The sequence below is a fragment of the Tachypleus tridentatus genome, chromosome 3 (assembly GCF_004210375.1).
Source record: "Tachypleus tridentatus isolate NWPU-2018 chromosome 3, ASM421037v1, whole genome shotgun sequence".
In the NCBI taxonomy this organism is placed as follows: domain Eukaryota; kingdom Metazoa; phylum Arthropoda; class Merostomata; order Xiphosura; family Limulidae; genus Tachypleus; species Tachypleus tridentatus.
Window position 1 is genome coordinate 22,214,548 of NC_134827.1, and position 248,920 is coordinate 22,463,467.

A 248,920-nucleotide genomic window follows, 5' to 3' on the forward strand; every position below is an offset into this window, starting at 1 on the left:
AACTTAGGAGAGATTTGATGAGGATATTTATTATAGATTAGTTCTTAATCTCCGGATAAATGAGTTGTGAACAAACTATACTAAAACATAAACACAGTGCCTGTACTTCCTTTGAATATTCTTCAAAGCTACATAACTTCAAAATCGTGTGCCAGGTGATTTATATGCAACATTCCCTAAGTTGCAAAGAACGTCATATTCATTCAGAAGGACCAGCACTATCCACGTGACTGGATATTCTCACTCAGACGTAGGTGAGTACACACCGTCGATAGCTTGTACAAAGGAACAAAGCAACTCAAACTAGATGGACCTAACAACTTTCTCAACCACAACTTATGTAAAACCTGCACGTATACAGAAAAAAGCATATCTGGAATAAATACAATTATGATACAAGAAGATAAAAATGTGTGGTCTATTTATGGTCACTCTAGTATGGCAACCACCAACCTATATAAATATCTTGTGGCAAAGAGGGCTTGCCCGACATGGCAAAGCGTGTTAAGGCGTCCGACTCCTAATCTGAGGGTCGCGAGTTCGCATCCCCGTCGCGCCAAACATGCTCGCCCTTTCAGCCGTGGGGGCGTTATAATGTTACGGTCAATCCCACTATTCGTTGGTAAAAGAGTAGCCCAAGAGTTGGCGGTGGGTGGTGATGACTAGCTGCCTTCCCTCTAGTCTTACACTGCTAAATTAGGGACGGCTAGCACAGATAGCCCTCGAGTAGCTTTGTGCGAAATTCAAAAACAAACAAACAGACAGAGCATATTTTCCCGAAAGCAATTAATTTTCAAGACATGAAACTGCCAATAGAAGTAAAAAAAAAGAAATATCTAAATATAGTTCTAATCGATGTAATTTCTCCAGCACTTAAAATTGGCTGCAGTTATATAAATCGTTGATCTATTGTTTTAGTATATTACACTCAATCATTTCTAATAAACCAAATATCTTGCTCTTGTTCTCTTAATAGAATTTTATAAAAATGGTATTAAAGGCTTTAAATTACTCTGTGACGAATATGGCTCAATTAATAGTGATTAAAATCAATAAACAGTATCTATTGAAAAATGTGTTTCCAACATGAAGCCACTGAAACTGAATTTTATCAACTTTATTAAAATTACTCATACGGTATATGAGCAAAACAGACCATTTGGTACGAGACAAAACTCATTATACTTTTCTAATATGGGTGAGGCTTTCTTAAGTGTCTAATTTGATGTAGCCAGTGTTCTGGAGCACATTTCTCTGAGTACATACTTTCCACGAACATATAACTTCTAAATAATAGATAATTGACAGAGCTTTCCAAACATATATAATACGTAGAGTTTGTGTTACGTTTTCTCCAGGTGGGGTGTTAAAAGTAGCATGTGTCGCCAACAGAAAAAATTAATTTAAAAGCAATAACATAAACAAAAAAATTGTAAGTACGACTCAAGCTTTTATTTTGATTAAATAGTAAACATTTATGTGTTTAAAATTTGTTATTCGCTGATTGTCCCATTAGCTTTTTACTTAATAAAATATAAAAAATAACATGTCGGCGTACTGATGTTTTCTCCCGCACGGTTGTTAATTTTCAAGGCAATAATTAAACATTTTTGAATAAGTAAAAAGGTTGGAGCCTAAATTTAATCCGGGAAAGTAAATAACCTGATTTAATCATACCACAAAAATAGGGTATCAAGAGATATTTTGGTTATGTTCATTTGTAGCTTGTAATAAAATAATTTTAAGCATATTATCACCTTTACGTATGTATAGCTGGTGTAGATACTCAAATGACGTCATTTTAGTTTGTTTTGAATTTCGCGAAAAGCTATTCGAGTGCTATCTGCGCTAGTCGTCTCTAATTTAACAGTGTAAGACTAGAGGGAAGGTAGCTAGTCATCACCACCCACCAATGAGCTACTCTTTTACCAACGAATAGTGAGATTGACCCTCACATTATAACACTCCCACGGCTGAAAGGACGAGCATGTTTGATGTGACGGGTATTCTAACCCGCGATCTTCAGATTAGGAGTCGAGTACCTTAACCACCTGCCCATGCCGGGCCAAAATTTAAAAGAGATTACATTAATTTCTACGCCTGTCTTTGCTGATATATAGAGGCAGTATACATTTCGGTGATATGTTTCATATTTGTATTTTTATAATGGATGGTAAACAAAGTTGGCATTTAAAATGTTATCACAAGAAATCAACAGAAAGGAAAACATTCTTACAATTTGTTTGATGTCTGTCTCTTTATTCTAGCTACAATATTGTCTGATAAAGAATAACACATGTGAAAAACACGAAGAAAGTAGACCAAGCACCAGTTTTTCAGTAGATGTATTTTCAAGAAGTGTATAAATCATACTTATACGTTGAAGATTTTTCTTCAACAATTTCCAGTTGAAAAATGGACACTTAAGAAATCCTGACTCATATAACTTCTTCATGAACTGATACGCTTTCCATCTCAAGTAAATATCTTCATAAAAGGTATTACCGACTTTGAACCTCACTGTACCGTGGTTAATGGTTACACTTACAAACGTTTAGTAATTTCACCTTTTTTTTGTTTGTTTACAAATAATGTTGGTGTGGATTTTGTCTTTATTAAATCACAAAAGAAAGCAATGACTGGCACTACACAGACTTTATTTACATTTCCATCTGAATAAACACCTGAAGCTACTTCCTTGCTGGTCGTTGATATAAGTCTTCTGTTTGATTTATCTTGTGTAAAACATCCAAAACACGTCTCAGATGTACATACTAAAGAAACGTCTATAAATCAAAGAAACATTGAGATGAATGAGGATAATTTAGGTCAATGGTTTGTTTGTTTGTAACAAAGCACAAAGCTACACATTGGGCTATCTGTGATATGCTCATCTCCGAAACCTGGTGTTTGGCGCTATACGCCCGCGGCCTTAATGTCGCTGAGCTATTGGGGAATAGAAGAAAATAATCAAGTTCGTTCTTTATGTTTGCTTAAAAAGTTATATATGTTGTGTTTACACTGTTATCAAGCACCTGATAAGTTGTTGAATACTAGAATTTAGCATAATTGGGTCATCGAGTTGATACAACTGAGAAGACCTTATTGTAAGACTTGTAGGGAAAGGTCTTTTTATGATCCCTTATTCGCACTGGTACATGAGTATGTGTTCTCAAGTGCACGTCTGAAACTTATAATTTATTCTTATGTTCTCAGTTGCAAGATTTGGATTTTCGTGTTAAATGACACAGAAAAAAATATTTCATTGTCATTTGGCAACATATCGAGGACCTTTTTGAACTATCTATAATTTTATCCGAATGTCACTTTTCTTGCTGTTTTTGAGGTTGGGACTCCAACAGATTACAATGGCTCCATCAAATTGCTTGTCAGATCAGCCATCCCTGAAACATTCAAACAGTATGTTATGTGCAATAGCTTCCCTTTTCTATCCTCTGATATCTTTTAAGCTGTTTTAGCTATCTCACGTGACGGTGTAATTCTAGTATATGTCTTTTATCATGATCTTTGATAATTGACTTCAACAGCCACCAGTTCTCTTCTACCAGCTAAAAATTTTGTTACATTTTCTTTTCATACTTTAAGCAGACACACTTAAAAAAATTCAACCCTTCTCTTCTGTTGTATGAGCGTCTTTCACTTACTTACTAAACCGACAAAATATACGCTCAGCATTCTTCACTGTCCAAAGTTGATGTTGTATCCTTTGATGAACGTCTGATGTTGTATAACTCCTCTCTAGTTTGGTCATACTTTTCTTTAGAAAATAGGTTTTCATCACATAACCACTTCTGTATTGCAGATAATAAATGAAGTTTCGTATACCTTCTTCATTAATAGTCTTAAAAATGGGCAAAATTATATCATGTTGCCTGATTTGAGCAAAAATTAGGAATGTTGCAAATATTTCCTGAGTTTAAAGAGAGTATGTGTGTGTGTGATTCTTTTATAGCAAAGCCACATTAGACTATCTGCTAAGTCCACCTAGGGAAATCGAACACTTCATTTTAGTATTGTAAATCCGAAGACTTACAGCTGTCCCAACGGGTGACTTAAAGAAAGCAAAGTTTGACATTATTTTCCATATTCTCCATAAATAATGCAAGATTAATCATTTTCCCTTTAGAAAGGTTATTTACATGGTTCATATAACTGATCCATACCCTGTAATATGAAATTTGCAACTTCCTGTGATCTGAAATCGATTGCTTCGTTTATGTTCGACATTTAAAAAAGTTTATTTCACATACAAATCTAAACTAATTTAGCATCTAATCAAATTCATGTTCAGTTAGTTTCAGACATATGATAAACACAAATTACATTAAAAACTCACAAGAGGCAGATTTGTAAATGGAATCAATTACTTAGTATCCAATTAATTAACCTTAACTTGTTGTTCTCTGATTGGTACTCAAACTTGGTATTCATGTGAAATATAATCGGTAGTTTTCGAGATAATTATGTCTGACGGAGGCGAAAGACAATGAAAATATACAACCTCATTTCCTGGAAATTCACATTACTTCTGTATAGGATACAATTTCATCTTAAACATTTAAATGGATATCACTGACACATTTATAGCACAAAAGGCAAACAAGAATCATTTTTGAGTTGGTGAAATAGATTACTCTTACACTTCCGTTTTCACTGAAGACAACTGTAGGTTACCAGATGGATGAGTGGTGTACAAAAAATGTATTAACTCTCTAGAGTTACTCAGCTATAGGCTACCAGATGAGTGGTGTACAAAAAAAAGTATTAACTCTCTAGAACTACTCACCTACAGGCTACCAGGTGAGTGGTGTACAAAAAATGTATTAACTCTCAAGAGCTACTCATCTACAGGCTACCAGATGAGTGGTGTACAAAAAAAAGTATTAACTCTCAAGAGCTACTCATCTACAGGCTACCAGATGAGTGGTGTACAAAAAAAAGTATTAATTCTCTAGAGCTACTCACCTGTAGGCTACCAGATGAGTGGTGTACAAAAAATGTATTAACTCTCAAGAGCTACTCACCTACAGGCTACCAGATGAGTGGTGTACAAAAAATGTATTAACTCTCTAGAGCTACTCGTCTATAGGCTACTAAATGAGTGGTGTACAAAAAAGTATTACCCCTCTAGAGCTACTCACCTATAGGCTACCAGATGACTGGTGTATAAAAAAAATGTATTAACTCTCTAAAGCTGCACACCTCTAGGCTACCATATGAGTGGTATACAAAAAATGTATTAACTCTCTAGAGCTACTCACCTATAGGCTACCAGATGAGTGGTGTACAAAAAATGTATTAACTCTCAAGAGCTACTCATCTACAGGCTCCCAGATGAGTGGTGTGCAAAAAATGTATTAACTCTCTAGAGCTACTCACCTATAGGCTACCGGATGAGTGGTGTACAAAAAAAAGTATTAACTCTCAAGAGCTGCTCACCTACAGGCTACCAGATGAGTGGTGTACAAAATATGTATTAACTCTCTAGAGCTACTCATCTATAGGCTACTAAATGAGTGGTGTACAAAAAAGTATTACCTCTCTAGAGCTACTCACCTGTAGGCTACCAGACGAGTGGTGTTCAAAAAAAAGTATTAACTCTCTAGAGCTACTCACCTATAGGCTACCAGATGACTGGTGTATAAAAAAATGTATTAACTCTCAAGAGCTACTCATCTACAGGCTACCAGATGAGTGGTGTACAAAAAATGTATTACCTCTCTAGAGCTACTCACCTATAGGCTACCAGACGAGTGGTGTTCAAAAAAAAGTATTAACTCTCTAGAGCTACTCACCTATAGGCTACCAGATGACTGGTGTATAAAAAAATGTATTAACTCTCTAAAGCTGCACCCCTCTAGGCTACCATATGAGTGGTATACAAAAAATGTATTAACTCTCTAAAACTGCACACCTCTAGGCTACCATATGAGTGGTATACAAAAAATGTATTAACTCTCTAGAGCTACTCACCTATAGGCTACCGGATGAGTGGTGTACAAAAAAAAGTATTAACTCTCAAGAGCTACTCACCTACAGGCTACCAGATGAGTGGTGTACAAAAAATGTATTAACTCTCTAGAGCTACTCATCTATAGGCTACTAAATGAGTGGTGTACAAAAAAGTATTACCTCTCTAGAGCTACTCACCTGTAGGCTACCAGACGAGTGGTGTTCAAAAAAAAGTATTAACTCTTTAGAGCTACTCACCTATAGGCTACCAGATGACTGGTGTATAAAAAAATGTATTAACTCTCAAGAGCTACTCATCTACAGGCTACCAGGTGAGTGGTGTACAAAAAAGTATTACCCCTCTAGAGCTACTCACCTATAGGCTACCAGATGACTGGTGTATAAAAAAAATGTATTAACTCTCTAAAGCTGCACACCTCTAGGCTACCATATGAGTGGTATACAAAAAATGTATTAACTCTCTAGAGCTACTCACCTATAGGCTACCACATGAGTGGTGTACAAAAAATGTATTAACTCTCAAGAGCTACTCATCTACAGGCTACCAGATGAGTGGTGTGCAAAAAATGTATTAACTCTCTAGAGCTACTCACCTATAGGCTACCGGATGAGTGGTGTACAAAAAAAAGTATTAACTCTCAAGAGCTACTCACCTACAGGCTACCAGATGAGTGGTGTACAAAAAATGTATTAACTCTCTAGTGCTACTCATCTATAGGCTACTAAATGAGTGGTGTACAAAAAAGTATTACCTCTCTAGAGCTACTCACCTGTAGGCTACCAGACGAGTGGTGTTCAAAAAAAAGTATTAACTCTCTAGAGCTACTCACCTATAGGCTACCAGATGACTGGTGTATAAAAAAATGTATTAACTCTCAAGAGCTACTCATCTACAGGCTACCAGATGAGTGGTGTACAAAAAAAATGTATTACCTCTCTAGAGCTACTCACCTATAGGCTACCAGACGAGTGGTGTTCAAAAAAAAGTATTAACTCTCTAGAGCTACTCACCTATAGGCTACCAGATGACTGGTGTATAAAAAAATGTATTAACTCTCTAAAGCTGCACCCCTCTAGGCTACCATATGAGTGGTATACAAAAAATGTATTAACTCTCTAGAGCTACTCACCTATAGGCTACTAAATGAGTGGTGTACAAAAAAGTATTAACTCTCTAGAGCTACTCACCTATAGGCTACCAGACGAGTGGTGTTCAAAAAAAAGTATTAACTCTCTAGAGCTACTCACCTATAGGCTACCAGATGAGTGGTGTACAAAAAATGTATTAACTCTCAAGAGCTACTCATCTACAGGCTACCAGATGAGTGGTGTGCAAAAAATGTATTAACTCTCTAGAGCTACTCACCTATAGGCTACCGGATGAGTGGTGTACAAAAAAAAGTATTAACTCTCAAGAGCTACTCACCTATAGGCTACCGGATGAGTGGTGTACAAAAAAAAGTATTAACTCTCAAGAGCTACTCACCTACAGGCTACCAGATGAGTGGTGTACAAAAAATGTATTAACTCTCTAGTGCTACTCATCTATAGGCTACTAAATGAGTGGTGTACAAAAAAGTATTACCTCTCTAGAGCTACTCACCTGTAGGCTACCAGACGAGTGGTGTTCAAAAAAAAGTATTAACTCTCTAGAGCTACTCACCTATAGGCTACCAGATGACTGGTGTATAAAAAAATGTATTAACTCTCAAGAGCTACTCATCTACAGGCTACCAGATGAGTGGTGTACAAAAAATGTATTACCTCTCTAGAGCTACTCACCTATAGGCTACCAGACGAGTGGTGTTCAAAAAAAAGTATTAACTCTCTAGAGCTACTCACCTATAGGCTACCAGATGACTGGTGTATAAAAAAATGTATTAACTCTCTAAAGCTGCACCCCTCTAGGCTACCATATGAGTGGTATACAAAAAATGTATTAACTCTCTAGAGCTACTCACCTATAGGCTACTAAATGAGTGGTGTACAAAAAAGTATTACCTCTCTAGAGCTACTCACCTGTAGGCTACCAGACGAGTGGTGTTCAAAAAAAAGTATTAACTCTCTAGAGCTACTCACCTATAGGCTACCAGACGAGTGGTGTTCAAAAAAAAGTATTAACTCTCTAGAGCTACTCACCTATAGGCTACCAGATGAGTGGTGTACAAAAAATGTATTAACTCTCAAGAGCTACTCATCTACAGGCTACCAGATGAGTGGTGTGCAAAAAATGTATTAACTCTCTAGAGCTACTCACCTATAGGCTACCGGATGAGTGGTGTACAAAAAAAAGTATTAACTCTCAAGAGCTACTCACCTACAGGCTACCAGATGAGTGGTGTATAAAAAAATGTATTAACTCTCTAAAGGTGCACACCTCTAGGCTACCAGATAAGTGGTATACAAAAAATGTATTAACTCTCTAGAGCTACTCATCTATAGGCTACTAAATAAGTGGTATACAAAAAATGTATTAACTCTCTAAAGCTACTCACTTATAGTCTACCAGATGAGTGATGTACAAAAAAACTGTATTAACTCTTTAGAGCTACTCACCTATAGGCTACCAGATGACTGGTGTATAAAAAAATGTATTAACTCTCTAAAGTTACTCACCTATAGGCTACCAGATAAATGGTGTACAAAAATGTATTAACTCTCTAAAGCTACTCCCCTGATTTTATTTGTTTGAATTCCCCAATTTGCTCTTGAAGAAGAAAGGTCCATCTTTCGAAAGCGCCCATGTTATAGAATTTTTATACTTTTTTAGTAAAACTTATTAAACTCACTGTGTTTTTTTTCTGACATCACTTGATTTGATTATCATAGTTCTATTAGAAAAGTGTATCGAAACTTTTCAACCAATTGGTACCAATCCTGTTCTCTGGCCGATTATATATACGCAGGTGGCACACGTGCGTAATGAAGGGTATTTGGCATTTTTAACGTGAAGAACACATTGGGTAAACACCCAGGTCAGATATTTTAATACTCAGTCCTAAATTCTCTAAGCTAGAGCTAACCCTAACCAGATTTAAGTAAATCAGCCAGCAGCACCCAACACCTATATGTCATCCCTCACCTAACGACGAGATTGACTATCAATATCACTCTTATAATAAAAGCGACCACGGAAGAGGTGCGTGTTCTGAGACATATCACCATCATAACGCACAACTTTATTTTTCTAGTGCACAACAAGATGTGTTAACCATTAGGCCTAACTCATAATAGAGAAAAAAGGGCAAAAATGAAAAAATTCACAGGTATTTCAAGCTCTAAGTTGTGCCTCAACCTATCTCTTTCCTGCCCACACAAAAACATGCATTTTAATAAAACGTATGCTTATGGTCCAGAGTGTCTTAATCCATTTAAGATAAAACTCTACCCAGTCATTTTCTTTCGCTTTTTGGAAAGCACGTGAACATATAATGAGGTATTATAGCTCTGTCCACGTGGGTATCTAAACCCGATTTTTAAATCTATAAGCCAACAGGCTTTCCACTGAGACACTGGGAGTGTCAACCTAATGAAATGTCACTTTTAGTTAGTTTGTTTGTTTTTTAATTTCGCGCAAAGCTACACGAGAGCTATCTGCACTAGTCGTCCCTAATTTTGCAGTGTAAGGTTAGACGGAAGCAGCTTGTCATCACCACCTACCACCAACTCTTGGGCTACTCTTTTACCAACGAGCAGTGGGATTGACCGTCACATTATAACGCCCCCACAGCTGAAAGAGCGAGCATGTCTAATGCTACAGGGATTCGAACCCGCAACCCTTAGATTACGAGTCGAGTGCCTTAACCACCTGGCCATGCCGGGCCGTCACTTTTAGTACTTGTAAAATAATATTAATAATATGTCAGTATTCTGACATTGAAAAATTGGCCATAATAGCTCCAACATTTTACGTCTCTTTGTTTTTAGACCAGAAACTGATAACTACAAAAAGAGGAGTATTTTATAATAGTACAATGTACATTTATTTCATATTAGTCATCTGATAAGAATTTTTTAAACTTTCGGTGTTTTTCAAAGACATCAAAGAGTGTAAATCGTAAGAAAACCGTTTTTATGAACCTGGATTAATTAAATAATCATAGTCACGTTGTTCGATGTGTGAACTTCGAGACTTCTAAAATATGATTGTGGGAATATTTATTGCACACAGTACTTGCGAGTTTTCTTTTTATGTTTGATATATACATTCTTACATCGTGTATCCGCACGTGCTTTCCACGTGCTGTTTCCTGTCACGTTGGATCATCGCATGATTTTTATTGTCGAAGTAGGAGTTCTTACTATTAAATGTTTTCTAGCATATCTGTGGCTCCCATTGTTATCTGAATGATGAGTTAACCATCAGTCTCTTGGACTTAGAAACTTGAACAATAAATCACATGCTCCTCAACGTGAAATTCGATAATGTGAAACCGTTAAATCGTACATTCTATAAAGATTTCTAAACACAGTGGTCTTGCAACAATAATAAAACCAAAAAAAATGTTATCTAAAGAGTGGATAATATATGTTAAAGAACAGTTATTAGCTCCACGGCCAATCAGTATTTGTTGTGTTTTTTTTACACTGTAACAATATCATATTGAGTTGTTTTTTGTTACCCATGTCATGGTTATTAAAAGTATAACTAAAAATATATGTATGACTTGTAAACCTGTTTTGTATTTATTTAAAAATACAATAATAGCTTCTTTTACAGAGGGCAAGTTTTGATTTCAATAATTACAGCTTAAAATATCAAGTTCCCATCAGGAGAGCTAAATTCAGAAAGTTGTATCAAAGTCACAACTTATCAGTTGTAAAAGTTACTGTTACTGTATTTATTAATATTTAGATATAAATATAGTGATTTCTAAATATAACTTTCACTAAAAACAAAATCTAGTTCATATGCCATTATTTTCTGTTTTTTTGTTTTTAAATTTCGCGCAAAGCTACTCGAGGGCTATCTTCGCTAGCCTTCCTTAATTTAGCAGTGTAAGACTAGAGGGAAGGCAGCTAGTCATCACCACCCACTGCCAACTCTGGGGCTACTCTTTTACCAACGAATAGTGGGATTGACCGTCACATTATAACGCCTCAACGGCTAACAGGGCGAGCATGTTTGGTGTGACGGATTCGAACCCGTGAGCCTCAAATTACAAGTCGAGTGCCTTAATCACCTGGCCATGCCGGGCCTCTGTTTTATTAGACTTAATTTATAATAGTAACTTAAATTTTAGTCGTTTTATAACCTATTTAACTTACATTAGCACGAAGTAATAATACTAGTCACAGTAAAATAAGCAATGTTCAATAAAAGACGAGAATTTTTATTTTACTTCCCTTAGTTTAATATATTTAAATCTCACGTCACTCAGCGATAAATCTACAAATTTACAATGATAAAAATCAGGTTTAAATACCCGAAGTGGACAGGACACAGATAACGCACTGAGTAGTTTAATTCTTAACAACCAAACACCATTCTTTCAAAAAAACGGACATTTTACAATTTAAAAAGGTATTAAAATGTTTGTAATAAAATAATACCTTATTTATATATAATGTTAAGTTATTAGCAGATAGATGACTCTTGGTGGTTATAAAATCTTAGAAATTGTTAGTTTTTGGACAGTTTTGTAACAAATATTACAATATTTAAAATAATAAATCCTTTATATCTGTTTTGATTACTTTTAGTTTTAATATGCGATCTTTAAGAGGACATTAATATTTTGAGTTAACTTAAATATCATAAATGTTAGTTTTAAATCTAATTTTATCATCTGGTCTTAGTGAGTGTTGAGTTGCGTTAAATTGCGCTTGAGATTGGAAAAGATTTTCAATGTTAATTGTATTACATTGTTCTGTTTCTGCGTTAAATTGCGCTTGAGATTGAAAAGATTTTCAATGTTAATTGTATTACATTGTTCTGTTTCTGCGTTAAATTGCGCTTGAGATTGGAAAAGATTTTCATTGTTAATTGTATTACATTGTTCTGTTTCCTTTTCTAAATTTATTTTGTTACATGTTGTGAGTATTCTGGAATCCTCATTTGAATAGTCAGTTTATAGTTCGTGTTTTTGGATTTAATTAAAGAACAAATATTGTTGATTGTTATTAATCTCAATAATGTTTTACAAATTTCGAGAGCAGGCGGGACTTGCGCAGTTCACAGTCAAGAATGTATGTCACCTTAACTCGAAAAAAGAGAAAACTGTACTAAAACAACTCTAGGTATTAAAATTAATGTATAATACGGTTACACTGGAAAAACTTCAATGTCTGCCAAACGTGTACAAGAACTTAATGTTTATTTCTAAATGAAAATACGACCCAGCATGGCCAGGTGGTTAAGGCACTCGACTCGTAATTTGACGGTCACGGGTTCGAATCCCCGTCACACCAAACATGCTCGCCCTTTCGGCCGCGGGGGCATTATAATGTTACGCTCAATCCTATTATTCGTTGGTAAAGAGTAGCCCAAGAGTTGACGGTGGGTGGCGATGACTAGCTGCCTTTCCTCTAGTCTTACACTGCTAAATTTGGAGATGGCTATCGCAAATAGTTCCCGTGTAACTTTGCGCGAAATGTAAAAATATTATTATGAAAAAAAAGCTTCCCTTTCAGTTGATTCATAGTATATTTCAAAGCTCTATACATTTCCAAAGTTGGTAAACGTGTTGAAATTAAAGAAATAGTTTATTGTATCTTACCCTTTACTGGCAAACACGCTGTAGAAGTGACAAACAAAAAGACAAAATGATCCTCACGTCTACCCTTATCCTTAATTTTTCATACCTACAGGGCCCAAAATTGTTGAAAATATTCTATTTCTCAGATATAATCAAAACAAGAGACCAGAAGTAAAATGCGAGTTATAAGTTGAGTAAAAAATTAAGAACCGACAAAATCCCAAATTCAACATTGTCTATAGTTGCTTGTGGGCATTATAGTTAACCCTAAAGATATAAAAATAGAAATCTGATATCCACCTTAGATCAAAAATTATATCACCCACTTGTATAAATAGCATAATTAATTTTACATTGTTAAATGTAATACTTAATAAAACGTTATACATATAGTTAGTCGTGTGTGAGCAACAACCACCAGAAACGTTTAAGATAAGTGCGCTTCAAGAATTAATCATACCTCTGTAATTACATAGTTTTCCATTCACTTCTAGATTTCATCCTTCCATCACTTGTGTCATTACACGTTAGCGGAGTTCAAATATTTTGGTTGGCATTTTTATTTCGGTCTTCTGTATAGAAATTCATATTCCTTAAATCGATGTTTGTTTGTTGTTGCTTTTTTTTGTTTCATCTCTACCATCGAGATCGATAGTACGAAGACAATTCGCTAAATAACATCAAGAAGAAATATAGAGGCGAATGAAGATAATTGCATTCCCACAATAAACACCAGAGCAGCGAGTCATTGTTCTGCCTTTATCACTTCTTAAAAGGGACATTTTTATTTTGCCATTATAAAGTGCAGCTGCATTACTTGATTTATAGGAAGTTAGCGAAAGTGTAACTTACCACGTAAGATGGAAAACAATCTTTCTCTCCTAAAGAGTTTCGCGTTCAAACATGTGAAGCACGTGAAATATACATGTGTCCAATGGCGTGATTTGTCAGACAAAATGTAGCTAACCAAATCACCTGTCGACTTTTCTCCCAAACAAAATATCACAGTTTTGTATTGTGTTCAACAACTTAAGTTCAACTTTTATCAAACAATAGAACCCGGTGAGGATGACAACTGCAGAAGAAATGTATATGACAACATCCTGTATTATCCTGTCGTGACTCCTGCTGCCTTGAGGATCGGTATCCTCCTGAGATAGAAAAAAATATTCATTTGTGTTGAGTATATAAGTGTCTCTGATCCTTCTTTCTTCTCACAATCAAGATATAATATCGTAAAGACTCAGCTTCATAGAAGGCAGTTAAAGATTCTTTGTTAAAAGACTTTACATCTGCGAAATTGTCTCGGTTAAACTGTCATACTTTGTTTTCGTCAGGGGTTTCAGGTAAGATTTTTTTTTAAAAAAGCGGTATATGATATTGAAATAACGTCGGATGACGCATTATTTTATGAGATTTTCAGAATAATCTTCTAATAAATTATATGTAAACTATTTAATATCGTGAAATAAGCAACCTCTCTTGAACTAGGAGTATCACAATTTCATATAACGATGATTAAGGACAACTTTAAGACCTAATTTGCTGTCTCTGACATGACCTGGTAGTTAGGAAGCTCCACTTGCAATGTGAGAGTCGCGAGTTTGAATCCTCGACACACCAAACATGCTTACTCTTTTAGCCGTGGAGGCGTTATAATGTGACTCTCAAGCCCACTATTGGTTGGTAAGAGAGTATCCCAAAAGATGGTGATCACTAGCTACCCACCTTCTTGTCTTTCACTGATAAATTAGGGACGGCTAACGCAGATAGTCCTCGTATAGCTTTGCGCGAAATTCAAAAACACGCAAACCTCGTTTGCTTGTACCACCACTTTCTTGTGCATTCCACAGTAACAAATAGTGAAAAGATAAAGGGTACTGAAAGGTTTTTTTTATTCTTACATTTTATACAAAAACGCCACTTTGTGTTGTATTAAGTCGTGTAATAATCTTATACCATTCTTAACTCAGTTCAATGCTCAAATTTTTTAATTAGAACTTTGAGAACAGTCCAAAAATTCCCTTTTGATGTTATATCATAAATATTTTTACTACAACGTCGTATTATTTAAATTCATTGTATTCACTGTAGTTTGTCTTCATGTGAAACAAATTTAACTACCAGGTATATGCTTTGCTGAAGAGTATCACATTTCGTAACATTTAGAAAAATAAATATGTTAAAACGCTTAGAAATCGTCAAAGAAATTTTCTTTGCCTTGCTTAATAATTAGAATAGTATTGTTTCTATTGTGTTTATTAATTTGACTTGTTTTGTTGTTGTTTTTCAGCAGAATAACAAACCGTACATAATGAACTGCCGAAGAGTTTCCAGTCTTGCTGTTCTTTTCACCTTTTTACTGGTTCTAGAATCTTTCCACTGTTTTCCTGTATATCGGGAGAACACACAAAACAAACAAACGCTAGAACTTTTGGTAAGGCTTAGTTCCATTATCACGTTGATCAGATTCATTACAATATTTTTACGTGTTCTATATAAGTTCTTCTTTATGTAAGGACAAATGCTACGTCGCCTTACAAAAGAAAATATATTTAACATTTAGTGATAAATATATTTTCTGCAAGTTGGTATTTGGCAAATTAAACTAATGAAGAAAAGCAACATCAATCAGAAGCCACCTATAAAAGTACTGATCAAACATCATCAACAAAGCTCTTTAAACACCTTTGGTTTTGTTTGTTTTGAATTTCGCGCAAAACTACTCGAGAGCTATCTATGCTAGCCGTCCCTAATTTAGTAGTGTAAGACCAGAGGGAAGGCAACTAGTCATCACCACCCACCGCTAACTCTTGGGCTACTCTTTTACCAACGAATAGTGGGATTGATCGTCACATTATAACGTCCCCACGGCGAACATGTTTAGTGCGACGGTGATTTGAACCCGCGGCTCTTACATTACGAGTAGAGTGCCTTAACCACCTGGCCGTCTTTCAACACCCTTATAAACAAATAGTTGTTGGTTTAAAAAGAAAACGAACTAAGAAGGCTAATGAAGAAAGGACAAAGATATATTTCAAAACCTTGCAGAATAAGCAAGTGTTTACTCGAAAGACATCAGTCATGAGGACTGACTAAATAAAAAAAGAACTACTGTAAAAAATTTAGATTTTAAATGATCTATGAATTATCTGCTAGATTTAACATTTTATAAAGTTTAAGTTTCACTTCTAGGAAATTTCCTTTAACGCTCACTTAAAGCCTCCTACTTTAATACATTCCAACTAACAATTATGACTTAAGTGACTTAAGTTTCACTTCACTATGCGTATTTACTTTTTGTTTGGCCCGGCATGGCCAGGTGGTTAAGGCACTCGACTAGTAATTTGAGGGTCGCGGATTCGAATTCCCTTTGCACCAAACATGCTCGCTCTTTCAGTCGTGGGTGCGTTATAATGCGACGGTCAATCCCATTATTCGTTGGTCAAAGAGTAGCCCAAACGTTGGCGATGAGTGGTGATGACTAGCTGCCTTCCCTCTAGTCTTACACTGCTGAATTAGGGACGGCTAGTACAGACAGCCCTCGTGTAGCTATGCGCGAAATTCAAAACAAACATGATGCGTATTTCATTTTTGTTTCGACAAGTGTTAATTTTACGAAACGCTAATTTTGAAGTGTTATGTGTGAAATTTAAATTAATTAATTTTCTTTATTTTCCTATCAAGGTGGAAGAAGAACAGTTACTACCTGTTATACGCACTACGTCCAAACATAACTTTAAAAATTACTTAGTTGCCAGCGATATTCTCAACGCAATTTTGGGCCTAAAAAACCGAATAGGAAATACTGGAAAATGATGTCGGAAAAGAGCCATGCCATCAAATGTTTATATTTTTATCCTTTAATACTGAAAATGACGTGTTAACTTTTTGTATTGACATCATCTTTCGTCTTCACTGTTTCATATCATTCCATCGTCAGTTTTAAACTAGTAATATTTTAAGCATAGTGTGTTGTTGTTTTTCACAAAAAAAATAAACGTATGAAATTAGTTACGTAGAAACTGCTAAGCGCAAAAGAAAATAAATATATAATTTATTGTTCTACTATACATAACAAATAAAAAAAATTCTACTTTGATATTTTGTATTCCTGAATATTGCAACCTTATTTTATCTGTACTGATTGAAAGATATTTCGTCAAGAAAATAGTATTATAATAGTCAGTTATATTATTCAAAGCTTTAACAGTTTACAAAGTGTATTTCATCTCTCATGTCACTGATGCACTTTTGCGAAATAAAATGCGCTTATAAACAACATTTTGTGCTTTGATAATTCTTTAGTTATACTCGAATGAACAAACTTAACAACAAGAAAGGTATTCAAACCAAAATATCTCAAAAAAAATATTAATAATAATTTAATAGAACAGTAATTCTCAAACTTGTTAGCACAAAGAATCCTTTGTATTATTATTTTTCCCTCACGGATATCATGTTTTGAAACAATCTATCTATCCAACAAACTGTTCTTATTAACTAACAATTAATTAGTTTTAACGGCTTTTCTCACATACTTAGATAGCCAGAAAAATTGTGATAAACATAAAACGAATTCAGCTTCTTACGTGTTATTAATCTGTGTCCTTCCCTACAGGGCCCGGCATGGCATGGTGGGTTAAGGCGTTTGACTCGTAATCTGAGGGTCGCGGGTTCGAATCCCCATCGCACCAAACATGCTCGCCATTTCAGCCGTGGGGGCGTTATAATGTCACGATCAATCCCACTATTCTTTGGTAAAAGAGTAGCCCAAGAGTTGGCGGTGGGTGGTGATGACTAGCTGCCTTCCCTCTAGTCTTACACTGCTAAATTAGGGACAGCTATCGCAGACAGCCCTCGAGTAGCTTTGCGCGAAATTAAAAAAACAAACAAACCTTCCATACATTTTTTTTAAACTCGCATATCCCAGGATTAGAAACACTAGAATAGCAGCACTAGTGCTGTGTCATCCTTTTACCTTATATAAACCACACATTATTTTCCAATTAATCTTTTCACTTATTAGGATTCTACTGGTCGACTGGGATGCGACAGTCATGGTGATAGTTAAGATGTTGTGGTATTTCTCGGCTTACAAATATACCACGAACTATGCTAGAATCCGGTTTCGATACCTGTAGCGGGTAGAGCACAGATAGCCCATTGTGTTGCTTTGAGCTAAACTTGAAAGTTCGCAAGACATATCGCTGTGCCACTATGGAATGGGGACTCAGAGGATATGGAGTTACATAATGCTTTTCTGTTTATCTCTTCAATCTCTGACTAGGTTATTTTCAGATAGAAATAGTAGAGTAACAGAAAGTACACAATAATAATCTATATTTATGCTATAAAAACATAATCGCGGTTACTAATGCAAGACAAAAGAGAGCAGTGTTATGTGGCAAATGCGTTGGACTGACGAGAGCGTGTGTGTTTTTCTTATAGCAAAACCACATCAGGCTATCTGCTCTGTTTACCGAAGGGAATCGAACTCCTGATTTTAGCGTTGTAAATCCATAGACTTGCTACAATTTCAGCAAAGGACAAGACTGGCGAGAGAGAGAAGACAAGTAGAACCTTTGTGAATTCTTTATCACCAAGTGTGTTCTCCTTATGAATTAAACAAATATTAATAAAAGTTTAGTTAAAGCCTAGAAACATCTAAATCTTAGCAAAAAACGAATAGAGAAAAAAACAATCTTAGAAAACTCTTCGTATAATTATGGTTAAATTAAAGAAAAACCTCAAAAAATCTGCTAAAAATGGAGTAGGGAGAACTTGACTTTTTAAAATATAACACAATAACGACTTAAACAAACTTTGCCCGACTTGTTGAAAAAAAGGACGTCATGTGCTACCTCCCCTGCAAGAAACTCGGTTAACTGTCTATTATAAATGAGGTCCCGAATTCAGCAAGAAATAAATAAAATGATATTTATTTGACTCAAGACTGACAGAAAATAAAGAAAATTTGAAAAAAATACTTATTAACTAAGACCGGATGAAAAGACATAGTACCACAATACTATCAAACAAAGTAGCAGTTTTGTATATGAAAGAAATTTAAAAAAAAAAATTGCAAAAATTTATTCTGTTTGCATAGTTTGTTTATCATAAAATATGAACACATATGACAAATAATTTACTTTATCTTGAACATTATGAGCCTCTAGAACAAGTCTGTAAAACTGCATTTACCAGCGTTAGATACTTTCGATTCTAGAGCCATTTGAATGTCCTCCAGTTTACGGACTTACAAGGCTAAAATTAGAGGTTAGATTCCCCGTGTTGGACAGAGCAAATGACTCCCTTTCTAAAAGTAATAATCTACATAAAGATTTCCAGGAGTTTATCAATTTGTCACCAATCCCATTGTTTCTCCAACAATAATAAAAAAATGATTGTATTCTGTTTATTTATTTTTTGGAAGTATGAAAATAAAGAGACGAGTTAATGGTGTACTCTTCTGCAAAGTATTACTGTAAAAAATGTAAAATCTGCTTTGAAATGAATTCCAAAATAACCTTTATTCCATCATTATTCACTTCTAAAAAAGCTAATTGCACTAACGATTGTTGGACTGAATGCTGGCATCCAATGACCATGACCAACAGACCTTCACTGTATCTCTAATCAACGATACATATGTGGTTCGGCATGTCTAGGTGGTTAAAGTACTCGACTTGTAATTCGAGGATCGCGTGTTTGAATCCCCGTCACATCAAATATGATCGTCCTTTCAGCCGTGAGGACGTTATAATGTGACGATCAATCCCACCATTTGTTGGAAGAGTAGCCCAAGAGTTGGCAGTGGGTGATGACGACTAGCTGCCTTCCCTCTAGTCTTACACTGCAAAATTAAGAACTGCTAGCGCAGACAGCCCTCTTGTAGCTTTGCGCGAACTTCAAAACAAACCAAACAAACGATACATACATAGATAAGTCCTAGCATTAGTGGAAAAGAGCAATAAATTCAGTTTGTGTCTACTTAGTTATATTAAACAATATGAGATTTAGTGATTTAGGAACTGAACTGAATGTAAATTCAGCATTACGGAACACGTGTGATAAATTCCAAGTTGATCTGCGGACTTATAAAGCTAAAAACCGGGTTTCGATACCCGTGGTGGGCAGAGCACAGACAGCCCATTGTGTAGCTTTGTGCTTAATTCAAAACAACAATCCAAGCTGATTTATTATCTTATGTTTATAAGATATCACTAGTATTTGAGTTCACGCTGAAATGGAATTTTCACTATTTTCTAGCTTAAACCTTGTTTGGGTGTATTTATACTAGTACGTACGTATAGGAGTATTATGTTGGTGAAGTGTAATGATTTATAATACGATACATGAGAATTGTGATATGGTTTATGAGCCACCACTCACCTCAACCTGAGAACACAGCATCATCTAGTTTTGCACTTCACAACAACTAAACTATTTTTAACTTGTATTAATCGTAAACGTTTCCCCATCGGTAGCATAGCTGTATGTCTGTGGATTAATACTTTTAGAAACCGTATATCAACATGCTTTGTGTAGCCTTGTGCTTAATTACAAACGATAATAACATAAACATTTATATTTTCGCAAGCAATAGCTGCTTTAGAAAGTTTTTTATTAGGTAATAACAATCTATGCTATGTAGAAACAAGAGTAATGTGTTTAAATACCAGACTAACTGAGTAAAAAAGATAATCATTTCAATGTCAGTTCGTAAGTTAGACAATGAATCAATCAACGTGTTTGGTGTCGATTGATCAGTATGGATATTCGTGCAAGTGAATTAAACTTACATCAGTTTCTGAATCTCTTTTGAAATTTTCTTTGTGATATCAGTAATCAAAGTCTGTAGAAAATGCTATTAAAGAAAGAAATAATTTCGTTGTCATTACTTATTATTGGAATACTTACTGTTTTACCAAGCAGTCTATCTACACGACGAAAGAACACGTTACTGCAATACATTCAGTATCTAAAGTAAACTAAAATGACTCATCTTTTAAGTTGCATTACAAGACTATTACCGCCAGAATTTTGTGTGTTTTTTTATTGAAATTAAACAATATAATGAATTCACATAACTTTTATCGGTTATACATAATAAAATTTTGTTTATTTTACACAAAATGTTTCACCAGGCTTACCTGGGTAGCGATAACTCTACGGATTTACGACACTAAAATCAGGGGGTTGATTCCTCTCGATTGACACAACAAATAGCCCGAGAAGAGCGCAGATAGCCCAATGTCCAACTTTATTGTTCAGTGAAAGAAGAGGAAAAAATTAAACAACTCAACAATAAAACTATAGATGTGACGGCATCTATTAGAGGTTTTCGTCACCATAGTATAAATGTAGTATGTTATAAAATATTAAAGTTAACATATGATGACGTAATAAATTCATGCATCTGTATTTAAGTAATGTTTCCGATGTTCACGTGTTCAATTAAAATATTTTCTCAACCCAAACGAGCCGTTTTTGCATATAAATTATGACATTCTGTTTAATTTATTATTCGATGTTATACAGCGGATGAATTTGTTAATGATCACATTAAAGGTTTATTTTATTTTTCACCGAAGATAAAATGAACACATAACCTGTGTGTTTAGGCCTAATGCGTTTCTTGATTCGCGTACCCTCTGCTTTAGATTGCATTCTCACCTATTCAAGGCTATTGGTCATAGTAATATTTATATTTAAACATTGATAGTTAATAGAAATTTAGCTGTTATGATTTTTTTTTGCAGTTAAGCACAAAGTTACATAAAAGGTTATCTTTGCTTTATCCACTTGAGTATCGAAACCCAGTTTCTATCGTTGTAATATCACAGATTAAAGGTTATGTTTCAAAATGTTATTGACTGTAAGACAAAGGCAATTACTGGTGATTGGAAGATTTTCAGTGTCACTTCTAGGTTATTTTAAATGTGTGTAAGGAAGATCAGCAGAGCTATAACATGATTAATTTTACTGTTGGTAAACTGTTAGATTCTGTTAACGTTTGAAAAGTTAATACCGCATTAAAGGTTTTAAGCATGGTCCTGGAGAAAGGTTCTTCGATCATTCTGGAGTAAATGCAAAACCTTTGACACGTCAAGCAAGAGCTTTACAAACTAATCCAAAGGGTTAACCACTGTTCTTCGTCTTCTGGGTGATTCATTGGTAAGCTTGAGGATTTATAATGCTAAAAATCGGAATTCGATCCCAATGGGGAAAATTGAGCAAATAGTCTAACGTGTAACTTTTAACTTAAATACCAACAGAAACGTATCTGAAGATATTTCTAACAATTCGAATTATCACAAAAGCATCCATATTTCTGTTGTTTACTTTGATTTTCAAAAGCTTTTAATAAGGTGAATCAATGAAATGATTTAGTAACTTAAATACTTAAGGAACTAATGAATATTTTGAGAAGTTGGCAGGAAATTGGCTTAAGTGAAAGAAAGAAAACAGAGCAATGATAAATAGATATTTCTTCTTACTAGGGAAACATAGTGTGGTCCCTTCATGATACGCTTTACGACCTTTGTTGTTTGTTCTTTATAGTTATTATTTAAATAATTTCTGGAAAAGCTACTCACGGTGGGCAGAGCATGGACAGCTCATGGTGTCACATTGTACTTGACAACAAACAATTGTCTAGTACTTTTAAATTCATTGTTAATGCAAATTTTCCATAAAGAATTATTCTGTTAAGAATTTTCCTCTTATCCAAAAGGACTTTTATAGTCTTAATTAATAGGCTAGAAGATAAAAAATGTTCTTTAATGCTCAGAAGTGCACAGTGTTACGTATTGTAATCTATCCCAGACAAGCCTCCAACTTATTATGTTACATATTAAGATTTCAAAAAGCCTAAAACACGGTTAACTTGTAAATTTGATTTAAAAGTTAATTAAATATCGATACGTATCAAACTTTTGATATTTGCCAACAAAATTAATACGCACAGTTTTTCTTAGTACAAATATACAAACAAAAATACAATTTGCAATAACAGGTATTGCAAATAATGATTTAAATAAAAACATTTTATAAACTTACAAACAATGTTGAGTTTTTTACCTGGTCTGAAACTGAATATTTTAACGACACTTCACGATGAGTTAATTAATTTTCTGTTGATACACAGGTACACTTCACTTAACAGGAAGCTAGCTTCTTCACACTAAGTTTTTCCTCTGAAGTTACACAATATCTTCGTAAAAATACTAAAGTCCAAAGTTAATTCACTGAAATTAAATGATTTTTAATGTTTGAAATCTATAAACATTCCTGATCAAATATCTGTAAACGACTGATAAGCGTTAATCACCTTTATAGGTTTTGAGGTTTATAGCATACCAACTGCAGCAGACCAACAATACAAAACCGTCTCTTGGTGCGTCGATTTATAAACTTTAAGCGAGGTTCTTAAAAGTTCAGTTGGCAACAATATTCGAAGAAACGCTAGTGCTTTCTTAAAACATATATTGTTGATCCATACACTCAAAAAGCTTCTACAAATTTATGGAATAGGCGGGAATTTCGCAATACACATATAATGGTATAACTCACATACATTCCTAAATATAAATATTTAACTAAAATAAGTATCGCTATTAAAATAACTGTATTACAGCCCCCATTGAAACAGCGGTATGCCTGCAAACTTGCACCGCTAAAACCAGGTTTCGATACATGCGATGGGCAGAGTACAGGTGGCCCATTGTGTAGCTTTATGCTCAATTCCAAACAAACAAAAATAAATGTATGATAATAAATCTGTTATAACTGTTATTCATTTGAATGTAAGCATTTGTAATGTACTCTACCTTTTTTCTTTTGTAAGAAATACTTGGTGTTGTGAAAAAGCAAAAAAAAAATTAAATGTGATTGTTGATAAGCCCCTAATTTCGCCTGTTATTGAAAATTAAAATATAGTTTTAGTCATATTTATAGGATTTTTCATTTTAAAAAGAATAAAGCTGTGGCAACTTTCCCAAAAAATCTGACAAGGCTTCAATTGGAATACTTTTTACAAGTTTAGTTCTACTTAAAGAGTAGGAAGCTCGTGAGATTGTTGTCTATTAATGTAGTTACAGGCATTTGTATTAGTTTCTGTTAGATATAAATGTAAACTTTATGGTGACTACGGCTTCCTGTCATTCTACACATTATTATTATCACCTTCCTCCTGTGACGCAGCGGTGAATATGAGGGCTTATAATGCTGAAATGTCGGTTTTTGTTAATTGCTGTGGGCAGAGCACAGATAGCTCATTGTGTTTCTCTGCGCTTATTAACAAACTTATTTAAACGCGGCATCTATCGGAAAATTATTGACACATAATTTCGAAGAATAATCAACAAATACTTGTATTACGAAACAGCTAAATGCTTCAAAAATAAAATATGTAACAAGAATACTTTTACAAAATTAACATAATATGCTAATAGGAATCAATATGTACCATTGTGACCTCGAGATTAGACTCAGTAATATGCAAAATTATTGATTTAAAATTTGTAGTATTAACCAAAATTTAACGATTCTTGCGAAATAGCAATAATAATTTAATGTTTTAATCTAAACAAGCTCAAATTTTATGACAAAAACACGTTATAATGAAATTAATAACTGACATTGATAGCATTTTGTCTTGCCATGAGTTGATATTATCTAAATATATACCTTAATAAGTATGTGTATGTTTATTGAAAAGTGTAATGTTTATTAAGTATATAAACTTTGTTCATACTATAGCGCAAGTTAGCATTTTTGTTTTGTTTTTATAAGTTGAAACAGAACGACCAGGTATTTTTAGCTCTTAAAATTTTTATCAATACTTGTCTCGAGTTAAATTTATTTGTATTCAAGATTTGCATCACGTGATGCCTTGAAACAGCAGTATTGCCTGACGTGGCAAAGGTCTGCTCTCCGTTGGCAATTCGGGTTATTCTCGCCATTTTGTGTGTGGCCAGGTCTGTTTCAGAGTTGGGTGAGGTAGGAGTAACTGTATGCAGTTATTGGAATAAATTAATCTTTCGTGTTTTCTATTTGAATATGTAATGGTAGTAATAAACCAAAATATGTGATGTAATAAATGTACAACCATTTATTTTATCTATTTACATCATACGGGAATTTTAACACAAAGGTGTTGAATGTTAATTTTGTTACTGTTCATAGTGTTGCTATTACGTGTTAGTGGTATTGGTAGTATTACAAAGTACAATTTTCAAATTTGATTTATGGGTACAGTAGTTCTACTTTAAGATGGTAAAACGCAACTAAAATAAAGGTATAAAATCACCCTAACCAAACAAAAATGGTGAGATAAGAATTGGCAAGTATGTATATATAACAAGGCAATAGTTACTAATCGTTAATTAAATGTACAATTTACAAAAGGTAAAGTGTTAGTCTAATTTAGAGGGAAGATCACTTTTCCAGTTTCGACCAGCTTAACGTTTAGATTATGTACGTTTTAATTCATCGCTGTAGGCGGTGTAGTTATACTAAACAAGACACATGGTAATGTTATGCAGGCAAAATAACCTGCAGGACACACATGGTTATTATTAAATTATGGCAGTTTAAACTGTGACATATTTTTAGTGGATGTATTCTGCTGGACTCTTATGTCACGTGAAATTTCAAGGCAATCCATTATTATAAAATACACAAGAGTTTTGTCTTCCTGAATTGTAAAAAATTTTCACATGATAGGAAAAAAAAGAATACTTTCAATATCTGTGTAGCTGAATTATGGAAAATCCATTATTAAAACCCAAACAACTTTTATGAAGTTTAAATTTGAATGCCTGTGTTATTAGTTGACACAAAGTATGCTCTATGGGGTTAAAAATGTAAACATTTCAACAGTAAAACTGTTACTGGCCTGAGTAATCTATTGTATTTCATAATATTATCCTACAAGACATCTTTTCATAATGTTTAAGCTTTTGGATAAATACTAAATTTTATTTAGACTTACAAGCAGATTTAAGTATTATACAAGCTTAGACCAGTTTTAACTTGATTGTTTCTCTTATTTAACTTACATTTTTGGTCAAATTAAATCTTACCATACAAATGTTAACTTTCTGTGATTAAACTTCTTTTTGTAGGTTTCTGGTCAGGTCCACACAATGGGAAACATATTTGCTAATCTTTTCAAAGGCCTGTTTGGCAAAAAAGAAATGCGTATTCTGATGGTTGGGCTTGACGCTGCAGGAAAAACAACAATTTTATACAAATTAAAATTAGGAGAAATTGTTACTACTATTCCAACTATAGGTGAGCTCATAATTTTTTAAGATAATTGATATTCAGTTTATTTGACATGATTATTTAACTTGCGAAATCTCCGTTCTGAACAGCGAACATTTGGATATTTGTTGACTGCTTAAAGTATCTGTTGGCATTTATTACTGTATTGTAGTTTTATGTGGTAGACATTTGTATATTTGTATGTAGATAAACATTGGAAAGTATATTTTAATGCTCCATTATGAAAATAGATGTGATTAGGGAAATATTTCCATTTCTTCTTACTGTGTTGGTGTTTCAGATTTCTGACAGTCCATATCGTCATTGATACAAATTTTTCATGTGTATTTTTTAACGACCATGTTGTATATTATCCTAAAATAGGAAAAAAGGTGGTGATAGTGTTGTGTGTATTTCAAGAGAAAAATAAGATTCTTTATTCAGACTTTTGCTTATTGTTTGTTTCTTTAATGAATAACATTGTAAACTTACTCATAAGATTGAAAATGTCTGAAGAAAAATCATTGTGAAAATCTGATGAACCGTATTCAGATTACTGAGCACCTATTAGATGAAAGATGCAGACCTGATATCAGATTTCAGCAGTTTTTAACTGAAATGTTTTACAATTGATAGTTTTGTAACATCTATTAGCATAATTTGCAAATAAAAAATTAAATTTCAAATTTCATTTTATCCATAGCTGTCTTCTTACCTGTCACAGATTTTTATAATTTTCTGCCTGTCCAAAAGCACAGGTTTATGTTTGTTGCTACAAAACTAATAATCCCTTCAATACACAATTATTCATGACTTTCCTAACCCATGGCATCATTGAGAATACTGTACGTATGAAAAATTATTTCAGGGATCATTCATAACTGTATAACAAATAGCTGTTATGTAGTGTTTTCTTCGTTGTATTCTAAATCAAATAAATTTAAAAAATAAAATTAAGTTTTGAAGTTTCCATGGTTATTATTCTGTGTTTCAGATGCGGTGAGTATTATGAGTTAATTTTTCATAATGCAAATTCAAAATTTGCTAATATAAATAGTAGCAGCTGTTAACCCTTTTGAGATGGGTCATGAGTCAGAGGCCATGTCATGGCATTTGCTGACTTGCATACAGAATTTTATTGAACTACTATTTTATGAATGAATGGCAAGTTTGGTATGAAATTGTAGATTATAATTCAAATTTTAATATTATACATTTTAATTCCTTAAAATATGAAACAAACACCTAAACATCAGTTTTGTGTGTCACATGGTGTGTTGAATGCAGCACTGGTTTAAATTAGATGTTTGTGATATCAAAATACAAAGTGTATATAATTTTGTATTAATTAAGAACTCAAAATACTAATATTGACAAGATAGAATATAGAATCTTTTATATTTGCTGAGCTATCACTATTTAGTGAATCAGACACAGTGACCCCCCCCCTGCTTACCTCTTTCCATTTTTGAAACAGGCCCTTGTATACATTTGCTTCTGTATATTATGTGTGAATAAGCAATTAGAAACTCAATGATTTTCTCAGCTATTTTCAAATATAATGTCATACTCTCTTTGTTTTGAGACAAACCCTCGAGTTAATAAGTTGAATCTTTTGCCAGTTCATGATTTCATATTTTTTTAGATACAAATACAACTTATTTATTAAACTTGATAAATTAATATAATTTTGTGATATTGATAAAGTAATTTTTTATTTTTCAGTTATCTGTGTATATATATAGTTTGTTATAACAAAAATAAATACTGCACTAATTGAAAGGATTCCAAGGTACAAGTTATAATGTGGGATATAAAATGTATCATAGGTTTTGGAGGTGACTGCATAAATTAGATCCACATTGCAATGGGAATACACCATCTGCCTGTCTTAATCTCCACTCACCAGCCTCACATAAAGAAGAGTTAAATAATGAAATAAAATAGAAGAATAGAAATAGAAATTAGGAGAATGAGATGTAGTTGCTCTAGTTCAGTGAATTAAAAGTCAAAATATGTAATTGTCTATTTTCACAAATCACTTGTTAAGTCACATGCATAATACTCTGTAAAATGTTTCTCATTATCTGTGGGAGGATATGGTTTGTTTTTGTTTGTTTTTTGAATTTCGCACAAAGCTACTTGAGGGCTATCTGTGCAAGCCGTCTCTAATTTAGTAGTGTAAGACTAGAGGGAAGGCAGCTAGTCATCACCACCCACTGCCAACTCTTGGGCTACTCTTTTACCAATGAATAGTGGGATTGACCGTCACATTATAATGCCCCCACGGCTAAAAGGGCGAGCATGTTTGGTGCGACAGATATGCGAACCCGTGACCCTCAGATTACAAGTCGCACGCCTTAACACGCTTGGCCATGCCGAGCCGAGGATATGGTTTATTGGAAATGGTTCAAAGGAAAGCTACTAAAATGGCTAGGAATAGAAGGGTTATCTCATAGAAATAGATTAAGATTGCTTGGCTTTTCTCTTGTGAAAAGAAGAATAAGATATATATTGAAGCTTACATTATATGGGAAATCAGTGGAATGAAGACAAGTTTAAGGTTTGAAAAAGATAGGTCAGGTTCCAGTTAATGCTATAGCTACAAGCCAGATGCCATGTTATTGAGTTTGTTAACTTGCATTCAAAATTTTATTGAACTGCTATTTGAACGTATGACAATAAGTTTGGTATCAAATTGTAGAATATAATTCAAATTTTAGTATGATTCATGACTTAACTTAAAAATAAGTACCAAAAAAATAACACATTGGCTTCCACTTAACCATTGGTGAGTCATGCTCTCTTTTTTTTTTAAGAGCCACTTATTGGCTGGGACACGACAACCACATAAAGTAATTGTACAATGACTAGTGGAACCTAGGAAAGTATCAGCGAAATAGGCTTGGGATTCAACTTGTTAAATGTTGATTTTTTTTTTATGTCATGAGGTATGTTGAATGTAACATTTATTTAGATGTTTGTGATGTCCAAGTACAAAGTCTATGGTTTCTTATGAATTAGGAACTCAAATTACTGATATTGAGAAGCTAGAATATCAAATAAGAACCTTCTGTTTTTCCTATTTGCTGAGTTACCACTCCTTTACTGATTCAAACACACTGAACTAGTTCATCTCTTTCAATTTTTGGAAATACTCTCATATAAACTTCTATCAGTGACTCTTGAATAATCAGTCACAAGCTCAGAATGTCCACCTGATGGCTTTCTCAGGCATTTTTGAGTGTTATGATGATCGAAATTTCATATTTTATTAAGCCCAAATACAGCTTGCTTGCTAAGTTTGATAAGTTATAATGGAATTGTATGGTAGCAATATTGTAAATTATGATTTTTTGGTTATTTCCAGTGTGTGTATACTATATAAAATCTAATTTCATTTCACATCCTCCACATATATAATTTTTATAAGACTTAGCAACCTAGGTCAAAACCAGAAGAAATTATTATTTGCTTTACTTTATTTACTGTTGTATATTTTAAGAAAAATTAAGAACTTGTTTGTAAGTAGTATATATATATATATTCTTATATAATGTCTTAAAAGTGAAATGTGACTGTGTTTTACCAAATACTAAACTACAATGCAGTCAAGACAAGTTACTTTGTAAAGGCCAGTTTTATTCTCCGATACAGTAATATGAATGCAAGTGTTCTACATTGTTTTAACTTTTATAATGTTAGACAGGCACTACTGAAAGATCAGTATAATAAAAAAAAAATACATGTAAATGTATGTTATGAAATTTAAGTTATTTAAACTAGAAAAACAATTCCCAATTTTTTTATGGAAATCAGTCAAATTGACCCAACCCCTTTGAAGATACAGTATTGAAAATAAGATAACATATAAACTTTATTCTAAAAAAAATTTCATAATTACATGTAGGCTATAAAGATTTTACATGTGAAATTTGAAAGTGTTCTGATGCATAAAAATATTTTTAATCTTAAAATTACTTTGCATGTTGGGATAATCAACATCTTGAAAGAAAAAATCTCTGATTTGAAAACCTGATATTTTTGTGTGCAAAAGCCTTGTAATGTTTACCAGTGACCTGCAAAATTTTATAAAGATAAGCACACATTATCAGAAATCAAAGTATAATTTCGTGGTTACGAGGTGGGTGGATTTCACCCAACTCATAATGGAAGGGTTGAGACAATTTTATTTTACTAAGAGGGTGATTGGAATGGCTCATGGAATGATTTGTCATTAGCATTGATGGAGATCAGCATTTTATAAGAGTTTGCAAGGGGAATTTATAACTTTTTGAAGAGTAAATGAAAGTGTAGGAATGTTGTAGGTAGCAGCATCAATTGATGATGGTTGCTGTTTAAGGGTTAAAGGCTAATAATAATACTGTAAAATACAGTTGTGTGACATTGGAAGTCATACTTACCAGTATTTTAAAATGTTTATAGTTCATAAATTAAGTCTGTATCTGAACAAAAAAAAAAGAACCCAATTATATATTTAATCTCCTGATGACTCAGTGATAGTCTTTGGGAGTTGTAATGTTACATTTAGGTTTTTATTTCTGCAGTGAGGACAGTACAGATAATCTATTCTGCAGCTTTGTGGTTAAAGAAAATTTTTTGAGATAAGGAAAACGATTATCCAGTATTTTTGAGTGAATGTGGAGAAATTTTGTGCATAAGAGTGGCGTGGTACTAATTGTGAAAAGACAAAACCTACTGGTAAAACAAATATGGTTCCTATTATGCTTAAAGACCATTTGTTATGGTAACTGTTAGCTAATAAACTTACCAATCAGTAAACTGTAGCTTATGTAATTATTAGAATACACTCGTATGTGTTACATTATAAAAAGTTTTGCCGTGTTGTTTCTTGTGCTTTTTAATGGTTTGCTTGCTTTCTTCAGCATGGTGTAGATATTTGGCATTATGTGAAGGTAAAAAAAGGTTATTTCAGTATCAAGGAAGAATGTTATGGTTAGATGTAATAAAATATTTATAACCTGTTATTTTTCTGTAGTTTTATCCTTTGAGTATCCTTTTGTTCACTGAATCAAATTTATATTAGTGTATGAAACATTTTTTGTGCATTCTAGCACTAAGTTTCTTCATAGTTAACTTTTTTTATAATTTTAAGCTTTGAAATACATTTGAAACATTTATCAGAAAATTAAATACCTTAAATTATTCTGTGGCCTAAAAATTTGGTAATTTTTATGTTAGGCAAGGCACATTTTTGGAATTGAATCTTTTCTCAATTACTTAATATTAATCATCTGTGGGACAATGGCATGTATGGCATTACTGGTTATTTTGGCATTTTAAATTTTCTCATTTTTAGGGTTTTTTATCACCTCATTCATTATTTCTGATGTATTATGTTGTCTAATATGACCAAATGTTAAAATATTTGGTATCATAATAGTTTAAGGTGCTGAATCAGTATCCTACATTTTTTAAAAATGAAATAGATCAATTCTCAAAAGTTTTTTCTACAAATGATATGGTTCTAATAATTACCTAATTTCCTGTTCCAGGATTTAATGTAGAAACAGTAGAATACAAGAATATAAGCTTCACCGTATGGGATGTAGGTGGACAAGATAAAATTAGACCACTGTGGCGTCATTATTTCCAAAACACACAAGGTATGGATGTTTTTATATGAATTTGTTTTAAATGTCTTCTGCTGCATTTTTTTATTAATGTTAAATTCCATATGGTTTCAGCCATCATTGCAATTGCATAATGAAAGTGGTAAATATATGTTGTAGTGGGGAGTGTGTTGGGTCATGTATACCCTGACTGATATCTTCCTCCCTCCCTCCCAAAAAAAAAATATCCAAAATCCTGGCTGTTGTCATCATCTTATTTGCCAAGAAGAAGATACTAGTGACAATGTGAATGAAAATTTTGACTCTGTACAAGTGTTCTCAGCTCCATCAGAAAGAGGGTTTGTAGGACAAAATATCCAAGAATATGCAGGTGACCACTGGTGAAATTAGTACGTTCTCTGAATTTTATGTTTAGTACCTTGTCATAGGTCCTGCTACCTTGAGGCTTTACATTCTCAAATGCTCTAGGTTGCCAAGAAACACTACAAGAAATGTCTAGTTGAGAAGAAATGCTCAAGTCCTTCTTGTAGTTAGCCTAAGCCACTTGCTTATTCTTATTGTGTACCATAATGTAACACTAAATTTATGAATTTTTTTCTGTTGAAAGTAGGCTACTTCTCAGTAGCTACAAAATGGGCTAATAAATGGCTTCAAAACAGTGGAATCTGAAATGTTCGAGATCAAGTTGAATACTGCTGTCGATCAGCAAATGGTTGTGCTGTTAACATACACATCATGGTAGATGATAAGACAAAAATAGCTGATGCATCTAGAAATGCTAAAAGAAAAATGCAGTTGATTAGATTAATATTAACATTGAAGAAACCTCATAGTAACAGTGCTCCAGGTTGCTAGAGATGCTTCATTTTTTTTATTTTATGCGTCAGTTACAGATATACTATCACTGATATGCTACAATATGAATTGGTATGCCTACTGGTTGCTTGCTGAGAAAATAGCGGTCTTTCTACACAGGTGCTTGTAACATACTCAAAGGAAGGAAATCAAACTAGGAGTGTAATAATACATCGAGCTATCAGTAGGTTGCACATACAAATGTCCTGATAGCAGTTGCCAATAGTACTCCAACTATCAATGTGTTTGAGAGTTTAGAAAGTGCAATGCTGTACAGATAAGCAAAGAACTTCTGTTGTACGTAACCAAACTTCACTATTGTTTGTACTGAGAAGTTAGGGGGCGGGCTGTATTTATTTTCACAGAAATGAGTGCATGCTAAGAATCAAATTATATTAACAACCACTTGTTAGTTTCACCTTAACTAACTGTTATTGGTCCCATCTTATCCTAAACATGCACACCAATTAATTGAATTGAAAGAAGAAAAACAAAATAGCATAAAATTAGTAATGTTGTGCAACTGCAGTGCTTCAGTCTTAAGGATATGAAGTGCTGAATCTGCTGTTAGAATTCTAGAAATAAAATTTGTTTTAGGACTAAAAGAATGGAGAAATAGTTCAACTTTCAAGAATCCAGAACTCTTCTAAATTCGAGTTCTATTGAACACATACTTGTGCATGAATAAAATGGAAGAAAATACTAGATGCCTCAGTGAAATGTTTAGTTACAAAAGCAACCTGTCGTCCAGGGTTTTGAGATCTGCTCTAATAAGAGTTTTTCATCAGAATAGAAGACCAAGTAAATGGGTTGGTTTATGAAGACAATTTTTTCAAAGTTTACACACGATTCCTAAATAAGAAACCTAAAAACTGCTGCAGTGAAGGTGCATCATCTCATCTATAATCAATTGCTGTGAAGTATCCTTATCTCTAACTATTAGAAGTTATTAAGGCAATCAAACTGTTTCATGTTTCTTTGAATGCAACCAGCTGACAGTGTTTTTGGAAATATGACATGGTTTTCATACTTGTGTTTGCTCAAAAGAATGTTCATATTTATTATGTCAGTCTTGATATTCCAGAAGAAAACCATGTCTGTGGCTACTTTATTTAGAAGATTTTAAAAATGGGTTGTTGTTTTTCCAAAAAACTAAACATTCAGTGTTATATTACAGAACACATTGCAAAAGATTGAATGTATTAGGTTGGCTGCTTCTCAACTTGATGTAACATTTGATGGCATCCTGAAGTGTACAAGGTTGTACAGCCTCCTGGTAGCAGAGCCAACTTGCTAACGTGATATTCAAAGAATTTTTTGCCGATCGTTGGTTAGTTATTACGTATTTATGTCTCCTCATAAACTTCATTCTCTGGACATTATTGTATGCAGTAGGATTCTTAAGATTTTCATTGGTATCTGTTTGGCATACAAGGTGGTTCAAGCCATAGGTTATTGGTGGTGAAGTTTTGGGATCTTTGTTGGTTTTCATATTTTATTTTACTTGCAAAAAAAAAATTGCAGGAGAATTTAATAGATAATTAGCATACCTTTGCAGCATTTGTTTAATATAAATACACCATTACACCTAAATGCCTGTTAACAAGAAAGATTTTCTAATTATTTCAGTTGTTGTACCATATTGTGATAAACTTAAAGAAACATGGGCTTGAGGTTTGATTGCCACTAGAAGATATGTACAACTTAGATAACTCATGAATTACACTCACTGTGAAATATTAATGCTGTAGTAAAATCAGTAGTGGAGGAAGTTTCATAGAGCAACTTTGCTGATATTTAGTCGATAAAAGGTAAATGTGCTATTTATCAAGATCGATTTTACCATACATTTATTCCCTTCATATGTAAGTAACCCTATTTCTTAAAACAGTATTGTAATATAGAAATAAGGCACTCCTACTGAAATAATTCAGTAAGTAAACACTTGATTAAACCTTCTTGGAAGTGAAAAATCCCATAATGAATTTAAAATTTGTAGTGAAGTTTGTTTTTTTTAATGTGTATATTGTGTTGTCACTGATCTTTTGTTTTTAATAATAATTTTGCTATATTCCAACTGTATTTATTACAAAACGGTTTCCTATTACTGCTTTTAGGTCTTATATTTGTAGTTGACAGTAATGACAGGGAGCGTATTGGAGAAGCTAGGGAAGAACTAATGAGAATGTTGGGTGAAGATGAACTAAGAGATGCAGTTCTTCTGATTTTTGCCAATAAACAGGTATGGTTGTATTGTTTGTAGAGAATGTACTAAGATATAGATATTGAATAAGATTCTTCTGTGTGCACTTATCTGTAAGTTATGCTTTAGCTTCTCAGTATATAAATGTGACAATGTAAACATAATTTAACTGAATATTTAAACATTAGATCACTTTCAAGAAACTGGTTTACTGACTAGTTAGTACATCTGTTATTCTGATGATCTAAGTAATTCATTTAAACATATGCACACATGAATTATTAGTGCAAGATAGATATAAGTATTTATTTTTTATTAACATGAAAATGCTGAATATTTTTTATAAATTTGACTAGGAATTTAGTTCTTTATTTGAAAATAAATGTGAGATATTGTAGTGTTACACCTAGCAACCCTCAATATTTCTTTAAAAGTTCCATTTGAAAATGCTCCTTTATTTTAAAAGGTCCAAATAGCTTGTTCAAGAATTTTTAGAATCTAGAAAAGGTCAAGTTATTATTATAAAAAGAATGTGGATTTGTGTGAGGATGTATTAACCTGATAAACAAACAACTTCATCTTTTATGAACATTGTAGAAAATCAGGTTGTCTAAAATCTCATTTGTTCCATTTTTAGTATTTAAACAGACTGAAAAATTCCAGCATTTAAAACATTAAGTAACTTAAGAAAACTGAATCTGTTTTGATTCTAAACACACTGATAAAATTGTGGGAAATTTTAAGTAAACTTATGGATACCCTTTATACGATCAGAATATCTGACATAACCAATTATCTGTAGGGTTTTTATTGAATATGCTGACACAATAATGAAACTTGTACACATTTCTTCAGAAAACTGAAAAAAATGTTCGAAAATACATTTTACTAGTATAATGATGACAATATTTAATTTTTTGTTTGTGCAGATAATAGTAGTTGGTAACTTAAATTTTGTTCCTGGCCTAAGGATTAATGTAGAAATAGTTTTGTATTTCTTGTTAATAAGTATATGTTGATCCCATCAGTGTCTTATTTCTGCACAAGTACTAGTTACATATAGTTCACCTTGTAGTGTAAAATAATTTCAAACAAATATAAATTTGTTGCATTTTTTGATGTTTTATACACAAAAATGTTTGTTTTAGCTTTCCTGTTATTTTTGTTTCATTAAAAAATTTTAATTAAGGGAAAAAATATCTATTTGTAGGATCTTCCAAATGCCATGAATGCAGCAGAAATCACAGATAAACTAGGCCTTCATTCACTGAGAAATCGTAATTGGTACATCCAGGCTACCTGTGCTACCAGTGGAGATGGGTTATATGAGGGACTTGACTGGCTATCTAATCAACTTAAAAACCCAAAGTAAAATTCCTTAAACCATAATATTTTCTCTTCAACACCATCAGGGGTAAAACTGAACATCATGTTAAACCCCTTGTATAAAAATATCAGAATTGCCTAGACACACAACACACCTTTCAGTTTATTTTTGAACCTCACCATGTATTGAGCCAGGTTGGTATGACATTTGCAGTCCTGACATTAACATTACATTACAATACTTTATTATTCCAGAACCAAAGTTTGATAGCTTTTTTTAATATTTTATTAACTGGCCCAATACATTCCAAGTGAAAGCACTAGATATTTGCTTGAGGAAACAGGTTATACAACTATTAGTAAAACTATTTGCTTTTAGTATTGATTAGTTGAAAAATTACATTATCTGCATGAAAAATTCAACTCTCTCTCTCTCTCTCACTATCTGGTACTACAAATACATACAAGTCAACTGCTGTTGTTTGTTTGTTTGTTTTTCACGGCTTTTGGTGTCATAAAGCACATATTGCAAGTTTTCACTGTTATGTTTGGTGTGATTGAAACAAGTGCAGTGAGGGAGCTGGCACTCACTCGGTGCAGTCTAGGCCAGTGCGCATTATTAACTGTTTTTGTCTATGTTGGAAATGATTAAACACTTGCCAATATAAATGTCTATGACTACTTTCTAAATGTAAATTCTGACAGAAGTTTAAAGAAAAAAAATGCAATTAATACTTCATTAGATCTGGGTGATTTGTAATATATAAAACTGTGTAATTCATAAAATTCAGAAGTTCATGGCATTGTTGATTTTTGTAGTTTGTGTACAGATGGAATCTTTGGAACATGAATTTTTTATATATATAATAATTTGTATTTCATTAAAATATTTTGAAGAAGGAAAGCAGTTCTATAAAAATGTTCATACGTGATTATAATTACATTATTTTATTTTTGTTGCTTCTGTGTAAACACCCAAAAATCCTTTAAAATGTTAAGACAAATTTTTTATTAAACCTTTTTTTAATTTTTTGAGTACCAAAGGTATAATTAGTGGAACAGCTATGTGAAAGTCATTGAACTATGAAAATAGTTATATACATTCTATAACAGTTGTCATGATTATTGAAATATTTAAACTAAAGTTATTTAAAAAAAATGGACACTGAAGTTGACTGTTACATGTTGTGTGTAGATCGTCGTATGAAGTTTAAGCACAGCTACATAAAAATACTTGTAAGCATATATCTTTTGTATTGACATAAATTAGCTGTAGGTAGTTCCTGTGAACTTGGATTTGGAAGTACACGTGATCTTTATTGTGTCATATAAGTATAAATAAAGTATTTATTTTCTTCCATAAAAATATGCTTGTTACAGATGAATATAAATAATCTTTATATGAAATGATTTTTAAATCTGATACATAGAATAAATTGGAATTAAACTTGTTTCTATATAAAGAAACCAAGCAACAAAAAGGAAAAAAATCAAACATCCAAACACCCTACTGTCTCGGTGCCATACCAGTGAGGGATTATGAAATTTATCAATACCGGTAGTGGACATGGCTAAAATATTCCATTCATTATGTAGCTCTGTAGCTACATAAGGTGAGACCGTAAAAGGCCAATTACAGTTTCCATCATGTTAAATCTTAATATAAGCCTGTTCATTTACAAGCAAGATTTGTTGCCAGGTTCTTTGCATGGATGAGATGGTCTAATGTACAAACAAGTATATGGTAAATTAGTAACAAATATTCTTATATATATAGTCATTAATCTTTGAAGCCTTAATTATTTCTTTGGGAAGGTGTAGCCTTTGTGTAAGTTCATCTACAAAGATATACATGAGTGAAGTAAATTATAGAAATAGTACATAATATGAATTTTTTAAATACTAATTATATGATAGATTTGCAACAGTGTTGTACTGAAAATTTGCATCTTTGATATATGTGACGTTGACATACCTAACTTTTAAATAAAATCATGGAAACAATTTTGGTGTATTCCATTTAGAAATGTTCCTCAGCAGTAAGTGTAAGAGCTTATAATGTCAAAATACAATTTCAGTACCTGAAACAGGCACAGTACCCATAGTCTATTATGTAGGTTTGTACTTAAGTCATCTACTATTTAAAAACCATATTTCGCACTGTCATGATATTCACATCAAACTAGTAAGGTTTTGCTTTTGTGTATCTATTTATTACAATGTAATATCCTCATTTAATTTAGTTTATGCATTTTAAATGATAGTTTCGTGTTTCAACAGTTTGAACTTATTCTTGTAAATATGAAAGCAAGTATTTTTAAGTAGAATTCATTGTATCCTTTTACATAGGTTTTATATATAAATAAATGTAGTAATTTCTGCAAAACATTTTATTTAAACAGTATTGCAAACTACAATATATATAATGTAAATGCCAGGTATCATTTCTACAACAATATGCAAATCTGCAACTGTGACATCTTTTGTGAATATCTTCAATAATTATTCTCATACAAAATATTTTACAAGATGTCTTAAAAACAACTCATAAATGTTTAGTTCCTGCTTGTGTCCCCACAGTAGGCCAGGGTTAAGTTTATCAACTTACTAAAATTTAAGGTTTGGTTACCCATTTTAAGTAGAATGTACACAGCCCATTATGTAGCTTTGTGCTGAAAATACAAGAACAGTAGCAAATAGAATAAGTGACTATAAATGTGTGCCCAATATTTAGACAAGAGTTGTACCTATATCCAGTACATTTTAGTTGAAGCTGTGAAACCAGTGTAAATATTTAACAGCAATAACATGCTTTGTCAATATTGTATCACAAAGTTATGATTTGTTCTGTGGATCAGATATTTTTTTCTTAGCATTAAATTTTTATTAGTTCCTCTCTCCCATTGCTAACTTATGTGAAATTCTCTTTCACTTAATACTTTACTATGTAGTCCTGATTTTTTCTTTTCCTCATATGATCATTCCTGATCTGTTGATTACTTCTTAACTGACTACAGTTTATTGTTGTACTAATGTATTCTCCTTTGGTTTCAGTTGATAATGAAATTGATGTCTTTAATACCACGATGATGGACCAAGGTGGGGACAAGGAAAGAGAGTGCTTAATGTACCAGATTATGTGTGTGTGTGTGTGTTTTCTTTTAGCAAAGCCACAGTGGGCTATCTGCTGAGCCCACTGAAGGGAATAGAACCCCTGATTTGAGCATTGTAAATCCGTAGACTTACCGCTGTACTAGCAGGGGACTCCAGATTATGAATCTGGAGAGTTCGTAATTCTTGTTTTTTTGTCACAAAATTGTGCATTTTGCACACTGCAAGAGAGAGTGGTCAAATTCCAAAGTATAGTTGTTCAAGAGTTTATGGTGAGTGGGTGACATTGGCTGGTGTAGAGAGCCATTACATAGCTTTGTATGAATATCCAAAACAAATTTTGTATTTTTCATATTATCAACCACTAGACTAGTGCCAAGATTTTAACAATGTTAGAAATCAGAGGTTTTGAGTTTCTCTGTGTTAAGCCATCATGAATGGTGTTGAACCAATATATTTATTGGATTTTACATTCAAGTGCTGTACTGAAATCTTCTCTTAAATTCTTTATGATGGAAGACTCAAAAGATGGTGGGACTTGACTCATTATCTGGGGACTGTGCAATCGAATCCCCATAATGCTGAACATGCTCAACCTTTTAGTCATGGAGACATTATAACATGTGGTCAATCCCACTATTCATTGGTAAGAGTTGCCCAAGAGTTGGAAGTGATGACAAGTTGACTTTCCTCTGGTCTTACACAACTCAGTCCAGGGTGGGTAGTGCAGAGAGCTTTGTGTGAAATCCAAGAAAACTGGCTAAGGATTTTTATAGTACCATCAGTAATTTTTTATTTCCAAATATTAACATGTTTTATCTGGTGACACCTTTGTTCTTATATATTTGTTCATTATGATGCAGTGCTACACTTAGATCTTTGTAGTTTCAATCAGTTTCTCCTAATCGAGGTTCTCTCTCATAATGTGTTTAGTACAATTACTGTAGCTTTTTATGCAGATATTACCTCACTACTGTGTAATTCTATATGAATTACAACTCTCAGCTAAATCATAATTGGCTTGTATTTTCCATCAGGCAACTCCTAATTTGCATATTCCTGCTAAAATATGGAAGTTACTGTGTGTTCCTAGATAACAGAAAATGTTGTAAATAACTAAAGTTTTCAGTTATACTAAACAGTGTGTCTCAGATGTCTAGACTCATAGGGAAAGTAAATATTATATTCTTCAAGTTTAAAACATTTCCAGTATCTGTTGTACATGTTTCAGGAAAGCATATACCATGATGGCAAATGTACAAAACATGGATATGTGTGTGTGTGTGTGTGTGTGGTTGTTAATAGCATGCAATTTGAATAACAAATAAAGAATGCATTGTGTATTAATCTCTGTTGGTCCAGACATGTATATATGTGTGTATGTTAACATTACCTTCACCTCTTGCAAATTGCATGAAACTTGACTTCCCACAAGTAAAATCAAAGTTATTGAAATAGGTATGATGGAGAGATCTCTAAGTAGAGGGTGAATGAGTCTTTGGAACTCTGTTATTTTCCTAACTCGGTTCATTTAACAACTGGTATTAGAATGTGAGAAACTATTTTGAACTAATTTTTAACTCCTGTATTGAGGTTTTAGGGGTGCTTAGGACATCAACCATAAATGTACTTAAAATTTGCATAGATGTGCAATTAATTTTAAGATAAAGAAAATAAGAGTTTTACTTCCACCCCCTAAAATTGTAGGATAGCTTTTCAAAGATGAAAATATTTGTTGTTATTAGCATGAAAATGTTTGAATCCCCTTTGGACCAAACATGCTTACCATTTCAGCCATGGGGAGGTGTTATAAAGTGATGGTCAATCTCACCATTCATTAGTAAAAGAGTAGCCCCAAGAGTTGGAAGTGGGTGGTGATGACTAGCTGCCTTCCCTCTAGCCCTACACTGCTAAATTATGGATCACTAGCACAGATAGCCATCATGTAGCTTTTCACAAAATTCAAAACAAACCAAACTATATTTAGAAGGCTTTTTAGCATGTCTTGTTTCTATTGAATTATGTGACTAGAAATCTAGTTTATGTAATTTCTGATGTATGCGTTTTTCCATGAAGTTGAAAGGTGATGTTAACATTTAAAAAATTACCATGTAATTATTTTAATTTTCAACTGCAAATTTTATGTCCTTTAAATAATCTTTAAATTCATGGACAAATCTTCTGTAAAAATACTAAATTAAAAAAAAAACATTTTGGTACAGTTAAATTTTGTAATGATACACATAGCAAATTCAGAATTATATTAAACATTAATTCTCTAACACAAGCATCAGTTAAATGTACCAACCTGTGCACATAGGATCAATAAATGGACAGGTTCCTGCCATATGGCGAGACAATCTATCTTCATCCATATCTTGTGGACCAAGGCAATATATTATGATAAAGTAATATTCTTGCAACATTGTTATCCAGCTTGATATCTTTTCTGAATTTTTAAAGTTAATTTACTTTTTCAGCAAAGTGTGGTCCACCTAGCCTTATAATTGGTGCCAGTAGTGTTTTATAGAGGCTGCAACTGCACTTTTTACCTTGTATGGTATAACTTTAGAAGCTATGACCATGTGACTATTATATACAATTACACATTCTACTGAATCCTGCAATAATGATAACATTACTGTAATCCTAATATAACTTCCACTGGTGTTCCAGAAAGTTGATGTCATGGATACTTTGGCACTAGAGCCTCCACTTTGCCCAAAGTGTATCTTTTTAATATGAGCTAACATTGGTCCTGCTATATTCGAGAAGTTGGTCACAAGCCATAAATATGATACAAAACAATTTTGTATTTGTGGACTTCTTGCCTGGTCACAGAATGAGTCCAGTCTCTTACCACTGCAGTCTCAGTAGGGTCTGTAGAGACTCCTGTACCTACAATGTGACCAAGAAATTCAGTTTCTTTGCACATATGTACACATTTCTTTGGTTTCAGTTTCAAGCTTGCTGTCTTTATCTATTAGATTACCATCCTCAGAGTTCCTTTGCTGATTCTTAACATGTACTCATAACATTGATACAAACCAGACATCTTTCACATTGAATCCCATTCAGTGTAAGCTGCATGGGACTTTTGAAAGTGGCAGTTGTATTATGCAGACCAAATGGAATAATGCAAACCATTTTTTTAAATGTTAAAACAAGCACCTTTAGACATTTACTTGTATAGGTAAAGGTAAATTTCAAGAAGTATTAATATATTAACTCATTTAAAATCAATACAGCATATACTTTTATTTTGATGTACTTTTATTCTTTCTGACAATTAATGTTCAAGTTAAACACTTTCCAAAGGTTTACAATATGTCCTTTAACATCACGTATTTCAGCTCTGGTAACGCTCCTATTGCTTCAGGAAAGCCAGAGCATTGGGTGTTTTATCAAGTGTCACCTGTACCTTCATGAGGTGAGTTGCTGTTTTTTGACCCAATCAGCCATCTGATCCCACAAGTGAGGTGACGTATTCAACTCATAAGTAACTGAGTTGCTTTTGCTTCATTGGGTCTAAAATATTTTCAGAATTCTCAACTTAAATCTCTTAGATGTGTTAGTAGTCTCTTTTTTTTGATGTTATGGGAGAGATGTATTCCCAAAATCACTGGTAGTCTTGCTTATTTTCACTTTAATTACCATATCCCAATGCCCACAACTACAAAACAACACTGGGAATTTTGTTTGCTTACTTTTTGAGCAGGAAATTTTGTTTCGTGTGTGCATTGTCACTCTAACCTATGTAATAAATATTGTAACAAAATTTGTGTTTAAAAATATACTCTTATTCTTTTCATTACATGAGTTACACTTTATGGGCTGAAGGAGGTTATTCACCAGTAACACAAGCAAAATGGATCAGTAATTTCTACAGTTTGTCATCTCGAGGATGCTAATACCATAACCTGGGTTGAAGATATCTGCTTTTATTCAGTAAACGACATCTCGAGAGCACCGTAGATCCACCTCTTAACTCACTTCTAATCTATGACCATTTACTAGATTAAAAGTAACCACTATTTGAAGTGGTTGCCTCCCTTGATATATCATGAGATTATCAGTGTTAAGACCGTTCATGAGCCAATCATCTTGTCCATGTACACTTACAGGTATATAACTCCACTCGATGGAGCTGAGTTGACTTCCAAACCTTTTGATACAAGATCTCTGCAATGTTTCATCTAGTGAGTGGCCAGGTCTGAATTAGACTCTATTAATCTTCTGGACCTGCTGCAGCAGTGTTTTTTGTTTGTCGTTTATTTTCATGGACGTGTGGCCCATGAATCAGAAACAGTAACCTTACTGCTTATCATCAAAGTTCAAAAATTCAATGTAAAATAATCCAACATACAACATTTGTGTCACCAAACATGCACTTTTATATTTGGAGACGTTATGATGAATGGGAACCCCCAGTATTTGTTGGTAAAAAAGTAGCTCCAGATTAACTGTGGATGGTGTTGACTAGCACCTTTTTCTGTTTATCACTTAAAATTGTGGATGGCTAGAACAAATAGCTCTCGAGTAACTTTGCACGAAATTAATCGGTTTCAATGCCGCTGTGTGTTGTCATTTGTCGCATAACTAGGGTTAAATTTCAATTTCACACAGGTTCACGGTCGAAAATGGTCCAAACGTAATTTCTGATTATAACGGAGACAGTTTTGTTTGGTGTAACAGGAAATCTCGAGCGTTATTCCTTGTGTGCTGAAACAATGTTTAATCTCAAAGCAACGATATTAGAAGACTTAAATTTCACCTTTCTTTACTTTCCATATTTGAGATTTTTTTATTTAAAAAAGACGTGTATTAAAGTTACTCGGTTTACTATAATAATAAAAAAAATCTAAGAAACTACAATAGATGCACAACGCTTTTTATGAGAAAATGAAAGTTAAAATCGTGAAAAGTTCAGGTATTTACGAAATTCAGTGTGAAAATTTGCGTTTGAGATAATATTTGAACAGATCGCTTCGAGTGCATTCTAAAACAGGCCCGGCATGGCCAAGCTTGTTAAGGCGTGCGACTCGTAATCTGAAGGTCGTGGGTTCGAATCTCCGTCGCGCCAAACATGCTCGCCCTTTCAGCCGTGGGGGCGTTATAATGTTTCGGTCAATCCCACTATTCGTTGGTAAAAGAGTTGGCGGTGGGTGGTGATGACTTGCTGCCTTCCCTCTTGTCTTACACTGCTAAATTAGGGACGGCAAGCACAGATAGCCCTCGAGTAGCTTTGTGCGAAATTCAGAAACAAACAAACAACCAATATCTGTACCAGGAAGGTGGTTTTGAGTGGAAGGAATACAGTTTCAACAGATAATGAAGTTTGGGTGCTTGCAAAGTTCTGTGATGACCAGAAACCTTATCAAGAAGTAACAATGCTTTTGGTTAAAATCCTATATCCTTACAATAGGATTTGATACTGGGCTGAAATAGTTTATGAACAAATCATAAAAATCACGTTGCGTGACCTAAGTATTCATGTTTAACCTCCATAGAAGGGGTAGATGCGCTTTGTAGAAACCTTTCATTGTTCCACAATCAGTAGCTACAAGAGGACAGAAGAAGTTAGCCAAATATATCCTACCATAATAATTATTCTATTTAACCCTGCTTTTTATACTAATGGTACAATTGCACTAAATAATTATTTATTTAATTAAATAATGTTCTAAAGAATACTTTTTGAAGGGACTTTTTTCAACAAAAAATTGCTAGATACACTAGAATGCTCAAACATTTTGTGAACCTTTCCTAGGGGCCCGGCATGGACAAGCGCGTTAAAGCGTGTGACTCGTAATCTGAGGGTCGCGGGTTCGCATCCCCGTCGCGCCAAACATGCTCGCTCTTTCAGCCGTAGGGACGTTATAATGTAACGGTCAATCCCACTATTCGTTGGTAAAAGAGTTGGCGGTAGGTGGTGATGACTAGTTGCCTTCCCTCTGGTCTTACACTACTAAATTAGGGACGGCTAGCACAGACAGCCCTCGAGTAGCTATGTGTGAAATTCAAAAAAACAAACAAACATTTCCTAGGTCTGTGAGTACTTTGGAGCTTCAAAACTCAATACATAGAAATCCAACATTATATGAATATAATTTAGCACACTAAAAGATGGGAAGATAACGAACCCCTCAAAAATTACACACGAGTACAAAACGTGTTGTTTTTAACCCCCTCCACCCATTGAAAAACAAATTGATGCTGATGTCGCTGCTGTTTACAGTGATGAACAAGCAGTGGTTTCAACTTCAAGTCACCCGAAACATTTTTCGTCCAACAGAAAGGTCAGGTGTTTATAATAACCATTAAAATTTGAATTATGTTTCTATTCACGGAAGGTAATGTGCATTGGCATGCTCTTCCAAAATAACCCTCTTTCATCTATATTTACGAAATTCGAAAAGAAGTCATCATTTCAATATCTTACTTCAAATCTTTTGACCTGATGAAGAGCTCTTGTTCGAAACGTCATCCTTTTTTTTTAATAAAAAATATATAAAAGACTTGGCGATTATTCATTTTAATTTTCATTTGTATATAGCATAGAAAGGCCCGGCATGGCCAGGTGGTTAAGGCACTCGACTCGTAATCCGAGGGTGGCGGGTTCGAATCCCTGTCACTCCAAACATGCTCGTCTTTTCAGCCGTGGGGGCGTTATAACGTAGGTCAATCCCACTATTCGTTGGTAAAATAGTAGTCCAAGAGTTGGCGGTGAGTAGTCTTACACTGATTAATTATAGACAGATGGGCCTTGCGTAGCTTTGTGCGAAATTCAGAACAAACCAAGCCAATACGACACTAAGTTTTATCATTAATCCAATGCGCTAACAGTTTTCACCCTTTTCATCAAACTGCTTCGTTAACGTGTTAATTTTGTACCAGCTAACGAAGTGCTGGATTGAGAAGATGCTTTTGTTTTCTCGGGAATTAATGAAAATGTTCTAATGGTTGACGTATTTAAGCCTAAATCATGATAAATATCACTGCCTCTCACCAGCTTCGAATCGCTGTATTATAACTTCAAACCTGTTATCTATGGAAATACTTTTTGCATTTTCACTTGCTTTTCTTTTTTCCTCACATATTATTAAGTGAAAATTATCATTTTACGCTAAATTTGTTCAGTACAACAAAAAAAAATAAGATAAATAATATACACGTTAAAATACTAGCCGAGTAAAGCTAGATAGTTGGCCTAAGTGAACGTTGATTGGCTGGAGGAGGTGGAAGATTTATATTACGTTTTAACAGATATTTTTGTAAGAAAAAAGTGAATTTCATAAAAACCAATTCTGTTGCAAAGAGTTTGTGTTAAATGGCGTTAATCCATGTATTACTATCATATAATGTTGAAATATACTAATCAACATTAAAGGTATTTGATTTTAAATGTGCAAATTGTCTTAATAAATTTTCTTTTTGGGTATTTCACTCTGTGTTTTTAAGTTTGGTGCTTTACATTGTTAAAGTAAAGACCTCATCATCGTTAAAGGGCATTTTAATATTTATTAAGTTATATCCCTGAAAAATGTCATCTTTGTTAAGGGTATTTTGTCGTTAACTTATTATGTCATCTATATTTCCTAGTATGTTTTTTTACAAATGCTAGAGAAAGTTATTCCCACTTCTTAATAAGCAGATAACAACCGACTGGTTTTTAAACTTCAAAATTAGGGATGGCTGAGACAACTTGAATGTGGGATGTGGCTCTGGTATACAGCCACGCCACGTGTTTGTATTAACATATGAAAATTTTAATTTTGTTTTTATTGATTGGTTAAGAAAGACAGTAAGTTTGTTTCTCTAACCTCCTGTTGTTCTTCATTAACCTAAGGTATCAATTTTGCCTTCCTGTGAGAATTATTTCTTCGAAGTTATACATACTGTTTGTGAAAGGAGGTTGTGATCTGTCTATAGTCTATAACCTCCCTCACATCTGTTATGACAAACAGTCACGTGGATAGTGCAAGTGGCATGCGAGGATATGGTATTGTTGTTTCGTGTATAATACTATGTTTTTTCAGTCTACGACAGATTTGAAACTGTTTCAACGGAGTCTAACAGAGACCCACTCCAGTAAAGTTGCTGTCTTCCATTTAAAATGTGCCCTCCAGTGGTACAGCGTTATGTGTGCGGACTTACAACGCTAAAAGCCGGGTTCGATACCCGTGGTTAGCAGAGCACAGATAGCCTATCGTGTGGCTTTGTGCTTAATTCAAAACAATAACCATTTAAAATGCACACACTTGATTATATTATTGGATAAAAGAAAACAACTCTATCTTTACGTTGTATTCAATATCTTTCTTTCAGAAAAGTAGATTCACGGAATCTCTAGTAATTTTCTCAATATATTTCCTGTTATTCTGCGGGACCTGTTTTGTCACTCTTAGGGAAAATCAGTGTTACCTGGTAATGAGTATGTGGTATTTACAGGTTTCAGTTTTGACTTAAGTTAGTAGCTCGATCTTAAACAGAGGGTTAATACGCTACCGCTACACTTTTAAAATTTGAAAGTGTGAAACAAGAAATACAGGGTGTTCGGAAAGTCACTGTGCACTTATATGTTTATTAACAGACAAAATTGCACAGTGACTTTCCGAACACCCTGTAGAATGGGAAATTCAATCATTGAATATAAGATGGACAAATAAATTGAAAGCCTGGAAGGTGTTTGTAATTTTCAACTGAAATGGGGTTTACAATTAAAATTTTGAAAGAGATCCAGAAGTTAATTGCGACGACCCTACTCCTGTTGTCCAGCAAGGAAGTTTTTTAGTGATTTTGTAAGCAATAATATGACAAAGTTTCAGCTCCATGAATATAGTAATTAAACGCATTTTGTGCGTTCTGAGATTACTCTATTATGACTGCTTGTTTGAAGTTAAGCACAAAATAACACAATGGGTTGTCTTTAACCTCACCACTGACCCATTGGGGCACCTGTTTAGAGTACCTAAACTAAAATCGAAATATCTTTATAATTTTGTCCAAGGTACTTTTAACATGATTTTTTGACCAGGATTCTCTGTGTGGATAAACTTAAGAAAGTCATAATATAAAAGCCTCCCAGTAACACAACTGTGTGTGTTTGTGAACTTACAACGCTGGAATCCAGATTTTGATACCCTTGGTGGAGAGAGTGCAGATACAAGGTGATAAAATTTCCAAACAGAAAAATAGGAAAGCCCATATCTTGCCCATAATTGTAAAATGGTCCTCGTGTTTTTTACTTGTCCGTGTGATTTGGAATGTCTGATTTCCACCGTGTGCTATCGAAAACAACTTTGCAACTACTGCACTAATCTTTGTTATCTAACTCACTTGTCTTTAAGAAAGAGAGGCCTATTTTCTAAGTATCTAAAAATATTTTCGTCATTTTTGACACTATTATAAGTTAACTAATTTCAATATTAAAAATATCTCAGTAAACAGAGAACAATCATGAGACAGAACTACAAAAGTCTATTTCTGGTTCAGATACTTCTGCCAAGTGAAGCTGCCTACAATAGTTGCATACCATGTAGAATCAATTAAATATTAGTCTACACACCTTCATCAGAAGTAAATCACAAACAAACTTCAGTTTTATTGCTGGTACACTGTAACCCTTCTTAGTGGTGGAGTGAAAAAAATATTCAAGATCTAATGACAATCATAATTCTTGGTATATTCTTTCCAGTCATAAGCATCTATTCATGATCTTGATCAAGAGTAAGTATGATGAACTTCAACAACAAGTTGTCTCTCTACTGCTATGTCTACCAAGCATCAATGTCTCTGTGTACATTTAGAGTAGCAGATAAATGCACAGCTTTCTTGGAGTCATTTGTCACTTTATATTTGACTGTAAATGCAAGCAGTCATGTTGGCATTTCAAGAGGAGACACATATCTGATACCATTGCAGCTGAATATGAAGAAATACTAAATATCATTAACACCAACAACGAGGTGTGAAATGTGACATTTTATAATGAATCCAACATGATCAGGGCTTTCTGCCTGCCTGTATTTCAATCACAAACACCACCTGGTTTGAGAGATGGTGATAACTCATCTACAGATATTGATGCAGATGATGAACTTTTAGATGAATCTAAATCAGCAATTTATCCAAATTTCTTCTTGAGCATGACCTTTGTTTTCCCCACACGTTACAACTTGTAGTCTGGAACAGCATGAAAATAGATGGACCACTGCTAAAAGTAATTTACAAAACATCAGTCATTGTACCTTACCTTTGAAAATCAACACAAGCAGCTACTGTACCTGAAAGAGGCCATATTTCAGTTGGTGACACAAACATGATGGGCTCAGAAATTAAGATGATTCAATTCTTATTGAAAATTCCCACAAGATGGATAATCTAGATGCTAGTACATCTAGTGTCATATATTTATAGGCTGATGACTAGGATTGACAGCAGATATAATTAAATCTTGTTTCTACACTAAAGAAATCTGTTCATGCCTGGCTGACTCAACAGGAGTAACGAAATGTCTTCTGATTGGCTGTGGCATTTCACCCCAGATTTAAACTTGACTGGTGTTTTACTAGACCTATGGTCCATGAATTCAATCGAATGCTCCTGCAGCATGAAATCGAGAAAGGTTTTCAACAAATAATCCTACAACCATGGAAACAAAAGAAGACTATAAATTCCTCACCTCTCACAAAATGTAAACTATTTAGTTTCTCCTTTGTCTCCAACAAACCAATCACGTCATCTTCAGAGGACACAGAGATCAACACCTACCTCGATGGTCCTTGCATTTCTAAACTAAGCGACCTTTTAGATTATTGGAAGCTTCTTTAAAAAAAAAAAAAAAAATCTTTTCTATCCTACTTGAGTGTTCCAGCATCATCTTCCTCCATTCAGCGTTTGTTTATTGTAGGAGGCAGAAAGTTCAGACCTGGTCGCTGCCGCCTCTCTGTTAAAAAATCTGAGAGACTGGTGTCCATAAAAGACACTGACAGTTATAATATCTATTAGTTTCCTTTAAAACATATTTTTTTGCTCTAAAACTTTTTATTGCATTTTCAAAAATAAAAATATTACACTGTTTTTATTTCTTCAAATTTTGTTTCAGTTTTTGCAAAAAATTACCCTTCCCAGTGGCACAGCGGTATGTCTATGGACTTATACTGGTAGAAACCGGGTTTCGATACCTGTGCTGGAGAGAGCGCAGAAAGTCCTTTGTGCTCAATAATAAACAACTACTAAAAGTTGTTTTATGAAATAAAATTATTGAAATCTTACCGTCTGCTGTTTCATCATCACTGCATATTACCTTACAATCATTTGTTAATCAATTTCCACATATTCTTATTCAAACACTTGGCGTTTTTCCTGTATTCATAAGATACGAAATATTCGTATTTTTATTCGATTACTGATCTCCAGCTTTCGTCTCATCCCTGCCACGCGCAGAAGGACTTTTTCAGAAAATTTTACTGCAGGATAATACGTTTTTACAGTAATCTGCAAGTCGGTCAGGTCTATTACATTCATGGTTCAATATGACTGAACCATTTGATGCCTTCAACATAAAACTGGACCGTTTTGTATGTTCCGAAAACTTTTCTCGGACCTTGCACTAAGAAAACATGAATAACAATTATTTAATTTGTAATCCTCTGGAGATAGACTTTGACGTCAGACAGAATGTACGTAAATGTTTTTATATAGAGGAGTGACGTACGCGATAAGTTCTTTCACCCCGTTTCTAACTTAATGTGATGATTCATATATCATATATCTTGATGGTAAGAATACACAAATATATATATATATAAAGACAAATTTGAAGTCATTCCTCATACATATCCTATTTGTCCAAAAATAGATTCCGAGGTAAACGTGGATAATGTCAGAGTGTGCTCTGTAAACATAGGTTATAAAATAATATACTTATTTTCTTTGATTAATATTTATATCATAGGATTGACAAGTGTTTATCACTTCTGGCCTTACAAGTGATTTAATCATCAGCTCCTGTCTTTCATATCGTCCTGAAATGCACGATCTGGGAGCTTCCTAAAATTTAACATAATAGGATTATTTATGAATTTTTGTTTGTTTGTTTTACTTTCGCGTTCATTTTTCTTGTTATTTTACTTTCGTTTACTAAAAGAAGTTTGCATGTCCTTTGTGTACAGCCAAGCACAAAGCTACGTAACTGGCTATCTGTACACTGCCTATCACGGGTATCAAGACCTGGTTTCTATCTTTGAAAATCCGTAGAGGTGTCGCTGAGGGGCAACAGAAAGAAGGAATAACATGAAGGGTATTGTTGTAATGTTTACTTTCAGTGACAGTCTCTGCCTGTTAATTCTAATGTTTATATTCACGTTTGGAAGTTTGTTTAGGCTTCTGAAAGACATTATATTCATTATTTAAAGACGAAACCAATGGAGCTATCTGCCCTTAATTTGATGGTGGTAGACTAGAAGGAAAGACGACAGCTGGTCGACACCACCCACAGACTACTCATGGCTACTTTTTTAACGCACCCATATCTTCGAAGTGTTGAGCAATATTTTTATTTTATTTGTTGTTTATGGCTTGTTTGTTTGTTTATTCTTCTTTTTTGACAAGGGTTCGCGAACTAAAAAATCTCATATTCACAACCTGGAACGCTAACCACTGATGGTTCTCCTTTTATATTCTATAAGAGAATTTCAAAGAATGCTTATGTCCCAAATGCTCATCTTCAAACATAATAAATATGTGCTAAAATAATCATGGTTAAAACTATAAATTTACGTGCATGCGTATAGTTAGATTTTTTATAATATAATAAAAAATATGATTGTCTTATCAGTAGAAATCATTATAACGTAGGTCTGTTATGGTTATTCCTGTGAAGGAATTTTGTGAAACCTTTAATTTACAAGCACAAAAAAAATGTAAATTTGGTTCTTATTTTGTCCTAAAGATGACAGCACATTTATATACTTTGAGATCGTTGCTTTTGTATCGTATTGTCTTTCCCTTGTAATTCTTAATCTGGCTTCCGTCCTTTTTAGGACGGCTCTTATATTTTACACCGATTAAAACAGTACCCCATTGGTACAGTGGTAAGTCAACGGACTTACAACGGGTTCAACCACTTGAAACACAAAATGAACCTTCTAAACAAAGGCTAACAACAAATTGCTGAAGATTCACAAGCCGTTGACAAAACTTTCAGTCACGTGACCCAGCATGGCCAGGTTGTTACGGCGCGGCGCTCGACTCCAAGTTTCACTGTGTCGGTATTTGGGTATTGATGTTAAATACCCAGGAGGGTCAGGTCATTAGACCTCTTCCTCCCTCCCGAACGATTATAGCGTCTGTCTTTAGGGATTTTTATTTTTTATTTTTTTTTTTTGCGCTCGACTCGTAATCTGAGAATCACGGATTCGAATTCCCTCCATTCCGAACATGCTCACCCTTTCACCCGTGGAAGCGTTATAATGTGTCAAACTAGGGGCATATCTATCTTTTTTTCATGACTTCTGTATTGGTTAAATTATTGGATTAACACAGTTGCAAGGATAAGTCTATTAGAGAGCTCTGTTCCGCTTATTTTACGACGGAAAAGATTTAATAACACGAGTGACTTAGCATTCTTGAAAATTCGAATATTTTTCAAAATTAATATAATCCTAAACAAATCTAGGTCTCGGTCAGATTGCTTGGTGATTTTCAAGTCCTAGTTACAACTTACTTGTTGATAAGTTTTGTTATCTAAGATCGATGTGATGATAAGGTTACGAAAATTACACTTCACCAGCGTAATCTAGCTTACATGGTAGTCTAGCCCTTATGATTCTTAATCCCACAGTTTGATAATATAAGTAGCGTACTGTTTGTTTTTGAATTTCGCGCAAAGCTACACGAGGTTTATCGGCGTCAGCTGTCCTTAATTTAGCAGGGTAAGACAAGAAGGAAGACAGCTAATCATCACCACCAACCGCCAACTCTTGGGCTACTCTTTTACCAACGAATAGCGGGATTGACTGTAACATTAAAATGCTTCCACGGCTGAAAGGACGAACATGTTTAGTGCGATTAGGAGGGCCCGGCATGGCCAAGCGTGTTGAGGCATGCGACTCGTAATCTGAGGGTCGCGGGTTCGCATCCTCGTCGCGCCAAACATGCTCGCCCTTTCAGCCGTGGAGGCGTTATAATGTGACGGTTAATCCCACTATTCGTTGATAAAAGAGTAGCCCAAGAGTTGGCGGTGGGTGGTGATGACTAGCTGCCTTCCCTCTAGTCTTACACTACTAAATTAGGGACAGCTAGCACAGATAGCCCTCGAGTAGCTTTGTGCAAAAATAAAAAACAAAACAAAAAACAAGCGATTAGGAGTCGCACGCCTTAACCACCTGGCCATGCTAGGCCATAATGTATCTACCACTACTGTGTCTGTTGTATCTCAGTCAGGTTGATGAACCTAGTATTTGACGAAAGGTCTTATTGGTGTTGGGTGTAGCAGACATGGTGTAGTCGATATTCTTTACTTTCAATTTTATAATTTCTATGTCCTGAAAAAAATAAGAAAAGCTAAATACTTTGAGTGTATTAGACTAAAATAGAATAATAATAAGGAATTTTCATAGCAATTTTTAAGTTTGAAAAAAAAATCGACACCTTCTTTAACACTAACTTTAGTTCAACTTTCAATGAATGTGGTAGGTTGTCTACTCAGCCAGTGGATAGATTATCTTAACTTAAACAGTAAAACTATTCATATAATCCCGGATACAACCCTAATTTGAGTTGAAAAGTTGCGTTACCACAAACAAAACCTGTCACCCAAATAATGATCATCCTATAACTCCCAGATAAAGTTCAAGGACGTACCAATTTTGTGAAAGGGGTAAAATATGAGGGTTTGAGTTTCTTTAATATATTTAATACTTTATTAATAGTATTTTGTATTTAAACGCATACCTCTATGATAAAAGTATTACATATTTAGAAAAACGATATATTTGAATAGTTTTATGACCTGCTCTATGGAAAAGTATATTGGTAAAAACACTGAATATATATATTCATTTGGTACATTAGTAATCCTGTTTCAAGGGCTCCGCCTTCTGGTGGTTTCTCCGAGAAGTACACTGAGTCACCTGAATGCCAAGTTGTTGCTAAAAATATCCGATATTTCCATGAGGTTCCCGATTTAGCACACCGTTAGTATTGCTCTCGCAAGTCTTAATATGTTATAAGCTAATAATCAATATAGTGTACTCCATTCTTTAGTCAAGGGTGGGGTGGTATTTCTACAAAGAAGGCTGATATTTAGAAATCATAATACATTGAACCTCGAAGACCAACTGTCTCATTCAAACATCTTTACATATTACAATGATATTAGCTTCAATTTATTTAAACTTGAAGCTTGCTAAACCAAAATATCGGTATTTGATCCATGTCGAGTCCTCTCTAATAGCGAATTTTACTCAAAAAACATCGCATGTCCACGAATGACGTTATTTTAGATTTCCATTAGTTTCACAAATCTCGTGAGAAATGGAAATCACACGTGTTGAAAACCTTACTGCATAAAGTTAAATCTATAAGATATATTTCATCCGAAGAAAAATTAGTGCTCAATACTGTTCTTATTTTGTTCTTTCGTTGGACGGGTTTTTTATATTACCTCGTAAAAATAATTCTAGTCCAGTTCGCATAACGATAACAAATTAATTCATTTTTTTCTCTATCGTTTCTAAAAGCTACCATCACTTGTATGCTGTTGTAACTTCTATTTGTTTGTTTGTTTGTTTGTTTTGTAATTTCGCACAAAGCTACTCGAGGGCTATCTGTGCTAGCCGTCCCTAATTTAGCAGTGTAAGACTAGAGGGAAGGCAGCTAGTCATCACCACCCACCGCCAACTCTTGGGCTACTCTTTACCAACGAATAGTGGGATTGACCGTCACATTATATACCCCCACGGCTGGGAGGGCGAGCATGTTTAGCGCGACGCGGGCGCGAACCCGCGACCCTCGGATTACGAGTCGCACGCCTTACGAGCTAGGCCATGCCGGGCCAATATTCTCTCAGCCCACCGAGGGGAATCGAACCCCTGATTTTAGCGTTGTAAATCCGGAGACATACCGCTGTACTAGCGGGAGGCTGTAACTTCTAAGCCTAAGGAAACGCGACGTTAATTGACAATGATAACCGTATAAACAGCAAGCTTGATTGTATAATCATTCACGGATTATCGATTAAATAACTGAATAAACGCAATAACTTGCTTTTTTGTTGTTTTTTTTTGTAATTTCGCCTAAAGCTACATGAAGGCTATCTCCGCTAGCCGTCCCTAATTTAGCAGAGTAAGACTAGAGGGAAGGAAACTAGTCATCACCTTCAACCGCCAACTCCTTCGCTACCCTTTTACCAACGAATAGTGGGATTGACCGAAACGTAATAACGTCCCCACGGCTGAAAAGTTGAGCATGTGTAGTGTGATGGGGATTAGAACCTGCGACCCTCAGATTACGAGTTGAGTGCCTCAACAACCTGGCCATGCTTAATTTGTCCAAAAACACACAGTTGATTTAGGTTTAAGCTGGCATTAGTTTTAAGTTACTGTAAAGCTATATCATATGAAATAATAAGAAAAAAGATGAACAACTTGATGGATTGGTCACTTTCTGGTTTGGTATCATAGCGATGGTTTCTTGCCTTGTTTTGGGGCTTGTTGTGTAAAAAAAACAAATGAAAGAGAGTGACAATAATTTTTTAAAGTAAAACTCTCCGTCACTGTTGATATTTTTACCATGTATGTTTGTGTTATGCCTATTGAGTACTTTAGCCATCGCTACACATAGAGTCTACTGATTCTATTACATATTTGAGTACTGCATAATATGGCTGTTTTCCTTGCACTACAGTGTTTTAAATCATTATGTACACAGTTACAGCTTTATCAAATCATTAAAACAATAATTACAGTTTATTATATAATAGCTTTGCATTTATTTGGCTACATAATTATCTGAAAGTGTTATACACGATTTCAAATATGCTTCTGTATATATATAGATATGTCAGTATCCCCTTCTACCTTCTGTATATATACAGATATGTCAGTATCCCCTTCTACCTTCTGTATATATACAGATATGTCAGTATCCCCTTCTATCTTCTGTATATATATAGATATGTCAGTATCCCCTTCTATCTTCTGTATATATACAGATATGTCAGTATCCCCTTCTACCTTCTGTATATATACAGATACGTCAGTATCCCCTTCTATCTTCTGTATATATATAGATATGTCAGTATCCCCTTCTATCTTCTGTATATATACAGATATGTCAGTATCCCCTTCTGCCTTCTGTATATATACAGATATGTCAGTATCCCCTTCTATCTTCTGTATATATATAGATATGTCAGTATCCCCTTCTATCTTCTGTATATATACAGATATGTCAGTATCCCCTTCTATCTTCTGTATATATACAGATATGTCAGTATCCCCTTTTACCTTCTGTATATATACAGATATGTCAGTATCCTCTTCTATCTTCTGTATATATACAGATATGTCAGTATCCCCTTCTATCTTCTGTATATATACAGATATGTCAGTATCCCCTTCTACCTTCTGTATATATACAGATATGTCAGTATCCCTTTCTACCTTCTGTATATATACAGATATGTCAGTATCCCTTTCTACCTTCTGTATATATACAGATATGTCAGTATCCCCTTCTACCTTCTGTATATATACAGATATGTCAGTATCCCCTTCTATCTTCTGTATATATATATAGATATGTCAGTATCCCCTTCTACCTTCTGTATATATACAGATATGTCAGTATCCCCTTCTATCTTCTGTATATATATAGATATGTCAGTATCCCCTTCTATCTTCTGTATATATACAGATATGTCAGTATCCCCTTCTACCTTCTGTATATATACAGATACGTCAGTATCCCCTTCTATCTTCTGTATATATATAGATATGTCAGTATCCCCTTCTATCTTCTGTATATATATAGATATGTCAGTATCCCCTTCTACCTTCTGTATATATACAGATATGTCGGTATCCCCTTCTATCTTCTGTATATATACAGATATGTCAGTATCCCCTTCTATCTTCTGTATATATACAGATATGTCAGTATCCCCTTCTATCTTCTGTATATATACAGATATGTCAGTATCCCCTTCTGCCTTCTGTATATATACAGATATGTCAGTATCCCCTTCTATCTTCTGTATATATACAGATATGTCAGTATCCCCTTCTATCTTCTGTATATATACAGATATGTCAGTATCCCCTTTTACCTTCTGTATATATACAGATATGTCAGTATCCTCTTCTATCTTCTGTATATATACAGATATGTCAGTATCCCCTTCTATCTTCTGTATATATACAGATATGTCAGTATCCCCTTCTATCTTCTGTATATATACAGATATGTCAGTATCCCCTTCTACCTTCTGTATATATACAGATATGTCAGTATCCCCTTCTATCTTCTGTATATATATAGATATGTCAGTATCCCCTTCTATCTTCTGTATATATATAGATATGTCAGTATCCCCTTCTATCTTCTGTATATATACAGATATGTCAGTATCCCCTTCTACCTTCTATATATATACAGATATGTCAGTATCCTTTTCGACCTTTTATATATATAGATATGTCAGTATCCCCTTTTACCTTTTATATATATAGATATATCAGTATCCCCTTTTCTACAACCCAATATTTTTCATTATTTGTTTTTTATTTGTATTGTTATTCTAGTAAAATAAAGTGATAAACTGATGGTAAACATGCTAGTTGACGTATAAAGTTTACGATGGTAATCCTGTTAATTAACTCTGATGCTTATAATATAGAGACATATCAGCTCATACCAGCTAACATGAACTTTTTCCTTTATGAATTTTAATAACACTTATTTTCAACTGATAAATTAACTTTGATACAGTTCCTGAAACGCTGTACTCCTTCGGCCCGGTATGGTCTGGTGTTTAAGGCATTCTACTTGTGATTTGAGGGTCGCGGGTTCGAGTCCCCATCACACCACATATGCTCACCCTTTCAGCCATGGGTACGGTATAATGTGACGGTCAATCCCACTATTCGTTGGCAAAAAGAGTAGCCCAAGAATTGGTGGTGGGTAATGATGAATAACTGCCTTCCCTCTAAACTTACACTCCTAAATTAGGGACGGCTGGGGCAGATAGCCCTCGTGTAGCTTTGTGCGAAATTCAAAAGAAACCAAACCTGTACTCCTTCTAAGAAACTAATGAAGATAAAAACAACACAGATAGCTGTGACCGTGAGGGTTATTTTGACAGATTCTAAAGTTATGTCAGATTCGTATGGACGATGAGCCTATATGATAGATTTAATTCAAAAGTTAGTTTACATTGTCCAAAAACGTATTAGCTATGAATGTTTTGAAGATACACCATACTGTTTAACTGTTTTTCGGATTAAGTTTCTCATTTACGCACTTTGCTTTTGACACTCCTTTTTACATGTTTACTTATCTGGGTAACCTGCAAACGTGTATAGCTATCTTTCTTAATATTAAGTTTTCCTCTGAAATTGTTTAATTAATTTATATAATTTATTTTTTCGATAGCTTTGACAACTTTCAGTATTAGTGTTGGTTGATTCGCAACCGCAAATAAGTAAAAATATGATGCGGTTACACAGTTCCGCATATAGTTTTTAACCCTGAACAAATTGGCGTTTGTTTTAATTCATTTTGAGGAACCCAAATATCTTGCTCTTAACGTCGTTCTATAAAATGTATACATTCCTTCACAAAATTATTAGGATAGTTCGTTTGCGTTTATGTATATTGAGAGTGTACGGAATTCATTAACATATTTCTGCTTTATTGAAATTATTTAGAGATTAAAACGTATTTTACCATAATCTAAAACGAATATAACCTATCGTACCTTATGGTTATTTTAATTTTAAAAAATCACGCTTCTTTATGTGGACTGAAGTGAGTTAAAGAGATGTTAGCAAATTATAAATCATTGTTATATATAATATTCTGTCTTCTGCTCAACTAATTTCTAATGTTAGAATATTGGCTATTACAAGGTCAGTTAATGCTATTTAGCCGCATTTCTCAACTTTAAGGCGTTCGTAATCTGAGGATCGCTGGTTCGAATCCCAGTCGCACCAAACATGCTTGCCCTTTCATCCGTGGGGTCGTTATAATGATACGGTCAATCCCACTATTCGTTTGACAAAAAAGTAGTCCAAGAGTTGGCGGTGGGTGCTGATAACTAGCTGCCTTCCCTCTAGTCTTACACTGCTAAATTAGGAACGGCTAGCGCAGATAGCCCCTAAGTAGCTTTGCGCGAAATTCGAAACAAACAAACTATAGAGAAGAACTTGCTGCTACCATGAATTGCCGCGTACTACTAAAATGCAAGAAAAGAGAAAAACTATTACAATTGTTTGAATATTCTGTCAGTTTGTATTTATTTTCATAAACTCCCACAGACTGGCAAAATAGGTGAGACACACTCGTGTCGGTTCTACGATCAGAGGTTAAGCCTAATCTAAATAGCTGACTAACGTTTTCGGAGAATTTTCAACTGAGACGAGACTGAAAAAAAATGTTTATAAAATATAACTCGAATGATATCACTTGCTCTAGTCATGATAAGCACTGGTATTATACAAAAGGCTTCGTCGTCAATGGTTATGGTAGATGTACTGAGTTTGGCATATGATTTCGTATTCGATAAAAACAGTATCACTAACTACCCTTCATTCAGCTTTATTTTTTTCAGGAAACAGCCAGACATACTGTGAACACTTAGACGCAACTTTTCACAAATCGAAAAGTGACACTTTTCGTACTTTTTAGTTAGTATAGAATATAGCGTCTTATGGCAGTGAAACGTGACCGGTAGTTTGACACAGCACCACATTACGAATAACACTTATCTTCTCTTTTTATAAACCTTTTTCACTGACTCTATACTACGGGTTTTCCGGTAAGAAGAGCATAATAGGACTACTGCCGATGAGGCCTTTCATTCAATACCAAAGCTCATCAGGTTGTAGTAAAGGGCCAGTAAAGAAAGATTTATAAATGACAATAATAATTAGTGTAATGTCACATTAACTACCAGCCACCAGATCGCGCTTCGCCGGCATAATATGTGATATAATATGTGTGTATAAAATCATAATAATTGAAATACTATGAAGGACTGATGTACATAGCATATCATACCCAGCTGAAATGTAATAAAAATCAATGGGCGATTATCAATGTGAGCAACTGTTATGGTTTTCGGAGAGATTATATCAGAATATAAAGTTTCAGTTCATTCAACTATATATGTAAAAACGGCTAGTTTGGGTTAAGAAAATTTTGTTTACGTAGAGGAGTGAACAACGTTTCGACCTTCTTCGGTCATCGTCAGGTTCACAAAGAAAGAGAGAGGTAACTGACCGGAAGCTGACCACATGTTTGAAAGGGGTTGTGTAACTGAGTTTCGGAATCTGTCCTGTGTTTATCTACTCTCCGGGGTCTCCGGGTTAAATCTTAGCGCCCCCTGTTAATGTGAAGATTACCTACTTACACACCTATGAAGAATAAGTAGATGGCTTGGTAAGGTTGGCATCATTTTATCTTTGTTTCAGAACTTATTAACAAAGTAAAAAACAACAACAGACTTGCAAACGTAAAAAAAAGATAAAGTGTAATTTTAAGTCATTAGGATTGTTTGTTTGTTTGTTTTGGAATTACGCGCAAAGCTACACGAGGGCTATCTGTGCTAGCCGTCCCTAATTTAGCAGTGTAAGACTAGAGGGAAGGCAGCTAGTCATCACCACCCACCGCCAACTCTTAGGCTACTCTTTTACCAACGAATAGTGGGATTGACCGTAACATTATAACGTCCCCACGGATGGGAGAGCGAGCATGTTTGGCGCGACGCGGGCGCCAACCCGCGACCCTCGGATTACGAGTCACACGCCTTACGCGCTTGGCCATGCCAGGCCCAAAGTCATTAGGATTAAATATTTTCTTCAGAATACTTCAGTAATAAAGTATTGCCCTTTCTTCGAGTAAGTCAATATGGAAGGAAATTTTGATGCACGTGCAAGTCTTTACAAGAAATCTGTCAATGGAGTTGCTTTGTAAAAAAACAACAAAGAATCAAGCGTATGTCTGGCTTCGGTAATTGAGTATATACGTGAATTAAAAAAGCACATAATATATGTACAGGAATTTTTGTGTTTCTTCTGCACAGGTTTCACTAACGAATCAGATTCGACGTAAAATGATCAACCACGTTCTGTTAACATTTACACGTCACAGACCTGCGAGTTTAAAATTCATTAAAGTTGATTTGGTTTAATAACAGATTTCCTGTAATTCAGTTACGCACAGTTCAAAAACAATATTCATTTCTACAATCATGCAAGGTTTGTTTTTTTTGCAAATCGGAAAATAACTCTTACTTAGATCCAATTATTATTTCGTTTACCACAATGAACATTTTTTATTATTATGTTTGGTAACGTTAATACAAACAAACTGAAGAAAATGAAAGAACATTGATGTCAAAAGAACATGCGGGATCATTCATCCTGATTTTTTGTGTGTGTGAAATCTACATATTTTAGTCTCAAAACTACATGTTGTGATCTTTCTTCATGTGTTGCGTTTGAGGCATTTTGTTTCAATGATCAGCAGTCAACCATCATGCTGGTGTTCCATCTTCCCTAATACCTCCTCTTTATTTCCCTAATGGGCCCCGCATGTCCATGTGGCTAGAGCGCTCAACTCGTAATCTGATGGTCGCGGGTTAGACTCCCCGTCATATCAAACATGCTCACCCTTTCAGCCGTAGGGGCGTTATAATGATACAATCAATTCCACTCTTCGTTTGTAAAAGAGAAGCCCAAGAGTTGGCGGTGGGTTGTGATGACTAGCTACCTTTCCTGTAATCTTGCACTGCTAAAGTAGGGACGGCTATTGCAGGTAGCTCTCGTGTAGCTTTACGTGAAATTAAACAAACAAACAAACAAACAAACGAATTTCCCTGATGTTTTGGTGAAACGTTTCCGCTTGTTCTTTGCTGACTGCACAGAGATTTTCAGAGAAATAGCGTGCGAGTGTTAAAAATGAATATTCAAGATCATGTTACAACCCAACTCTTTGAATGTGTCGAGAATGTTATTGACAATATTTTCGCATTGGGGGTTATTGTTGTTTCTTTAAAATTTCTCAGTAACATCTTTAAAGGAAATCTGTGCTTTATTTGTAATTTTCCATATTGTTTATCCAAAGCCTATTTACTAATCTGAGGCCCAACAAAAATTCCCTCTTTAAGTTTCGCTTCTGAAATAGCTGGGAATTGTTCACACAGATACCTGAAACAGTCGCCATCTTTGTCTGAAGCCTTTACAAACTGCTTCATCAGGCCCAGTTTTAAGTGACGTGGAGGTAATAGTACTTTCTTTGTATCAACCAAACTTTCTCGTTCAATGTTCTTCATTTCTCATATCAAACTGATTCTGCGTGGTCACTCTTCTTTATCCAATGCTGATTTCGTATTCTGCCTTCTAACTAACGCAAAAAAAAACATGGAAATATTGTATAACCAGATTGTTGACCCAACAACGTGCAAAGAACCTTTAAGTCTCCATGAAGTAGCCAACCGTATTCTTTGAATTTGATTTTATTAAAAAGAAGTTCGAAATTTCCGTACGTTTTTTTTAAGTGAAATGAATGAGCAATATATATTATCAGCTTGAAAAAAAAACCTTTTGGACTTCTTTTGAAGGAATCAATGAAGAATTGTCAATCACTCCATTCATGGACTGCATCTTCTAGCATTGTTGTAATGAACCAATGAAGCTCTTTTTCACGATTTCTTAGCAGTAAAATGATGTCCTTTGAAGTTTATAGCCCAAAGTCTGGACTCCAGAATCTCTGAAAAATCCTTTGGAAGGCCCAAATCCCTCACAAGATTATTAAGTTCATTCTGTGCGAAAATCTGTGATTCACTAAACGTTTTACATTGAAAACGATACCTGTCATTCTTTCTATTGACATCGGATCCAGAATCAGATGAAACTATATCAAGTCGTCGGTGGAGTAGATATAGGTACAACAGGTCAATGAGCAACAGGTCTTATTACAATATATTGAAAATTAGAGTGTTCTAATCTTGCACGTTACGTGAATGAAAATAGCAGTCATCTCTGTGGTTTCTAAGTTTACGCCAAACGATTGAAATTTCAAAAAACAAAGACTTCTTCTTACCTTTTGTCCATTGTCTCAACTCATAGACTCAAACAATGGAAACTTTGTGGAGAGCCTTGATTTGTCTTGGTCCTGAAGTTTTATTCCAAAATACGCGTAATACACTATTTTTACAAGCTTTTTAATGTTTCACTTTTGTTTCTTTACAACGAATTTACAACAAATATAACAGAATATGTTGTGATCATTTACACAATCTATTAATGTCATAGCCACGAATAAATAATAATGGGAAGAAAAAATAATATCAGAGTGCACGCACAAACAAATTCTATCCAGAAATAAAGCGTAATGTGTCCTTTAAACCGTTTATATACTAGTGGTGTGTTTCTTATGGGTTATAGAATGATCGATAAGACTTTCGCATCGTGACTGTCTAGACAAAAATGTAGCCAGTGATTGTAACCATCTTAAGTATAATAAAATATGACCCGATTTCAATAAAAATAATCCACTTATATGAAAATACATACGCCTTTTTTGTGAACAAATTTGTAGGTGATGGAGAAAACCTGATATCTTCGGATTCAGCAGACAGTTATTGTTTTTGTTTTGAATTAAGCACAAAGCTATACAATGGGCTATCTGTGCTCTTCCCACCACGGGTATCGAAACCCGGTTTTTAGCATTGTAAGTCCGCAAACATACCGATGAGCCACTGGGGGGCTCAGCGTACAGAAACTACTCTAGAACACATAAAATGTTCTAGACAATAAAACCATTGAAGGCCTGTGTCATTATTTTGAAATTGAACATTTTTAATATTTTTGTTTGAATCGGAATCAAATTCTTAGAATGCCATAGACCTTGGCTTATTATTATAGGATGTTGATATTGAATGCAGCTTCGTATTCGTGCTAATATAGAACCAATCTTCTCTCTGGCTTCAGTTTCAAATTTACCAATTACTAAAGCCAGAGGTGTATAGATAGATTATCTCATCCCAAGAAAGAAACGAGTGAGACAGATACAGATTAAAATTACGTTAAATCAAACATATAAATTTAAATTGTTCTCATAAAATGAATGAGATCGAGCGCGAGGCAATGGTTCACGCTCCAGATTGTAGTTCCGCGATTCCTTCATTTTCACTCTGATACTTATAAAAATAGAGGTCGCACTCTGTAAGTAAGGGCCGTATGTGCGTTATGAGATGGACAATTAGCAAAGCAAAAACTGACTAGCTGCCTTTTCTATAAGCTATCACTTTAAGAGTAAGGACGACTAGCGCAAATAGTCCTCGAGTAGCTTTACAAGAAATTTATTAATTAAACACGATGAACCAACTGTCTCAGTGGTGTGTTGCGCACTTGAAACATGTAATAAAACACATTAGAAAAAACTCTGCGCATTTATCATTGAATATGTGATATTTAGATGCACTGATAACCACCAGGTAGTTAAAGGTATCCACAAGGACGTGGATATAAGAAATGTACTGCAGAGAATAATTTAACAAGGACAGCAAAGAAAAAACAACACAAGTGGAGAAATAAACAAAATATTTGTTCCCTAAAGTTCTGCATATGTTTATTACCTACTGGCCAGCTTCTCTGTTTGAATGATGACTATACTTGAAACATTGAAAATAACACATGGCCTACCGCACTTTTAAGCCAAAAAAGGGGTTCAAGCGCAATATTCCATAACCCAAAGCTATAGTATCAGCACTATTCCAAGCAACATATTTATGGGAGAAAACCTCCTAACTCATACCAATTTGTGCACGTATTTGTGCCTCTCTTCAGATTTTCCCGCCCTCCCTCCAAGGAGTAGAAACTGAAATAGGGATTCTGAACATTGTTAGATTATTACGAGTTTTGTAACTACGTGCAGAACACCAAAACACTGTATCAATCACAAAGGAAACTTCATAACCTGGTAAAATTATGTAATCAACTTTAGTTGTTTAAAGTTATAAAATATTGTATTTAAAAAAATCATCGAAGAAAGCATCACTTCCCTTCTCAATTTACCAAATATATAACATATTATACATTTTTCCTTATCACATGCTTTAAATATATCATAAAACGTTGCGCTTTTGAAAGGAAGTAATCCTAAAAGAAAGATGAGAAATCTGACTTCTGAAATCGCTCGAGGACGTTAGGTTTCTTTTGTTTTGATTTGTCAAATATTTCATCCTGCGCATTTTGTTTTCTTACTGTTGGGGTATTATGAAGTAAAGAGTTACACGCGGATAAATCACAACCGCATTAACAATAAAAGCTCTAAAAATCTACTTGGCAGTAAGTCACTGATAATTGAAAAATGAATACTGAACCGTTTCAGTGTTTTTGACATAGTAACTAACGTGGGTTGGAATAAATTTTAATGTATATATATATATAAAGATTCAAACAAAAACAAGTTAAATATTGCCCTGAGAGGAAGAAGAACGTTGTACACGCGAACACAGTTGAACTTAAAATGATACTGTTTACCAGAAAATCAACAATAGATGATCTGGGTTTTATTGCTTAAAAACAAATTCTGTGATAAAGAGAACAAAACTTGCTCAAATACAAGGATTTAAATACACACATCTCTAGTTAGAGAATAAATAAATGATAGCTATTTAATCATAACTAAATAAATAATATCACAAAATGAATACTTTAATTTATTATGGGAAAAGTGAGTTAACAATATGTGAAAGTCACTTTTCATTAATTTTCAATCTAAAAGTACTATTGGAATACCGAGATAATGCTAGACTGGTGGTACAGGTTTAGAGTGGTCAGCACTAGACTGTTGTGATATGCAGGCATATCAAATTTTTACCTGCTTTTATATGAGGATTAAAAAAATGTTTATCTAGTTTTATGGAATTATCGTCTAAACACACAATCTAGAGAATCAGTGAAGTTGCTTTGTTTCTTTATTCTCTATAGCAAATAACATATTTTCTACCCGAGGAAGTATTGTAGCAATGTCAGACGTCTATGTTGAAAATATCATTGACTGTAATATCCTTTGCTGGCCGAATGGATGATACCTGTATGTTACAGCTATCGAAGCGCGGCATAGCCAAGCGTGTTAAGGCGTGCGACTCGTAATCTGAGGATCGCGGGTTCGCATCCCATTCGCGCTAAACATGCTTGCCCTTTCAGCTGTAGAGGCGTTATAACGTGACGGTCAATTCCACTATTCGTTGGTTAAAGAGTAGCCCAAGAGTTGGCGGTGGGTGGTGATGACTAGCTGCCTTCCCTCTTGTCTTACACTACTAAATTAGGGACGGCTAGCACAGATAGCCCTCGAGTAGCTTTGTGCGAAATTCAATTACAAACAAATAAACAAACAGCTATCGAATGTCGTGAGAGAACAAGAAACACGAGGACAAAGAAACAGACTTTTCCTGTTAAATCCAAACAAATTTTCTTAGGTCAGTTTTACCAAGATACTTTGGAGTAAAGACTTAGTTTTGATATAATTCCGTTAGTTTTTGTAGATATCAATCACGAGATAGGTTATATATATAGATTATGATCTTGTCTGCACAGGTGCGTGCGCACACAAACACACTGCTTTTTGATTTGTTTTTCTTATGATAAAGTTTGATTTTTTTCTAGTACACTTGTACAGTCTCATTATTCAATACACCAGAAAACTAAGTGAAGTTCTCAATCACCGTTACTCTACTAGTTCCCTGCTTCTTCCTGCTGTTAAAGTGACCAAGCACATACTTACAAAGAAATCACTCTTACCTGAAAATACCTCAGTATTGCAGACAAATAATGTCTGGATATAGTATATAGATATTGAATATTATAGAATTATGCTATGGAAAGGCTAGATATTACTTACAACAGTCATAGTTATCACAGTGTCAATATCAACAGTATGGGAAATATCCATATCTTCCTGTTTATATAGAACGAAAAAATATGGTGTTGTTGTAATCAACTAATAAGTAACTATAAAATCGTTTTTTTTTTATTCCAGGTGTTTTAGCTGTGAAAATAATTAACCGTAAAAAATATCATGGATCATTTAAGTCTTAGAAATCATATATCTTTTATTCAGCTTTTGTCGATTGTTATTAAATAGTATTTGGTATGTAGTTAATTGAAAATTAACAGAAACATGAAGTTTATATATGAGTTTACATATGTATGTATAAAGGTTTTAACTGTACATTACCTTCCTTTGATTTGAACGTAGAAATTTTAACCCTGAAGAAGAAGAAGGGTTTTATCTTTGGTGAAAAGCAAATATTACAAGCTGTATCAAAAGTATCCGCCTGCAAAGTCCTAATTGGCTGTGTAGGAAATGAGCTTTTCCCGATAGGCGGAGAATTCGGACCTCCTATTAATAAGTCTAAAATGTAGTATAGCTGACATAGTAGAAATTGAAAAGGGTTTGTTTGTTTTTGAATTTCGCGCAAATTTACACGAGGGATATCTGCGCTAACCTCTTACAATGCTAAATTGAAATCGCGATCGCACCAAACATGCTCGCTCTTTCAGCCGTGGGGGCGTTATAATGTGACGGTCAATCCCACTGTTCGTTGGTACGATCGCGATTCGAACCCGCGATCCTCAGATTACGAGTCTAATGCCTTAACTCACCTGGCCATGCCGGGCCCAGGGGAAGAGGACTCGTGTTTCGCGTACAAAACAATGAGTAACACTTGATAACCATTAAAGACACTTTGATCCAAATATTCTGATCAAAACTAACAAACTGACCGTGTTTTTCTATCACCAGAGGTCATGACGTTATCAAAACCTGTATTACGGGGACAACTATTAAAACCCAAAATGGTTTGCTGGCTGTTCTGACACCCTAGTGTCTATAAAATAAATGAAGAAATTCAAACGTAAACACTGCTGTTTCAGATGGGGCTCAGAGGTGTGACAGATCCATTCCTCAAGTACCTTTCCTTTTGCAATGCACAGCGAAACCACAGCCAAGGGAACGTATATGGTGGCGTCACTCGTACGTCCCTACTTCTAATTTCATTTTTACACAGGTTAATGAACCTTAAAAACTCTCCCATGCGCGCGCACACTCGTTACTCTTTTAATTATATAAAGTTCACTACCTGCACTAACTTAATTAAACCTCCATTGGTTTATCTTTTTGCGTTCGTTAATTATGCCGCTATCTAAGGTAGAGATTTGATTAATTCAGCATGAACTAAACACTTGCACTGTTTGCGACACAAGTTTAATGTTTACATTTTTAATTTTATCAGAACCATTCGAAACCTCATACAACAATATGCATCTCTCAATTACGAAGTAGATATGCACCGAATACAGTAAACTGGAAGCCTTAATAGGGCCCGACATGGCCAGGTGGGTTAAGGCGTTCGACTCGTAATCTGAGGATCGCAGGTTCGAATCCCCATCGCACCAAACATACTCGCTCTTTCAGCCGTTTAGGCGTTATAATGGGACGGTCAATCCCACTGTTCGTTGGTAAAAGAGTAGCCCAAGAGTTGGCGGTGGGTGGTGATGACTACCTGCCTTCCCTCTAATCTTATATTCCTAAATTAAGGACGGCTAGCGTTGATAGCCATCGTTTAGCTTTGCGCGAAATTTAAGACAAACCAAACAAACAAATTAGAAGCCTTAGTTGTAATATTGTAACATTTATAAACCAACGATACAGGAATTTAGTCCGTCATCATGGCTTTGTTTCATGCAAAAAGTAACGTCACTGTTGATTGGATGGTTGAAATAATTGAGATTTTTTTCACACATTTATAAACTTGTTGGTTTCGAGTTTTGGACATCACTGCACTTTTACTACTTTGTGAGAAACATAGATAAGTGGGTGTTGCTTATCAGGAAAAACTATTTAATGTTCTTTAGTGATGGCTCAAAGCAATTGAACAGAAGAGAACAAATCTTTAAATGGTGGTGATAGTGAGAAAAACAACAAATTGGAACTGAACCGAGAACTTCTTGGTAATTTGTTTCTAGTGCTTTTGTTGACAAACTGAACACCAAACCAAAAATTATATATATAAGGCACGTAAGTGTAAAGAAAACTTTAAAAGTTGGTATCGCTTCCACTGTTGTTAATAACAGGAACAACGGTAGTGCACTGTTTGTTCACAGAAGTTTAACTAATGACATCATGAAACCAAACAGTGGCGACGCCAAGGGGGGCTTGGGGTTGCTTGAGCCAAAATGAGCCAAGCCCCCCTTAGCCCCCCAATATTGTTACCTGCATATATTCATAAAATATGAAAAACACAATCATCGTTGTTGCTTAACAATTAACATCAAAGAGGCATAGATCTGTAGAACTCAACGTCTTCATTAAGACGGAAGTATGTGTCATGTGTCCCATAGCAATGTACTGAATGCACTAAAACTCATGCGCTGTATTGCCGCTCCTTGTGTAATGCCATTCTATCTTGAGGTTTGACGAAGATTAGACAACCTCGTTGAATTCAAGTTACAACAGATCATCAGGGATTTTACTTGATAAACCAAAGGTTTCACAGGTATTTACCCATTAATTTCATTTATTTTTTATTGAAAAGTAAAACATAGCATGCATGTATAAGTGTATTGTGTATAGGTCAAAGCATTTAGCGGTGTTGTGTCCTCTGTGAGCTCATTTAGCATTGTGTATCAGCCATCCAAAATTTGCTGCCAATCACCAGGACAGGCGCATTGTTTTGAAGTAATACTGACTATAAACACAACATGAAAGATAGTTAGCCTGATAGTGACCTTACTTTTCCTCAGAATATATTAACTTTACATGGGATAATTCGTTTCTGCTATGTAAACTGTCTTTATGTTATATTTCTTTTGATTTGTAGCTTTACTCTTAATGGTATATTAAATGTTCAATCTAAGCTAATCTTGATTTTCTTTATTATTATGTATTACCTTGGGTGGAATTTAGGTGAGCTTCCTCTTTTACATATACACATATTTTCATAAACAGAATATTTCTAATTTATAATAATGAATTATTAATCAGAGTATGAGTTTCCAATGAAAACTGAATTGAAAACGCAGTTCAAAATAGCACACCTTTCTGAAATGTACCTTGGTATTTACATTATTATAATTTACCATCTGTACTTCATATTGATGGCATTTTGGGAAGCCCCTCCACAGTGTACCTCAGACCCCCCAACGAAAATATCCTGGCGCCGCCACTGAAGCCAAATAAACTAAGTAAACAGTTGGAAACCAAACATCATGAGCATCTTCAAGTAAAATATTAGAAAAGGAAAGACAACATGGTGGGAAAACAGGTCAATGTTCCATCAAAACCTTGAAAGTTAGTTTAGAAGCATTTTATTTGATTTGGAATCAGCCTGAAGCCACATTATACAAAACAGACATTAGCTCTTCCTGATACCATAAGAATATGTGATCATACGTGGAGAGAGGTGTGGTGAGGCTCTCACATTTATCTCTTTATCATGTAATGCTGTCCCAAAGTTTATAGACGTAATCTCTGGTATGATAATAATACAATGGACAACACACATCCAGAACAATATGAAATTCGCTACATAATTTCACGAAACCACAGATGTTGCTGATCTAGCTCAGATTTTAGTGTTTGTAAGACACTCTTTTAAAGATGAAGAGTGTTATGTATTATAATTTATCCCAGACGAGTCTCCGTTTTATTATGTTACATATTACGATTTCAAATAGTAGTAAATTTTCATTTTAATTTAGAAGTTAATTGAATATAGTTATGTATCAGAATTATGATATTTGCCAACAAGATTGATACTCGCAAGTTTCTTTCTTAACACAAATATATTTTAATATACAAACAACAACACAATTTCTAATAATGATTATTGCTAATAGTTATTACAAATACAAACTTACAAACAATATTAAGTCTTCTATTATATTCGATCTGGAGCTGAATATTTTATCGACGATTCACGTTGAACGCATTAATTCTACGCTGATATCGTTTCAGTTTACCTAACGGGTAAACCATCTCTCACTGCTCGCGCGTGAGTTTTTTACAGAAGAAGATATGTAATGTTCTCGTAGAAATATGAACGTCCGAAATTAAACTGTTTGTAGTGTACGAAATCTACAAACATTCCTGGTAAAGTACCTGCAATTTTCTGATTAATAAGCTTTAATCACAGTTATACTTTCCAAGGCTTATTGCATACCATCAGTATAAAGTGTTTCGCCGCGTGTGACGATTTATAAACTATAAGGCGAGATTCTCGAGAGTTCAGTTAGCAGTAATACCAACAATTACTAGTATTTTTACAAACACACGTTGTACATTGTTGATTTTTATGCTCCAGAATCTTCTAGAAATTTAGAAAGTAGGCGGAACTTTCGCAATACACATTTAACAGCGTAAGCTACACGCATTTCTAAATATATATATTTAACTAAAACAAACATCAATATTAAAATAACTGTACATTAGTAAATCCGTTACAAAATTTTTGTTTTGCCGAGCACTGGAAGGAAAAGCCATCTTTTCTCTTGTGCAACTGAAACACGAACTTCTCTCTCTGTCTTTTTTTTTTTTTGTTGTTGTTAGGCTGCAACTCCACAGTAGCAGTGCATTCTATGGACAAAGAGTGGCTTCTAGCATTCTGTTACCTAGCTGATACTTTTAACAAAAAACCTTAAATTGTTACTATCGGAATAGCTGTCCGAATTTCGTCAAAAACTCTGTTGTGAAAAAAGTGTGTTTTGTGTTTTTCTTTTAGCAAAGCCACAAAGGCTATCTGCTCAGCCCATTGAGGGGAATCGAACCGCTGATTTTAGCGTTGTAAATCCGGAGACATACCGCTGTACTAGCGGGGGGCCGTGTGAAAAAAAAAGCAGTTAGAGAGTGGAAACTGTGATATGTTTCCTCGCCTCGATTATTTCTTCGTTACGCAGTTCTCATTAATCTAGAAAAACCCTGGTGTAAATTTACAGATTAACAGCAAGAATTAACGGAGAAACGCGATTGAATCCGGAATCCACCAATGACAGCTCAAGAAGAACTAATAGAGCTAACCGTTGGTGAAAACTCTTCAGGTAGAATTTAAGTCAAAATATTTTGGGAAATGGTGGATGCTAGAGTGCTCAAAGACATCAATATACCTGTGCGAATCAACGTTTTCTGTTCCGAAAGAAATCAAAATAAAGCAGCAATCTTGTTTGCCAGTAGAGGGAGTTTCCGAGTTGTAGGGTTAACAATTCAGCCACGAATGGAACCTCATCTTATACCAAACTAAGATCAGTCCTTCATACTAAAATTGAAAAGTAAAGAAACACTTTTTGCCTTATTGTTTGCATGATTTTAAGACTTGTTTTATGTTTATATAGGATGTGAGAATGAAAGAACAAAACGCATGTTTCAAAACAAGCGACACCATAAAAATGCTTGCTCGCCACTAGCTTGAACCATGAATGATTAACTCAATAAAAATTTAAATAATCTTTTGAACTCTAAAACAATAGGCTAATTTGTAAAATATAATTAGTTTCTGAAAGTTAGAGCAATAACCTAATTCACTACGGTATTTGAAATTTAATTCAAAGCTTAATCTTTTAAACCTAAAGAATTTCTGAATATTTAACCATAACCAGTTTAACTTCTCATTTTACACAGCCATAAAGATTTATAAAAACTTTGTAGATTTTGTCCTCTTGAGGACTTAGCAGAATAACATCTAGTTATATATATACTAGTCCATTATACGTGGCGCCAGTGCACTAGATCCATGTGTGACGTATTCATGAAGTAATATTTGCACCCTGAGAATAAATAAAATTAAAAGTTATTTGTGATGGGAAACGAAGGCGAAAAGGAAAAATCGTGATCCCTATTACAAGTCTACATGCACACAGGATAAAAAGTTTTCAACGTTGGGGGTTGCATGTCGCGTAATGAAAACGTTTTTCCATTATCATATAAGCAAGAGTTCCACTACAATGTAATGATCTATAAGAACAAAAAAAATGATGTTGAGCTGCATGAATTTTTATGTTCTTTTCGGATAATTTCAATACTTCTTCTATTAGTTAATTTCTGTAGTATTAAGTAAAGATTAAAAACACAAAAAATGATATATCAAAGATTCAATCTCAGTAAATGACAACAAAAAATGTAATCAAATATAACATCTGTATATTCATACATCAGTTGAATGATGTACCACAAGATTATTTCCAACAATTTTCTCTAACAACTTTTTAAACAAATTCCAAGCTAAAATATGTGACTAGAGTGCTTTACTCGCAATCTGTATGTCGCGGGTTCGAATCCCCCTTCGCCCTTTCAATTGGGGCTCATTATAATGAGACAGTCAATGATACTATTCGTTGGTAAAAAGAGTAACCCAAAAGTTAGAGTGTGATGTTGATTAGTTGTTTTCTCTCTAATCCTCGCCCTCCGCTAGTACAGCGGTAAGTCTACAGATTTACAACACTAAAATCAGCGGTTCGATTCCCCTCTGTGGGCTCAGCAGATAGCCCGATATGGCTTTGCTATAAGAAAACACACGCACTCTAGTCTTTAACTGTTAAATTAGGTCTGCTAGAGTAGATAGATAGTCCTCATGTAGCTGTGCATGAAATTCACCTTATGAGTATTTTTTATTGGGCATGACATAAAGTTTTAGCATCTCACATTCAAAATTTTATCGAAATACTTTTTATTTAAGCTATACCAATTAGCGCAGCGTTACATCTGGGCTAATAATCCATATTTTAATAGTATATAAGTTTTAAGTTCTTAATTTTAAAAGATGTTTTAAAAAATCATGAATTTCTCCTAGTGTGACACACGTGACACATTTTTCTTAGCATGTCATCACACCTTGAAAAAGTACAAAATTAAACGTAAATTGATCCCCATCAAATCGTCATTGCTCAAATAAACCATAGTTATTATAGTCTTCAATTTTATTTGGTTACAGAGCTATCGAATAGAAAATCATACCTATCCTTCCACACCCACCTGTCATATTCTCTATTTCATAATTCGCTAAGAGTTCACTTTTACATTTAATTATATATTACTTATAACCAATAGAAACTCAAGGTTTTTATCTATCTAATGACGTTCTGTATTACGTTATGTTCTGGATGGTTAAATGCCAATTTCACTCAAGAGTACAAACAGCGTTCTTGTGATAAAGTTAACGGCTATATTGTATTAATTTGTAAGGACTGTTGTCGCAATGTTAGTAAAACAGAAAATTTTCAAAGGTAAGGAAACTTGTTTACTTTTTGCATGTTATTAGTTTATGTTGTTTCGAACATTATTTAGTTAAAGAAAAATTATTAATTGCAATACTGTGAGTAGTTTAGCGATATTAGGGTTAACTCTCTTCGACAACCAAGAGCGAGTAAAAATATCTGATACTAATTTATTTCTTGTTTATGTTTATTCTTTATGCATGATTATAAAAGCAACAAAATGTAAAAATAAGGATTTGTTAAGTAAAATAAATAATAATAAAATAAAAATGTTTCACGAGGCACGCACGCGAGCTGTTTGTACCAGCTCTTGAGTAATGTAATTCAATAGTGTAACGTGAGCTCCACGTTCCCCGAGTGATTTACAACTTGTAAGAAACCATACAGCAGTTCAAAGGAAAATGAAACAAGAAAATTTAATTATAAATATATCTATGCTGTTACGAACTGGAGATAATTAAGATAAACTATTGTGGTTGTATATTACAATATGAAATCATTATAGAAAGAAAAAAATGTTAATTTAGATTTTTTTGTGTTTACGAGGTCAGTCACATTTACCATTTTAGTGTTAGAGAAAATAACACTTAAAACTGTCAAGTGTTACCTTAAAAATTTAAAATATATTCAGGATGTCTTGCACAAAGAATGTTTGAGATTTTTGAGATAAAAAATATTTTAACATGAGAATTACTTTGCAGATGGACTATTCGAAACAAATACTCAATAAATTTACAAACAAACCTTTATCTTATTTTTTAGAAATATTTCACTAAGAATAGGATTTTTATGTGTAAAAACTTGTGCTGCAAAATTGTATGAAGATATGCACATTGTATTGAAAGTTAGAAGTATTAAATCTATAAAGACTAAATGACTACGAAGAGGTCGCGTGGTCGGTCATATAGACCGACCACTCAGTGATAGCTCGGACCAAACCAAATTAATATATGTGGTGGATCTGGGTACATGCTATTTTCTCTTTTTTATTGTAATTGATTACCTTGATAACCTCACACAACATTGTTGTTATAGCTACACAATGAGCTATTTGCGATCTATTTACAGTGAGGAACCAAATTCCAGGTTTTATCGTTGTATAATGGAGACTTATGCTGACATCACTGTAGGCTCATTGAGAATTTGCTGACCTTGGATCACTAACAGGTCGTTCAACATTCATTAAATAAGACGAGTGTGTGTTTATTTTAGCGCAAAGCCCAATTTGTCCACCACAAAGAATCAAATTCCAGATGGGTAATACGACTAAACGACTTTGCAGTTTATTACCATACGATGAGATATTTTAACTGAATTACATAATATAATGTATAAAGTTGAGTTGTTGTTCTTTTTTTTTCATAATGGGACCAAATAACTAGTTCATCTCTAGTGCCTTGATCCTATTTTGGACCCTAGTTTCTATGTAAAAAAGTGTCCCGAAGTTCACATATAAACTATTAACCATATTTGTTCTCAAGCGCGTCCATAGGTACCTCAGCGGTAAGCTTAAGGTTTTACAATGTTAAAATTTAGGGTTCGACATCAAATAAAGATACGAGTCCTGAAATCGTAAACAAAACATTGATAGCAGTATGTCATGAGAACAGGTGAAGTGAGGTAATTACCCTATGATCCAGTGGTAAGAGACCCGAAAATTCCCAAAAGTTGTATAAGTTTTATACAAAGAAAAAGCTAATAAAAAGACAACGGTTAAATAATATCTGACAATAACAGAAGCAAAATAACAACTAAATAAGATTTTCTTCTTTACATTCATTATTTACTGAGTAAGTTTTAACTTCTCTAGAATGTGAGGCTCGGAATGGCCAGATGGATAAAACACTTGACTCGTAATCTCAGGGTCGCGGGTTCGAATCTCTGTCACACCAAAATGCTCGCCCTTCCAGCCGTGAGGGCGTTATAAAGTCACGGCAAATCCCACTATTTATTGGTAAAAGAGTAGCCCAAAAGTTGGTGGTGGGTGGTGATGACTAGCTATCTTCCCTCTAATGTTATACTGCTAAACTAACGACGACTATCGCAGACAGCCCTCGTGTAGCTTTGCGCGAAATTCAAAACAAAGAAAACCAATCTATAGATTTGTAGGCACAGAATGTAAACTAAAAGCGACACATGAAAGATGTTCGTAACACCTTAATCACACAACATGGAAATATTCGTTTACATTCGAATGTGAAGCCATATAGATAGAATATTATGAACTTTAAAAGAATTGTGACCTTGCATTCGGTATAACTGTGTGTGTGTGTGTGTTTTTTGAATTAAGCACAAAGCTACACAATGGGCTATCTGTGCTCTCCCCACCACGAGTATCGAAACCCGGTTTTTCGTGTATAAGTCCGCAGACATACCACTCTGCCACTGGGGGACTTCGGTATAATACATACTTAATTTAGAAGAAGAAGTAACGAACCGTCATGGCCACGTGGTTAAGGCACTCGACTCGTAATCTGAGGGTCGTGGGTTTGAATTCCTGTCACACCAAACATGCTACCCCTTTCAACTGGGGGGACATTATAATGTGGCTGTCAATCCCACTGTTCGTTAGTAAAAAAGTAGTCCAAGAGTTGGCGGTGGGTGGTGATGACTAGCTGCCTTCCCTTTTAGACTTACACTATTGAATTAGGAATAACTAGCGTATTTGGCCCTCATGTAGCTTTGCGTGAAATTCAAAACATACCAAACTTACATACTGAAGTAAAGAATTTTTCAATATGTTGAATAATCTAGTCACTAAGATGTTATTCGTTATTTTTGGTAAGTGATGAATCCGTACATAATTATTTACGATTTTGCAAAACTGACAGTATGAAATATAGTTATGCAAATATTGTGATAAAGAAATCTACTTAAACCAGAAACTAAAAAATATTTATTCTACGGTATCTTTGGTATGTGCCAGAAGATAAACGTATAGTTTCCATAGGTATTCCCATCTAGGCCCTAGGTGAAAGATTGTTTTCGCTCTTTTGTGTGCTCGTGTGTACAAGATAACTTTTATTTTTTTCTATCTGATTTTGCTTAGAAATGGAACAAAGGTTGAGTGTCTTCAAATGCAAGACAATCAGTTTTGGGTGAATAAATCTCAAAGGTCACGCTCAAGGCCAATTCCATTTGTTGTATAGATATTTTGAAACACTTTCAAAACACATATATTTGAGATATAAAGAGACAGTTGGCACTTAGATCTGTGTTTTTACTGTTTAATTTATATTTTAAGTCGGTTACTGCAATATCCCCCACTTTTGTAGGGTGCAAAGCCACATAAGTCTATCTATCGTGTCCACCAATGGGAATTGAACCACTGATTTTAGCGTTGTAAATCTGTAGACTTATCACTGTCGCAGGCGAAGGACAAATTTTGTAGTTTGAATTTTGTCATAACTATTTACCGTGAGCTGACTTTAAAGAAATGAGAGGTTGTTTTTTTTGTTTTGTTTTTTTACATGTCTGCCTCTATACCAGATTTTTCAGAAATTTCGAATCTTTTATCAGAAGACAAACGTTAGAAGTGAGATGTATTTTCGACTAGTGGCAGTGTTGGTACTTGAAACATAATTATTTAAGCTGTTATTAAAAACAGAGAGCCAACTGCTGCTATTATTAGCTTGATTGTCTCACAATTATATCAACTTGTCGAGCCAAATTTAATTCACTTTTCATAGTTCTGCTTTTTGGTTTTTTATCTTATGAGACACGAATATGCGATGAAAAAACGTGTGATTCGCGTTTCAGTTGTAATTGTTAGAAGTGAGCTTGTTTTGATGTATTTATTTTGTACTTTCACGTTTCGTTTGCTTGTAGAAGAAAAACACATTGTGCTTACCAAAGGGAATCGAGCCCCTGATTTTAGCATCATAAGCCTGCAAACTTACCGCTTGCAAATTATAAAGATTTTAACTCCATTTCAGAACGATCTGAGTTAGTTGATGATTTGTGGAAATAGAGAGAGGGAAAAAGCCAGTAAATAATTTCCGAAAGTTAAGGCTATCTGTAATTTTGAAGAATTTTAATAAGCTTTTACTAAAACGACAGAGCGTGAAATAAATGACGCATTAATTTACTACCATGCAGAGCTGATAACCCTTGTTTCCAAGGGGAAAGTAGATATTTCAAGGCAGGACTAATAAACTTTACTGTCTGAAAGAATTTAGGTATGTAGAGTCCGTTAATAACACAAATGACTATATATATATATATATATATATATATATATTAACTGATAAAAGTTGTATATATTATTTTTTTCTTATTAAATGTCGGTAATTACGTTATTATAATCTATTATGAATATTTAACTGATGATGTAATAATTGCTACAATTTTTCTACTTCCCATTGCCCAATTAACCTCTTAGTATAAAAGGAATAAAAAAATTATTACATTTATAAGACACCACAAACACTAATGAAAACGTGGCATATTGCGTAGAAATTGGGCAAATCTGTGAAGCAAAATCGATCTAATAAATGGTTGTAGTTTTCTAGGAAAGGAATATAACACTGTATATCTGTAGAAATAAATATAAGTCACTAACCTTTAATTTAGAAAACGCATGTATTAAGGCTTTTCACTTTTAGCGTAATTCCATTAAATGTTTGACATTTTAAATAAATGTTAAACTCGTTATCCTTTGATGATTATGGGCATATTTTAACTAACAAAATTAATAGCCAAGATGGAAATTAGAAAAGACAAAACTGTAAACGTTTCCATTTTCATGAGCTTTTCACAAATACAATAAGTATTCTATCTTGTCATAATGGCTGGCATGGTCAGGTAGTTAAAGTACTTGACTCGCAATCTGTAGGTTCGAATCCCTATCCTCCTGAACAAGCTCGCCCTTTCACCCTTGGTAAAAAAAAAGTATCTTCAGAATTTGTGGTATTGACTAACTGCCTTCCCTCTAGGTCATGAGTGCTGAATTACGAATGTAATTACATTTCTCGTGTGCAGCTTTGTGTAAAATTCAAACCAATCATATCATAAGATAAATTAAAATATCCTATTAGATGCTAATTCGTTTCATTGCAAGTCTAATACTTACGTAAGGATTAGCTTGAAAAATTAGACAACTAAATTTTTTATCGGTTACAGGAAGTAAAAATAAATGCTTTTTGATTTGAAATGGTACTATCAATTTACGATTTTTATTACATCGATTCTTTGTTTGGTTACACTTATCCTACAATTATTACTGTGCATAAAAAGTCTGGAACTAGATCGAGAAATAAAACTAGTAATATTATCCTGTAACTGACCTACCCAAAACAAATAATATGCACATAATAGACCTGTTTTTTACATACCTGCACGTTGAAGCAGTGAACATAACTCTGATATTGTAATGTGGGACAAGAAACAGAGTTGTAAATGACCACAGGTGATGCATGTAAGGTAAATGTTTACAGCTGGATTGCTTCTGTTTTTGAATTCAGGTAGCAATGAACAACAAATACACATTACTGTGACTGATTTAATCAAGTCAATTTAATCTGGTATCGAATTTCAATTTCCTGTGCAATAATAATTTAGGTTATATGTTATATCTGCGTGTGTGTGTGTATACGATAGGTTTCTACTGAAAATAAAATTTCAAATAAGGGTTCCTTGGTCGTATAAAGGTTGAGAACCCCTTGTATAAACGATAACGCTAGCATTTTGTTGCTATGCCGATATAAAATCGGTTCGGCTTGATGCTGAACTAGATGTACGATTACAAACATTTCACATTGAACCTAATTTCACGGTGTGAAATGTGAAGTGAGAATGTTAATCAAATTTTTTCATTCTCACGAATGTACACAGCGCACGCTAGGTAAGAGAAGGTGGCGTTTCTTTCTTATACCAAAACTACCTCGGGTTATCTGTTGTGTCTACTAACGGGAATCGAACCTGTTATTTTAGCGTTATATATTCAAAAACTGACCGCTGTTCCACCGGGGAACAGGAGAAAGAGAGGAGAGAGATTAGTATACAGTTTTTCACAAAATGTTGTAAGGACTTCATTCGGCAAGTGTGGTGGATAAAAAAACATCTCTTTAGCATGGTACCTTATTTATATTGACGTATGCCTATTCATATGTCTTTAATTTTTTATTAATGTTAAAACGCACACACATAAAATTATACAAATAATTTATGAGATAGGATTTTAGCAGATAACCGTTTTCATTCTACTAGTTTTGCCTAAGTATCTTTTTTGAGAATGCTTTACCCCAGTGGCACAACGGAATGTCTGTGGACTTTTAAAGCTAAAAAACGGATTTCGGTACCCTCATTGTAGACGCAGCACAAATAGCCAATTACGTAGATTTGTGCATAGCTATTAACAATCTAAACAAACAAGCAAACCATAGTCCCTGCAGTCAGTATAAAATATAATAAATTGATTGGTTATCCGTTATTGAGCTCCCTTGCTTTTCTTTAGGCCTGGCATGGCCTAGCGCGTAAGGCGTGCGACTCGTAATCCGAGGGTCGCGGGTTCGCGCCCGCATCGTGCCAAACATGCTCGCCCTCCCAGCCGTAGGGGCGTTATAATGTTGCGATCAATCCCACTATTCGTTGGTAAAAGAGTAGCCCAAGAGTTGGCGGTGGGTGGTGATGACTAGCTGCCTTCCCTCTAGTCTTACACTGCTAAATTAGGGACGGCTAGCACAGATAGCCCTCGAGTAGCTTTGTGCGAAATTCCAAAACAAAAGCTTTTCTTTTAGGCCCCAGAAACCTAAAAGATTTTAAATTACAATTACTGCCAAGATGTTGCATATTAGATTAGATTAATTATTCGTATAAAACATCATTTGTACACTGTTTTTAAACTTTGTTTCAGTTAAATTTGTATGATTATTAGTGGGCATTGATAAATGTTTGAAATTATTGTGATGAAATATTTAATAATTTTTCTGCAAAGCATATAATATGTACAATAACAGACGTAAAGAGACATAGAAGTTAATAAAGTTCTGATGAGTCAGCGCATGAGTAACTAAAAATAAGGCGGGAAACGATACGAGTCACGTGACACGTTGAGCGAGCACGTGGTAGCCACATTTTGGACGACGTATTTCTCTGACAGAACAGTGAGTATCATTCTTAGACTAGTATAACCCATTTTCCCAGTTTACCGCAAGCTTTGCATGCTGGATCTGCCTTAACCTACGGTTTTTATTCAAACCTTAAGTAAATTGTGTAAATTTATACTTTAGTTATGAATCAACTATACATTGGGAATTTACCAGTTGAAGCTACCGAGGAGTCTTTACGAGAATTATTTTACGAACGATCTAAAGTTGTTCCAAAAAATGTTCTTGTGAAGAAAGGCGGTTATGCATTCGTTGAATGTCCCGATGAACAGACTGCGAAGAAAGCTATTGAACTTTTAAATGGTAAGCAGTTTTGTCCAGCTCTCGAAAATATGTTTGATGTATCATTAAAAATTTGTACAATTTAGCGTTTTCTAGCTGTGTTTTACTTTTTAAATTGCGTAACAACAGATAAAGATAAGTTGTTGTTTCAAAATGGCGTCATTAAATTGTTAGCATAGAAATGAATTTACATATATTATTATAATAAGTAGACGAAATAGGATATAATTAGGAATTTAATACTCAATAATATATTACCGTTGTTTTTAAATAATATTTGACTAAATCAAAATTAAGCTTAATTAATCATAAAAAAATTATACTTTTTTTAGGGAAATTAATTTTTCCTGAATTGGAATAAAATATTAGACCTTTTCAACCGAACCAAAACGTCTTTTAAGCTCTGCTAATTTTTATGTATCTCTTTGATAACATTTTTATTAGTCACGTATTGAAGCAAAACCCATTTTCACGTTATTTACTCAGTCCATTTTTATATGCCATCTTAAAGTTTGATTTATCCATTACACGAGGTTATGGTTTAGTAATATTATAAATTGGTGATTTAATTATTGAAGTAAAATTAGGGCTTTCAAATGAGTTATTCCTGCAAATAAGATTGGTATTGTAAAACACTTCAAAAGGTTGCTTGATATATTTTGCTTTAACTGATAGTACATTCATAATGTAGGTATTTATAGATGTTAGCAATAACAAAGTTAAACATTTCCAAGTGTTAAAATTTATTTGTAGTCTAGTTTGATCTTTTACTACTGCACATTTTACCTTCTGAAATACAAGGAAGGCTACATTTACTACCTTTTTTGGTATGTTCTATTTTCCTACCTTTTCAAATTAAAACACTAATGAACACAACATGCTATCATTCAAACCATAGTTAGTTATTGTTTATTGCAGGATTCTTTTTTATTGGTAATCAATATTCACTTAACTTCCAAAGGCTTAATTATTATTATATTAACATGCAAGTTTTATTTGTATTTCCAACTGTTTTATTCTACCCACTAGAAAATTAATTAAGACTCGTTTCAGCTTTGAACATTTGAATAAACTTGCTTCTTGTTTGTCAATATTTGAGAGAAAAAATTGCACATCTTTTTAAGTATATATAATAATACTTAGAACTATTATAACATGAAACTCCATAATTGTAAAACTCTGGATAAGTTTCACATTCCACTACTATTTAATTTATAACTACCAAGGTTTGGCCTGTCAAGACATGACTGAACTATTTATGAAATGTTTAATTATCCTTTTTTCTCAATATTTTACTTATTTAAATACTTTTGAATATGCATATCTTAAACTATTTATGATTTTTAAGTGGTCCCTTTTTCATTTCAATACTAAACTTGTTTAAAAACAAAAAAAAATCTGCTTGTGAACTTGGTTTTAATGAGAAAAATTTAGTGGAATTATGTAAGCTGTTTCAATAGCAAAACACACACTAAAAATAAATAGCTGTGGAATTGTATGGAACTTTTTAATTATTCTTTGTTTGAAACTAATTAATTCATTTTTTATGTAAATATTTAGGTAATTCTCATCATGAACATTGACATTTGACACAAGGCCTCTATCACTAAAATTATTTAGCATGTTATTAAACTTGTAACCCTAGTATTTAAAATGGTATGACATTATTAGTTTCAAAGTTAAACTAACATAAGTGTAGAATAAATGAAGTTGAATTAATTCATATATTTTAACATTTTAGATGCTAAAATAATCTTTCTTTACAAGAGGTGGATTTAAAAGGTTGGACATTATTAAGTTTTAAGTTATTGCTGACATATTTAGTCTTATTCTTCAAAACATTGTTTAAAGTTGGAAGTTTTATGGAATTTTACATGTTGCTAATGCTAACTCCAAATCGGAGCAGGACTAAACCTGCATAGATAGCCTTTGTGTAGCTTTGTGCAAAACTCAAACCAAACTAAATCAACCTGATAATTCATGTAATTAATTAAATGAACTTCTTTCTTATAAATAATGCATTGTTTCATCAGTTGGAAGTTTTATGGAATTTTACATGTTGCTAATGCTAACTCCAACTCAGAGCAGGACTAAACCTGCATAGATAGCCTTTGTGTAGCTTTGTGCAAAACTCAGACCAAACTAAATCAACCTGATAATTCATGTAATTAATTAAATGAACTTCTTTCTTATAAATAATGCATTGTTTCATCAGTTGGAAGTTTTATGGAATTTTACATGTTGCTAATGCTAACTTCGAGCAGGACTAAACCTGCATAGATAGCCTTTGTGTAGCTTTGTGCAAAACTGAAACCAAACTAAATCAACCTGATAATTCATGTAATTAATTAAATGAACTTCTTTCTTATAAATAATGCATTGTTTCATCAGTTGACCCTTATCTTTATTAATAATACTTTCGGGTTTAATGATTTACCTTCACTAAAGGTTGTTAGGAAAGTACATGAATGTAAAAGCAAACCTAAATGTAGGCATTGATGTCTTTTGGTTGATTTTGGCAGAGGGTCACCATGAGGGATGATGGACCTTATCTTTACCTTACCTTACATTCAAGGGTTGATACCTGTAATGACCCAATAAATCTTGCTAACACTATTGACAACTGTTAAATTATTTAAGTTGTTATCCATGTCCAGGAGGGTAAATTTCATTTGATGACTGTTTATAGTAATGACTTTAAATGTGGAATGGGTGAATATCATAACTTAATTTGTTGGACTTGTCAAATTAAACATCTCCACAATTATAGATAAATATAATACTTTCATATTAGTAATGTTATGGTATTTCTTGGTTATGTTGTGCGAGTTGTGACACTGTTAGAACCAAATAATTCATTATTTAAGGTTGAATTCAAGATACTTTCTTTTCAATGTTAAAGTAATACAAATATTTGTTATTAATTGGAATTTTATATTGTATTTAACTGTTTCTATTGTAGTAGAATTTGTTCAATTTGTGTTTTTGGAGTGTTTTACATTTTCTGTATTTGAAATTTCTTAAAGCAGAAAGGACTTTATCCATAATATTGTATTGTTTAAAGAGTTCTAGTAGACAATTAAGATGTTTTTAAAGAGATTTCTTTAATTTGAAATTGTTTAGTGTATTTGGACTAAGCACAACCTTGTCACTTGTGTATCAGATTGGGATATATTATAAAAGTATCAGCCAGTCCTGATTTGTTGAAATGGTTCAAGCAACTTGAGTTGCTTACTGGCAATTTTCCTCCATTGTATAGTTGAATTTGAGAGGGGTTATAACTGAATCCAAGTTTTCTAACTTACTAGATTATCATGTTGTGTACAAAAAGTGTCATTCAGGTAAACAAATTTTATGAAATTATTCTGGAATAATTTAAACTCTTGGTATAAACAACATATTGTGAAAGGCACAAAAAAACGTTTGTCTTGTATCTAAACAAACCTAAGGTGAGCTTGTTTGTTTACTAAGGTCATCACCCCCACTTGTTAAAACAATGGAAACATTAAATTTGTTGCATATAGCCATCCACATCTGTTGAAGAAGAAAGCGTTAAGTATATATAAAACAACAGAGTACAACAAATATTGTTTTCATGGTAACATCAGTTGTTACACTATACATCTGGATATAAATATCTTTTAGTTATTTTTGTTTTGATAAAAAATGTTTCAATGATACTAATTCAAGACATTAGTATGACTGGCATACCAAACACAGGTTCTTTTGTTAACAAGTCCTGAATGTTATGGTAAGAATTTTTTGACAAGTCTTTGTGTAAATACAGATTTTCATTGACTTTTTATTGTTATAGTTGTAGCCAAATACTGTAAAGAAGATTCAGTTTAGGGTCCCAAACATGTATTTGTGAAAGTTGGTAAACTACTTGTGTAACTTGTTCTTGTTGTAAACCTAATGTAACTTTATAAAATGTTAATGTAATAGGGAAAAATCGTGGCAGACTCAAATTATTACTTGCTTAACATTTTGTATAAATTTGGTATAAACATTTAATTTTCAGTTTTAGCTTTGTTGCTACTCCATATAATAAAATGCAGTTCATAATCGTAAGTAGGAAGAGGTAATTTTTTTGTTTCACAGGACTAATAGGATAGATAACAAACTCATTTCAGGAAGTTTTTCGAGAGATACAGAAACTTGTGGGCCAAAGTTAACTCTTATTTTCGAGATGTATGAATGACTTCCAAACAATAGTTGAGCATTACAGCAAATACAATAAGTTGTTTCAGCTCAAGTTCTTGAGTTGTTTATAACAGTTTCCCAAAATGGGAATCGTGGCCTTTCTTGGGGCCGAAAAGAAAGATGCTGAATTAATTTCAAATAAACAGTAAACTGATAAAAATTGTTTAATTGACACAGTAATTGAAATGAAATGTTGCTGTTTTTCAATCACTGTACTAAATTTATAGGTTTGGGTCCTCAATTTTTAATCTACATCAAGGTAGCCTCAAACGTTGTTTGAAAACCACGTATTTACGATTTTACACCTTCTTAAATTTGTTTGATCTTAAACTGTTGTAGCGTATGTTTGTGCATCGGTAAGCAACTGAGAAAACATGTTTCAGTGTAATGAAATTCAGCAAGATACAAACGTCCACATTCCAGCTATACTGTTTTTGATTTACATTCTTAAACGAAAATACTGCTTAGTAACCAAAGTAATCAGTTGTTTGTTTTATGGGAAAGCTTTATATTATGCATTTAACTTCTGTTTTTATCTGTTCAGTTGCTGTTTAGGAAGTGTAAAGATATGCAAGGATTGAAAATGGGGCCATACCGTTGTTTATGGCACACACTGTAGGAGGGAGAAATTCTGTGAAACCAAATCTGTCTCGAAAGATGCAAACTCGCGTCACCTAGGGTAGGCGCTCTGTACGGCACATTGTACTCGCATCACCCTTAGTACAGCATTGTTTAAATCGGTTAAAGGCATTTAATTTATATAATATTTAGAAGTTTCATAATACGTATGTAACTTCTACTTTCATTTTTTAACTTAGAATTTAAATATTTTTTTTGGCCGCCGTGTATGCATTTGTAGAAGAGTTCAGTAATTAGTTTCGTTTCTATAGGTGCCTGGAATATTATTTTCGATGAATTCATGGCTGAGAAATGTTTTCTCTGAATTTTGAAAATCTGAAGCTGTGGTTGCATACGTCATTTCCGAACACAATTCAACCACGCGTGTAGAACTCTTACTTCGCTGCCACGTATTAAAGGTGTACGTTAATTTAAAAAACAACAACAAAAAATTGATAATATTTTCTAGTAGTATTTCTGCTTAGCAGATGACTGACTGCAATGATTCATGTTATTTCTAATAATGAACATTAATCATATCACTTCGTATTTTATTTAAAATTTCAGGTAATTACAGCGCAAAAATTATTTGAGAGTCGTGTTGAAATAGCTTGGGGGATCTCATGGTTTCGTTATCCAAGGAATTTTTGGCACCATTGACCAGTTGCAGTTAGTTTTTCACCAGTGTGCCCCGAGGGTTTCATCAAAGAATATTTAGGAACATTAAAACAACAAACAAACTACAAAACACTACTGCATGTGACAGTGTGGGTGACCCAAAAATCAAGGCAAGTGGGTTAGAGGTTGTCGTCAGTGGAAAAAAACTTGGAAAATATTACAACTTTTGAGGTCCCTCTTTGTTTCAGAGCTTTCGAAATTGTTGTTATATTAAATGATATGATTTAATACGATGAAACGAATCCATTAATTAAAACGTATTTTGTTCATATTCTACGAAGAGTTCGCATGAGAAAATATTGTGAACTGAAATAATAGCGTGAAGTGACGTCAGTTAATAATGATGCTAAACATTCCTGATTTAACCAACTCGAGAGAAATCAGTTAATAGAAAATTCATTGTGAGACTAATATAAGTGAATTATAACTTCTTAGTGATGACCTTGATAGTTATAGAACTTTAACAGGTTAAAGCGACAATGAGCACTCAGGTTTGGGTTGATTTGTGTTTAATATAAATTCGACGTTCGGACAAACTTGCGTGAAATATTTAAACGTTTCATACCTTCAGACTTAATGAAGATAGGACTTTAAAATCTGTTAATGAATTTTACATCGTTCACTGTTTGTTGGTGACGAGTTAGTTGAGTTTAACCACGAGCACGTGAATTATTGGTTTGTTCGTATTTAGTTGAATGTTTATTTTTATTTTCCTTCTGTTTACGTTCAGAACACGACCAAAGTTAATAAAAATGACCTAGTTAAAAAAAATGCAAGTGTTGTACACGTGCTTTGAAATTTTAAATTTATTTTAAGACAGTCTAATAACGAAACCTTTTCCCTACGTTGCATCCGTATAAAAGCACCTCTTTGTTTTCGTATGGGAAATCAACTATAAAATCCAAAAAGGTACATTTCGATAAATCCAACGTTCTGTTGTGTTAGAGAACTTTTGAGTTACGCTGTTGTAAAACAATGCGTGGCATAGTTTTTTCTCCCATTTTGGTGTATGCAGATGAACCAATCTGTGGCACAGCCGCACGTCTTCAGGCTTCTAACGTTAGACATCGGGTTTATATACCCATGATGGGCACAGTGCAGATAGTTCATTGTATAACTTTGTCCTTAACTGCAGAACAACCCAGATTCAGACGATTTATATATATATATATATATATATATATATATAAGACAACGGTTTGTGAGTGCAATAAAAATTGTAATATACTGTTATTTCGTTGGAGCACTGGTATGTCTTCAGGTATATTCTGCTTACAAAGTGTTGTCTTGTGTAAAAGTTTCTTAGCGTAATATGCTTCTATACACATCTAATATCTTGCCAGTTATTTCATAATGTTGTCGTGTATCACTTTTGAATAACTCTGTTCTTCAAACCAGTAAAGGAATTTATCATTGTGTATATAAAAACTAGCTTGATATGCAACTTCATCTTGCTGTGCGGCTGTAACTGAAAACAGACACGGCATGGCCAGGTGGTTAAGGCACTCGACTCTTAATCCGATGGTCGCGGGTTCGAATCCCCGTCGCACCAAACATGCTCGCCCTTTTAGTCGTAGGGGAATTATAACGTTACGATCAATCCCACTATCCGTTGGTAAAAGGGTAGTCCAAGAGTTGGCGGTGAGTGGTGAGTTTAACATGTTAGCATAATTGTTACAAACATTATCACGTTAACAGTTTTAGAGTAGAAACAGCAAAGTATCGTAAGATATACATGTGTAATTATTTTATCTTCTTTTGTGATTTATTTTTTAAATTATGTTTCTATTACTGTACATTTCCTGATGATGGTTAGTTATCTCTTATTACTTTATGAATAACGAATTGAACGTCTGTCAGAAATAGTAACGTGCGAATATGTAGCAAAATTACTTTTCTGTTTTTAGTGGTTCAAACGAAGGTATCCAAGAAATTTTGAATCTTTCAAAATACATTCATATAATTAATGATAGCTCATCGCGTACAGCTGTTACAGGTCGTACGTGTAATATTTCCCGATTTCTTACAGTTCGCAAAATAAAAGTATTTTATTCTCAGATTTTCTGTTCTGTAGGCCTGATGTAAAAATGAAGTATGTATGTGATCTCGTAAAGAATCTCGTATTATTGTATTAACGCGAGAAGAAATCCTGGTAAATTGTTAAACGATATTACGTCACCTTATTGTATTTGATTGGGTGAAATAGCTTCACAGTTAACTTAATATGGGTAAACCAACAACTACATATGACGTAAGGTTTTGATTCAGTCAGCTTTATCACCATGAATACATGGAGTATTCAATTAAATAGTATTGTAGGTTCTTACGTAATTTGCGATTTTTTTTTCACCGAAATTGCAGGTTTTGGGGACGGAAATTTCACATATCGGTTGCTTGTAATGTTTTCAAATTCTTAGCAACAAAGTTCAACAGTTTACCTCTTAGCGATTATTTTAATGGACTAAAATGTTTAAATAACATTCACTTCGACACTCGAAGTCTCAAATTCCGTCTCGATTGTGTACGACTTAACCAATTGCAACGGTGAAATGGCCGACTAAGAAGGATATTTTTGATTGGGTAAAATGTAATTTCGTCATCTGATGTCCGTATGAGAGAAGTTCTTACCGAAGTGTCATGGTAACAGGACGTGATTTTGTGGTTGAATGTTCAAGATCACATATTAGACCTTGACATAAATGTCACTGAACTGGTAAAAAAAAAAAAACTTGAATTCTTGTTTTCTCAAATAAATTAAAGTTTTTAAGAGTTCGTCAATAACAGAAATGTGTTTTTAAAGATAAGTGAACCAATTGATAACTTAAAGAAACATGCACGGCTATTCATTCATTTATATTGTTTTATTGTTAAATCACTAATTATTGATAGTTAGACCTATTTACCACGTGCAGTGGAAACGTAGTGACAAGTAGTGCCTTTTTATTTTAAATTATTGGATGGTGCTTTTATCTTAGTCCCTTTTCATAACTTATGAATTGATGAAAAATAAAACTGAAAGTAAACATGTTTCATAGAATAGTAGAATTTTGACTTTATGAATAGGTCATTACCTTAAATACATGTCTTATTTACACTACACTAATGTGAACTAAACTGTCTGCATTATTAATCTGTGCCTTGGTTGTCTGTTTCTATTGTGTACCCACTGGTGTTCTTATTACGTATTACCTTGGACTTTCGTGTTTTTTGTTTGTTTTAATAGTGGGGAGTTGATTACTTTAAGCAGAATGCATTCTGTTTTCGTTATTAGATTTTTGTGTGTTTTATAGGCTCAGTAAAGATCTTTTTATATTAACTTTTCTCAACTAGCAAAACCACTGGAAATTGCTTTTCCCTTCTCAGCAGTGTACTTGTACTTCATAATTTATTATTGCACGCAATATACACGAATAAATAACGAAAATTAAAAAGATAAACAAGGAATTTTAACGAAAAATAAAATATCGATGTTAGCTATTCGGTGAGAAACTAATTTTGTTACGTGTTCTTGTTATCAGGTAAAGTGTTTTATTGTATAGCAAAGCCACATCGGCTATATGCTGAGCCCACCGAGGGGAATCGAACCTCTGATTTTAGCGTTATAAATCCGTAGACTTACCGCTGCACTAGCGGAGGGCATTATCTAAAGAACATTTGTTTCTTATCACGAGTTATGAAAGGAGTAACTTTAATCTCAAAGCTAATTTGTTGTTTCGTTTTACAATGGATAGATACTCAAATCAGTAGGATTTGTTTGTAATTTCTGGTAACCGACGGGAATTCTGGTCAGTAACTATTAATTAATGACTCCTGTTAGCCTGTCTTACGAGTTAACTTTATTATACATTTTAATCAGTTTTGAAACAAATAGTCCGAAATTCTTTTTAGATAAGTTACCGTTCATTTGGCGAGTTAATTTTGATTACTTTCGTGTTACTTTGAAATCTCACAGACTGCGATTTAAACTAACGTAACTGTTTGACATTGTGTACTTTTTATTACCAGGTTTCACGTTCATGAACTCTGAGCTGTTAGTAGAGCCATCAGTTCCTCAAGGCAGGAGGTAAGTTGTTAGTGTTATGATTATCAGGGCTAACTTGTGTAACCCTAATGCATTCTTATTGTACAAGTGATCACTTTTTCATGTGTTTATTTATGAGATGAACAGTCTTTTATGGGAACCACGTTCGTTGAATATTGTACAATTCATGATATATTACTACACGTTCATATGAGTTGTCATTAAATGAACAACAATTGTAATACCTGATAAAGGTATAGGCTACATAAAAGTGTAGGCTAAATATTCGGTATGTGGAATGTCGCTACAATCACTTTTTGCTGTAAAACTAATTTACAGATATAAAATGTTGGCATATCAGTGATTAAACAACAGTGGTAACATGGTACCGCTTAGTAGTGACGAAGCCAAAACTTTAGAAAGTTTTATGTGTCTGTTTACGAAGACCCAAATACTAGGCGTATGTGAAAAACTTCTATTGTTCGTGTGTAATTTGTCTATATACAGTGGTATTAATTATGGACTTTGTTTCATGGACTTTACAGAAAATTACGGTAAAAGTTAACTGACATATTGCTTTTTACCTTTATCATATTTACGATTATGTATGTGAAACTCGGGTAAATCATGAACGCTAAAGTTTGTGCAGTGCAATAAGTTATTTATGAAATTAATTCTACTCGGTGCTTAAAACTACCAGTTGATAATTCATATTTCTTAAACAGTGCATATCTCACTTCGAAGTTTAAAAATAGGTTAATGGTAGACAGTCATTGTGGTTAAACCATTTTTTATTGTTTGTTTTGATTTCCGCACAAAGCTACACGAGTGTTATCTGTGCTTGCCGTCTAATTTAGCAATGCAAGACTAGTAATCACCGCCAACTCTTGGGCTACTCTTTTTACCAACGAATAGTGGGATTGAACGAAAATTATAACGTCCCCACGGCTGAAAGTATGAGCGTGTTTTCCAATTCAATGTCAAGTGAAAGAAATTTATACAGATTATTAATATATAGATATTATATAATATATAGATATAGTTCGTATAGATAATATGAAAATCGCGTATATAAAACATGACTAAAATGAGATTTGCACAAAGTATGATCAAATGATTTATACACTTCTAATACATTTACGTCTTAGTTTGTGTAATTTTAATAAATACCCAGACTACGTTTACAGTACGGTATTAAATCACAGCTGTTTCCATTAGAATATGTTAAATAATTGGAAGTATAGTTGAGTGTTTTGCCTTTATGCAAAACGATATTCGTTTTTATAGAATGTTAATTGGGATAACCATCAACTGCAAATATTTAAACCAAAATAAACTATCCACACCCAATACAAAGTCAAACTATGATAAGGAAACAAATTGACGGAAAGAACGTGTTTTTATCCTAATGTCTTCCAAATGACATCACTCGGAATGACCAATAACACAACGAATGTAAAATGCCAATATTTTCTTTACAAGTCCCCTGACGGGTCGTGTTATAGTGTGACGTGTATTTTTCCTGTTTTTACTTTTGGGCTCTTGAGCACTAATTACCTCGAAACGAAACTACCATCGTTTCGTTATTACCTATTGCAAACTATATAGAATTAAGAATCAATAACATATGCAAGCCCGTGGTAACCAGGTTTCCATCCAGTAACTGAATGTACTTGTGAGACTTTATTATACATTAGTCATCTTGTTTTGTGTAGGTTGTTTTTGGCAGCCCCACTAAGTATCTTACGATGCATGTAGTTGATACATGTGGCAACCTTTTTAATTGCTTTTGGAATTTCAGCACCAAAATTATGATTGTTTCATCGATTGCAGCCCCCTGTAAATACGGTTAACAGACAATTGTTGTGATGTTATGTGAGAAAAAAAAAATCGTTAATTTTCGTATTTATCTGAACATGTAAAAAAACAAAACAGCTTTTGTACACAAATCTCTCGCATTGCTAGCTATCCTAGATCAGCTGTTATATATGGAACATTTGAAGATAAATTATGCACGTGTGTAATGATGGAATTGTGCTGTGTACACAACAGAATGACCATGTTTCTGTGTTGTGGTACTCAACTATATCTATACGCAGGATTTTTACTGACACTAACCTGTTTCTCAACATCACCAAGACAAAATACTTTAAATAACACTACGATCAGCTAATTAAATTATACATTGTATGAATATAATATTTTATGGCTCTCTTAGTTTTTAATCTCGTGTAACAGTTTTAATTCCATGCATTTAGTCCTACGTATTTTATATTTATATAGGTGTCGCTAGTAGTCGTTTTCAAATAGTATTTATTCGAGGGATTACCTGTTTTAATCACTCCACAACTGTACGGTAGTGTTAACTCTGTCAGTAGATTTTAAAATGTCACAAAATTGACGCTAAAAGTCGCAATTTGTACTGTCGTGACGTCAGTAAAACATGCTTATGCCATGAATCACGAGAAGAATTATGCACTCTGTAGATTCCAACACAGCATTACATGTGAACTTTAGAAGCAACAAAAAGATGTCGCTTTTCACTTTTGTTCTATCGACTCTTGAAACAACACTTTCGAGGAGTCTGTATTTATCTCTAGCACGCGCGTATGCGCGCTGCAGTTACAATTTACTATGCTGACGTATCTTTGGAAACAACTTTTCACACTACAAAAATGTGACGTTTTAGCAAACAAGTTTATTTTTCGGTGATTATTGCTTTTTAGATGTTGGTGTTTTGCGCGCGCGTTTGTGCTTGTTTCTTACGGCGAGTTGTAAAGAAAATGTGACGTTTTAAATTTTTAAACGTTTGTGTTCAAACAACTACACGTTTCAGTAGTTTTTACATACTAAGTTTCTTATCAGTAGCTTTATATGGAGGAATATTCGTGATTTAAAAAAAAAAGCAAACATACCACCACAAGTATCGTAGAACACAATCGCTTGAGAACATTTCAGGATTGTTCAAAGACAGTTCCTTACCATAGTAAATTTCTTTGGCCTTGGCAGTTTTTTACTTTAGTGTAAAGAGAACACAAGTACATCAGCATATATTAGGTGATTCTAAAGAGTAATACATCTTAGTTGTTAGCCATACTGCGTGTACTGTTAACGTCTTGAATACACTCTAAACTTTAGTGTAAGATTCTTGTATATTTATATTTGTAATGTTAATTTTTATATCATACTGTTTTTATACGCAGTGGTTTAATGGCATATCTTGTGTAGATTGGAAAACAAATGCAACAAAAAAGATTTTAAACGTTCACTTTTCGCCACAGATGGATGAAGGTATATCCTGACCTTCGTTCTAGAGCCCAACCCACGGAGCTAGCCATTTTGTTTTTGTCTGTTACAGCTACTGTCTACTCATCTGTTACCAGTTGAGCAAAAAAGCACGTGAAGACTTTCCACCCCAAAAGCCTATCGGACAGGATGGACCCTGCCATTTTACTACAGGGGAGGGAGTGCTTAATGGTGTATTAAATTCACTGTCTTGTCTTTAAGAAAAACAAAGCAATTTCATTGTAACCATATTGATGAGATTAGATTTATATCGAAGGTTTTGACAACAGGGAAAAGTGGATTTCAATTAAAATGAGAAGAATTATTTGTTTTCAGATAGTCGCAGATGACTGTGCATCATACGAAAATGAACTTTGGACCACGTATTTATTTACTTATTTAATTTCATAACTTTGAAAGGAAGTATTGCGCTATAACACACTTGCATAAAGTGTGTGTGTCTGTGTGTATGACTTGCCAAGTAAAACTAGTATTGTACATTTTATTAGTTTTAAAAGAAAACAGTTACACTTTGGTTAGAGGTAGACTTTTCTAGTATTATCACGTAATTATTTGGTTAGAGGTAGACTCTTCTAGTGTTATCATGTAATTATTTGGTTAGAGGTAGACTCTTCTAGTGTTATCATGTAATTATTTGGTTAGAGGTAGACTCTTCTAGTGTTATCATGTAATTATTTGGTTAGAGGTAGACTCTTCTAGTGTTATCATGTAATTATTTGGTTAGAGGTAGACTCTTCTAGTATTATCATGTAATTATTTGGTTAGAGGTAGACTCTTCTAGTGTTATCATGTGATTATTTGGTTAGAGGCAGTATTACTCGTCATCAGTTATTTTCAAATCTGTACCATTGCTATGTGGTTAATTCAGTACATGGAGACAGATTCGTACCAATGTTATAGTTATTAGTTATTTACAGGTGTGTACCAATGTAATAAAGATATTTACATTTATCATAGTTGGCAAGACAGATTTTTCTTACATGTATAGTTGATTAAGTAAATGATTTGTATCACTAATTCACATTAGGTAAAGGTATCATATTACTCAGCACTTAATAATAAAATACAATGAAGTTCAAACTATCATTCGAGTCACCAAGCTACACCATATGTTATACCAGTTTTGGGGAATTCTGGAAATTGTGTAAATTCTTGATTTAATGAAAGGTTATCTTAGGATATGAATAGTTGCTTCCCTTACATGTGATTTTATCTATATATGTGTATGTATGTATGTGTGTGTGTGTATGGCTAAAACAACAAACGGAAAATTATACAAAAACTACCAAACACAGAATGTGAAATTCTATACCAAATTGGCGATCCATCCACAAGGAGCGAAGTTGCGGTACAACATGAAAAACGCAATAAGAACCACAAAATTCAACACTAAAAATTTGTATGTGCTCATTCATGGACCTGAAACCTCCATAGTAATTATGGTGAAAGTCTGTCGATATTCTGCCGGGTAGTTAGTTGTATGAACATACAGTAGACAGTACTATTATGTTTATCACACGCTCCACCATTTTGTGAACATAATGAATAGCTGTTTTATATTTTTAATTTTTGTGTTACTGAAGAAGGGTGGAATTCGCCAAAATTGGAAAGTGTAAAAAAAGTATAAATTCGGTTTCTATTTATTTCCTATTTATTGTATTAAATATTTATTCTCTTGAATAATTCTCAAGAATAAATTCGAAGCATCAGTGTTACGTATTTTTGAAACAGTCGTGAGTGAATAATTCACGGTTAATGCGCCTCATGTTTTTATTATATATTCATTATTGTAAATCATTAATAAATGTTTTCTGATTCTTATTAATGTTTTAGGAACTCCGATTCTTTGAAACAGTTTTGTTAAACAAATGAATTGTCAAGATCCTAGATTTTTAAAAATTTCATTTGTTTTCTAAACTAGATACAAATTATTTTATCGGTGTTATCTTAATTGTTTACACTTACGGCCAGTTTTGAAATATTAGTTCAGCTTGTATAATTGTTTTTAACATCATTTTCGATATTGATATATTATACACTCCTTTTGTTTCCATGACACCATAACGAAAATCCGTTCACTTTTTTCACCTTCTTTGTTTGCTGAAGTTATGTACAAAACAATGTTTTCATTGTGCTTTAGTTGACGTTGTATCGCGCGAAGACCCAAATTTGTTTCTTTAATTTTTTTTTATACTAAGTAGACAATGGTAGAAAAGCGTTGAATGGTATACAAAGTTTTACATATGATAAAAGCTATATTGATTAGAATATATGAAATCGCAAGTTGTGTGCTCTCCTTTTTAACAATACGTTCAAGGCAGGTCCCATATGTCAGTGGTATGCTTGCTATACCAGTAATATAATCCTCGTAGGTGTAAGAAATAATAATAAAAAAAATAAATGGTTTAAAAATTTTAAATCGGTAATATACACGTATTGTTTTAACAGTCTGTACATGTATATATAGAAAAATTTGGATCAGTGTCAGTTTTCATAATTGCAGTAACAGTGATTGTTTTCTGTCTTTAGTTATATTTAGTCACTGTCAACACGATACATATGTATTGTAACTGACAGTTTTTCGTTGAGAATTAATTTTAACTGAAGGTGGAAGTCACCTTTTAAGTGTCTTGGTATCGCAACGTTAGAAGTGGCGTTCATGATGTCCTGTGTCTGTTTCCAGTGTTTGAGTACATCTACCATTTGTTTTCTTTTCATTTCGTAATTCCTTATCTTCCATTGTGTTATTTTCATTACTATTATTATTGTTACTATTTTTTCTAAAACAAGAATTAGTAATAATAATTGCTCATATGTTAGAAGACAAACCTGATAAGGTAGTGTTAACTTAAAGCACGTGACGTAATGTGCGCTGTCACACGCAGATGGTAAAGTTAGCGTTCCTAAAATACACAGTAATCCGCGTAGAAGCACGTGCTTCGAATTGTTCGATTTTTTTTTATTTCTGAAAAACCAAGGTTCCAAAAACAGCTGTATATGACCTAGGAGTGTGTGTGTGTGTACATAAACACAGTTTGATAGGAATATTTCATTAACTGTTTTGTTTCAACTGATGAATAAAATACATGTTCACTTTCAATATACGTCTTTTAGGACAAGACTAATAGTACTAGAAATGTATGTAGCGACATCTATCCAAATAGAGCAGTGCGAAAATAAAATGTAAAGACTAACTTGCATTTCAAAACAGAAAAAAATTCTTGTGTGATGTATCGCAACCATACAAGTTTTGTGCTAGTTGCATGAAGTGTTGTAGTGCTTTAGAGTTGAAATAAAAACTAACTTCACGATTGTCAGCCCCCATGAAAATCGATGTCTTTATTTTTAAAGTATTATTTGTCAGTAGGTACTACAATACAAGTTAGACAGCAAAATATTCGAAACAAATAGGCCTAAATTTCTTTTCTAAATATCAAATGGACTGCAGATATTTTTTCCCCCACACTCCATTTAATTTGTACGTTGTGGTTCAAAGTCTGAGGCGTTGTATGCAAATAGCACTTTAATCCATCTTTTATCACCCAGAAGTTGCTGCCCAAGGAACTGAAAAAAACTTATGTCAATATGTGTAATATTGTGTAACATTATAGAACAATAACGTGTAGTTGATATTTAACGTGGATACGATGTTTACAGTGATATACCATGACATACTTCTCATGTGTTTACTGGGCTAAAAAGTGATAAAATGCAAAGCAGTAACAGGATATACGACAGTCCGTATGTTGTAACTGAAATATAAATTAATCAGTATTCTGTTCTTCAAAGTACGGTTAAAAGCTGTGTATATTAAATATTGTGTTACAGTCGATAGTTTGAAAGTATTGCCCAAAAATGTTTAGTTTATAACCAAAAACATGCCGAAACAAGAATAAATTAAAAAAAACAAACTACTAATTGAAAGGATCCCAGGCTACAAGCTGTGATGTGAGATTATAAAATGTACCCTAGGTTTTTGTATGTGGCCAAAAATATCAACATTTCAAAACTAATCAACTAATTTAGTTTAATTAGATTATTATAAATTTTAACGCTGCTGTTCATCAATTCTTATTTCGATTTTAATTTACTTTGTAAACTACGATAGTAGAACTAAAAGGTTGACCCTAAAGTCAGAGAATAGAGATGATTGGTTCAGGTATTTCTGAATATTCGGATTCGTGGATTTTTAAAAATATTTTTACAATAATTTTATTTTCTTTTGCATAATTTTTAAATCGTTTGGTTAATTGGAACTTATGTATATAAATGTTTATAAAAGTTTTGTTTTTTGCTTTACTTTGAAAGCCCTAAACTTGTACAGATTTTGTTTCTATTGAGAATATCCTTTAATAATTGTTTTCGGTTATGGTGTCCATACTTCAGTTATTTGAACGTGTACTCGTACCACGTTGTTGGTGGTAACTAGAAAACTCCAATGCTTTACGCTTGTGCATGGATGTTTCAGAAGGCTGTTTACTGTCTGTAGTTTACACGTCATATTATATATTTTTTCCTGTGACGCAAATCACCATTTCCAGATGGTTAACGACAACGGAACTTGTTTATGGACTATTCCTGGCTTTCATATTGATAGGCATTTCGTACTCAGTACCGAGTCCATTAGCTGGAATCGGCTCGATTCTAAACCAATACCTGTTTCACTGTACAAGTACATTTAATAGCAAATGTATGAAATAAATGACAGCAAATTTTTATTTAGATTAATTAAAGATATTGGAATGTGCTGTCAACATACAATTTTGACTCGTGTCCGAATTCGTTTTGTGTGGGAACTCACAGCTACTGGTATTTTTCTTTATTGGTTATTACAGAATCTTTAAACTGTACCGATGTTTTTTGTGTCCAAGCGGAACTCTTGCTTTGTACTTGTTTGTGACTGGCTAGTCGTGGTGACGTCATCGTGTGCGTCAACGATTCTACTCGTCATCGATTGGGCAATTTCCGAATCTGTGTTATTCTACCTTGACACTTGGCATGGCTAACTTATTCAAAAACAAATAATAAATAAAAAAGTAAAGGGTCGGTTTGAAGAGTGTTTGAAGAGAAACTTCAGCCTTCTTAAGACTTTGGAACAGTAGAAAGCCTGTAGAAATATGATTAATTGATTTTGTAAAATTTACGATTAACATGTTCAGAGATTTTGATAGATCATCTGTTCCATTTCGTGAGAAGTTTTGTCACAGAGCTTTTCGCACACAATTCGTTATTCACGTGAAGCTTTCTTTAGTTTAGAAGGGCATCTTGATTAAGTGAAAAGTAGTGTAGAACGTGTTGTTACTTCTAGTGTTTTACTTAGTGTAAATATTTGCAGAGTTGAAGGAGGTTCGAATTTGTATGAGTATAGTCATGTAACTGTATACCATGATATCTTTACAAATACAAATACTTGTCGCACATTGTTTATACGTACACGCACGCACTCACTCAACCTGTTCAACTAATTAAGATTATATTTCAACTCGTCATGAACGATCAGGAACTAAAAACAAGATAAAAAAAATTGTATGTTATTATCATAATGTAAAATAGCTCCTTGGACAATCTATGGAGTGAGTTTGTACCTCCATCTTAGCCCACGTAATTAATACACGCGTACAACAAAAGACCATTTCGCCCTTAATTCGTGTAATCTTTACACACCTTTTATTTACAGTAGATTATTGGTTCCCCACGTATAAAACAGTAGCTTTCAATTACTATCGATAACTCATTCTACCAGCATAACTCCCTTAGAAAAGTAGACCCGTCGTAACTAGTGCTTAGCCTATGGTTTTCTTAAACTTCTGTCATCTTGTCCTGTTATGTTAATAAAATAGGCAAAGAAATCGGAATGATTTTATCCTGTCGATTCCCGTAATAATCTTTCAAACCCACATAAAATCCCTTTTGTCACGAGGAAATTAGACCTCTCAGCCAATCGTTATTACGTAATCCTTTCATACCTAGAATCATGTTAGTATTCTATTCTGAATGTTTCTAGTTGGTAATAATCCTTAATATTTGATCAAAGAAACGCGCTATGTTAACACAAGTTCATGAACAACGATTTAAAAACATAAGTAATTTGCTTTCTTGGAACATGCATGTTTAAATAAAATATTGTCCTTCTTAACCGACAGACAGACAAATGCCCTGTCTAAACATGTAGTTTGTTTCACTACAAATCACTTCGTTACTCTTACAAATAGTTTGTCAACTTGTTTTTAATACTTACTTAGGTAAGGAGACCTAAGCTGTATGTAGCTTTTCTTAGTGAGGCCTAACTAGTTTATTTCTAGTACCTCTTCAGGAAATAGGAAAATGATTAGACGTACTATTCGGTTATTTAAACTCATCAATATATTGAATTATAGCAGGAACTTCGTACCGATGTACCTGACATGATGCGATGTAGAATAGATCAGAGAAACAAGTTATTGTACCTCATTATTGATAGTTACCTGTTCTATTTCACATTTCTTACGAAATTCTGTTGTTTTTAAAGGTTTAGAGTAGGTTAACAAATTGTACATATAACTTAATATTTAATTCGTAATATAACTTAGTAACTACTAAACTTTGCTATTTCTGTTCTAGAACTTTTCTACGTCGTATAATAATGTAAATAACAACGTGATATTTAAACCTAATGTTGCTTTAATTGAAACGAATTTTCTGTGAAGTACTTAGTAGAGGGTCCCGCCTCGTAAGCATATTGTAAAAAGAACAACAAACTTAAATGTAAGTACGACAAAAATAATATAGTCATACATTATTTCTTAAATATCGTTTTGGTCCACAGTCATTAAAACAGTCATATCGGTTTTGGTTATCTGTATGCGACAAATCGACTTCCATGTCAGGTTAAACGTGGATCTCTACACGTAGGTATAATTCTTTATTATTTTAAGGTGTAAAAATATCATATTGTATACAATCAGTGATGTCGAGAAACCCACTTGTTGAGAAATTTATATGCAAAAACGGCTCGTTTGGGTTGAGAAAATATTTTACATAGAAGAGCGAACAACGTTTCGACCTTCTATGTAAAATATTTTCTCAACCCAAACGAGCCGTTTTTGCATATAAATTAAACATATTGTATACAGTTTTAAGTCTGAGATTTTCTGGTCGTTTTAAAGTGTTATTTTTATCTTATCGAAACATGTTAACAGAAAATTTTATTGGTTGACGCGGTTGAGATTATAAAAGTAAGACTGCGAATATGGAGCTGCGGTCAGTGCAGGTTTCGAATTATTCACAAAGTTCAATTGTTAAAAATCCTTGGTTGCACGAAATACACTCGCACACCATATACATACATGTAGCGAGTATTCTTATGATGGTTCTAAATATCACAACCTTATGGTTTATTTGCTGCAGATATCCGTAAGTTTCTATCATTTCTTGTGCAGAGAATTATAGAATAACTGACACCTTTGCCCTACCTATTGCTTTGTTCATTGATAGTTGAGCTCTTCTTGTTGCGATGTGCATGTTTATTAGTTGAACAATGTTTTAATCTAAGAAATGCTCTAATTCGTACAACATACCAATTCTGTCGGATATCTTGTATTCGGTTTATAAACCATTCCGAGGTGGTCGAAGTTTAAAAAAAAAATTTTGGTGGTGCAAAATAAACAGGAATCTATTTCAAGAGTTGGTATTGAACATTTTTAAGATGCTCTAATTAAACATTTCGTTTTTAACTATCTTAATTTTGGATATAATTTTTGCTGTTTTGTGTGGAGAACTTACACGAAGTATGATCTCAACATGTCATTTTTTGCCACACTGGCCAAACTTATGATATCAGATAAATCTTGCTTGATTCCATTTGCACCCCAACCTAACAACTGTTCGTGTAAATCAATATGTGTTGTATCTCGGCTGATCTGCTGAACTTTGGAATAAGAGAAGGTTTGTAGTGCTGGATATAGCAGATGTATTCATATATATTCACTTTCTTTCATTCAGTCTTCAGTTTAAAATGGCGTACCAAATTCTGTAGGACTTTGTTTAGCAAGTTTGTTTTTTCAGTCAAAATTATCCATTCTTGTCTGGTATACACGACCTCATCAAATAGACCAGCGTTTCTTAAACTGGATTTCACGAGCCATATGCGAAATTTCGTTAAAATGTTTCTAATATGATTTACAAAATTTGTAGTGTTGCAGATTCTATAAATTCAATAGTACAATCTTAGAATAAAGCTTTTCACTATACGATTTTTTTTTAAATAAATAAAAATCGATAGGGTTAGGTCCGTGGAATCAATTTTAATTATAAAGGATTCTCGGAACACAAGTTTAAGAACCGCTGGCACAAACATGTTCCGGAATATTGGTTCTCTCGTGTGGGTTGCGAACTTCGCAAAAGCGGAAAATCTGTTGCGGTTATAAAGCGTTATTGGGAAAACTGCAACCGAAATATGAGGTAAAATTTGTTAGCAGTGTTAGTTTATAACGTTGTGTAAAAGCAAAAAAAAACGTACACTATATATTAGATGTGTATTTCTTAACAGAAGTTGCTTCTGTAGTAAGTGTGTGTGTGTGTGTGTGTGATATTTAAATATAAATACTATTTACTTCCGCAAGTGCCCCGAAAGTGTTCTGTTTTAAATGTAAATAAAAACAAAATTGAGAGTAACAAATGTCTATTTCTTGCTTTTGAACTTCATATGTCATGCCATTTTTGGAGCCTGCAAAATGCGTAATTCTTGATTTATGGCATGCGCGCGTTTTACTGACGTCACGATAGTACAAGTTACGGCATCAAACGTACTTTGTATGATGTCATTTTAGTGTCGACTGATATACCAACAAAATACACTAGTGTATAGTCTGAGTGGTCAAAAGATGTTAACTCCTTCAGGTGGCCTTCGGCCCTCATTTGAGGAAAACAAATGTGACTAAGACTATTTATAAAATCCTCGGGGTATCTGTCCACTTTCTTTTTACTAGGCCAATTTCAGCTTGAGATAAATAATAATAGTGAGGCTTTAAATGTAAATTTAACTGCGCTGACTTCGAACTGCAAAGTAACTGGTACTTCAACAGGTTCTATAGATTAGTTTTGAATGCGTTATTTTCATTCTAAACAAAGGTATTCTCGTAACCAAGGCCATATACAAAAGACGTAGCGTCTGTGCTTTGTCGTTGGTTGCTTTTGAACAACAGTTTCATATATTCCTAATGATGTTTTTATTTATGCTGTATTTCACAAGTATATTTTCTGGTTTTCAACTTTTTTTACAAAAGCAACCAGAAGATCAAGGCCTTGGCCATCGTGTTTTCATAACTATATTCAACCGTGACCTACTTGAATTCTCTCTAAGAAAACAGTCAAGTTTAAGTTTTTGTTTGTTTGTTTTTTTATTTCGCGCGAAGCTACTCGACGGCTATCTGCGTTAGCTGTCCCTAATTTTGCAATATAAGACTAGAGGGAAGGGAGCTAGTCATCACCACCTACCGCCAACTCTTGGGCTACTCTTTTACCAACGAACAGTGGAATTGACTGTCACATAACGCCCCCACGGCTGGGAGGGCGAGCATGTTTGGTGCGACTGGGATTTGAACCCGCGACCCTCGGATTACGAGTCGAACGCCTTAACACACTTGGCTATGCCGGGCCCTAAGTTTAGGTATCGGCTAGTATGTTACTGTGAACACGTCCTGTGTAATGCACATTTTTTGGGATTCATTAGCTTGTTTTCGCTCTTCTATACTTGCTAATAATGTCATTAAAGCCTATACTTTAGTTCTGTACAATCTACAAGTATACCTCAAAATAATAGTTTGTTTTCATTTGGTAAATGCTTTCTTAACGAAAAAAAGGTATAGTGGTAATGTCTTTTGTCTTTCTGAAATGGGTTGTTGGTTAAAATTTAACTCCTAGATCATACGTTTTAAACAGTTGAGTCACTCTAGTGTGTTGAAGTCAATAAGTGCTATGATCTTAATTTTATAAAGTACTTGTAGCATATCCTGTTATGTTATGTAACAAGTATGAAAATATAAAGTGACAAACCTTTCTAATAAAAAAAACAAAAACACCCATCATGTGTTGTCACTGTTGGGCGCGCAAAACTGGACACCACACACACACACACACACACACATTTCCTGTTAGTGAATCACTACACCCATCACTGAATAGCTAATTTACATATTGGGTTTCTTCTTTGTCGCTGGTCCTTTATCATTCAGTTTCTTCTCAGTGATCTCTGAGGATGGATAGCTTTCATACATTCTTTGGCGATATTAGACTGATTTCTAAAGGCATTATTGACAACAGACAGTAGCATTTATCCTATAAAAAGTGAAGTGGAAGGCCATTAGTTTTACCACCTCCTAAGGATACTTGTAAATATCATTGCATGACAACTACCTGTGGATAATGTACTTAGACAGCCTTAAATCTCACTGGAAGCTTCCTGGAGATCTACAACACTATTCATGACGTACTAAAGCTGTGAACATATCTCCCATCCATTGTTGGATGGGGCACAGAATTTCTTGTTTATGGTATGTAGATGATGGCTAGCATCTGCATCAGTGTTCATATTCTGTTTGCAAGAAGATTAGTCCCTGGTAAATTATGTATGTTGTTAAGTTTTCGAGGACCTTCACTTTATAAAGTGAATCCATGTTCATCTTAACCAGGTTCACAGTAGCAAGATGCTCAGACATGATGTTACCTTCTTTTTTGGCAGATAGTACTTGCCAGGATGGCTAAAACATGCCTATTGTTGGCACTGACTCACCAATATTCATTGAGAAAGGATTTTGCGTACAAGTGCTTGAAGTCTTTCTCTCTCTTGTATACAGCTTCTGTCCATTCTTTGGATGAACTTTCCAGTGCTTTCTTGTCTTTGACCAGATTTTGAGCCACAATAATAAATACAAGTGCGATGGTCGTGTTAAAAAACAAAATAAAAAGTTGATAGAAAAAGCTTAATAACATAGTAAGTTAAGTGTTCTCCAACCACTTTGCTTTTTATTAAACGTACGGATTTAAACCATGATCAAAAAAGTTCGTTTTATATTCTCAATAATGAGAAATAGTTACGTGAGTGGTCGTTTGGGTAATCAGTCGTTTCATGCGTTTGAATTGAAGGAAACTATGTTTGAACATTCGTTTTCAGTTAAGTCTTCGTCTTTTATATTTACCTTAGAGTTCTTGCAATATTTATTTATTCACAAAAGCTATTCTGGATTATTAAGTTTGTACCTTGATGTTAACTGTAGTAAAATAATCCCCTGCTTTTGTGCGAATTACCATAAATGCAAATTCCACAATATTTTTGTTCATAATTATGCAAACATGTTTTGTTCCTGACCTGTTTTTATGGAATTTTTTCCAGTTACGGCACCAGATTGAAGCATAAAACTGGTGTTATTTCATATACATGTAGAAGGTCGCCGTTTTTACATATATATTTCTCTATAAGTGGGTTTTTTGACATCGCTGGTGTTCCTTCATATGCACTTTCAATTTGCCACGCCCCCGCGAGCTTGATACTAGAGGTGGATCATGCGCAGGAAGTCCTTTGCGTATCGTTGAGTTGAAATGCAAATCTGATTTCATCAATGTGAGTGTAACCGTTTAGACAAGTTCAAGGTTTTAGCTTGATTCTAATACTTTTTTTAGGGGTGTGTTTTAAGTAGAACTGAAACTTTTATAAAATGTACCATTTAAAACAATCCGGAACTTAAATTTTCCTTACAATATATATTGTTTGAATTTTTAGTTTTCAAAGCACTCATATTGTTTTCCGATTGTGTAGTTCTATGTTGTCTCTATTTAATTTTTTTTAATTTTCTCGCATAATAGTTCCTTAACGTGTTTTTTAGATTTCTTTTCAATTTATTTATTTATTATTACTAGTTTCTGATCATAAATTTAAATTACTTGTTTTGACCTGAATTCCGAAACACCTGACAAAGTTACTGCTTTAAACAAGTGGTCAATTATAAGTACAGAATAAACTGGTAGAAGATTTCCTTTAACCTGTTCAGTGCCGTAGACGAGATAACTCGTCCAAGCCGATCGGTAACGCAGTACCACGGACGAGTGAATTCGTTCTCAATAATACCTAACGTCAACGCTAGATGTCAGCACCATAAATGCATTTGACCTACTTACAAATTGTTTCACTTTCGGTCCAAAATGGCGTCACGAAAAAGTTACAAAATGAAGAAGCATTAGAGTTGCATTGTAACAGCTGAAATACTTGGCAGTCAACAGGTTAAAAAAAACAAAACAATTGCACGTGAGGCGCTAATTATACCAAAAGTTACTGTTTATGATGCAGAGGTAGAGCTAGGTGAGGAATTTTATTTAAATCTACCACTAGAAAGCCGATATTTTCTTTTTTTCTAAGCGCAAAGCTATATAATGTGCTATTTGTACTGTGCCCACCACGGTTATCGAAACCATGTTTTTAGCGTTATAACCCTTCAGATTTACCTCGGGCATAGCCAGGTGATTAAGGCGCTCTACTCGTAATCTGAGGTTCGCGGGTTCGAATCCCCATCACACCAAACATGCTCGCCCTTTCAGCCGTGGGATCGTTATAAAGTGACGGTCAATCTCACTATTCATTAGTAAGAGTAGCTCAAAAGTTGGCGGGGGGTGATAACTGTTTTCCCCCTTGTCTTGCACTGCTAAATTAGGAACAGCTAACGTAGATAGTCCTTGTGTAGCTTGGCGCGAAATTCTAAAAACAAACTTATCCCTGAATCACTGTGTGTCAACACACCGGAAATGAGTACGTGTTTAAGTATAGTGTACGGCAGTCATTTTTGTTATCGTATAACTAGTCCATTCTTCCGTTTATATTTTATTATCCACACAATGCTTCTGATTGGATGATTGACATTCCATGATGCAATATTACACTTTATTTAGTGTTTCTAATGTTAAGTTTTCGGAACTTCAGAATTGAAAATAAAACATTTCTTAAACCAGTATTATTTCTGTTAGAAGTTATTCGTGACGTACTTAAAAAGAAAAAGTAATTTTTACCGTAACTACGCGAGTTGTAGTATAGATGGCGCGTGCTATAGGTGATTTACAGACATGTCCGCGCACCCTGTGTACAGAACAATCTATCTCGTGCCATGTACGATATTTGTTTGAGTTTAATAAATTTACTTTTTTGTATATACCTAGATAGGTCAGCGGTAAGCTTGAGGACTTTCAACTAAAAAAAAAAATTCGATCCTAGCGGTGGCACCAGCGCTGATAACCCCTTGTGAGGCTTGGCGCTTAAACAAACAGTTTTTGTCATGAAATTAAAACTTGCATGTTGGACTTGACCATTTATTTCCCGGATTGTGCTTGTGAAAGATGATAACTCCACATAACGAAGCTTTGCTTTCCTGACGGATCGAAACCCTATAGTTGGGGGTCATTCTTTCTACCGTGTATATTAAGCAATAACATTTGAGAGTCATGCGACTTCCACATTAATTCCGATAACCAGTGGACTTTAAAACTGCATACCCAGTTGGCAAGCGAAGGGTTTCTGTTAATTTTGGCTTTCCTTCATATTGTCATAGTAACTAAGGGCAGCTGAAGCAGAAACACAATTACCGCCTCATAACAGTCTGGGAAAGAAAACGTGTTTAAATGAGGAAATGACGTAGGTGAACGAGATTTACTGTCTTCCTTGGAAATGACTAGTGTTAGGACTTATTGTAATTGCGGATTGGAAGGGATTTCTTTGCAGCAAAATGATTATATTAACAGAAAAATATAGCTTGTAGCTATCCAAAAGTTTCATACGAGTCATCCGTTTTTCGACTCTCAGCTCGTGTGTGGAAACGTGTGCTGGTGACCTGAACGTATGAAATCTATCAAGCAAGACTTAGAACTAATTCTGACGAAAACCAGCCCTTACTGTCGGCGATATTCAAGTATAGCTGGGATAATTAGAAGATGGTGAACTTTGAACGTTTGTTTTTGGAGCACATGCATTGCAAATATTGCTTCAATGTGTGCCGTTTATTTGATAAGTAAAAACCGGACTTCTTAACTAGTTCAATGAATGTGATGTTTTTGTTTTGTTTTTTAAATTTCAGAGTATCTGTAGTATCTGTCTTTAAAATCCATCTGTCCGTGACGACATGCGTGTTTAAGGCTTAAAAATGATTAAAAACATTCGTTAGTGGCCTTGTTACATGTATTACTTTTGTTGTTCTTGTGCGATTGCTTGTGTGTGAAAAGTCGGTGTTTGTGCGACTTGTGCACAGCATGTGAAATGGCTAACCTAAAAAGAATGAATTCTCCCACTCTAGTTTCTTAAAGATGTCTTTCGCGTAGTTTAATATTATGTCTCAGTTGTTACTACTGTGCCTGTTATATTTCAGTCGGTCTCAATGAGCCCTGGTATTGGGCGAGAGGCCCTGTCGACACTGGATATAGCAGATAGTAAGTGACGTGTTCTTTTTAAAACTCGTACATAACGTGTAGAATTATAAACGAACATTTCTCTATGCTAAGAGAAGCTCGCAAATAATGGGTGAATGGCTGTTTATTTCTTATTTATTCTTTCATGATAATGAGAACCCCATTTGAAATAATCTATTCTAAAGACGGTTGGTATGGGTATTAAATGCAAACTATTTGTTAACCTGAAGGTGACCTGAGAAGATAAACGTCGTTCTGTACTTTATTTTAATTAAAGTTTTAATACCCATACCACCCGTCTGTATAATACATTTTATCTCCTCTTAATTTTCGCTCATAATTTAGAACTACTGATGGACCTTATCGGGTTTTTAAATACATTTTCCTAAACTAATTTTTATTCTAAATTGCTTGTGGGTCCATTACTTTGTTGTAAGATTAGCAGTGCTCCGGACTGGCTCCGGAGCTGATGCGAGACCCCTCCGTCTAGCTCCGACTTCATTTATCTGGCTTTAATTCTGGAGCAATAGAAATGAGTTGCTAATTAAAATAGCACTGTTCGTAAGGTTAATAGGTTTCAGTGAAGTCATTTCACTTTTCAATAAAATCATTAACATGAAACGATACATATAAGCAATCCAAACAGCAACCAATGAGAATATAAAGAAAATAATTAAACCGAGAGCCTGACAGCTAACGTGATATGGTCGGTATTTTTGTGTGACTTGTGTTGGATGGGCTATGTGACCAACAGCAGATGTTTCGTCGTTCTTCGTAGCGAAGATGGGAGCGCTGGATCCATCAGGTTCATCAGACTGCTCCCAAGATTTAAGCAGAAGTTCTGAAGCCACAATATTCTTTTCTCTCCTGTAAACATTGTGATATATCATCTAACTTAGATTAATAAAATAACTGAAAGTGTATACAATAATCTGAAAAAAAAAAAAATTGAGAAAGTTTACCGAACTATTCAATGGGCTTTTACTAAGGACATAACCTGCAAGGAGAATATATTGTACAAATAATAAATCCACATTTTCAAAAGTTAGCTATTTATAGTAATTGATAAAAACAAAATACAATAAGGACGTTCCTAATGTCATAATTTTAATATATTAAACATCAGTACATGGGAAAATATACTGCATAAACAAGTTTTGTTATTACTTTAATTATGCAACCCTAGTTTCAATTGATTTTCTTACTAGGAACCTGCACTGTACTAATTGACAACACAAATGCAACACATTTCGTATATTAAAGTATATTCAAAAAGTGACTTTCTTTTGCATCAAGAGAGAACAATGTTATACCGGTTTTTACTGTCTATATAATTATTTTTAACTGGATTGTTCTGCGCCCATTCCCCTATCTAAGAATTCAGAAAACCTATACTTTAACAAGAGCGTTATTATTACCAGTTCTAATTTATTTGAAAATTACAAGTTGCTCTAAGTAATAGAATAGTCTTCTTAGATAAAAACATTTAAATATATTTAATTCACTTTTTGTTTTATTTTTTACCGATGAGTTCAATTAAAAATCAAGAGGATAGTGGGAATGAAAGGCAGAACTAACCCTAAAAGGGCATTCTTGACTGAATATATTGAAACTCGGAGGAATTTAAATTTTAAATAAATGTTATTAAGGAAAGTCACTTATGTTGATTTGAGGTGTTATGCTGTATATTTTAGAATTTGTTACACTACAGCTACATTTACCTCGTAGTTATAATATGGGGATAACTTAATAATATCCACCCACCCATACTAAATTAAACACTTAACACTATCAGCATTTTACTTTCTACCTGCACCTTTTGTCGGTTTGTGCAGGGATTTGGCTTTGATATTTGTCCTGTAGGTCTATGAACTTTCCCCTTTTGCTCTTCCAGATCTCAAGCTAACCAAACATCAGTGGTTTCCAACCAGGGGTGCGAGTTAACATTTCGCAACAACACACTTATGCGAGTTTGGATTTAGTTCCCTTTTGTCAATCAAGACAACATCTAGAAATCGCTTGGGTTCACAGGCAGACTTGCGGATTGCTATCAGCAACAAAGCGCCACGCTTTGAAAAACTCGTAAGAAATAAACAGGAACAAAAGTCATTAAATTTAAATTGGCTTATGAACGTTTGAACATTTCAAATTCAAAGAAATTTCATTTCATGCATGGATGAAAATTTTTTTTGTAGGTCATGTAGGGTTTATGCAACTTTTAGTTTGTAATATTTTTTCTTTTCCAAATGTTTCGTTTTTGTTTATATATCATTAAAAACTAATTATAACAATTTGTTTTGGCCACCTTCACCTTTATTCTTGAATAAATAATTACTGTGAGAACATTAAAATTTTTTAGGGGTACGAGACATAAAAAAGTTGGGAACCACTACTTTACATGTATTTAAGTTTATATTACTTTAGTGTGATGCACAAAAGTCGTGTTTCACTACAACCAGAGTTATGGGAAAATCTTCCTGGGGGAGAGGATACTTCATCCCCCGACCCTGATCCGTGTGGAACTTGTAATACTGATTTTTTGCTGTACATTTGTGCTTCACAACGGGACTTACATCGCTATTATTGCGTAACTTCACAATAGGCTACTCTCCCACCCACCCCTATACACGCGCGCACGCAGTCTGGAATCCACGTGAATCTTTGCACACGTTTAATATAGTTTAACACGAGAACTGTATAATCGTACAAAAATATATTCTAGGTTTCGCATCGTATTGTTCTTATCTTCATCAATTGCTATATACAGATCTTGTTTATCTTAAATACACAATAAATACTCTAATATTACTTTTGACTCGTTTGAAAGCATTTCGTTGAATTATATCGAGCTCGGAGTAGACAGTTTCATCCTTTTAGTTTTAATAAGCCTACTGTGGCGCTTATTTTTAGTGTTTCCATGGTATCAGTTTGGTTAGTTTTTCATTTCGGTACGGGACATAAATTTTAAGGTGTTTTCATGTCGAACTAACCCTGTTGTAGGGTCGTATCAACGTGGAGTAGAGTGTATGTACCATCTAACTTCTCTATTTACTGCACCGTGTGATCTATTCGGTATGATTTTCTACATTTGAGGTCCCGTTTCTCTCCTCAAATAAAATGTTATATCTTTATCGTATTTGAAATAAACAGTGTGAAGGAAAGCAAGTAACGTATAAACGTGTATTACATAATCAAAATATTTCCATTCAGTATTTTCGTAAAGCAAACCTTTCTTTAGTAAATAGCTTTGCAGCAGTATATAATACAATGTAACAACGTCAAAAAGCAAAATGTTGTACACATCGCCATTCTTGGCTCTGTGCCAATTCCTTTGACAGGTGTGAAAGAACGAACGTGTTTATGGTATACGTTTATATTTCTGTACTATCTCGTGTTCACAGTTAACAATTTCATTTTTATTCTCCCTGTAAAACAGTTTCATCACGTGTTACTTCGTAAATTAATGTAATTCTAGACTTTAAATTTTTCGCAAATAACCATGATATTGATTAGTTAAGCACGTGAAATTATGCGTTAATGAAGATGAAGCCAATGACATTATTTTTGACACTTGTACGTCTTGTTTTCTATATATTTGAAGTGCTTTTTGTCTCTACATGTTTGGTTACTATGGAAACCGTGTTATAAACATTTGTTCCATGAGGTGATTTTAATAAGTTATTAATAAAGCTTATTTATGACTAAACCTGCATTTTTGTTATCACTTGCAATTTGTTGTGTTGCATGTTAACTTGTTTTTTACTGTCATATCGAAACGTTGAAGCAGACAATTAGGAACTTCCGAAATGTTTTTGGTAAAAAATGTATAATAAATATGTAAATTTATCAAAATGTAGTTTTAATAATACGCGAAACCTATACAATAAGTCACAAAATTATAATTTGACTGAGCATGTGATCAGAATATTATATTATCTGTATCAGTGTTTTATGATGTATTGTGATTTGATTTTGCTTCCATCTGTCTTCATACATTTTACATGTATTGTGGAACAATACGAAAATTAGTTTTTCATGAGATAAATGCTGTCTGATTTTGGTAATTTAACTTTAAGAAAAAAAACGTTCTGTGAGATAAATATAGAAAACTTTTAGATATTTCTTATATTGACTTGGTTGTGACCTCAGTGTAATGTCCATGTAATGTATTCTCCCCCCCCAAAAAAAAACACTCTTCGTGGTCTGAGGCTTTGGATCGTAAAACGAAAAATTAGTTTATATGTAATGAAATGTAGTAATATGCACTTTGAGTTCGGATATTTGTAGAGAAACTTCTTGTTTGAGTTTCACTGGCTTTGTCGTGGGTAAAGGGGTTTATAAATCACTGTTCACATTAGATCTGGGATGAAATCAGCACATGTCGAATTCCTGGTTATTTACGTAAGAACTACAAAATTTAAAATTAAAACGTTACGTAAATTAAGACTGGCGAGGCCATATCGTGAGTCTGGATCTCGTACTGAAAACGTACATTTGAGTGTTCGGAGATAGGCTTAAGTTTTGGAAACCGCGATGCAAACTTCAATTTTGTCGATTTTTTTCTTTGTTGTAATTCATGTGTGAGCGACTTGTATGTTAACGTAGTGTAAATAAGACTCGTATTCTATACTGCTGTGCTAACGCATGTTATATCCCACTATCTTTAAATCATGTTGAGTTTTAAAGTAACATTTCCAGCTGAGACCAGATTTGTTGCTTTGTTACTTATTTGTGTAATGATGTAATTAGTTTGTATAGTAATCACTCAGTTTCAAGAAAGATTACTGGATACACGAGTTGGTTTGTCATACAAGTTTTTTTTTTCTCACCACTATTCACGTGGACGAAGCGATATTCCAAATATTTAAGTCAATATTATTGATGTTTGCTTTTATTCTTTCGATGGTTATTCAAATTTTTTCTCAAACATTAATTACAGCTAACAGTAATATGGGTTTCTAGGAATATACTTCAAAATGTTAGACTGATTTGAGTCCCTGATATAACATTATGCAGGTAAATAGTATTTACGTAATATAGCAACCTGAATTGCTTACACGTGCGATTCACTTGTTTGTCAATTTTCGGATTATCGGGCCGTAACCATTTTCACGAAGCGATAGGAATAAGTTTTGGTTTTGATACTATTCCAGAAAGTAGTCAATTTCAGGAAAACTGTAGAAGATAAGTTATGGGTAACGCTTCGTGTTTGTAAGGGTTGAGTATAAGTGGTTAAAGATGAAACGTTCTAATTTTCACGTTGATATAATTCATAATTTGGCGTACAAAAAATCTACAAGTGTAGAGAAAGCGATAACTAATACCGAAACTTGACGGTAGGTGTTAAGTTAGCTGAAGAAAGAGAGCTTGTAATAAAACTCGTGTTGAAGTTCATAGTTACTAATAGCTCAACATTCTGAAAGGTAAGTTGGGAATTCTCAGAGTTAAACGTCATCAGCGCTTAACCTCAAAGTGTGATTCGTAAATGACTCAGACTTGATAATACTTATAATCTAGATCACGTAATACGTCATCGTTTATGAAATCTGATTATACAAATATTACCTATTCAACCAAAGTGCTTGTCGAATTCCAGCTGATGTGATTAGCCCTGACATTGACGAAAGGCCTCTTCGGCACTGTATATATTAAATGTAGTGTGATCGACAGATTATAAGAGCTTTTAGCCATACGCTCTTAAAATTATTATTATGACAGCTGAAAATTTCGCACGAACAACTGGAAAATCGCCCCATAAAACAACATTTTATTACCGAAAACCTCCCAGACTGGAATCTAATCAGACGAGTTGGATAGAAATTGTAGGTCATTCTAATAAATCAGTTTATTTGGTTTTAAAATATTTAACATGTACCAATTATATGCTCCCCGTCACATCAAACATGCTCGCCCTTTCAGCTGTGGAGGCGTTATAATGTGATAATCCCACTCTTTGTTGGTAAGAGGTAGCCCAAGAGTTGGCGGTGGGTGGTGGTGAATAGCTGCCTTCCCTCTAGTCTTAAACTACAAAATTAGGGACGGCTAGTGCAGATAGCCCTCGTGTAGCTGTACGCGAAATTCAAACCAACTGTGTGCGTGCAAAATGCAAATCGGTTATTTAGTCTCTCTCTCTCTCTCTCGGTGTTTGGGTAAGAAATATTCATACCCTGGAGGGTCAGGTTCTCTGTGACCTCTTCCTCCTCCCCGTACTTATGATCTTACCGTATTGGTATTTGAAATTGTTGAACTGCATATTATTCTGATCCTTTTCAGGGCAATGTCCATGTCCTGTGGCACATATATGGTTATTATTTTACTCTATCAGCAGAATGTCAAGTTTGTTAGTGGCACTTTTTTTTTTTTTTTTTACTATTTAATATTTATTATTGTTATTTATGTATTTATTTGCTTTTATGTTTAAAATATAAATTAACTGGGGAGAGATATTTAGGACTAGCTTCATCATGTATGAGGTACCTATCTAGTTCACATAGTAATTCGTTTTTCATCCAATTCTTATCGACGTACGTTATTCCACTATGTAGAAGTCTGTCTGGTACGGTTGGTATGTTCGAATATTTGTGTATGAATTAAGATGATATAGTTCTTGGAACTCTGTATGCTGTTGTAAGGAGTGTGTTTTGGATTATTTGTAGTTTGGTTTTAATTATTTTATTGCTTATAGTCATCCATGCTGGAGCTGCATAATATATTACTGGTCTAATACAGTGGAGCGCCATTAAGCCGCGAACCAGTAAACCGCGAAATCGCTTAAGCCGCTGTAGCAAGTCTTGTGAGCGAGGATTATCGCGGCTCACCGCTAATTTAAGAACGTGTAAAAACGCGGCTTACGGATTTAATCCTGGCTTTATACCTTCAAGGGGATATTTAAAAAGGATTTGCTTTAATTTGGGAAATAAATAAAATATATTACAATAGAAATCGACCGTTAATCTACCTTATCTGCTCTCCATGTCAGCTTTATGGAGGCCGCCATTGTTACCGAATCACACCTCTACATACATTAAAGTTAATCCGCGGTAAATCCGTGAAAAAAGTGATCAGTAAAGTATTATTTTTAATTCGATAACCCGATATTTTTATGGAATTGTATAAATATTGGCCACAAACCCAATAGAAATCACTTCAGTTTCTGAATTAATAGTGAGCATATCATATTGAATTAATCCAAGTTAATTCGACCATGTTGACCTCGGTTAAAAATCTGGTAAGCAAAGGAAAACATTGTTAGACCTAAAAATTTTGCCGATGGCGCAGTTTGAAGTAGTGTACCATTCATATATAATTCTGGCTGTTTTTTGTGTTTTGTCGATTTCGTAAAGACTACGAGTTCTATTTTTGCTGTTTATTTTTATTCTATATTTTTGACAGTATTCAGTTATTCTATTTAGTTGCGGTTATATGTTAGTGGCTGCTATCGTGGGTGTTGCGGCACTTTTCCAGACTGCCACATCTGCGAACTGTGAAGAGAATCCATGATTTGGATCCTTCAGTGGCATATTGTTTACATACATGATGAAGAGTATAGGGCTAACCACCATTACCTGAGGGACACCAGCTTCTGGAGATCGAAATTTGCACTAAGGGCCATTAAAATGAAATAACCTAACTCCCAGAGAAAAATGTCAGCCGCTGTAGTTGTAAGCGTTCACAGCAGTTAATCTAAGAAAAAATGCACACCTACTTAGTTGCTTTATAAAACGAGCCCTGGATTTTACATGTGGTGATTCACAAGTTGTGAATAAATTACATACTCTTTGGAACAAATTAAATATTTTAGGCATTGCAGGCGTCATTATATTTGTAAATCCAGTACATTCTTTTTGATGCTGTTAATGTAAATATCCGTAATTTTACGAGTCTCTGTGATGTAGATTTAAACCGAGTTGCATTAAAACATGTAATCAGGATAATTTCACCAATTAATTGTTCAAGAGTAATATATGAATTAGAATAAGATCGTGTATTGGTATCAAGTGTTAAATACACTTATTGGAGCTTTAAGGTTGTTCGATTAACCATTGACGAAACAGTGCAAGTACACAAGCGTTATAAAAGTAACAATCAATCTCTTAGCATGGTTGATTAGGGGGCTGCTGACTGGCTGGCTACCTTGCCTTTTATCAGTATTTCTTTGGCTCCTTAGGAGGGACGAGAGTGTCAACAGGCGACACAGATACTTGTACAAATTGGTATGAGTTAGAGATTATGTTATTTGGACAACTATCGCTCAAGATCACACTGAATGATTTGAAAGGGCCGTATAGTATACTTTCTGCTCTCTTTTCAGTACGGAAATGCATAGAAAGATTCATCAGCCATTTTAAACTCTGTTAAAAATCTGGTAAGCACAGGAAAACATTGACATGAATACAAACCATTGTAAATAAAAACTTATTTCTTAACACGTTCATTTTTTTGATTACATAATCTTTCCAGAATCTGTTATTTTCGTGTTTGCTTCAGACTTGTCTGTTGGATATTAGTGTGCTCAAATACGAAGCACACAACAAACTGACTGTGAGAATGGTCGTCTTTAGCGTAACAGTTTTTTCACGTTGAATTTCTCAAAATACTTGTGTGCCTTTTGTGCTTTTTTTTTTTTTTTCATGTGACAGCCTTAAAGCTCGAGACCACTGTTCATTAAGTTATCTACTAATCTTACAACACCACAAACAACCAACGTGGAATAGATTATCTAACATAGTGGTAGGCCTTTACCGAAATCTGTTTGCTTAGTCTCCAGTAATCTTACCGTTACCACCAAATACAGTACCAAATCTCCCCTGTGTAATAAAGAGAACCGTGACAGTGGAGAGAAGTAACTGGTTGGAAGCGCAGAAAAAGCGCGCGCGTATTTCGCCAGATCATCTCCTAAGCTTGGTTGACTTAGGTGCCTGAAGTCGCTGTCCTTGATTCGTGCCAAGTCATTCTCTGCTCTTGCATAGAACACTTTACGTGTGTATTAAAAGCTAGTAGTGTAACACATTTCTTCAGAGTAAATGCTTGCGACATGAAGTGACTGACACCTGTACTTTTTGAATACGTGGATGGTACGTCAGTCGTATCTTCTTTTACATTTTGTGTAGGTACACATCCTTTATATTGTTGTGAATAGTGCTGACACTTGCGAGACCGTTGCAGTAATTATTTTGTTTTGGTTGTGATGTTCTAATACTCTCAAAAAAGACTGAAATATTGTGAGAATTACAATGCTTAATATTTGTAGTGATGGAACGTCCACGGAACAGTTTATAAACATTGCGAGAAATTTAAGAAACTGCAAACATGACACTACACTGAACTAACTAGAAAATACAATACTAGTGCTTAAATGTTGGATGAGATTATGTGGTTGATTTGTGATTTTTAAAATAACAGTATAAAAGGAAGTAAATAAGGAATGGCATTTACACCGTCCTTACATAATAGCACAAATACACAGTAGAATGTTAACAAAAGTAGGATAAATTAAACCGTTGTGATGTAGTGAAATGTTTAACTTCGTGTATGTTAATTGTCTGTTATATAGGGGTGATGCAAATGTCATCCTTATATTTATATCCATTTTTGTAAAGTTTTTTTTTACTTGTTTTTTTAATGCAGTTTCAATAGACATAGAAAGGCTGTATTATAAATAAGTTATAAACACAATGAGGTTCCAACTGTAATAATTATTAAACTGTTAGTATTGGCCGGTAATTACTGTTTAACACTGTGTCTTAGCTTTTTAAATAAACATTTTCGATAAAGCTAAATTTAAGGGATAACATCTTTACACTTGAATTATGATTAAAAAATTACTAGTGGTTAAGTTTGAAACTACGTCACTTCAGTGTATATGGACGGTACCATTGTTTCCGGTTTTGAGTAATAACAAAAAGAAAACATGAAATTCAAACACACTTACAGACATTCCCAAGAATTGTGACTCGTTTAACATCTGGATAGTTAAACACTAGTAAGTATTGTATAGATATGTGACCTGGTGGATATTTAAGAATACAATCTTGATGGATAATTCGGGTCATTCCTAAATAAACAGTACTACCACCTGTCTGATAAAACTGGAACTGTTTTTTAGCATTATAAGGAGAAAAATCTGAAAGCTGAAACGTATCGGAATATGAAGTGATTTATTTATGTGCTTGAATTTAGTTTCGGGCGTTGCCAAGGGATAAGTGCGAGTTGTGAAATTAAAGGTTCACGGCTCGCATCCCTTTGGCGTAAGAACTTTGCTTCGTAATTCTCGGCCGTAGATGCGTCATAAGTGACGATGAACCCACACTGTTTAATTAGAGTAACCAAAAAGTTAGCTGTGGGTGATGCTGACAAACTGCCGGTATTTTAGCAAGACTGTTTTATCGGTTCAGATTACAGACTGCTAGCACACATAATCCTATACAGTTCTGTGCTAACCTCCTAAACAACCAGTCAATCAATTACCTATTCCCTGCTAGTACAGCGGTAAGTCTACGGATTTACAACGTTAAAATTAGGGGTTCGGTTCTCCTCGGCGGACTCAGCAGATAGCCCGATGTGGCTTTGCTATAAGAAAACGCACAACCAATTACCGACTTTAAACCGTTAAATAGTATTGAATACCGTTTAATCATTCCAAAAACTAGTTACGATTTCAAACTGTCCAGAAAACAACCATATCTTGTGAAGATAGATTGGGTATTCCATGCCAACTCACGTCGGACTTCCCAGTTCATATCTTAAATTTCTTTGAAACAAAATTTAAGCAAAAACATCATTTTGATTTATTCAGTTATGCAAAATCCTAAAGCTGTACAGTATGGCTGAATAAATCACAATGAAGTTTTTGCTTGAATTTTGTTTTCAAGGAAATCTTTGACACATAAACTGGGAAAACTTTTTTATTCTTTTGAATTGACACGGAATGACCCAGGTTTAACAAAGATTTTATCATTTAAACGAATAACATGATATTCTTTCGACTTTGTCCCCCTTTCTGTAAACGTTTTATGGTTACTGTATTTTGTTTTTCATGTTGCAGGTCTCACAGTAATAAGATCCATGTTAGCAACATTCCAAACAGTTTTGAGTGGGATCAAATCAGAACACTGTTGACAACATTTGGCGAAGTTCAGCACTGTGTTAAAGGTACTGTGATAAGCCACTTGATTCGTTTGTCCCTAAGAAGTACATTAATAATAATAAAAAAACATTCCGTTTCTGAGACTTACCCATGAGAGGGTGGGATTTGGGTTACATTTGCTTGGTCATTTATATTTTTGAATTAGCTCTGTTCGACGTTGATACCGTTTTACTTTTAACCAGTTTTACAATAACCAAACCTTCTGTTTAGGCATAAAAGAGGAAACAAGTATTGAAAGGTTTAGTTTCATAGTTTATTGTGGAGAGCAATGTTTGTTTGTTTCGTGTATGCTAAAGTAATAAACGTGTTATTTTGTAACTGTATAGAATTACATAAAATAACTTGACCAACTTATTTTTTGCGGGAGGATTTTTGGATATTTTACTGTGTTGGTGTTTCATGGCATCTCTGACTTGTATTGTGTACCCGTGGAAATTATTATTATTGGGTGGATTTCAAAAAGAAGGCAATCTTTAAATGCTTCGAAGCTGTACATTTTTTCGGAAGGTTTGAAGTCGTATATTGTGAAGCTGAATGGAACCATTTATGAATTGTATAGTTCCAAGAAAAGGGGTGGGTTCAAAAAAATTAGTTATTTACGAATTTAGAAAATTTTCCTAATCATGGAATGAAATCCATAAATTTGACACTTATTTTGTAGACACCTAATGCGGACATTACGTACATCTCAAAGCCGGAAACATCTAATCATACTCGCAAAATTATATGCATGATATGTAGAATAAACAAGTTTTTCACGAGCAGTTTAAGACCCTCTTTACTGTGATATGGAACGATAGAAAAGTAGGTTGGGAGTGGCTGACCTGAAATTTAAGATGGTATTTTAAGACGCAAGCCACACATAAAACACAAATTAAAAAGAAAACATCTTATGATTTTTGATGCCTTTTCCCTGTCATATGAGGCAATGAAATTTCTCGTACACTGTCAACGTTCACCAATGAGGTTGCACACATTTTAAAAGTGTCTGATTTATAAGAAAACTGAACGTTTTATACACACACAGTGAAAACTTAGTGATTTCGGATACTTGTGTAGAATGGAAATTAAAATAAGCATATCAAAACATTTTCAACATAATCTCCAGATTGCTAACAGGTAATACTCAGAAATGTAACTTATTAAATGTTAGGGTTCAAAAATCAAACTCAATAACGGATTAAAGTGTACGTAGCATCCGATTTTACGTGCGTTATGCATGATTTCATTTTGCTCAGGGTTAACATTAATCATATATGTACATTTGGTGAAACTAAAAATCAACCAGGCAAATCAATTAATCTAATTTAATATACATCAACTTCCTACTTATAAAGTTTTTAGAATACTTTTTATAGACAATGTTTAGTTAAAAGATCTTTTATCCGTGTCTATTTACATCATTTAGATAATTGTTATTCGCTACACGATTTTTGTTTCTTGCTTTGTTATTTTAGATATCTTGTTTTAAGAAATAATCCATTTTACGCTGCTAATTAGCAGTTATCTCTAACAGGTTCACTTGTATCTTTCAGGCCCAACCAAATCTGAAAACTCGTATCATGTATTTGTAACGTATCAAACATCAGATCAAGCACAGCAGTAAGTTTATTATGAACAGAATAATTAATTCACTTTTGATTTTGTTACCATAATTAGTAGTCTGCTTACTGATAACTGTGTGAAGCTGTTCCTTCACTTTGTCAGTATTTGTATATTTTTCTAACTTTTGATAATGTGTAGTATACAAGGAAAAAGATGAATTAATGTGAGAAAGTTAAAACAATTGAAGTATTATGTTGGTGATGTAAAACAGCTTCTACTGTAATATCAGTTATACATATTTCAAATTAAACTGGACTTGTATAGGTAATGTTTATGAAGTATAATAGGTTTCATTTATTTTCTAAGATTGTTTCTTTCACTCTTGTCCTTTTTTTTTTTTATTGTTCTTAGAGCTTTCACCGAACTGAATGGATATGAGATTGAAGGTTTACCTTTAAAAGTAGATTTTGTTATGGATCAAGGACATGGAAACCTTGGAGGTCGCACTAACAGAGGTCTCTCCCGATCCTTTCCTTACTCAGGAAATTCTCCTAACTCTATGCGTCCAACAGATTTTCCTTTACGGTAATATTTTCCTGTGAAAGCTGATTTTTGACAGCTTTTTCATTTCTTGCAAAAATTTGTTTAAAATACATTTCATGACAAAAAAAAAAGGTTTTACATTCTACAGGGTGGCCCGTATGTCCCTACCCATCCATATATCTTATGTATCCAGTGTATGTGTGTGCTGTCCCTCATTCTTGCTGCATAATATTATGCGACACCATGTTCTGCGAGACATTTTCCTCAACATAGCAGGGGTTATTGTTCCAAATACTGCAGTAACAGCTGCCTTCAACTCATCATTAGTATTATAACATTGTGTAGACACAATGTTAGACACAGTGTCCTTTATGTATCCCCAAAGAGTTATCACATGTTGTACTTGTCACAATACGCTCTTCAAGTGTAAATGGACTTCATCGGCCACATTTCTCTGAAAAAAACAAAACAAATTTATAATACGTGCATAATTGAATATAACATAACATGTGGATGGGTAGGGACTTATGGGCCACCCTGTATAATGTAATCATTGTAATATTTAAGAACTTCTACAGAAATAAGGTTTGAGGATTTTTCTTTACATGTAATAAAATGAATTTATTGAGCAAATTTTACTGACATTTTATCTCAAATGAGTACCTATTTTGACTACTGTATTCAAACCATAATTATATTAATTTAATGATTGTTTGAAGAGCTATTAATAGGTATTCTAATGTTAACATGATTTGGCAAAGTTTAAACATTTTAGGTAGATGTTGCTCTTACTGGCTTCAATGTTCAATCTTTATGCCATTCTGCAAAAGAGGTACAACTGGTAATATAAATAAAATGCACATCAGTGTGAAGGATTTAGATCACTATTTTACTAACACACTGCATCTAAATTTCAGAAAATTTCTTTTGGCTTACCATAAACAAAAATTATGCATATGGCAATGTTGTTTGACAGCTTTACATGATATTAACTCATAATTAGAATCTTGTGAGGTGTTATGTAGCTTGCATTAGATGTACTTCTTCCATTTTGCAATGTTTAAAAGTATTATAACTTAATATTAAGCCTTTCTGCAGTCTGAGGAACACTAGATAATGCTTCCAGTATCTTTAAATAGATAGGCTCGATATGCACTGAAAACACATTAAACACTTCATACCATGTCAACATGTTTTGAATAAAACTTAGTTTTCAATGTGCTTCTAATGAAATTAAGTTCACACATGACAAGTTATATTTAAGATATTGCTGTAAATACAAGGTTTTATTTATTAATATATCACACAAAATCCAGTGAAATTGTTATCAGATGATTACTTCAGTATTTAAAACGTTTTTTAGAAAGTTTTTACCATGTAAGATATACAGTAATGATAGTGTATCAACTGTCATGATAAGTTAATGACAATCTTTTTTGTTTGCTCTGATATATCCTTATATGTTAACATAACAAAGGTTTTAGTGGTGATTTAATTATGATTTTGAAAACTGACACCAAAACCAATTTTTTATCAGTCATTTGATACATTTCTTCATCTTTTGTTTGATTGTTTTTATAAGCGAAATTTATAATTCAGGTTTCAAACTTTTTTGTATTAATTGAGGTTATTTACTGAATTTTAAAAACTTGACAAAAGTTAATTTAACTTCTCTAAAGAAATTTCATCCCTGGCACATGTATTTTATTAACATCTAAAAAATAACAAATTTTTTTAAAATAGCATCTATGACCAAAAATAAACTTTTGTTTTCTTTTAGATTTAAATAAGTGTTTAAGTGATGGATAGAGCTATTGTGTTTATATCTAAGTAATGTAACATGAGCTATAAAGAAAATTTTACTTTAATGTATTAAAAGTTGCATATTGCTTACTATCAGGTTAACATTAAGCATTTCTTTGGTTATATTTTTACTTATTTTACATGTCTTTTTAAATTAGTTTTAAAATCTTTGTTCCTTAATTGAAACAGGAGTAATAACTAGAATTTATTTTCTTTTAGAATACTTGTTTTTAGTGATATGGTAGGAGCAATCATTGGTCGAGCAGGTGGTACCATAAGACGAATATCACAGGAATCTCGAGCCAGGTAAGAAAAACTCAAATATTTGTATTCTTTAAGAATTATATTGAAATACATGAATATATTTTATGACTCAAATTCCTACTGCCAATTAACAATGAGTTACCTTATAGAAATACTAAACGTTACAATTGTTAACTTGAAGACAAACCCAATGTGTAAACTTAACCAGAACATGCTCAACTAAGTTTAGAATTTAGCTGATTTGTGTTATTTGAATAAACAGTTTTTTATAAAGTTATTGAATTTGGAAAATAAATTCAAGTAGTTTTTAAAATTATTCTTTCAAGCTATGAATTTTGAATAGGCAAGGTGAAACAGCATGTTAGTGTCCCAAAAACTGATTGTATTCCATGTTCTTTGTATTTGACTGCAACAAGTCAGGTAGTTAAACTTTAACTCATTTCCAGTTTTCACTTTTGTATAGTCTTGTTCATAAGATAGTCTAAGTTGGTTTGAATGGAATTTTTTCTATGAAATTTCAGAGTTGATGTACACCGCAAAGAAAACGCAGGCTCATTTGAAAAAGTAAGCCTGTATAAATTCTAATATTAGTTTATTATTATTGTTATACATCAATTGATTTATTATCTTAAGACATTTCCAGCATGAGATTTGAACTACTGTATTAACCTTGAGCATTAATCATGCCATACAATGTTTGAAAGTGATAGTATGAAAGAAGTTAAATGGAGGCAGTGTGACAGTTCTATGTAACATGATATTGAACTGTCTTATTGTAGCAACAAACTATCATTAATGCTATTATGCCTTATTAAGACATTTTCTTAAAACATTGTAAAAAGTTGTAGCTTTATTGTGGAATAAGTTAATATTTTTGTGCAATCATTTTAATTTGTTTTATTACTTGTAATTATGGATTTGATATTGATTTAACTTAATGACATAGGTAATTACCATATATGGGGATCCAGAAAACTGTTCATTAGCTTGCAAGAAAATTTTAGAAGTGGTGCAGCAAGAAGCGGAGAACTCTAGCCGTGGGTAAGACTTGCAATCAGTGAAAACATAAGATGTTTAAGGTCAATCATTTCATAAGCTCTGCACATAAAATTTAGATTATAATTGATATTGTACATTAAGATAAAGGGGTAAAAAAAAAAAAAGTCCAGTGAATTAAAATAAGTCAAGTTTATGCTCACAGTATGAGTAAAAAACAAACAGGAAAAAACAAACTTGGATGGATCCAAACCAGATCACTAAGTATGAACCAGAATTTTCGTTCATAAAACTGTTTTGTATAGTAATGTCATTTTAATTGTAATTTTCTTTGAGTTATGAGAATAATTGCTCTTGTATGTAATATTAATTAATTTGAAGAGACTAATAAATTAAAAAAATTCATCTTTGTAATAATTAATAATGATAATAAAAACATTTGCTGTATGAAAGAAAACAAGCTAATTAAAATATTTTTAGTTGCATTTTATTTTACAGCAAATCTTGTATAAATAGATATACAACTTTTAAGTTGGATTAATTAGAAGCTGACAACACGAAAGGGGATGTGTAGTTTCTGAAGAGTTATTTAAACATTACAACTATAAGAGAATACAAACAGTGGATGAGGCTGTAAATAAGGCCAACAGTATTTTGTTTTGCAAATTCAGGTGGACTTAACAGCTGTTCAACTGTCCTGTTGTCATGACATACCAACTGCCATTTTGTTGTCGGTTTGGAGTTTCATGTTGGGATTGAAATTTAGTATTTGATTTAGGTTTAAGACTTTAGTTATCTAGTGTAATTTACACTTTATAACTAAACAATCAAAAAGAATAAATTAAACTTTAAAACTAAATAGTCATAAATACCTCTGTGTTAGTTGGGTTTAAAATAAATGGTGTTTTTACTAGACATGCTTTTTAACTTGTCTTACTTGCAATATACCATGTCAATTTCACAACTAACTTGTCTTTTATTCTAATATAAATTTTCTGTTCCAGTGACATTCCTTTGAAAATTTTAGCTCACAATAACTTGATTGGTCGCCTTATTGGCAAAAGTGGCAATACCATTAAAGGAATAATGGAGAAAACAGACACGAAAATAACCATTTCTAGGTATTAGTTTCATTTTTTATTTCTATACAAAGTATATTTCACTTGAAATTCAAAACAGGAAAGAAAATTGTTTTATAAAGTGATTTTAAATGATTTCAATATCATGATTATGCAGTTCCTGTAACTGTGTTGTGTTAAGTCACTTGTTTTAGAAGTTTTAATATTTATAGCATTGTTTTAAGACAGTACTTGGTGTAATGTTTGCCTTAAAAGGAAATATCAGTGAAGAAAACTATTGTTCTATGCAGTTATGTGCTGTGTAATACTGTTATAAGGACAAAACTGTGAATATTTGTGTAAAATCATTGTGTCTACTAATTATGTCATAGGTTCTGTGGAATAGTATTGTAATGTAGTACATTAAAATTGCATAAAATATATTTATATACAAGAACTACATTTATCTTATCAAAGTGATGCTTTTTGTTTAAAATATACAACATTAATGTATGTGGATGTTTTACATCTTTTGTGAGAATGTCTATCTTTTTAAACTTATGTATTATGTTCTGCAGTGGCATCCATGATGTTAACAGCTATAACATGGAACGAATTGTAACAATTGTCGGTAAACTGGAAAATACTTCTAAAGCTGAACAGATGATTAGTTCAAAATTACGCCAGAGCTACGAGAATGACCTTTCTTCTATGGCTCCACAAACATTGATGTTCCCTGGGGTCCATCCTATGGCCATGATGTCTACCATGGGGGGCCCTGGTTGTCCTCCTGCTTTTCGTGGAACACAAGCCATCCCTCCATATGGCATGTACAACTTGCCTTGTATGCCTCAAAACTACCACCCAGGGTCAGTGTTATCCAATCCGCAAGATCCACGTAAAGAACAAGTGTTCTTGTACATTCCAAATACTGCTGTTGGTGCCATAATAGGTACTGGAGGTTCCAGCATCAGGGACATGATATGCTCTTCTGGAGCCAGTATAAAGGTCAGTTTAACATACTGGTTAACAAAGACTGAGGTTAATTTGGACAAAATAGGTTGGAAATAAAACTAAAATATTCCAGTCAGTATTCAGGAACTTGTGCACTGTACTGATTGGACTAGTCATTCAAACAATGTTTAGTTTAACTTGTATAATCATTCCAACATTATCAGCTAGTGAGCATTAGATACACGTAGCCAGTTATGTCATTTGCTTCTTCTGCTTAGTTTTTAATTAAATATTTGACAGTTGTTTAGATTTCGTATTTTTATGTTTCAATTTGATAGCTTTAGTTTTATTTTATTTTTTCTTCAAGATTGCACAGCCTGATAAAGATGAACCATTAGTAGGACAAACGGAAAGAAAAGTAACCATAATTGGGACATCTGAGTCACAGTGGAAAGTAAGGAGTGTACTTGTACTGTGTGTTAAATATTTATACATTGGATATTTTTGGCATGCTAAATCAACCTTAGCCAGTAGCAAGAAAATTGCAAAAACAGTGTGTGTGTGTGTGTGGATTAATAACATACATTCATAACAGAAAAAAATCACTTGCCCAAAAATCAATGGAACTCCATTTGGACAAAAGTCCATCATGCATCAGAAACTTGCATTTCATTAGAAGAGATTCTTATGCAGTGTTTTCCTAACTTAAACAGTAGGAATGGTGTATTTGTTTATAAGAAAGTAAATAAAAACATTTTATTGTAATTGCTGTAGAGGAAAAACTGAAGTTACTATTATTAGGCTTAGCCCTTAAGAACTAAATATGATGTTCTCTCATTGAAAACTTGAAATACCTTTAAGTTTTATAAAGAATTAGGTGTGGAATATGTCGTTTTTATGAGAAAAAATTATTATGCCTAGCCCTTAAGAACTAAATATGATGTTCTCTCATTGAAAACTTGAAATACGTTTAAGTTTTATAGAGAATTAGGTGTGGAATGTGTCGCTTTTATGAGAAAAATGTTGGGCATTGTAGTACAGTGATTTTCAACCTTCGTTCTGAAGAACACTCAGGTTCCATGGAATGCAAGAGTTCCACACATTCTAATGCATAAATACATACTAGTTGCATGATTGCAATCTAACTACATGATATTTCTATGTTAATATAGTGGGTTTCATAATGACACAAGTCACTGTATTATTGTTTTACATTAGTGACACTAAATACAAACAAGTGATTTAGTGTTGTAAACATCTGTTGTTTGAGAGAACACGTATGGCAATGAATTGTCTTGGGAAATTTTATGCTTTGAACGTGTGTGTGTGGGGTGGCTGCATTGGTGAATTATAGTATTGCAGTAATGACAGAAATCTGTCAGTGTGTGAATTCATGAAGGTTGAGAACCACTCTTTAGTATATGTTTATATGAGAATAAATGAATCTGATATCAAGTTCTGGCAATAACATTACTAATTGAACTATTAAAGGATATTGATGAATTAGAAATAGCATTTCTTAGCATTGGTTTTAGTACAAACTCTTACTACTTGTGTATTTATTGGGATCTAGCAGCACAGTGGTATGTTAGTTAAGTATTTGGAAAGGAAAGGATTGATATGTTTACTATTGAACTGTATGCGAGGGAAAGATTAATCTTCGTTCATTTTCAAAGATGTTCAAGTTCAGTATGATTTTGATTTGTGTTCTTAAATTACTTATTCAGTAATACCTCTGAATGAGAACTGAGTAAAAAAAAAATTCAGGTTTAGAAGACAAAAATGTGAGTTCTAAACAATTATTTTTTTTAACATCCATAGTAGTTGTGTTATTAGTTATGCTTTCAAACAAACTACTTATTTTACTGTTACAGGCACAGTTCATGATCTTCAAGAAAGTTAGCTATGAAGGTTTTGCTGGGCCCCAGGATATACGTCTTAGAGTAGAAATCTTTGTTCCATCGTCTCAAGTTGGCCGTGTGATTGGAAAAGGAGGACAGACAGTAAGAAGCATTCATTATATCAGCATTATTTTTGAGACATCCTAAAATACAACTTACAATGAGTAAAAGTGTAAATGGTAAAATGAACCAAACTGATCATGTATTATCACATTTTTATTTAAAAATAAGTTTGATTTTGAGCAGGGGGGTGGATATGAATAAAAATAATGGTAGTTGGAAAAACAAAATTCACTGCTCCAAGTGTCACTGCTGGGACAGTGGTATGTCTATAGTTACAATACTAAAATCTGAGGTTCAGTTCACTGTGGTGCACACATAAGATAGGCCAAGGTGGCTTTGCTATAAAATAAAATTGGCAAATCAGTTGGTTTTTGTATTATGATTTTTCTCCTTAAATTACTTAAACTTCAATGCCTGAAATTATTTGCTAGAATACTATAATTAACCATAAGTGACAATAGTGACCTTTAAGAATACCATCAGCTTTTTAAACACACTTTTATAAACTAGTTGTGTCGTATTGCTTGTGTATCCATGATTTCTTTAGTTAAAGGTCCATAATAGGATATAAATTGCAAAAAAATGAAAACAACGAAACTATATCAATATTATAGTTAACTACTTGAACTACCATTAGATTAATTTGTGTCATAAGTTTTTCATTCTTTTTACAAAAAGAGATATTATTTTGGTATACTTTTTACACTGACTATTTTAATGGGCAAAATATACTCTACAACATGCTGAAATGTAAAACAATAGTAAATTTAAAGAAAGCAAGTTCATAATGTGTGTGTTAAGTGCATTTAAGTGTAATTGGTTGAAAAGTTGTTAGTATACTTTGCTGACTTGTTACATCAAGCAGTCAGGCACTTGAACAATACTGTATGGTCAGGTTAATAACATATATTCATAACAGAAAAAATTCACTTGTCCAAAGATGAATGGAACTCCATTTGGACAAAAGTCAGTCATGTATCAGAAACTTGCATTTCATAAGAAGAGATTAAAGTTTGTTCAGAATATTTTTATTAAATTTTTTTATAATCTTGTTTGAGAATGGTTCTGAAGAATTGCATTTGTTCTTGCAGAAAGTTTGTAGCAAACAATTAAACATGGGTTCAACTAATTTACTTTATAATCAGTCTAAAAATTTGTGAAACATGATTTGTTATGCAACTTCTTCCTGCACAATCTGTTGAAAAAGAGTTGAACATTGGATTACAAGTAAACTAACCAATTCTTATGTTCTTTCCAAAGGAAATTCTTAACAGGAATGATGAACAAGATAATTAAAAAATGTAAGCCAAACATCATTGAACGTCCCTGATTTTTCCCTCAGTTTTTAACTGTTGAAATATTGGCAGTTAGTGTTTTTTACAGTTTTTATATATGAGTTTGTGTAAGGTGTCAGTTTGTAGCTGGTGAAGCATTGATGTCATATATACATACACATTTAAGGCTCCTAATTATAGGCATTGTGAACAAATGTTTTAAAATTATAACTGGGGTACCTATATTCAGCAAAATTATAGTTTAAAATGCTATTTAATTTCCACAATATTGTCTGTAGTAATATAGGAGTTGCAAAGTGTCTGATTTTTGGTTTTTCCTCCTTGACTGTATTTTCCCTAAACTCTTTATGTTTTTGCAACTTGAATCAAAAACTTTCTTTGAGGGAGGTTTACATATAAAATATCTAGAGTATTGGAGATGAAAGTTATTGTCCACAATGTATAGTGAAATATTACTGATATTTCAAATTAAATGGGTAAGAAAATTATCCAAATTGGAGAAAGATAAAACTTGTAGCAAACAACTAGTAAATGTTTGTGATGTTTGATTTTTCGTAAAGCAGTAAATGCAGTACTTGTAAGAGCAATCCATATAAAAGACTGCTAAATTTGTTCCTCAGACAGTGCCAAAAACTCACTTTATATAAGTTAAATTTACAAAGGAAGTGGATACAGAAATAAAAATGGAAGGCATTGTTTGAAACAAGATTTCTTGAACAATCTTTGTAAATCATCCAATGTTGTTATCAAACATATTCCCTTTGTATGTAGTTCGTTCGTGTAGTCAACACATCATCCTGGACTTCAAAATATTTAATGTGAGTGGGTGGAATAACATGGCTCTCGAAGAGAAGGGAGTAGTGGTTTCCAAACTTTTTTTTCTACTGAACACACTGTAACCCACTTAACTTGCTTAATGTTGCAATCTCACTGCTGCCATATACAGTATTTTCAGGTAGTTTTTTTTTTCTTCATGTTCTTATTTTTCGTTTGCTGAAACTATTGCAACACCCCCAGCACCTTGCTGCGATAGAATTTGGAAAACACTGCTGTAGGTGATGATTTTTGTTACAAATAACTTTTTTTAAAAGCTTTAATAATGGAAGTTTTGAACCATGTATCTTTTAACTATTGTTTTTTTTAGGTTATGAAGTTAAGTATCTTCAGAAGAGAGAAGTGTTGTGTATAAAAATGTTAATGTGATATGCAATTGTGTTAATTGATAGTTTTTACTACCACTGGTAAAAAAAAAAAGGGGGATTTTCCCCTGAAACTTGCACAAAACAAGTTTGAAATACTAAGTATACAAAGTGCATTAAATTGGAAAAGTGGCAAATTTAAAGTTTTTTATATTAAAGTTTGAAGAAAAATAAAAGAATAGTTATTTTAATTTGAGCTTACAAATTTATTTTCTAGTTGTGATGGGGCACCAAAGAATATCCCCAAAGTTTTATAAGTGTAGAGTAATATAATAGCAAGTTTATATTGTATTTTGTGGTTGGTCTTGCAACTTCTTCAGAGAAGTCGTGTGCTGGTAGTGTCACAGAAATTGACTCTGGGCACTCCAGTTAGAGTTTGATCATCAAGTTAGAATTAATATTTAGTAATAATAATACAAGTTGGTAATTAATTGTCATACTTAAGCAATTATATGGATTAATATCTGATCACCAGAACCTTGTCATAAGTAAGGGATTTCAGCCTTTCAAATGTGTCCAAAACATTGACAGTTCCATAGCAAATGTCAACTTATATAAAAGGTAATTTGGTAGCATAGTTTGCTGATGTCCAAGTAATCTAGTTTTTGATCTGGAGATTTTAAATTTGAGTTCTTCTAAGTTCTAAAAGTACAAAGATTGTAAAGATGCTTTCTTTTACATAGATTCGAGAAATGCAGAGGATAACACAGGCAATGATAAAAGTATCAGAGGAGAGCCAAAACATCCAGGCAGATGAAACACCCATTTGTATCACTGGAGATTTTTACAGCTCACAAGTATGTCACTTTCATACGTTAACTACAGCAAATAATTTTGTTTTAGTATCTATGAACATAATTGAGCTTATCTTTGTTTCTGTCTAAAATTGAATAGTTCATAACTTCATATGAGCCCAGCATGGCCAGGTGGTTAAGGCACTCAACTCATAAACGTGCTCACCCTTTCAGCCACGGGGGGGCATTATAGTGTGACAGTGAGTCCCACTATTTGTTGGTTTAAAAAAAAACCAAACAGTTGGCAATGGGTGATGATTAGCTGCCTTCCCCTCTAGTCTTACATTGCTAAATTAGGGACAGCTAGCAAAGATAGTCCTAGCGTAATTTTGTGTGAAATTCAAAAACAAACAAACCCCATGTATTGAGAAATGACATTTAGATGTAATGATTTGAAATGCCACTCGCAATAATGATTTTTACATAATACTTAAAGTAAAGGAAACTAAACACTAGTGTAGAAAATGCCACTTGCAAATTTATTTGGTTATGTGAGAAATGCTTCAGGGACATGACAAAACTGATAATAGGGGTGTAATTACTTAGAAACATTTTGAACTTGTTTCATAACCACTGGTTCTTTAGTTATACTCTTAATTAGTGCCTTTGGTTAGACAACTATTCATTATAACTAGCATTTATTTTAAAATACCAGGAATGCAGTTAACGATGTTGATATGCACATCACCACTTCAGAGATTTGTAAAAATAAGGAATGTATTCTCTAATTGAGTTTTTAAAGCTACACTTTCATAATGCTGAGTGTCTATGAAAAAAAACAAAAAACTATGTTGAATTATGTAACATTAATTCGGTCTGCTATGTAGCAGCTCATAGAATGAGTTTAAGCACAAACTTCTAGCTCATAACTTGACCAATATGAGATCTTGTTACAATTATAAAAGTTGGAAGATTGAATCCTTTTGATTGATGCATTTGGTCATTGCCCAAGGTCTCAAATTAACCTATGCTAATCTTACCTGAAAGAGTTTCAACTTGAGGGTTGGCTGGTAGAAATCCTGCTGAATAATAAAACTGAATTTGGTATATGCAAGCCCCACGTTTGGTATTGTTGGTACACAAAAATATAGCTAGTAAAAAGGAGAATAAAAAAGGCCTTGCATTAATATACTCTACTCCTGCCTTAAAGAATTGCAAGGGTGTCATAACTGTTGCAGGTTCCCTCCTTGTTTTCTGCATTATTATATTAACTCTGTCTCTATTTGACCCCGTAAACACTTGTTTCAATACTGTCCTATATCATTCTTCAAAATTTGATTATAATCAAAGTTCTTATTTTGTCGTACCATGCAATGAAATGGATAAATAGAGCACATACAACAGTTTACTTTTTTACTAATGATTCTAAACGTAAGCCATTTAATAACCTTAACATCATAGCTCATTTTGTTCTAAAGCAAATTCCATAACTTGTCTTTTAAAATATAAAAAAATAATCAGTCAATTTCATAATTAGACTGTTTTCAAATGGAGGAAAAAGAGGTTGAATGCACTTGACCTTATAAGATTTAAGTTCTAAAATTTGAGAAGGGAAGTGTGCATAGACAAGTGTATAATAAAAACTTTCAATACAAAGGAAAATGTGGCTTTAATAATACTTTTATCTATGTCAGTTCCTTAAACTTCATAACTATTAATTAGTTAAATAAGTTACAAACTAGTTCAAACCTGAGTAATGAGTTAGAAAATTCTTAGTTTGTTTGAGTAACCCTAAAGAGCTGCAGTTTTTCTTTCACTTAGTCAACTATTCAAAAAGTTTTGTTACAGTAAAAATTGTACTCCTATTTAATGTTTTTTATATGTTAGTATATATTATTTGTTTAGCTGACCTTTTCTCTTGTTCTTCACAATATTTTCTAAAGTAAGTGTACAGAAGGATGCATTTGTTTATAGATGATGTTGTTGTGATATAGAACTCCATTATACCAAGTAAGGGAATTAAAATGTTTAGTTAAATTCTTGTTCTTTCCCAAGTATGCAAAAGTTGCAATTTGAAAGTTGCCTTGATGGAAATAATAAACATTAAACTGGTTATCTTTATAGGCTGCTCAACACCACATCAGAACCCTAGTAACTCGAAGCCAGACAGTCACCCATGTGCCAGGATGCCATGGGCTTCTACCAACACCCCCACAATCTCATTGTCCAGGCCAAGCCAATTAAGTTTTGTAACAGAATTAACGTCATGGTAATACTGCCTTCCCATTTCCAAACCAAAGATGAGCATCATAAACACATTCTTAAAACAATGTGCTACACAGAAGCATTATTTTTTGTTTTTCTAACTAATGACCAAGGAGAATTTGAATTTCACCTGGAATGTTATCAATATGGCATACAGAAATTAAGGATGCTTTGCTTTGTTTAAAAAAAATTCAATACTTCAGAAGATTTATCTACTGATCAGATATTTGGTGCAAAGCTATCATTATGAGGATACTCAAAACATCTGAATTATGGAGACTACTGGGTGGGAGGGTAGAAAGCTTAAAGTTTGGGATGGGTTGAAAGGGGTTAAATGTTTTATTTCGTTTTATGTTTGAAACATTCGTAGGACCATAATTGTTGACTGTTATTATGATTGTTTTTCTTTTTGTGAATGTGGTATAGAAATTTATTTTTGATACACTTGTTGGAGGAACTTTTTTGTTAAGATTTTTATCGGAAGCATTTTAGCTCGTCATTGATGGCTAAATAATCTAAATGTCACTGTTTCACACAACATTTAAGTTTCTCCAATGAGGATTGATGATAGCCAATTTAAAATTTAACTAAATTAATATAACAAAGCCCATGTTTGCTCTTGCAAACTAATTAAGTTCTGTTTCACTCAAAAGTGTGAACTGACCATAAACATTCTTTATTCATGTTCGTATATTTATACCCCAATAAATACAATTTTTGAGCTTTAACAATGAAATTCCTCATATTTTATTTGAAATGCATGAAGTATGAAACCAAATGGAGCCATGCATCTATAAAGAACATGAATTAAAATAATTTATAAAAAGGACATTGTAGGGAAAAGTGAGTGGTAAACCTACAGTACAACTTTGGCTGCCTTTATAAACAGTTTCTTGCATGTTAATAACTGTTATTTGACCTCTTACAAGTTTCTTATTCCTATTGAAAACAGTTCCAGGGATTCATAAACAATTTAGTTATTACTAGAAAGAATAATTCTAGGATTAATGTGTTGTGAAACAAACATTGTTTTTCTTATCAGTTCTAAAGTAACAACGCTAGATGGTGGGACTGAAATGACCATTTAACGAAATACATTTTTGAAAATTTATAAACTCGTAATAAGGGAATTAGTATGTGGTTTAAGACTCCCATGAGCAGCTGTGTGTGCTCTTAGATATGCTTTCTAAAATGCCTACTACCTCATTTGTTTGACCATCTTATTTCAAATGTACTTTTTTGCAAACCATTTTTCTTGGCCAAAGTTGGTAAGAGATAAAAAAACTCGTTTAATTACTAATAACATAAATAATTGTTATGAGATGATAATGAAGGTCAGTGTTCTTGATATATTTCAATTTTTCATTATAATAATTGAATTGGGCATGGAGAAGTATAATCAGAAGTTTATCCACTTCCTGAAATTGTCATGTTCGACACTACGATGCGATTATTATATTAAGACATCTATATGAAATGCTCGTTTCTACGTCTTGGAGTTGCATGTTTTGCAGGAAAGCGTATTAAAATGACTTGAAGTTAAATGCAATTTATCTCCTGCCATACGTCACTATTAGTTTATTTTGATACCACATCCTATGGTAGTTTCATTGGTCACATAATGGACCATGCTGGACTTCAAAAACAATATATTGTTTTCAAATAAAATTTCAGTTTAACAGACTGCATTGATTTTTATATATTCATCTGTAGAAAAGGAAGTGTTGAAATAATATTTGAAGATTTTCTCTATGAAAGCTGTTGTCTTACCACTGGCTAAAGTCAGTCAGTTAAGTAGAACAGTATTACCACTTCATATGCAAGATTATGTTACTACATTATGGTGGTTGTAAAATTTGGGATTTAATGAACTTTGTTTTGTTATTGGGTTATTTCACAATATAAAAAATTTTGGAATCTTAAACACAAAACAACAGATGTTCTGTATTAAGTATATTGCCCATTTAAGACTTGAACCATAAAAGTTATGTTTTACCAATATTTTCCCCCTTTTCTAGATATACCAGTTGTGGATAATCATTGGGCTAAAGATGAATCTGATTACAGTTCTGTGCCATAACTCCAAGGTCAGCAAAACCCTATAGCACTGGGAGGCATGTTGACTCAAACACGGGTAAATCCTACACTGTTATGGTCATTGCAGTCTTGGCAAAAATGCATCCACAGGAAAACTGGTATATCTTTTATGAATACTGTTACAAAAGTTTTTTTTTATTAGAGCCTCACCCCAGAAGTAAGCTCTCCTCGTTTTGATTGTTTTTTTTTTCCAATTCTGTGTGACTGGGAAAGAGCCCATTCCATTAAACAATTGATCAGTTTCTTTAAGATAAGGTTTAAATAGCCAGGTAACCGATAGTGATATTACTATCTGGCTAGAGTTTCATCCACTATGTACCTGTAAACCTTTTCTATGGAGAAATTAAATTATTCTGTATAAAATGTCTAACCTGTTTGTTTTTTTTGTAATGTATATAAAAACAAACAGCTGCAGCAAACACTGAAATTTGTTTAAATTTTGGGACAAGAACATATTTAAAATTGCTTAAGAAGTTATCCTTACTCATTTTGCATAGAAATAATGGACAAATAAATGAATGAGCAAGAGTAGATAAGAATATTGCTTTTTTTAAAACAAATGGGGTATTTCCTTATGGAATTAATACACTTTAAATTTAAAAATAATTCTCTAATAAAATTTTTTATACAAAAAGTTTAAATTTCAGCTCCTACCATAAAAGAAATTACAACGAAACAGACATTGCAAAACACGTATTTTAATGAGAACACCTTAGATAACATATACAATGACTCAATAAATTTGTACTTTTGTAACTCCCTTTCACTAAGTTTTGCAGTGAAAATATTTGCTGATCAAACAAATTAGTACTATTCTTAAAACTATTTTTACAATTAAACATGTAAGAGTAAACTTGAGACTACCGGGGAAACAAGTAGACTGTTTCTTCTTTCTCTGTTCTACATTATTTTTCATATACTTTTAAATTGATTCCACTAAAAATTAGAATTATATAACTTCATACATTAACGTGTAGAATAACATTTTAATTCATCTTTATTTTCAAGCCTCCAACTAAGGTCTTGTTATTTTACTCAAATCAAGTTGGACATTACTTTCTGAAACTACACATCTATTTTGACTACACTAAAACTGATAAGTACTGTTGACAGTCAAAATATGGATTTGTAGCTTAAGAACATAATATAGACACTCTTTCACAGACTTTGTCCCTAGTTGCAGGCTTAAATATAATCTTTAAAATTTATCTGTTAAGTAACATCCAATTGGAAACATCTTTACCCATTTTTCAATGGCTTACTGCTGCTTTGGCTTTAACCATTATGGAGTCAGGTGGTTTTGTGTAAACATATAAAGTACAAAAACACTTACACCAAAACCTAGATATACTCTGTGAAGTGTGTGAAACAAAATAAGTAATAATACTGAAACATGCACACAATGTACAAAGATCAGTAGAACAAATCTACTATGGTTATCATTAAAAAACTTGCTGACGTAGTAACAAGAAACTTTAAAAAAAAATGGTTGTTTTATGAAGTCCCTTGAGTATGTACAATTTTAGAAAAAAATACCTTCACACTGCAGACGATGTATATCAATTTTTAATTAACCTTGAGAACCATAAAGACAAATTTGGAAACTCAGGTGTGGAGAATTGTTCTAATTTTCCAAATAATGGGTATATGAAACAACAGATTTTGTCGATGGCAAAAAGTGAAGGACTCGCAGACATTCTTCAGCATGAAAAAAGTCAAGGCACTTGCATCAATTTTAAAATTACCTCTGATAGACTGCAGTCATAACCATTTTTTTTGCTGTAAATCTAATTAATAGCCTGGAGATATGTTTACTCTTAGGCTAGTGAGAAACTTCATTTTATTAGAGTACATAAATAGCAACTTTATTCATATAATCTTCACTAGGATTTTTTAGTTGTAAGCTTCAAAGAGAAACTAGGAAAGTGGTGAAAAAATTATCCTTATCTTTTACAAATCAACACCTAAATACAGACAGTTTGAATAAAATAATCACCCCCTGTGGCTCATGAAACAAGTAAAAAATATATTAACACTTTGCAAAACAATTTTTTTGCAACTTCTAAATACATTTAGCAGCCTTAGCCATTGCAACAGAAAGACTGGTTTTTCCTTTGTATTCTATAATTTTTATGAAATCCTGGGGAATTCCTATTATAAACCATGGCCATAGTTCAATACTGCAAAATGTTGGTACAACAAAGCAGTTTTTAAGAGATCTTTGACTGGCAAATTTTATTCACAGTAAAATCACCTTTATGGATAGTAAATATCAAAACTTCAAACATGTCGCTAAGAAAGAATAACCTATACATCACGTGTTTAGGGGCAAGTTACCTGTTAAAACATTTTCTGCAATAAAATAGAAATCAAGTTTTGCTCTTTTTGTGGGAATAGCATGTTAATTAATCTGAAAAATGCACAAAAGGTACAAAGCTGATACACTGTATGAACTTTAAGTTATAACCCTATTCAAACATAGCATTTGGTTCTTAACTTTATTTAAAGAAGTCACATAATGCAGAACTACAGTCTCCATGAATCAACTAAAATTATCCACATGTATTGTAATCCCCATTTCTGGCTGCTTGCAACAACTAGGATTATTTCCATCCAGGGTGGCAGTTTCATTTTGTCGTCTATTGAGAGAATATTAGTTATTACAATGCAAGGTAGAGATTAAAAGTTCAATAGAAAATTTATATGCCTGACTGTTACTGAATTAAAACAGTCAGTACAAACATGAATAAAATATGGTATAATACAGAAGTGCAGTATTCCCACTTAACAAAATGGCAATAAAATTTTTGAGGGAATGCTGTTGCTTTTAAAACTGATCTAAGGAAAACTATTGATACCTCACAACGCAAAGCCCAGTAAGTTTCAAAATAAACCCATTCTATCCTATAAATATAATTTTTCCTCGCTTAAACATTTTATCATATTGTTTCTTAATATTGCAACTTTATAACTAATCAAGCCACTCATTGAAATGAACATGTCTACCTTAAGATAATTTACTTCTAAAACCAAGGGAAATTGTAATGTTGCTATTTGTGGATGATAATAATTTTAAAAATTTCACCTTTCACGTGCTTTCTCTTCTAACATCCTCTTTCCTTCATCATCTTCCATGGTGGAAAAGTCATCCTTTCCTCCAGGATCATAAAGAATATCCTAGGGAAACACAATCTTAGGCAAAACATAATTCTAAATAAGAACAAAACTTCTTTCACTATTAAAAGAATTAAAGACAGTTTTTGACAACAGAAGACTGATTTTTTTTTAAACACAAGCTTACCTTGATTCCTAGAAGGTCACCATCTTTCAGTGAAAAGGGAGCAAGCCGTAAATGAATTTTCTTATTTCCCCACCTCTTAGGTGATCTACTTTTGTGCTACAACAAAAACATTTCAAATGCATTCAGAGCTTGCAACGTATATACTTTATACTAAATACTTGAGCTTTCATGTTTACAAAATGTACTTTGCCTGAAGATAACTTTAAAAATTCTCAAAATGGCTAATTTGTTTAATAATAATAATTCAGTAACTCATTAACAAGGTTATTTAATTTATTGAAATACAGCTAACTTGAAAAAAATGTTAACCCACATAACAACTTAACCTCATTATAATCTGTTTATAAAAATATCATGCTCTATATTTCTTTTTTTATGGTTACTGATCTAGATCTTTTTAGATGCTGCATTTATATTTTACAGGGCATTCCTCACTTGTTGCAAATTATAGTTTTCCTAGTTTAAAATCACATTTGTAACTTTTGTTTAGAGTATAGTACATCAAACTACACAACTCCAAGATTTATTCGTAATTAAATGTATATATATGCAGTTATATCATATCCATTGTTTGAACCACCTGTCCAAAAAGGATTGAATTAAATCTAATAATGTTAAAAGTAACAGCCAATTAAACTATATGTTTCACTGTTTTTTCCTTTTTATGGGGTTCTAGTTTGAAACAAGATAAACTCTAAAATGAAACTTATTTTGCTGTTTTACATAGATTAAGGTTTAGCATGTCTTGCTGATGCTTTGTTTTCTAGTTTATGGTCTTGACAAAATCCTAATAGTACTAATGATTTTCTCAGTGTAGTGCCATTTTCATTGCTTCTTCAGCTTTTGGTATTAAAAAATGTAACATTTAAAAGTTTGATGTATGTGTGTTTCAAAATACTCTTGATTTTGTCTACAAACTAGACTTGTAGAGCTGCTTAACTGCTTACAGAGTAGGAAAAAAACAAATTTTGGTACTTTAGTAGCACTCAGTATGTTGATATCCAAATGCAGGGTGCATGGAAAACTTTTCTCCACTGAAAAAAAAATTTATATTTAGTTTTTATAACATGAAATAATAACCATTCAGTAAATTTTGAGTTCTTTTTTATCTTCTACAGTGGTCATTCCAATCAAAAGAATAAAAAAAAATTAACAAAATGAGTGAGTTGAATTTGAATCTTTCAAATTTCAAAGGGCCCAGCAGGGCTAAGTGGTTAAGACGCTCAACTCATGATCCGAGAGTCGCAAATTCAAATCCCTATCAAACGAAAAATATCTGCCCTTTCAGACATGGGGGTCTCATAATTTTATATAATGTTAAAGTCAATCCCACTATTCATTGGCAAAAAGAGCAACCCAAGAGTTGGCAGTGGATAGTGATGACTAGCTGCCTTCCCTCCAGTCTTGCACTACTAAATTACAGACAGATAGCCTTCATGTACCTTTGCACAAAATTATATATATAAAGATTCAACCAGATAGTGGTGTAGCAATTAAAAGGTACTTCAACTCTCAACCAGTCAAGCATCTCCACAAGATGGGTTAGTACACAAATAATTTTTACAAAAATATTCTTCTGGTACAACTATCATTTCTTTAATCTTACAGTAAGCAAATTTTGTCGATGAAGTTTTCAAGTGACTAACTTGAAATGCATGTAGAGATTTGGTCTGATATTTTAAAGTAGCATCTCAATTAATTCATGTTTAATGTTGATATAATTTAGTATCAGGATAACAACAGTGAAGATGAAATGGTATTACAACAAAATCTTCAGGTTGTTAAATTTTTAACAAAAATAGCAGACCAGCTTTCTATGCTACCTGTTGCAGATACAGCATTGCAAGAATACTAAGATCCAATTGAGCTACTTATTTACAAATAAGAAGTAAAATAGGTACAGAATTACAGTAATTATGCAATGAAAAACTGACAAAATCAAATTCTACCATGATATTATGTTGATGTTTAATGAATAAAATTAATGATTCATTGATACGAACCAGGAATTAACTCCTTACCTCCTGGGGCTAAATTGCATACGCAAATCAAACAAAAATGATAGAGAATTCATCTTTTATTGGATTTCAGATGTTACTTTTGTAAATAGTAGCATAAAAGTACTGGCCAATAGTACTTTTCTTTAAAAGTAAAGAAAATTTGCTTCTCGAAAAACTTTGTGCAATGTATGTGATTTTTATTTTTTTACAGTAGCTTAAGTCACACTTTATTGCATATCTATTTACATATTAATCATTAAGTTGAAAAAATTAACTCAAAATGGATATATTTTTAGGAAAGAAGTTGATCCATGAATGTTAAGGTTAAGATATACTGAACAAATTAGGCTTAGCACTTTGAAATGTAAAAGTTTGTGATTGATATTTTTTTGCATTTAAATTAGCAGTTTTTAGTTCATAATAAAATATAATAACCTTGTGTGATTTGTATGTACTACAACTACCACGTAAGAATTTTATATTTTTCTTTCTTCGTATCTTCACTTTGTTGTAACACCCACATTTCTAATGCTATTGCTTTTGATATACTGTATATCCCACCGTTAAAAACACAACCCAATTTTGATTAGCTAAATTTTGAAAGAAAAAAAAATTGAACATAAGAATAAGGTTACAGCACTTCCACCAATCTCACAAAGGTGTTTTGTGGATTGTTTAGTGACTTATGGTACATATATCCTATTGCCCACTTCTCGTTTTCTGTGAGATGTGTGATTATCATAGTTACCTTTAAAAGTGGAATATCTGTATTATTACTAGTAAGTAATGCCATTCTAAGCCTGAGGTGTTAAAAAGGGCATCGGTATTACAGCACCATATGTATCGTGGCCTCTTGTTTATTTGTTATTTAATGCTAAGTAACTTGTACATTTTATTTTGGGTATTATAGAGGGGCTTGGATTACAATCTAGTATCAAAATGCATCCTCTAGGCTTAGGTTTAAGCCTATGAGCAATGTAACCTTTGACCTGGAAGAAGCAGGGTAAATTTTTGAGAGGAAAAAATAGTGTCTTACATGCCAGGAAATATGGGAATTAAAACAGTCAGAAATAAAAGCTTATTCTGATATTTTGCAAATGGTTTAAAACTCGCATGTTTGTGGTGGAACAGACTATAAACACTCATCTCAATAATACTGGGGCGTTATGACATTTTCACCACTGGAGTGTCAATATACTAAAGAACTTAAGTTTCAAATTCCAATACAAATCTTGTCTATACTGAGAGGAATGTGATCCAGACTGATATTTTAAGTGGTGCAAAGTGATTTTTTTTTTTATAATTTATGGTATATGAATCCTTTCGTAATCACTTCTAACTAGAATCAGGCAGTTTTATTCAAGCTAAATGTATGGTAAGTTATTATACATATTCATTTGTTGTGGCCATTAGTACTGTCTGTGTAGTGAAATAACATACAAAGAAATGAGTCAATATAAACTTTTTATGGCAAATGTTCACTCTAATAACCTCATGATTTTTATGGCACAATAAAAATATGGCTGCAATGAAGTATAAACTTAAAATAAAATTAAAATGTTTTTTTTATGTACATTCATATAAAAATAAAATTCTAGTCCAAAAAACAAAAGGTTTGTTCAGTTTAATTTTGTTGTATAATACTTGAAAACATAAGGAGAGTATGTAGTTATTAAAACAATTAGAAATGATCAAAAAAGTTTGTAAGAAATTTAAAAATAAAGAAGTTCAATCCTGGAACAGATATATATATATATCTTAATCATATCTTATAAATACCATTTCCTAATGTAATTTTCAAAGATATTGAAGATAATAATGCAAAAAACACTAAATTTATCAAAAGTAACAATCTTTTCCTTTATTAAACTATGTTCCTTTATGAAAGTTCCAAACAATTTCACACCTGGTTTTATTGTTGGAACGAAACAGCAAAAACTTACATTGGCTACAAAGTAAATTAGTAGTTGACAGTGACTGGGTTAAAGCAACTTAAGTGAGTTTATACTCGTGATTAGAAAATTAAATATAAGAACTTGAACCACACGGAAAGTTTGGAAAGTAAATGCTGCAATGTATTGATGCTTGTAAAGTCAAATACAGCCTTACAGAAACGTATTGGTGGAAAACATTTGTAACCAAACCATGTCATCACCTTTTCTAAAAAAAAATAGTATCCTCACATATCACAGTTACAAGAGTGAAAGAAAAATTTACAACTTACATGGTTGGCATTTTCACTTATAACAAGCCACTCAAACTTTTCTTTAAAATGTTTTGCCATAACAAGTCTATCTGATGGAATTCCCAGTTTGACCGAAAGAGATTGGCAAAGATGCTGAAATGTTGCAGACTTCCCTGCAGCCCACAACATTTCTACGGGAGGAGTGTGGCATCGAGTGTCAGGAATACTTCGGCAAATGTTTAACAGAATATCATGCTGTCTGTTAAAGAAAGATTAAAAGTACCATTTGTACTCAACAAATGACAGTAAACTAATAGTCACCATTAAACAATTACTAGATAATGAATAACTTAGTGACTGAATTTTATTTTCCATGATTAAATGCTATAACATTTAACAACCTTACGGTAAAGAACTATACACATGAATTACAATTACTGCCAAGCTATAACACAAATTTGTGAATTATATTTAAAGCAACTCTTTCTTAGATCACAAACATCATAAAACAATAAAGGCTTTTAGGTTTGTTACTCAAATATCATTGAAGTTCACATAACCCCTATAAAGTTTCAAACTCTTCTGAAATCTCAGCATAGGTAAATAAAAGATACTGTACTAAATCACATACTTCTGATAATTCAACATATTTGTACTTGGTCAGGAAACATTAAACAAGTTATTTCATTGTATATCTAGTATCGATAAAATAAATACTTTAATGTCAGGTAAACTTATATTTCATTTTTGAAGTAAAACACAGTAAAACAAACAGATACTCACAACAAATCTTCATCTTTTACAAGGAGTTGAAGACATAAGTTCTGGTGATTAGTCAATTTTAGTTTTCTAGAGATAAAGGGAAAATTATGAGTGCATAGTTTTAAAAACAAAAGCCTTTAAAGTACAAGAACATTTGTAGTAAAGATGTTCTAAAAATGACCATGAATATAAATGAAAAAATGTGTTCAGTGACATTCTGTAAAGTCTAATACACTGTAGTGAAATTCTAACTGTTATATGGGTCTTAGATTAAACTGAAGCTGTTGAAACATTGATAGACAAACAAGATTCTATTTCTATAAATAATTAACATGTTATAAAATTCACTTTCAAAATGAACATTGGTAATTTGGTTTCATGAAAAGAAATCTGAATGAAGAAGGCTTGTTTGTTTTTACTAACTGTAGACATGTATTCAGTATTTGTGTAATTTGCTAAAATACCAGTATTATATTCAGACAATACCCAATGAAAACTGTATATACAAAGGTTTAAAACATAGTTGTTTTTTTTCTTCTGTGATCCTACATTTTTCTAAGATGAAATTTCAAGGAGAAGGCAAATATACAACAAAGACATTCCACTGTAAAATTTCAACTTTTATGTTCCTTTAAGTACATATTTAAATTATCTAATATAGATGATGATAATTATAATACTAATATTAATGAACTGGAATAATTTAAAATGAAAAAACCTTAATCTCTCCTGTTTTCATATCTCAATCTCACACAGCATTTGAGTTATTACTTGTCAGAGAGGTTTATTAGTAGATTAGAGGAATTCTATTAAATCCTACATACAGTATGTAATGTATTTAGTAATTCCTGCCTAATGTTGTAAATAGTCTTACCATGATATGGTAAGTTCAATGTAAGTGTAAGAAGATAAAAAAAACAAGCCAAATGATAATGCATATGCAAGAAAAGTTATAATTCGGCATTAAATTTTGCCAATGAACCAACTAAATCTTAATTAAACATCACTGAAGAAATATATATATATTTGAATTGCAGCTTTAATTAGTGAATTTACCAATTTCACTATTAACACCATGACAAGTAAAACAAAGATATATATCTATAAAATTCCCCAAATTAATAATACTCAATATTTGTCTGCTCTGAACATGCACGTATACCTTACTATCTAAATGCACACGCACTTCATGTCAAGGGACGTTAACTAAAGGTAGATGTCAATATACTTCATTGAACATTTTGTACAAGATATTAGAAGCTTAAAATTCTTAAGGAGAATAACATTTTAAGTCTATTAATTAACAGTATTAACTAAACTAAAGCAAACGTAAACAGATTACTGTGTTGATTTAACTCTATGGAATACAGACTGCACTTAATCAAGGCTTAACTAAAGTTAGGCCTAAGACAAGAGGACTTGAAGATTTTAGTGTTTGTAATTAGAAATTTGTATTACTCCAGAAATCAGATACTAATCTGACTACAAATGTTTTGTGAATCTTGGCTACTAATTTTAAATATGTGATAAGTCGACAAAACCTTTCTGTTTTTTGTTGTTTTTTTTCCAGCCAACCACTTACTTGAACGAGATAATTTCTTTTGATAAATTAAATCTATTTTTCATTTTAAAAATAATTCAGAGTATTAATATATGTGAAGTTTTTAGACAGTACTTATTTTTTTATAGCAAAATAAATGGCAATACACCATAGAAACTATCTAACAGTTCCATTACCTATGAGAAGTTCATCTCCAATATTCTTCTTAGATGTGGTGTCTTACTGTTTCAAAAATTTAGTTTACAGTGGCATCATACACCACTTCTTCTAATCCAGGGGTTCCTGAAGTTTGAGTCACAGCAAATACACAATACTGTTAATGTATTTAGCATATATAGATTTTTAGGTTGGATGTAGGTTGTTCTAAGGGCTTTGTGAATAGAAAGTTTGGGACCCCACTTCCCTTTTCTAACCAATATTAGGGTACTTCAAACTAAGAACATCTTCAAGTACCAATGTTGAAATGTGACATTTGGAAATACCGTTATACTGAATTTGAAAGCATGCACAAATTTTATAATTCCCTTATTATTTCTACTTGTGCACAGTAAATGAAATGAAACTGTGCTAAATTTATAAACAAGCTGCTATTAAATGCAAAGATTTCAGATGTAACAAGCTGCTTACCGAAGTGTGTTATTAAGACCTCTTAAGACTTTTCCTGGAGAACCACCTTCCAGATGCCTTAAGCGTAAATAACGAACATTTGGCAGAGATATGGTACTAAGAGCTGGAAGAGTAAGAATCTGATGTTTCAAGTCTGCAAGAGATGATTCAGCTGAAATTTCTACTTCTCCAAGTTTATATGTACCTGAAGGTGTATCTATGATATTCCATATTTCTGTAAAAAGAGAAAAATTTCATGATTCTTATTAACCACTGACAACTTATGAAGTCTTAAACAAAATGTATTTTCTACTATCTTCATCTTCTTGTATGTATGTATCTAATAATGAGTGACATCTCTATTCCACCAAATAAAGCAACATGTTATGCTATAATTTAGGTAAAAATAAAGCATTGAAAATGCTAGAAACTTCTTCAGTTCTTTTAATTTATCCAACTGTTCGAAAAACTTCAAACTTTGACACCTACAATCAATGATGCATGTTAAGGCTCTTCAAAATATTTCAAGAAACAAATTTTACCCGATAGAAATAATGCAAAACTTTTCCATTTGTGCTTTTAGAACAGTGTATGTCTTGATATTGAAATTAAAACTTTTTTACAGTTTTCATGATAGCTAAAAAATTTACTGTAAAATATAATAGTAACATAAATTCCACAACTTCTACAAAACAAAACTCAAACACACCCCCATCTTTTATGGAATACTCATATAAAGAATTAACCTTTTAATGCACTTGATAAGTCTTCAACTTTATTTTCTTGTTCCTCGATACTTTCTGGTGTTTTGTGTAGCCATATGGCAAGAGTTAAATAACCATGAGGGGGAAGTCGGCCCTCTTCTAATAAAAGAAAGTCACCATGCTGTAAACCTTCTTCTTCAACAGTTGTGTTTTCATCGTGCAAGGGTTCCATAGATTCACCACACCAATTAGTTCGGCAAATATGCCATCCATCTCCTGGAAACACAAAACATCTCAAGAAAATCCTACAAAACATTAAAAACTTGTATTAACTGAATAAGACATAAAACCTATAAATATATATATATATATGACATGGTACAACTGGAAGTTTAATGAAGCATTGAACACAAGACTAAACTGTCAAATAAATTTTTCTATCCCTGTAGAAGTTTTACTGAAAAGTGTAGACATTTCACATGACCAAAAACAACACAAGTATTTACCTGAAATTATACAAATCATTGTTAAAGTATTGTTACTGCATTATAATTAGTCTATAATTTGTTTACCTTTTCTTTCACAATTTGATATATACTTATTATATATCAAAAAAATCAAAGATTTTTAGAAAGATACCTTTTCACAATTTCAGAACTCTTGAATATTGCCTGACAAGATTAAACTGGAATTTCTATTCATCAAATGTAACCACCAACATAAACTGTAACAGTAGATAACATGAAATATACACAAATCTGATTCAAATAACTTTTCTTTTAAATTTTTGATTAAGGTGATTATCATATAGTAATTTTTTTTATAATTACTGAAATGTTTCAGGAAAAATGATTTAAGAATGGCATATTTACCAAGATTTGTGGATAGTGGTAGATATCTTTCAGCTGATGGAAGTTATACAACTCTGCAGTTATCAAAAGGTGAAAATATGGTGTTTAAGTTTTCTTTTATTGTTTTTTTTTTTTCCTCATTTGCCTATGTTCATTGGAGTATACAACTAAGTGCCAATTCCATTTTGGTTAATGTCATTTTCAATACATTTATATTTTGTTCCAGTTATATTTCATTAATAAAACCTATTCAGGTGTTTAAACATAACAGACAACTTGGTACTAGGGTAATTTTTTTTTGTAACTGACTAGCATTGAACATTTTTTATAATCCAGTTAAAAGTTAATTTTCATATTAAATAATTCTTCCTTTAACCAACTGAAAGACCCACAACCCTCTAATTAACATACAATCATACAAAGAGATATTCATGATCTACGACAGCTATTAAATAACAAGTTTTGTGGTCTTTCAGCCAATTCTTCCACCAGTGATTGTGTTCTTTGTGATGGCCTTGGTTACAGACAATTGTTCTGCAGTATAGTTTCCACTGAAGAAGGCTTTTGCACAACACAATGAGGTTAACATTGTCCTACTACCTTTGTACTATTTTCAAAATGTTGTTTCACCAACAGAGTGACAAAATACTGTCCAGAATTTGTTCTAATTTCTTTAAAGTAAACATTCATTGTGGTAACATAATTTCACTTGCCACAAGCATGACACTGCTTGTAGGACTTTTAACACTTCCATTCAGATCAGTGTTTCAAAAAAAAAACTTGCAAATACGGCCTGTGTCACTTTTATGGACATAAATCCACGTGAATTATCTTAATTATAGAAATTTTCTACTTTAGCTCCAACAAGCCATTGTATGCTTGTGTTACTTACTTTTTTCACCATTTCTCTTGTGCAGTTTATAGTTGGTCATCATGAATTAGTCTAATTTATCCCTACTGAAACCACACCTTCATGCTTTACCAATATGGTTCTACACTGCAGGTATTCCTTTTATTCAAACACTTCATGGTCTCTTAAATTTTGAGAGAAAAAGATCTTTGTATTGGTAACTTCTGTAATCCTCTCACAAGAGTTCAAATTTAAGCACTACATGTTGAATGAAATGCAACAAGAGAGTCATGGGCCATAAAAAGATGACTAGATATACAATAGTCTTTATAAAACTGTGGTCTGTTGACATAAATAAGAAGGTTAATAAAAAAGTAACACACTGAATTAGTTCTGTTTGTCATAATTATGTCAACCTGTTTTAATCTAATAAACATTAGCTTGTTTTCTTTATCTTTAATTAAGTTATGCTTCTACAGACCAGAACAGAAGCCAAGATAAACTGAGTTGCTACTTACCTTCTATTTCTGCTGTACAAAGCATAGATTTAAGACAGTGAGATACTGAAGCCTGTTTCTCAACATTCACCTCAAAGTCTGCCTGGTCGCCAGCTTCAGCTCCAACACTGAAGAACAGAGTTATCTACATAACAAAATAACATTAAATTATACAAGGTCTATTGACCTGAAGTCAAAATAATCTAGATCAGAAGTTTCCAAATTGTAGTCTGCAGTGATACACCAAATTTATGAAATTATCATTTACTGAATGAGTAACATAAGTAAACTGAAATGCTAAGACATTATAAAACTAACATAGTACCATATACAAGTCCCAAATTAATAATTGTAATTAACATAACCTGAATTATATAAATTCGTTGTGCACCTGGCATCTTTGCCTGTCAATTGCAAAGAACAAGACAGTTGATTTCCAGTTGGATTGACATATAAAACAGAAGTATAGAAATAAAAGTGTAACTGGATCTTCGTTTCAAACTACCAGACATTCACAAGCTTGTTTAAACAAAGCAGTTTCATTGTTCACATTAAAGTAACTTGTAAGATTTTCTTTAACTTTCCACATTTAAATATCTTTTTATTGTTCTTTTCTTAAAACTAAAATAAATTTGTGAAGATAGTAAAATACAAATGATACACTAGTTACACATGATAAAATCTACTTTTAACAGGAAGTGGTCCACCAATACAGTAAAGAAGTTGAAGAGGGTCTGCTGGTCTACATTGTCCAGTTTCTGTAAAAAATATGCAATAGAATGGAAAGAACAACACAATGATGGATTTCATCCACCGAAATTCTGCTTGCTGTTATTTGCAACCCTCTCTTCCAATTCCTTTCAACCATCACTTTAAGATAAATGATATTTTGCTTATAATAATTTAAACAATAAGTGATAGAGAAACAATATTATAGACATTTGTGATAATGTTATCATTTGTTACCTCATCACTTTTTGGAGGACTACCATCTTCTAAAATGATCAAAGTGCCATCACAGATCCCAGCATCCTTCAGTGTGTCACTGTCATGCACTATTCAATATAAAACCATTTTTCACTCCAAACTAGTTTTCTAATGCTAACCAATACAATAAGAAGAATAACACAACATCAATAAAAAGTCTTTAATAATAGCACTTAAATTCTTTTCTCCTGCATATACAATTAAAAATCTGGGTTTTGAACACCAGTGAGCTTAAGGTTTGTGAAAGAAATCACAATAAAAACTAGACAATTTTTCCCCACTCTCCTATTGATTTGTCCATTATTGATTTCAAAAGAGAAGTGTGTAAAACTAGTATTTTAAATATAGCATCAGTATCCTAGTCTAGCTTGCTTTTGATAAGGTCCTAGAACAGAAACACACTTCCTTTTATTTTCCAGTAACATTACTACCCAGCTGATATGTCACACTTCCTGCTTTCTTCCAAGCATAAAAATTTAAATTGCTACATTTGTTTTTCACTGCTAATAAAACTACCCATTTTCAGTTCACCAGTTTAAAATACATCAAAAACATGTGATACTTAAGTCCTTAAATATGAATATTCTGACAAAATAAATGATACTACTCAATATAACTGGCTAATAGTATTTAATTAAAATACTATAACAATACTGAACAAAAGTGATTACAACAGTCTGTATACACAAACACTGAATGATTCAGTATTTAATAGCATGACCATTGATAAACTTAATAACAGCAAACAGAATAGCATGTATTCAAATTATAAGATCAAAAAGTCATCACAAACCTCAAAAAATAATGATTATAGCAATTTTATTGGCAACTGGAAAATAACTAATTGTAGTTAAGAAAAAAGGCTGGATAAAGAGGTACATTATCTGGAAAATGCATTTGGAAAGAAATGGTTATCCTGTTAGTATGAGCTACATTATTGGAGTTTCATTGTAAGAAAATACTCAAGTTACTCATAAATTTCAATTTTATAAGAAATGATGACCAAGCCTTATTGTTGCTCATTCTTTTTCTTGTAGTATTCAGAGAATGATGGTCCCAAAATGTTCTATATTCCAGACAGTTTGCTTTTGAGCAAAACCACATAAGGTCATCTGCAATGTCTACTGTGGGAGTACAAAATATTCATGATACAGAGAGAAACTGAAGAAAACTAAATGAGTTTGAAACTTAATTCTAAAAACTTACTTACTATTCATGTGCAATGACAACAAGAATCATATTTATTGTTTGTTTGTTTGGAATTTTGCACAAAGCAACATAAAGGCTACCTGCACCAGCTGTCCCTAATTTAGCAGTGAAAGACTATAGGAAAGGCAGTGAGTCACTCCACCACCAACTTTTGAGCTACTTTTTATCAATGAATAGTGGGACTGTAACATACCCATGATGGAAAATGTGAGCATGTTTGGTGGGATGGGATTCAAACCCACAACACTGATCAGATTGCAAGTCAACCAAACTAACCACCTGGCCGTACCAAGCCTTAATATTCATTATACCCTGAAATAAAAACACTGAAACATTGTTGTTAAAAACTCACAAGGTGGTTTTCTCCAGATGTTTTCAGGATGCTTACGAAGTCTATACACGGAATTTTTCAATTCTAGTTTAGAAAGAGCCATTAACTTCAGTTTTTCAACCGTCTGTACACAAAAAAAAAAAAAAAAAACCAATAGAATTAAAATGTTCCACACACTTTACTTGTACTTTGCATTATAATGTAAAAAATTCCTAAATACAGCATCCAGATATGATTTGGCTTGAACTAATTGAAACGTAGCTAATATTTTTCATACTAAAATTTTTATATAAATTGTTGTAAAAAAAACAACAACTGGGTTACTTCTAAGTATTTGATATGACTTAAAGAATTCTTATAAGTAATATGATTAAACAAAACCATTCTACATCAGTAATAAGTCTATCAGTGCATTAGCAAAAAAAAAAAAGGCTATGCATACTAAACATAGAAATAAGGGATAAGCTGGTTTTTTTTTCCTTATTTTGTACAAAGCTACAGAAGGGTTACCTGTGCTAACTGCCCCTAATATAGCAGCTATAGACAGCTAGTCAACAACACCCACCAATAACTACTCTTAGGCTTCTCTTTTACCAATGAATGGTAGGATTGATTATCATATTATAACACTCCCATGGCTGAAAGGGAGAGCACATTCGGCAACAGGAATTCCAACCTGCAACCCTCAGACTGCAAGTGCCCTAACCACCAGGCCATACCAGGTTTCTACTGTATTCACCGAGGGAAACTGAATCCCAAATTTTAATGTTGTAAGTCAACAGATTTACCATTGTCCCTCTATGGACAAAAAAGTAAACAGACTACTCATTAGATGTTGTTAGTCAACAACTATAAACATAAATAGCACATTACTTAAATTAAATTAATGGATGCATAATAATAAATTAAATAGAAAATAATAAATAATTAAATAAAACTTGTTTTTATACAAAGCTCAGAAGTGTTTTATTTTGATCAGGCAGAGTTTCTTTACATTGTACCTCTGTTCTGGACAAACCGTGGTTTTGAGTTGTAGTTGTTGCTTCCATCCATCAAAAAGTCTTTTGTATTTTTTTAATAGCTTCAAATATTTTTATAACTTACTTGAGTGATCTTTGTTGTTTAAACTCTTTGAAAATATTTAGTTTTTGAAACTAATACAAACACAGATTCACATTTGAATATCACACAAGACAACTACCTCTGGTATTTTTCTAAACAGTTAAGTACAAACAAAATTATATGTGATATATTTGAACATCTTGCAACTATGAACATAATTTATCATACATCATATTGTCTGAGACAAGTAAAATTCTGCCATTTTTGTGGTATGTATTTCTTTGAATTTTACATCTCAAACCTTACTTCAAGTTGTATATACATCATGAACGTGATTAATCTTCAGAATAGACAGATATTAATAGCAAGATAGTTGGTTCCATAGGGTGTAAGAGGCAACTGCCCTTTCTGGGGTTCAAAATAACAATTTTAAAGGTGAAAAAAGGTGTAGTCCCAACAATGCTAAGCTCATCCAGAATTTGATACTTTTCTATTTCACTCTTTTAGAATCTAATTCCTGAGTTCATGCACATTGTTTTATAAACAATAACTATTGATGAAATAGCGAGTAGATTCTAACAACTAATTGACATTAACTACATCCCCTCTCTCTCTCTCTCTCTATATATATATATATATATTTAAAGACACATACCTCCAAAATATGAAATACACAAAAATAGGTGGAAACCTTTTGCAGCATATCATACACTTCCATCATATATAGTATATATATATATTTCATATATTTACGTCATCAGAAAATACTTCCAAGTTGTATATATCATTACTTTCCATTCAAGTTGTATATATCATTACTTTCCATCACTCACATCATCACTCATCATCAGATCATACTTCAAGTGGTATATATCATTACTTTCCATCACTCACATCATCAGATCATACTTCAAGTGGTATATATCATTACTTTCCATCACTCACATCATCATCATACTTCAAGTGGTATTTCATTACTTTCCATCACTCACATCATCAGATCATACTTCAAGTGGTATATATCATTACTTTCCATCACTCACATCATCAGATCATACTTCAAGTTGTATATATCATTACTTTCCATCACTCACATCATCAGATCATACTTCAAGTGGTATATATCATTACTTTCCATCACTCACATCATCAGATCATACTTCAAGTGGTATATATCATTACTTTCCATCACTCACATCATCAGATCATACTTCAAGCGGTATATATCATTATTTCCATCACTCACATCATCAGATCATACTTAAAGTGGTATATATCATTACTTTCCATTACTTACATCATCAGACCTTACTTCAAGTTCTATTTCTGAATTTTCACTGGCTGATTGATCACCATTAGTCTAGAAAATCAAAGGTTGCAGTATTAATTTTATATTGTACATAATAACAAGTTCCAAAATGTTTTCATAGTTAACCCTTTGCACAAACACTAAAAAAAAAAGGTTTTAACTAGTAATAGAGCAACATATTAACTGTAACATCAAAAAATACAATTAAATATTGTTACTAAATTTTTTTTTCCCCGTTTAAATTATTAATTATGTAACTTTTTAAATTAAAATAATTCTTACATAATTTTTATAGAAACATCTACAGTAACTCAAGGATAAACCTACCTCATTTACCTGATCTCTGAAACAATCTGAGATTTTAGAACCTAATACAGAGAAGGAAAGACAGTAACTTGAAGAGATGAAATGAAAATATACAAGACTTGGTGTGAAGGCCGTGTAAAAATAAATAATCATTTGTTAATGAAAACAGAAGGACTGCTGACTGTATGGATGGAAAGGAGTGTTTCATTGATGTAGGTTTACTTTAAAAGTGAAAAAAAAAAAATTATCAAAGATGATGTGAAGAGAAAACTCACCTAATCAAGAAAAGAGAAATAAATAAAATGTGAAACAATGGAGAAATATTCAACAGAAAATACTGACTCTTTAGAACAGAAAATAATCTGCCTGAAAGTTTCAAACTGTACTCATGATTCAACTTCTCCCTGTAGTTAATTTTGTAAAATGGACCACAAGAATCTGGAGGTATTTGTGCTCTATGTGAGAGTCACAAAGCAACAATCTACACACAATATAAATGAGAATAAAGAAAAACTAAGTCATGGAAGAGCAGGAAGCTTCAATGATTGTACCTTGATATGAAAAATAATAACTCAAGTTGAACTTATCACAGCCAATCAAGGATTTAGTTTGTTCTAACTTAGAACTCAGAAGAAAATTAGAACTTATAGATATAAAACTGATATCATGGGAGTGTAAGATAGCAGTACTTGCATACCAACAAAATCAACTGAAGGATATTTACAAAATTAACAGCATTAAGAAGTTCCACATTGTAATGTGTCTAAATTGTTTAAAATTTCCATTAGAAATTCAAGTAAAAACCAATTTTTAAAGTTTTCAGATTAAAAGAAATCATCCATTATAACATTAGTACAGATTTCCTTCACAGTTGGTTGTTTGCTTGGTGCAAAGCAACTATGTTATCTGCAGCTTCCTTTACAAGACATATCTTTAAAAATCAATGAAACAAAAAAATCAACTAGGTACTGAAAAGTTATAGACTGAACAGGTACAACCAAATATATTAGAAACCATAAAACACCTAAACTAGTTGCAGTAGTAATACTGTAGCTGAAATTATTCATTTCTTTCATAATTATGACTTTTTAATCCAGAGAATATACACATTTATATGTGAAATATCTTACTTTTTATTTATCTTTAAACAATACTTGTTTATTTATTGAATTTTGCACAAAGGTATTTGAGAACTCTGGGCAAACCATCCCTAATTTTGAAGATACTAACTAGAAGGAAGGCAACAAGTCAACACCACCCACAGTTAGCTCTAGGGCTACCCTTTACAAATAGATACTGAGATTGACTACACATTATAATGTCACCCACAGCTGAAAGATCAAGCATGTTTGGTGACATGACTTGATCGTGTTCCTCTACAGATTATGCATTAAGAACCTAAACCAATGTGACATGCCACACTCTTATTTTAAAGAACTATAAAAAAATTAGTTTTCAGTGATGCTAAACATGAAGATGTTGGAATGAACCAAAGGATGGTCCAATGAGAAAATATTACAAATAAGCATTTTGCAGTGAAAATGAAATGAAAAGAATATATTTGTTATAATTTCTTTTCTCACCAACCCAAAATCTAGTAGGTTGTGCCCAATGTTTAAGAATTGAAACCATAATGTCATGTTGGTAGTTTCAATAAAATTCACTAATATAAACAGCTTTTTCATCTTACTACAAAAGTTCATCTTTGTGTCCTAACTGAGAAATTTCTAAATGTTTGTTGGTAAATAATAAGAAAGCCCATTACATTTAGCAATTTTATTGAAACAAGCTATTTATGTGTTCCTTATATTTTAAATTTATATCTATTCTATGACTTATCATTTATATTATTTTAAAACATTATACCTTTATTGTTTCAACAACTATTCCTATCATCACAATCAAAGTAAATATTACTTCTTTTTATATTACTGACACCAATAAATATTTTGTATTAAAGCAGAGAGTAGTTATAAAGAAAGTCAAATACTTCTAATTACTGTATTCCAAAATCAATTTGTTCTAAGTGAAAACAATTTTGCCAGTGGCACATTTAAATAACACAAGTTTCAGACATGAAAGTTTGCTCATAAATGGCACATGGTTCTTCAGAATTGTATTATCAATTTTAATTAAGCTGTTTTTCTTGCAAACCACTACTTCTCTTGTTCCTTTTCACCATCCAGAATGGATATGCCAGTAGTTTTTTTTGTTTTTCTTTTTAATTTTGCATAAAACTACATGTGGGCTATCTGCACTAGCCATCCCTAATTTAGTAGTGTAAGACTAGAAGGAAGACAGCTAGTCATCACCACCCACAGTCAACACTTTGGCTACTATTTTAGCAACAAATAGTGGGATTGATCATCATATTATAATGCCCCCATGGCTGAAAAGGCAAGCATGTTTGGTGTGACAGGGATTCGAACCCACGACCCTCGAATTACGAGTCAAACGCCTTAACCTCCTGACCATGCTAGCAGTAGCATCACTGTCCAAAACTGATGATGCTAGGCACTAGTTTCACTATCCAGAATGGATAATGCTGGCAGTACCTTCACTCACTGTCCAGAAAAGATGATGTTAGTACTAGCTAGTATTAGCAGTAATATATTTATTATATTACTATTTGTAATTTGGTCAACACATCTCACTCTTCTTTTACTTTTTTAATGGTATGACCATGGTTAAGAACTTTGATGAATTTTATTAAATAGAAGGAGAATAATATTAGTCTATTTCAAGATGGTAGAAAGATTTCAGAAAAAAAACCTGTAATAATTTGTGTCAGAAAACAGTGAAGCTTAATGGAAATAAAAGTAGATCAGTTAACAATTAGAAGCCACATTTCAAAGTAGTTTGCAGTTCAGTGAGAGATTATTTGATATTCTGGGAAAACGAGCACTCTTTGAACCTTCACTTGTTATCATCCCATCTGTGAGTTGAAAACCGAAATCAGGGGACTAGGTGTGCTACAGGGACAAGTCACATCTTCTGATATGTAAGTTACAACCAAATTAAAAAAGAAATCTAATAAAGGGCTAAATAAGTCCTAGAAACAACACTGTATAGGCAAAAAAACTTGCAACAACTGCTGTTCAGCCATGATGGTGCAAAGTTTAGGGATTGGCTGAATCACATTCCTCTCATTAAAAGCTGTAAAACTGTTCATGTTGGTATACTCTGATCTATCAAATACAAAATACTCAAGATTAAAGAGGCTAACATCAACAATTTTAACAATAGAAAATTCATGAAAACCACAGAAGAATTTAAAACTATGTCACTGCTTGGAAGCTGCAAGAAAGTTCCTTTGTACCAAATTCCATATAAAATGGTCAAAACAAGTCTAATTAATTGACCAAAACCTTTAAAAAGTTGTACTTTTTTCATGAACTCTGACCCCATAAAGGCTCAAACTAACTTTTTTGTATGTCAGTGCATTAACATAATGTTTTGAAACAACATGAGACCTATTGGTCCATCTCAGTTGTTCTATCCTCAAAACTAAATTAAAAAAAACAAATCTTAAAGCCAGTCCTTATCATTCATAGACTTATCAAGCTTTTTCTTAAATCCACTTACATTTACTTACTTTAAAACATCCAAATGCAACCCTTTTCCAAAGGCCAATTACTCTATTAGAAAAATGAAATTCTCTTAGCTGAAGACTCCTACCCTGCAAATATTTATATTTGTGTCACTTAGTTCTACTAATCTCACTGTTAAATATGAAAAAGGACAATGCATCAACACTATAAATTCCTCTCACAGCCTTAAACACCTGCTTTTCTTTTTTCAAAAATAAATTAATTGATTGAAATATTTCAGTTTTTCGTCATATAACAACCACTTCATCCCAGACACCATTCTAGTAACTCTTCTCTGAACCCTTACCAAGAATTCAATGTCTTTCCTAGGGTAGTTGAGGAAATATTTGTTTTAACTGCTGTAAATATGACTGCACAGGAGCCCAAAATATACATTTTTGGAATAGCTGACCTTTAACCCCATAAAATCTGTTCAAAAAATCCAAGTTAAAAAAAAAATGTATGGATAAATTAGACCAAGGTATAACCATAAGTTTCAATCTGCTAAGAAATGAAAGAATGGTAGTCAATTTGAAACAGTTTGAGAAAAAAGAAACAACAGACAAACAGCATGTTACTACTGCTATCATATTCTTCACACACCAGTCTAGTTCCTGAAGCTGATTTATTAAGTAATTCGGAGAAGAAATAATCAAAATCAAATACAAAATAGGAGAGACCACAGTGGTGTTTTTGTACAAACTGGTGCTGTATGCCTTCTTCAACCATCTATAGTAACAAAACCCATGAAATCCCCAAAGAAATCAACTTTATAAAGGAACCCAATCTTATGCTGGACAACATGTTGCTACTAATTTGTTTTGAATGGGAATTTGGAGAGAGAGGGATGGGTTTTACTCAATTGTATTCAGGAAACTAGTCTAAATTCAGTCATGGTGATGATAATTCATATTCTGGATGTCACAAGAAGATCATATCTTTGTTCAAAATTTCAGAAGAAGGGAGAGTACCAGTAATCTTTGTTCAGGAATTAACTCATCAAAAAATGTCTCCCTGAATCACAGACTGAATGATAATTATAACCTTAGCAAGTAGTAGGAGACAATCTTGATCAATGGTTAGACAAGGTTTTATCATTAGTAGAAGACAAACTTGATCAATGGTTAGACAAGGTTTTATCAATAGTAGGAGACAATCTTGATCAATGGTAAGACAAGGTTTTATCATTAGTAGAAGACAATCTTGATCAATGGTTAGACAAGGTTTTATCATTAGTAGGAGACAAACTTGATCAATGGTAAGACAAGGTTTTATCATTCCCTTGATTGTTGCAGCCACAGAAGTCAAAACACACAAATTACAGAGCTGGGTGAGACACAAAATACACACAGGTGTAACAGTGCCTGAGCAGAGATAAAAAAGCAAGTTATTTCGGTCAGATATCATACAAACCAGCTACTACAAATACAATTCACTTCTGGTGTTACTTTCCTGACAACATTAACTATCACTGTAACATCATACAAACAAGCTCCTACAAATACAATTCACTTCTGGTGTTACTTTCCTGACAACATTAACTATCACTGTAACATCATACAAACAAGCTCCTACAAATACAATTCACTTCAGGTGTTATTTTCCTGAAAACATTAACTATCACTGTAATATCCTTGAGCAATGAAATCTATTCTATGGCATTCTGCAAGATGTTTTGTTTTCTCCTAAAATAACTTACCTCACATTTATTTTGAATGAAGACTTTTATGGTCATTGAACAATTCTTTTTGTCTATTCTGACATCCCTATTCAGTTCACTGAAAGTATACAGACAATCTCCATCCAGTAGTCCCATCTCTGTCAAAGTTTTACCATTGTGCTCTTTACCAAGTAACACTTCTCTGTTCTCATCAGCTGTTACAGACAATGGAACTAAAATGTAACTCATATTCAGGTTATATATTACCCACAAGTATCTCAAAACTTCAAAGTATAAGCAATAACAAACTGCACATCTCAAGATGGCTGGTATGTGTTTTAAAACTTTTATTAAAATAGATACATTGTTACTTCAAATGGGTTTCTTGTCATCACCAATAACCAACTGACCAGTTCTTACTAATTCATAGTGGTACTGTCACTTTAAAAATTCTCACAGCTAGCGTCAAGCCAGAAAGAGTCTATCGTAAAGAGTGAAGAAGTGAAACATTGATGAAACAATAACTGCAAGAAGGGATTCAAAACTTGCACTTGTTATCAGTACAATTACTGCACATCAGAAACACTTTATTGACAGTTTAATCCATATCAAGACCAACAGTTTACCATAGAAATATAAACTGAATAACTTGCTGAACACTTCTAGTGATTATTCTATAGTTAAAACTAAAATGAATGACTGTAGACGTATTATACTTTATGTGAAATTTGAAAGGGTTGATTAACTACCAAAGTCACTAGTCACTTAATCACACTGTTTTATTTGAATGTGATTTACTCACATGAGAAGTGCTTCAACACTTAGTTATTAATTAATTGTCAAACCAATAAAATACAAAGGCGACTAAGTGACTGATAAAATTAATGTATTTAGATATTCCTCAAATCAAAGAAAAACTGATTTTGAGAATGGGTTTCTTTGCTAAGGTAAGATATTGCTGAAATTTTCATTGTGTTTATTATAGCTTGTTTACTTAATGTGTTTTTCATGCGAGTTCTGTTAGCATTACCTCATTAACATGTTAAATGATGAATGAAAAAAATCTCTGAAATGTATAACTCACTGAATTAATGTGGTGGGATATATAATCGTGATCTAATGACAAAACCCCAGCGAAAAGACTACAACAGTCGAACTTTCCTTTGTTTGATCTGTTTATGGAATACCAAAGCAGTTTTTGTGTGATTTGCTTACTGTTAAGTCTTCAATACTTTAGTTCCCTTGCAATCGTATCTAGATTTAGAAGATACAGCTTTTGTTATGTGTATTTTTAATCTGATGTAGTTGTTTTATTTTCCATCTTGTGTTTAGGGGTTTACAGATATCTTTGTCAATATCAACAGCAAATGATTATCCAATCATATCGCCAGATACTGATATTTAGTATTAGTGAAAGTATGGCACTCTAATTCATTGAAATGAATTAAAGCTTAACTTTTAAGAAACTATTTTTCAAATTGCTTTGACATAAAAAAAATCAAATATTTATTTAGTACATTTTACTGTAAAAATAAGTAACAAAAACCTTTTTAAATATTCTTTGTTTTAGTGTTTCTAGAATACGTTTAACAAAATACATTTATATTACCTTTTGAATTGTAACTAACTTTCCTTAGTTTATAATTAAAAAGTTTGTACATTAAACATAATTATTAACTTCACCACAAAAACTGCACTTAACTCCATCGGCTGTCATATTTTACTAGTTGAATATGTTTGTCAATTCTGTCTAATAAATGCTATGTTTGAATTTTAGGCCAATAATGGATTTTAAAATGGAAAAAGTGTCTACATCTTTAGAAGGAATGACACAAGAAATATTTATGTGAATAATGTTTTCAGTACAGTTGTATATTTTATAATATAGCATCTAATTCAGGTTAGGAACAAACAGAAGACAAATTCATTTCTTAACCTTTTTTTTACTAAATGTTTAGTTTCAATTCCTAACACTAAAAGATAGAGAAACTTACCTTCTAGTTGGATTTTAGAAAGATTGAGATTTTCTAATTGTACTTGAGTCAATTCTGTTAGAATTACTCTTAGCTCACCAACTGTCAAACTTTTTGGAAAACCTCTAGTTATCTCCCGTGACATTCCACCAGGTTGAAAACACGTTACATTCAACAAAATTGGTTCATGAAAGCTGCCAATTAATGGAATTTCTCCATTTATCTAAATATTGATAAAAACAACTTTTATTCATTAACCTAACCTCATACAACCTTACAGAGAAATTCTAAGGATTGTGGTTTGTTCTTAAATGATGTTAGTTCCTCACTAAAATTCTTTGTTTACCCTTAATAGTAGTTAATATATTAACAAAGCACAAATTACTGCTAAAGCCATTTTATATTTCTTAAATATACTAGGAGGTAGGGAAGTGGAAATAGCAACTTCTATCTTGATCATAAATATACTGGATAAAATAAGTGGAACTGGATTTCTCATACTAGACCTGTGATAATGTCATAATTAACACATTGAAATTGAAATTTAGCACAAGTTGCTCCAAACTGAAAAATATTCTTTGATAACAGGAATATCTAAACAGGATCTGGAATCACAATCATTCTTGTAACATTCCATTGTACAGTTAATGACTCTCTCAACTTTTACACAAAATGTTTTTCAACATACTGACTTAGTTACCTATAAATAAAAAAATTTAAATTATTTAGTTCTACAATTTTTCATGTAAGTTAATAAAACTATTTATAGTTGAAGTTAAGGTTTTGGAAATGCAAAAACAATAAAATGAAACAGATGCACAAACAAGTAGTTAAGTATTTTTTTCAAGATACAAGTTTGATAAGTTTAAAAAAAAACAGAGGATTGTTTGTGCTAAATTACAAAACTACACAATCCACTGTGACACCACAACCCAAATATTTGGCATTATAAGCCCACAAGCTTAGTTCTGAGCTTAAAAGAGGAATAAATAATCAAAGCAATATTGAGATGCACATAGACCAACATAATATACACTTAGCTAAACCATTAAAAAAACAATAGCAAATGAATTTGTTTTATACTTCATTTTGGTTAGTTGTTACATAAAATGAAACAATGGATGTTTCAACAAATAAATTTTCAAATTAATTTTCATAAAGTTACTAAAAATCACCAAAGATTGCATTTCTCATACACAGATACAAAGGTGAACACAAACTATATTGGGAAAGGAAAATACAAAACCATGAAAATTTTAGGAAATTATAAGCAGTAATTATCTAAGCCTAAATTCATCCCCAGGTTGTCACTATTATTATTTGTGGTACTAGCAGAAAATCTCAAAACATTTGCAGTCAAATTAGTATCTTTACTACAACAATACTTCTTTAAATGTGGAATTTACACAATAATAAAAAAAACTGTAATTGCATATGCCAAAATCTATAAAATCATGCCTTGGTTAAGCTTTTATTAATTACAGCCAATATTCAATAAAAAGATATATTAACAATGTTACTTGTATATGTTTTTACTTTGGCTTAGCTAAAATTAAATTTTCCCACATTTGATATGTGATGCTATAACAATTTAGGGTTTAACTTTTATTTACCTGACTTTAAAACACTTGTAGCTAACAGGTTAGATACTATATTGATATACATACTTGTTTCCCATCCCATACAAAAAGCTTCGTTCCTGTTAATATTCCTAGATCTTTGAGCACAACAGTATCTTGGGCTACCATAAAAAGTAATACAAAACTGATACAGATAAATAATACACATTAATTAGAAAATAATCAATTATTCCTTAAAGTTTAACTTACACACAGAATAATTTTACTGTCTTAAAAATATAACTCTTATAATTAAAGAATATGTTGTAGCTTAGAATTTGAAATTAAATGGCATTAGAACAATACATTTTTCTAATCATTACATCTTAAAATATACTATTCTGTAAAAGTCACTTCCAATAGAACATTGAGTTATACATTTATGGTTACAAATTATTTTAAAAACACTACACACTTAGCAATTACTGCTATTACACCATAATAACTCATGGAACATAGAAATTATAATATTACATAATCATCCAATTATGCACATTTTTTGCTTACAGTTTATCACTTTCAGTTGCCAGTAACACATACATAAAAAAAAGATAATTAACTAGGTTACTCAATGGTCAATCTCCATTTAATATTAAACACACTTATATTAATTAAGTTATTTAAAATAATAACTCAAAATCTTACATTGTGATAACCCACAATACATACACACACACAAAGAAAAAACAAAAAACGTTTATCAGCCTTAGAACATTTATTAAGTAATGTAAAATATGGTATAACCACCTATTAAATAACAAACATAAAAAAAGTCAGAACGAATAAACACTAAATGCATTGACTTGATTATTCGTTGATAAATAAGTTTAGTTTTACAAGTTCTTCCTCTAAATTACAATTGTTTGTATATGCAAATAAATGTGAAATGTACTAGATATGTATGATGACTTGTAGTTGTTATAAAATAAAATAAATAATAATTATAATGGTGGCAAAAGAGTTTTGTAAAGAATCGTACCAAATGTCAGTTCCTCGTATAAATGTAGTCCAGCAGGGAGCTCCTGAACTACATGAATGATAAAATCAGAAGTTGGACACAGCTCCTGGCCTAACTGCAAAATCAAGTGTTTACTTTACAATACAATTTTAAATATAAACTTTTACAAATTCTAAATAAAAAACATATTCAGAGCCCTTAAGATACTTACAATGTATAGTACTACAGCAAATTATAAATAAGGAAAATCCACCAAAATACACTGAATTTTTTCTCTAGTTATGACCATAAAAATTAGTCGAAAGCATTTAAAATTAGAATACAATATCACACTCATAAAACAACTTTGAAATACACAAATGTTTCATTGTAAATTTCAAGCATTGGTGACATTTATCTAGTTTAAAAAGAATCTAATTGTCCAGTATATTTTTGTATGTGTGACTAATATTATGAGGAATCACCAAATGGCAGTAGGAGAAAGAAGTTAAATCTTTCATCAGTCTTGTAATGCGACAATAACTTCGGTCCAAGTTTGCATTACTTTATTCAGTATTATAAAAACAAACATATAATAATAATAATAATTGTAAATATAAACTCATTCTTGCAACCAAAACATATAAAACCTCTAAAAAGTACCTTATTCAATAGTTGAAAGTAGCAATTATAAAATCAACATTTTTTTTTTACTACACAACAATAATCCATAATGGTACACTTTAACACTTTGAGTTAAATAATTACTTTTTAGACTAATGTTGAATAGAGATTTATGTTTGTTTTAAAAGTAACAACTTCTTTACAAACCTCCATTATTGCAGAGCGAAGACAAGCCAGTGTCTTTCTATAGTCAATCTTAAGATCTACAACACTAAGAGTATCCTTCAATGGGTGAAGAGCCCCCTGGTGGTATTGATGATTAATACCAAAGTGAATCTGCACTGTAATAGTATTTAATGCCACTTCATAAGCCTCTCTAGAATGACAAAAGAAAAACTTTCAACTGATTAAAAAAAATTCAAAATCAAATAGAGATTTAGAAAAAGCTTGCACCTGTTCAAAATAAAACCATTTTCTATAGACTTTTTTAGATGTTTTAGTTGCTTCATTAATGGCATTTTGTGATCTATGATAGTTAAGTCTGATAAATGATAGAAAGGTGCAAACTGACAGATCTGGTAAAGGAGTTTTTGTTTTTGTGTTTTTAATTAGCAATTGATAGAAGAAGGCATGCGTAAGAGAATGAACGTAAAGTTTCAATGGTTTAAGTTTTCACAATATGCTACAAACATTTCTCAGGCTATGCCAACTTTACAATCTTCTAGAGATATCCTACAAGTAAATTTAAACTTCTGAACACCTGATGTCAAGCTTACAACTATCTACAGATATTTTACAGATTAGTTTATGACTAGATAATGTTACCAAGTATATAACTATCTACAAACATTTTATAGGCAAATTTATGATACAATATAGTTTTTAGTCTTCTACAGATGTTTTACCATTTGATTCATCTAGTCTATCCTATCCACTAAAATTAATCTTATGGACACAGTTGAATTGACCAAGTTCTTGAATCCAAATTGCTCTTCTAATACTTTTTACAAGCTTTCAATGATTATTAAGAGTTATTTCAAAACAAAAAAAACAAAAAATAATTTTTAATAAAATATTTTCATTAAAAATTTCTCCATGAATATATAAAGTCAAAGTGTTTATTGTTCTGGGTGCAAAGTAATTTTGTGGTCAAAAGTATAAACACTTTTCTTCATCTGAAAAATCTAAAATTATCTTTATGTAATCTCTAAAACCACCTAAATAAGTTTCAAACTTTTATTGTTTAAATACAATTTAGTTTATTGGTTATTTTCTTTACCCTAATTCTATATGGTGTTGTTCAATTTAACTGACTTCATAACCATCAAAAAAAAAATTACCTTTTTTCTTTCTAGAATGAATTGTGACATGAGACAGCATCTGTTTATTCCAAATAGCTTTAAGCTTGGAACAATATACATCTATTTATAGTTAAATTTTATTTTTATTTTTTGCCCTTTGAACCCCAACTAACTGATATTCTTTCCATGAAACTTGCAAGTCATTCAGCAAACTGCATCTCTCCTTACCCTATTGAATTACATAATGCACAAGCTACTTAAGATTTACTTACAAAGGTACATCATGAAGAAATTTTTATTGAAACCATGGCTTTCTGTTGGTTACAAATAAGGTAATATTAAATGTCAGAGAGAACCCCTGGAAAATTCTGGAAGAGAGAGTGTGACAGGTGGGAATGGTAAGAGGATTCTGATTTTCTAATTGATGGCTCTGTAACTAGTAAAGATTGAAGGTGATAAAATTATGCTTTGCCTGAATGATAAAAACATTATAATGCCTAATTTACAATAAATTTCATACTTCTTGGAGGGGTGGTAAATAAATTAGAAAAGAGGGGATGCTTAAAGAGAAAATGTCACAGTTCTCATACTAGGAGAAATTTCAAATCTTTTATAATAATGCCATATAAAATTATGAACTTAAAACTAATATGCTACTAAAAGTTAATTAGTTATATCTTTATGCCAAATTTATTTGTGTATCATGATAAGAAAATATTTTAATTAAATTTTGAATGTAACTCATTAAAATCTAATGACGTGCACAGAAAAAATGCCCACAATGGGGAAGTTAAAACCAATCCCTTAAAAAAAAAAAAAAACACCTAAAAACCACCTTTATTATCCAAATGTTTATCAAACTTTCCCTTAAACTCCCATAATGTAACTGTGTCCACCACACCTGAAAGCAACCCATTTCAGAAGCCAACCATCCTGTTAGTAATATAAACTTGTCTTAACTGAAGATATCTTCCCTTACAAAATTTGTCTTCTAGTCTTACTGTTCTCACTATTAAGTATGAAAAAATAGCATGCATAAACAATATCAGTTTCCTTATCAATATTAAATACCTCAATCAGATCCTCTGTAACTTCATTTTTTAAGAGAAAGTGTGTTCAGAGACCTTTACCTATCCTTAAATGATAATATAAATATCTTCCTTGTAAACTTCCTCTGAACCTTTTCCAACAGTTGAATGTTCTTTCTGAAGTAAGGGGCCAAATACTAAACAGATTACTCCAAATTTTATTTAACCAGTCACCTATACAATGATATTACAATTTGCCATTTATTTCCCCAACTCACCAAATAATCCAAATCCTTTTGTAAGGCAGCAGTAACCTCTTCACAATCAGTAACACCAAACACTTTAATATCATCACCATTCCATCATCTATTTCATAACACTGGGCCCCAAAGTATCCCACTTGTGACATTACAACATCCCTCTGCTTTCTTCCATGTAGCCAGTTTTCTATCCAATGAATCAGTCTATCCCTTACACCTATACAGATAACTTTTAACAATTCTTTTATGTAGCACCTTGTCAAATGCATTTTAAAAATCCATATACACCACAACCACGTCTGTACCCTCATCCACGTAAATATTAAACTTCAAAAGATTAGTCAGACTCATAGATTAGTTTATAACTCTAGATAATTGTGTCAAATTTATAACCCTCTAGAGGCACTTCATAGGCATATTTACACCTACAGACACTGGTGTTTCAAATCATAATTATTTTTATTGTATATTTCAGTTCTCTTACAAGAACCTTCGTCAAACAAATGATTTAAAGAAATATAAATAACTTAAAAAGCAAAAACTTGTCAGATCAGAACATCAATACACCATACTAAAATAGCATTAATTAAAAAATTCAATACAAGAACCTGTACATCATGAATGTACCAGTTAAGGATTGTAACTAAAGATATAAATACTTAAATCAGTCTATGTGCAAATGTTCTTAGAGTGTTTTGTCTGTTGAAAATCCATGTTGAATAGACTATTGAGGTTATAATGTTTTCATTTGTTAATTATAAGTGATGGTTAAAATATCATATGCTGGTAAGTTGTGGCCAAGAAATGACCAATTTTCAATACTGTCCACAACACACAAATAAAATCTCAAAGTTAAAAGTTTTAATAGATTTTATACAAGAAACTTTGATTTAAATATAATCAATTATTTCTTGTCAAAGAGGACAATCCTTTTTCAAAGAAAATTAATTAATCACCGTTGTTTCTGCAGCTCTTCATTTTCTTGTTTCACAAGATCAATTAGTTTCTGGGGTATTAAATAACTTGGATTTCCTCTTGCTGCAAAATTTTTAAAAATGCATTAATTATAATAATTTAAAAGAAACAAAACAACATTTGAAACTTAGATTTACAAACATGCTTTTCTTTCATTAATAAACATAAGAGGGTGTTAAAACTGGCTTTAAGTTTCTACTTTATAAAAACGTTTTTCTAATATAAAACATATAGCTGTGCTTGTATGCTGCCAACAGAAAATTCAGTTTTCTCTTTTCAGCTCTGAAAACTTAAAGTACTTAAAGTAGCTTCCTTGAAATAACAAACAATTGTAAACTGCACAAAATAATAATGATAAGCAACAGTAAATACACTATTAGGTCTGCAATTTGTCTTATCAAATGGACACTGAAAGTTTAGCTTTAGAATAATTATTCCTGAAACTTTCCAAGTTGTTCAATGATGATACTTAAGATATCAGGTTTCATAATTATCTTTTATTAAAAACTAAATTAAGCACATGTTCCACTATTAGCATGGTTTCTTTGTTTATGGGATACTACTAATGCCACCTGCCACCATCCCTAATTTTGAAATGTTGATCACATGGAAGGTAAGTGGTTGGTAATACCCACCATCAACTCTTGGAGGACTTAACAATAACAGTATTGACCATCACATTATCAGGCCCCTCCATAACTGAAAAATGAACATATTTGTCATTGGTTTTGGATATTGTGATCTGCAGATTGTAGTCTGAGCACCCTAATTAACCATCAGAACATGCAATATTATAGCATAGCTGAGTTTAGGAAGTTATTTCTTTGTTTTCATAGACCGACAATGACAGACATTTAAGAACGTTTCAGAAACTTGGATCCCCTATCAGATACTTCTTGTTATCACTTCTATATATCTCTATATGGTTTCCATCCAGTTCTGCACACAAATGATTGCAGTGAGGTATTCTGCTTGTGTTGTGAGCATACAAGTAGATGTTTCATCATCTGCCCTCACTGCAGTCAATAGGTCTGCTGGAATATCCTATTTCACCATGTTGGCTCTAGATCCAACAACCTGGCATCACAGCTTCAGACAGAGTTTCTTTAATTTGGGTAAAGTTTATGGTTTTCATGACAACAATAAGTTCATCAGTGTAGGTGAAGCTGCATACGTTGAAATGTGTGGGCTAGTAATTCATGTAGATAATGAACAGGGTAAGAGCTAGGATGATCCTCTGTGATAGACCATTCCACTTTCTTCCTAGTTCAACATAGTAGCAAGTTTTTTATTAGGGTTTGGATCATGCAGATAAGCTGGTGGTCTTTCATCATGTTGCAAGTTTTCTAGAGAAGTCTGTGGAAGTTCATTGTGACATATGTTGCGAAGAAGTTGATTAACATGGTACTGGTTAACTTCTTATTTTTAAAGCCATCTTCGATGTCCTGTGTGAAATTGAGAACCTGATCCATGCACAATTTGATGGATTGAAATACAGCCTGTTCAAATATGAACTTCTTTTCAACAACTGGGGTCAACTGATTTATTATGAAACATTTCTACACTGTGTATAGGTAGCACAGAAATGAGATAGGCCTCAAATTCTTTGATCCTAATTAGCTATGACGTTTTATTTTCAGTTGTTTGTTTTGTGGTTTCCCATTCTACAGCAAGTGATGTGCTACTTGGTCTGTTGCTCTGCTTTCTTTGGGTCATTACTTCATTTTTGGATAACAGCTCAGGCTTTCTTGATGTTGTGCATCATATCTGTGTTTTCAACCAGCATTTGCCATGACTTGCATTATTCTTCTGCAAAGTTAGCAGATAGCTCTTCACTTGCTATGAAGGTGCCTCAGTAAATAGGTCCACTTTGTACAGCTCACTTGAGCCCAAGAATGTTGTTCATTCTGCCTCTGTGTGGGATGTATTTCCTGACAGTGGTACATACTGTTTTCCGCTGTCAGGTGTTAGGTCAATACTTTTCATTTCACAAAGCAAGGTCCACAGAAAACTTGTCTAATTTCATTCTTTTAAATTTAAGTTGATGTTACAGTTGTACAGTCATTGGTGCTACAGCAGGCTTAACTTGGATGGCACTACATCAGTGTTGTGAGTGTAGAATCAGGCATAGTGAAACCTTGCAGCACTGTCTGCATCAGCCCAAATTTCTATGAACTAATCATCTTCGTTTTGCTGTACACCCAAGTGAGACTATAATAATCAAAATCTCCAATCATTACATTGGATTTGTTGCTAAACTTTATGCCACTAAGTTTTAGAATCCAAATTTACTGTTATGTGGTTTGTAGTTGGATGTGACTGTAGTTTGGCCAATGTTGACACTCAGAATTTCTACATCTTTGATATCAATTGGTCAATTTGAATCAACAGTGAGATCTGATCTGAAGAAAATTGTGCTACCATACTGTTCACGATTCTTCAATAGCTAGCTTCATACACAAATTCTATGGTCAATTGTTTGTAGGTTCCTAGAGTGTTTATAGAATAAAGAAGATGTGGTAGCTTTGTTATTGACACATCTTGAAATCTTAGTTAAAGAGAACCCCTCAGCATTACCACATATAACTATTATTGTCAGCCCTCACAAAGGCCCACTTCCAAGTATAATGATTTCCAAGGCTTCAATATAGATGCTCTTCCACTGACTTTTTATTAGTTTTCATGTTATAAAGTCACAGATTAGTTGACTGATGTTTCTTACTCAGAATTTTCACACACACATGTATATATAAAAGTATTTAATATTCCATTATTTTCATAAAAGCTTTACAACAAATTATTAGATGTAATCATATGGTTTGTACCTTCTAAAGGCCTTTGTAACAACTTTCTTCTGTAAAACAGCATGTATGCACTCTCTCTTCCACTAAACTGCTTTTCAATGTCCCTGGCATAAATTGGAGACACTCTAGAGTCATTAAAGTCAAACCAGTTATAGCCAAATTTTTGGTTTGTGCTCCTAAAACAAGAAAAAAAAAAAAACATCCTGAATACACGATAGTCAACATGAGAGGATGAAAAATAAGTTTTCTCAGTGTGCAACTAGTGGTTGACAAGATTAATGATTTGTCTTTGTATATTATTTGAATGTAAATAAAGAAAAATTTCAAGCAAAAACAAATTCTGTTGTATTTTGCTTTTAAACTTTCAGTACAACAAATCTTTGGCTGTGTTTTTAACCTAGACGTTTCTAGAAATCTGAACTGTCCTTTAAACAGAGGGAAGTTTAATGTAGTTTATGTGTTTTGCCTTAACTATTAGAACCTTCTCAAAAGTTTAGGAAACATTTTCAGCCATATATGAAAAGCAAGTTAAACTAGGTTGAATTATTAATTTAGTTTGTTAATCATGTAATTATCAATAAGCATAAGAATTAATCAGTTGGTCAGTTTATCCAATTAATTCAGTGTTGTGAATTTAATTAGTATTTATATGGGGAGAACATCCAAGACATTAGCACAAGTGGAATTTCATGAAGAAGTTAGACTTATTGGTGAATGTTGGATGTGCTAAACATGAAACTTACAGAAATTTTCTTTTTAGCATTAAAATGGACTATACTTTCTATCATTTTTTTAAACCAAATAATGTAAAAGAATCCATACAACAACAGAAACTATAACCATTCTATTAGAATATTCCTAAATTATGTTTACAATATAGTTTAATAAAGTACAAAGTTACTTAAGTTAGTTTAAAAGCATTACATAGAAAATTTGCTATTTTCAATACACTTGCTAAATTTCATATTATACCTAGAGAGGGTTTGTAATCAAGTTATAATGCTAAATTTTAACATTCATTTTTAACTAATTTAAAATAACCTAAAACAAATTAACTGGCCAAAATAAAAACTATTAACAATATTATTTGATCTGATTTACTAATATAAATTGAAATCACTTTCCAGAAAGCTTTAACAGAAAGTCCATGTCTGATTTTTTGCTGTTAAATATTTCTCTTTAATAGTGTAACCCATTTTGAAAGCTGTCAACTAATTCCTTTTATAAATTATTCAGATGACAAATAAGTTATTCTTGTGTCATGTTGATAGAGTTAGGTCAGCTTAAAACAGACAAAAAAATAAATCAACCAATCAATGGTATTTGTGCACCACAGTAAAACTGAGCAAGTAGGAGCATATTTCTAGAAAATGCATCTCAAAATGGCTGTTATGGGTATTAACACTTTCGTGTTAATTGCAAGTAGGTTTCTCATCATCAAGAATTACTTCACCACAGACATTTCTAAGAAATAATTAAATGTTTCATGTACTTGAAATCAAATACAACAAGTGTTTATTTTGAAATGATATTAAACATTTCTTTAAAACGTACCTATTATTGTTATTAGATAGTTATTTATCATAATTCATTTCACCCCTTTGATACTTACTTCTTTGTATGAATATTACTGAAACACCCTACTTGGCTGTAGCAACCATGGGTTGGAGAATTAAACTGATCTTGCTGAGAGGTGTTTCCTGAACCTGACTGAGATGACTTCTCTAAAGATGTGGATAACTGTTTTGAATCAGGTGAGATCCAATCCTTTAAATATACAATGTTAGTTGACTGGTTCAGGAAAAAAACATCATCATGCTTCAACAGAAACTGGAAATAACAAACAAACAGAAAACTACACATTATTCCTTAAATTTCATGAACTAAGAAAATGTTTTTATGAGATAAAATTAAAAGTATACCATTGAATGTTTCCAGTTTAATTGTTTAAAGGCAGTATATTTCTTGTTTAAAAGGTATCATCATAAAATCATAATTTACATACTTAATCCACATTTTGAGGTTTGTGATGTAATTTTGATCTATTAAAATTTCACAATTTTGGCTTGAAGCAACCCTATACTAGCAGTCCAAAATTTCTGTTCCAAAATCAGGGTTCTAACTCGGGTCCCACAGCGATAGGTTACAGACTCTCAACTTCTGTTTGTTTGTTTATAAGAGTTTCAGTGAGAGTGAGATTTTCAAAGGTCCCATAAGTAGGATTTGATAAACTCAAAAAAAAAAAAAAAAGCACTTCAGTGTCAATGAAAAACTTTTTTCATATTGTGGACTGCATGTTTACCTTCTGCAAGTGGAAATGAACATGTTAATGTTCCTTGCAAACCTTATTTGCAATTTATACTGCATGTTGTTTCCATTTGTGATTTTTTTTTTTTATCAGTGTTAGAGACATAAAATGCACTTTCGTTCTTAATGAAAACTATTATACATAGTTGGACAATATGCAAGAGGATAAAATGAACATTCTTTCCAATAAACAAAACAATACCTTTATCTGTTTTTAAGGTACCATTCCTTAAAAGTGACCAATTGATTTCTTGTTCACCTATATGATTTGTTTTTGGTTCAGTTATGATATTGTTTATAAACAAATTATTGTAAGAACCTGCTTGTGTATTAACTACCAAACTTTGATATTTTACAAATTATTTTCAGGCACAAAATAAAGAAATATTTGTTCAGACTTAAAAATTTAAACGACTTGTGATTTGGCTCTAATACATTTGCATTTCTCGAGAAATATGAAAACACTTATATAACAGACAAGATTTTATACTGATTTTGAGGAGTAATATTAACTCTATATGTGATTGGTTGGTTCGACCAACCTCATAACCACCATAACAATTACAAAACAAATCTATGTTTCCCCTATTTTCTTTCTGGAATTACTGCAAATTAAAAAAAAAACAAGCAAATAATCGTTTATCCTAAATAGCTTAAAGCTTGTAACATTATATACTTATTTATATATAACTTTTATCATTTTATTACCTTTTGAACCATGTCTAACTAATACTTGTGCCGCATACATTGCAATTCACTTACTGTATTGAGTTACATAACAATGGACTACTCAAGAGCATACCTCATAAAAATTTAATATTATTTATTTTAATTTATCTAACCTAAAATTTTTTCATTTTTTTTTTACTTTTTAGTTACTTTTATAATAATAAATAAAGAATATTTATATGAAAAGCAAGAAATAAAGTACTTAACCTGGTCTTCTCTTTCTTCCTGTCAACTATCAATGAAACTTAACCTTTTTTTTGTTATACTAATGGTACTGCTGCATTAAATAATGTTTAATTAAATAATGCACTGAATAACACAGATTAATAACATACAAAAAAATAATGTTCAGTAACTATCACAATTTTTCTGGCTCTCTAACTGTGCAGAAAAAAAAAATCATTAAATATTCAGCTGAGCTCATCAATGTGTTTCCCATGGGAATAAAGTTTGAACAGGAAGAAAAAGAGACAATTCTCTGTATAGTAAACAACAAAATATGTCATTTGATAAAGTAAAACTCTGGCTTTCTATTGGTTATAAACAAAACAGTATAGAAATTCAGAGAGAACTACTGGTAATTTGTGAAAGACAGGATGTGACAGGTGGGTGTGGCAAGTGCAACTGATTTCTACTTTATAGTACTGTAACTAAATAAAATTGAAGGCATTGTAACTTGTGCTCTGCCTGAGTAATTTAAATGTGACTCCATGAAAGACTGTAATATCTGCACTTTGAGCTCCCTGAGGTGAATGGGTTAATTATGTGGTACTTTCTTATGGTTACACTTTTGTACAATTTATTGTCACTGATGAAATCTGTTAGAAGTTGGTGGTAGAAAACTGTGTACATGCTGTTAGTTTGTTATGAAACAAAGTTTGAGGCAAAATACTTCTGCTTGTCTCTTGCATATCAAGCAGATTACAGTGCACATTTGGCATATCTGAGGGTGGGGGTCAAATCTTGTCCTGACAAATTCTTGTGTGGGTTCCCAAGAGCTCTGAAAAGGCTTCAACAAGTTGACATTGGTGTATAATAAGATTCATTATGAATATTTTGTGTCAAACTACAACAAAATATTAGCAACCATGAGTAAATTGAGAAAGTGATGTAAAACTGAACCATTAGTAAATAACTGTAACTTCTAATTATGATTTACAGTGCTCTTATTTTCAATTTTCTTTTGACTAGACTTTTAGCTGTATACAGAGCACTTTACCACCTTTATCAACACAATCTTGTTCACAATTTATTCAGTTTGTATACATCTTAAACTGGCAAGTAAATGCATGCATGAAATAGAATCAATTGCACAATAAACTTCCATAATAAAGCATTAACATACATTTTCAATTTCACAAATAAGAGCAAATGAAAAACTAAAATTTAATTTTTCAATCGTAATTGTATCACATAAACATGATATTTATTTTAATATTTAGGATAGAATGTGTGTTCTTGACTAAAAGAAATTATAGTGACCATATCAGGGATAAAACTGTTAGTTACCAGATAAACTGAAGGTAAACAGAAAGTTCCTTTACTCACTTCAAGTTGCATTTCTCCTTGTGGCAAGTGTGGTCTGTCTTTATAAAATTCTGTTTTGTACAATTTAGTGCTTATGATTCATATACTTACATGACAATTTTATTACATCAGAAAAAAAAAAAATTGAAACATTTGTTTACTAATTATAAACAGTGCCAAGATAGGGTTCACTAAAATATTTATTCACCATATGATTTTATAAAAAATAAATTCTAAAACCAGTAAAATTCCTGGGCCAACAATGAAATTACAAAGATTTTAAATAAATAAGAAACGTCAATGAAAACATTATAATATTAACTCATTATCTTCGGTTACTCTCTTGGAGAAATACAATTGGGAACCAAATTTCACTTTCACTTTACAAGAATAGATGAGTATGGAACTATGTCAGAATAAAATACCTCTCTTCCTATTAATCACCTCTACAGTTTCTTATAAAAACAATCAAAGAAAGAAGGCTTTTGATGAATATCACAATGTGTTACACTGTCATTCATTTGTATGATTTTATAATGGTAATAAATGTGAGTATTCTACATAAATATTTGATAATTTTAGTTAATCTCAATAGAAACTCAAAATTCTCCAATACATATACACATAACTGTCAGATATGGAGGGTAAATAGAACAGTTTTAATGAAGTATATCGTATACTGTAGATTGCAGTTAATGTTTTACATCTATTGTTAAGTATCAAAATATATATATAAAACCTTGATAAAATAACAAATCTAAAAAATATACCTTGCTAATGGGGCCATACTGTCTTTTAAACCTTTTATTCCATGAAACGCCACTCTGTTTCACCAACTCCTAAAATAAGGGTCAACAAGTTATTAGAAAAAGACTTTCAATAATGTTATCATACATCACAACTTGCAAACATGTAAAAAAAAGCAGTTTTACTGAAAATATATCTACATAAGTACAGTTTAATATTACAGAAAACTGATAAGTAAAAATTCTGCACAATTGTTTAAACAAGATGGAATTTTCTGAAATGTGAATGGCCAATTGAAAAACTAATTCTTATAATCTTATCATACAAATTGAAATTATTAGTCAGTTCTGAACAATTCCAAACTTCATAGCTCTAAAACACACAAGTCAAGATTTTGCGTCTCTTACAATGATTTACAAGTTTATATGCAAAGAATCAAAGGTAAGTAATATATGCAGTTTAACATTACTGAATATAATTATTTTGCAAGCAGTTTAGTCACAGTTTAGAGAAGCATTAGCATGAATTTATATATAGATCTTACTGTTTCTGAATGCTAGGTTTAATGATTGACAACACAATGTATTCCCAGACTTTATATGATATGCCTCATGTTATATTACCATAATTGTGATATAAAGTTGAACAAAAAAGGTGTACAGACCAAACAGCAAAAAGTCCTGCTCTAAATCCCACATATTACCTCTGGAATCACCTTAAATGTTATATAGCCAACACTGAGAACCCCATGCATACTACAAAATTTGATTCATTGAAATAAGTTTAGGCAGTCATACCTAATCTACTATTAATTTGAACTAAAAAATAATACATATTAATAAACTGTTAGAAAAAATTACATACAACATACAGAGAATAAAATATGGTCATAATATATACCACAACATCAGCTTTGTTGTTAATTTGGTTGAATAACAAGTAAATGTAATATATTTCAATTTTTTTTTATCAGTGGGCTTACCCTTAATAAAAACGATGCAATACAAATAAATAAAACGTTATCACAATATAACAATTTATTCAAGTAAAATTAAATCAAATGGGCCTTGTATGTTTTGATAAATATAATCAACATTCAATCTGATAACTAAGTTAAATAACTATTTAATTGTTATTTTTATACTTTCACTACATATTCACAACCAAAAATAACATCACATCATTATAACAGTGTGTATAACAAATTATGAACAGAAAAATACTTCAAAATAATTAAAACATTTCTCTTATTAACACTGTTCAATTTTAAAACAAAAATAAACAAAGTTACATTTAATTTATCAAGATAAATACACTATAGTAAAGCCCTCATATCATAGAACATCGATATCTTTCAAAGCCATTAACACTGAGAACACTTACAGAACATAAGATGTCTATAAGAAGACAATGGTCAGTCTGCTGGATTAAAATACCTTTCACCAAATCTACTGGATTATCAAACTGCACTAAATCCCACTTGTTTTCTGTGTGTTTACCTCTTCTGGATAAATGTATAGGTTCTTCTTCCTTTTAACCAATGCAAAGGACATTTTGTTTTTATTTTAACATAATCATGTTTTAATAGTAATGTATTTTATGAAAACTTGATTCACAGAAAATAAAAGTTGTTAAAATGTACAAGAAATTTTAATAAGGAAAAATGTGAATGAAAACTTGAAATGCAAAATATAATAAGCTGATGATAAAAGAAAAACATTTATAAATTTAAAATGAATGTTGAAATAACAGAATTACAAACTGAAGCAACTTCAACTACAAATGCAACAAAGATTAGTAATGAGTTTTACCACACACACTAAATCTAAAGTTAGGTTCACAAGCTTAATGTAACTGAGATTCAAATTTCATTGTCTAGTTAAACTTCATAATTTAAGATTTTTAAAAATGAAATTTCAACAAATAAATATGTAATAAAATATAAAGCAAATATTATGGTTATTCATCTACAGTTAAAATCCACTGCATGCTGTGCATGTGGATCTATTAAGTGCTATTTAATTTGCACATATATTAAGTAATACCCTCTGTATGTTTAACATCTACATAACATGCCTTTTGTATATGAATGTCAATTTTCATGAGATTTATTTAGTTCAAGATTTTCTTTTCAGTTGTTTATACAGTTTATATATATTATTATAAACTGTAAAAATCCTTGCCTGTTCAAAAGTATACAATAAAAAACAAGTTCCAAAAAAGGAATGTCAAACATTTAATTTATCATTAACTTTTTGTACATACAAAAACACTTTTTTATATCAATTCAAAATTCTTGGTACGAGCACACTTGAATAATAATAATAAACAATTAACTAAACAAGTCAATGAAGATACAGTCGGTCATTAATCCACACACTATCTAGCTTTACATCTTTCTTTGTGTAATAAGTACTTTAGAAAATTTGAGTGCAATGATAGAGAATAGTAAATCATAGAAGTTTATTAGCACTGGTTTCAAGGAATGCAATCTTTTTTAAATGTGGTATGATTTTTTTAATATATTTTAAGAGGTATGAAAAAAAATATTTTGGAATAAACAACTTTAAAATGGTTGTTCACCAATTATTATTTTAATTAAATGTAGTCTTGAATACCTTCAAGGTATTCTAACATTTTTTTCTCTCCTTTAGAAATAAAACTTTACCCATGACAAACACAGCACTATATTAAAGTTACACCCATTAAGGTTGCTGAATAGCAAATTTAGCATGTGTACCAACTGCAATGTGGTAACACCTAAAATACTAATTTGCAATTTCATGTTATGCTAACTAAGTCTGGTCATAAGCTAGTTCTGAACAAATGAAACATTATGACACACAGTAAATTCAAAGCAATAATGGTGACATGATAATCTTACAGGAGGCATCCATTTTCCCAAACAATCCACATCACGAATGTAGGCATGGTAGTGACCACCATGTGAGCTGCCACTGTGAAAAATAAGAGTTAGCATTTAAATATAACAACTACATACAATTGTTGTTGTTTTTTAAACTGTGGAATGCCTATTAAAGACCAAACACACACACTGTGGTGGTCTGAAATCACTTGTATATGTATCACTGAAGTTTAGAATAAACTGGCATTTTTCTTTTTGAGTACCTTAACCTTGCGCAGATGCCACGTTAAAATATTTGTCAATGAAAGATAATTACAAAAACTAAAAAAGTTCAGTTTGTAGCTTTTTCCTTGAAATATTTCTGAAAAATAAAAAAAATTGCTCAAATAAACGATTAAAGCAGGAACACACAAAAAATTAATTTTACAGTTTTTAATAGCTAGAAATTGGTAGTTGATAATTTAATAACATCACACAATACCTAACATCTGAAAAAAAAGCAATATTTTACTTGTAAAGAGTGAAGAAATACCACACAGAAATTGTTAGTTTGAATTAGAAATACAACTTTCAAACCAAACCCTGCCTTATGTACACATGATCTAAAAGTCCAAGTCAGACACCCTTAAGGTTCAGATACAGCTATCTTTAATTTTGCATTACTAACCAGAGGAAGGCAGTTCCAGCAGAACACACTACTACAAGTTCTTTGTCCAACTGTTTTAATTTCATAATACAATGTTATAATGCATTCATGATTAAAAGCACCAAGTGTGTTCAACGTGATCATGCACTGAGCCCCCAAATCTTTTGATTTGCAGCCAGGATTAACTACTAAGTCACAACTAGTCCTAAAGAATCTTTTCACTGCTTTAAATTGTGAGATAATTTCAATAGTCAGTATGAGTAAAAGAAAGAGGGGGGGATAAACAACAATAAACTTATCGTTGAATTATTTGCATAATATTGCTTCCTCAATTTTTTTCTCAAAGACTTGCAAGTTGACATCATGATTGAATTTTTACAGTTTTGTCCGTTTCTATTATACTAGTAGATGTACAGTTACAATGCTAAATGCAATATACTGATCTATTAAATCATTCTCTGTTGTTTTTAAACCTAACCAACAAATTTCTGACTTTTTAAATACTCAAAACCATGTATTGAACACATTGAAAATTTACTGGTTAAGATTTATGATAGCAGAGAACTATGGGAATTTCTTTGAAACTAATAATTTCTATGTATCATTTACAATTTTGCTTGAAAACAAAAAAATATATTAAAACCTTGATTTCTCAAAGAATGAAAGAGGATCTAACAATTTATTAAAGAACAAATGACAAGTTAAATATTTAGCACAAAATTCAACAGTTAGGCCTAAAAAAATGTATAGTTTTGCTTCCCAGTCTTCCCTACTTTACTACCTTCCTACCTACCCTAATTTTTTCAGCATTTTTCTTCTCTTATAGGACAAAAAAATAGTTTTACACTTTAATTTGGATATATCCAAATGAAATAAATTTCTAACAACCAACCTTATTTACATGTGTCAGGAAAAAATAACTACATTTTTTTTTTATCTTTCCCATTTTATCATTATTTTGTGATTCCTATTCAATAAAAATGTTATATGTACATGATCTAAAGAAAATGAACTTCTGAAACAAACACATTTTATGTTATCAATAAATACAAGCGTAACACGACCACATTAACAACAATTTTTACCTGTGTATTAAAACTGAAAAAAGTTCATAGTGTGAAGATACATTATCACCAGTCTTCTGATTCTAAATCAATAAGAAAAAAAAAACGAAACAGCTAGATTACAAAATAATTTAAGGTTTTATGAAATGATCTTACTTTAAAATATTCTGAACATTATTCCTACTTGTACATTAAAAATAGTGGAAAATTAAACTAATCTCATTTTAAAGTTAGTCTGTGCCAATTTGATAATTGACATTATGAGTAAAGACATTACAAACTGCCATGAGTTTACATCAACCTCTGTACTGAAGTCTCACGAGAAACAGACACGTAGTCCACAGAAAGTTCATAGCTATAATAATTCCAATTTAATGTGAAATTCTGTATTGTTAATATATGTATGATTTCACTGAAATATGCATATAATCTATTTGATCTTAAGAGCAATTTCAGCAAAAACTAAATATTCAAAGTCAGCCAACTCAACATTAGAAGTCACAGAATAGACAGAAAACAGTTATTCAATGTTGTTGAACACTAACTCCTGGCCTACTCTTAACTGAATGGTAGATCTGACCATTACTCTTATGATGCACCATAGGTCCCCATAGTGGGAAGCATAATGTGTTTTTTCTGTCAGTAACATATCATGAACCAAAGACCTTCAGATTCATAGTCTAGCATGATAATCACTAGTCTGTACTAGTCTGTTGTGAAATATTGCACAATGTTAAATGTTTAAATTCTGAAATGTGTAAAGTTTTAAAACTAAATTTTAACACGTTGCGTGACACTTGGTGTTACGTGAAAGTGTACAACTCAAATTACACACTTTCAGTTGGTGATCAGCTTCTTGTGTTTATACTGATGATACAAATCTTAGACATTACAGGCTCAGTTGGTTTTTAAATTGTGTTAATTATTCTCTTACATGGTGTATATTTTGATCAGCAACTAAGAATAATGATGAAACTTTGTAGAATGGATGGCAAATAATGTTATTTGGCCCCACGGTCACGTAAACTTACGAGCCTTCTTATAGCATTTCAGTTCTGTAGACAAAAGAATCCACTTCATTATGGAAATAGAGGAACAAAACAGTCTACTGTTTCTTGACATACTCATCAGCAAACAAGCAAGATAAATAACCACAACTGTATACAGAAGACCCACCCACACGAACAGATACCTACACTTCCAGTCCTATAACAGATACCTACACTTCCAGTCCTATCATCCAACCTCAATAAAATGTGGTGTAATCAAACACCTGAACAAGAGAACATTTGTGATAAGACATCCATTGAAGTAGAACATCAAAAGACTGTAGAGAGTTTTAAACAGAATCGTTACACCTCTTTCTTCATCAAAAATTCCTTGAAGAAGACCATGACAGAAAGAAAAGAACAGAATGTCACCATTTACCTACCATACCTGCAACATTTCAGTGAAAACCTCAAATGCATAGCCAAGAAATTCAACATAGAAGTCCAGTGGAAATCCTACAACACCTTAAGGTTTATTATGGTAAAATACCAAAGAGCTACCTACCAAAGAGAATCTCAGAAATGTCATATATGAAATTCTATGTTCCTGCAACAATACATACATTGGAGGAATAGGAAGAAAACTCGTGACAAGAATAAAAGAAGATACAGACAGCATTAGACTCATGAAAACATAATAGTCAGCCACTGTAGAGCATGCCATGTCAACTAGACACAGAATAAACTGGGAGAAAACTAGAATCATTTTATATTAACACTATTAAACCTTCACTAAACAGAGATTCTGGATTAGAGATGAGTAACCTGTGGCTACCATTAGTTGAACCTACAGGAAATCTTTCCTCCAATCAGAAAGCCAACCAATCATAACATGCTCTCCACAATCCACCAAGACAGTATAAAAAGACAGACAACACCTCACACACACTGACCTGAAGATGAAAGGAAAAAGACTTTCAAAACTCATCCTCTACAGTTGTGTCTCCACCACAGGAAGTTGCCATCCATTCTACAAAGTTTCGTTATGAATACTCTGCCTAAGAATACACTGATTACTTTGCTCACTTTGCTTCATATATATATATTGTGTTGTACATTATTGGGATCCTTCATAATTACTTGCAGCATCTGCAAGTAATTCTAGCAGTAGTACTACATCATCTGAATGAAATTTGTTTAACTCATCTTTATTTATTACTGACTGCAAAGTAGATCATAAATTAAAAAGTAAATGTCCATATACCTTCAAATAATAACTGTTATTAGTAGATATTTCTATGCCAATACTTTACCTTGAGACCAACGGCATTTGAAATCAATAATATACTGAAATTAAATCAGACTTTTTCACTGCAACTGCAAAATTCCTGATAAGCCAAAACTTAATGAAGTATTTTATTATTGTTTGTTCTGATATCATTAAGTTAAAGCTCAGAGTTACATGGTTAACAGATAAAGAAACCTGCAAATATTTGCTGTGTATATTAATTACTTAAAAGACAATTTAAAACTCTATAGTTGTACAACAGAGTTGACTTAGTTTCCAGATCACCATTCGAGTTTTCTTGAAAATCTTTGTTATTATGTATATATACATTAATACGATTAGTGGATTAAGCTTCTAAAAGAATCAAAGGTATTTCTATCCCTGCAAAATAACAATACATAATGAACTAGAATATACATTTAGGTTATCCATGAAAACAATAGTAAGTTTCTTACGAGAACCTAATTGTTATCATTGTTTAGGTTTGTTCACACCTTAGAAATTTAAACACAGTAAATTTCTCGCATTTATTACTTTGTGTCATCTGTCAGAAATTTCAACTCGTCTTTTCAGAAGTTCATTTAAATGTCATTTTTGAAATTAATCATGATAAAACCATAACACACAACATGCTGATTTGCTTAACAAACCAACTGTAAGACTCTCTCTTACCAGAAATCTGCATTTTATAAAAATCTGAAACAGCACGTTTTGTAAATTGTTTTCACATCAGTAAAACTCTAAATTAGATCTTTGTTTGATTTTTGTTTTTCAAAGAATATAATTAATCATCCTTTTAAGCTTATTCACAGTTGAAGTCATCACTGCTCACCACTAACTCTTTAACAACGAATAGTAGGATTGACCATCACATTATAATATCCTCACTGCTGAAAGAGCGAGCACGTTTGGTGCGACAGAGATTTGAACCCTCAGTCCTCAGGTTACGAGTCGAGTGCCTTAACCACCTGGCCATGCCATTGGTTATGAAGAAAGAAGGAAAGTACAATAGGGAAGAGATAAGTGTGCTCACCTGGCCATGCCATTGGTTATGAAGAAAGAAGGAAAGTACAATAGGGAAGAGATAAGTGTGCTCACCTGGCCATGCCATTGGTTATGAAGAAAGAAGGAAAGTATAATAGTGAAGAGATAAGTGTGCTCACCTGGCCATGCCATTGGTTATGAAGAAAGAAGGAAAGTACAATAGGGAAGAGATAAGTGTGCTCACCTGGCCATGCCATTGGTTATGAAGAAAGAAGGAAAGTACAATAGGGAAGAGATAAGTGTGCTCACCTGGCCATGCCATTGGTTATGAAGAAAGAAGAAAGAAGGAAAGTACAATAGGGAAGAGATAAGTGTGCTCACCTGGCCATGCCATTGGTTATGAAGAAAGAAGGAAAGTACAATAGGGAAGAGATAAGTGTGCTCACCTGGCCATGCCATTGGTTATGAAGAAAGAAGGAAAGTACAATAGGGAAGAGATAAGTGTGCTCACCTGGCCATGCCATTGGTTATGAAGAAAGAAGGAAAGTACAATAGGGAAGAGATAAGTGTGCTCACCTGGCCATGCCATTGGTTATGAAGAAGAAGGAAAAGTACAATAGGGAAGAGATAAGTGTGCTCACCTGGCCATGCCATTGGTTATGAAGAAAGAAGGAAAGTACAATAGGGAAGAGATAAGTGTGCTCACCTGGCCATGCCATTGGTTATGAAGAAAGAAGGAAAGTATATAGGGAAGAGATAAGTGTGCTCACCTGGCCATGCCATTGGTTATGAAGAAAGAAGGAAAGTACAATAGGGAAGAGATAAGTGTGCTCACCTGGCCATGCCATTGGTTATGAAGAAAGAAGAGAAAGTACATTGGTTATGAAGAAAGAAGGAAAGTATAATAGGGAAGAGATAAGTGTGCTCACCTGGCCATGCCATTGGTTATGAAGAAAGAAGGAAAGTATAATAGGGAAGAGATAAGTGTGCTCACCTGGCCATGCCATTGGTTATGAAGAAAGAAGGAAAGTACAATAGGGAAGAGATAAGTGTGCTCACCTGGCCATGCCATTGGTTATGAAGAAAGAAGGAAAGTACAATAGGGAAGAGATAAGTGTGCTCACCTGGCCATGCCATTGGTTATGAAGAAAGAAGGAAAGTACAATAGGGAAGAGATAAGTGTGCTCACCTGGCCATGCCATTGGTTATGAAGAAAGAAGGAAAGTATAATAGGGAAGAGATAAGTGTGCTCACCTGGCCATGCCATTGGTTATGAAGAAAGAAGGAAAGTACAATAGGGAAGAGATAAGTGTGCTCACCTGGCCATGCCATTGGTTATGAAGAAAGAAGGAAAGTACAATAGGGAAGAGATAAGTGTGCTCACCTGGCCATGCCATTGGTTATGAAGAAAGAAGGAAAGTACAATAGGGAAGAGATAAGTGTGCTCACCTGGCCATGCCATTGGTTATGAAGAAAGAAGGAAAGTACAATAGGGAAGAGATAAGTGTGCTCACCTGGCCATGCCATTGGTTATGAAGAAAGAAGGAAAGTACAATAGGGAAGAGATAAGTGTGCTCACCTGGCCATGCCATTGGTTATGAAGAAAGAAGGAAAGTACAATAGGGAAGAGATAAGTGTGCTCACCTGGCCATGCCATTGGTTATGAAGAAAGAAGGAAAGTATAATAGGGAAGAGATAAGTGTGCTCACCTGGCCATGCCATTGGTTATGAAGAAAGAAGGAAAGTATAATAGGGAAGAGATAAGTGTGCTCACCTGGCCATGCCATTGGTTATGAAGAAAGAAGGAAAGTACAATAGGGAAGAGATAAGTGTGCTCACCTGGCCATGCCATTGGTTATGAAGAAAGAAGGAAAGCACAATAGGGAAGAGATAAGTGTGCTCACCTGGCCATGCCATTGGTTATGAAGAAAGAAGGAAAGTATAATAGGGAAGAGATAAGTGTGCTCACCTGGCCATGCCATTGGTTATGAAGAAAGAAGGAAAGTATAATAGGGAAGAGATAAGTGTGCTCACCTGGCCATGCCATTGGTTATGAAGAAAGAAGGAAAGTACAATAGGGAAGAGATAAGTGTGCTCACCTGGCCATGCCATTGGTTATGAAGAAAAGAAGGAAAGTACAATAGGGAAGAGATAAGTGTGCTCACCTGGCCATGCCATTGGTTATGAAAGAATAGAAGGAAAGCTATATATGGGAAGAGATAAGTGTGCTCACCTGGCCATGCCATTGGTTATGAAGAAAGAAGGAAAGTATAATAGGGAAGAGATAAGTGTGCTCACCTGGCCATGCCATTGGTTATGAAGAAAGAAGGAAAGCACAATAGGGAAGAGATAAGTGTGCTCACCTGGCCATGCCATTGGTTATGAAGAAAGAAGGAAAGTACAATAGGGAAGAGATAAGTGTGCTCACCTGGCCATGCCATTGGTTATGAAGAAAGAAGGAAAGTATAATAGGGAAGAGATAAGTGTGCTCACCTGGCCATGCCATTGGTTATGAAGAAAGAAGGAAAGTACAATAGGGAAGAGATAAGTGTGCTCACCTGGCCATGCCATTGGTTATGAAGAAAGAAGGAAAGTACAATAGGGAAGAGATAAGTGTGCTCACCTGGCCATGCCATTGGTTATGAAGAAAGAAGGAAAGTACAATAGGGAAGAGATAAGTGTGCTCACCTGGCCATGCCATTGGTTATGAAGAAAGAAGGAAAGTATAATAGGGAAGAGATAAGTGTGCTCACCTGGCCATGCCATTGGTTATGAAGAAAGAAGGAAAGTACAATAGGGAAGAGATAAGTGTGCTCACCTGGCCATGCCATTGGTTATGAAGAAAGAAGGAAAGTACAATAGGGAAGAGATAAGTGTGCTCACCTGGCCATGCCATTGGTTATGAAGAAAGAAGGAAAGTACAATAGGGAAGAGATAAGTGTGCTCACCTGGCCATGCCATTGGTTATGAAGAAAGAAGGAAAGTACAATAGGGAAGAGATAAGTGTGCTCACCTGGCCATGCCATTGGTTATGAAGAAAGAAGGAAAGTACAATAGGGAAGAGATAAGTGTGCTCACCTGGCCATGCCATTGGTTATGAAGAAAGAAGGAAAGTACAATAGGGAAGAGATAAGTGTGCTCACCTGGCCATGCCATTGGTTATGAAGAAAGAAGGAAAGTATAATAGGGAAGAGATAAGTGTGCTCACCTGGCCATGCCATTGGTTATGAAGAAAGAAGGAAAGTATAATAGGGAAGAGATAAGTGTGCTCACCTGGCCATGCCATTGGTTATGAAGAAAGAAGGAAAGTACAATAGGGAAGAGATAAGTGTGCTCACCTGGCCATGCCATTGGTTATGAAGAAAGAAGGAAAGCACAATAGGGAAGAGATAAGTGTGCTCACCTGGCCATGCCATTGGTTATGAAGAAAGAAGGAAAGTATAATAGGGAAGAGATAAGTGTGCTCACCTGGCCATGCCATTGGTTATGAAGAAAGAAGGAAAGTATAATAGGGAAGAGATAAGTGTGCTCACCTGGCCATGCCATTGGTTATGAAGAAAGAAGGAAAGTACAATAGGGAAGAGATAAGTGTGCTCACCTGGCCATGCCATTGGTTATGAAGAAAGAAGGAAAGTATAATAGGGAAGAGATAAGTGTGCTCACCTGGCCATGCCATTGGTTATGAAGAAAGAAGGAAAGCATAATAGGGAAGAGATAAGTGTGCTCACCTGGCCATGCCATTGGTTATGAAGAAAGAAGGAAAGTATAATAGGGAAGAGATAAGTGTGCTCACCTGGCCATGCCATTGGTTATGAAGAAAGAAGGAAAGTATAATAGGGAAGAGATAAGTGTGCTCACCTGGCCATGCCATTGGTTATGAAGAAAGAAGAAAAGTTATGAAGAAAGAAGGAAATATAATAGGGAAGAGATAAGTGTGCTCACCTGGCCATGCCATTGGTTATGAAGAAAGAAGGAAAGTATAATAGGGAAGAGATAAGTGTGCTCACCTGGCCATGCCATTGGTTATGAAGAAAGAAGGAAAGTATAATAGGGAAGAGATAAGTGTGCTCACCTGGCCATGCCATTGGTTATGAAGAAAGAAGGAAAGTATAATAGTGAAGAGATAAGTGTGCTCACCTGGCCATGCCATTGGTTATGAAGAAAGAAGGAAAGTACAATAGGGAAGAGATAAGTGTGCTCACCTGGCCATGCCATTGGTTATGAAGAAAGAAGGAAAGTACAATAGGGAAGAGATAAGTGTGCTCACCTGGCCATGCCATTGGTTATGAAGAAAGAAGGAAAGTACAATAGGGAAGAGATAAGTGTGCTCACCTGGCCATGCCATTGGTTATGAAGAAAGAAGGAAAGTACAATAGGGAAGAGATAAGTGTGCTCACCTGGCCATGCCATTGGTTATGAAGAAAGAAGGATAGTACAATAGGGAAGAGATAAGTGTGCTCACCTGGCCATGCCATTGGTTATGAAGAAAGAAGGAAAGTACAATAGGGAAGAGATAAGTGTGCTCACCTGGCCATGCCATTGGTTATGAAGAAAGAAGGAAAGTACAATAGGGAAGAGATAAGTGTGCTCACCTGGCCATGCCATTGGTTATGAAGAAAGAAGGAAAGTACAATAGGGAAGAGATAAGTGTGCTCACCTGGCCATGCCATTGGTTATGAAGAAAGAAGGAAAGTATATAGGGAAGAGATAAGTGTGCTCACCTGGCCATGCCATTGGTTATGAAGAAAGAAGGAAAGTATAATAGGGAAGAGATAAGTGTGCTCACCTGGCCATGCCATTGGTTATGAAGAAAGAAGGAAAGTACAATAGGGAAGAGATAAGTGTGCTCACCTGGCCATGCCATTGGTTATGAAGAAAGAAGGAAAGTATAATAGGGAAGAGATAAGTGTGCTCACCTGGCCATGCCATTGGTTATGAAGAAAGAAGGAAAGTATAATAGGGAAGAGATAAGTGTGCTCACCTGGCCATGCCATTGGTTATGAAGAAAGAAGGAAAGTATAATAGGGAAGAGATAAGTGATAAGTGTCTCACCTGGCCATGCCATTGGTTATGAAGAAAGAAGGAAAGTATAATAGGGAAGAGATAAGTGTGCTCACCTGGCCATGCCATTGGTTATGAAGAAAGAAGGAAAGTACAATAGGGAAGAGATAAGTGTGCTCACCTGGCCATGCCATTGGTTATGAAGAAAGAAGGAAAGTATAATAGGGAAGAGATAAGTGTGCTCACCTGGCCATGCCATTGGTTATGAAGAAAGAAGGAAAGTATAATAGGGAAGAGATAAGTGTGCTCACCTGGCCATGCCATTGGTTATGAAGAAAGAAGGAAAGTACAATAGGGAAGAGATAAGTGTGCTCACCTGGCCATGCCATTGGTTATGAAGAAAGAAGGAAAGTATAATAGGGAAGAGATAAGTGTGCTCACCTGGCCATGCCATTGGTTATGAAGAAAGAAGGAAAGTATAATAGGGAAGAGATAAGTGTGCTCACCTGGCCATGCCATTGGTTATGAAGAAAGAAGGAAAGTACAATAGGGAAGAGATAAGTGTGCTCACCTGGCCATGCCATTGGTTATGAAGAAAGAAGGAAAGTATAATAGGGAAGAGATAAGTGTGCTCACCTGGCCATGCCATTGGTTATGAAGAAAGAAGGAAAGTACAATAGGGAAGAGATAAGTGTGCTCACCTGGCCATGCCATTGGTTATGAAGAAAGAAGGAAAGTACAATAGGGAAGAGATAAGTGTGCTCACCTGGCCATGCCATTGGTTATGAAGAAAGAAGGAAAGTACAATAGGGAAGAGATAAGTGTGCTCACCTGGCCATGCCATTGGTTATGAAGAATAAAGGAAGGTATAATAGGGAAGAGATAAGTGTGCTCACCTGGCCATGACATTGGTTATGAAGAAAGAAGGAAAGTATAATAGGGAAGAGATAAGTGTGCTCACCTGGCCATGCCATTGGTTATGAAGAAAGAAGGAAAGTACAATAGGGAAGAGATAAGTGTGCTCACCTGGCCATGCCATTGGTTATGAAGAAAGAAGGAAAGTATAATAGGGAAGAGATAAGTGTGCTCACCTGGCCATGCCATTGGTTATGAAGAAAGAAGGAAAGTATAATAGGGAAGAGATAAGTGTGCTCACCTGGCCATGCCATTGGTTATGAAGAAAGAAGGAAAGTATAATAGGGAAGAGATAAGTGTGCTCACCTGGCCATGCCATTGGTTATGAAGAAAGAAAAGGAAAGTATAATAGGGAAGAGATAAGTGTGCTCACCTGGCCATGCCATTGGTTATGAAGAAAGAAGGAAAGTGCAATAGGGAAGAGATAAGTGTGCTCTCACCTGGCCATGCCATTGGTTATGAAGAAAGAAGGAAAGTATAATAGGGAAGAGATAAGTGTGCTCACCTGGCCATGCCATTGGTTATGAAGAAAGAAGGAAAGTACAATAGGGAAGAGATAAGTGTGCTCACCTGGCCATGCCATTGGTTATGAAGAAAGAAGGAAAGTATAATAGGGAAGAGATAAGTGTGCTCACCTGGCCATGCCATTGGTTATGAAGAAAGAAGGAAAGTATAATAGGGAAGAGATAAGTGTGCTCACCTGGCCATGCCATTGGTTATGAAGAAAGAAGGAAAGTATAATAGGGAAGAGATAAGTGTGCTCACCTGGCCATGCCATTGGTTATGAAGAAAGAAGGAAAGTATAATAGGGAAGAGATAAGTGTGCTCACCTGGCCATGCCATTGGTTATGAAGAAAGAAGGAAAGTATAATAGGGAAGAGATAAGTGTGCTCACCTGGCCATGCCATTGGTTATGAAGAAAGAAGGAAAGTATAATAGGGAAGAGATAAGTGTGCTCACCTGGCCATGCCATTGGTTATGAAGAAAGAAGGAAAGTATAATAGGGAAGAGATAAGTGTGCTTTAAAATATCTTTAGCTCAAATGATTATCTTTCAAACCAGGAAAAAAAAATTTATACGAAATTATATTTACAGAAACTCAAATAATTTAAAAGGTAAGTAAGAGAAACAAAAGATGATATAATAAAAAAACCACCAAAATAATTTTTGCTTCTTTATCATACATTTAGAATGGATGAAAAATAACAAAACATTCTGTGATACTGTGACAATCAAACAAGTTTGATAAATTCACAATATTACAGAAACAACTTATTAATATGAAAGTCTATCAACTTCATACTAGTCTCCATAATGCTGTCTAGAGTAGCCAATGTTCCTGTGGTTAAGAGTATACTGGGTAAAACTGGGTGAACAAGAGAAATACAAAGAGTTTCTCTCACATGAAAGTCTTTTTGTTTACACGTGCATGTTTGTTGACTCATCAATTAGCGTGGATTGACAATAATATATTTTAGATACATCCATAAAATATTTTAGAGTGAGTGACGGGAAGGAAAAAAAAACAACTTAGACCTCTTGGAATCAGATCTATTGGGTAAAAAAACACTTTGCATTTTTATGTATTTAAAATAATTATGTATTTATTTTACTAACTTTAATATTTTCTTTCCTAAGATTAACTATTAACGTTTTGTTCAGTTGTGTATTTTCTAGATCCATTGTTATGCTGTTCCTGCATAACAACGTTTTGTTCAGTTGTGTATTTTCTAGATCCATTGTTATGCTGTTCCTGCATAACAACGTTTTGTTCAGTTGTGTATTTTCTAGATCCATTATTATGCTGTTCCTGCATAACACCTTTTTCTAAACAAAAAAGAGCTATATATTACTTTAGTTCCACAATATTATTGAAAATAGTGAAAATATTTATATTTATGTAGTGTTCTTTATCTATAGACTGTTTACTAAATCTCTTAATGGAACTAGTATACTTTCTGAATACATGAAAACTGTTACACAAAAATACCTGAAAGCTTGTGCAATAGATATTAATACAGTTTGATAAACTTATCAAACACGAATATCAGACAAATGATAGCATTATTGAAAACAGAAAATAATTCTCAATTGAGTATAACAAAAATATAAACAAACCTTTTCACAATAAGGTGCCATGTCAATTTCTAAAGGAAATGAAAATTTTCCTGTTTCCTAATAAAGACAATTAAAAAAAAAAGTCAACTGAAAAACACAAAAACTTGTGTTTCAACAAAACAGAAGCAAAGAATGGTAAATATAGTAAAAGGTTTTCCATTAAAATAAAAAGGTTATTAATTTATATGTAACATCGAAGCACCGAAAAATCAGTAAATCGTAAATCTCTTTTTTTAAAAGTAATTTAATTCTTCATATTACATCTGGTTTATTTTAAATTATGTGTAAATGTCTGGGAAAGAAAATTGCAAAAGATAGAAATCATTTTTCGTATTGCAATCTATATGTGACAAAAAGGTAAATGAGAATGTATTTCAATTACACTGTGAGCACTTTAACTGCATGACATAATTACTTTGTTTCAGTGTGGTTAATAAAGTGCAACATTAATCTATAAAGTAATCTTTACTTTTGTTTTCACAACGTTTGCATCAATTTCGCCATAACTTTAAGGTTACTTTATTTCCAGGTAGACTACAGATAGGAAACCTTTTTAAATAATATTATTTGTTAATCAAACTCTGCTAAATTACCACTTTCAAAAATTCCTTATTGTCATCCAAATGGTCCAAATGGGTCTTTAACATAGCTTTGTAGGTGATATACAATACCTTACAGAATTGGTTTTAGACACTTAAATAACTCTAATAAATAAAAAACAAACTTCTCTACCATTTAGTTACATACTGGGAAAAATGTTGAACCCAAAGCACACAGTTAGGTCAAAGTGAGCACTTCACAAACTCTTACAAAATTAGATTCAATATGTCAATACACTTGGTACCAAAACATAGATTATTATTCAAATTTTATACAAGTTTTAATTTATTAATTTCAAAGATAAATGTTTAAAAAAATTTAATTTCAACTTATGTGTATCACACAGCAATTCTTGGCTCTAAACTACCCATTTTACAAATTTTTTATGTCACTATCTGAGTTTAAATAGTGATTACTAACTGATACATATCAGTGTAATATAATTTTATAGCATTCAATCTTCTGGATTTACCAATATGTAAACCAGAAAGTTACTTATTATACCCTCTTATAACATACAATCTTTTAAAAAGTTTTAATAATTCTCTCTGGCATAACTTATAACTACAAAAAAAAAAGAATATTTCAAGTTACTTTATTGTGTGTAAGAACAGCTCGTTCTGGTGACAGCTTTTGAATTACATCCTCAAAATTCAAAGTTGTTATCACCAAATTCAAGTCAACTAAATAAGGGAATACTTTCAACACACTTATAGTTTAGTTAGAAATCCAACTAAAGCATAACAGCTATATGACATCATATACTTCGTGAGTGTTATGATTCTTGTGTCATAAACTAAATATTTGAATCAAATAAAATAATTCAATGAAGTATCGATAAGAAAACTATTAAAAATAAGTTATCTTTTACTTCAAAAGTATAAGACTCATACATAAGTATTAAATTTCTTATTTGGTTATAAAAGAACTTAAATACTTCATCAAAAAATATCGTTTTTTGTGTACAACATACTTGTAGTATATATAAAAAGTTTACCATGTTCTGTGAAGATACATAATAAACATTGTTATGTATATTACACAGAAACAAGGGTTTGTACAATGGATTAACTCTCCACACACACAGTTAAATACGTAAAACAATTAGGCTAACATCAAGAACTTCAGCATGAAAAGCAAGCAATCTATTTTTATGTATTTACTTCTATGCACATACAAATCTATAATGAGTTTGTGGAAACCTTCAAATGGTTCTGCATAGACATTACAAAAAATATGAAATAAAAACAAAATTTATAGGCACCCATACCTTTATTCTTTCTCCTTTTGAAAAGTCATAATTGAATCTCAATAAGGAAAAACTCAGGATCTGTGGAAGTTTGAGTATTCTAGCACCCTATAAAAATTCAGTTTAGAATAATAATTTATCTTATAATTGTGAACCACAAATAATCTGACCTAGTTCTAAACCTCTAGCACATTTGTTGTTGTTTTTAATTTAAAAGTAACAAATATAAATTATATTTTATACTTCTATCTTTTAAGGAAATAATGCTTTACCCTTTCACAAAACTTTTTCTGTGGTAAATCAGCAACGAAGTTTACAAAATACTTTGCAATAAATGATTATAAGATTACCAAATAAAATGATTAGGTTGGTTGGTTGATAGATTTAATGTTTTATGGCACAAAGCAGCTAGGCTACCTGTGCCAAACATCCAGTAAACAGTTAAAAGTAAATGTAGTAAAATTCATAAAAGGAAATTACGATAAAACAAAATAAAGTTAAAAACATAAGTAGCATAAAACCAATGTTTACAGCTACTCTACAATGTTAAGAGAAAAACTACAGTAATTCAAGTTGTAAATGACTTTCTTTAGCATAACTGTAATTATCATAACTCGCCAGGAAGACTAACAGGAAAGTACAAAAACCACCATCAGTTACCTGAAGCTGGCCTTTCCAGTCCTGGTTCTGAGTTATTCAAAAAGGAAAGTAATAAAAAGGTTTTAAAAAACGTGTAGCAAAATTATAATAATAACTGTCCAGGATGACTAACAGGTAGTTCAAACAGCAGCATTAGTCATGTGAAGTTGGCCTTTCCAGTCCTGGTTTCGAGTTACTTATTGTTACGGCCAGTTTCTAATTTTAAATTGAACTAGATGTACTTTGATTCTTAAAATGGAATCACATTAAAAAAGGTCTAATGTATAAATTAAAAAAACTTAAATAGCATTAAAAAAATTAACAGCCTTTAAAAAACTAAAAACATTACCAAGGTGGACAGTGTCACCATCACTGGTGTTATGGACAAACCTTGGGACAGAACATGTTTAAAATGGTGCCATTGTTGAGAGTCATAACAACAGCAAGAAAGTAAAATGTGGTTTATTGTGACCTGAGTGTTACACAGACTACACACTGGTGCATCAGTTCCAGATAAAAGAAAACAATGAGTTACAAAACTGTGATCAATACATAGTCTAGTTAAAACAACTTCCTTTTTCTGATCCTTACAGAAGCAAGAAGCCAAAGTCCAATACAGGGTTTTATTTGGAAAAGCTTGTTTTCACATTGCTTGCTCCAAGTCAACTGCCAACTGGCACGGAGGCAAGCCTTGAATACAGGACCATAATCCATGTACGGGACAGGCACAGTGGTGATAGTGCCAGAGCAGATAGATTTAGCTGAGGTATCGGCGAGCTTGTTCCCGTAAATACCAACATGTCCAGTATCCAAAAAAACTGGATAGAAGTAGATGTTAAAGAGAAATGGGCCAGTCAGTTTTGAATGAAAAAATGTTTAATAAAAATGGGCAAATGGCCACGTAACCCCTATATATGGAGGTTTTGCAAAATGCCATACCTCCATGTTGTATCATAAGCCTTCTCAATGTCAAAGAATATTGATACAAGATGTTGTCGTTTGAGAAAGGCTTCTCTGATTGAAGTTTCAAGTCGAATCAGGTGGTCCATGGTGGAGCACTGTCATCAGAACCCATACTGGGTGGGCGAGAGAAGGTTGTTTGATTCGAGGAACCAAACAAGATGAGCATTAACCATCCTCTCTAAGGTCTTACAGAGACAGTTCGTCAAAGCAATTGGACAGAAGTTGGAAGGAATCTTGGAATCCTTCTCAGGCTTAGAGAAAGGTAGGACAATAGCCTGGCACCAGGCATCAGGAAAAACATTCTCCTGCCAGATCCATTAAAAACAATCAGAATAATAGCAAGAGAAGCAGGCGATAGATGGTGCAGCATTTCATAGTGTACATCATCAGGTCCAACTGATGTACTGCCAGACCAATGAAGAGCCAGTTTGAGTTCCACCAGTTTACGTAAAGGGACGATTATAGTCATAGAGACAATCAGCACGAAAGGAAAGAGGTGATTGCTCTGTCCAAGTCTTGATGGCAAAGAAGGTGGAGGAACAAGCAGAAGTGCTAGATACCCAGCAAAAGCTTTCATCCAGAGTATCAGTGATGCTCCGGTATCAACTACTTACTGGCCATCAGGGAGCAAGATCAAGAGGGTGACAGAGTTATACTGCCCACTGACCATTCAAATCTTGTCCTGCATAACTTTGTAACTGGTGGTAGAAGATATGCTGGTTGTGAACTTAATCCAAGATTCCTTCTGGCTTTGACGTCTTACCCACCGAGCATGTGCATGGCCCGCTGGAAAGCGATGCAGTTCGAGAGTGTGGGATATCTACAGAAAGTATGCCAGGCACAATTTTGAGCCTTCCATGCCATGTAGCAGGCAGGATTCCACCATGGACGAGGATATAGTGGAAAACATGTCAAGGTTTTAGGAATACCTTGAGCAGCTGCTTGTACAATATAGGCAGTTACTGCTGCCACACAGTCTTCTATTAATGGCTTACAGACAATGGCAGGATCAAGTTCTGTGAAAGCAGTAAAAGAGGGCCAGTTTGCCTGATCCAGCACCCACCGGGTAACAAGGGTCGGGTGGCATCGACCATGGCCAGTCTCTCTCAAGATTACAGGAAAATTGACACACGAGTCATGATTCACTTCATTCAACTTCTGGATGCAACATTGGTAACTTCTTGAAAGAAAAAATATTTGATCTGGACAGCTGTCAATGTGTATCACTAGAGAGAGAGGCCTGTATCAAAAAATCCAGAATTAGAGTTGGACTGTATGAGTTAGACTTATTATGAAACATTCTTCAAATTCATCAAACTATTTAGATGCTACTAGATATTACATTTGTAGTGTTTTGACATTATTTGCTTGTTTTGTGCATTACTTAATGTTGTGATTAAACTTTTTTGCAGTGAAGTATGTCACATAAAACAATTATACAGTTTGTTAGAAAGAAAACTAGACTACAGGTAGCAAGAAATGGTGCTGATGCTATGTTTATGGCCAAAACTAGCAGCCAAGTCTTAGAACTAATGATGTTGGTACATCAACCCTTGATGTTGCAACTTCCTCATTCAATTCAGTGAAATATCAGAAGAATTTATAAGTCAAATATGAATGGCTGTTTTTGATGCATCGTTTGGAGGGGAATTTTGTAAGCAATGCCAAGAATTTTTGAAAAAGTTAGATGCACTACAAAGAAGAGGTGATACTTTCATAACAACCTCACCAACTTTCAGAAAGAAACAGGAAATACTGGGAAATTTGACAGACATTCTAAATCCATGACTAATGCTCAAGCAATGCAAAAGGTTTGTGATAAGGATCTTAAAAGAGTGATTCATACTTCTTCAACATTGACTCAGGAAGATTGTCCCAACAAGGAAGCAATGACCGCATTTGTGAGTAGCATCTACTTCATAGCAAAGGAAGAAATTTCACAAATTATGAAGTAGGAACATTTGATTGCTCATTTTCTTATGCTACAAGACTCTGAATCAATGAGTGGAAAAAACAGAGCACCTGTTTGACATGTGTAAACAAAGCTGCAGCTTACGATCTGTTGGCCCACACTGTTGAAGTTCTAGATAATTGTGATATATCAGAATTAAATAACAAAATATTACTCAACAATGGCATGAATCATCAGATACCAACATTACGAGTCAGTTGTCAATTTTCATTCATTATACGACTGACTGCAGTGTAGTTAAAGAAACACACTTAAGCATTATTAATCTAGCAAGTACTGATTTCAAAGCCATGATGAGTTCACTTCAGAGGAAGCTGATGAAAAGTAACTTGAATGACAAGAGAATAATTTCTTGCACTTTCATGAAAAGTAGGTGGTGTGCTTAAGTAGCTTTCAGAAAAAGCAGAAAGGAAAATTCCTTATTTACTCTTATATTTAGCCTTAAACACAATTAGAAATAAAGTCTTGTCTATGAAGAGTTATTTTTGTCATCAAGCACATATGTTCACCATGCCTCAAATCATCAAAGCATGAATGCAGAATCAGTTGAAGTGTATTGGCCCAATAGTTATACATCTTTTCCTATTGTCTTAACTTATTACTCAATTATGATGGCTTGTATGTGCTTAAACAAAGATGGTGCAGATTTAGCATTGTGATCAGGAAGATATCTTAACGAAAATGGAGCAATCTAGTTTTCATGTTATCCTAGCAGTTTTGGATGAGTCTTTATACACAGTATCTATATCAGCAAAGTTATGCAAAAACAAAACCTAAATCTGTCATCAGTTTCTCAGCTTTTGGTATCAATGACAAATCATAGAGACTTACTGTACCCATTTAAATAAAAGAAAAGTTTACTGGTATAACCTATGCAGATTTAAAATCCTCCAAGCAAAGAGTTCTGTTACATGGCTAATTCTTGAAAATAAGCCAGAAAGTCAAACCTTCAAACAATTTTTAAAAATTTGTTGAAACTTTGATTAAAGAAATGGAGTACTGATTCAATGATCAAGCTTTTTTCTTCATCCAGGTATGTTCTTCCTTCCAAAAGTCCAGTCAATGTGTATTTTGACACATAATGACACAAAGAAGGGATGTAGCTTCTTTGATAGACTGGATGTTGTCAAGAGACAAACTTCTTCAAGATCATTGCAAGTGAGCAAGAAGATCACAACAAAAATGTTGTTGCATTACTTGTAGAAAGCAAACATCAGTTATGACAATCTTAAAAAAATTAACTTAATGCCTTACAGTTATGCTGAAGTTGAGCATTATTTCAACAGCATGAACCATATTTTAAATAAGCTGCATGGTAAAAATCAAGACATATTCATTTCCTCCAAGTGTGCTACAGTGAACCATTTGAACTTTTGTTTTTGGTAATTTATAAAAAATATTTAAATATCATAACCAATGTTAACAAAATATATTGTAAATTTGGGAGTCAAGTGTTTTAAAATGCAGTATTTTCCATTTTGTTAAATTTTAATTCACTCCTTCTTCAGCTTCGCATTTCCTATCCCCACTCGTGAAAAGGTTTGGATTCAACACTGGAAAAGTGGTCTTATCAAAGAATGCTCCTGAGTGCAATTACATCTCTAAAATAATGCAAGTCCTTGTTTTTTAAGTAATTTTGTTAACTGTAATACATTTTTCACCAAAACTAACTGAAACACAAAAAGTAGAAACTTAAGTTAAATACCAAAACTTAAATAAAAAAAAACTTTTTAAGAGATCACTTGTTCACATGATTTGAGGTTACATGATGTAATATGAATTTGTTTGCTCTAAATCCTTCTGCTGAGATTGTGATTATTTTATATTTATCATATTACTGAGAAAGATAAAGAACAATAAAATAATAATAAATGAAAAATAATGTGAAAATGTTGGGAACTGAGGCTGTTAAGATGAATAATTATAACTGTCTGTTACTCTATTTTATTTCATTAACTTTTTATTTCCCTTCAGTTAATGTTAGGGTAAAGAAAATAAAAGATATAGTACTAACTTTTACAATAAATTTTTGATACTCATTTAGAGATAAGTATATGAAAACCATAAAATGAAAATAAGCATTTTTATTCCGAGCTTGAAAATCTTCTTTCACTCAAACAGAGTTAGTAAAAGTTTCATAAATTCACAGATGTATCCTTACTGAATATACCTTATTGGAAAAACTAGATTATTTTGTGTACAACAGACGCTTACTGTTTACCAAAAACTTACCAAATTTCTTAAAACACGTACTACATTCAGAGTTATATCATATGCATAAATTCATAGTTAAAGAATGGTTACAAAGTTGGTCAAGTTCACTTAGTCCATCTGCACAAGGCCACCCTCACATGAGATAGTTGGAACAAACCAAAATAGTGATAACCAAAAACACTAATCTTGATTAATTGGTTACTTTTATAAATTATGACATGAATCAATTAAACCAAACAGCCTTGAATTAATAACAATAACAACATTATGCAACACAAATTTCGTTCCTAGACAGTATGCGTTATTTCTTAATTGCTTATGTTGTAAAAGTAAAGAAAATGGTCATGACTCCCTTCAAACTTTGCCTTTGTGAGCTAGATAATAAAATTTAGAAATTAACCTATTTTCTATGTAAAAACAGGCAAATTTGCACATCTTCATTTACATAAGGTTTGAATAAAACAACACATGAATCAGGATTTACATGTATTTATACCAAAGTTATACAAAAATGTTTAGAAGTGAGTAGTTTTTCGAGATTTGCAACTGTGATGTAAATCACTTTCACATATCAGCCCCCAAATATAGTGTCCCATCATGTTTTCGTTATGCGGTCCCAGGTCACAAAAGCAAAGTTTGATAAGAAAAATAGGTCTTTTCCATTTACTTTAGGCACAAGCAATTGGGAAATAACACTTTCTGCCCAAGAACAATAGTTGAAGTAACAGAAAATTTTAATAAGAAGAAACACTAATTCCAATCAGCCATTGACTTCTGTAACATTAATATTTATGTGACAATGCTCATGGGTAATCAATTATATAAATTAACTTCAAAGCTCTACAGATTATTACATTTCTTTTGTCTACTAGACTATGAATAGAACATCAAAAACATTTTATACGCCTAAGCTGGAGTGTTAGTTCTCAATATAATTTGCACTATATCAAAAAAAGAACAAACCTTCTTAGCATTCACTAACTGGTTACAACTACTACAGTGATACTGATTTTTTCCTTTCATTAGTTCTCTATGAAGATAAGTGTTGTTCAAGCTATCCTGTAGACTTGAGTATCCTGTAACAATTACATTCAAGTCCAGAAAGTCTTCCTGTAATTAAATTTACAAATGTAATATTACTGATAAACTTACAAAATAAAATCTTTTATAATATTGACCATAAACAATCTTATTTTCAAACACATATTAAAGAGCATTTTCTGATAATCGTGGAAAACTCTAAAGAAAGTAAGCACTCTCAAGAATTCCTAACAGGGAAGGTTTTTACAAGAACATTAGAACAAGTTCTAAAACATTTGGATTTCTGAATATTACAAGACACATACAAATTAATATCTTTAACCCTAGCATTGTTTATAAGATCAAAATGATTGGCTTTCAGAACTTGAAAACAAACACTCTGAACTATAAATGTATCTAACTGCTTCTGGTCCATTCCTGTCTTTCCAAGATTTCTAGTCACATACCAGCCAAACAAAAATACTTACATAAATATGACACAGATATTATAATTCATCCAAAGAATTACTTCTCTCTATTTTGGTAAACTTCTTGCATTCAGAATTATAGCATTAAAACATAAAGTTACTTAATATAATGGAATATACTGACATCAAAAGTAGTGAATGGTAGAAAAAGAAGTTACTAACTTTAGCATTACACAAACAATAAACTCACCTCTCTCTCACTGACTTTTCCACAAAGCTGACAAGTTATCTGAAATAAAAAAAACTTATACAACATAATCTCAATGGTACATCTTATACAAAAAGTCAACATAAAAATTGTGACATTTTATGAAATCAATATTACATTTCCCACCTAATAAACTGTAGATGTTTCACTACTGGTGAAAACTCCTTTCATATCTTTGTAGTAATTTTAAAAGAAAAGAAAACACACAAAGAGGGAAACCAACATCATAAACTCGCTTACTGCTAGAGTTTTATGTATAATTTCAACAGAGATATTGATCTTATTTCAATATTTCAACATGACTGGAGATCAAAAGATACTAGAAAAAAGTACTTGACGAAAATAATAAACATTAAACAAGATACTCTGTGATAAATGAATCACTGAACTTAGGGATTGTATATGTTAAACTGTTAACGACTTGTTAGAAATAACAATTAACAAAGCTATCTTATTGCAGACTTTAAACGTAACATCTTTTGAAAACAATTAGTATTATGTTGAATTATCAGTATTTATAATTATAGAATCAATCAAGTTTTTATAATGAAAATTTCATTAACAAATATCTTAGGTTACTATTTTATAAGTATAAAAACAATAATGTATTGACTTTTAATGTTCAATTAAGTTATTTAGATGACATTTAAAATGTAGTTGGTAAGGCTTTCTCAACATGAGATACTTTACAGTATTTTTAAAACACAACACTGCATAATGAACTTTTTAAAGTTTTACAAAAAGGTTTTATTATACAACATACAATTTTGTGGAAGAGCTTTCATCATTTGCCTCATAACATCCAAGAGAAGTGTATTCATATGTACTTCATTGAAAATGTGAAATTTAATACCTCCAAAATTTTCACTCAAAATGGCAATTAAACCTATTGATTCTCACTTATGCAACAGAAAAATAAATTCATTTTTTGGAAAAGAAAGTGAACTGCTAGTTAAGAAAGGAAACACATTCAACCTCTAACAGTATATTAATCCATAAGTCCAAATCTGCATAAATGTAAAGAATTTTAACATAACAGTTCAGATATTATATATAAAAGTAAGCCTGAACTTCTGGAGCTTTGATGTAAATTTAAAAATCAATATATAAAAAATATTTCTAGAAAGTTTAGTAAATTCTATCAATATCTGCATGAGAAATTGATAACACATAAACATTACTTTAGTATTTAAAAACACAGACTTCCCAAGATGTAATTCAGATAACTATTTCCAATGCCACAACTTAACAATTTGGAAGTCCGATCATGCACCACATAGAAATTATCTGATTAGCTCAAATCTTTTGAAGTTCTATGGCTCATCTATAAATCATTAGGACTCATAAGTCCATTTTAACATGTACATTCTATAATATATTTACTTGCTGTCACTAACAATAGAAACATTCTCACAAAAGTTTTGGTACTCCCAATTTATCATATCACTATTAACAATATTGACATGAACAATAAACCTAGTTGGATTTATAGACATGAAATAAACGGCTCAATGCTCTTTCTTGAGAAAAATAGTGTTCTATAATGCTTGTAGTGAAGATATTACAGAATACATCATTTTCTTACAAATTCACTGAGCAAAATTTTCAATTGAAATTCTCAATCAAGGATTTAAGTCACACAGTTGTTCTAAAAGAACCTATTACAATTATGTTGACAAAAAGCAAAATAGAGAAAAAAATAACAAATACTAATTTCACATACGCACAATCCCAGAAATATTGTGTACACAATACAAAAAGCATAAAATATGTAACTAATGTTTATGTGAAACAACAGTCTAAAAATATAGATGTATCTAACAAACTGTCATATTCACTAAGAAGCCAAGAACAAGCATGTATGCAAGTTTGCTCAAACCTTGTGGCATGAGGTCTTGTAGGCACATGCTTAAGGGATTAAAGGATCTTGTAAGAAAAGACAAAGTATTATTTTTGGAAGAATCTTTTTCTTTGATACAAGGGTATCTATGCTAGAAAAAATTATTTTACTGTTCTAAAAAATCCACAAAAGTAAACAAAAATAACCTTTAAATCATTCTAATAAATATTAATCAAATGAGAATAAATGGAAACCTGATTAACAGTTGATCCACGATACAGTTGTGAGATCAAGGATTTCCCTGAAGTTCCAACTAGTGAGTTTTCTATGGCAGAAAACAGGATCCTGTTTAATTCTTGAACATCATGCTGTTGAAGTTCCTGAAACAAAGAAATTAAGCTGACCACCAGAATCATTCTTTGCAAACAATAAACAAGTACTGAATGTCAATACTTATGAATATGTGCACATCTGATCCCTTTCTGCTTCCTGTACCAAACATTCTATTTATGATTTCACCAAGTTTTGAAATCACGCTCTTCAATTGTTTAGTAGCATTCAAATATCAACTGTGCAACATCATTAGGTTTACTGTTCTCAGTTATGTATTTCATTCATCTTGACTTACAAACATTCAGAGCACTCTTTAAAGATATTTAGTATCTAAAACTTATTTAGGATAAATTTTAGGGCTTCTCTAACATTCCTCACTTTAGATTTTCTGAGATGATAGAGAAGGAAACCTCTCATAAAAATGAAAGAAAACACATCGATTTTTTTTTATTTTATCACGGCTAAACAGTGATACACAGCTATAGAAACAAAACACTGAATATGGAAAAAAAACTCAAAGAGTTAATCAAAACACATCTGATAAAATACTATCCTTCTGAACATATGCAACAGTCAAGTAACTATACACATACATAGGGAAAGAAAGACAGTATATGTAATACATTCTATTGCTCAATGCAGCAACAGCAAAAAGAATGATAAAAAAGTATTAATACACCATTATTCTTCTTTGAATACCTGTAGAATACAGCATAAAAATCAGAAATTTAAATCTGCATTAAAAATGAACTAAATTATTATACAAGACTATCTTCAAAAAGTGTATACACACACACATGTATAACTACCACATTATTTTTTTTTTTATCATCTCACACTACATTATGTATTAAATGCAGGCAATGAAACATGCACAAACTGGAAACTTATTGTTTAGTTTTACAAATAAAGGTCATTAAGGCAAGAATATTTTATGTTGGAAAATCACAAAGGATTTAAAGACACCTCAATCTTTTTCATCCACTGACCTGTAGATCCCTTTCAGTCACAACATAATTAGGAAGAATAAAAATTCTTATGACACATTAAAAAACAGGATATAATACTTGTACTGACCTCTAAAGATTTAATTTAGTGTGAATACTGTGAAACATAAAACAAAGTGTTCTTATTTAAATTAGCAACACATCAAAAAGGGCATGAAACAAAAATCTGGAGGTGTAAGTTAAAAAGTATAGCTCAGGGAAAATGAAATCTGGCCTAAATACATATTTACTGCAAACATGGCAGTAACAATTATTCACCCATAATAAATGTTTTGAATATGTATTGAGTACTGTTTCTTTGATGATTTTTCACACAATGCCATTCTAGGTCTACTAGTGCCAGCCATCCTTAATTTTGAAGTGACAGACAAGAGGGATCTCTTGGACTACTCTTTTGTCAATGAAAAGCAGACTGACTGTCAGAATATAACACCATAACAGCCATAATGGCAAGGACGTTAAGTAACAATATTTGAAAGGACAAACCAAGAGTCAAGTGTTCTAACCACTAAGCCAAGAACACAAATGTCAAAGGTGAAGAAATTAGGTGTTTCCCTGGAGGTATGGACACTAGACTTCTTATTCATGATAACGAATGTCAACGACTATGGGAAATTACTTTTAGAAAGAAGACTGAAGAAGTCATTGTTGACAATTAAATCACTCTGTGTACTTGTGTAAATTTCTGAAAGATGTCATGGGTATTCAAATGTCACAGAGATGTATGATTATCCTGGATTCCAACATGTGTACAATTAAATTTCCTGAGAAATACTGTTACAAATGTATGAGAATGCAAGGGGAACATCCCATAAAATATTTCTCAATCAATATGTTCAATTTTGACCAAATAAATCACAACAAATTTTAAAAAAAATAAGTTCAAATTATCCTGATAAAGAATGATATTCTGCTACTTAAGTTACCATTACTGAATCCACAGTAAAGTTTCAGATGATACCATACTGAAACAACACACACACACACACACACACATATATATATATATATATAGATACAGATATATGCTCCACACAAATAATTTTACTTCTGTGTTCAACAGTATTATTGTATGAATAATGTACAGTACTTGTTATTTTACAAACTTGAGTTCCAAGTGAAGGAATATTTAACAAGTAATCTAAGCTTCAAAAAATGATTTAATTTAATTATATATTTAACAGTTTCCTTCAAATGTTTCTTCTTCATGACTTATGAAATAAGTATCAGCATAAATAGGTCAGGTGCCAATAAAGCTCGACTGTAAAAGGCTAATAAATACATTTTTGAGTTTCTGGTCCTTCCAACTTTCAGTGTGTTAACTAACCTCATTGTTTGCCCACCCAAAACTATCTGTCAGTTCAGTTGTTGACGTTACTAAGCTATTGCTTAGTAAAAGGCGAGAAAACAGCCTTTGAAGTTGAAGAGGAATAATTCGTGCTTTATGACTGTCCACGCTTCCTAATTCATCTTCAACAACCTGGAAAAGTCCCTCTGGAAGAAATATGTACAATTCTTGTTAATTTCATTCAAAGCTAATTGAGTACTAAAACTATTAATAAAAACAACAACTTAAAACATAATGAACAATCTTTCTATTATGAATACGTATCTGAAATTTAACTGATAAATAACTACAATAAACTGTCTTTCTGAAAGTACCTAATCATATAAACAATTTTTTCCCAGACAATCAGTTTTATGTATACATATAGTTTAAAAGGTGTATTTCCTCATATCTTTAATAATACACTTAATACCTAAATGTTATGTAATTTATCTCGGATATATGAAAAGAAGTTAACTACTGCAAAATAGTTAAAGTCAGTCCATAAAAAAAGACATTCTTAGTGTTAATGCATAGAATTCCATTTCAAAAAAATTAATCAACTTCAGTAAACAGATTGTTTTAGAAAGTCATATGATTAACCAGATAAAAGTTAACTATATTTTTTAATCCCCTTGTACATAAGACTTCCTGGCCTCAGATTAAGTTATATGCTTATCGTATCTATCTGCGAAAGTGTATACCTTATATTATCACTGAAATACCTGTATTATTACCAATAATAAGGTTTTACTAAGCCTGAAGAATTAAAAAGAGTGAAGATAGTACAGCACCACATGTACAATGACCTGTTCTTGTTTATTTATTTGTTATTTAATACTAACTGATTTACACATTTCATAGAGGACCTTGGATTACTGTCTAGTACCAAAATGTTTCCTCTAGGCTTAGGTTTAGACCTATGAGCAACGTAACTTTCAGTCTGGGAAACACAGGGTAAAATTTGAAACTTATTTTGGGGAAAAATTGTGTCTTTGATGTTGGGAAACATGGTAATTTTGAGAGAAGTAACCATTTTGTGTCATTTACCCGATCATCATTTATTGCCTGATTTAGCAAAGACATTTTTGTTAATTTACAAAAGTTGGCTTTTGTTAGTTCCCACAAATGTAGGTTTTAAAACAAGTCAATTATAAAAGACTTTTATTCATTGGGTTTATATATGTGAAATAACCCATTTTTAAGAAAATATTTAAAATAAATTTGACACAATCTTGATAGTTAATCAAAGTGGATAGCATACCAGCCACTCACTATACACTGTCAAGTAACTCTTTTGGTACTGATGCACTATTACCTGGCTGGTAATGTGGCTTTCCGAGTATCATTTAATGCTGAAGTGTCATTAGTTAAGACATTTCTTATTATAATAAAAACTTTTAACTTTACACACAGATAAATTTCAGTAAAGTCAGAATTACAAACTGTAGTCTTATAAAGGTTTCCACAATAATTTATGCACTAAAATAATGTAAAGCAACTAAATTCAAATAAAACAGGGCTCACATATTCATCTATTAATTTACATATTACTCCAACTTGTCATTCTATTAACAACATTGATATGTGTGTGTGTGTGTACATATATATATATATAAAGAACTAAACATATGTTACACACAAATATTTTTACTTGTATTTATATCACTTTATAAACACAGTTTGCCCCTGAAGAAGAAAGGTTCACCTTTCAAAAGTGCTCAGGTTATATGGTTTCTATTTCATTTATATATATTACATATGTGTTAGTTCTAAATATTACTGTACTAGTAGAATAATGAAGTATTGTAATATTTCTAACATGGCTGTAAACATGAACACAAGTATAATGATATGCTAGCCAATAATTCCTAATGATATTGTTTCTCTTTTACTGTTAGTACAAGATAATGTTCCACTTTGTCTCCAAATGATGGGAAATTTGCATCCTTTGATTTTTTTCCCAAGAGTATAATCTCAGAAGAAGATATCACAAAACAAAAACTGTTTGAATTCGGAGAGGGTAGCTTTTGATATGTACTGAAGATATAACATATGGACAAGTAAGAGCCTTTCTTGTACATCTGAGCAATTAGTGGAATCTGATAACTGATTAACCATTGAACTCATTAAACAATTATATTCAACTAATTTACTCTTTTCATGTAACTTGGTTAGTTGGAATAATCAAAATTAGCAACAATAAAAAAACCAATTTTGAGTTGTTGAATATTTTCATGAGTTAAACACTAACTGATAAAAGACAAACAACCTTTAATTAACTGAAAATAATGATGATGAGTAGTAATAGCAATATTTTAACTAATTAGAAAATGGGAACAATCAAAAACAGTAATGATTGAAAATACTAATTTTGATTAGGTTATTACTTTTGTGTCAATAATCAATTTAATCATAACTTTAATTAATCATTTATTTTACTTGACACTAATCCATGTACTTCACACCCAGAGATAACTGTTTATGTTAACTGATTAAGTCACCCAACTCTATCTTCAAAGCTGTCTTCTGTAGACAGCAAAATTTTTGAAAACCAAACTACTTTTCACATAAAGCTTGCAACTCCCCTCTCAAACACCCAAAAAGTACTAAACTCCACTACTGCTAATGGTTACTCATTCTGCAAGTCAATTATTCTTAAGCATCAGCAAAATCAGATTTTACCTTTATCTCAAATGAGACAACCTATCACTGTAATAATACTTTCTTAGATACGAAGATCAAGAGAGGCTTATACAGTAAAATATAGAGATAATTACTTCTTTTGATTTGTTATGAATATGTCTATAAATAGAACATAAAGTTCTATTAGCTTCGAAATTAGAAACAAAACACTGCCTCAATGGGTTGAGTGACTTGTCCATCGTTATGCCAAAATCCTTTAGTCATACCACTAAAAGAGTTCCTAGCTCTATTAAATATGTAATACAAGTTACAGAACCTCAAATGCATGAACTTTCATTTCCCATAATTAAATTTATTTTGTCAAATATTTTGTCCCTATTAATATCACTAACATAAACAGAAAAAAAAAGCCAATGACCCATGACACAGAGCTACTAACAAGTATCCAGCTTAACTAGACTTCACTGAAACAAACTCATTTTTTTTCTCATTCAACCATCCTACAGTTCAATTAACTAGTCTTTCCCTCAGCCCCTGCTTATGTTTTTCTTTTGCATGGCATTTTATCAAAACATTTTTTGAAAATCTGAAAACAAGTCCATACATTTTCCTTCAACCAGATACACCCTTGAAAAAAATTAACTGATTAGTATCAAAAGATTTTCCTTCAGTCAGTCCATTGAAATTTTAGATCTCTAACTTCGTGTATGCATATACTTAAGCAGGTTTTTAATGTTGTACGAGTTAAGATATACTGATGACTAAAGCGACCCTATTTTTGTTTACTTAAGTTAAGAAACTGATAGAAAATTCAGATCAAAACTATAGTACATGCATATGTTTTCTTTCATTTTAAATATAATTTTCTTTTTTGCAATGGGAAACAATTGGTTTACATCTTCAAATACAAAACACAGGTTTAATTAGAGTTAGAATCCAATATAATTAATGAAAAATACTAAAATAAGACAAAGAAAAAATCTGGTTTAGTTATAGAAAGCACATGACAGTACTGAAGAGATATTTCTTTCCAAATGAAACATGACTGACAGTCTCTCAGGTATTTGTTTTAGGCCTTTCTTGTTTTTATATACTTATTCAATGATTTGTATAAATTCTTGAACTTCAATATTTCTAATCTGAAAAACTTTAGAGTGAAAGCATATAATGCTTCAACCATGCTAAAATTTTGGAAAGAGCTAATACTATGATAGTGTTTCTCTTATCTAAAGGGATGTGGACAATCTTAATTAGAGAGCAAAAACATGGAAAATCAGTTTCCATTTCCAAAATTAATAGTTCCTCTCTTTGATAAACGTCTCACTGGTAGTTTATCAAAATCTCTAACACTGTTAATAAGATCAACACAAAAACAATCTAAACAAGTCCTCATCAGAGTTTACAGTGACAACATGCAAGCAACAAAGGACCATTTGTCTTTGAAGGCTGTTTTTACATAATCATTACTCACCTTTTGTAAAATTAAAAATATAAATCCACCCATACTTTTTTAAAACCATCAATTCTATATCTTTAAACTTTTATAAAGTTCTGGCTTCCACTGATTCTAATGGCAACTTAATCTAAAAGTCAGTCAACCTATCAGAAAAATAACATTTTCTCAACTGGAGCTTACTATGTTGTTTACAAATTGTTTTCTCTTGTTCCACTATCTGCCAGATACAGTAGAAAAAAACAATCACAGGCCTTATCCTATCAATCCTAATGGATAATACTGTAAACTTAAATAAGATCACCTCTTACCAATTTTTTTCCAAGAGAAAATAAAAGATCTTTACCTAACCCTTATATTGCTAGAATCATCCTTGTCACCTTTCTTGGACCCTTTTCAAAGGCAATATATTTAGATAAGGAGACAACTGTATACACAGCATTCCAAGCGAGACCAAAGTAGAAATTTGTACAGAGAAAATTCTTTCTTTTGGCTTATAATCAATATATCTATAAATGCACCCTTAAACTTTATCACTTTACAACAAACAACAAAGCACTGCATTGGTAGTTTTTCAACCAACTTACAATCTAATCCAATAGTCTTTCCTTAATCCCTACTGATCCAATTTTCTTGGCTATTCTTTCGTGTGACACAAGTTTTTTTGAAAACCTAAGTACAGCAAGTCTATGTATATCCTTTCCTTTGCAGAGGTAACAAATTACACACTCAGACAAAAAAAAAACAAAAAAACTATTAATTGGATGTGATTTATCTGTGACAAATCCATGTATCTTTTCATTCACGATGTCATATTTCAAGGAATGATCTTGTAAATTTTTCTAGAATTTTTTCATACAGTTGTACCATCAGGATTAAATGGTCTATTGTGTCCATAATAACTCTAATTGTCCCCTTTAAGAAACAAATAATATTAGCAATTCTTCAATCCTCAAGTGCCTGCCCACACAATACTGACACACTGAAAATTAGAGTAAAATTCATAAATCTCAACTCTAATCTCCTTCATAATCTTAGAAAAAGTTTTTTTTGGTCTGATGCTTTATCCACTTTTAATCTCTCAGTATTTCTACTTACTACCAAGGATTAATATCCACAGATTCAAGCCTATTCCAATACTTCTCAGAAAATGCTGTGTTAAGAATATTCCTAATATATTCTCTTGCAAGTACAGAAGAGAAGAAATAATTTACACTTTTCACTATCTTCAGTAATAACCCTTACATCAGCATCCTTCAAGAGTGCAGTTCCTATGTTACACATTTCTAAATACATTATATTCATGGTCTTGTCTATTTACTATAACAAAAGTAAGCACATTCTTTTTTAAAAAAACAACACAGAATTATACTTTCACACGTTTTTGGTTCAATTAACAACCTAGGAAATACTACTGCTCTAGTTGTGTATTTAACTATTCAAATAAAATTATCTACAGCATCTACATCTATGGGTGTTTTTGGTTTGAATAAAAAACATTCTAACAGTTCAACTTTCTCACAGTTCCAATAACTGCTCAGGATGCCAAGGATTTTAACATAAGACATTCAACACATACTAAGAGTTTTAAGTTTATGATTTAGTAACTGAGATATTTAAATTTCAACTCAGAAAAACTCTTTAATCTAACCTATTACTTGACAAAAGTCTGTATGTGTCTTTGCCCACTTAAAAGGACCAACTGTCACCAAACCTTACATGTACCCTCATGGCACCACTGGGAATGACAAATCAGTTTTCAGGTATGACTCTCCATACATAACCTTTCAGGACATTGTCTTTCCAATGTGATGTATGGGTGTGTTAGTACATATTTCAGTGACTTCAAACTAAAACCATCATAAGGCAAATCATTCAAAACATTTATTATACTCTTCTTTAAAATTTTTTATCATTCAGTGAAAACTAGTTCACTATTTTTTTAAGTATACAGGATATATCCCTCCAGTACTTTCATTAAACGTTCATGACATCTTAGCCAGTTATTAAAACTCGGAACACTTATGCATTTCTACTGATCCTACTACACACTCCAATACTACAATTCAATATTTTTAACATACATTAAAAATAACTTGTTTAATAGACACAAACAAACCCTCATATTCCATACTTAAAAACAATAAAATTCACACAAACATATACCTCGAAACTCTGGCGTGAATAATAAAGTCTGAAGTAAAGAATTCAAATAACAAGTGGCTCCTTGATTTTCGATTCCACATAATCCACAAGGAGGACGAGGTGGCATTGGTTTTAATATTCCCAAGCTGACTGTTTTTGAGTCTCCTTTTGTGAAGTGTCTGTTTTCTTCTTCAAACAGATTCCCAAACATATTAATCTGTGAAGCACTTTTCTTTTACACACTTTATATTAGAGAATCTGATGATTCAAGTTAATGTTGAATTGGAATTATGCAACTTACAATCAAGGCACTTGTGACTTTCTATTCTTATAATAATATATATCACTTACCATTCAACACAATATAACTCATAAGTCCAGGAATTTACTAGTCTAATCTATGCCTTGCATCTTTTAGTTCAAGCACTTTTACCAATTTTTACAGCTTACTTCTTATCACAACAATTGCTCTCTGACAGTACTTGTAGTACTACTTTCTCTTTTAAATTTTAATCCCGTATATCACTGTATGGCCTCTTATCTTAGCTAAAACACAACTTTAAACTTAAAAGTTGGATTCAATTTCAGTTGAAGTTTGTTGCTTTTATTTTTAAACATAGTGAGCCTGCACAGGTACACTAGAAGTGATAAATGATCAATATCGACGTTACATGTCTACCTCAAATTATTTCATTACTGCGTGGATAAAGCACAATTAACATTCCATATCATACCACGATACTCCACTCAGTCACATTATCAATAAAAAAACAAAACAAAAATAGCGTCTCTAAATAATCAACGTCAAACTATATTAGTGTATCATTAAAATGTCATCATATCATATTTAATATTATATGTACTTAAAATTATACTCTAACATTACTGTTCATTCTAATTGAATAAATAAAATATTAAGACCAATGATACTTCTGATATTTTATACTCAAAATTCACGCTTTTGAACTGTCATACGCTCGAACTTAAAACATGCATACTCCACAACCTTCTATTTACCATTACACTATTTGTACCACGAGGTGCTGGTTGTGTGTTAAAACGGAGATAACTATTGACAGAATACTGTCTGGAACACTTAACAAAAAGACTATTGACACGAGTGGTATACAATGTATTCGTAAAATGATAAAAAACTGTAAATAAACCAAAACAAATTAAAACAAGATCATTATTGCGTCAATGTGACTGGAGTTTTTCTTAATGTGTTACAGACTGCTTTTTTAATACACACACGAGTAACTTAAAGTTACCCTAATAATGAATATATATTTTTACTTACTTTCAAAAGTGTAAATTTTTAGATATATTTTAGATATTAAAACAATCCATTCATTTATTTTATGCTTTTACTTAAGAAAATCCCCACAGTGGCACAGTGGTATTTCTGCGGACTTATAATGTTAGCAATCGAGTTTTGATACCCGTGATGAGCACAGCTAGTCCATTGCGTAGCTTTGTGTTTAACTTTAAACAAATAAACTTTAAAGAGATCACCCGCGATACTATAAAGACAACAGTAAGATTGATAAATGCTGAAAAAAATTGAAAATAAAATGTTCATAAAGTTTATTAGGGTGTGATAAACGTAGCAATCGTAGATGTGCAACAGAATAAAACAAAACGCCAAAACAGAAATCAAATATAAAACTTTCGAACAAGTGAAACAATTTTTTTTATTACTTATAAAAAATAATTCAATGTGTTCAAGTATTGTTCAAACGTGGGTGAAAATACTACATTATCATCAAAATAACCATTGGAACTTTCCATTGCTCCTGCTAAGACTTTATTCATAAGTCTTTAAAAGGTGGAGGGTGCATTTTTCAGCTAAAAAGGTATTTTGCTTTAAAACGGATAAAGTTTATTATTAGTTATGAATGGAGTTTAATGTCAATCCTTTATGTTTAGATGTATTTGTCAATATTCATTAAAAGTATCACTTGTATGAGGCAATAGATACAGTCAAGTTTAAAACTTGGTTTAAATTTCTTTAGTTCACACAGATTCTAAATTCATCAGTCTTCTTGGCAATAACTATCGGAGAAATCCAAGAAGAAGTGGGTCTCAACTCATCACGGAGCATTTAATCTACTTGATTATGTAGTTACTTGAAATTTAGCTGGATAATAGCGATAAGGTTTACTTAGTACTGGCTTTTCTTTAGTGGTTACAAACTTACAACAACATGATCAGCGAAGTCTATGACGCCAAACTTGTTGTTAAAAATATCTGTATTTTGTAAAACAAGTAGTTCTAATTATTTGCCATCTTTGTGCTTTAAATATGAAAACAGTTCTTCATTAGTACATTTTAGCCTCCTAGTTACGCCTAACAGAAGGCATATTCAATTCAAGAAGATTCGACAAGATATCTATTGTAAAGTAATTCTGAATATTATAATTTTAATTGTGTACATGTGAACGAAATAAAGAGTATGAACACAATTTAAACACAATGGACAATGTTTATTTTTTCAAAGGCTTGTTTGTTTTTGTTTGTTTGTTTTGATATTTCGCACAAAGCAACTCGAGGGCTATCTGTGCTAGCCGTCCCTAATTTAGCAGTGTAAGACTAGAGGGAAGGCAGCTAGTCATCACCACCCACCGCCAACTCTTGGGCTACTCTTTTGCCAACGAATAGTGGGATTGACCGTCACATTATAACGCCCCCACGGCTGGGAGGGCGAGCATATTTGGCGCGACTCGGGCGCGAACCCGCGACCCTCAGATTACGAAGCACACGCCTTAACGCGCTAGGCCATGCCAGGCCCTTTTTCAAAGGCATAAATATGGTGAGTACGATGTGGACTGTCGTTTTAAAACTGGATCGTAAGTTGTGTACCATCCTTCCAACTTTCTAGGTCAAGATTATCTGCATGTTCACATCGTAAAAATGTCATTTAATAACACTATCTAACAAAATTTTTACTTTTTCTTGTTCCTGAACAGAAAGTGTTATTTCCCAATTGCTTATGCCTAAAGTAAATGGAAAAGACCTATTTTTCTCTTCAAACTTTACTTTTGTGACCTACTCGTAGGTAATGAAATTTTCAAATTTAACCATTTTCCAGAACATTCCAGGTAGATTCAGTGCTTAGTAGCTGATAGAGAATTTTCTCGAACTTACAGAAATTTTCGAGAACTTTCTAGAATGTTATAGAACTTACGAGAATTTTCTAGGACTTTTCACAGTAATATATATATAGGAGCTTACCACTAACCACTTCAGTTTAGTTTTAGCTGCCTAAGTGAACACATAGGGCTATCAGAAATTGCATCAAGAATCTGCAAGCATTCTCCAGATGCATTCTGCCATGTATGTGGCCAATTTATCAAGACAAGAGCGAAAAAGTACTCTGTGACAGCATCTTCTAAAATGTGTGAAGCCTGCAAGTCATATTTCGGCATGCTTGTCGGCGATCAAGACAAACCCTGGGCACCTCATTTTACCTGCAAGCAGTGCAAAAAAAAAACTACAGAAGTTAAGGCGGACAATTTTATCTTGCTTGAATGATAAGATTTTATATTATACAAATTTTAGATCTTTTAAAATTTAAATATATTCTAATTTATTTTTTTTATTTCCAATACTATAGAAAAATGTTATATATAAAATATTTTGCATGAACCTCTTACACACTAGTTGTGGATGAAATAAACTTATTCTTCATAATAACAATTTCATTTTGCTCTTTTGGAGGATGGTACAGAGGGGAAAAGAGAGCCATGAAGTTCGCTATTCCAAGAATTTGGCATGAACCAACTGACCACTCAAGCAATTGCTACTTCTGCATTGTGAACCCTTCTAAACGTTGGGCTGGCAAGAATGCATCTGTTATCATGTATCAGGACCTTCCGTCATTCATCACCCCAGTGCTACACTACCCTGAGCTCCCTGTACCTACTCCGCCGGAGAGAAAGCAGCCATCCTCAGAAGAGTGTAGCAAATCAGAAGAGGAGGTAGACGTTGAAGATCTAGATTACAATTTCAAAGGTGCAGTTGGTGAGAGAAACCTATACTACCTCAACCAAAGATACCTCAATGACTTGATAAAAGCTCTTGGTCTAACAAAGTCGAATGCCGAAACTATACTTGAGGGCTGATACATTGTAAATATTGATTCATATCTTGTTTTATTCAGACCTTATGTAAATGAAAATGTGCAAATTAGTCTGTTTTTACACAGAAAATAGGTTAATTTCATTATCCAGGTCACAAAAGCAAAGTTTAAAGGGAATAATGGCCATTTTCTGTACTTTTACAACATAAGCAATTAAGAAATCCCACATACTATTCAGGAACAAAATTTCTGCTACATAGTGTAATCATGAATCACACTCTGTGAAACCTTTTACCAATGACAATTAATGCATAACCATAAACCCTTCCATTAACAATAGTGCACAATGAAATTAAAAATTATTGTGATAGAGATTCAAAAGTTATATTTCAACATAAAACACAGCATCACAATGCAAGCCCTCATAGAAAAAAATCACAAAATCACGTTAAACCTTTAAACAATGATTTGTTTGTTTGCTTTTTGGAATTTCGCACAAAGCTATTCGAGGACTATCTGTGCTAGCCGTCCCTAATGTAGCAGTGTAAGACTAGAGGGAAGGCAGCTAGTCATCACCACCCACCGCCAACTCTTGGGCTACTCTTTTACCAACGAATAGTGGGATTGACAGTCACATTATAACGCCCCCACGGCTGGGAAGGCGAGCATGTTTAGCGCGACGCGGGCGTGAACCCGCGACCCTCGGATTACGAGTCGCACGCCTTACGCGCTAGGCCATGCCAAGCCTTTTAAACAATGAAATACAGTTCATTGGATAATTTATGAATATCTAAACAAATAATTAACATTTCAATTAATTAAATTGTAAATACCAAAATCACAACTAGAATTTAAGATAGCACGGAATATAAAATAAATTTTCAATAAACAGCATATTCTGAAAGTACGACCCCTTTAAAAAAATGAAAAATAAAATAATATTTAATGTTGATGCTTTAAGCCATAACCGACAACGCAACACTACAAAATGAAACCATTTAACAGTGATACATTACTGGCAATGAAAATAAATTACTTTACAAGTAACATAGCATACGTAAAAGGAAACATTTTACAATTATGACACAATCAAATCACTTTAAAATAAAATATTTTAAACAAATAAAAATCAAAGTTAAGCCTTTTTATCCTGATCAACATCAATATGTTCAACCTAAAATGCATAGTAAACCCTTCAAAATACAAACAGGCATAATCCAAATAAACCATGAACGTGTATACAATAGAATGTTCCATTAAAATATCCACATCTTCATACTGTTACGTGATATAATCTATCTCGAATGAGTCTCCGATTTATTGTTACGTACTACGATTTCAAACAACTGTAAATTGGGATTTGGATTTTGAAGTTAATGGAATGTCGATATGTATCAGATTTATGATACAACAAGATTGATACAAGCAATTTTCTTTCTTAACACGAATATATTTTAACATGCAAACAAGAATACAATTTGTAATAACGGAGGCCTGGAATGACCAGGTGGGTTAAGGCGTTCGACTCGTAATTCGAGGATCGCGGTTTCGAATCCCCGTCGCACCAAAAATGCTCGCCCTTTCAGTCGTGGGAGCGTTATAATGTGACGTTTAATCCCACTATTTGTTGGTAAAAGAGTAGCCCAAGAGTTGGCGGTGGGTGATGATGACTAACTGCCTTCCCTCTTGTCTTACACTGCTAAATTAGGGACGGCTAGCGCAGATAGCCTACGCATAGCTTTGCGCGAAATTAAAAAAAATTATAATAACGGTTATTACAAATAATTATTTATATACGACAGTTTTACAAACTTGCAAAGAATACTGAGTCTTCTGTCTGGTCTGGAACTTAATATTTTATTGACGGTTCAAAGAGAGCGAAGTAATTCCACGTTGGAACACAGGTATGGGAATGTTCTATTCTCGTGTGGTATAATGTAAGTTTCTCAAAGCTGAAGTTATACAATGTCTTCATTTCTAACGTCCGAAATTCTTTGTAGTTGAACAGTTCATAATGTTTGAAATCTATAAATGTTCCTGGTTAAATATCTGTAGTTTTCCGACAAATAAGCGTTTATCACACTTATAGTTTCCGGGGTTTATAGTATACTGATTGTAGCGACCAAATAATATTAAAGTGTATTCCCGCGTGTCTCTCTAGCTTTGGTTTGTTTTGAATTTTGCGCGAAGCTACACGAAGGCTATCTGCTTTAGTCGTCCATAATTTAACAGTGTAAGACAAGAGGGAAAGCAGCTAGTGATCACCACCCACCGCCAACTCTTCGGCTACTCTTTTAGAAACGAATATTGAGATTGATCGTCACTTTATAACGTCCCAACGGGTGAAAGGGCGAGCATGTTTTGTATGACGAGGATTCGAACCCGCGTCCTTCAGATTACGAGTTGAGTGCCTTAACCACCTGGCCTTGCTGGGCCGTTTCGATAGCTACTTTTTCTACTCATCAGGCGAGATTCTTGAAAGATCAGTTGACAGTTATACTGGCAATCACTAGTATTTTACAGGCAAACATCGAACATTGTTAATTTTTGTGCTCAAGAACTTTCTACAAATTTATAAGACAGGTGGGACTTTTGCAATACACATTTGACAATATATTTTACATACATTTATAAATTTATATTAGACTGAAACAAAGAGAGATAGTAAAATAAATGTATAACAGTAAATCCGTTTCAACACTGAAGACAAGACCCAAGATTAAATATATAAGGATACTTTAGCCGTCCCCAATTTAGGAATGTAAAACCAGAGAGAGAGCAGCTAGTCATCACCACCAACTCTTGGGTTACTTTTTTACCAACGAATAGTGGGATTGACCAACACATTATAACGCCTCTACGACTGCTATGGCAAACGTGTTTGGCGTGACGGGGATTAGATCCCACGATCCTCAGGTTATAAGACGAGTGACATAATCACATGGCTATACGGGCCCAATTGGAAGATCTATCTATCTTGGCAGTAATTTTGACTTAAAAAAATGTTTCAAGCCTCAAAATTAATCAGGGACGCTTAAAAACAACTGTTTTTTTTTTTTAGGCCCACACTCGAAATTAACGTTTTAATCTTTCTTGGAAGTAAGAGATATTATGAACTGCGCATCTGCTATGATGTCTTACGATAGTGAACTTTATGAGATTTATAGCTGATTATTCTAAAGCATATTACACAACAGTGATTTATGAATTACTAATAGCTCAGGTGGGTAAAATACTATCTAGCCAATAGTCAGAAAACTCAAACTATTAACAGGTATTTCGATTGAATTTAATTATTTTAAAAATAATTAATCATCTGTAGCTGCTCGAAAATTGAGTAATATTTCTTCGCCGCATTCAAGGATTGGTAAATGATATGGGACTTTGTTATGGAATTAAAGGCTGACGTGAATATGATGTATGATATGATGTATATTGGACTGGGCACTGAATACAAACGGACTATTTCGGATATATGATCCTTCAGTGCGTTGAGAACCTATAAATCCTGTGCCATGGATTTGTTATAGGGAAAAAACGGGAGTACTTCACGAAAACCCACTTTCATCGGTAAGGCGCCAATCCATTATTAGTGCCCGGTTAAAGTGAAGTTGTAAGATACACGGAGGCAGAGTGATAGGTGAGGCTGTAGATTACTTGGAACAACGTGAAATATCTCAGTTAGCGGATGCTGCTTGGGAAATTATTATTGTTGGGAAAGGGTCTGATCGGGCTCGAATCTTCTGAATTTCTGGCAGATGTGCGATAAATGAGGAATGACTGTATATGAGATTCGTTTGTTTGGTCATACAGTGGAATGGAAGAATCAGTAGAAGATTCTGTGGATAGGATGGTAGGTGAGTTTGATCAGGAGGGTGTGGCTTTTGAGACAGGAAATGTTGTAATTCGTGTAAGTAAACCCGTTACTTACACTGATAACTGGTCAGACTTGGTAAGGCAGCAGAGTTTGAGCTGCTTTTTTTTTTGTTTTTGATATGGATGTTAGTGTTGGTTTATCCCAAATAGTCATCGGTGTTGTCTAGGTCCGTTGGCTCATTGAATTTGTTTATTTTTAATCGATTGTTTGAGTTTCTTGTCGTTGGCAACGGGTGTTGATTGGGAGAGGAATAGAAGTGGCAGAGGAGGGAATCTGGATACGGTTGGGATTGGGCGAGGCTTACAGTAAGGTTTATCTACTTTAAAATGATAATGGTATAAAATCCAGCTGTGTGTTGAATGCGATCAGCAGCCAGTTGAGACGGGGCTACAATATTAATAGAATGGGTTAGTAGCCCTGATTTATTGGATGTTGAGTTTTTGTTTCGTTTCTTGTGCTGAGTCCCAGGGAATGTATAATCCAGTGTGGTGGATTTCTATTTTGAATTGTGCACCAGTTCTATTGATCTTGAGGTAAAGAAATGCTATTTGGATAGTTTTCTCCTGTTTACAGGTGAACTTAATGTTGGGGTGTATCGAGTTAACGTGATAGAAGTGTGTGTTCTGTAGATGTGAATCCAGCAATTGTATCATCAACATATTAAGAAACCAAATAAACACAACCAAAAAACTATGCTCACTAGATAAAATTAACGATAAAATCAACAAAATAAAACAACACTTCGTCAACATCAACAAATTTTCTAAAAAACCATGGAAAAAATTATACACACACACCTAGACCAACAACAAACAAACAACAATAAATCCCAAAATACAACAAGCTACAAAACCTTATACTGCTGCATAACATATGTTCCCAACATCAGCAGAAAAATAACTAACATTTCAAAAAAACTTGTAACAAAACACAACATTCTAGTAAACACCAAATTTATTCAAAAACAAGGTTCAAAACTAAAGTACATACTATATAAAAACTACGCGACAAACACAACACCAACATAATTTATAAAACCCAATACAACAACTGTCACGACTTTTATGTTGGAGAAACAAACACAAAAATGAAAATTAGATTCAAAGAACACAAAAAAACACCTTCACGTGTTTTTGAACACTGCAAATCAAATAAACACAACATAACCATAGAAAACACCCAGATATTAAGTAGGGAAACAAACATAAACAAAGGTAAAATCAAAGAAGCCCTACTTATACAACAACTAAAACCAAAATTAAACCAATGTAAAGGAACATCTTTAGACCTATACTAATTAATAACCTAATATCCAACTGCAGCGCCCCTACAATCCTGTACCTGTTTATACTCTCGTCTCTAAGACATGTGTCCGGCAACGGTCAGTTGCAAGCTCTCTTTGTTAACCTGAAGATGACCTAGGAAGGTTGAAACGTTGTTCTCTCCTGATAAGTAAAAGTGTTAATACCCATACCAACTGTTCCGAGATAAAGCACAAGCATTAATCATTCTCTCTAAAATTTTACAGAAATAGCTCGTCAAAGCAATTCTACAACAGTTTGAAGGAATTTTGGAATTCTTATCAAGCTTAGAGGAAGAGAGGACAATAGCCCTGTGCCAAGCATCAGGAAAAACATTTTCCTGCCAGCTTCACTTAAAGACAACCAGAAGAATAACAAGAGAGGCATGAAAGAGGTGGCACAACATCTCTTAGTGAATATCATCAGGTCTGAATGATGTACTTCCAGACGAATGAAGAGCATGCTTGAGTTTCATCAGTGTAAAAAGACAATTATAGTCATAGAGACGATATCTTTGTCAGAGGCTTGATGGTCAAGAAGGTGGGAAACGAAACAGAAGTCCTATATACACGTGAAAAGCTTTCGGCGAGAGTATCGGCGATGCTCCATGAATCAGTAATTTCCTGGTCATTGGAGAACAAGATTGAAAGGAGGAGGGAAGTATACTGCCCGCGAACCCGCGACCCTCAGATTACGAATCGCACGCCTTCACACGCTTGGCCATGCCGGGCCCTTTCCAAGCAGAGTTTTATTATAATAGTAATTCATAGTACATCAAATAATAGATGAACAAAAATACATAGTGTAGGATACGGGAGCTAGTAGATGTAATGTTTAGTACATAAACAGTTTGTACAACAAAAGATGATAGCTAAGCATTAGAAAACTCAGATGAAAATGAGTTATCGCTCTTACTATAGAGTGATTTCCTGTAGCAGATGTAATAAATAAACTTAATACTCAAAAAATTGTTTAACTTCCAAGTTTAAGTTTAAGGGAGTTCGAATTCAATCTACACTTTCATCAATGTGTGTTACTGAGTTATACTAGTGTCAGAGAATTTCACAACTCATAAGTAACCCTACTATTGTGCGGCTATATAATGTGAAGAAGTGAAGAGTAGCCAATAACACTTTTTCTTCATTTTACCTATCCAGTGAGGTTTTCCTCCTAGTAAATATAAACCACGTTCACACCAACAGTTTGTTTGATAATTTCCATTATGATACATGTCCAGTTTGTCTCTCTTTGGTTAACCCTTTGGGTTCTTAGTTGAGCATCTGAGCTCGCAAGACGTTTTTTTTTTCCTACTATTACGATGTCTCATCAGCCAACCAGTTCGACACCAAGAAACTCGTCTGTTTCACTGGTAATCCTGAACAGATTACTTACCTCTTGACTACCCCTACAGAAAATTGTCGTCTTCATCGATATTTATAAGCCTACGAAGAACAGAACATTTACATAATTAAAAAATCAATTAACATAAGAATCCAGCCTCAGATAATATAGTTTTAATATTTTAAACAGAAAAGAATGGATTCGTCCTGCATCTCTCAGCTCTCCTTAACGACAGCCCATGTCGACTGAAAACATCTCCATGTATATACACAAGCAAAATGTATAAACAAAAGTATGTGCCTTATCTTTCTCCATCTGTCAAGAAATGGTTCAATAAATTTTTACTTCTTCTTCCTCTGATCTCTGATTTTCAAATTTCCTCAAAGCGACTCCTGATGTCTCGTGGCAACTTCATTTACCTAAAACAATATCACAGTTCATTCACGATAATTTAAAACACTTAGAGATAAGCGTCTTTTAATATCATGACACTTAATAACCCAGAGAGGTGAATAAAAACCAAAGTTTTTGACTGGCCTTGGTTATATTTCATTCCCCCGAAAAGAGGAATGAAATATATTTTATCCCAATTCTCCACTATGCTTTGCTGTTGTCGTCTTTGGTTTATTTGTTTTTAGGGTTACTGATAAGGAGCAGAATTCCAGTATAACCCAGTAACACACGTTGATAAAATGTAGATTGAAGTGGACGTCCCTTGAACTTAGACTTTAAATTTAAATAGATTTCTGAATACCAAGTTTATTTATTATATCTGCAAGTATGCGACTATATAATGTGAAGAAGTGAATAGTAGCCAATGATACCTTTTCTTCACTTCATCAATCCAGTGTATAGATTTTTCTCATAGTGACTTGTAACGAATTTCCCGTTATACGTTTATTTGAATACCTATGCTTGTTTCAGCATAGTTTTCTTTTTTGCATGTGACGTGCATTGTTGGATGTTTATGCGCAAATCCCGCCTGATCTCTAAATTTGTAGAAATTTCTTGTGAGTAAGAATCAACAATATTTGTTTCACGAAAACGCAGAATACTGTTGAAACTTCGAGAAACTCGCGTGATTCGTATAAAAGCAGCTACCCGAGAGACAATATTATTATTAATAGTCACCTACAGTCAGTGTGCTATAGGCTTGGGGAACAACAATTGAGATTAACGCTTATTAATCAGAAAACTACGGAATTGGACTAGAAACGTTTATTAATCTTAAACATTACACACCGTTCAACTTCAATAAATTACTTCGTACGTTATCATTTCTACAAGGACACTAAATATCTTCCTCAGTAAGAAGTGAGCTGGCCCGGCATGGCCAAGCGTGTTAAGGCGTGCGCTTCGTAATCTGAGGGTCGCGGGTTCGCATCCCGGTCGCGCCAAACATGCTCGCCCTTTCAGCCGTGGGGGCATTATAATGTTACGGTCAATCCCACTATTCGTTGGTAAAAGAGTAGCCCAAGAGTTGGCGGTGGGTGGTGATGACTAGCTGCCTTCCCTCTAGTCTTACACTGCTAAATTAGGGACGGCTAGCACAGATAGCTCTCGCGTAGTTTTGTGCGAAATTCAAAAACAAACAAACAAACAAGAAGTGAGCTTGTAAGCCAACCAAGCTAGCTAGCTTAACTGAGAATTAATTTGTTCATCCTGAAACTGTATCGTCAATAAAATATTGAATTATAGATCGGATATAACAATCAGTATTGTCTGTAGTTTTGTATAGCTGTTGTACATAAACCATCATTTGTAATAACTTTTAGTAATAACCGCTATTATAAATTGTATTGTTTATGTTTATTTTGTATATTAAAGTATATTTGTATTAAAAAAGAAAACTGTGTGTGTCAGTCTTGTTGTCAATGTCATAAATTTGATATATATTAAAATTTAATTAACTTTTAAAGTCAAATTTAATTGTTTGGTAATTTGAACTAGTATTATATAGCGTACGTAACATAATAAATCAAAGACTTATTCGGGATAAATTATAATACGTAACAGACTACAAATCACATTCAAACTAACAGTACATTTGATACTTTACACTACGATATAGGTCCATCTTAATGTCTCTTTAGTTCACTTGTGTTCAGTTTTTGAAGAAGAGTGGAATTATTAGAAACTAGCGTAACCAAATAACACCCGTTTATTTTGCAGTGTTAGTCAATAGACTAAAATATTATATGTTATTGTTGCTTAAACGCAAACACAAATTTATAGTTTTAATACAAACTACTAGAAATATGTAGTTGAACTACGGATATGTGTGAAATGTAGGAGAGCCAATAATCCTTCATATGGTCGTTCATGTTTGCCGATTCAGATACAACTTACTATCTTATGAGGTGATTATTAATGGCTGACATCACCTCCGTGCGAAGCCACTTTACAAGTATGTTATAGATTGTAATACGTCTAATTTTTTTATGTTCTACATCTGCTTATTTTCTTTACGTTAAGCTTTGTAAACTGTGACGGCAGTTTTGTCCTTTCTGAGTTCGACTTTCTAGTTGCATCATAACCAATATCTAGTTTGTTTTAGGTTAGTTTTATTTTAAAGACATTTAATTTAGTAAAGTTTATATTCCGTTATCAGTTCTCGCTTCACTTTACTAAACCTAGCGTTTAACCCAATTTTAGTTACTTTACCGAAGTGCAGTTTACACGGATTAAGTTACTATGTAATTTTATCTGTCACTTTCTTTGTTATACTTGTGTACTTTTTTTTTATCAGTAAAGTGTATTTTTCGATAGCTGAGATTTGAGTATCAGAATGCCACGTTCATAATGTTGTAACGACTTATATTGTCGGATGGATTCTTTCGGATGATTCGGTAAGAAAGACGAATAAAAATGTAAAGTCCAGTATACACAGTGATAACGAAAGCGTTTTATTTCTTTAAACTCTAGGTTTACAAGTTAACTTTAATTCAATGATAGGCCTAGTTTCACAACAATTCCAGTTCTTTATAATTTTCTCACAGTCGTGTGGCGCTTCTCAAGCATGTTGTACTTTAAAAACACAATGTCAACATTCACAAAACTTAACTGGCTAACAGGATGGAAATAACAGACACTGACTAACAAATCTACAATCAATAACCAATCACTCCAACAGATACTTACACTGGGACATTTATAATGTGTGGTTGCTGAAACTATTGAGCAAAACTGTAACCCTAATTATAATATAAACTACGCTATTATATTAAAAATGTTAATAGGACAAAAGCCACCAACAGCACGTGTTTGTCTATAGCTTCAAATCCAACTTAATTGTTTTCTAGATCATGCGAAAAATACTTAGATCATACGAAAAATTCTAATTTTAAATAAAAAGGAAAAATACGATGGTAAGCCTGCATACAACGATAACACTAATGGTAAGGTTGAAGTAAAGTTACACTGTCTTTTAGACTATTTTCATTAATAGGTTTCACATACTACAAAATGAAAACATTTCAAGAATAGAGGTGAATGATGAAGCCTAGAATATCTTAATTTTGTAACTTCTTTCGGTATCTGCTGTCTATCTATTCAGATAGTTGTGAGTCAAGAGTAACTTGTAGTTTAAAACTCAGTTGTTGTTTTTTCACTAACACTTATTATAATATAAGTTAAATGTGTTTCTGTTACATTTCTGTTTTTGGGCGATTTCTTTTGGAATGTTAGTTTATCTGTGCTCTGCCCACCACGGGTATCGAAACCTACTTTATAGCGTTGTAAGTCCGCGGACAATGGTGCTGTGCTACTGTGGGGCATGGCGTGTTAGATAAAAAGAGAAGTGCAAAGTCCATTTAAACTGACGATGACAAAAGCATTTAATTATTTGATTAATATTTCTCAGAAGGTTGAGAACATTGTATTAAAGTTATTTTGAATATGCAGATCAGCAAATTATGTGACAGCCATGGCAAATATAAAATTACAATGAAACAAATTGTATCAGAGCTACATTTTGACATTGTTTGATGTCAGGTTTTTATGTATGAGTGGGCCACGATTCTTCTACAGTGGGTGTTTGTGGCTCGTTGACGATAAATTTGAACAATTGCACACAATTCACCTGTTTTAAAATAATATATTTTTAAAAAGTCAAACGTGTGTACAAAAATTATTTACACTGTGGATATCATAATTGAATCTCATTTTCTAACTAATTCTCTCTTCTTGTCAAAAATTCACTCACTGTGATTCAGTTAGTTTAGAATCCAACTGAGAAGACTAACAAATTTTCTTTACTCTATTACTGTACAATCTGCGATATCCTCACATACATCACTACTTTATTACTGTACAATCTGCGATATCCTCACATACATCACTCTACTTTATTACTGTACAATCTGCGATATCCTCACATACATCACTACTTTATTACTGTACAATCTGCGATATCCTCATATACATCACTCTACTTTATTACTGTACAATCTGCGATATCCTCACATACATCACTACTTTATTACTGTACAATCTGCGATATCCTCACATACATCACTCTACTTTATTACTGTACAATCTGCGATATCCTCACATACATCACTACTTTATTACTGTACAATCTGCGATATCCTCACATACATCACTACTTTATTACTGTACAATCTGCGATATCCTCACATACATCACTCTACTTTATTACTGTACAATCTGCGATATCCTCATATACATCACTCTACTTTATTACTGTACAATCTGCGATATCCTCACATAATCACTCTACTTTATTACTGTACAATCTGCGATATCCTCATATACATCACTTTACTTTATTACTGTACAATCTGCGATATCCTTACATACATCACTCTACTTTATTACTGTACAATCTGCGATATCCTCACATACATCACTCTACTTTATTACTGTACAATCTGCGATATCCTCAGATACATCACTACTTTATTACTGTACAATCTGCGATATCCTCACATAATCACTCTACTTTATTACTGTACAATCTGCGATATCCTCAGATACATCACTCTACTTTATTACTGTACAATCTGCGATATCCTCACATACATCACTCTACTTTATTACTGTACAATCTGCGATATCCTCAGATACATCACTCTACTTTATTACTGTACAATCTGCGATATCCTCACATACATCACTCTACTTTATTACTGTATAATCTGCGATATCCTCACATACATCACTCTACTTTATTACTGTACAATCTGCGATATCCTCACATACATCACTACTTTATTACTGTACAATCTGCGATATCCTCACATAATCACTCTACTTTATTACTGTACAATCTGCGATATCCTCACATTCATCACTCTACTTTATTACTGTACAATCTGCGATATCCTCACATACATCACTCTACTTTATTACTGTACAATCTGCGATATCCTCACATAATCACTCTACTTTATTACTGTACAATCTGCGATATCCTCAGATACATCACTCTACTTTATTACTGTACAATCTGCGATATCCTCATATACATCACTTTACTTTATTACTGTACAATCTGCGATATCCTCACATACATCACTCTACTTTATTACTGTACAATCTGCGATATCCTCACATACATCACTCTACTTTATTACTGTACAATCTGCGATATCCTCACATACATCACTACTTTATTACTATACAATCTGCGATATCCTCATGTACATCACTCATCGGTTACCTCAGTCGTACCCAGAATTTTAAATAATTCTCTCCTTTTAAGTCCACAAAGACTGGTTCAATTGCTTTTGAACACCCTTTGACAGGAAAAATTATTCACATGCCAGTTAACTTCATTTTTCTAACTTTTTCTGACTGAACTTTACTTTTACATCACTTTTTCCCAACTTGATTTGTACTCACTTGGCCACCTATATTTATATTTGTTTACTGAAACCTTGATTTTTCGACAAACTTTGCGACTCTATAATGAAACAATACTCAGTTAAGGTAAGAAGCAAAAACACCGAAGATATGGATAGTGTTAGGTAAATCCTAGACAAACACAACTTACAATTCGTACAGAGTTACGTAACAAAATTGTCACAAATATCACTTTGAAAACAATCCATTTTCAAGTTAAAAACCAAACAATAAAAAATATTGAGTCACAAAATAAACTAAATAATAACACTTACATCAAACAGTCTTGTACATCCAACATTCGGACAATAGAAACGGGTAATCTAAAACAATCGTTCTTGTATACTGATGGATTATGGAATTCCGCGCATGAAGGAGTGACGTGCTTTTGACACGACAGGCTTACAATGGAGTTTTTTTAAATAAAAGCTACGCTGTGGACTGTTTTTAAGATGGACGGTCGACAGATAGAATGTGACTGGATCTAGCGACATAGACTAAAGCGATGTACTGAAACTCCAGTATTATTTCAGTATAAAATACACGACCTCTGTACAAGTTTGCTTAATAAATATTCTCTGATAAGCCTAAGTAAACCATAAAACAACAATTTTACTTACTAAGTCTTACTTCCTAGCTTCTTGTTCCGCATACGGCACTTTCTTTTATTTCTTTATTCGCCGAAAAATAAAATTAATATTCGCAAAACTGAACTGACCTGCTGTACATAGCTAGTCATCACCAACTCTTAAGTTACTCTATTACCAGCCCTCCGCTAGAACAGCGGTAAGTCTACGGATGTACAACGCTAAAATCAGGGGTTCGATTTCCCGCGGTGGGCTCAGCAGATAGCCTGATGTGGCTTTGCTATAAGAAAAACACACACATACTCTATTACTAAAGAATACTGATCACATTATAACGTCCTCACATCTGAGAGGGCGAGCATGTTTGGAGTGAGGGAGAGATTCGAACTCCCCAACCTTAGATTGCAGGTCAAGCACCCTAACCACATGGCCATGCATGGCACTAAGGATGTTTGAATCAAATAATGGAATTGGACATCACATTAGAACGTCACCTCGGCTAAGATGGCAAACATGTTCGGTAATGAAATTCGAAACCACGACCCACAGGTAGCGAGTCTGGTATCCTAACCACCATACCAGACTCATTTTGCTGACATCTTTTCAATCTATTAAGTTTATATTAAAAAAAACAAAAATAATTCACCTGTTGCTGAATTTGTAACGATATTTTGCAGTAGTCTTAAAAATCAAATATACTATTTCTTGCAAAGTTTGGTTGTACTCTAATTTCAATTGTGTAACATTAATTTTTCGTTCTCTTTAGGCCCGGCATGGCCAAGCGTTTTAAGGCGTGCGACTCGTATTCTGAGGGTCGTGGGTTCGCATCCTGGTCGCGCCAAACATGCTCGCCCCTTTTAGCCGTGGGGGCGTTATAATGTGACGGTCAATCCCACTAGTCGTTGGTGAAAGAGTAGCCCAAGAGTTGGCGGTGGGTGGTGATGACTAGCTGCCTTCCCTCTGGTCTTACACTGCTAAATTAGGGACGACTAGCACAGATAGCCCTCGAGTAGCTTTGTGCGAAATTCCAAAAAACAAACAAACAAACAAGCTAAATTAGGGACGGCTGGCACAGATAGCCCTCGAGTAGCTTTGTGCAAAATTCAAAACAAACAAACAAATTCTCACTAGATAACAGTACCAAATTAGAAGACGTTGTTTGGTTGTTTTCATAGGGTAAAGCTACGCAGCGGGCTGTTCGTATTCTGTCCATCACAGGGAACGGATCTCCGAATTTTAGCATTTTAAGTTCGTAAAATAACAAAGCTACACCATAACATATCTGTGCTGTGTTGCTATAATTATTTAATAAATTGTGGGAAGTAAAGATTTATTCGTATGGCTAAATACAAATGGTGATTCGTGAATATTTAGCTTTTCTGTTGTGCAAATTGAGGATTAGACCCAGAGGAGAATATGAACATATTAATATCGATACTGAAATATTTTTAACCATTTGTATACTTACCTGTTTACAATTAGCTTGACATGACCTAGTGGTGTGGCTGATCAAATCCCAGTCTGTGGGTTGCGAGTTCGAATTACATCACGAACATGCTCGCTTTTTTGTTTTGTTTTTTGAATTTCGCACAAAGCTACTAATTTAGCAGTGTAAGGCTAGAGGGAAGCCAATTAGTCATCACCACACACAGCCAAATGTTGGGCTACTCTTTTACTAACGAATAGTGGGATTGACCCTAACATTATAACGCCCCCACGGCTGAAAGGGTGAGCATGTTTGGTGTTGCCGGGATTCGAACCCACGACCCTCAGATTACGAGTCGAACGCCTTAGCCCGTCTGGCCATGCCGGGCCTGCTCGCTTTGTAGCCGTGGTTGCATGGCATTATCATGTAATGGTGAATTCCACTTTTCCTTGGCAAAGAGTAATCCAAATGTTAGTGCTGTGTAGTGTTGATTAACTGCTTTGATTAATAATCACCGAAAAATGCAAGATATATTTTCGTCAAATTATTACTGTTATATTTAATTTTCAGTTTCTGGTGTGACGTAAGTACATTTTATGAAACGTGGAGGAAGATCTTAAATAACAAATATGATATGACATACAGTGAAAATGAACATCCATGATGCCAGAAAAATATATCGGTTCAATAACTCTTACTACAAAAAACAAACAAACCCATAACTCGAGCTGTACTTACCAACAGCGAACAGCTGGCGAAACAATAGACTGTATCATGAAATATTCAAACTTTTTGTTGTTGTTTTGAATTAAGCACAAAGCTACACAGTGTTCCGGCTCTGCACACCATGGGTATCGAATATTAGAAAAAAATATAGCTACTAAGTTTATTTCAGAATTAGTTATGCGTAAGAAACGGGCGCGTTATTTAGGTAAGAAGTTTGTATTTTGTGTGTGTTTTAAAGCTGTTATTAGGTTTGGTAAAAATTACAAAATAAGAACAGTAAATAAATTATCTCTGGAATTTATAATGAAAAAAATATTTGCTGTCTTTGATCTCTCTAGTGAACGCAGTTACTATATAATTTATTAGTTAAAATATCTAACACTAAAAATTGAAGACAATAAAATGTAAGTGTGTAAGTTTATATTTAGTACAATGTTCCATCTCAATAAATGTAGTGAACATAAATCTGTTCTATTCCTTTCTGTTTCCCACTGCAGATCGATTCGAGCCTGGATTGGAGCCGCCCTGACGTGGGAATCTTCAACGCAGCAACAGATGTACAGGCCGCGACTTTGGTCGATAGTATAGTCTCTCCTCCCTACTTAGTTAGGCCTATCGGAAGAAAATCCCGGTTTGAAAGTACCTGCAGCGGTGCATGATGGCGATCATCCGAACTCAATAAATTATTTGTGCCCTGAAGTTTTCTAATTCTAAAAATACAGCATTCATAATCTAACTTGCCATAAAAGATATTCTATACAAATGTATTAAAAAAAAGTACATTGCTTCTTTTAACAAAACTCATGAAGCGTTCCGGCTTTCCCTGCTGCTTCGTAAACGAAACCCACTTTATCGTGTATTGCTAGTATTAGGTTTAACATTGTTTCTGTTTATTTTTAAATTTATAAAGAGAAATTAATTTCAATGAAAACAAATTTCAAGTTATATCTGAAAGATTCAATATTGGTACATTTTTATACACGCTGTTGTCAGATATATATTATCATTAGTGTTATTATTGAATCTCAGAACGGCTGGTATGGGTATTAACACTTTTGTTGATTAGCAGAACAATATTTCGGCTTTTCTTAGTCATCTTCAGATATGTATTATATATATATATATATCAAAGCTTCTCCAATTAAGCCGTTTATTCCAAGATACGTACAATTAAATAAAAAGCAACGCATGCAAATTGATGTGAAGTGTATATTTGATAGGTCCTGTTAGAGTTATTCACATGAGATTAATTAGTAACTGTGATGCTTACCGTGTGCAGCGGCATAAGTCTCATATGAATAACATACTTCTAATTTAATTGTTTCTATATTTTGATAGTGATACTTATTATTTATTTAATTGAAGTAAGTATTTAAGTCGCAAAATATGTCGCTGATAAATTCTATCTCTTAACATTTCCTTGTAATGTCGAATCCCTTCCAAGACAATCTCATTATATATCCTTAATATATATATTTTTAAAATTGTCTTAATTATGTTATAATCTTCAATAACGAAATTCCATGATGTTGATTTTAACAACAGGCTTATAACTGTAATTTTCCAACAATTTGGAATTTAAGCACTATTGGCCTGGCATGGCCAGGTGGGTTAAGGCGTGCGACTCGTAATCCGAGAATCGCGGGTTCGCATCCACGTCGCGCCAAATATGCTCGCATTTTCAGCCGTAGGAGCGTTATAATGTGACGATCAATCCCACTATTTGTTGGTAAAAGAGTAGCCCAAGATTTGGCGGTGGGTGGTGATGACTAGCTGCCTTGCCTCTAGTCTTACACTGCAAAATTAGGGAGTAGCTTTGCGTGAAATTTAAAAAACAAAAAACAATTAAGCAATATTTGTGTAATAGTCTAGAATTGACCAGTAAAGCTATTATACAACCATTTTAGAGTCACATTTGACTGACAAACTTTGATGGATTTTCCAACCTAATTTTCAAACCATATCATAGATACGTCCGCAGAATGCAACCATCTTCTTGAGTTATTTTATTACGCCAACGGCATGTTAGTGTTGGAGAACTCGGTTTTCATAACTCAAATGCGCCAGTATAATTATGTAATGATGCTTTTCCTAACTAATAAAAACATGAAATGTATAACGTAATATATTCCTGTTACTGTTTCTTACAGAGAAAGTTGTGTAAGGTTATCTACACACGAAGCCGTTCCTAATTTTGCAGTGTAAGACTAGAGGGAAAGCAGCTAGTCATCACCACTCAGCATTGAGCTACTCTTTTATCAACGAATAGTGGGATTGACCGTCACATTATAACGCCCCCACAGCTGAAAGGGCGAACATGTTTGGTGTGACGAGGATTCGAACTCGCAACCCTCGGATTACTAGTCGAGTGTCTCAACCATCTGGTCATGCTTGGCCAATTTCAATTAGTCATAAAAATATTTATTTTAATTTCTTTATCATACTGCGTGAAAGTAAAACCAAACTAAGACTCGTAATTATGAATATCTTCCGGTTATGTTTTGTATTGGAATTTTGACAAATTCTGACCTATTCCCACATACATTATTTTTTTAACCTGAGTGTAATGAAGATGATGTGAAATTTAATGATCAAAGTGATTCAGTCAAAATGAAAAAACAAAACAAAAAAACTTCTTTAGCATTCAGGTATTCCTAAAGAATACACTTGTCAGAACAGAGAAAAAAAAATAGTTGAGGCATTATGGGTAATGTCTGTGCTCTTCCCTTACAACTGTATGAATCCTCGGTAATGGCGATTGGGTTGCTGGGTGCGTTTAATAAGATATTCAATTGTTCAACATTTCAGTGGGCTTGATTCGATGGTGTATATATCGTGTAAAAACCAAATTACTTAAGAAGTAAGCCGAACTGCGACCTTAATTATTTTGAGGTGAACTATTTGTAACACTTGTAAAATTGTTAGCTTGTAACTAAGGACAAAGATACACTATGGGCTATCAGTGCTCCACCCTCCACGAGCATCGAAACCCAATTTCTAGCGATGTGAGTCTGCAGACATACCGCTGTGCTAGTGGGTGACACTTGTAAGAAGTAATACATTTACCAAATTAATCTATTGAATTGTGAACATTTTTACAAAGTAATTGTTCTGATTTATTTAGTTATACGTACAATAATCTTGTTACTACAGCTTCCAAAAGTAACCATCTTCTGTAAAAGACAGCAATACCAAGTCTTACACTACATGTCTTGGCAAACTTTCCACAGGTGCTATACTGGACGTAAACGTCAGTTTACAAGGTTGTTTAAGCACAAAAGGCCCTTGACACTGCATTGGAACTTGGCGCACCATATACCGTGGCGTATAAGCTGACCCCCTAAATCTGAGCCAAATAAACACTCTAATTTTCTTATCACAAATATATGAAATTATCCCCCAAAAATTGTATAGAAAGCTTATACATTATTCATATATTTCTAAGGAAAGAAGAACATTTATAGAGAAAGATTTATTTTTATATATAATTTATTTAAATTTACAATAAAATTTAAAAGCCATTAAAGTCCTCATCTTCAGAATCCGAATTGCCGAAAAGTTCATTGAATTCACTTTGAATTATTTGATTATCATAAATATTACAATTCTTCATGGAACCATCTTTGGGCAGCCATCATTTCCTGTCATAGGACCAAGTTGTGTCGCTTCACGAAACGGTTACATCAGTTTCGATGACCAATAAAGTTAAATACATTTATCTTCTTCGCCTATGCCTCGACGTCTAGTATAACATATTTTTTTTTATTACAATCAAATAAGATTTACTGTTTTTGTTAACCAGTTTCTCAAAATCCCTTTTAAGTTAAGGCCAAAAACCAGTTTTTTTGTCCCTAAACAGCAACATATTTCATTCTTGACAGACATTCAACTTTTCCTATTTGTTTTTGCCAAACACGGACAATTTTTTATTTTACGCCAAATATCTCACTCGCAGCACAGTTGTTTGGCTTTTCTGCAAACTTCACTACTTCAGTCTTCTTTCGTATCTCATATGTTTTGGAGACATTTTGATGTTCAGCTGTGGAACACATCACTGAAATTACAAGTAGAATGCCCATTAAGACCTTTATAAGGTCATTTCATAGAACTGCAGAAGAAAGGCTCTGTGTGAAGAGTACTTGTTCAGTGTCTCCAAGTAAATCGAGTTAATTGATCTCGAGGCTCCATTGACGATCGAAAGTTTTTCTACATTGTTTGTATCCATCGTATAAATTGAGACCCCTTTTTTTGGAATAACAGTTTGTAATAAAAACAATCGACTTATATACTGCAGTATGTTTGTTGTTGTTTTTAATTTTGCGCAAAGCTACTCGAGGGCTATCTGCGCTAGCCATCCCTAATTTAGCAGTGTAAGGCAACTAGTCATCGCCAACTCTTGGATTACTCTTTTACCAACGAATAGCGGGTTTGACCGTCACATTATAACACTCCCACGGCTAAAAGGGCGAGCATGTTTAGTGTGATGGGGATTCGAACCCGCGACGCTCGGATTACGAGTTGAGTGCCTAACCACCTGGCCATGCTGGGCAATATACCATATATATGTAGTCAACTGGGATTGCTGTGAAATCCAGTTTTTCGGAGTTCTTTCTGCTTATTCCGAAGTTTGGTTGTAAGTTTATAAACTTTGGCTTGTAGGCTTTCACCTTCTTCGAATCCTTTTTTATTACATCGTTAGTTGCACTAGGGTGTATGGCCAATTGCATCATGATCAATTCTTTGGCTCAGTGGGCTCTCTTGCTTAACATCACCTTCATTGATAAAGGTTGTTTCTGGAGTGATTTTGTGCCCTAATGATGGCCTAAATGTTCTGTTGTTCAAGTTATTTTGCTTTAATAAGAAATATTGAAAGTTCCCTTCTTCGAAATCTCGTGTCTTTAGTTTTACATCATTTAACAATTGTAAATTTTAACAATGTACCGTATGAATATTATTGGGTTGAGGAATAATTTGTGAGCGTTTTTTCAAGTTAAAAAAATATATTCATAAATGAAACGCTTTCGCAAAATATTTCATGTCATTTGGTAGATAATTTTTTGCTCTAATAGGTGATGTGTTTGATTTTCATATGTCTTTAATTTTTGCTTTCATTTTCAGCTCATTAAATGGAATGTCAAGTGGACAAAATCGAGCATTTTCGACACCATCTGCTTTTCGCATTTAATTTCTGGCAATTTCGTTTAAAACAATGCATACTATATACCTAGGTATTAAATGAAATAAAGTATCATAATAAATGTTTTGGGTGTAATGTGTTCATGCATTGAAGTATTGGATAGTCTTGCATGTAATGCTTGAATGAAATTATTTAAAAACGCTCACGAATTATTCCTCAACCTAATACTTTTCAGAAAAGTTTATTTATAAACACGCCTTTTTATTACTGGTGTCACTAAACTGTTTATTTGGCAGCAAATCGCCGGTAAGCCTAATACTTAGGTGAAAATCACGTCGCTTGCGACCCTACAGACAGCGTCCGTGGCGACACGTCACCTTATTAACACAGACACATTTATGAAGTAAATTGCAATTGCTAAAGTACTTTGTTACATCGTAGTTGTTGGAACAAAGAAGTTTAAGGATGTACGTAAAAATTTCCAAAGAAGTTTCCGTGATAATTAGAAACTGTTACACTTACAACTGTAAACGTGTTACGTAAAATGGTCACATTTGGTTTTGTATTTTAATATTTCTATAACTTCTCAAAGTTTGAGAAGACGTAATTTGATTAAATATGCTGGGGTAAGTACAAAATACAATTAAATTTAAAAATTATTACAAGCGAGGAGAAGTATATTGATTGCATGTAATGCAAAGAATTGTTATTGTTTTGAATTAAGCACAAAGCTACACAATGGGCTATCTGTGCTCTGCTCACCACGTGTATCGAAACCCGATTTTTAACGTTGTAAGTCCGCAGACATACCGCTGAGCCACTGGGTGCTGTATAAAGAAATAAAATAAAAACAGTGAAAATCATTGACGCGAACAACAATTATCAACAGAACCATTTTTTTTCCAATGATGTATCTGCTATTATGTGGACCCTGAAACAGTTATGAGAAGATCAAATAATCTTTTAACATTTAACGACAAGACATCTGTGTGTTTGACTGTTTTATTTATTGTATTCAACATGTATACTGAATTTAAAACTTCTCGGTTAAGTAAAACTCAACGCTGACTTGACAACAGATTTCGGAAATCCTTAAGACAAATCAAAAATGGAAACAATGTTCAAGCTCTTTAATCCTCGCAATTTTGTCAATGGCATACGCGTTCGCGTTCTGAAAAACGCGTTTTTTGAGATACGATATACACATAAAAAGAAAGAAACAGATATTAGTATTACCGTACAGAGTTATACATATCCTTATTAATTGAATGAAAAATTTGTTTGAAATTAACTTAATCGCTGTCTGCTCCAGATTTTGAACTTAAAGACTAGAAAAAAGCCAGCTAGTTAACAACACCCACCGCCAACTCTTGGGCTCCTCTTCTCTGTCCGAATAATGAGGTTTGCCTCATATCTCACCCACGGCCTCGAAGTGGGAACTGCAAGTTTTTTGGTTTTTTTCGTTAACGAGACGTTAATATTAAAACTATAGTGCGTGATGCTAACCAGTGGGGCGCGATAAATCTCATTTGTTATTATTACAGACTTGTTTCATGTATGTTTAAACAGCGTATACTTTTACATGCACGTATATGCCTTTTTTATTATTTTCAGTTGCCACTTGTTAAAAGTGTTTTCACTCATTTACTTAGTTCAACGCAGGAAAAAAAAAATAAGTTTCACATTGTTCGCTCTTCTAGCGCTTGACAACACCGACGTTCCTCACGAACGCTGTTAACGCAGTCTAACAACTACGAACTTCACGAATACTGAAGATTTCTTGCCACGCAACTGCTTGCATCTTTTTTTTCCAGGATGTTTATTTTCCATTTCGAAGTTCGCTGGGAATATGAAGCAAAACCTGGTAAGTCTGCGATTGAAATGAAATATAACACTTCAGAAGGTTCGTTTGTCTTTGCAAGTTTTATTAGTTTACATGCGAGTGTGTGTGTAACTTTTATTGTAGTTTTGTGCAGAACGCACAGTTAACTGGTTTTTACATTGCTTGCTCAATATAAGCACGGAACCGAATCATTTTCGTTGACAAAAAACAAACAAACCCCTCAGTGGTACAGACCGCCCTTGAACAAGATATGTTATACCTACTAATACGAAGAAGTGATTACCTGCAATAATAGAACAGGATTGTTTTGAAGACAACTTCTATACAGTTCTAATGCGTATTGAAAATTCAATCATTCATGTTCTTGTAAGATAATAATGAAAGTAATATATGAACGCCAATACAAAAGGTAACTCGCGTAATATTAATAAATACAAATGAGCTCTAAAACGGGGTGTTCAGGATGCGCGTGAGCATTCCGACTGTGGAACTGATTCATCATAATGCTTCTTGATTTTCTCGGGATCTTCAGGAGTCCATAATTTAGCAACCATTCTGTGTCTTTTTTGGGGTGGTTGTTTTTCATTAGTCCAGGAAAGAGAATGACCGGCCAGTGGTAGATTGTTGTTTGTCCCACCTGAAATAAAAATAGAGAAAGAAACGTTTGGTTTGTTTTGAATTTCGCGCAAAGCTAATTGAGGGCTATCTGCGCTAGCCGTTCCTAATTTAGCAGTGTAAGACTAGAGGGAAGGCAGCTAGTCATCACCACCCACCAACTCTTGGGCTACTCTTTTACTAATAAATAGTGGGATTGACCGTAACATTATAACGCTCCCACGGCTGAAAGGGCGAGCATGTTTGGTGTGACGGGGATTCGATCCCGTGACCCTCAGATTACAAGTCGAATTCCCTAACCACCTGGAAGTGCCGGGCCAGAAAGAAACGTACTAATGCTTCATTCCTAAATTTGACAAATGTATACATAGTTCTCACGGCAAACGAAAAGTCACATGACAGACGACCGAAAAAAATATATGAATACCTGACACAATAAAAGTTCGTTATTATCAAGTTATACTTTGTTAAGTTTTTAAAAACTCTGCATTCCAAAAGAAATTTCGTCGAAAACCTCAAAAGTAAAAAAACGCTTAATGTTATTTTCAACGTAGTTTGCACGCAGGTGGAAACTAAAGTAATTTAGCATTACATTTTCAAAGTAGTTTAACTTTGTTCCTAGGGTCTGTTTAACACACAAAATACACTGAGTTGCTTGTGAAAAAGATAACTTAGTCTATATAATGTCCAGTCATATGATATTTAAAGAAAGTATAATATTCATTAAATACAAATTTTAAAAGGCCTTGAATGTTTTGTTTGCTTTTGAATTTCGCGCAAAGCTACTCGAGGACTATCTGCGCTAGCCGTCCCTAATTTAGCAGTGTAAGGTTAGAGGAAAGGCAGCTAGAACTTTGCCACTCATTGCCAACTCTTGGGCTACTCTTTAACTAACGAATAGTGGGATTGACCATACATTGTAACGTCCCCACTGCTGAAAGGGCGAGCATGTCTGGTGTGACAGGGATTCAAACCTGCTATCCTCGGATTACGAGTCGATTGCCTTAACCACTTAGCCATACTAGGCCTAAAGGTCCTTGAAGGTCCATCCTAAAACCTGTCTACATCATAACGTATATACGTATTGGTGTTCGTGTGGTTCTTCAGTCTCTGATGCAAAACGAAACATTCTTAACATAGATTAACGTTTTTTAGTATCTTTATAGAGAAATAAATAAAAGACCTATGATCAGCTACTGGCCTTTACGAAATAGGCAAACCATAGGCCATAATCAGCAACCAAAGCCCAGATTTCTGGACTGAATCACTCCTAATTGTTTTGGCTAGAAGTAATTTAATACTGACCTCTGATCAGAAGCCATAACGAAAAATATATAGTTAGTAACAAGCATAGCTAATTACACATAAAGTACGTTACTTAAATACAAAGGTGTTCAAAACAGTTATTGATGTAAGAGTAGATTTATTTGGTTTTCATCTCCAACTGTGAGACATGACCATGCACAAGGTTTAAAGTATAAGTACTATTTCCCACTTAAATTCAATCAAATAATCTTATCTACCATGACACCAGGTCCGGCATGGCCAGGTGGTTAATGTGCTCGACTAGTAATCCGAGGATCGCGGGTTCGAATCTCCGTCGCACCAAACATGCTCGCTCTTTCAGCCGTGGGGGCGTTATACTGTGACGGTCAATCCCACTATTCACTGGTAAAAGAGTAGCCCAAGAATTGACAGTGGATGGTGATGACCAGATGCCTTCCCTCTAGTCTTACACTACTAAATTAGAGACAGATAGCGCAGATAGCCCTCGTGTAGGTTTGCGCGAAATTCAAAACAAACCAAAAACCATGACACCAACTCCATCCATTAGAATAATGGGATTATATTTCTAACTTGGATTCAAATATAAAGAGAAGTTAAGCATTGTCAGGGTGAAGTATCATATGCTACTTACCTCTTAAATCTAAACTCTTGATACACAGATTACAATTAAAAAAGCGACCATGACTTTGATATAACCTGAAGTGTGGATGGTATTTTTAACCTGAAAAAGCGAAGTGTTCATGCTTCTAGAAAGTAGTTTCACATCTAAACTCTTGATGGAAATTTCAAAATGTGAAAGCTATATTCTTTGAAGCTAATGCGCGGCTTCACCTTGGCAAGTGCCACTCTAATATCATTTTGCAACAAAGTGTGTTCCTTTTCTTCGTTTTTATGTCTACCATCCTCGAAAAGGGTTGTTCGCAAAGATACGTTGTTACAAACGGTATAAGTATCTCAAGGGCTTTCTTAGCAATAAGAGGGTACGCTACGATTTCGTGACGCCAAAACGTTGAGAGCGTTGTTGTTCTGAAAGGTTGCTGTTGAACCTGGCTCTGCTGAAGTTCAATGATTTCGTCGAGGTATTCATCATTGACATCTGCTATCGCAACACTAAACGTGAACGGCTGTTTCACTCATGCTGGATATGACTCTCTGGTGGGGAAGTATCCGTCGAGAGACTTTGCGAGCTTATCTAAGTGCATGGCAATTGCTTGCTTCGGTTCCCCGGGTACAGAAATGTCTCCGATTTCAGACACATCTTCTATCTTACTTACACAGTCGTCCAGCAGAGGAAAGTTTGCGAAGTTATCATTCTCTGTTCGTCGTTTTCACAACGGTAGTTTTTTTTAAAAAACCTTCAGGTTTTCTTCCGCTTCGATGATGTTGACTCCACCGCCCTGCATCTGTTGATTGAGATGATTGAGAGCATTGAAGATATCGGCTAAGTACGCCAAAATGAGAATGAACTCAGATTTTTCAAAGCAATCTGCATGACAATGTTGGTGCTCTTGCAAAAACAGGGCTAATTCCACACGCATGGCAAAAACACGATTCAGCACCTTTCCCCGGGATAACCACCGAACGTTAGAATGGTACAGAAGTGCCTCGAATTCAGAGCCCATTTCATTACACAGCTCTTTGAAGATGCGGTGCTTCAGGGCACTATTTCACATAAAGTTCACACATTCCACTACAATTTTTAATACTTCTGCCAGTTTTGAAGACAAGGTTTTTGTTGCCAATGCATGCTTGTACAGAACACAGTGCGTTACAATGATGTGTAGTGCATCAGCTTTCACCAGCGCACCAAAACCAGTTTCGACTCAGCATGACTGGAGCTCCGTCCGAACAAACTGCAAAAACCATATCCCACGAAAGATCGTTGTCTCTGAAGAAGTCATCCACAAGTTTATTCACGTCGGCTGCCTTAGTTGTTGTTGTAAGAGGCTTACAAAACAAAAAATCTTCTTTTATCTCGTCGTTCTTCACATAGCGCACGAATACAACAAGACGGCTTAGATTGGAAACATCGGTGGTCTCGTCGAGTTGAAGGCTGAATTTAGCTGGGCTTGAAATCAGATCTGCAACTACTTGAGCCAAGATATCATTGCTCATTTCATCTATTCTGCTGCTGATGGTGTCATTTGAAAGAAGAATTTGGGATAACTTGTTTTCAGCAGCTTTTCCCAGCATAATATTCGCCATCTTCAATGCAGCTGGTTTTACGAGTGCTTCACCAATGGTGTGTGGTTTGCCCTGCTTTGGGATCAAGTACGAAACTTCGTACGATGCTGTGAGGATCGGTTTGTCGATGGGTACAAAGCCGAGAACAGACAAAGTAGCTTTTTCATCGAACCTGGCTCTCTTTACCTTGAATTCAGCAAACGTTGTGTTCTTATATTTCCCATCTCCATGCAGCTTTATGGAGTGTTCTCTTAGTTTTTGCCAGTGCTAGACTAGAATTGCTCAACTTGGCGTTGCAAATCATGCGTTGAGGACGTTGACTCCCATCATGTTCCGTTATACACGTAAATCCATATTGTATGTATTCGTCTGATCACTTTATGTTTCTTCTCGACATAGTTGGTATGAAGGGATTGAAAAATTAGGAAAAAAATCACAAATGACGCACGATTACTACAGTCACAAGTCGACTGCTAAGCGCACGAAGTTCCCTGCAGCACAGATATCAAGGCCAAGTGATGTGACGTGATCAGCCGCAGCCAATGATGGCCAAGTGGAGCATGACGTCACGAATCATACGCGTGGGGTGAACGAAACGGACACACACATAGTGTGTGTGTCTTGACCTCCGCCAAACATTTGAGACTAACTCACCGAACCCCTGGGGTTCGATTGAACCCAGGTTAACAACCACTGCTCTAAACTAATTTTTCCCGTTGTTAAAATAAACTTATAAATATTTACAATGACGGATCCATAGTTGAAATAGTTTTTTTCTAATATTGAAACATTCAATCATCGTTTAACTGGTCCCGGCATGACCAGGTGGGTTAAAGCGTTCTACTCGTAATCTGAGGGTTGCGGGTTCGAATCTCCGTTGCATCAAACATGCTCGCCCTTTCAGCAGTGAGGACGTTATAATGTTACGGTCAATCTCACTACTCGTTGGTAAAAGAGTAGCCCAAAAGTTGGAGGTGGGTTGTGATGACTAGCTGCCTTCCCTCTAGTCTTACACTGCTAAATTAGGGATGGCTAGAGCAGATAGCCCTTGAATAGTTTTGTGCGAAATTCCAAAACAAACAATCAAATCGTTTAACTGACTTCTCCTGGAACTTTTTCTCTTAGTTCATAAAGTAACTATTATATTTCTGACAGTAGTTTTGAATCTTTAGAAGAGGTTAGACAGTTACATTCCATGAAGATATTTGTTAAGTGAAACTTCATTTACTAACTAGCTGGAGTACCCGTTTCCTGGACGGAAGTTATGCAAATTCATGATTAATGGAACAGAAACTTGACGTATATCTTAGCATGGACGCCACAAAACTTCATGCCAAATTTGATGAAGATTTATCAACAGGGGGCGACGTAGTGGTAAAAAGAAACTCCAGTGAAGACCGCAAAATGTAAAACTAGACTTAATGAACCTTCATACCAATTTTGGTGAAGATCTCTCCACACCCTGCGAAGTAGTTACATGGACGTACAACAAATAACAGGCAGTACTATTATATTTACATAGACTACACATTTAGATGAAATTATATGTATATTCTGTAGGTTGGTATTTACAGAGGTAGGTGATATAAATGAACACTCTACAAAAGTTTTTCAAATATCACTGGAATTTCCAACAAAAGAAACATTTTTTTAGTCAATAAATTGATGATGCGGCGCCGTAGTTGAATATAACTCCTTGGATGTCTAGTTTATTTCTTTGCTATTACGAGAAACAATTATTACAGAAATGATGTATGGATAACACTTTTCATCTTCGTTGCGCATTCGTCTTCGTTCTCGTTGATTTGTCGTGTGTCGTTACTGGTAATAGTGTTGATAAGTTTTTTTCGACGCTTCTTGCACTCACGGAAATTTTCTTAGTCTGAATGTTGGGCATGAAGGGTTAAAGATTCTATTGTTGCGCTACCAGAATAACTATACTGATCATTGTAGTGGTTCTCGTGTTGGTAATCCAAGAATTGTTGGCCTGTGTTCGTAAATCTAATATTTTCCATTTCCATATCGCTTTATAACCAGATATCCTTAAATATTAGTGGTTTATAATACAATCTACCAAAAACTGCTACACTAAGTTGAATATAACACCTTTGATATTTAATTTATTTCTTTGCTATGACGAAAAACAATGATTAGAGATAACATATATATATATATAACATTCTGGCGCTTTGAAGGCTTTGAGTCAGTATGGTTAGTTTTTGAAGAATTTAAACAGTCAACACACTAACACGGTTCTTACGATAGAACAACAGCCTATCATTTCTCTATACTTAGGCTATAACAAATTACTGTTTCATGAGCCGACTTTCACATGGTATATTCACATTTTTACATGGTATATGCACGTTTTTTTTCATTGGCACTTAATAAAAATATTGTTGAATAAAACCTATAATCTCACCCAAAGTTATAAGATGGAAGCAAGTAACATTAAGAAATGTTCAACTGAAACTGTTACCCTTTTGTTGTAAGAATAGAAAAGTTGGAGAAAGAAAGACAAAATTCACCATTTTCAGAGGAGTGTTTGTCAACCAGAAACCCATTGAAGTAATTCTACCATAAATAAAGAATGTTATTATTTGATGCGCGGAAAGGTCTTAAGAAATATAAAGTTATTTTATCTACGGATAAAATTTGGTTGAGTTTTGAAATCAGGCTTGAGGTTGAACACTTCCCTTAATTTCAAAGTTTGACTACGAAAGTTTGGTGATTTATTTATTAAAATGCCTGATGTGTAAGTTGGGATACGAGCTTTTGATAATGAATATAACTTAAATAATTTCAAGCAAGTTGCTATTTACATATTTTTTTTTCTTTTTTAGTGAGGAAATTGTAACAATATATACAGTTCTGAACATTGTTATTTATAACTTTCATGAGTTATTTATAAATAAAGAAATTACTGAGAAGTGTATTAAAACCGACATTATATTATTTCTCTCCAAAATAACAGTTTTACTTATCTTATTAATAACAATATTTTTAGGAGCACTTAATTTTAGTTTTTACTAAAGTTATTTTTATATTTCGACTAAGTGAATCCAGTCTGTCACCCGGCCTGGCTAAGCGTGTTAAGGCGTTCGACTCCTAATCTGAGGGTCGCGGGTTCGAATCCCGGTCGTACCAATCATACTCGCCCTTTTAGCTGCGAGGGCGTGATCACGTGACGATCAACCCTATTATTCGTTGGTAAAAGAGTAGCCCAAGAGTTGGCGGTGGGTGGTGATGACTCGATGCCTTTACCCTCTAGTCTTACACTGCTAAATTAGGGACGGCTAGCGCAGATACCCCTCGAGTAGCTTTGCACGAAACTCAAAACAAACAAACAAACTGTTGCACACAAGGAGAACAGCGAATCAAAAAATAGATTAGGCCTCTACGTCATTCATGATTTCTATCTTTTATTCCCTGCAATTATACATTTATTTTTTTTATTGTTTCTGGTGTTTTTTTTAAAACATCAACAGCGATGCTATGCATAATTAATCTCTAGATATTGTAGAACGCTAAATTTATATATCAGGTTATCTGTATTATCAATGATTTCTCAGGAATTCGTTTAGGACAAACACAAAAACCAAGAGATAAATTTTAAAATTCAATTACTAAATGTCACTTTAAAAATATTTACTATTTTTGTAATCTTACTAACTATTTATCAGGACTTTGTCTAAATTTTGAAAATGTTATGTTTGTCATAAACACAGTAGAAAATAAATAAATTAAATGTCCTTCCATCTGTACGTATCTTTTGTCTGTTATTTCTTGTTATTTTTGTTTGGTATTTCTTATTTCAATGTCATTTCTTCTCAGTTTTAACCAAAAGCACATAGTTTTATAATTTAAAAGACAGAGTTTTAAATTTGATGTATGTGTATATTTAAAAATGTAAACTTATTATCAGTAAGTATTAAAACCAGTGCACAAATTTGTCAAACTTGACATTTTCACGATAAAAACATTATAGATCCCGAGATCAGAAAGAACGAGGACTTAAAGTTTCTACGTGATGAGATAGTCGTAACTTCCCATGAACTCTGTTGTTACTGAATTAAGAACTAAAAATACTGTTATGTACACAGGTGTGTGTATTCATAAATCATAAACTGTAACTGTTTTAACGGATAGTTTAGCTGTTATGTACACAGTTGTATGTGTTCACAAATCATAAACTGTAACTGTTTTAACAAATAGTTTAGCTGTTATGTACACAGTTGTACGTGTTCACAAATCATAAACTAACTGTTTTAACAAATAGTTTAGCTGTTGTGTGCACAGTTTAACATGTTCTTAAATCGCAAATATACACAAACTGTAACTGTTTCAACAAATGTTTTTTTTTCTCTTAAATACAGATTAATGTGTTCTTAAATCACAAACGTAACTGTTTCAACAGATGTTTTATAAAAGCATGCTTGTTACTAAACAGTATAATGCTGAGATAGAATAATTTATCTTCTCATGCTAAAACAAATAACGTATTTGATAAGCACAGAAAAATCAAAATTTGTTTACGTATTCGCTCAACTCTTATTTAAGCTGGTTTAGTGTTTCCATGTAGCTAAACGTTGTTTATCTCATTCTCCGAGCTTGTAACAAGAAGCTTGTACTAATGATTTACACGTGAAAATAAATAGAACTAAAAAAAATCAAAAAAAATCGAATATCAAACACTTAGGCAAAAACATGGCAAATAATTTTGAAACACAAATACAATGATTTTATTTGAGATTTGGGGTGTTTAAAAACGCCATCAATGTCCTCACCTTTATGATAATTGATAATTATTTTCTTGGGTTGTTCGCTTCCTTGTTTTTTTAGTGGGTCAGAATAAGTATCTGACTGAATTAACTCTCTTAGAAACTCTATGTATCCAGTAGCTAATTTCAAGGTGTCCACCTTAGACAATCGTTTTTCGTAAGGTAACGTTGGAATGTGAGCTCGAAGTCCTTCGAAAGCATCGTTGATACACTGCATTC

At 33.3% G+C, this 248,920-nt stretch overlaps 3 protein-coding genes, 1 long non-coding RNA gene and 1 pseudogene across 13 annotated transcripts in view; 3 read left to right on the forward strand and 2 right to left on the reverse strand.

The window, feature by feature from the left end:
- The first annotated feature begins 14,995 nt into the window (after window positions 1-14,995).
- LOC143246032 (uncharacterized) lies at window positions 14,996-16,601 on the forward strand. The gene is made up of 2 exons (XR_013025731.1): window positions 14,996-15,129; window positions 16,380-16,601. It is a non-coding gene; the product is annotated as an uncharacterized LOC143246032 (long non-coding RNA).
- An 8,007-nt stretch (window positions 16,602-24,608) lies between these two features.
- On the forward strand, window positions 24,609-37,970 carry LOC143246516 (ADP-ribosylation factor 1-like; annotated as a pseudogene). The gene is made up of 5 exons (XR_013026015.1): window positions 24,609-24,693; window positions 25,826-25,994; window positions 31,505-31,615; window positions 34,555-34,679; window positions 35,851-37,970. The product of XR_013026015.1 is annotated as an ADP-ribosylation factor 1-like (transcript).
- Window positions 37,971-74,492: 36,522 nt separating this feature from the next.
- On the forward strand, window positions 74,493-137,436 carry LOC143246517 (insulin-like growth factor 2 mRNA-binding protein 1). Of its 4 annotated transcripts, XM_076493345.1 has the most exons (15): window positions 81,646-81,987; window positions 91,471-91,528; window positions 120,255-120,361; window positions 121,892-121,958; window positions 122,313-122,486; window positions 124,467-124,553; window positions 125,033-125,075; window positions 125,458-125,552; window positions 126,512-126,628; window positions 127,144-127,573; window positions 127,887-127,973; window positions 129,394-129,522; window positions 132,661-132,774; window positions 134,836-134,980; window positions 136,995-137,436. In XM_076493345.1, exons 1-14 carry the CDS (start codon window positions 81,810-81,812, stop codon window positions 134,953-134,955), a joined length of 1,806 nt encoding a protein of 601 aa, XP_076349460.1. In that variant the 5' UTR covers window positions 81,646-81,809; the 3' UTR covers window positions 134,956-134,980; window positions 136,995-137,436. The 4 variants fall into 4 exon arrangements, with proteins under 4 accessions (XP_076349463.1, XP_076349460.1, XP_076349459.1 ...); XM_076493348.1 differs by lacking the exon at window positions 81,646-81,987 and adding an exon at window positions 74,493-74,587 and having other exon boundaries at window positions 134,836-137,436; XM_076493344.1 differs by having other exon boundaries at window positions 134,836-137,436.
- A 319-nt stretch (window positions 137,437-137,755) lies between these two features.
- Window positions 137,756-214,697, reverse strand: LOC143246518 (ubiquitin carboxyl-terminal hydrolase 40-like). Of its 6 annotated transcripts, none has more exons than XM_076493351.1 (31): window positions 214,581-214,697; window positions 213,672-213,839; window positions 207,407-207,573; window positions 204,994-205,119; window positions 202,882-202,920; window positions 202,147-202,293; window positions 195,417-195,503; window positions 193,547-193,603; window positions 182,273-182,334; window positions 180,560-180,632; window positions 179,059-179,205; window positions 177,699-177,767; window positions 173,978-174,195; window positions 172,387-172,541; window positions 169,543-169,624; window positions 166,205-166,373; window positions 165,416-165,509; window positions 164,485-164,558; window positions 162,839-163,040; window positions 160,884-161,059; window positions 155,277-155,339; window positions 152,939-153,041; window positions 151,357-151,445; window positions 150,412-150,535; window positions 148,235-148,468; window positions 147,510-147,723; window positions 145,343-145,408; window positions 144,599-144,818; window positions 140,375-140,470; window positions 140,159-140,250; window positions 137,756-139,712 (listed from the first exon to the last, which is right to left on the reverse strand). In XM_076493351.1, the coding sequence occupies exons 2-31, from the start codon at window positions 213,775-213,777 to the stop codon at window positions 139,616-139,618; spliced, it is 3,648 nt and encodes a 1,215-aa protein (XP_076349466.1). In that variant the 5' UTR covers window positions 213,778-213,839; window positions 214,581-214,697; the 3' UTR covers window positions 137,756-139,615. The 6 variants fall into 6 exon arrangements, with proteins under 6 accessions (XP_076349466.1, XP_076349468.1, XP_076349467.1 ...); XM_076493353.1 differs by having other exon boundaries at window positions 214,668-214,695; XM_076493352.1 differs by having other exon boundaries at window positions 214,597-214,684.
- A 24,291-nt stretch (window positions 214,698-238,988) lies between these two features.
- The window catches only part of LOC143246033 (pancreas transcription factor 1 subunit alpha-like), a 10,266-nt gene continuing 334 nt past the window's right edge, over window positions 238,989-248,920 (reverse strand). Inside the window, exons 1-2 of the mRNA XM_076492274.1 lie at window positions 248,708-248,920; window positions 238,989-240,471 (exon numbers count right to left, since the gene is read on the reverse strand). The exon at window positions 248,708-248,920 is cut by the window's right edge and continues 334 nt beyond it. Coding sequence (XP_076348389.1) covers window positions 240,293-240,471; window positions 248,708-248,920 — 392 coding nt within the window. The 3' untranslated portion in view covers window positions 238,989-240,292. The remainder of the gene's footprint in view (window positions 240,472-248,707) is intronic.

Coding starts and splice junctions, on each gene's coding strand:
- LOC143246517 (XM_076493344.1), top strand. CDS start 81,810: ATGAATCAACTATACATTGGGAATTTACCAGTTGAAGCTACCGAGGAG. Junction 122,487..124,466: donor CCAACAGATTTTCCTTTACG/GTAATATTTTCC, acceptor ATTTTCTTTTAG/AATACTTGTTTTTAGTGATA. Junction 125,076..125,457: donor ACGCAGGCTCATTTGAAAAA/GTAAGCCTGTAT, acceptor TTAATGACATAG/GTAATTACCATATATGGGGA.
- LOC143246518 (XM_076493349.1), bottom strand. CDS start 214,023: ATGAGTTATATTGTGTTGAATG. Junction 155,340..160,883: donor TCATTCAAAATAAATGTGAG/GTAAGTTATTTT, acceptor TTGATTTTCTAG/ACTAATGGTGATCAATCAGC. Junction 140,251..140,374: donor GTGACCTTCTAGGAATCAAG/GTAAGCTTGTGT, acceptor GTGTTTCCCTAG/GATATTCTTTATGATCCTGG.